Source organism: Callionymus lyra, chromosome 2, assembly GCF_982586985.1.
Source record: "Callionymus lyra chromosome 2, fCalLyr1.hap1.1, whole genome shotgun sequence".
Lineage (NCBI taxonomy): Eukaryota > Metazoa > Chordata > Actinopteri > Syngnathiformes > Callionymidae > Callionymus > Callionymus lyra.
This window is the reverse complement of record NC_141819.1, coordinates 40,039,789-40,314,502: the sequence shown is the minus strand read 5'-3', so window position 1 is coordinate 40,314,502 and position 274,714 is coordinate 40,039,789. Positions and strand designations below refer to the sequence as shown.

At 38.4% G+C, this 274,714-nt stretch overlaps 5 protein-coding genes across 11 annotated transcripts; 2 read left to right on the top strand and 3 right to left on the bottom strand.

The window, feature by feature from the left end:
• Positions 1–532: 532 nt before the first annotated feature.
• On the top strand, positions 533–3,515 carry bloc1s2 (biogenesis of lysosomal organelles complex 1 subunit 2). Its single transcript, XM_087783075.1, has 5 exons — positions 533–699; positions 1,576–1,692; positions 2,235–2,354; positions 2,428–2,532; positions 2,830–3,515. The coding sequence occupies exons 1-5, from the start codon at positions 552–554 to the stop codon at positions 2,859–2,861; spliced, it is 522 nt and encodes a 173-aa protein (XP_087639201.1). The 5' UTR covers positions 533–551; the 3' UTR covers positions 2,862–3,515.
• Positions 3,516–85,235: 81,720 nt separating this feature from the next.
• plpp3 (phospholipid phosphatase 3) lies at positions 85,236–109,909 on the bottom strand. Of its 2 annotated transcripts, XM_087785194.1 has the most exons (8): positions 109,877–109,909; positions 108,561–108,827; positions 95,938–96,095; positions 94,313–94,405; positions 94,051–94,241; positions 93,917–93,974; positions 90,153–90,329; positions 85,236–85,703 (listed from the first exon to the last, which is right to left on the bottom strand). In XM_087785194.1, the coding sequence occupies exons 2-8, from the start codon at positions 108,700–108,702 to the stop codon at positions 85,578–85,580; spliced, it is 945 nt and encodes a 314-aa protein (XP_087641320.1). In that variant the 5' UTR covers positions 108,703–108,827; positions 109,877–109,909; the 3' UTR covers positions 85,236–85,577. The 2 variants fall into 2 exon arrangements, with proteins under 2 accessions (XP_087641320.1, XP_087641321.1); XM_087785195.1 differs by lacking the exons at positions 95,938–96,095; positions 109,877–109,909 and adding an exon at positions 96,314–96,468 and having other exon boundaries at positions 108,561–109,057.
• A 1,171-nt stretch (positions 109,910–111,080) lies between these two features.
• prkaa2 (protein kinase, AMP-activated, alpha 2 catalytic subunit) lies at positions 111,081–124,914 on the top strand. Its single transcript, XM_087785193.1, has 10 exons — positions 111,081–111,292; positions 113,622–113,763; positions 115,958–116,051; positions 117,083–117,227; positions 117,626–117,713; positions 118,416–118,640; positions 118,726–118,888; positions 119,698–120,036; positions 120,683–120,809; positions 121,611–124,914. Exons 1-10 carry the CDS (start codon positions 111,193–111,195, stop codon positions 121,862–121,864), a joined length of 1,677 nt encoding a protein of 558 aa, XP_087641319.1. The 5' UTR covers positions 111,081–111,192; the 3' UTR covers positions 121,865–124,914.
• Positions 124,915–125,016: 102 nt separating this feature from the next.
• On the bottom strand, positions 125,017–138,357 carry LOC148086997 (uncharacterized). Its single transcript, XM_087785191.1, has 19 exons — positions 138,170–138,357; positions 136,854–137,854; positions 136,621–136,787; positions 135,423–135,599; positions 135,084–135,357; positions 134,896–135,017; positions 133,940–133,965; positions 133,825–133,859; positions 133,547–133,715; positions 132,037–132,196; positions 131,843–131,972; positions 131,030–131,064; positions 130,888–130,972; positions 129,782–129,816; positions 128,912–128,981; positions 127,865–127,936; positions 127,774–127,793; positions 127,675–127,708; positions 125,017–126,599 (listed from the first exon to the last, which is right to left on the bottom strand). Exons 1-19 carry the CDS (start codon positions 138,176–138,178, stop codon positions 126,509–126,511), a joined length of 2,712 nt encoding a protein of 903 aa, XP_087641317.1. The 5' UTR covers positions 138,179–138,357; the 3' UTR covers positions 125,017–126,508.
• A 5,454-nt stretch (positions 138,358–143,811) lies between these two features.
• On the bottom strand, positions 143,812–237,005 carry dab1a (DAB adaptor protein 1a). 6 transcript variants are annotated; one of them, XM_087785185.1, is made up of 16 exons: positions 236,608–237,004; positions 204,312–204,576; positions 184,451–184,590; positions 180,406–180,504; positions 174,035–174,166; positions 167,422–167,541; positions 166,941–166,979; positions 166,657–166,719; positions 164,014–164,067; positions 155,471–155,533; positions 155,314–155,410; positions 153,586–153,971; positions 152,123–152,318; positions 151,906–152,054; positions 149,152–149,248; positions 143,812–144,622 (listed from the first exon to the last, which is right to left on the bottom strand). In XM_087785185.1, exons 2-15 carry the CDS (start codon positions 204,379–204,381, stop codon positions 149,168–149,170), a joined length of 1,689 nt encoding a protein of 562 aa, XP_087641311.1. In that variant the 5' UTR covers positions 204,382–204,576; positions 236,608–237,004; the 3' UTR covers positions 143,812–144,622; positions 149,152–149,167. The 6 variants fall into 6 exon arrangements, with proteins under 6 accessions (XP_087641311.1, XP_087641314.1, XP_087641312.1 ...); XM_087785188.1 differs by lacking the exon at positions 164,014–164,067; XM_087785186.1 differs by lacking the exon at positions 149,152–149,248 and having other exon boundaries at positions 236,608–237,003.
• Positions 237,006–274,714: the final 37,709 nt, after the last annotated feature.

Genomic DNA, 274,714 nt, shown 5'->3' with positions numbered 1-274,714 from the left:
GCTGGTCTAAATCCAAATCCAATTTTTCAAATAATAATTATACATCATACATAAAATGAGATTTGTTTTGAAATAATTTTCATGTGATGTTACCATGCACAGCAAAAGCATTTGTTATCGGAATTTATAAATTAATTGAATAGAAAATAGAAAAAAAAAAAGTTCTTCAATACTGTGCGTTTATTATTAAAAAAGTAGAAGCCACACACAAAACTAATAAAAACAAAAAAAAACAAGTTTTCTTTCTTTTTAAGTAACTCTCTCTCGTTATTATTTTTTTCATTTTTTTTTTAATATAACGTTTTCTTACAATTATATGGCTATGCAGATAGTTTTGTGTTGTGTATATGTTATGTATTGATATAGTGACTAGTGACTACTTTTCTGTTTTTGTTTATGTCCAGTGATGCCCGGTCCAGGGTGTCACGTCCCTCGCGCTCTGGGTTGACTCGCGTCTATAAGGGCGTGGTGAAGCGCGCGGACGCTTTTGTGCGCGTCACGTGAAGCCTCTTCAAGTCATGTGATCGAGGCTAACGTCAAACCGAAACAAAATGGCTGCTACCGGGGACGACGCTGCTGCAATGGACAGCATCTCCAGGTCCCCTGCAGCGTACTTCGTGGCTGTGGACGCCGCTGGAAGCCAAGGCGACTCCGCCGAGGATGCAGCCGAGAGCCTGACGTCTGCCCCCAAAAAGCCAGGTAGGAATCGGCGCGTGGATCGGTGCGAGTCTTCAGTTGATAGCTAATGCTAATAGCATGAACAATAACAGTACTGTGTATATAATGTTTGGAAATATACAGTTATTATGATTTTATTACACCAACAGGATATACATATGATTTACCAGTATATTAAGTCGCCACTCAAAATGTATTATTGTTAATTACACTGTTGTATATCAACATACAGTTTAATTGTACTATTATTTTGATAAATTTTTCTAATAATCATGTTATCCTGCTGTCACCGCCTTATCTAAGATACGCCTTTTCTGTCTCTGTGTATAGGAGTATATAATTGCCATCAGAACATTGAATTATTGAATTTAATTTCAAATGTTTAAACTTTGTTCAAGCATTGCCCCATTTGTATTAATTCAGTTTAATAATGTGTTTATTGAAATGTTGCAATTCATGTAATTATTAAACTAAACCTATTGTTTTGAATTTATTGGAATTACAATATCAAACTGTGTAAAAAAAAAAAAAAAGGAATTTAAAAATTCTTGTATTCAATTATTAAACAAAACTATTCAACCGTTCAATATGGAATTATTGTATTATATTATTATTATGTAAAAACAGATTGAACCTTTCAATATTCAATATAGAAACTATTGAATTCAATTATGAAGAAATTAAAAGCAATGAAAAAAAAAACTGCCAAATAAAAAAAGTAAAGTTTTACCATTGAATTTAACCATTCCCTTTTCTTATTGGACTGATAAACCTCCATATTGTTGGAATGACAAAAACATCTTTGATGCCTGATAATTGTATACAATTATATGTTTTGTTTTTGATCTTAGAAGCAATTAAATTGTGATGCGTCATAAACTATGTTTTTGTTTGTAGGTGATGGTGGTGTCGAAACAGCGGAGGAGGCAACAGAACCAGCAGAGCCTGACATCAATGAGCTTTGCACCGATATGTTTGAAAAGATGGGGATTTTCCTTCAAGGAGAATTAACAGGTATTATTATTTTTCTCAAACTATTTCAGTATATCTGTATATAGTATATGTATTACTGATGTTAAAAAAAGATTTCCTATACACTTATTAGCCAGATATGATCAGGTCCTGTTGTGTCCCTGACCAAGATACTTAACTCTGATTGCTCCTTATCACTGCGTCGCAACCTACTCCCGTCACTTGTGATTGTGTGTGAATGTTTTAGGCCAGACCAGTTTTGCCCTTTGACTGTATTCATCTGTTTCTCATGAGGTCAATGATCATACAAACTAAGTATTTTATTCATTATTTTGTGTTCATTTATTTTCTTTATGGCTAGACTCTAGATATGACTGTTTTTTATGACTTCTGTCATTTTTTTTGTATTTATTGTACCTTAATAAGATTGAGCTTTTTTAGAAAATAATAAATAATGTTATGCCTTTGTCTCCTTATTTTTGCTTGATGGCCCCTGTTTAAAATGTGGCCCCTGAGGAAATCTAATATCCCACCACTGTTTTCGATTGATGCTCCATGTTAAATCTAATTTCTTTATATTACAGCGACTTGTGAAGATTATCGACTGTTGGAAAACATGAACAAGCTCACAAGCCTGAAATACATGGAAATGAAAGACATCAGCATCAACATCAGCAGGAACCTGCAAGATCTTAACAATAAATGTGAGTCACTTTCTTTTTCTGGATACATGAGCTCATGTACCATTAACCGTCATCATGTTTATGCTTCAATCAGATGCCAGCCTTCAACCGTATTTGGACCAAATAAATCAAATTGAAGAACAAGTTTCTTCACTTGAACAAGCAGCTTACAAACTGGACGCATACTCAAAAAAGCTGGGTAAGGATTGTGAATTTTGTTTTTTGGATCTTACGATCTTCTTTTGATGAATGTTAATGATATCTTTAAAATGATTGTTCTTTTAAAAATGTATTTTCCTTCCAATACCTTCCCCATAATCGTTATTTCCTTTTACTGCTCCCCAGTTAAAGCAGTAATTGTACTTCAGCTCTAGGCTTGTTGATAATTATAAACTGTAGCAGCATTCACAAAAGACTACATTATGGCTTGTAAACATTTTGAATTGCCTTGAATTAAAAGCGCTCTTAATGACTTGCATTTGTTTTGTTTTTACAGAAGCGAGATTTAAAAAACTGGAGAAGCGATGATGACGCCATCTCATTTCCTGATTGCAGCTTTGCCTTCTTTTTCTTCTTGCTTGAGGACACTAACTAAAGAGACTGAAATAATGAACAGCAAAAGTGCATTGTGGGAGTAAAACGGTACATGAGGGGTCACTTGAATTACTACAGCAGCTGTGTCTTATCCATATTGCCCCTGATCTTACTGATAATCATGTGGTCAAGTAGCATCAAAGTGGTGTGTGTGTGCTGTAGCTAGCGAAGGTCAGAGAGTTGATGTTCCTAATGGCTACTATGGTCTCAGTGAAGTCAACTACTTTTGCTAGAGAATGATGTGTTACTGTCTTTTATTAAATTGATTTAATAAATAAACATTATATATTGATAATATACAGCGCATGTTGAAATGTGTTTTTAACCCTTTTTCGTAAAAAGAAAGTGTCAACCTCATGCATATCTTTCTTTAATGGATTATTTTGTTTACTTTTATTACTTTATTATTAAGTACTTGGTAAAAGCCAACAGACTGCACATTTAAGACAAAGGACATTTTCAAGAATCAGGAAAGTTGACCACATTTGTTTGGATTTTAAAGATTGTAAAATAAAGTTTTATTCACTGGATTGATGTCATTTTGTTGATTTCACAGTAAATGAGTAAATAAAGAAATGTTTGAACGTATTCAACCCAACTTGAATCTGATTTTTACTATAATGTTATCAGGAAAGATAGAGAACATATTGTCACAATGACTATATACTATATAAGCATATAAGTCTTTGACAAACCTTTATTTAACTACTTTAACGCATTTGATGGAAGAGTCTGACTGGGGAAAAAAGGCGTCAAAGGGTAAAACTTAGTACACATTGGTGCTTATTTGCACTATGGATATCTTCTTAATCAAACTTTTTGTATGTATTTCTCAATGAATATTGTTTTGTGTTCAAGCGCCCTGTGACCCTGGTTTGTGAAAGGCGCTTTACAAATAAAACTCATTTAGATTTTCAGTATCAAGTGTGTATCCCGCTTGTTGTTGTAATGCGCTAACTTAACTGCAGGGGGCGCACGTGTATCAAGTTTGAGCTAAAGTCGCGTTTGTAAAAACGTACAGTAATATTCATACCCTGCATTCCCTTTGCTTATTTAAAACTTAAACCCGGATACATTCAAAATGCAGTTATATCCCATTTTTCCCTGATAATACTGAAAATATAAAATTCACTTCAATTATATTGTTGAAAATGTTTAGATACATGTTCATTTCTTAAAGCATGACTTTTCTATTTTCATGTATGGATCTTGATAATATCCAGTGCAGCAGATGCATCATCATAACATCGGTGCGTGCATGTGTTTGAGTTAGTCGCTCTAATCTAAACCAGGTCTCTGTCATTAGTCCAGCTGAGGCCCAGTCACAGAGGGAGCTCATTATTCAGACTGTAACATTATTTACTGTTGCACTCTGATCCTTACTTCTCGCTCTCAGTCCCTGGCTTCTTTCTCCCAAACCCCCCGGGCGTTGACTCCATTCTGTACTCTCAATTTATTAATAATTTTTGGCTCTTTGCTGAGGCCACGATACAGTATGAAGCCAGGAAGCAGGCAAGAAAGTGCAGCGTTCTAATTGTAGGTAAACATTTCTTATATTATGGCGTGTCTAAGGAGACGGTCAAACACGTATACAGAAATATTATGAGCTAATTTGCTTAAGCGTATGGAAAGTACTGACATGAAGTTGGCACGCTCGATGATTTATAGTCATGCCTGACATGAGTCCTTAGCGTAAATCATGCGAAGGTAGAAATTTGGGAACTTCAGATGAATAATTGCTTCTTTCTTGGCATTTCTTGAAATAGTGCATTTATTTAATACTTTTTAAAATGTGTTTTCCACTTTACATAAAAGGAATTGTGACAAACGACATAGAACACTAGTATATGACATTTTAAATTTCCACAAGCACTCAGCAAAGACTCAAGCTTCTTTCTGTTAGCAGCAACTATTATGTGATCGTGCTGCAAAATACATACAAATGTAGAATAAGTCATGAGAAGTTGGACATTAGCAGTAAGAACAAGGAAGCTAACTGGCAGGCAAAGATAGTAGCTTAGTGACCGTTTATGAAGGATGACTAACTAATAATTACCTCCGCCAAGGAGGTTATGTTCTTGTCTTCATTTGGCTAAAACATCTTGGTATCATCTAGATCAAGAACGGGCAATGAAATGAATCAAAGCAAAACTTCTAAACCTTTTTAAAAAAAAAAAAATTAAAGCTTAATATTAACATTTACATATTTACAAAAAGGACAAAGAAAATATCTGTGGAAATACTTTTATTTAGAGTTAATACAATAATAAATAAATAAATAAATACAATTGTTTGGTATTAAAAAATATTTTTGACATTCTACGCACAAATACAGTCAAAGGGCCGCACTTGGCACATATCCAATGTTGTTTCATTGTTTTTTTGATTTAGCATCCCTGGATGATCTTCAGTGGTGGTTGGATCTAAAAACTAATGGCAGCCCACCTACATAACCATTCATACTAGGGGTGACTAGGTACTAGGGATTTATTTGATGGTTTATATTTCAATAATGAGTATGTAAAGGAAAATATTAAAAACTTTGAATCACAATTAACATGCAAACATTTACAACAAAATGAATTTAAACTTTTAAAGCGGACGTCCTGGAACAATACTACAAATATATCCTTGTTCCTATTGTATTGCAATGTATCATATAGTTCCCCCTGTATCATGATACGTATTGTATCATGTGATTCTCGCTAATATACACCCCCCATTCATACATACATTCAGCAAAAGTCTTGTTCAACTTACAATGAACCGTTAACTCGGTCAAGTGTGGAGACATGTGATCTCCCAAAGTGCTTTTGTCTTCTTTTCAATACTTTTCCTCTTGTCTACTGCTGTTGAAAGACAAAAAAAAACCTACAATGATCCTGCTGAATGTATGCCCTAAATATGATCTTGGAAGCCGCAGCGTTGACAGAGGAGGGAACAATGATTCAGACTTGTCACATGCAGCACAATAAATATCACTTGCATAGAAATGACACACACAGAAGAATCGACCTAAACATGCGATCAACTTACTCCCATTGTGGGAATTATTGTTGGAATCTTGCATCTTCACTGTTTGGATGTGGAAGCACTAAGTAATGGAGATGAGTAAGTCTCATACTTTTAGCCATCATCGACTACAGCGAAGGATTCCTCTGCCAAAAGCCCGGAGTGGAGCCAGGGCCGGTTAACAATAACAGGGCGGGATGCCACACCGCAGTGTTGTGTAACTGACAGGCCAGCATGAAGTTTGGGGAATTTCGCTGGTGTTCATGAATGAGACTCAAAGTCCACTTTAACGACCGCATTTGTTCTGTTCTGTGGTCTCATTCAGAGCGAAGTGAAACATCAACAACCGCTTGAGTATTGTGAAACTCCTTCGATTCACCAAAACACACAAACAATTGAAGCAAACGGGGCGACACAAACACATTCCCGTCGTCAAGAAGTGCTTTGAGAAAAAAAAAAAATCGACGGCCGTATTTACTTCTTTTAAAAGCAGCCCATTGATCTGGGAGGCTTTTGGGTGCAAATGTGAGCCACATGTGAGTTCTGAGAGTCTCCGTCAAACTTCAAATACGACAGCGGCATGAAAAGCCACACGAGGTCAAAGCCGGGCTCGACAATCACTCAGCAGCTCCACTGCCGATCACACCTTCATCATATACTGTGCACATATGTGAGGATGCAAAACCTGCACCTCACTTTTGACCCCTTTGAAACTAAACGCCGGCGTTAATCAAGTTCTCCGCCTCACTGACCGAAATAATGCCATCTGTTGGACAATTTCTCATACAGTTCGTTATAAGAACTTTGGAACAAGAGCAGATGGAAACAAAGTGTCAAAAATTTACTAAGGGCCAGTTGTTCAAGGGTTAGCCCATCAGATTTGAGTTATCAGTTTGGATCAAATGCTGAAGAGAAGGATTCAGGAAATGGGATTGGATCATGTGATCCAATCCTAGTTTAAATCTTAGTCAAATCTTCAGTTTGTGTTTTTCAAAACCTTTCTGTATATCTGATCTGGATAACTTCAACAACTTTAACTTTTACATTTCAACTGTTACATTGATCAAGCCTTTCACTAAGAAAAAGGAAAACGAAAATAAAGTGATATTTTTGAACCGTCAAAAATGGTGTATTTAATATTTCTGTCTTTTGTCAGTGAATATTAATTAGGGGTGTTAGTGTTTTGGCTTGCAAATAATATTTTATGTGTTACCAAAGTTCTTTTCTGTTCTGGTTTATAGTTCAATAATGTTTGTGTGAAATAAAATAATAAAAAAATTAATTATTTATTTGCAACAAGTATACAAATATTCACTGGTGTTTATTTTTAGGTTGCCATTAAACTAACAGTCCTTATGCTCTCCTCAACTGAATGAACATTGAAATCTCGAGACCCTAGCGATGACTGAGGACGAGATGATACAGTCGACTCCAGCAGCCATCAAGGCTGATGTTTTGGCAGACTGACTTACTCACCTGTTTCAAATGTTGAAGTCTTCCTCTCCGAGATGCAGTAAGTCCCTCATCATGATGATGTTTTGAAGTTATTACTTTATATTTCTCCCCCGTCTGAAATCTCGGCGGACGAGAGGTTACAAGAGTGGAGTCCATTGTGACATAAATAATAAATAAATAAATATCTTCACTCCTCTAGCCAGCTGTAATCATGCTCGCTTTGTTTATACAACGATTCCCTTGGAGATGGAGATTTTCAGGATTGATGACACATGGTGACAAACCTTAATGCCTGAACAATCACAGCAGAGTGAGCGTAGTTGGTGTAGTTTAACCTCCAGAAAAAAAAAAGAATTGTCAGTGGGCGGGGTTTAAGCAGATTTTCTAATGTAAATATTTCAATGAAAAGAGAATTCTGTACAAACAGACACATACTGATGATACAATAATGGTCCAAGATCTCATTAAGACACACTTAAATCAACACATTATTTGCCCTTTAATTGACGATTTCAGTGAGGACTAAATAAAAGGAGAAAAACGAAAGGTGGCATTTTCAAGATCATTGTTCATGAACTCATGATAATCTTTATTTTATTGTTTTTAATCTAATTTTAACAGCAACTTGTGATGTTATCACTAGGCGATCACCCGGACACATTTCCTACACTGGCAGCCAAACAACCAAAACCAGATGACGAGTGTCCTGTAAGATCTATGAGATATCAGCCTAGTCCTCAGGAGACCTTTTCTTTTAAAGGCGACACTCAGGAGGAGCTGTGCTTTCATGTGTCCGGACTGTCCAGCCAGACACAGCATTTTTTAGACACCTGATAGAAGAGCTCTCAGACTTTTAGGCACCAGAAGCATCTGTAAGAGATGACCAAGTATGTATCTGGAGTGTTCCCATCTTGATCTACGACTTTAAACAACCACACAGACTTATGGTAAACTAACAATTCTGTGGCCTCTCATGACAACGTTAAGTTATTATACTCTCCTACTCATCCCTATGGTGCTGGCTGCAACAACATCCCTCCACTGCTGTCCGTATTTGGCCATCTTCTCAATGGTTCCCAGCTCTGGTGGTGTAGTTACACTGTAGTTCCTTCTCTATAGTCCTTCCTTGTCATTTTTGAGTTTTCACCTAGTGATTATGTTCTGCATGTTGTCTTGTTATCCAATGTGTATTGTTTGAGATGGTTTTGGGACAGAATATATGCAGGATTTTGCACAGGCATGATGTGTGGAAAAATGTCTTCCAATTTTCTGCTCCATACAGTAGTGTCGTCGAGGTTTGTTTTTGTATTGTATTGGCTTTATTTATAGATTTGCTTTAGTTTTATGAGAGCTGTACGTGCTGTGTTTATCTGGTTTTAACTTCCAGGGTCAGTGATTTGTATTTTCCACCTGTTTCTACATGTGTGGATGTATTAGTGTTGGTAGCCATGATTTTAGTTGTTATTGCTGTTTTTAACTAGCTATTTGACTCACGACAGGTGTCTCTGACTTTTGTAGAGAACCTGAACGCACAATCTTTATCATCGCAAAGCTAAATAACTTTCAAAAATGTAATACTTATTATTACAAATACCTAACTAACTGAAATACAGTCATGAGGAAGTTAAGGAGCTCTGGATTATACCCGATTTATCAGATCATTTCAGAATCCTTCTGCTTTTTCTATGATGACATATCCATCTTGAAATCAAAATATTGAATTTCACAACTTTTACTTTTGAGGAACATAAACAAAAAAGAAAAACATAATGATGAAAATAAATATGTCTGTTTAGCTTATTTTCATTACCAGAGAATTTTGGAACTAACAATCAAATAACAGATCAAGAGTGTTGATTGCTTTTGGCTTTGATATGTGGCAGCTGCTTCGTGTCCAGGGCAGAACGGTATGATGATTTATTCAAACATTCTTATCTCTTATCATGTGTCCATAAATAAGCTTTTACTTTTGATTGCTCAATAGCTCACGTCATGTAATATATCTGTCAGAAGGACGCAGCTGACCCGTTTAACCGGACCCATGCCGTCCAAGAATCACACGGCCGTGCAGTTTTCATGAGCAAAATAAAATGTGACGTGATATAAAAACTTGACTCCAGCAAAACTCGTATGCTTCTCATAACTTCACCAAGTGTTTCATATATAGGATAGATAAGTTGTGTATAACTTTATTCGCGAACAATAACTATTGTCAGAAATCACTGAAGAGTGTTTCTAAATCTCTGTCTTGTTCTTGAGATGTGAGCCAAAGGACAAGCTGTTCAAACAAACATCAGAAGGAACGTATGCTCCCACATGCCGGCACGCAGACCCTAATTAAATCAATTGAGCAGGTTTTTTCAGGGAATATTTCTTTTTGTTCTCGTACAGTAATAATTTAATAAGGTGCATTTATAAAATGTGGAGTTCAAGGCTGCACGTTAAAACAATATTCGACATAATGACAAATCATTTTAAGTGGTTTCAGATTAGAAACATGGACATGGATTTTGTTTGTCCTCACTGACCCTCAGGTATGATATCAGTCAAATGGATTCCTTCAGGAAAATATATTCTGGGTCATTTTTAGGCGGCCTCTGCGAACAGATTGGTAAAGGAGAAGAAATGGATCGCTAGATGGATGCATGGTAAAATGTATAAAAGTTACTTAAACCTCGCTGATGTAATCACCTTCTCTAAGTAACACATCTCTGAGTCCAAACTGTCAATATCAAATATCATCTACTGTTACAGGAAAATAGCTGTTAGCAGATTTGGTTAGCATTGATACAGGATACAATTCAGTATGTCTTAGTGTATTTTTTATTTATGTAAGGTTGACATTTTTCAGGTAAGTGCATCTCACAATTACCAAATTAACAACTACTTAAACCAATGTACAAACAAAGAAATTAAAACATTTTGACATTTACCAACTCTTGAGAAAACAAACACATTTATAAACATTGTAAAATAAAAATGTAAAAAATGTAACAAATAAAGAAAAAAATGTTTCAATTGTGGAACACATTTGAAAATTCTTAAGAGACAACTACAAACTTAAACAAATGAACAAACAGGAAAACAAATCTTCAAATTTTGGAACAAATTATTGAAACAAGTTCTCTAAATCTTGAATTTATTTTTACTTTCTTTTTAAACTTTGTTTATTTGTTATAGAGTCAGAAAAAGAGAAACATTTGTTGCCAGTGTTGTAAACACAACACAGGTATTTTTGAAATAGAGTTTGATTATTAGCTTTGTAAATCTTTAAAATAGTTTTGCACTTCAAAGGCAGCTTACAATAATACATTAATGCCTTGCCGTTTTACGCCTCAGGAGAATCTGCCGACCTCCTCTACCTGCACTGCTGCACAGCCTGCATCCCCTGAACCTCACCAGCATTAAGCAACACGAGCACTTAAACACTTTTATAGTTCATTGAAGCCTGGTCTGCAACTGAGTCCTCTGTCTCGCTATCATCACAAAACTAGTTAAAGTTAGCCTTTTTTTCTCCACTGTTTTTTATTTTATTTGGTTGCAGCTGAATTATCTGCCATCACTCAGTCACAGTAGTATTTTATTTTATTCTAATTTGTTACAAGACAATAGTTTGACATGATTTTTGTAAGTAATGGAAATCCTGGTTGGAGCTCAGCAGACGTCTGAGCCTCAGGTAACATGCTTGCAAGATGGAAGGTAAAATGAATAACGGTCCCTGATCTCTCGCTGATATAATCCACTTCTGTACATTACAAGTGTCAGAGTTAGTTTAAGTCTTTAAAATACATAATTCTGGTCACTATGTCCGTTTGAATGTATTTTCACCCTTTCTAGGTCCAAACTGTCATGATCCAATATCATGTACTGTTGCATGAAAAGTTTTCATATTGAGTTAGCATTAGTACAGGATAACATCGGAGATAAGTCTCTCTGAGTGTATTTGTGAGCTCCAGGTTGAAATGCCCTTTGGAAGTAAATCGTAACTTGATCTCTTGGTGCGAAGCATTTGACTTATTCCAGGTTTTTGTGTCATCTGAGACAAACGCTGATTATAACTCAGATCAGCGTGTACAACAACCCAGCGTGTGCATCCTCGCGCTCCTTTCAAAGTGCAAACATGAAACCCCTGCTTCACCCCTGGTGTCAAAGAAAGCGAAAACATGGATAATTGTATTTCATCCATACGTTCCCGGCGTGTTGCCTGAGGCAGGAGAGGGAGAAAGAAGGGGATCTTGATTGATGGTGTACCCCCCTCTGCTCGTCGGATTCATGCGATCCAAAACAGATGTGTGAGGTCACCCTGTGTGTGTGTGTGTGTGTGTGTAGATGTGCACATGACAGAGTTTTCATAAAGTGTGTAGAGTTTTATCGCTGGTGTACAGGTGGACCCAGGGAGTCTCTTCAGGACCCTGGAGGAAAAACATCCTTGAAATTCTAATATCAGCAAATAATCAGAGACACGAAGAGGAAGCAAGTTATTTTCGCTGTGGTCAACAAACCTGTCTATAAAGATTGTTCCATAGGTGTGTCCACGTTGCCACGAGTGACCCTCTGAATCCCTCCAGTGCAACGTCATCTCACTTCCCCCCTTTGTTTCCACTTTTCTAAAAATGTCTTTTTGTTTTAAGCCTCTCAACGGCTCTCCTTCCTCCTGTGTCTGCGTGCCCGTACATTAGCAATATCCCATACAGTCGCTCCTGAAAACAGGAACTTGGGAGATGCTGAAGGGTGTGTATTTCCCTCTGCTGGGTGCACTTATATATACAGTCCAGGATCCTGTTTCAGGCCTGGATGTGGCAACCCACGATGGGAACCTGCATGTCGCCAAACATTGTATTTGGACTTAATGCTCTGGGACACGATCTGGATCTCTGTGATCCTCCCACACTGTAGCATTGACCTCTGTACACAGTTACTCTCACCTCCCTCGAAACAAAGTTTCAGATTTTCCTTAATTTGCTTTTTTCAATTTAATTTAATTCTTTGGGTGACAGTGTCACAGATTCTGACTTTCTTTGAGAGCCTGTCTCTCTGTATGTCGTACAACCTTAGTTGGCCAAGTCAAAACTTCCAAAAAACCACTGAGCCTGATCAATTTTTAGCCTCATTTTAAAAACTTTTGAGACCAATTGACAAACTCTGTAAACTGCCGAATAAATCCTTAAAAAATCTTGAAATGAATGTACGAATACTTTCTTACTTCTTAGCCAAAGTACACTCATAAGCTCTGTAGCATTATTCAATAATAACAAATGATCCAAAGTTAACCCTTTCTTTGGCTGAATCTGAAATATCCATCTTCACTCTCCCACGTTCTTCATCCTTGTTCTTCCACTGATGTTGTATCAAGAATTTGGTTTTATAATTTTCTGACAAATGTAGACTATGTTTGTTGTGTAAGAAACCAGTGTGAGAGCTTTCAGCCACTTGACATTCATTCTACAGATGTGTCAGACAAACTGAAAGAGAATGAAAAGTGTAAATAACTATTTTAAAATAAAAACTTTGTACAGAAAATTGTGCTGCATTTGTAAAGTATAAACTGTTCTGTTTTTAACCCTCTGATCGTTTCCCCTTTAACAATGTACTTGCTAAATCTTCTCGTTACGTTGCTTAATGAGGTGCTATTACATTTGGAAACATTCCCAATACTCAGTAGAGCTTCTTGCCATCTTCAAGTTATTCTATCTGCACTGAGACACTTCCAAGCCTTCATCTTAAAGGGCATCACATCCCTGGTCTATTTACAGAGCCGCATGTGTGTCGTCCGTGCTCTGGGCTCTGAAATAGCCTTGTCAAAAAGAGCAGCAGGGGTCAGAGAGGCACCAGACTGAACTCTCCTGCGGATGTCCGCCTCAACACGGTGCAATTGCACAACAAACGGCTGCTCAACGGGATCCCAGAATGAGATCAGTAGATGACCCAGGAGATGAGAGGAAGAAGGCGGGATACTGGGGTAGAAGGAGAGGAAAAAGAGAGTGAAAGGAAGTAAAAGAGAGATTAATTTGCTGTGTGCTGCCTTTGTGCCGGTCTTCGTGGGTCTCCTTTGAAGGGCTCTTTGAGGTTTCAAGTCAGGATCAAGGGAAGTTGATATATTTGGAATGTATGTTTAATGTTGAAATATCTGTTTTGAAAGGCAACAGTACCTTCTGAGAGGGTTTACATTTACATTGAATTACAAGTTGAGTAGACGTTGGCCTGCGAAGACCTGGGCAAAGTTTAGCCCGGGGGCCACACAAGGCCTTCTGACTCCATCAATGCAACTTGCATGAGATCAAAGTGATATTATAAAACTGACCAGTTAAGTTTCCGATATTGCTATTCTAGTTCAGCTCTATATATAACTAAGATCTCAAGATCTTTGTTTGAAGACAAAATAAATATATATATAATGAAATATTAAATTGATTATAATATTGATTTCATGGCAAAATAACACTTTTCTTGAATTGTATTTTATACTGTAAAATTTAAATTATTATGAATACGCATTTATTTCTTCTTTAAAATCTTTTAATACAATTAATTTAAAAACTGAAATGATCAAATCAAGACTTAAGCTTATTTTAGAATTTCCTTTTTATTATTAAAAAAAAAACTGTTCTTATCATATTATATTTTTAAGTTTTCCCTTCCTTCATTTGGCTTTCACTTCTTACTCTGAAACAGAGTTCCTTGGAGAGTTTAGACCTACTGTCTTAAATAGTGATATCATGGTATGAGGTATCATGATACAGTGTCTTCATTTTGAAAGACCACTAGATGTCACTCTCTGTTTGAAAATTACGCCATTTTTCATTGAATAAGTAGATCAGAGTCAAATAGTATGAAACAGACAGTGACATCTAGTGGTCTTTCTAAATGAAGACACTGTATCATGATACCTCATCAACTGTTTCATGAAGCCCCGTCAACACATGAAAAGCTTGTATAAGATCAGACTTACTTCCACACACAAACACTGGCATGATTGTGTGTCTGGCTATGGATCAAAGGACATTTAAAAAAAGAAAAAACATCCTGTGGGTGCTTGAGTCTCATCCATCCTTCTGTGAAACCGAACTCGAACACACTTGTATGTGACGACTGGCTGCCACGCTCTCCACCTCTCGTAAATATGCCGGGCCTCTGGGCTTTGATAGTTCTTGGCCAAGAAAACAGTGACTAATGACTTAACAACACAAACATGCGTTAACAGGCTTTTCTCACTCTTTTATAACATTTGCCAGGTCCTGCTTTTCGTTTTCTATTTAACGGGGGAAAACAGAACAGCCAGTTTTGTTAAGCAAGAAACTCTCTTGCGAAATGTTTCAACTGCGTCCAGATCGAGAGAAAAAATAAAGACGGCAATAATCCCATTGTGTTTATGTTACAGCAGTTCTGTTCCTAATAAATGTACAGTCTTGTGAAAAATAACGAGTTTAAATTGTGTATTAAACTGTGTTACTGCTGGCACTCTCTGCTTTATAATCTCTGGTTCTGATCTACTAATTCATTGAAACCTGGCATCATTTTCAAACAGAGAGTAACATCTAGATGTCTTTCAAAAATGAAGTTACGGTATCATGATACCTCATCAACTGTTGTATCAATACATCACTAGTCAAAACTATTGTGTTACACAACATGAGAGCCAGTATTGTAAGTAATAAACCTGGATTCATCAACATCAGATTGATGCGTTCAAGTGATATATTCCATCGATATTGTCTAAGATTCTTAGTCACCTATAACACTCAATGTTGTACTGTATGAGTGTACTATACTCAATCACACATTCCAGTTGTCAGTGATTCTGTGGTCGGGGTGGACGTTACTGACAGAGTCGGGGTCGTGACGTCATTGTCTCGCTGATGTTTGACTTTCAGGATTTCCTGTCAGCAGGTTGTCGGCCTTCTGGCCTGTTTGATGCTGGTGATGGGCCGGTGTTTATAAGTGCCTAAGCCACGAGAGATGTCGGTGTAACTGCTTGGATCATAGGAACTCAGAAAATGTGGACTTCATTGTTGCCACATATACATTAACTGCTGAGGACTGAACCAGGTGAACCAGACACCTTCAAACTACCTTCACGACTTCCTCCGGGATGTGTTGCTGTCATTTCCAGACCTCGGAAACTAATGTCACTCATTCATATGGAATCGAATAACAAAAAAACAACCTTGAATCCTTGAAACAGACCAATAGTTGGCTCCACTGAGTGAGGCCCCAGTAGGGAAGTGAACCCAGTTAAGCCATTAATGTGACATCCATGAATAGTCGGTTGACCACAACATTATCACAAATATGCCAAGCCTCTGAAACCGACACAGATTTTCCTCAAAACAATTAGGAAAACCCCTGGACCAGATAGTTCCAATACAGAAGGAAACCATCAGATGCAGAAACTCTAAGGACACGAAGATCACTTTAGAACACGAGAGTCGACAGGAGGAGGAGACATGATTATGTTGAAATAAGTGAAGGGTTTCTGTTTGTCATGATCAATACCGTAGTAATACATGTTTATATATATATCTTTTAATGATACCCGTGCTGATAATTTTATGTCAATGTGCAGGAAGAATGTAGGTTTAGGATGAAAGTTTATTTAATTATTTGAGGAAGATGGTTAAAACATTCCGTGTTTTTGATTTGACACATTTTCACTTGTTTTACTTGTCAAAATATTGCTTTTTATAATGTGTTTGTTTAATCAAACTCTCGAAAGGAATTAACCTAAATTAACTCTGAATGAAAATCATGAACTAATTTACAATTTTTAAACAAATTAAAAAAATTATGAAATCCATATACAAACTCTTTAAACAAATGTGAATTCGAAAAAGAAAAATGTACAAACTTTTTATATAAATGTACAAAAAAACCCCAAATGGAATAAAACGTGAAACAAATTAAGAAAATTTGAAACAAATTAACAAAATCTAAAACAAATAGTACGAAATGCATTTGTGAAACAAATATACAATTTATTGACTTTATATGTGAGTTTTTTTTAAATTGTTTTGCAATATCCTGCCAGCGGGAATGTTGGAAATACGAAATTTTTAACACAAGGTGCATCTTAACCTCTTTGAACCCCCTGAAGAACGATCAGCTCTTCTCGGCGTCTCCACTGGATCACCTGACACGCTGAAATAATAAGGTCTGCTTACTTTTGGGAATGACAGTGTGCGAAGTTGGCATATAAATCAAATAAATTGAAATCCAATACAAGTGAAGAGCACTAAACCAAACAGAAGACTCTCCTCTCCTCTGCATGGTCAGACCCCACCGCCAGTCCACTTGAACCAGGATCAGTTCGTGGCCATCACTCAGCATCAGCAGGGGGTCCTTCATGCACACAAACACAATCAGGCCTCCCTGCCACGAGCGCACAGCACACACACCTGTTTCAGTTTTGTGGAGTCAGAGGTGAGTCATGGATGGATTATTATCTCAGGTCATGTATGAGGCAGCACAGAGAGACCGTCTCTAATAGCAAAACAAACATGGACAACATGTCAGGTCACACCGCTCGCTTGATTGACAGGTTCTTTTAGGAGTACAGTTATCACTCCAGGGCTCTTATCAGCAACTGATAACAGAACTCCCAGAGCAAGAGTGAGACCAGGTTGATGGAAATATTACAGCATGTTGTTGAGCAGCCTCCCTGTTCACTCACTGATGTCATAGTGTTCATGAGCCAGGCAGTGTTTCCTTTGCTGTAAACTCACATTTCATCTCAGCGGGGTTTCATCAAGTGTCTTAATTTCCTTTTCCTGCTTTCAACCGCTTGTTTGGAATTGGGTCGTGGGGGAAGCATCTTCGGCAAGGAGGCCGAAACTCTCCCCTTCACAGATACTTAGTCAAGCTCTTCTCTAGTGAACCAGAGGGGTTTCCAATGCTGGTCGTTGTAGTGTGTCCTGGGCCTCCTTTTTTTTATCGTGTTAGGCATCATCTACTCAGCATCTCTAGCCCAAGCCTCGCCCGGATGACCGTTCTTCTCCCACAATCTACAACAAAACTAGAAGACCCCCTCTGGGTAAAACTAATTTTTACCTGAGATAATGTTCTTTTTGTAACTAGTACTGATGAGGCTTCATGAAACAGCTGATGTGGTATCATGATACAGTGTCTTCATTTTGAAAGACCATCAGATCATCAATCTATCACTTGTCTTTACCAACCTTTCGTGACCACAGGTGAGGTAAGAGACGTAGATTAACCGATACACAGAGAGCTTTTCCCTTGTGTGTGTCTTTTTTCATTAATTATTTTATTTTATAAGTTTTTTTAGCCGCTTATTCCCTTTTGTGGGTCACAGGAGCCTATCACAGTTTCAGAAGGGGACACCCTCAACCGGATGCCAGTCTATTGCAATTTTTAACAAAATTACATTTTCAATTTATTAATTAAATAATCTGAACCTTGAAACTTGAACCATATAAGCTTTCATGTTTCGTGTAAGTAAGTAAGTTAGTACTGTTTTTTTCTACAGCGCCTTTTTGGTTTGATTGTTTGCTCCTTGGTGAAGATGTGCAATATGTCAACATCCATCCATCCATCCATCCATCCATCCATCCATCCATCCATCCATCCATCCATCCATCCATCCATCCATCCATCCATCCATCCATCCATCCATCCATCCATCCATCCATCCGTCTGTCTATCTATCCATCTATCTTTGTTTACAAACTGAATAAACTCATTTAACACATCTACAAAGTTTTTTCAGTTTATATTTTTGGTGTTTGTCGAGTCTACTTCTGTTACAACTTGAAAACACAAAAATATGTGTTAATAGGGTACGTTCGATTCATCCATCAACTGGTTGATCTAAAACTCACTTAAAAGCAAAACATGTTATTAGGAAAAAAGTTTAAAAAAATTGACTTTTTTTGTCTAAAGTCGATCTCCAGCTGTGAGACACTCAAAGAACAGCTTCCACTTCTCTTATCTTAAGTCTTGTTTTTCCTCTAGTTAAGCAGCTCAAGGTGTGTTTGTCTTCCCCAGCACAACCATAATGAAACGCTGGATGACGTCCTCGGACTTTCTTGGAATGGTGCAGCTGCACTTTTTCAACATCTCCATTGTAGATGTTTCATGTTACAGACATCAGGCTGAAGAGATTGATTCTTGTCAGCGTGACCTCATAAAGAAAGCAAAATTTCTCATTATGTAACCACTATTGTTTTTCACCACTTTGGACACAGATGGAAGCACTTCTTTCAGAGTTAAAGCATTTGGAATCAAAGTCTCTGGAGGAGTGTTGAACACACTTGATGCAATCGCTTATTTTTTTACGTGATGTTGAGCCTATTCTCAGGCTTGGACAGCATAATAAGAGCTAACTAAATCTATCAACCATGGATGTTCCAGTTACATTTTACACAACACTTTCTCGTAAAGAAATGCAATGTTTCGGTCCATTATGAGGTTTAATATGAGGTTGAAACCATGACGTCAAGCAGAACTTTGTTGGAAGGTGTTGGGATAGGAACCCCCTGAACATTTTTGATGTTGTAGCCAAGCATCGTTGACACCCAAACAAACAGCTTTGCTGCCCATAATAATCTCTCTGATCGGTGGTTAAGCTAGTACACAGATGCACGGTAAGACCATTGCGTGCGTAGAAGCTTCTGCTGAGATCTTAAATATTTTTATGGAGAGATTTTCAAGGCAGAAAGGGAGGAGATGGTTTTGGAATTTTCTTTTTTGGAACAACCAGGAGGAGGATGAAGGCTGAAATAAATAGAAGATGTAAATGCATGTGGGTCAAGGTAGTAGTTGAATAAAGTAACTAATCAACAATCAGTGTCATGTTTATTTATTTATTAAATTTTTAATTTTTCAATATTATTTCTTGGTAGTCTTTTGGTCTCCGCAGAGGTGATCTTGACAACAACAACACCATATAAAGACACACCCACAAACACCCACAGACACACTCCCATAAACACACACGCAAACATACACACAGCCACAAGCAAAGTCACACACAAACACACCCACAAACAAACATGAACATGCAAACACAAACGCACAACAAACACATACTCACACAGCCAGAATCACACACACAATCATACATAAACACACACAGCCACTAACACATTCATAAAAACACCAACATACATACACACAGCCACATAAAAAAGACACACACACAAACAAAGATAAAACCACCTATAGACATAAATACACCAACAAACATTTACACACACAAGCATGCACACACACAAACACACCGACAAACATAGATGCACACTCACACACAAACGTACACACAACCACATACAGATAAACACACACGTAAACACACCAACAAACATTTACACACACACATACAAACACCCATACCTTCAATAATTATTTTCTTTAACAAAACCCAGTTACAGTAATTATACTTTTAAAATTACTCTTGCAATTGAGTATTTCTGAAGAAAACTGTACGTATATTCCACACACTGACACACTGACCTAGTAACCTTTCACCTCCAGCTGGAGCCAATCTGCAGTGCAGATTAACTCGACCTCGCTCTGACCTCTTCTGAGGTCTTCCAAAAGTGTCCTGTAACGCCGTGTTTGTAAGTTTTCTTTATTACAAATTAATCTAATAACTCCAGGCATCATTACACGACTGGCTTATGTTACTGAGAACTCTGCGGAGGGAAAACAAACCAGCAACCTCACGAGGAGCGCTTGTGTGGAAGATGAGCACAAATGGATCGCAGATGGTTGCTTTCCATGACAGCAGGGGTTACACACACATAGAAACGTAGACACGCAATAATGCCCTCGACGACAGATGTGTCGCCCGCTCCGTCACCTCAGGTGTGTTTATGCTGTGAAGCTCTGGTTCATCGCCGTAAGCACACTCCGGCAAACCGTATCCTCAACAAGGACCTGCGGATCACTCACTGTAATACCCACGGTGACCTCCTTCTCCGCTGAGACCAAAAGTTGTTTGCTTACACAAGCTCCGTGTCTGCTAGAACCTGGGTTCCGTACGTAGGACGGACCCGGAGCAGAACAACAGATGACATCAACATGTTTAATCACCGTCAGCCCGCGGCAGCGACTCCACGCTTCGTCCAGCCGGGGATGATGGTAACAATTACAAGGAGTAACTATAGAACGTAATGATGTATTTGTGTGTAGAGTGTGTGGTTTCTCTACAGGTGTGATGTTAAATGAGCTGTCGGTCAGACATTTCTAGCATAAGAGCAACAAAAACAAACACGTTACAGACAAGCACGTTAAAGTAAAGCATTAGAAACACGTCATTTCACACATTAGCCTTTGAAGGCCATGCATTTTAATTTTTATTTATTATCGTCCGTGTAAAATGCTTGTAAGGACTCAAAAGGGTGCTAGTGTCATTTTTTCAATGCGAAAAGGAAGGCCAAAAATGTAGGATTTGAAACCTAGGCTATAACATGCGTAAAGGGTAACTAATGTTTTGAATTGAGTGGTTCTTACATTGATCTTGGATCAGTTGTGCAAAAACTCTCTTTTCATTGAAATATTTACATTTGAAAATGTTCTTAAGCCCCGCCCACTGAAAACACTGTATTTCTTGAGATTCAATCTTGTTTGAGCATCAGGGTTTGTCATCTCGAGTCATCAATCATGGAAGTCTCCACCTACAAGGGACTCTTTGTATAAACAAAGCAGGGCATGATTACAGCTGGCTGGAGGAGGAGTGAAGACCATTATTACGTCATTATGGACTCTGCTCTCGTAACCTGTCGTTCGCTGAGATTTCAGACAGGGGAGAACTTTATAAAGTAATTATTAGAAAACATCATCATGATGAGGGACTTACTTACATTCAAAACAAGTGAGTGAGTCAGGAGAGTTGGGTTTTCACATTAGTTTCCCTTTAATGATATGAGATTCAGAGATCTATTTTAGTTTTAAACCTTTTTGTGGAATGAGAGGAATAAAAATCCTATCTGCTATTGTACAAATAATAAGGGAGTATCTGCATTGCAGATGAAAAAGCCCAAATAAAATCTTCTTTTTTCTTCTAGTAAACAACAATTCAAAATAAAGTTAAGTGATTATTTGTTAACTTTTACAGGAAAATAATTAAAATTTGGAGCTCAAGAAACATAATATCACCTTTGGATGAAAAAATAATGAAAGCAGCTGCTCCAGATGCATATTTCATCCAAAATATCTTTCTGCCACAAGGCTACCTTGGACACACAATGATCAGTGGGAAGGTTTCAAAAGAAAGTCTCTAAGATCGTAAAAACAGAAATAGTTTAGGGACACAAAAGAACATCCAGTGATGTAAAAAAACATCTGCTACTGGGACCACCAGCACTACTGTTGAGCTCAGATTTAGTTATGATTCATTTATGAATCATTAAAATGCACTTTTGTTGTGAATTACAAAAGCTGTCTGAAACTCATCAGTACTTTAAGAGAAGATCAAACTATGAATCACACATATCTGGCAACATCTGACATATTAAAGAAAGAAATGTTTCCACGGGTGAGGTTCACAATGATTTTGTTTTACCCACAGGAAGTCAACTTTGGAGTGGGTTGCAGGAAGAACAAGGAAGGATTGTGTTAAAAGTCAATGTGAAGATTGTCTTCTCCCACTCACCACGCAGTAACACACCTTCCATTATGTCATACTTCACATCAAGAATACACATTTTATTATAGCTTATTGTTTCCTTGTATAAAGGTCAAAGACAATACACAGAAAAAACTGACCACAAACTGTGTAGATATACAGTATATAAATATAATGTACAGTATAATATGTATTATATATATGAAATCAACAGGGTACCGCAAGGGTAATTATTTGTTGTTTTATTAATAATTAGTTGATTGAACTTAATGAGTGCCAGAGACTCCAGAGGTAAAAGAAACATGATGTACATACAGTATGTATATATATAAATCATTGTACCATCGTTTAATTTATTTCTGGCAGTGCAAAGAAAAACAAAAGGGGTCTGGAATAGATCAGGCTATTGTAGCTGACGTGTCCTCAAACATCCTGGCCTTCATGTCCTTGTCCTTCTTCCAGTCTAAGTTCTTCCTGGTCTGACAAGTCATTGCTTGACAGTAGGAAACATATGGGCAGTAGGAAGTGTCATCGAGTCAAGATAAACACAAGATCCCTCTCTTGCCGTCGATAGGAAACCGGTCATCTCCTTCCTTGTTATGAATTTCCTCTTTTGTGTATTACTGTCTACAGTTATGTCACAGTCAGCCTCCTCACAAGTTTCTATTCTCGTCCTATCTCTTATCGTGCTGACAAGGTTGTTTGTCTGTTTAGAACATTGTTGTTCAATGAATTTCACATGTTTAAGTCGCGGAACCGTCACTGGAGTTATGTATGTTCGCTGTGACTTTCACCAGGTAGTGATGAGCGGTTTCATCAATAGTCTGCTCGTATCTTCTATGAGAGGTTCCTGAGCCAGAGTGAAGATTTGATTGCTCCTTTATCTGTCCAAGAAAATGTGGCTTGAAATGTTTTTAGAATCAGAAAAGGCTTTATTATTAAATATACATTGACAATATACACATTTGCACATTTTCATTTTTGTGAACACAGGATAGCTAGAATAGAAACAATAGACCAAAAAATGAATGAAATTTATAAATTTAATTTACTTGTATGCTGTGTTTTTTCTGTCTTGTCTTCTCTTGGCTTAAGTAGAACAAGTCGTACAAATGGAGGATCAAACCATCAAAACATTTCCGAATCAACAGATATGAAACACATGACAACCTTAAAACTCCATTTCCAAAAAATCCTGAGCAACATGATAGATCAATTGTCAAGATTTAGAGATCGTCTTGGCAGTTAAATTAAACTAATGCAACCAACTCATTTGTGAATATGGAGGGGTTGATGATGGACTGCATATTGGAGGAGGAAGAACGCAATACTTTCTGGCCATTATTCACCTGTATCACTCACTTCAGGTCAAGCTGAACTAACTGCACAATGTACCCCAAGGCAGTCAAATTCATAGGTTGTGATCTACCAATAAATTGCAAAGGTAGTGTGTAGACCACATTACATTAGAAAATGTAAGCACTATTATTGTCAGGCTCTGGTTTAACACAGGTAAGTAAAAGTCCCAATCAAACGTTGAAATGTCCCTCATCTCAGAAAAATAAAACAGAGGTTAAAAGACTTGCAAGAAAAACAAATTTAAACTTCAACAGAAAGGCAAAATTGAAGAGAAGGGAGAACAAGGGAAAAAGAAACCCAGGAAACGTTTTGGCCAAGCACACTGGTCTGAAGGCAGGTGGTAGAAATGGCGCAGGTGTTATTGTTGGATACGTTCTAGCAGTTCATCGAGCTCATGGGGGAGACAAAAGGGGAAACAGGTAATGATACACAAAAGTAAAAGATAAACAAAAAACGTAACAATTATTCTTATGTGAATCTTGCCAATTTGCTTCGAATTTTCAACTTTATTTTGTCGATATAAAAACATATACCACTTCATTGACTGACATTACCACTGAAGGTCCAGCCTGTTTAAGTACTGAACATTTTCATTTGATCCAATTAAATTAAAACAGCAGATTTTGGGTTTTGAAGATCAAAGGATTAAACTTACGAAATGTTGTGATTCAGCGACTCAAATGAGTGAAATGATGCATTCGGTGTGAGTCATGAGAGGAAAGTCAATGACAGGCAAAAATGAACAGGGTTTATTGAGTCCAGAATGATCTTCACAGAGGGTTAGGCATAACTAATATGGTGTCAATCCAAACCAAAGTGAACGCAGCTGTTGGTTTACAGAGAGAAGAACATGGAGAAAATATAACATCAGTTATAATTATATTGATCTCATATTCTATCGTCGTTGGGTGTCAACAAGTCGACTCTAATCTGTTTCCTCGCAAACATCAGAAGACCAAACGCGACCATCATTTACGAATCTCCGACTTGACTCGCAACAGGTTCAACACCAGATGGCATTAAAAGGAAAAAAGATTTACATGAATCCATATTCAGCGGTGGAGGGTCTTTGAAGCGCGGCTGAGGTTTACACGTCGATGAAAACTTTCAGCGAAGTCGGCAAAAAGCAAACAAACATGTGCTTCATCTTCAAACGACCTGGACTAATTGTTTCCCAATGTTTGGAGCCCGAGCCAGAGAGAGCAAAAGAGAGTCCATGAAGCAAACAAACAGTGTTTAGCTGGTTAGAGACATCATTCCTCCAGCATGACGAGTCACCTGATGGTCAGAGAGAACCTGGTGGACACGGGGAACATGAATCCAGTTTGATTTCAGTGAATGACGTGACAGCGCGAGTGTGAGGCTTCAGGGTTCGAAAAAAAAGAGCTTGTAATGACTTGCAGGCCGTTGTAGCTCGTGGCCATCGAGAAAATGTTTATTTTGATGGATCAGCCAAGAAGGAGCAGCTGTTTTGAGTTGGGAACAATACTGGAGATTCAGGCTGCATCTGGTTTGTATTACGCTCTCAACAGGCCTGCATCTTCATTTCCTGGCTATCCTGTGATCCTCCTGAATCATACGCACTTTCACTCCTTCATATTTCCCCATAGCTCTTCTCACTTCATCATTTCGGTTTTATGTGCTAACCTTGAATAACTGGATCTCGTAACTGTGCTTAGTCTCAAACGTTTTCAACTTTTTTTTCCTTCTTTTTTTGAAGTATGCTCTAGTGAGCAGATTGTGATTGTCTACATGTCAAGATAACACAGCAAAAATGTTGCATCAGCATTATTCTAAAAATAAGTGTTAGTTGTCTATTGCAGTCTTGTCAGGTGTACGATCAGGTGTACAATTTGATGTAAACGACATCAGTTACACATGTAGGATAATATTTCTCAAGTTAGGATACTTTTATGTAAAAATAAGGGTTCATTTTCTACCTGATAACAGAGGTCGTTGGCCACAATTGGTTCTTTAAACCACTTTAGTTCATCTATATTATGTCAGAGTGTAATTTGTTTTTTAGGCTGTCAGGTGTGCAACACTCTGAGCGACACTTTCGGGTCCAAAGTGTTCCGTTGTAAAAATGCATCAGTACAAAAATCCCCCCAGCTTTCTTCCATGTCTTATTCTTTTTGCTTGAAGAATCTACAAAACAAACATCATCTTTGTTTTATTTGCTTATGCAGAAACAAAACCATCCTTTTAGTTCAGTCACGGACCAGTTCTATCCTGAGTCTCTGAGAAATGTCTGAGCTTAGATTAATGCAAGTTTCTCAGTACCATAGCTCTGGTCACCTGATATTACTCCGACCCGTCGCTGTTGATTCAAAGGTATGTCGATCACACTCATGAGTGTGTGAGCGCTCAGTGACACACAACTGTGTCTCACTCATGATCCTTCTTCATCACCAGCACCGGTCCACTCTCTTGTTTCACCAGACCATGGTTGAGCTTCGCTCCCTCAGTGGTCTCTGTGGTCCGTGGCCTCACACTGGATCAAGTGGGCTCTCCCAGGCTTCACTTGCGCACACACACCATCCACACACACACACACACCGCACAAACATCTACATTCAAACCATGTGTGGACATCAGCAAGTGGTATGTGGAACGCGAGGATTTGTGAATCATGATCATGAAATGTCTTTTTGTGGTTACTCAGGATTGTTTAGCGTCGTCACAGTCTTGGTCACTACGTCTGTTTTTAATTATGTGTGGCGGACAAACAATTATTTAATCTCAATGCATGAAAAGTATACACAATTGTGGACTAGTTTGAAGCCACTTTTATAGTAATACGTGTCACAGAACATCATTAGCATTTCCCTATATTTTGTTATCCATTCTTGTTCAACTTTATTTTTTATTTTTTTATGGAAATGTTGATAATGGGACAAGGGATAAGTTGTTGGTAGGAACAATCTGTACCCTAAAATCGAATTAGTTCATCAATGATATTTGTAATGATTAAAAAGTAAAAATAAATATAAATAATTTCATGGAAATAATAATAATTTTGATGTGATTCACAAATTACCTTTTGTAGAATTATTATTAAAATGTACGACATTTCACTTTGTAATTCATTGTTAAAAGTCTTAGTGAGAATAAATTTGATTTAAAACATGCACACGTAGGCTGGACTCACACCATTGGACAATCATCATCAGCTTCAATGTTTGTTTAGGGCTGTTTCTCCACTATTGTGTTTGCCAACGCACCAAACTCTTACACAACCAGACATGTTTATAACTCGGGATGAAGCGTCGATTCCTTTTGAAATAAAGATGCTTTTAATTAAAAGCAGATGATTGGTCAATCTCAAGAGCTTCACACGCAAATCAGGAAGTAGAAACAGACATAGTAACTGCTAACATATGACACTCTAAACCATTCAAAAATGATCTTTTATTTTAGTTTCTTTAACTCTTATATTTACCAAATGTATCATCTTTTAGCCATTAAACTTTGCCGAGATAATAAAACAACCTCTGAAATAACTTCCCGAAAGAAGCTTCTCATAAAACAAGTGACACGCTCAGTCCTTTGGGAATAAAAAATAATAACACAAATCAAATTTTCTCAGCGGGCGAATAAGAAACCTAAGCCTGTGTTTAGATCCCTAATCTGTCGGTTTAGTGAGTGTTCAGGGTTAAATCAAATTGAGTCTCTTGCTGAGGTCTGGTCGCCGAGAGAATTTGAGCTGCATTGTGGGAAAGAAGTGTCTTTTCTCTGTGATATATAAAACGTAATCTTATCATATCCTTGTGGCTCACTGTGTGCTGGCAACAAAACTCTCATGGAAGACACACAACATTATAACACAAACATGTGTGTCGGATTGATGAAGAACACAATGTCCATTCAAACAGATGACGAGTAATTCACTTCAGGGGTCAATGATCGCATCAGCAGAACGACCAAGATGACAAAAAGGGTTTTATTTCTTCAATTTTCTCATATTGTTGTGAGAGGCCCTTTAAATGTTGACAGTGCAACCTTTTTAAAAAAAATCTCAGTAACAGATGTTGAGGATTACCATCTGGAACTAAAAATATTTTTAAGGATCCGTCATTCTTTGAAGGGAAAAAAGGAAATTTTCTTCTTCGTTTCTTCTGTTGTTCAGTCTCCAGCTTTTAAAATGAGATCATTTAAATTTGACAATGATTAATTAAAGATATTTGAAATGATAAAGATATATTATATTTAATATAACAGTGGCTACAAGTCACTTTCATTGCAAACTAATTCCTCTTTTTTCCTTACACTTTCTGTTTGTTGTTAGCAAATTCCGGAACATTAAATAAATGTAACATTGTATCAATGTATCATTCAATGAATTTGAAACAGTCAGTATTAAACTGTATACACAAAAATAAACATAACAGTGAGTGTATACATTTAATATCTATATAGTTATATATTTTTTATCCTATATACCTACATCCATATATATTTTAGTTGTTTGTTTTCTCTCATTAAATGTTCCCAATTATTATCATTATCTTCTTCAAATAAAGTCATGTTCATGTTTCCTTGTCATTTTAATTTCTCTTTTTTGTTGTATTTCTTCTTGGGCTGTTGATTGTTTTCTTCTGGCCGAGCGATGCCAACAGTTCTGACTGAACTCTGATCAAAGCCTCCAAGATCTGGACTCGCTCCTATTCTCAGTCTCCCATGATTCTCAAGAACCTACAGGGAATAATAATCTCCCTGGTGTGTAAATATTTGACAAATCTATTTAAAAGAAACGGCAGAAGGATCAAGTCTGATGGTTTCTGTAATTTGCCCGGCCCTCCCTGCACAATGAGCAGGACAGCTTGGTATGTAGTTCGATGCCCTGCAGCTCCACCATATTGGAGAAAAAATCAACGTAATCAAAGTCAGCGCCGCACTTCTGTCGCGTCTAATCAGAACAACTCTGCCTCCTGCAAATTTCCCCGGATGGTTCTGTGAACGTGCCAGCTCAGGCTGAGATCTATGAAGACAGGTACGCAAAGCCGTGACATGATGTTTTTCGGTGTTTTCCATGATCTTGAGATTCCTGGCTCGATGCCTGTGGTGTGATTCAACCATCTTTCCAACCCTCACCTTCTGCTGGAATCATCAAACTGCTGGAGGAAACTTCACAGTCCAGCAGACTTCTACTCACGTTTTTATATTTCCTCATCGACCACTTCACAACAAATCCAAGAAAAAATAAACTTAGCATCAAAAGCTCTCTTTTAAATAGTAAATTCTCGTAAAATGCCAGGAACTCAAATACATTTGTAAACCATATAAACCTAAATAGAATGGAAGGCTGGACAGAGAAACACAAAAAACTACAATAAAATTAGGAATTTACAGTTATTGTTTGAAATACAAATACAAATAAAGAAATATACTTTCTTATACCTATATTCAGATTATTGTTTTATTGATAAAGTAGAAGACTATTTTGAAATATAGGTAATTCTTTGGGGCTGTTGAGCATATTTTATTTGCAAAAACACCCTAAAAAAATTCAGAAATTGTACCTTTATTCGGTGGTCCATGGTTCCATAGAAACAAAATTCTTGTTTCTATTGTTTCGACTCTTTCTTTCTGAAAGGTGTTTTATTCTGAAAAATAGCAGATTTTCTCTGAAATAACATTAATCAGTGACTATTGACACCTCAAGATGCTTTGACAGTCACATTTCCTGAAAGATTAAATAACCTTTGAACTAGCGACAATGATTCAAAGTCTATACGTGAAGCTTTTTGTTGCAGAGGACCACCTGTCCTGCTGATTATGAAACAACTCGGGAACAGAAGTGGACTAAAATGTAGAAGAGGGAAAACATAAATGAGCAAAAGCTGATTATATTTCTTGCTGCTATTTACTCTTTAATTATCTCCTGGTGTTATTGGTTTTATTTGTCTTATTATATTTTATTACTGTTCATGTGTGGGTTTTTTTTCTTTAAAAGAACGTAAACAACAACAAATCTGGTGGAGTAACTCGAGGATAACTTCCTAAGAATGCAGTCGGAAACAGCAACACCTCATGCTCAATTCAACTGTTAAATCCCGGATTTGTGGCTGCTGCTGGTGTGGGAAAAGAGATGGTAGCTTTGATCCCTGGTGTGTGTATAACAAGTGTGTGTGTGCGTGTGTGTGTGTGCGACCGAGATGTGACTGAAGTGGGTGACAAACACTCATTTTCCGCGCTGATAGCCAGAGCAGTGGGAACTTCCTGTGCGAGGCTCACTCACAAAGCATGGAAGCAGCGACCACACAAACCACTTGACTGCGGTGAAACAACACACAAGGATGTTTCCAATCAACTTTGTGTTTGCTAATACTTAATTCATGACTTACCGCTCGGTTAAAAGCTTCTGAGGAAAGTCGTACTAATGAGCTCCATAGTAGTCCGGGTCAATGAGAGGAACTTTAACACGTTAAAGTTTGTAGAAATTAAGCAATTAAGTGAGTAAGTAATGGTTATTTGTAAAGTGCCTTTCTAGACCAGGGTCACAAAGCGCTTTAATAATTAAAAACAATACACAGTTAAAATATATTCTTTAAAAGGCCAAGAAATATAAGACAAACACAGTAGTGCCAGAAAATCAGGGAAAAAGCCTGAACAAATAAAATGCTGTTTTTTGTAGTTCTGCCCATTTCACCTTAACATGGAATATTTTTGAAAAATGTAAAATAATTGAAACATCATTTTAAATCTCACCTCCACGAAGAATTAGAAACAAAAAGGCAACTTTCAGTTTTAAAAGGTATTGTGGAAGCACAAAAGCCGCAGTTCATTAAGTGTCCACTTGAGGCTGGCTGCAGAAAGGCCTCAACTCAGGTACACACCCAGCCAAAAAAACAGACTTTTACATGATTAAAAAAACGCATTGGTTAATAATACCTCTACGCACTAATTTCACAACGGACACTGTTCGGAGGGGGATTCATTCCTTAATCTTTCCTCTGGATTATTTTCCTGTTTATCATTATTCAATAGTACCATAATAAGGGGCGTGGTTGACCTGACTGAGAAGTATATATATAGACGCTTTCATCACCTAATTATACGCCCGAATCTGAACTCTATCTCTTGACCAGAGTCTGCCTAATCTGCATTTCCAAGATGGCGGCCGTGGTTCAGTAACAGTGGCTGAAATCACAGACACTATGTCCATATTTGAAACAGTCTATGCTTGAAAATGTTGGTGAGTTAACATAATACTGTGACGAAGTCATTTCAGTTTCAACTTCAAATGAAGTACCTTTGATTTAGAAACTATACTGACAAACATAATTCATTATTTTTTCATTTGTTAATCGTCCCTAGCAAATAATAAGTTTATTGTCATCCCAGTATAAGTGAATTAATTTGGGGGCTGGACCACAGATTGCTGGGGATTCACTAATATTATGCATGAAAAATTAAATTGAAAACATTCCCTTATAAGGTTTTGTAATATTCCTACTTTTTTCTCAGGGTTGTTGAGTCTCAGATACACAGCTTTGGAGGATCGAACGACACACTTTGTTGTGTGTTTCTGATGGTTTGTTCCACTGAGCTCATCCTCTCAGTGTCTCAGTGGAACCATTCGTACTCTACGACTGCACTGGGACTTCATTTCATTTCAAGAATCCTCTGAAATGTTGCCGTCACGTGTATGTACCATGACATGACCAAAGTTATTTTTCCATCACATGTGGAAACTACATTATCCTTCCTTGAATCACCGTCACGTCAACCCAAAACACAATAATCCAAGCCTTTGATGAATATTTAATTTAAAAGAATAAACATACACAAATGTATCTTTATCTTTCATAGTCCTCTCTCTTGAAATGAAACCACGATGACCCAGTTAGAAGTGACCCAGAGATAATCAATTCAATGACACAACGCTGGACACGAACCCGGTCTGTAAATTCTCTGCGTGCTCATCGTCTGCCAAATATTTGTGACTCATCTGGTCTGATCAGTCAGACGAGCATCGGGTGGAAACAGGAGATGCATCTGCTGCAGGTCAGACGCCAGAGAAATGTTCCGATTTCATCACCAGCACCACCGACCGAGCTGGTGCTTGGCTCGCTCGCACAGCGTAGCAGAGTGAAAATAAATCAGTGTCATTAAATCATTCAATACTCCACTTAGAAACCAAAATAAACGACTAATTATAGGAGACTCGGATGCGATTATCCTCAGTTGTACTGGCAACATTGGATCATTTCAGTTACTTTAATTCATGTTTCATTGTAAGCGGGTGCTTTTCTGCAAAATGACTTAGTGGCTCCTTATATGTGCACAGACTTTTCTTTATATACAAGTCATCATAATCTAATCAAGCTTTAAACACAACATCTGTGCCTGACCATTACATTTCAAACCATATCCATATATTATTTAGCTTATTTAAAAGCAGTATTTCCTTTACAGCTATATATACATCTATATTTTATATATATTTCAAACCAGTATATTTGGATTTAATTTATGTTTTTTATTTCTGACTTCTATTTTTATACCTCTATTTTGTATATTTGTATTTTAAAATCATTTTTTTACATCTATATTTATATATTTTATAATTTTAACAGTTCACACAAGTATTATTATATTATTATTATTATTATGTATATTTAGCTTTTTAAATATATTTCAAAACTGTAATTTAACATCTTTATTTAGTTTTTTCATTGTATTTCAAACCAGTATTTTCAAATCTATATTTTGTTTTTGTTTAAAAAAAAATAATATCTATTTATGTTTTTCTTTTTTTAGAACCAGAATTTTTTTTTAATCTCTGTATAGTTTTTTGTTTCAAACTAGTATTTATTTTTTTACACATATATGTTTTTTATATAAAAGGGGGGCTCCAAACCTTTAAAAAAAAAAAAGAAAAAAGAACAGAAGTCAAAATCATTTTCACAGCTGTCATATAATACAAATACAAATACAATTTTCATGGCCTTCAAAATACAGCCGGCAAAAAAAACAATCAGACAAAAACATAATCAACAAATCTCACAATAATGCTGAATCAGCAGGAGGCCTGGACTGACAAGATGTTTTTGTTTCGCTAGATTACTTTTTTCTTTAGTATACTTGACTGAAACAAGCATCTTGATGTGTCATGATTCCCAGACTCATCTTTCTTGGGAAATATTTTCTTTATTTCAAATAAAAAACTTCCAGACAGTAATAATCGATCATTATGTGTGCGGCCCAGTACTGTGCCCAAGCCGGGCGGTGGTGGACCACACTGGTAGAAGACAGACACCAACAATGATCTTAAGATCTTCTTTCCTGTAAAATAATGTGTATAGAGTTGGACTCTTGGTCTTACAAATACAATCAAAAAACTTGTTTCTAAAAAGTTTTTTTTTCCTAAATTAGAATCTTCATAACTTGGATCCTGAACCTCATTTAAATACGTCTCACTTTGGTTATTTGCTCTAAGCATATTTCCATATTCACGGCTCATTTCGCAGCATTTCTCACATAGTTTCTGAGTAAACACGACACTGTTCATTACTCTCACAAAATCTCCCTGCAATTTGTTTACAGCTCTTCCACCTTATTTTTAATTTAAAACCCTCAAATTGAATAAAATCTTGAAAACCGCTTAAACTGCCTCGACACATAAGTTGTTGGCGTGACGCTGCCTCTTACCGTAAATATAAACTGGACAAGAGGGACGGCTTTGTCCGCTTGTGAGTGAGTTAATGTGGAAGAATGCAAAATCATAACTCATGACCGTGTCGACCACAGAGAAGCGATTAGCATCTTCAGACATACCTGAGCAAATGTCATTTAAACGTATTGCTGTCATGGGACGTGTCGGAGTGAGTTCTGCTCGGACTCAAGCGTTAAACTTTAGCTAGTTCACCTCAGAGTATACAGGAGAGATATCTGACAGCTTATGCTTGAATAATTATCCATCTCTGCTGTCATTGTATCATTTTAATGCATACTTTTTAAACTCTACATTTGTTTAAATGATTTAGTTTTTTTTCTTTTGTACTCTTGTATGTTTGTCATACCCACAGCTATTTTAAATACTTATTTTATAATTAAATACATTATATCCTCATTATAATATTTTTTATAGATAGAGGATTAAAACATTTTTAATAACTTATTTGGTATAACTTCATTATCATATTCATTTTTCTATCAAATATTTAAAAAATAGTAGCAATGTGTTGATGAGGCTTCATGAAACAGTTGATGAGGTATCATGATACAGTGTCTTCATTTAGAAAGACCACTAGATGTCATTCTCAGTTTCAACAATTAATAAGCAAAGAGTTCCATCAAGTCGTCTTTCAGAATGAAGACATTGTATCATGATACCTCTTCGCTCACAAATATATATAAAGTTTCTTTCTTTGTTTTCCTATTAGGGTTCTATCTTTTTACCCAACTCCACACATCAGTTACAGAATAGAGTAGTGGATGATAAATGCAACCAATAATTAAAACAGAATAACGATAGAATACAAATAATATTCTTTTGAAAACATTAAATGAAGTAGCCCCGATTTTCCTCTCTTGCTCCTCTGGTGTTCGACCAAATTATTTACAGCACAGCCGGGAGAATCAGAATGTACCAAGGCTTCCTCCCAGTTGGACAGGACTTGAAAACCACCACAGTGTGGAGTCAAAGAGGAATTCCGACTGTATGATTGGCTCCAGTCAGATGATCGAATGTATCACCTCTAATGCCCCTGTTCCATCTGCTCATCATAGCCCTACTCAACTTGACTCCACTCTACCCTGTTGTTGTTGCGCTTCCACCAGCACGGCACCTCAAAACAGATACCTTTTTTAGAACCTGCTCTGCTGGGGTTACAAGCAAGACGATGATAATAAAAGGTAACGTAGAGAGTGACATCTTTAAAGAGTTATCTGCACAAGAAACAAACTCACCATTTAAAAGAACTAACAATGGGAGAAGGAATAACTAAAAGTATGTTGGTCTTAAAAAGTTGGTCCGTTGTCCAAGCACGAGGTTGACACCTCTTCTTTGTTCCTGCTAAATATATCATTGCTTCCAAGTTTTTCTGCGTTATTTTACGACAGCCATGCCCACAGCACGTAGGAAGCCGGGCCGTTGGAAACACAACTTTGTTGGCTCTTTATGGTCTCCAGTGGAACCTGGTCTGTGATGAGGCTCGGGGCTCATTCATGACCATGAGGCATATCAAGGACTGGTATTTGAGTCGTTGAGCTTGGCCTTTGGATGCGGGGTTAGAGAAGCTGTTGACAAGGACTTTATGCACAGAACCTTTTCAGAGAGTGACTTGGATCTTTCTCTTTTTGTGGACTTTTGTTGGTACCGGGGGACGCATAGGTGGGACCATCAGTCAAGCGGGCGGAGGCGTTGGCAGTCTTGTGTGTATGTAAGACAGAGGTGTTGATACTTCCTCTGAGAGTGTGACTTAATGTGGGACGCCGTTCTTCGGTGAAACTTGCTAACATCTTGGACAACACAGTGGTTCAAATTACATAGACTTTCATTGTTCAACAAAGTTTTAAGGATTGTCATGACGACATCAGAACTTTCTGATCTTCTGACCTTTGCCGTCTTCTTTGGCCGGTCAGCAGTGTGAATGTGTGCTTAAGGAAAAAGGAAAGTCTCAGGACAGCGAGGGCAGGATCCAGCCTCCAGGTGTGGAAGGAAGAAGTGCGAGGCCAAAGTCCACTGTCATTGTGGACTCTAAAAACACCAAAGTACTCACAGAGGAACACGGATTTACAGTTCTGGCTGGCGGGAAACGATAACAACTCGGCTCCAGATGATTTTAGATTTTGGCTCAAAAATGTGCAATAACACATAATAAACCAAAATATAACCTCACTCAGAGTGACGAAACATATTTTCTCCTGAATATGATATTCGTCAGCTCTGGCTCGGACCCCGTGTTCCCCCCTTTCCCCATGCCAATCACATTATTGAGCCTTTAGACGGCGACCTCTGGCGCTCCGGTAAGCCACGGCCTCTCATTGGCTCACAGGACGGGAGTGTGGAACCATCACAGAGAGAGCTTTGTGGGATGAAACAAAAGCGATGTTCTATTAAAACTCCGCAGAGAGTCTTGTGTTGGCGGCGCTCCCTCTGGAAGAGTCCCGTCCTGCGTGAAGAATGTGTCGACCCTCCCGAAACCTGACAAATGTTTACGTCGTTTATAAATATTTCTAGCAAATTAGAAAGTCAACAAGGTGACGCGAGAGAAGGTGTCCAAGAAAACTCATTCTTAAACAGATGATTGTTTTTGTCTGCCGGGTCCATCCCTGAGGACGCGTTCATCATCGGTTCGTAAATAAGACGCAGCATTGGTTTATAGCTTAGGAGTTCATCTCGGAGTAAACTGAATCCAACAGGGTGAAAGATCAACCAGGTCAGAGGTCAAAGGTGAACTCCTGTTCGCTTACAAATCCAGATAAGAAAACAGTCACTCCAGCAAGAGTTTATGACAGAAAAACCCTAAGGCAGTTCACACCTTCATGTCTTTTTATTTTTCGTCTTTTCCCGCCCTGTGACCAATCCCGGTCTTATATTCAAGCTTTGATACTCCAATTGGTTTCTTTGGGTGAAGAGTTGCAAGAAATGGCCTGGGTCAGGTTGACCCTGCATGTCGGATTTATTGTTTTATGGTATGATTCATTACCTCATCAGTATCATCCTTCATTCATCAATGGAAGTCTTGAAACAGAAAATTTGTCCAACTGCTGCAAACAGGGACATGGCAATTTTTGCCACGTTTGAAAAAAGAGTCATTTAATGTGTCGCTCAACGCGTCCTCAACCGTGTTTGCACACTCTCACTTCTCCACTACACTTTTTCTTAGAATCAAACTCAATAGATATTTTACAATTGTGAAAATACCTTAAGAACCTGTTGGAATGTTGGTACTGTAGAAAGCAAGTTTTACCTTCTGTCTCAGCTCTTTTTTAAGGAGAAAGTAACTCTTGTGTGACACACTCTTAAACAGTTTTTAAGTTGCTTGTGTGTTTAAACACTTGGACTCACAGGGCCACTATTTACTCTCTGCTTTCACTCACTTTTTTCACAAACAACAGAAGTAGATTGAAACATTCCAGATCAGAAAGAACATCGGACCACATTCCTGCATGATTATATCCAGACGGTTGGTTTGACTATGACTAACTCTGAATACAAAATATTGCGAAAGTTCTAAAAAAATCAATTATTTATCAGAATTTACAGATGGAGAGAATAAAGTTGTGTTTCCTAATAGTGTTAGAAGGTCCCAGGCTTGAATAAAGCCGGGTTTAGGTTGAGTTTAGAATGAGCCTTGATTCCGTGTTTCCTACCAACACATGTAGATGTCAATTGCTGTCTCTAGTTCACATGTGTAAAGTTTAATTCTGGCCTGACAAGCTATTTTATGTAGCCCTCTTAATAACAATTATACAAAGACTTGTATGAACTTGTAAACATTAAATCTGAGGTTGAAGGAAAGGTATTTGATGGAAATAACCCAGACTGAAGTAGCACCTTAAATATTTACCCAAGAATCTTGTTAATTTACCAACTTTCCATTGCTTTCATTATTAATGGCCATTCCCTTGATCCTATCCTATACTATATGCATTTTTAGATAAAGTGACAATCTCTTAGATTAAAATCCCAATTTAACTACCACCACGTAACAATGTTTTGTTATTATAAAGGCAGTATCAGTGCCTTTAGAATGTTAAATAATTTGAATATACAATTTATAATGAAGGTCCCTTTAAGTAAAATGTTGTTTTTTCAAAGCCTGGAATTATAAACCACCAGTTAATCCTGGGTTTTGTCACTTCTTGGTATGATTTGCAGAATGTACAATCAAGTAGCTCGGTTTTCTTTTGGTATTGTCTGATAGACTTATTGTCCAAAAGGTTTGATGAAAAATTGTAAGGATTAAAAAATATTTAATTTGGGAATTTTTTTTTGAATTATAGAAATATAATATCAAACTCTATGTGTAAAATAAAGATTAATATTAATTAATTGTATTCATATTGATATTATAAAAACATTAAAAATAATTATACACCGATGATGGCAACACACAAACCCTTGCAGGAGCTAAGGTCTTGAGCAGGCAACTTGGCAGAAAATGTATGATTTCGATGGACATGTGACTTTTTAAAACTTCCTATATATGTTCAATATGTTCTAATGTGGCACATGTGGTGTACATTAATATGATAAACAAAATATAAATTGAATTGACCAATATCTGATGATGTGATAGGAAGTGTTCCTCATGTCTTGGTGCTGGAACACTGAAGGAACCTGTTTGTTTTCACTGAGTGACTCACAGGGAAAACAAGAGAAACCAAATACAAGTCAAAATGAGACATTCCAGCGTAGGTTGTTTAATTGCACATTCTTATTTCACTAGGCTGCCGCTGCCAAACGTCGAGATGTTTGGAGACAACCATGATGGATTTCCCCACCAATGGGTGGTGGTTCAAAAACTTCTCTGGACAAGCGGTCGGGAGTTCTCACATCTTTAGAGCGACCAATGAGCAAGTTGTTGACCTAAATCCTACGGAAAATACATGATAATCAAACTTAAATTCTCTAGAAAGCCTTATAGTGTCTTCAGGCATCTCCTGTAAAAGTGTGCAACACACTGACTGACCTTAGAAATATTCACGTTACCTCTGATGTGGCTCTAAATGTGTAATTGAAAGCACAACTGGGAGCATCACTGCGAGGCTCATACAACGAAACAGTCTTAATGCCTCTGCCAGGATGTGCTTAATGGACTGAGTCAGTGTTCAAAGGCCGACGACGGTACGTTTATGGGTCTTAAATGAGGAAGTACAGCGAACTGCTCCCTGCATTTATTTCCAGCAGACGCCACTCTGACTCACACGCTTCTGCTTATTGACAGGTGCTTGCACCCACAACCTCGAGCACACGCAGTCCCTCACACAGCGGGTCTGATCCAGCAGGCTCAGCTGTCGCAGAAGGATCTGAATGCAAGACATGCCAGCAGGCCGGCCAGCAGAATCAGGAAGGCATTCCAGTCCTCCGAGTCACCCCGGGCCTGCCGCTCTCTCTGGATGCTGGTCGGCCCACCAAGCCCACTTGGGTGGAAGCGGGTCATTAATAAGCACATTGGCCTTGTCACCAGCGGGGATTCCTGCTCCCATGAATGCATCACGAAGCCAGACACACCCACTCGCCTCATCTGCTGAGTGTAATGGCAACAATGTGGGGCTGAATGGGAGGCGGAGTGCCGGACCTGTGGTTTGGCACTCGGGGGACACAAGACTTTGAACTTCTGCGTGAGTCACCCCTTAAAACAATCTTATAATAAAATAACAGGTCGAAAAAAAGGCAGATCCTTGTCCTTCGCCAGTCCAACGTGGCAGGCTCGGGGGCCAAAACTAGCCCGCCAAGTCATTTTATTTGGCCCCACGGAGGCTCAAAAGTCCGTAGTAGATTAATGTCTATGTTCAAAGATAATTAAGATACAGTTGTTGGTAGGTTTGATAATAAAAATACATTATCTCAGTCAGACTTCCTGTTAAATATGTGTTTAGCTTGGCCCGAGACCTTCACTTCTAAAATGTTTTGCTCCTTGTGTGATTGAGTTTGATGACCCTGGTCTATAGGTAAAAAAAACAATTCACAGTATGGAAAATATGTATTCTTGAACACAATTCTTGAAGTGAATGTTGATTAATTGCATGCTGTGTCATGTAAAACTAGCTTCCTCAATAATTTTCAAGTTAAAAAATATGTAAAAATATTTTCCTTATTTACACATTTATTGTATTTGTCCCATTTGAACATAAAAGTTGGCTGTTGTTGTGAGTTTGGCATAAATGGTAAGACATTGGAGACAAAAAAACAACAAATGCTTCCAATAAATACAGATGGCCCCAATAAACATTCTGGAACGATAGTTGTTATTTTATCAAGCCATTTTACTGCCACGTTAGAGGCGCTGGTTCTGGAAAAAATAATAACAATTGAAATATATTTCTCTTACCATGTTTCCTGTGTTCATATCTCATGCTTTGTACACATTTTAGTTTATTTAGTTGCAACGTAAATGAAGGTGCTCTTTGTAGTCTGAAAAATGATAGTACTGCTTTGCCTATATAAACATTTGTTTATATATTATATACATATATATAGGTTGTGTTTCTTCTTGAGTTTCTCTGGACTCAACTGTGCACTGGGGGATAGTGTACCAAGTTGGATGGACAACAGAGATGGTCCAGGTCCAAAACTGCCCCGGCATAGTGTGTCCAGTATGTTCGGCTTCTCTTCTGGGTTCAGGTTCACTGACGCAGGCGCTGCTTTGATGCTAAATCTAGTTGGCTATAACTGATAGTGTCAACGATTTCCTCAGCGGCTCTGCCAGGTACGAGTGGCGACACATCAACGAATCAGTGGGCACCTGTCACGACCTGTTTCACTCTGGGAAGTGACAGAGATACACGTCAAAAGCTTCATCTCGACACCTTAGCACCTTAAAGCTGGCTGAACTTTATCTTCTGTTTCCAGCTCATGAGGCTGGCTGCCATCCACGGCTATTAGCGTGTTGGCAGAGGTTGTTTTCCTCATTAGAGGAAGAAGAAGATCAAATAAACAAATTTGTGTTTGAAATTTAAAAAAAAGGCCAATTCCCTTCTCAATCTCTCAGGCTAGTTTTAATTCCCCAAAAATAGAAATATATTATATATAATATATGTTTACCAATCATGTTCAAAAATGGATAATTTATCTTTATGCTTAAAATTCAATGTAAGTTTTATTTTCTTATTATTTCTTCAAGTCGTTAAAATTAAAGAGTCAACCAAATACAAAAACAAAACTCAGTTTTAGTAGTTCCTCAATCTCACAGTAGGGGCAGGAAATTATTCAACAGATTTGTTTTTTTTGGCATGACTGCAGAGAACCTGGAGACATTTTCATGATGAATACGGTTGTTTACTCGACAGCACCGTTGGAATGGAAGCACATGTACCCAGAAACAACCCCTGCTGGGTCTCTTTGAGCAACCATGTTTCCCCCGGGTGCTCTTATTTCCTCTAATGTGCAGCTGTAGTCACCTGGAGACTCTCAACTTGACTGAAGAGGGAAAAAGAGTCCGTGACACGACCTCCTCTGAAAGGTGAGCTCAGACTGTGACGTTCCTGATGAATTTGCAGCATGAATGACTTTTTACCGGAGTTGTGTTGTTCTTCTGTGACTGTGATTCCAGTAAGTGTTTTGAAACCTCCCACTGCCTCTCGAGGCAGCTGCGAAAAAAGAGCGTTTTGGCCTAAAATCCCTCATACATTTGCATGTTTGTAATTCGGTGTGTCAGAGCTCAGGCATTCCTCCTGCATGGCGGAGAGGAGAGAGTCGCAACCGAGAGGAAAACACGTCCGAGGAGGTAGATTTGAAGTAAAACAATATTATGCCACACACATGACCAACTCACCCGGGTGTCTTTGATGGATCCCAGAGGCAGAAAATCGCTTTGTCACACAGGGATTGCAGATGTTTTTTAATTACTCAAGTGCAGGTGTGTTACCCCACCATGGACCCCCAGCAGCCGTCCTCCAGGACTGATCTTGGAAGCTTCCTTCTGACTCCAGGAAAGTCCCAGTGTGAGGCCAGATTCGTCAGTCGTTGAGTATTGAGCCAAAACTTCATTCTTAACTTACCCACCTCGCTGATGCAGATGGGTTGTACTTATATTACCTCACAGATGATGTAAAGACAGTCAGTTTTTCAATGTCTTGAGGATTTTAATCAAACTTTTTTTGCACAAATACAGTTAAATGATAAGAATGACAAAGTTCTTAATTTCAGGGCTGATATCTCAACATTTTCCTTAGTTTTCTTGAAAATGACCAAACTCACTTAAAGTGAAAGTTTCCTTCATGTTAACGAGGGTTAGTATTATTTGGATTAATCATGTTCCTTTTTGGGGTTATAGGCAGTATCACAATATTTTCTAGTCTACACTAGGAGCTCCCCCCTGGTCTGGAAAAGCGCTATATAAATACAAATTACTTACTTACTTACTTACTATATTTCCTGTCTGTGTAGCATGTTAGCCTTTTAGCTTCTGCTACAAACAAGCTTAAAATATAGACTTGTTTAGGCTTTTCTTGATAAATTCCTCTTGTCGAGGTGTTACAAGAAGAGGAACATTACAGACGAGCAGCATGGACGTATTTGGATGTTTTTAAGTGTGTCTTTTATGAGGAAGAAAATGGAGCCCCCATTCGCGACTCTCAAATGGACTTGCCTATAACTCTAACTCTTTTTGCCTGGTATTTTCTGTAAATGTTACAGGAAATTAATTAACATTGTAGCTATGACATTGAATTATCAAAAACAAATCTAAATCACAGCACTGACTTGTTTGAACACTGACCAAACTATCTTACTCTGGCCATGGACAGTGAACATAATGTTGAAAACTGTCACGTTACTATTCTAAAAGACTTGTATTCTGGTCACGTTTCCCCTCACAGGAACAATTTAGCCCTTTGGTGAGCTTTGCATCATGATGTTGGACACTTTCAGCACATTTGTAAAGTCAACATTGAAAATGAAACAAGTGACCCGGTGACCTCATGTCGTCTTAAGTTTGTCCTGCCATTATTTCCCCTCTCACTGGACACAGCTCTGTGGTCCAAGAAGTCACAGTGACCATGACGTTCTCTCTTCTCACCAACCGCACCCTTAAGATTGCCTTAAACAAAGTCTTCCATCTTTTGACTGACATAAAAAACTGTCCGATTAAAATGTAAATGTGCTAAAAATGGCTCACAAAGCTGCCAGGCTGCAGCCTCCCCATAGTGCGACACAGAGCCAAACCGCAGAGTTGCAGTCCCAGGAGTGTTTGGACTTTGATGTCCGTGTTGTTGTAACTCTCGGAACAGAACACAGACACACAGAACCAGATTCTGCTCCATGTTTTTGCAACCTGGGGAGAGTGACGGCCCTCTTGCGACACAGCCCTGCAGCTTTGCACAATTCTGGACCAAATTACACATGAGGAAAAAAAAAAAAGTACACGATTGAAGCTTCACTATTCCCTCCAGAATGGAAGGAATGTTCCAATCATGAACATTCAAACAATCTTTGGAGTGTTATGAACGGCCTACGAGTCGCCCTACTTCCACACGTGTATGTAAGGAAATAGCTTTTTTACTGCCGGAATATTTGTTTTGAGTCATAATATCACGACTGAAGGCTCTATGCGAACTTGTCTGATACCTTCCTCAGCCAGAGTGTTGAGTAAGAGCTTTCTCTGAAACCAGCATAAGACACCCATCAGCGTCCACCATGTCATTCTGAGTCTCTCAAACCAGGGTGTCAAACTCAATCTCACACACGGCCGAATTATTTTAGCCCTCTTGGTCAGAGGCCGAACAATTTTACTTTTACCAAACTTCTCCAGCTGGGAGTATCACATTTCCATCAAATTCCTTTCCTTCAACCTCACTGTTAGTCCCTGTAAAACTGTAAACATAAATCATCTCTTTTCCTTATCTTATCTTACTGGCCTCTTTACAGGTCACAATATCTTAATGAAGATCTATCTTCCATCTGTCGGACCACATCAAATTATTTGACACATGTATAGTTCTCCGCTGTGTGCCCGGGCCTTTAGCTCGCCCCTTATTCTGAACGAATAGTTCCAGTCAAACACACTTTGAACGCAACTATATAATGATAAACTTCATTTAGTTTGAATTATTAGGTTTGAATCAATTCTATCTTGCTAGTGAATGTGTCCTTTATTATGTGAGGTTCCTCTGGGAACCCCAGATTACTTCGGGGTTGATTGGTTCATTTATAATTAAAACCGTTGGAATGCAATGATAGCAATGTTCCTGTAATTTCATTAGAAAAGCACAGACAGTTCATACATCTGCAAAACAGCTGATTTCCTATGACTTGACTCGGAAAAAAAACCCATCATCCAATGAAATCAATAAAACTATTTCCAGGAATAAATAATTGTGTTTAACTTTAGAATTGAGTTACCGATGCTCAAAAGCAAACTGGGGACCAAATCTTTTATGTACCCAGCTAGATGTTTGGCTCATAATCAAAGTCGACTAATGTTCATGTTGATAGCTTGACCATCTAAGATACCAGGGATTCAGATAAAATAAGGATATAATATAAAAAATATGTATAGATACTTCCTATCACAGTATGTACAAATGTATGTCAAGCCAAGATTGTATCGATAAACTCCAAAATGTTGTTAAATGACAAATACAGTAGCATGAGGGTTGATGTATTTTAGTGTAAGGTGTTTAATAAATGTGTTTATGTTCTTGATAGATCTGAACGGAGTCGCGCACGTAAGCAACAGCATAGAGAAGCCATCCAAATGAATGTTGTTACCTCAAACAGCTTTGTTTATCCTGATGGAACGACAGCACAGCACCAACATGAGAGCGTATTCCTAAACAATCTCAATATATTGTTTTAGTTATGCTGCTACTCTTTACCTTGGTAGAAAAAAAATGTGATGTGTTGATGAGGCTTCATGAAACAGCTGATGAGGTATCATGATACAGTGTCTTTATTTGAAAGACCACTAGATGTCACTCTCAGTTTGAAAATGATGTCTTTATAATGATGAATTTTATTGAATTACTAGATCAGAGCCAGAGATTATAAAACAGAGAGTAACATCTAGTGTCTTTCAAACTGACGACACTGTATCATGATACCTCATCAGCTGTATAACTCAGAGTCTCCCGAGCAATAACTCGGACGTCGAAACTCATCCACAATACAAAGATATGTGTAATTCATCAACATAATAAGAGTGTGGTGATAGTTTGATGGTCTCTGGATGTAAAGCTGTGACCTCTGACCAAACATGTCTGGAGGACGAATATCTTCAGATGACGGAGTGTGAACACTGTAAGTGGAGGACTAACGGCTCCAGCCATGAGCTTCTCACACATGACATCAGCAAATGGATGCAAGCTGGATGTGCTGCGCTCACTAATGCGACGTCCTGACTGGTTTTCATGTGTGAGAGCCAAACAGCGCCGGGCGTGTCTGCGTTCGAGGCTCCAGCGGAATCCATGTCCAACATCATAAAACTCACATAACATGGACTTCATCTTGGTTCTCCTACAGAACAATAGTTGTGAAAACCACGACGCTGCTGATGTTGCCATTCATGTCGAGAGTTTTGAATTGTAAATCTAATTGTTTTAAGCCGACATAGAAGCTGTGACTGTCACATTCCTTCGGATCATTTTCGCCGCAACTGTGTTTTATAGAGATCTTCTTAAGTCCCAAACATTCTACATTTGGATGGAAAACAGACCCCTTCCATAAAGTGAGTTATACCCAATATTGAGACCCCCTTCCTCGGCTTCATTCTGTAAAGATTGCCACCATATGTTCCCAGAAGGATCTGACTACACCGCCTCTGGCTCAGATACTCGTGGGCCTCTCCGGGGTTTAGTAACTCTGGAACTTTCACTGTACTTTACACTAATGCGGCTACAAACCGAGGTCCCTGTTTTCTTTCCAACTCATCCCTCCGTTCACTTGCTTCCTCCAAGCCTCCATCTCTGCCTCCTGCACCAAGAAGCCAAGCTTTTAAATGACATCAAGCTAATGTGCTAGCAGTGAGGGGAAGGAAAGCAGTCCAGGCACGTGGCCAGCTAGAGTTACACTCTTTCCGCCTCTGCCTGCGCTGGACATCTGAGCTGTTTTGGAAAAGAAAAGGAGGACGGTGGAGGAATTACGATGCACTGATAAATGTTTTTGTGAAGAGAGAGTTATGTTGTCTTAACAAGAACGGAAACTAAATGTGTAATATTTTATCTTATCGCCGCATTACTGGGATGTCGAGTTGATTTTTCTGTCCTAAAGCACGCCATGAGTCAGAAGATCTAGAGGGCTGACTCATAAGGAGTCAAAGCGTCCATCATCTTTAGCTTATCTGGCAACACAAACCAAAAGGCATCCCAGTCTGCTGACGTCTTCTAATGACAAGGATTCGTAATAGAAGCATTTCCAGCTCAACCAAAGACATCATCCTTACAGTGAGTTTTTTTTTAAGCAATGAGCATCTTAAGAGATTCCTGCGAGTCTGATGGAACTTTAGAAAAGCTGACTATAAGGTGTTTGATCTTGCTCATGAGCATCTGTGAGCGTAGAACCATTGACTCTGAGGTCATCCAGGAGCTTACACATGTGATGACACACTTGGTATTATTAAATCTCTGACCTATAATCGTTGACTCTGATCTACTAATTCAATGAAACCTGGCACCATTTTTAAACTGAGAGTGACATCTAGTGGTCTTTCAAAATGAAGACACTGTATCATGATACCTCATCAACTGTTTCATGAAACCTCTATAACACATCACTAGCCGGACAATCAGAACCTGCTGGTGACATGTTTTTTTTTATTGAATCTCATCAGATACTAAAACTGTAAAGGTCAGGTGTAATGTTGTTAATAACATATCTCTATTTATTGACGTTTTTCAAAGGTGTTTCCATTCAATATTGTTATGGGCAGGAACCTCGTAACGCTGTAAGAAAAGTCATGGCTTTTGTAAACATGTATTTGGAAATGTAGTTTTTTCCAATGACATGTTTTTATTTTGTTGTTTAGATTAAAAATAGATAAAGATAAAACCTAACAGCATTAACATAACTGTAAATACTTTCTTTAATTCTAAATAATTCTAAATAATAACTTAATATTTCTTTAATTAATTAATTGATAATTATAATAACATTTTGTATTTAAAACAATTGTATTTTCCTTTTTATGATTTGAGAAGAAGATTGAACTACTTCCTTAGTGTCATCAAAAATGAGTTTCCCATTTTAACAGAACCTCCTGTTTATTGGTTTTATCTTAAAAAAAAAAATTGGTCACAGCAAATAACATCATGATTATTGTTTTTCTGTTGCTGTATTGCTGAATTCACAAGGACTCGAAAATTGCATGACACTAAGAAAAAATGTTTGACCATTGAAATGGCTGATTGTGAATCTTCACTTCCAGTATGTCTCTGTGGCTGCTCTCTTTCTTAAGCAACTAAATTGTTTTTTAGTGTTCGTTCCTGGATTTAATTAAATACTTTAAGCCACAACAATAAATGGCCCCGAGCTGAAAGTCTGCTGCTTATTCCGTTAGAAGTTTCAGAAATACACAGACCTCGACGACCATAGAGATAATTGTCTTTTCTGCTTCTTGTTAACATTTGATTTGGCTCGTGAGCACAAAGTCAGGACATGCAAAGTCAAACAAGTGAGCAACTATAATGTTGTTTGGTGACTTTGCAAAGAGGAAATTGAATCATCACAAAAACAGACATCAGCTGAGAGACTGTTAATCGTCAATTGTCCAAAGATTCTCTCTGAATGTCCTCAAACTGGTCCATGATGATGCAGAAAATGCAGAGTCACTAAAGATAATGCTGAGCTCATTCATTTGTGCAAGAAAGTTAACATTAAGTGTTTAAAAGCATATATTTTTATACTTCTCAAGTTCCTTGGTTAAGTTTTGGTTTAATTTTTCTCAACTTTTGTCTATAACTTTGTTCTTGTTTCATCTAAAGTAGTTTCACATTCTTTTGTACGATTATTTCTTCATCTTTAAAGGGAAACTAATGTGAAAACCCATGTAATCACTCTCCGGTTTGTTTATACAACGAGTCCCTTGGTGGTTGAGACTTCCTAGATTAATGACTTGCGGTGATCACCATTTTATGAAGCAGTGGGCGGGGCTTAAGCACATTTTCACAGATACGTATTGATGAACACAATTGGAGGTCAAAGATCAATTTAAGACACACTTAAATCAACACACTAAGAATTTTGTGAATATATTTTAATAGTGACTACGTTTCTTTCATAGTTTGTTAATTAGTTTTAACATTACGTAAAATTCTTAGTTTTCAAATTTGTTTCACAGTCAAACGTTTGTGTCAGAAATTATACATTTCTACCCTAAGCCTTTGGTTTCCTACTTCTTACGTTTGTTGGTTAAGTTCTGATTTAATTTTTCCTTCTTAACTTTTTTCCATTATCTTTTTTCTTGTTTGATAAAAAGTACTTTCAAATTTGTCCGTAAATTAATTTCTTCATCTTTAAAACAATTTTAACAAAACAAAGTTTCAGTTTCAGTGTACATTTCTTTTCACTCGATTGTAAATGTAAGAAGGTAGGTAAGTAATTATTATTTATAAAACTTTAAAAGGTCAAGACAACACAGTGACAAACACAGCAGCCCCAGGAAAATTAAGAAAAAGCCTGCAGAAATAAAGTTTGTTGTTTTGTTCTAGGACTGTTGATGTATTTTGTTACATTCTTTTTTCATTTTATACAATAGTAATTTTGTGTAAATGTTCTCATGAATGGAAGTCTGAAGTGTAAAAACAAGGATCCAGAGTTGTGAAACAACCATGTTGGTGATGTTGTTCATCACCATGACTGAGAAATACGACGTGTCAGTAGATCCAGGTCGACCAATCCATCGTCCAGGAGAAGATTAAGATGACAGGCAGCAGTTTTGAATGGAGATTCTGCTCGAGTGCAACAGATGAATCTAACGCTCCGACACTGTGAATAATCTCGTCAAGATGTTTGTCGACGAGCTTCTTGTCAGACCTTTTGTCAAACTGCACATCTCTGTGCGTCATTATCTCAAATCGTCCATTTACACGCTGAGGACACTTGACGAACTCTCCAGTAACACTCCCCACTATCACCAGGAGGTCTCGGGGTCGACCGCAGCCTTGCTCCATTACCCTCCCGGGGATAGAACCAGCAGTTATGACAACCTGTCAGCATCACCTCTATTTGTTTTCTCAGCGTCCTCTCGGCTCAAGCGCCGCCGTCCCTCCTTCAGCTCGCCTCTGGTCTCGCTGGACGCGATCTTTGACTCCCGCTTTCTGAGAAGGTCCCACTGGAGACGCCACGAAAACAGAATGGCTGAGACGTGCACGCGTGCACGAGCGTGAGCACGTACATCGACTGTGGTAAAGGCAGCTCTCTCAGAGGATTCAGGATGTTTTGACTGAACTAACACAAGTTTGTTTTTCCTCAGAAGTGGTGGTCGACACAAGTTTCACACAGACGCCGAAAAGCGAAAGATCTGTGAGAAACTTCTGTAAAACTAGTGAGACACACTCGTAACATTTTCACATTTACAAGGTTTGTTGCTTATAAAGATGTTAACATGTCATTCCAAACACTTTTGTAAACACACTGTTAGTAAAACATATATATCTTTAAATATATTATCTAAAAATCATAATAAAAAATCCAGCCCATGACTTTTCTTACTACAAAAAAGCTTTCTTTCACAGCATGTGACAAATCTCAAACTCTTACAGGAGCCAAAGTTTCAAGCAGGGAAATTTGTCTACAAGTTTAAATGATTATTTTACCTTTTAAGCAGGAAGATAAGAGTTGAAATGCTTTACTTCGCCAACAAATGACACATAATGGACGTAATTGTAAAGTAAAGGAAATGATTAAGACATGAACTCTCATTACATAAGTACATGAAGAATAAAAGTGAAGAGAAGGACATTTGAAACTGAATTTTATCCTTGCTAGCTTAGCAAGTAGCATTTGTTTTGACGTGAAATTGAGCTGGAACACTTTCAAACTTTGTATATTTTGTATGAGGAGTCCACTAAATTAAATATCTTAAATCAGAATTGACCCTGATGACATTAACAAGTGTTAATGTTTGAGGTAGGATAATAAATGAAAATATATGTATAGTTTTAATTCTAATGACTTCGTATATCACCCTATTTAACCTACAACAATATAATAAAGGCCCAGGGGCCACAAGTGGCTCTCTGACTGTACTGATGTGACCGTCATGAGGCCACAGATAATGTAGAAATGTGTCTTTTTATTTTTGATCGAATAAATGTTTATTTTTATTATACATTAAATATCTATATTTTATTTTATTTTTTTCTTCTTCTGTTTAGAGGGAATATTTCATAATGCTAAATGCAATGTGTTTCAAATGAAATTTTGCACAATAAAAAAAAACCTTTATCCTATTTAGTCTAGTTACCAAATGTCATGGCATAAGTACACTTGTTAAATTTTCTGTGGTAAACATTAGATATATATTTTTTTTTTTTTCTCAAGCATCTTTAAATAAAATCGATTAAATCAAATGCCAATAATAAATGACATTAAAATGTTATTTTCTTATTCTTATTTATTTTCTTGTCATTTTCTTTCTTCTTTTAAAAGTATTTGAAGTTCTCCTCTCATCATTTTATTAGTCCCTTCTTTTGGCTTGATGGCCCCTCACAAAAGTCGCAGTTGTGGCCCCTGAGGAAATCTTCCGCCCACCCCTGCTCTTAATAAGGGATATTGTTTAACAAGATTTTGCAGATTTATGTAACTTGTTTCGTGGCCTCGGTCAGGTGCTTTCCACATGTATCTAAACAGTTCCAGGCGAAACAATAACAATCAGCGTCCGAGGCTTCAGACACAAACTAATGAGAGAAGGATGTCTGTTGTGTAAAGAACATTCTGCAGATGACAAATAAATAACCGAAAGACTCTCTCCAGCTGGGGATCTTGATGTACAAGATGTCGTCACTACGGTCGGGACGAGCAGACGTAGGTGACGGAGTTTATGAACTGATGGAAAGCGTGGACGTGGTTAGAGACGTGAGTCACAGAGAGGCAGTCAGAGCGACACCGTGGTTTATGCTGCAGGAGTTCTGTTGCTGCTGGTAAACAGAGAGGACAGCCACACACCTCCTCACTGACCACCCACATGTCAGGGAACTCAACATGTAGACATGAAGTCAGCCTTTTCTGCTTTGAACTTTTGATTTATAGTCTATCACTGCAGTCCATGCCGAGGCCCTCAGATGTGCATGTTCTGCTACTGTATACTGTATACTGAAGCGCTGAGAGAAATATGACGCTCAGACAGAAATCATAAAAGTGCCTCTCGCTCTCTTTCTCTGTCCATCACAGTAATGCACAGTAATGAGATGTTTTAAATGACGTTGTATTGTATTTTATTATATATAATATAGCATATTTTAGACATTCAGAGTCACAAGGTAGTGTAAATAAAAAACAAAAGTGTTCATTAAAAAGAAGAGCAGTACATGTATAACATCGAAATAGTTATTACAACATATTCAGGAAAAGATTAACTTTGTTTTAGTTTTTAAAAAATAGCATTTTAGAGTCAAACCAAGTAAAAAGATAAAAAAAGTAAACACACATTTATGAATGCAAGTAATTTAAAATCCTCACATAAAAGCCAATCTGTAAAAGTTAAAAAATCTCCTAACAATTGTCTCGCAGACATGTACGGTACGCAAGCATATGAAGGGGACACAAACAGTGGCAGTAATTTAAAATGGGTCAAATTTCACAAAAAATATGTATACCAAATTGATTATTAATATTATTATAATATAATATTAATAATATATATTATATACAGTATATTAAATAAGATTGATATACATAGCTTCAGCTCATTTGTAGGCCCCAAATCTGCTTTTGATCTTACACTTACACTTTATTTTAACTTATTTTGCAATTACACACCACCAATACTATGATCATAATGGACATTCTTCACTGTGATCACCCATTTATATGGCACCAGAGGCCCCTAATTCACCTACATGTTACATTAGTTTGTGGTTCGCGGCACTCCCCGCCCTACTAACATCATGTGACCATGACAATGTTTCTGCTAAATTGACAGGAAATAAAGGAGCTGAGTTTTAGATGACTAAATATTTAGATGCTTGATCTATACAGGATGAAGATGGAAACCTAAAAGAGATGAAGATTATCGGACATGAAGGAACAAAGTGTTTGCATTGACTGAAAGTAGTTTACCATAAAAAAGGGTGATCTCAGAGGGGTCGTACTGGCCCTTATGAATGGTTGATATGTATGGCAGAAGAGTTGCTTTGTCAAGTATTTCCCCAAATTACCCTTTTATAAAGATATTTGATGATTAAAAAAATGAAATGGAAAAACCCTCTTTAGCTTTCATTTAAAATGTTCCTGGTCTTGTTCGGTGAGAAAACAAACGGAATCTATTCCGCACATTCACGAATGTCCTTCGTGTGGAGAGAAAAGCTTCGCTAGACAACAAATATGATTTATGTGGCAGCAACAGATGTGGCCAAACCACACACCAGAAGGACCCACAAAACTCTTTGACAGGACACAACTTGAGGAGACATGAAAAAGGAAACGGTGGGTTATTCTGAGTGCGCGAGGAGGAAGAGGATGCAGCCAGTCACCTGGCGGAGCCATCAGCCTTCCTCCCTCTGCCAGGAACTCTGCCGAGCAGCTACTGGACATCACTGACCTTCTACTATAAATAACCACCTGTATGAGTGTATTGTTCCTGGAGAAGTCTTCCCATAACCCCTCCTAAAAACCTTCACATCTTAGTTTGTGTGTCAATGTGTTCGCCCTCTCGGTGGGAGTGAGTTTGAAGCCCTCAGTCAAGTGGACGATGTTTCAGCTCAGAGCAGACGTGAAAGCCTCTAAGAGGCATATTTGTTCTCCACTCAACAACTCAATAGTTCTCAATGATCGTCCAGTAAACCGGAGGAACTTTCCCTGCTGAGTCAGCGGTCTTAAACATCGTGTTAATGGTCTCAGAAAACAACTGTGACCATTAAGACCAAGGACTTGAAAGAAAGTCTTTTAGTGTGGCGCCGACTTCAGTATGCAATTAATGTGTTATTATTGTTCTCCTAGGAGAGACTTTGTTGGATGTTAAATATCATGAAAACAAACACATGTTTGGATTAACAAACTTCAAGAGTTTTTTTTTTACTTAAATTGCACAAAAGAAACTCAGGTCCAACAGTTTGCAATTGAATTTGTCGAAAGTCAATATACAGTATGTCTGGCTTTTAGGCTTGTGGTGAAAGTGTGCATTTTTTCTGTTTGAGTCGATTCAATATGATTTAAAAATGTCTCTTATTCTAAATCATGCTTAGCTTAACTTTTTTAAACTTTGGCCCATTGCTTATTCCTTGTTGTTTGACACCCCTGACTTAAAGGTTTGGTACATTCTTCAATATAAAAAAAAAATCCGTACATCATTGATCGCAATAAAGGATGGTAATTTTTATTTCATGTTACATATCAATTTCACCCATAAATAGTATTAAATTAGCAAATAAGCCTAGTGTAGACCAGAATAAAAAGGATGAAATAAGATGATAGAACGTCTACTTAAGTATGACTTACATATGAGAGATGCTGCTCATCACTGTACACATTAACTTTGACCATGAGCCTACACAGTTCTTCAATCCAAACATTTTGTTCAGTTAACTGGTAATGCTAAATAGTTTATTTGGCAAAGGCATGTTTAGCTTCTGTGCTTTTTTTGCTTTGATTGATTTTGATATTGATAAAAATTACAGCAGACGATAGTTTCATAAAAACAAGAACAAAGGTCAAATACAAATAGCAAAGTGCAAGGAATGACAAAGTGCAACTCTAAAGAACATCTAAAGAAATCTAAGGAAACAACGCAAAGTAAAGGATGCAAAGATTAACATAGAATTTCATAATCCTTTCACTTCGCTCCTGCGCCCATATTCAGAATGATACAATCTTCTAGCACGCGGAATGAATGAGTTCCTGAAATAGAGGATCTTTGCAGATCATTCTTGTACTTTGGGATTTGGGCTCATTACCATCATCCCTTTTCAATGATCCTCCTCTTTCCGTGAACCCACAGTGTTGCTCAGTCCACACGGGAAGATGTTTGTTATGAAAAAGGGTGATTAAAAAGTCAATATTTTAGCTTCATGCTCTATTGTCATCACAATTGAACAAGATGGGACTTTTGTAAACACATTTGAGATTCTGCCTACAGAAGGAAATAGGTCTGCGGTCGCCAACATGATGAGGAGTCAAAATTATTGCCACGTTTATTATAATATCATGGGAACCCCCTCTTTTTGAGAGGCCGTTTAAGGGGACCCCGGTCTCACAAGCAAGCAGTGATTTGTTAACATTTGGTTAATATGTGATGATCCCTCTCCAGAGAGGAGCCAAGAAGTCTTCAGGCCGTCTGACTCCCAGCAGTGTGTGTGTGTGTGTGTGTGGAACCCGAGGAGCGACATGTTTGTGGGAACCGGGATGGGGCCAATAACCTCAGAACGTTTAACTGCGGAGGCATCCTTGTGTTGTTGCTGGTGTGCATCTGTGTGTGTGATGCCTATATAAGGCGTGTTCATGGAAGTCAGCATGTGATAACAAGCTCTTTGACTTATAGTCCGCTTTGTTTACGCACAAACTGATCCACTTGTACGACTCCGCAGCTTCGATTGTTTCCTTCAAAGCACACGTCGTTAGAAGCAGGAATTGAACCAGAAGAGTCTGAAGTCTCAGTCTGGTGATAATTATCTGTCACTGTGGAGAATCGCACACATCATCTGTTTGTGCCGTTTGAACGAGAAACACTAAAACTGTTTGAACTAGCATCTGTCTGGCGACATGCACTCTTTGTTTTCTGCTTTGTTGAAACCTGAGGATGAGAAGAGAGAACGACTAGTAAACAAGACAACATGGTGACACAGTTCTGGGCAGCGTACAGTGGACTAAATGGTTCAGAGCTTTCATCCTATTTATCACATTAAATTGCAAATTACAACCATTTCTGTTCTTCAAAGACATGACACATCAGCAAATGTTTTATTAATCAAACAATAAAAGTTTACTTAAAGGTTACAAATATGGCCGCCATGCTTAGAAGTGCATGTGTTGTTATGTTCCACTTTTATTTTGGTTTTATTTTGACGTTTCATATCCTGTTTTGATGACCTGGACCTCATCTACAATCATGACCTGGCAACCTACTACAACTACCTTAGTCCAGACCCGTGTGACAGATAAAAGGATTTTCTTCGTCGTATTGTTGTTGCTTCAATTCTTGTCTCTCTGTCCCAGTTTGGACCTTCTTTTTTTTTCTTTTTTTTTTAATCAATCTGTGTATTGTAGTATTGTTATTTGCAAGTGTTTGAACTCTGCGTTTTTTCTGCGTTCTGTTTCAAGGTGACTCAGTTGGGTTAGTTTTTGCACTTTTACTATTGGAGATATTAGACTGTGGTTATTGTAAATTTGGACTCCTGCTGTTTATATTAAATTGACTACTTTTTTGTTTATCTTCATGTTGGTCAAGGTCATTTTGTCGTTTCCTGGTTACTCATCTGAACTTGGGTTCCGCCTCATACAGACTGGTTACAAATATGGCTGGTTTTCGAAAAAAAAGACAGGCTGAAGGACATGGACTACAATGTTGGTTGGTGTTGTGGGTCCCTATAGTCTGGTATTTACACTTCCTCCCTGTGTAGATATATTTTTGACAAGTTCAAAATCAAAAACTTTGCTGCTAAAATATTAGCCACATGCTAATGTGGTTACGCTTATGTGCAATGTTATGTGAATAAAAACAGCAATATAACAAATGAATATTTCTGATCAAATCTGCGATGACCTAAAAATGAACTGCAAATCTTTTATACTCTGGCAACACGTAAGGAACTCCCACCTGAAGATTCTGAAAAGGATTAAAATGTACAAATCGAATAAAAATCTTTGGAAAAAACGCTTGATTGACCACTAAAATAAGTGGTCATGACCATGAAACTGTGAAAGACCTTTGATAAACAATGATGTTCCTTGTGAAATCTGGACCCTAATGATCAAAGGCCATCTATGAGAACAACCACTAACAAAAAGGAACATCTACCAAAGATTTCCACCTGGTTTAACATATAAAACTTTTTCTTTTTCTGCCCTACAGTATGTTCTTGCTTTGATCTCTTGCCTGTCTTAACAAAGTGCAGTCGTCACCTGGGACATCTCAATCGAGACAGAAACGTTTCTCATTAGTAGATTCCTGCAATCGCTAAATACCCCCACCAACAAAAAAAACACAAATAAAAGCAGAGAGTCTTCGCAGCAGGCCGCCGCGACTCACTGATGAGTGAAGACTTGCTTCATTGTTCGGGTGAAGGATCTGTAAAGTTCCTCTTGCCTCTGAGGTTTTTGCGGGAGGCTGAGTAATGGGATTCTTCAGTAATTGGCAGCACTGTTCCCAACTCCCCTGCGCCGCTGAAGAGAAGTGTCCATCACAATACAGACTTCAGCATTTTGTGCTCAACCCAAGTGTGCTCCGAGTTTCTCACCAGCATTTGTGCTCCATTCTAAACAGCTTTTTTATTCGCTTCTGAAGCAACAAAGATTCCTGACAAGCCTGGAATTCAAGTGGTTTTTGTATTTTAACGGCAGAAAAAAGTTTTTTGTTCGTATTTGTATTTTCCTACTGGTATTGAAAGCATTGAATCAGTGGAAGGAATCACCAAGAACCAGCTGTTGAAGCCTAATAACATCAAATGTTTAGTTATCAGATTGGATTAAACCTTGAACATGTCAAAAGGGAAAGCAGGATTCTTGAATCAAATTTGTGGAATCATGTGATCTAATACTCACCCTAATCTTGATCTGCATTAAACCTTTAGTTAGTGTTGTTTTTTGTTTTTTTTTACTTTTCATCAGGATTATATAATTAGAATAGAATAGAAAAAGCTTTATTCATCCCCAGAGGGGAAACACACTAATTAACACTAATTAACTTAATTTTGCACTTCAGGGATGAAGTACATAAACAATTAAAATACAAATGAAAGAAATCGCTAGGGTTTAATAACAAAACTAAAATAAATATAATAAATTAAATACTTCCCTCCATTGGGTATAAATTAAAAGAGATAAACCAAAAATAATTTCCAACCTTGAACCTTCTTTATTTTGTTAACTATTGGACATTTAGCCTCTTTTATTCAAATTTTAAGATGCAATAAATATGCACAATGTATTTGTTTATGTATTTTTGTTTATATGTTGTGGATCAGATGAGAGAAATCATGAATAGAAAGGAATGTTTAGGTTAATTTGTGGTTTTGTCTTAACTCTAAGTGACCCTCTACCAGTAGTTCTTAATGTTGCTAGTAGCCCACATTGTGATATGTTCTTTCAATAAGAGCTCTGGTAATCCGGGTTTTGTCGTCCAAACAGCGTATCCACATCATAGTGATACAATCCAATGTTGGTTTGGAAAAGCACATTATAGAATAAAATGGGAAATCCAATTCTGGATCATTTTGAATGAGATTACAAACTGCTCCCGAAGGCTATTCCAGATGTGGAGCGTTGCCCGAGGATGATTTCAATCTCATGAATCAGGACAAGCTTATCTTTTGATTCTAACCTTCCACCGACACACAGCCTTCATCCGTAATCCACCTGTGAGTCTCAGCTAAATTGGAAAACTCTCCTCTTTTGTAAGCGTGTTTTTCTCTCACCGTCAGTAACTGAATGAGTCAAGAACTGATTGTACTGATGCGAAGGGTTTTGTTTTTTCAGGACGCTCCCTCCACCCGGCTCTCGCGTCATCGGCGGCCCGCTCTTCCTGTTGAAATGGAATGATTTAGTAAGAGGAGTGAATGTTTTCAGTGGATGTAAAAAGGGAGTCACAGGTCAGTTGGAGCCTCTCTTTTGATTTGCCCTCTCGTCTGGTGCCGACTCTGCTTCTTATCAATCCACACCTCCAGCATCTCCTGCCGGTGATGTCACCTTCAATGATGGTCGGCAACAGTCACTTTCACTCCCTCTGATGACCTCTCCGGCTCTGATGGACACTGGGTTCAGAGAGGAGGGTTTAATCTCCACACTTTGGTCTGCTACTTTTCACTGTCCAAACTTATCTTCACCTCTTTTCCATCAGCCGTTCATCACTCATACATATCTGTGAACCACTGACCCGTCATCACTCAATTGCCTCACTCGTCTCTACAACCAAAATATTTCACAACTACAAAAATCACATCTTTAGTGATCTTTATATATGTAAAAAATAAAAACATTTAGACTAAATACCCAAAAAAAACTGCAAAGAGAGAGTTCAGCTGGATTATGGGTCTTACAATTGTTGAATGGAGCTAAAATTGTACTTAGAATTTTCATAAATATGGTTTAAATTTCATCTCAATTGGACATTGAATTATCATGGTGGTCTCTCCCTCTTGTGCGCCCTTTTACTTGACATGAGAGATTAAGTAAATCAATAATTCAACATAATAATTAGTGTGTGCTATTAAAATGTATAATTCTGAGTTTGGAAGCAGGAGCGGAGTGAAATAATGATGTATTCTATTCTATGTTAATCTTTGTATCCTTTCTTTGTGTTATTTCCTTGAATCTAAGTTCTTTATATTTGCACTTTGTCATCCCATACTTTGTTCTTTTGTTTGCGCGTTGTTCTTTTATTGTTTTTTTTTTTTGTTTTTTTATGCCCCGTGTACTGGAAAACCAATTTTCCAACCAAAAGGAGATCTCTAGAGGTTATCCAAGGGCTATTCTGGGTACTTCTGTTAGTTATTTTACATATACAGATTGTTCCTTTAATAATAAAATAAAATAAAATAAAATAAAATAAAATAAAATAAAATAAAATGAAATAAAATAAATAAAATAAATAAAATAAAATAAAATAAAATAAAATAAAATAAAATAAAATAAAATAAAATAAAATAAAATAAAATAAAATTATATATAATATATTATAATAATTTATAATAATTTTCTCAATTGATAAAAAGAAAAAACAAATATAGAAATATGAAAGTTACAAGGTCATTTTCATAGTTGTAACTGAATTGTTTTACTCTACTTTATACAGTAAATAAAATATACAAATATACATATACTACATTTTACTTCACATATCCACACATAATGTGGTTTTTCTGCAATTATTTTGCAACATTTTATTTTATCCACAAAAGGTTTTTGAAAACCTTTTTGTGAATGAACTTCTTCTTCTTTCATCTTTACCCATTAAAAAAAATCACCACTTTTTGGCTTTTAATGGCATTTAATGGCAGTTAAACCTGCTCAAATGTCCAGTTATGATGTTGAGCGAAATATGAGATTGTAAAATCACTTTCCATTGATTTTTTTCTGTGCCTTACTTGGGAGAAGAGAGAATATAAAACTTTAAAATCCAAAATAAAAATATAAATCAGGCTTTTTACTGATAATAACTAAGAGCTTCAATAGTTGCTGTGCATTTTGACAATTTTGCAACTGAATGTCAAGTTTGCACTCTTTCTCCTTTTGAAACCTCAACCATAGCATCAAAAGTAGTTTCATCATCACATCTACCACCATCGTGACCTCCTTTTCTTCTTCCATCACAAACCTTCTCTCATTCACCATCAACTTCTCCTCCTGGTTGTCTGGCATCAAACGTGAAACTGGATCTTGGTTCAAATCCTCACCAGGCTCCAGGAACGCCAGAGAGACTGCAGGCAAGTCATCTTTTCTTCGCTCAATTTAAGATTGAAAAACGGCGTGTTGTTGATTCAAGGGCAGATAACTGCAGTCAGGGATGAGGAGGGACACTCAAGGATACTTTATATTGGGTCTGGATGATGGTACGCGCCCAAGAGAAACAAGACTGTAGATCCATTTAGGAACCGACTCACGATGAGAGGTCCAGATAGAGAAGGTAGATTTGTATCAGGCCTGCCGACAAATTATTCACAAGTTTCAGGAAATCTCCTCATTTGACTTTGAACTTTGTCCACGTTACTTGCTATTTTCATTATAATCACTATTTAAACATGGCATATAAATAATTAGGTAGATAATATCTGTGTTTTAATTTTTAGCATAGCTTAAAATGCTAACTGCTTTATTGAAGCGAACAGGAAAAAGGTTTTGGAGCTTACGTGTTAATAATAAAAACGATAAAGTTAAATGAACCAAAGAAAAAAGAGGAATTATTCATCAGTAATCTTCTTACAACTTTGGTATAAGTGTCGGATCGGTATTTATTAGAGACTGATCATCGACAGGGGAAATTTAACTTTTCATATTGTGCAGTAACTGACGTCCCAGACTTGACCTCGAGAGGAGACAAAAATGAAGATGAATAATTTTCTGGAAAAGGGAGCGAATGAGTGCAAAGCCATAAATTTGACTACAACCTTAAGCGGAATGTTTGGTGGAGCAGCAAAACATGTGTTTTTAACAAACCATTGCTCACGACAGAAACAACTCACACATTTCCCCCTTACATGGACATATCAGTGAGACGTGTGTGTGAAGATTTATCGCTCATGATAGATTTTTTAATACTTTTTTATGAGTGGGCTTTTTTCACCAGTGAAAATGCAACTCCTGCTGGACCACCATGTGTAGATGATGCTGGGGATCAGGTGCTCCGGGGTCTTCCATTGTTAAAGTGAACTACTGACTGTCCATGGTTAACTAGCACCTTCGCTTTAATTGAAGCTTCACTCTTTACAGAGGGTTTTAACAACAACACAGACAAATCATGTGGTAACACTGTATGGAAGTAAGTCAGTGTCATCAGAATATAAATGGTCGAATTTACTATTTGTCATTTTGAAACTTTTAAATGTTTTGTTGTTTATTTTAAATATTTTAATTCAATAATTTGTATAATAAAGGAAATATACAAATGATATAAATATGTATTAAAGATTTTTTAAAGATTTATATGTTTACAAATGGAACTTTTTTATGCTTAGAGTTTCATATTCTGATTCCAATAATAATAATAATAAAAAATCCAAATAAAATTCACTGTAAAATTCATTATAAAAATGATCTGCTCATCGCATGACTGGCTGATAGTTCCATCAAGAAGCTCAGTACTCCTTTGTTATTGTCTGGTTAATATTTTTTCAATTATTGGAATCATCCACTATTATCAATCTGTATGTGTAAAAATGAATTTGTTCTCTATGAAAATATTCCCATATTTAAATTATATATATAAAATGTAATTATTAAAGAAAAAGCCTTTTAAAAACCCTTCGATATACAAATTATTAAATTATTTTATATTATTATAATTATTATTATTCAAAATGCTTGGAAAAAAAATTCAATTGTTTTAAAAAGTCAACATTTTAAATGTTAAAGTCATTAAATATTATGCTGTCACTGATTTACTTTCATAGATTGCTTCATTCCTCATCAAGAGTTTTCAACAAAGACAAATGAAACAACGTTGTAAAGAAATTTAAAAAAGAAAATTGACTTCCTTCTGCTGTCTCACACCGGTTGACAGATTCAACTCTGTCGGATGACAGACCAAGTTGACCTTTAACCCTTAATAGCGGTGACCTCTCTACTGGGTGAGGTCAAGGGTCGGCATGATAAGGACGCCAAACGGAAAACAGGAACCAAAACCGTCCGTGAAGAATGATCCGACAGACTAAACAAACAACCACAAGTCATCCCAGACAGCCGAGTTATCTGTGATCTACGTCTTATCTCCGAGTGTGGACCACATCACTTATCACACACGATAGCAAGCGCACATGAATCATGGATTTATCCTCCGCAGAGTGAGACTCAAACTCATATTCCAGCGTGAAGCAGCCTTGAAGGAGGAAGCCGAGCTGCAGGTGGAGCAGAGCGACTCACTCCAGCAGATGTCTTTTAGAGTCTGCAATAAAACGATACTTCGCCGTGTCTTCAATCATCTCTGACTGCGGATCCTAGCAGTTACCCAACGTGAGTGATTCAGCAGAGGTCTTCGGTTGAAACCCGGGGCAGAGAGGTCCCGCCACAAAACTTCACACATGAACTTCACAGTCGCTTTAGAAGATTGTGCGGTTGTGTTACAATAAAGCTTAATACGAGCCAGGAAATTATCTATTTTAAAGTGTAAAAACCTGAAATTGTAAAGACAGGTTTGCAAAATTCAAATCAATCTCACTTCAGTCACGTACTTCTGTGAATCAACCGTTATATTACCATGTTTCCTGTAATGGAACAGGAAGTGAGCGTGTGGGTAGTTCGGTGGTCACAGGAATTCATGAGAATCTTATTTGTAAAAACTCCAGTGTCGTGCTTTATTTCTGTGAGACAATAGGAAATGTTATGAATGTTTTAAACTTAAACGAAAGAACAATACTTCAAACCACCATTTATGGTTTCTGTTGCGCGTATTATTGTTTTTATTATTTGTATGTTTGTTTGAACGTCAAAGTACAAGTGTTTGCTTGGATGAGAGAATATAAAGAAATAAAGGAAAGGAGTGTGGTGGGCGTGTGTGGATGTCCTGAAATGTAAGGTAAGCATGTGATCTTAGGCTTCAAACAGAAGTTAAAACTTAAAAACAATCCGGTATAAATGGTTGATAAGTACTTACATAACACCTGTCAAGTATAAAAGCTGGTCGCCTAACATTCCAGACAGCAATGTTGAATGTGTAGAAATACAAGACACTTTATTTTATTGGTTTTTGGAAATGAAAGGAATTTTTGGACTAAATGTACCTCATCATGAAAACTGATTCCTTCTAAGGATCATGCCAAAACAAAAAAGAGTCCTTGAGTTATTTCTTGTTTTTATTTGTTTAATAAACATGTGTAAAAACCAATATAATAGTTAAAAAATAAAAATAGCAACCGAAACAATAAAGAAATACGAACAAATCAGTATCCAATACAGTGTCCAATAAATATATAACTATATAAGTCCCCAAGATTTCTATCTTGAATGGTTTCATTAATTAATTTACAATAGTGATTTAATGTAAAGGTTTGGCAGTTCAAGTCAACTAAATGTATATTTACCAGGAGGAAGATTTTTTTTTTTTTTATAAACTCAATTTATATCACAAATATCTTTCCTTTATTATCATTTTAAATTATGGGGATGAAGTCTATTATCTATGTTCCTTGTCGTAAACATCTAAAACACTCGCATTTTTATAGATCACCATATTAACATTCATTTCATTTAATTTTGCACCACCATTCAGTCAGTCTGGCTTCAAACCGTTGAGAAACACAACTCTACTCCTGCTCTCTTGCCTGGTCTTCATTAGGACGTCCAGATATTACGTGTCATTTGGTCGCGACCCTTTGTTGAGAGTTCGTCAGGATTAGCTGTCACTCCTAGGTCTGTGTGTTTTGGGTCTTCACCAGGACCCCGTCTCTCCTCCCGACCTCCGCCTGATCCAGAGGGACCCGTCTTCTCCTCATCATTAATAAAACCGGACACTTCTGAGGAGCGGGAGAACCACCAACTGGGCTCGTACCCCCCTGCGCCTCACTCCGATGGCGCCTGAGAAGCACTTCCACTTGAGGAGCGCTTGTCTCGCGCCAACTCTGGGTTGTTTTCGATTGAGTGAGACGAGGCCCTCGTAGGGATCAGCAGATCGAGGGAAAATTACAGTCAAATCTATGCATAATGCAGAAGGACACGTCTGGAAGTGACGCCAGGGAAAGTTGGAGGGTTAAACACAAACATGATTTCTCAGGGAATCAATCCCAGGCCAAAACGTTCTCGTCTCTGGTTCCATGATCTAGAGTCTGAGGCGGACAGACAGACACAGTGATCAGTTATCTGCCGCATATCAAAAATGTACTTCGACGTGTAAACATTTCAAGTCTCTCAAGTGAGGAACTCAAGAACATGGCGCACTAAAAACAAGTTAGAATTTAATTTCTTCAGGCACGTTAGACAAACATGGACCTCAGTTTTTAATGCGGAATGTGGATGAAAATAGGCTCGGATTTTATGTTTACTTTGTTCCTTTACTGTCAAAGTTAAATAGCGGAATAACTGGAGAGGTTCCTATATAAATATTAATAATGTTGGGTATAAAAGAGCTGAGCCAAAAGGGCAGATTTCTAGTTATCAGATATCTATAAAGGTCACTTGAGTCAGCTTGGTTACTCTCACAGGTGCTACAGAGTTCTTCTTGGGCTCAAAATGACTGCCATGAACTGATCTGGGTCTGGACTTAGCCTCAATTTTCCTTTTTGGGCTTATTCGTCCACAAGGGCCAAAAACCAAGAAAAGTTTCAACTAAAGCTGTAGCTCAAATATTAAGCAAGTTGCAGCCTTTACAGCAATTTATTCTTTTATCTTTTAGCAGATTTAGCGTAATTTTTCGGAATCTGTCGTGATTGATCAAAAATTATGCTTTTATCCTTTTACGTGGGCAAGCATGTTAGAGGGACTTGGTTCATCTTTTTGTAGATTCCTGTTTGTTTGTTTTTTCATAAATGGACTCTAGGGGGCGGAGTCTATCCCCGATATCTCGTGCGAGAAGCAGGGACACCCTGGACAGGAGGGCCAGTCCATCATGTAGACAACCATTCGCTCACACTCACCACTATGGTATTAGTCTTTGGGGAGATGAAAGTAACTGAGTGTGAAACACCATTAAATGATCCTGATATGCACCAAAGTCAGAGTTTCCTACAGCTGGAATCAAACCCGGAACCTTCTTACTGTGAGGCTTTAACTATTCTTTTAAATGTACCAGGATGTCTTTGCACTGGGAAAAGTCTGGACACCCCATATGGGAATTCTCAAGCTTGAGCGACAGATTTTGGGGGAACGAGCCGCGACTCTTCTTTCCACACAAGCAGGCAATAAACCGAAGAATTAAGAGACACAATTAAGCGTAAATCGAGGGCCGTGCATTCTCCAGCTGCTTGGTGGCGACAGGAAGCACTTAGTGTACGAATACTTAAGAGTCGAGTGGTTTCATATGTCCGTCACCCACCAGCGCACCATCGCGGGATTGACTTTCAAAACATTGTCCATTCTTGGAAAACATGTGGAATTACAGTGAGAACTAAACAATGAGGTCAGAGTGGACACGAACATTGATGTAATTTCGGTTGAAAGAAGTCATTACACTGTTGCTAAGGACGTGCAAAGGGGAAGTTTCGTTCGCTGGAATTATCACGCAGATTAGTCTGACTGCATAAAAAACACTTTAGATTAATTGAGTTTTATGGCAACGCAATCATGTTTCTATTTGTATAACCAACAAAGGGAAGTCGTTTTTTAAACATTCAGGACTCTGAGAACTGCTGAGATAAGCAAAAAACACAACTGTCTCCTAAAATTCTGTGAACTGTATAACATCATAACATGACTAACAGTTAAAAAAACAATGATAGACACTGCTTGAAAAATAGAAAAAATAAATACTTCTATATCTATTGAAAGAAGATGAGTTTACTCTTTTGTTCGCTTAAACTACTGAAGACTAAAACACAAGGTGTGTAAAATGTGTGTTTTTTGTTTAATGTTTAATGTTTAAAAAATAAGTTGTCATGATCAAAAAAGATGAATCCCAAAAAAGTTACTATTAGTTATTTTTGCTGTCCTTTTAAAATTATTATTGATAAAAAGAAAGTTGTTTTCCTCAGTAAAGCAACTTTTTAAATGAATGGTAAAGAAACCAAATTTACTTCATGGAGTGTAAAGGATGTATAAATACATAATAATAATGAATGCTGTGAAAATCCAAGACAATAAGAACCATAAATACTTTGATATACAGGTTAATGGCAGTGGTCCAGATGGGGGCCCTGGACCGCGCTTTGCTTTGTTGCTTGAGCGCCACCTGGGTTTGTGATTTAATGACAGGTACTGTCTCTCATATAAACAGCAGATTAGATTCATTTTCGGCTTCTGAACGCAGCATGAAAGATTCCTCTGTGGAAGACATCGACACTCGCTCTCTGTGGACGGAGCTGGGTTACATTTACCTGCGCTGGAGTCGGCGGTCCACGTCCATATTGAAGGCCCGTCTGTCTCCCACCTGTCTCCCTCCTCTGCTGGGGACACACACCAGCTCCGACTGTCTTCTCTACATAGAACCAGTGTGTCTGTGCGTGAAAGAAGGATTGTGGATCTGCGAGAGCCAGGCCGGTACCCAGCTGGACCGGAGCCCTAACCTGGGCACACACTCCCCCGGCTCCACTGGCTGAAACCCCAAGAACGCGGCGAACACACACCTCCTGAATAGCTTCAGTGTTGACGTCCGAAGCATTATGACCACATTTAATGTGATTTAAAGAAATGGCTCGCCCCGCGATGCACCTGTCAGGTTCTGGATGTGATGCATTCACGGACCACGTTCCCATGGCTGCATTAACGGAGCGAGTGTGTGTTCATTTGAGCGGCCGCATTCTTGTGTGTAGTTATGTGGTCGGAGACAATTTTCACCTCCATCTGCTGCGGTAAGAAGGTCCATCGCAGGTCATTCCGGGTCCTTCTGTTGGAGCCGCCGCAGAATTCATTTAAACTCTGGATGTCTAAAACTCGTATGTATTTCAAGTTCATGAGGAAGTGTTTTGAACATAAAACACAATTAATGGCCACAAACACAAACATATGTTGATGTTATTTGTGTCTCATTATTGTTAGGAGGATACTGAAGAATAGGGAACAGCTTTCTTGTGAACAAATACTAATTTTACTTCACATTATTTTGAGGATTTAATGCAGTTCCTGGGACTTCTACATTTTGAGCTTTTTTTTAGCAGAAGTTCAGAGGTCATCATTGTCAATCTTGTAATGTGTTTAAATGCTGGCATTTGTACTTCCCCTAGAAACAAACTTAAACTATACAGAATTTTAAAAGATTTTTGGGAACAATTTCCAATGTCAAGGCTTCAATACAAGATGGACAGAGGAACAGTACGCAGGTATTTGGATGTTTTTATTTGTGTCTTTTTGGACGAAGATGAAGACAACTGATATTCAGCCTCTACTTTAAAATGGACATACATTTTTGCATTTATCTCTAAAAATAACAGATTACTCTGAAAATAATCCAACCCTTTGCCGACATGAGGGTGAGTAATAAATGAGTGAGGTTTGAATTTTGGCTGAACTACTACTTTAAGGAGGAATGAAAGAAATAAAGAAAAGTTAGTTAAGGCTGAAATAGAAACGTGTCTGTAGAAAGAATCTAAAACTGTTTTTTTAAGTGTTCTTTTCTCACACATAAGGAGATATCTGCCTGTGAAAGCTCTACGCCCAATGACAGATAAAGAGACAGAAGACACGAGACAGCAGAGACGAGAAGGTCACACCAGGAAGCCGAGTCAGACAGACCTCGGCCAGACGGGGAGTTCGCCCTCTCTCTGTCCTCCTTGACCGGCGACCATAAACATCTCTATACCTTTCATCCCCGCACTCTGAGCTACCTGTTCACCTCTGACCCCTCTCACATGACCTGAACCCTGACCTTTGAGGGTCATGGTCACTGCGGTTTATCAGTGAGATTCTCCACGCTGTGGCCCTTTAACTCTTCCCTGGTGAGTATTTGTGTTGTTAGTCAAACAAAATCCTTCAGTTCCCCCCGTGTTGCTCAACAGACTGTCAGTCAGGGACGCCTGGAAATGAGCAACATAACGCAAGAAGAGTGAGGCTGTAGCGAGGGGGGGGGGTTGTTGATGCTAGGCTTGTGAGTGTAATCTTGGCGGGGATTGAAAACAGATGTTCAGATGATGAGAGGAGGAGGTAAAGCAGCGGGGGTTGAAGGTAGAGCGAGGGAACGTAACCTCAGATCGCACCGTTTTTAAAGAAGAGGCATCACAATCCACCATTTAAAAAAAATATTATACAGACTTTTTCTTATCTTCATTTTTTTTATTCCTTAATATACTTCCGCCATAGACCAGTGGTCCCCAACCGTCGGACCGACATTTGATAGCACAGAAAGAGATAATAAATGATTTAATTTCCACACAAGATGAATTGATTGTTTCTGTCTGAAAGGTTTTTTCTTACAGGTTGTGACTTCTATTTTTTTTTTTTTTTTTTTTTTTTTAAGAATCCCTTATTAGTCCCGCAAGGGGAAATTCAACCATTCACACATGCTGATGGGAGTAGGCTGCACACTTGTTATGGTTAAAATAGTATTTGTAAGCATTCTGCAGGTTGTGTCATTATATTTTTCCTGTTTTTCTTGTGTAAGGTATGTGAAAATAATTGCAACATTAACCAAGTCCGTGGTGCAACAAAGGTTGAGGACCTCTGCACTAGACTATTTACTTTATGGTTAGCATCTGGAACATGCATGTCCAAAAGCTGTTTCAAGGGCCTTTTTGTGGCCCTTGATCAGATTTCAAGTGGTCAACAGCCCAAGTCGTAAAATGTATTATTTGTGGCCCTCCCAGCAGTGACACTCAGAGAATGTGAGTGAAATAGTGAAAACTGCAAATAAATGACTTAAACGTTGCTTTTGGTTGAAAAGGTCTAATAAAACAAATCAAAACAAATGTAGCTACTTTATGTTTTTAAACTTCTAATTGAGATAATAATGCTCAATTGTTTTGAAAGTGTTGCATTTGTTACCTAATACATATCATGTGTAAAATGATGTTCGGTTAATTTAAGCTCTAGTTATACATGGACTAGCACTCACACTCAAACTCTTCACTGGCTGCCAGTTTCTTTCAGGATCAACTTTAATATTCTGGTTCTTATTTTCAGAACTATTCATGGTCAGACTCCTCCTTACGTCAGTGATCTGATCCAGCCTTACATCCCAGCTCGGCTTCTTAACTCCTTCAAGAAACATCTTAAGACATTCTTATTTGTGCAGACTTTTCCCTGATTTGGGCTGATGTGTTTGTCTAATGTGTTTTGATCTTTTAATGTATATATTTTAACTGTGTATTGTTTTGTTGTTTAAGCGCTTTGTGACCCTGGTCTAGAAAGGCGCTTTACAAAAAGATGTTCTTACTTACTTACTCATATTGGAGATGTCAAACTCAATACAAGGGAGACAGAATGTTGATAACTGGAAGTAGGATCGCAATATTTTCTTTCATCTTATTAAAAGTATCTGCATAATAGTTGGCATGCTAGCTTATCTTAAACACTCGCAAATATGTAGGTCACAATATCATCTATCTGGCGGAGTTTTAAACATATGTACTACTGTAGCTAATTCAATAGGATATTTTTTAGCAGTACAGAAATCTGGTACTTTTTAAAATACTTTGTCCTGAAGTTGGACTATACAGGATCTACACAGTATTCGTAGTACAAACGATTTTAACAGTACTAATACATATAACAAGTCAAGTGTCTGTATGAGTTTAGTAAAAAACATTGAAGGTCCTACTAATATCACACATGAAATATTTTTGTAAAACCTCACACACATGCTTGCATCTCAAGAGTTAAAAGCCATCACCTTGAAAAAAAAACCTTCATTCTTTTTCTTTTTCCTGGCCTGTGTTCATGCTATTACCGTCACAATATGAAAATATGCAGCAACAGTGCATTGCATCCAACAGCTCAGATGATCTAGATTCTAGATCATAATCACACGTAGAAATGTGTTCAAGTTTAATAGATGATGATAAATACATTTGTCAAGACTCACACATTGTCGAGTCCAAGGTCCATTAGCCGCAGCTGAGGCGTACGGTTTTCGAAAGTGTCAACTTGGCAGGAGCTCGCCTCATCTGTCAACACCTGAGCAGATCTAGCGCCTGAAAGACTGGGTTGAGCAATTTGTCAGGAAAATTTGCAATAAAATAGTTGAATAGTGAGTTATATTTCTTACTATAAAACAGTTAAAGATGGAATTCAGTAGATCAGGGACATAAAACTCAGTCACACAATCCTTTAGCCGTCTGAATTGTCGTCCAAACAAAATGTATATTTCTCAAACTGTCCGTAACAGGAGGTACAAATGTGATTGCAATATTATTTTTTTTATTTTTGGAGGTAAGTTAGTAAGTAATGGTTAAATGGTTATTTATAAAGCGCCTTTTGCAGACCAGCCTCACAAAGTGCTTAATCAACAAAACAATAATATGTAAAATATACATAATACATAAAATATCTAAAAACTTGAAAAGTTCAAGACGACATAGTTACAAACATAGCAGTCCCAAGAAGGTTAAGAAAAGGACCATGAATAGATCTGAAATGAAGAAACAGTATTTTAAAGTTGATCCTGAAGGAAACTGGCAGCCAGTGAGGGGTTTTAAGGTTCGGTGAAATGTGAGTTCTTCTACTAGAGTGGGTCAGAATTCTCACTGAAGAGTTCTGTATAAACTGCAGATGAAACATCTCCTTCTTGTTTAGACACAAAAATAAACTATTACAATATTCTAAACCAGAAGACACAAACACATGGATTATAAGTTCTAGACAGTGTTGTGACACCATTTTCTGGAGGCTCAATATATCTGAATGAACTCTGTGTTTGTCTAACTCTATCAAAAAAAATCTCACCGAGCAAATTCCTTTACTTCAACATCATCTTTTGGAAGACTCTGTATAAATGTTTTACATCCACAAAATATTATTCTTATCTTTTCTTTAACTAACAATAATCTACTTTGATTTAAATCATCTGCCAAATAAAATGTAATTTAACTTGGTGTTCAAATCTGGACCCCAGAAATTAAAAAAGTTTAACATCTTCAACCATTTGAAGTTCATGAACCAGAAATAGAACAAGAGGCGAACACTCTCAGATGAAGATTGTCTTCCAGTAATCAACTACATCCTGTTTGTGACAAGCGGCCAGAAACTAATTTGAAGAATATTTGGCTGTAAAACATGAAAGGATGCCGCTCACCAAATAGCATAATTGTTTTTCCTGAATTGTCAAACCGTGACAGAGTCAGAGCAACAAACTTCTCACTGGTCAAAGAATGGGCCTTGTAAACATCAGAAGGCAATAAAGGCATCAGTGGCATTGTTTCGTCGAGGAGTCATAAATCCTTGCCGACAGATATTGTTTGGGAACTCAAAGGGGGACATTATCTTGCGACTCTCCAGGCCCCCCCAAAAGTCAATGGACTAGACCGTTTTTTAAGTGCTTCTCATCTTATGGGACGAAATGATTTTTGATTGTTTGACTCTGGGTGACGTTTCAAGTTACAGATGATTCCGTTTTTGAATCCAATTTTAATATCTGGCTTGTGTTTTCTGTCCTTTTAATGAGGTCAACTTTGAGGATCAAAACCTGGTGTGTAAATATATCAGCAGCATGAGAATGTCCAGGACTTTCACTTGGAACCGTTGGGCAAGGGGTTAACTGTCGGCCATGCAGAACCAAGTGTGAAATCCACCATTAAAGCCTTTTACTCGCTCTTTGTCCCGTCTGGAGCCCACATCTGTTTCTGTCCTCAATTCCACACGCATAGATATTCGAGTGTCCTTTCATTTTCCATGCATCTGTCGGGTTATCTCGGGGTCCACTCGCTTCAGAATCTCAGTGTTCGCCCCAAACGTTTGAGGTGTATTTTTGCACCAGAGAACGGTGTTAGCTTCAAAGCTTCTCACGGTGCTGTTTTATCTGCTCGTAACTGTGACTGCCCCGATGTCCGGCTCTGTGTAAGGTCAGACGCTGTAAAAGTTGAGTTACCAGAGCTTGACCAACAAGTGACATTTTTCAGACTCACACACACAGTTTTTTATCACCGAGATGACTTTTTAACACCCGCTCAAAATGTAACCTGTGATGACTATAATAAGCTCACATCTGTGGGTCAACTTGTTACGTTACGTTATCGATGGATTGTCAAAGCGTGTTACTTTCTAGAACCCCCTGAAAAGAGGAAACCAAGAAGTGAAAAAACTCTCCCTACTTTAACATGTTGACAATTTCACCTTGTCTATGATAGTATATATAATATAGGGCAGATTTTTTATTCTATTCTATTTAGATCTTTCTTTTCATTTTATTATTCTATTTCTGGGTGTTTTTTAATTTTTTATTTGAGGTATTGCGCTTGCTGTTGTTTAAACTGAATTTCCCCTCGCGGAACAAATAAAGGATTTCTGATTCTGATTCTGATAGTGCAGGCCGGTACGTCAGGCATTTAAAAATGAAACACTGAAGGAGAACTATTTTTTTTAATCATCTTATATGATAATTACTGTCTGAAATCTGTTTTCATAGGAAGAAAGAGCACATTTCCTCCAAAATAACATTATCATGTGAGTTTTAGTTTAGTTTGAGTCTAATTCGTTCATGTTTATTAAAGAATAAACCTGTAAAGTGAGGACAATGAGTAAAAAAAAAAAAGCCTCTAATATTTGTTTTTTTCAAGATTGGGGCATTTTATTTTTGCAGTTTTTATCTGAAAGTCGGTCCGTTAAAATAATGTTGACACTGAACCAGTCGGCAGTGCGAAAAAGGTTGAGGTTAGCCAGCCACTTGTACCAACAATACACGGATTAAAGTAAAGATAAACTGTTTAAAGAGACATTAACGACACAAACTATTTATGCAATGACTTTCGTTTGTCTTCAATAAGATAAATATGCTCGTATTACGCAGGGATCGTGTAGCAGCTTTCTGTGGCGATCTCTCCATACCAGACTACTAGGGTCCATCTTGTTTTAGCCTCACCTTGTAGTGGTCAGCTCTTAATGTTAGCATCAATGCTAACGTTGTGCTGACACTATACAATAAGCTTAAGCTGTTATTTTATCGTATTCTGTATAATTTGTAATGTTTTATTTATTATATCTCCTTAAGAAAAAATATTTAAAAAATCACCTATTTTGTAACAAGATGAAATGTATTTATTGCAAAAGAAATAAGTTTATCCTATTTCATCAATTGTGTCATCATTCATTTTGAAATATGATAGGAAAAAAAACTATTTTCCAAAAAATATTCCCCTAAAAAAGTTCAAAGAAAAGAGGGGGGAAAGTAATCAAGCAAAGATCTTCAATCTCTTCCATATTTACCTATTAAAATAGTGAAACATCAGGAAATAAAATAAATAAAGTCAGTGGGCTGCATGTGCCCCCCCGGGCTGTACTGCAAGTCTTTTCAACATTCAATATTGAATAAAGACTTACTGAAAAGTTGTAGAGATATTTGTCAGCAAATGTTTTCCATTCCTGTCCCCGGCCAGATCTTCTCACTCCAAGTGAAACACCCCGATGTCTTAAAACTGAAGAAACCTAAGGACTAATGAATAAACTTTTGTACGGATGTTGAAGGGCTCAATAAGCAACGTGTTAAATGAACAAAGCATGTCTGGACATTTACGAAAGATCGCAATGATCTTGGAAAACACATGATAGATTTAATTTTCTCTGAAGGACAGATTTATGTCTTCAACTTAGTCTTGCAGAGAGATTTGTGGAGGGCTGCTCTGTTGCGTTAGGAAAGAGCAACAAAAATATGGAGAACTACCAAGTACATGCACACAAACTGGAGCCAGCTTTTCTGAAAACAACAGCTCTGGGAATATTGCAACAGCATCTTTCCTGACTGATGTCTCACACAAATCTGAGCGCCTCAACTAATGAAACCTTCATGGGCAGCACTTTATCTCCGCACGTCCCCCACGGAGAAAGAATAAACTGATCCCAGGGCAAAATCAAGAACGTCACAATCGATAAATCCTGCCGAGGCGTGTGTGGCGTTTGAATTCCTTTAGGTGGAAGATGTGAGTCTAGAGTCCAATGAAGCAGGCCCATTTGACATTCCAGCATGAAAAATGATGCATCACATCAGAGTGGAACGTCCAGAGGAATCTCCCTGAAGGACACGAATGAATCATGGATGTCTATAAAACCTGGCAGCACTTCTGGACTCTGCCCAAAAAACTCTATATGTTAAAGTATTTATTAGCAGGTTTACACACATATACCAGACATAAGGTGCCTTTACAACTTTAAAACAAACCCTGTATGAGGCTCACAAAGAATTTAATAAAAAACAATAAAAATGTAGGATAATTGATGCTTTAGGAATGCACAAGTTATTTAAGGCACCCACAACAACAACAATAATAATAATAATAACAAGTCATAGTCAATATCATCATTTATGTAGATCCTTTCAGACTTACAGGAGTGAACACATGCTTTACATAAGAATTAAAAAACAAATGATTCTGTTTAACATTTCATATTACAGTTGAAACAAAACAATACATTATAACACATTATGAGCAAATATTTATAATACATCGCATTGCATTTATGAGGCTTTAAATGAGAAGTCTTGATGGTTCATAACCATTCATGTCAACTTATAATACCATTTCAAAAGTCTTGGTGCTTTATATTAGCTTCAAGTAAGTGGAAATATTTTCTTGTCATTACAATGTAATTACAAATAACATAGTATAACATTATCTATTATTAAAGGTGTTCAAATAAACCAAATGCAATTTTATTTGTAACTACAGTGTAATTACGAGACATTGTTCCCACTTTATTAATATAATGTGTATATTTGTTTAGTCTTTCTTGTGAACTGCTGGGATAACTTTAATTTACCCAATGTAGGATGAATTAAACTTTATAAATCAATCAATAATAAGTTGACAGATATAATAGTGACCACTCTAAAATAGTGACATTTTCTCTTATTCTGCGTCTTTTTGTCCAAATAATTGACAGTTTACCAAGTTGAGCGGCCGTCTCAGACCGTCCGCACTAGTTCCCTGTTAGAATGCTAAAGCAACTGGACGTACTAAAATGCATCATTATACGATAAACTGATCTAGATATGGCTTTATTCTGGCTGGTCTGTGCATGTAAAGGAGGTAAAATAAAAAAACAAAAAAGTTTTAATCCCTAAATACTGAAAATATTCTTTCCGTCCCTAAAGAAGTTCTCACACATTTTAACCAACAATTATTTAATCTCTCTTTATTTCTCAATTAAACAAAAAATAGTTTTATATTTTTGCAGTTTGATGACATGGCGGGTTTACAGGGGATTTCACTGTTCACATTTAACCGCTCCTCGATTATTTTTTTTTCCATATATGTGAATATTGCTCCATATTGAATAACATAAATGGCTCCTAGAGGTCAACCAGTATCTCGGGAGTAGCATAGCAAGAATAAAAACAACACATCATGGGTTTTAGATCAATGAGTTGTTGCCTAAAGACTAAATAATCAGACAAAGTAATTCTAAAGGATTAGAGGGTTCTGTGTCTCAGTACTTGGACCACTTTCATCCTTTAAGACCTGCTGCTCAACCTCCATCCTCCGCTCGCTCTTTCATCTGCTCTGAAGAAACCGGACAGCAGAAAACCTAAACCTCCAACCTCTGCGTTCACTTAAACTGTCAGGTTTCATCAAGGGGTTCAAAGTCTGTTAGACTCCATACCAGCCTGAGGTCAAGAGGTCAACACCGTCTCCTGCCCACCTTTTTTTTTTTATGTCTAATCACTTCTTAGGTGGAGGAAAATTGAAGATTCCGACTGTAAAAGTGGACTAGAGTTGTCGACACTGATCTTTATAAGCGGAAAGGGGGCAGTGGAAGTTGGTGATGTCTTTCCCATTCAGGGAAACAACGGAGAAGGAAAAGGAGATTCTAGGATGAAGCTGAATAAACACAAACCTACACTACCTGTAGGTGGAGAGTATCGGATTGTGTTGGTCTTAGAGCTTTAAAGCTGCTCTAACATGACTGCGAAGAAGAAAAAAGGAAAAGAAAAGTCGACTGTTTTTATCATTTTGAGTGTGTATATCAGAGGATTTTATTACCTGTCCAACCTCCATTCACTCGCACAATATTTCCATTTCAATTCCTCCGAGGACATCTAGATGTTTTAGAGTAAATTCAATATTTATAGCTGTTCCTGCTGAATCAGAAACATGTTGAAATATGTTAGGATCAGCTTTTTAATAATCTAAATAAAAGTGAAAATAAATGAATGTTTTCCAAAAACTCATCTTCTGGAAAAAGGTTACTTTCCACTTGTAACTTTATCTTAAAACACTACCAAAACACCCATTAAATATGTGTATTTACATGTTCAATCATTGATAAGCAGAAACTTGCGGAAAATAACCTCAAAAACCTGCAGTTTGCTATTATCTCTGGGTCAAGTTGACCCGAAGGCCCGAAAACAAACGTGTTTGTGGTATCACTTGTGAGATAAGTCAAGGATTAATATGAGGTTATTTTTGTGTATGGCTGAAACATGCTACTATTGTATTTTACCATCATTTGTTTTTTTCACTTTAATGAGGTTCATACTTCATAAATAAATAAATACAAACAATTCCTTTGCTCATTCCTGTATTGGAAGCCGTGGTTAACATAAACAGAGAACCTAGGGTGAGAGGCGAGGGTCATCCAAGTTAACACTGGCTATTTAAAGTCATCAACTCGTTTTTGAACTGTGGGAAGAGAACATACATACTCGCAAAAACTCCAAACCAAGAACTACCTCAAGCGGGATTCAAACCAGCGACTCTCTTTTTGGTCATTGATATTTAATTTTTCTGTATTTAATAGCAAACTATAATTGTTGTTACTAGAGAGTTGTAACATGAAAGTTTGTTTAATCTTTATTAACCATGATGCTATGCTATTGTATCGGTCTAATAACTTAACATCTACTTCACACAGATATTTAATTTGTCTAATTTAATGTTTGTCTTTAGCAAATACTGTTTTTGATAGTTGTTTCTGGAGGGCACTAGCATGAATCTTTGTTAAATCTTTATTATTTGCTAATGTCCGTTAGAATGCTGTGTGTGGTGATCTTAAGAAATTCTTTCAAATAAAATTGATGGTTTTATCTCGTTTTGAAAGTTAGTTAAATGTTAGCAAAGATGGCAGTTTAGTGTGACCACAGGCATCCTCTTTGACCTTCATCCATGGAAGAAATAAAGGATTAATTCATAATAAATGTAGGATGTATGTCTGAAACCAGTTCATGTCTGCTGGTCTACAAGTGTAATCGCAGAAGTATTACTTGTGGTCTGACAAAGAGATATTGTTCACATGTGAGATCATCTGCATAAAACATTAATCCTCGATATTAATCCTCGAGCGCCTGCTCAAGTGCTTATTGACTGAATGGGTTTGTTGGCAGCGAAACATTTCACCGTGTTTGTTTTAACCACAGATACTCGCTCTAAGTAGATTTGCCAGAAAACTGGGTTAATGCGCGGCAAAACCTGTATTTACAATCGCTGCTTTAAAGCGTCTCATCGTTTCAGTGCTTGTTTTACGAGGTTTTTTGCCCACATTCAAATCAAGCTTTATTAGTACCTCCGCTCTGACAAGAATATTGATTAGTAAGGATTTTTAATAGTATGTTGCAGAGATGTTTTACAATCATGTTTGGATGAGACATAGTTTATCTCAGTATTGAGTCACCAACTATCTATGTGGAAGTTTCACTTTTATTCATCCGTTTATAGCTGAACCGAATGACTCCTCTGTGCCAAAGTCAACGACACACCCAGAAAGTATAAGTTTTTATTATGTCATTTTATTCATAACAGATTTTTGGCAGAATCGCAACCTTGTACAACAACGCTGCTTCAAGAATGTTTGCGGTTGCATTTAATGTTTGGGTGTAAATCTACCTGTCAATCTGCCTCATGCTTGTCTAGGTTTCCTCTGGATACCTTAAGCATATTGTCATTATCATTGTTTTCTCACATTTACTGTAATGATTGCTTTTATATTGTGATGTAGAACCCTCTTACCAATATTTGAACGATGCTCTTCACTAGGTAACTATGATTGGACGACCCGCTGCGAGAGTCTGTGAGTGTCATGTGACCACAATATACCAAGAGAAGTTTCCATATTGTATTGAGAGACCTTTTGTTACCAGAAAGCTACATTTTTAAACTTACCCAACAAGAATTGTACATGCCGTATTTCTCAATGGCGCATCAGAGGGTTTTAATGTAATTGCAGTTTCACTTTTCGGACAGCAGGGTCGCCAGAAACAGCATTTGAAATCTTGGGTATTTAAGTTTCCTCCCACAGTTAAAAAAAAATAATTCAGAATTAAAAAGAAAATCAAAGACACAGCACACAAACCTTCCTTAAACAACCAAACATGCAACACTACACTACGCAAAATGTTATCCCGTTTTTCCTTTAAACATTATAATCATTTCCTAAAAATGTCTTTAAAATACATTATCATCCATTTTTGAGTTATTTTGCTAACAGATAGTTAGATCACATTCCCTCCTTGGCAGAGGTAAATCATTTCTGCATTGTTTGTGGAGTGGTTTTAAGACAACTTAACGAAATATGAGAAATAAATGTGAATTAATAGCAACTAACTACCAATACTTGTTATGTTTATCATGAAAAAAAACCCCATTTTATAATAAACAAAACAACTAACAGCTATAAATAATATAATTTCTAGAATGTATTAAAGATAGATGATAGCATAAAAAGGTGTTTATTTTAAAACAGTAAAGCTATTAAAAAAAATCATAATCATAAACTACGAAAGGTCTTAGAGGTGAACAGGCAGCAGGGACTAATGTTACATTAGAAGTATCAAAGTATATCAATAATTGTCGGAGCCAGGCTGGTCATTTCATTTTATAATTTTTTTCCTATTTGAGTCGACGCGTGGGTGTATTATGTCTACACACCTCAAGTGTGCAGAGAATGTGTAAAACAGACACTGACGTTCCATAAACACTTCTCTGCTGTTTCTAGCTCGTCCACAATGAAGGATTCTCTCTCCACGCCGCAGAGAAAAAACCTTCAGAGCTCAGGAAGCCTCGGCACGACGGCCGGAGGTGCCACATTTGCCACAGCGCGCCTCGCTCGCACATCACATGTACACAAGCGCTGGAGCCAAACCAGAGGCCCTTACAGTAGCACTCTTGTTATGATGTGTTGCTTTTTATATCATGTGTGCCAGTGGGCCATTTAAGTCGGAGGTTTTACGTGGCGACTGTATTGCTGTGAGAGACGGCTGGTGTTTTTGGTCGCTGGCCAAGAGCCACCACAACCTTGTTTGACACATGCCAAGCTATTGTGTGGAGTTAAATATAAGAAATGTCATTTCTACTGTCCAGCACACCAAAAATAGGTCATGGACACATTCTGAAATGGAACATACCTCGAGTGTTTTTAACTCCAGTTTGTTTATAGCGAGTGAATGCTGCATGTGTTATCAATCTTTGCTGCGCTACGTTCAGAAAGTGAAAGGTTTTTTCCACAGTAATTACACAGGAATCCAGCTATTGTCCAGCCCTGCTGCAAACCTACAGTATATATACATTCTTCACTCATTCATTTATGGTGTTTACATCCACCCTACTGTTTTGGAGTGTCATTTCAAACACTCGCTGCTAAGTCTATCTTTCTGTGAGTAAAGAACACATCGGTCCGTGTCTTGTTTACCTGGCCAGAGAAAGAATAAACATGTAAGCAGGAAATTGTTGGAACAGAGGCTCGGGCAGGACCTAATTCGTGGACATGAAATACTAATTCGTAGGTGGAGTGACCAAATGTCGGCTCTAGCCCAAATATATGTCCACTTTTTGGGGGCTGTCCAGCCATCAGACGTTTGGGTCTTGATTTTGTGCAGCGTTTAGTTTATCTTGTATTTATTTATTTCATCACTAGCCAGGAAAGCTCAAATGGTAGACTAAACCGCTCTGGATCTTGAGGAAGCAGGTTCGACTCTGCACTCGGCATTTTATGTGGTTTTTATGTGGAGACCTTATTGTGTTGTGGCTGAAGTAGCAGACTAGACAAGCCACTCTACCGTCAGACCAACCCTTCATACATGAGAAGTATCTGAAAGCTTTAAACACGCTGCTGCTCAGTCTACAGAGATCTTGTCCAGGTACCTTTTGTGGTGCTTTGGGGTTGTTGGTGGGAGTCCCATGGGCAGACCTGGTACATTTTGTATACATTTCTCACAGCTGGCATGAAAATGAGCAGCAGTCTCCCAGCAGAGCAAGGACTTCAAGGAGGGGGGCATCTGGACCTTTTTGCTGATCCTGTGACCGAACATTTGACGAGTCAAGGACAACTAATTTAAATTCAATTCAATTTATTTAATGTTTCAAAAGGTCAAAAGGTGGATGTTGTCTGAAGACACTGTACAGTTTAATAGACCTTCTGTAAGAGGAAAAAATATGTTCCAGTGAATCACATTAAGCAACAGTGGTGAGGAAAAACTTCTTAACAGGCAGAAGCCTCAAGCAGAACCAGACTCATCATCTGTAATTCATATCAATCTCAGAGGAGCACATGCTCTTACTTTCCCATCTCATCTGAAACACTGACATCTTTAGAGGTCACCAGAGCTACATGAACATATGTTGAATTTGAGGCCACCAGTCGCCAAACCACATACGATGTGTAAACGATAAACCGACACATCTGTCCTGTCCTTGGATTAACTCACTTTAGTAAAATCTTGTGTATATTCCTTGGGCATACAGGTATCGCCAACTCTGGAGAGCATTCCATTGTGCGTTCATCATCAGATGACAACACACACTTTCAAATCAAATCGTTCATCCTCCCTTTGATATTGTGTATTCTTTTCTATTTGATTTTATGTTATGTTTAGGTTTTATGAATTTGTGTTACCGTTTGTATTCCTGATATTAAATATTTTTATTTCGGTGATGGTTGGTTCCCAACTCTTTACTTGGTCACACAGAAATAAATGATAATTTAAAAGATTTCTGATATATTGATTGATTCTGTCTACAAGATGTTTTGTATTTTAAAAATTTTTTTTTAAATGGTACATTTCTCTCAAGTAACATATGATCTGACTGTTAACACGCAAGGACGTTAAGTCTCAGTAAAAAACAAACCCCAAAAAACTATAGAAAAGGAGGAAAAAAAAATGTAAATGATTTTTTTTTCTCTTTATATCTGAAGGTCGGTCTGTGAAAAATAATGCAGACGATAAACAATCAAAAAAGGTTTGGGACTCCTGTCCTTGAGCTCAAAATCGTTAGTTTTAAGTTTGTTTTCAGTACTGCTAGGCAACAAAAGTGAAACGGTGGACGATGCGCTTGTATTTTGGTAATTTGGTGTCATGCCTAAGCTGTGAACAAAAGTTACATAACGCATATGAAACCTTTCTAAAAGCCAAACTTAATTTGGAAACGTACATTAGACGCAGAGTTCCTGATTGTATCTGTCATGAGCTAACAAGGGAGGATTTCCTTGGCCCGCTAAGGTGGAGGCGATCCATTAAAATGAAGTTACAAACGTCACTGCCGCTTAAACTCTTTCCTCTGTCATCATTACAGGTTAGAACCGTGTAAGAGGGAGGGTAGACCCCGCTGACAGGTGCAATATGGGTAATAAATGAGAGGAAGCAGAGCTGGTAGATGTGGGATGATGATAAAGACCCGGTCCACAGAGAGAGGTACAGTTGAGTGAACAGCTCGGCCCCCTCGGTGCCAGTGGAACCGCTCTGCTGCCAAACTAAACCACAGAACCGGGCCTCTTCTCTTACACCCATGCTTGGCTGACCCCAGGACCAGCAGCTGCTCCGAGTGGCCGTAAATCTCAGCTCTGGTGAGCTTTCTTTAAAACTAACTCTGGACCAGCTGCACTGTCATGATCAATAAAACACTCAGCTTCGTAGGACACCGAGGGGGAAACCTGCGTGACACCGTAATTACAATATTAGTCCTGCGATTACTTTCAGCGACTCACTAAATTTCACTTGCAAGTCACCTTCAACTTTTCTGTGGTCCATGAGGGTCATGACAGACAAACAGTTGCGCTGGTTTGGTTTGGCACCTTTAGAGGCTGAAGAGTTCATTGAAATCGCTTTTAAGAAAACTTACAAAAAACGTTTTTCCTGCAGCAGATTATCTATGGACAAGAAGAGACTGCAGCGGATTAATCGTCCTAATGAGAAGGTGATTGGCTGACATCTTCCATCTCTGCAAAGTTCAAGAACTCTTTTTACCAATCAGCTGTTCGGATCATGAATATTATTTAATTAAATGTAATTTATTTTATTTGTCTTAATTATTTATTATTGACATGCCAGTATAATGAAATGTCTCTTATTTTATTTTAATTTATCAGATTTTATTAATCTACTTTTATTTAATTCATTTAATTTCATTATTTTATTCTTTTACAGCCACCACACTAATTCCTGTGTTGTGTTCAGCAATACAAGTTTCTGATTAACACAAAGATCTCACATTCTTTCTATAGCGTGGGTTTCAAACTCAATCTCACAAGAGGCCAAAATCTATAAGCGGTTAAGGTGGAGGGCGGAACAAAATATATAATAAACATAAACAATCCCATGAAATACATTTTCTTAACCCTTGTGTTGTCTCTGGGTCCTTCCTGGCTTCCATAAATACATATGCAGTGGTGGAGGTTGTTCACCTTAACTTAGCGATAACACAATGGATACCACAAACACATTTGTTTTCAGGCCTTCATGTCACCTTGACCCTGAGACAACACAAGGGTTAAATATCGGTCTCATGATCGTAAGTCTCTATCATTTTTAACATCAATAATATATGTTACTTTTCTCATTTAATCTTATACGTTACCACTGAATAAAGATCGTTAGCACTATTGTTAGCAACTGGCTTAGCTAATATTACTATAAATTAAGTTCTCTGGGAAGTTAACTGCTTTAGACTTTGGCCCCTGCAAGGTTTTGCATGAGTCATCTCTTGTGTGTGATGTCCTTTAAAGAAGTTGTTATAGCCAGAACATGTACAGTAAGTGAAACTTCCCTACACAATTATACAAAAAAGAAACGTTAGATTTGACTTATTTTATAATTACACAAGGGGCCCCAGTTGCGGACCAAAAAAATGGTTTATTCACCAAACTGTCTTTGACAGGAAGTGTGAATCTTATTGCAATATTGTCACTCTGTTCAGGATTAATCTATTTTAATTACTGATTCAAATTTGCATGTTATTAGCTGGTGAGCTAAACAGATCCTATCTAACCAAATGGTGAATATCAAGATTTCTAGAAACTGCTTTTGTCTACTTGAAACCTGTGTTTTCCTTTCCTTTGACGGCAGTTTTTTCTAATCAGAAGTGCTGATGTAACATTACTTATCTTATCTTAAACAGAGGCATTCTAAGATATTAAGAGGATCATTTAATCTACTTTGATTAGAGCCAACCATCCAGCGGGTTTGAAACATGTGGTTTAAACCATTATGGACACAGATCATTGAATACTTTTCAAACACTGTTCCTCACTGAGTCCACTAGTGTCTGCCGGGCCAACCAGCAGTTGTCCTGTCGTGCGCTTTGTTCACAAGTGAACAATAACACCACAAAGATCAGCGATCACACTACCACAAATGGAGGAAGACTTAATGGGATCATTGAGCGGATCACTTAAATCCTCTACTCACATCCTGGTCCAGGAATGTAACAACTCCAACGGACAGATTGGAACCTTCACCAAACATATTGAGAAGTGATTTGTGGATCTAATGTATATTAATCACATTTATCTGGTGGAATTAAAGAAATTAGCCAATCAGTAGGTCCCCTATAGGATGGAGTGCAACCTCCTTATTTTGGCAGCAAATATCTATTAGAAGTCTCTGCTCAGTAGTTTGACTGGAATGTAACTGAAAATAATCAGGAATGTAGAGTTTAGAAGAACGCACAAGGTCATGAAGTAGTTTGTGCAAGTATCTAACAAGCAGCTGTGGAAAAAAAGACTTTCTCTGTGGTGCAAAAAAACGAAACTGCTTCTGTAAGTAACGTTTCCAAAAAGCATGATGATGGTGGTTCAGGTCTCACCTCTTTTATCTCCACACGACGACGCCAGCTCCTCCGGTCTGACGTCTGCAGGAGTGTAAAATCACACACACTTCCAGAGCAGCCCTCTTAAGTGTGTGTCATTAAACATGTCATGTGGTGGTTTAAGGCCGGGTCGGTTAAAAAGGATGCAGAGTAAAGTGTCGCCTGGACGACTAAAGCGTGGCCTTTAATGCTTCATTTGGACCTACAAACTCAACATAATGAGACGTGTTCTCGTGAGTGTTTGTTATAAAAGCATATCTTTCTGGCCTGGGGGAGATTTTTAGTCACAACAGACAAGGATCTCTCAATTTAACCATGCTAATAATAATAATTCTGCATCAAAATGTGGAAATTATAGTTTATTTGTACTAATTATACCTACAGAATTCATACAGGGCCAGTTTATTCTGTGGTGAAAGGGGCTATATAGCCAAAGAAAAAGGATCAACGGCATACAATATTTTTTTGCTTTCATTTTATTCTAGGGAAAATATTTTATAATTCATATAGCTAAGTGTAATTCACATAAAATGAGTGTATTTTGCAATATTTCTTCTTAAACACATTTAGTTTACAAATAAGATATAACACAGATTACCCCAAAAGAACAAAAACAAGTGGGAGAAAAAACAAGTCTTTAATGACTTAAGTGTTAAATAGTAAAATTGTTAGCCCTCAGACACAATGATAACATTATTTTTGTTACTGTGACCTTATGAGGGCAGTAAAAAACGTGGCCCCCAGGCCGTACTTTGCCCATGTCTGGTCCGCATGTTTACTCTGAACGAATATAATTAGCTTGTTACATGAATTTAAAAAACCCAAAACAACAATTATCCTACCATTTAATGATTTGAAAATAAATGTTGCAGATGTTTTTCTTAAATTTTTTTGAATTAATTGAGGTCTGTTTTTTAGATCTCCAACATGTTCTTCACATGTTCACAATAATCTCAATGAGAAAATAACGTAACATTGTTTCTTTTCAAGTCCAAAACATTAGACATCGATCCGATCTTCCCTTTTAGCTCCGACTCGACCTCACACACGCAGACACCTGTTGTTGCGTTGATGTTGCGGCCCTAAATAAATCAGTCACTTCGACATGTAGGTTGACCTCCGACCCCGCTCGCACCTTCCCCGGATGCCTTCTCACAATCACTGTGTTTTCCACCTGCCGCCGCTTTTTTGTTGGTGCGAGTTGGTGGTCTGAGCACAAGTGCACCAACTAAACACATGATCCAAAACAACAACAACAAATGTCTTTATAACGGGCTTTTTATTCAAAAGCACATGAATTAGAGTACATTAAGCAGTAAAACAGCATCACTACTATCTTCTTTTGTACAAAAAGAAACAAGACAATACAAAAATACTATAATGACTTTCAATACAATTGTGGGTGTAACTTCGTGAATGGCACCGACGTACGATCTACGATAGTTTGTGTTACGAGATACAAAACTCTTGACTGATGCTTTTTAAGCAGCACTTTGTAAAGAACACAGGTCTGAAATCATAGTGGATATATATACATGTTAACAACATCTTAATGACCTATATGTTGTGTTTATATATTCGTAAAAGAGTGAAAAACCGCTCTGGGAAAATGATGGGACGGACTCTACGCTGATGATGAGATGTGCAACATGGCGGTCAGTTGTCGTCTGAGTTGGCGTGTTGTGTGTACGTGGTATTGTACAACTGTTAGAGGTTACATTTAGACTATAATCATACATGGTTAAAGATGCGTCTTCACACGAAAATAAAATATTAGATCCACAGTTTTTTTTATAAACTTCAAAATGACACAGTGGCCTGGACACACACACACACACTCACATACAGGGTGGGTTTCACATGTTATAAAGGGGTCGTTGTACAAAGTGCAGTACTTTGCATACTCACACACACACACATAGACAACACACACACACAGACAAACATAGCCAATGAGTGATTGGATGGGCGAGAGCCAATCCCTGCCAGCAGGAAAGACTCGGATCATCCCACAAACGATGTGCCAGCTTAGCTGTAAAACTCCCCCCCCCCATAAAGACAAGTACACCCCCCTTTCTTGTGGTCACCAGCATGGCACCGCCACACCTTCTACACCATTTCCAGGGCTAGACCTGCCTTCTCCAGAAACCCCCCCCTCCCATCCCTAACCCCTCTCTACTACATCTAAGATGAATGCAACATCCCGAGTTAGGCCACACTGAGTGTCCACTTTGGAAAAGGTGGTGCTAACCTGGACGTCTGGAGCTGACGTCCTCAAGGCCAAATCTTCCTGCGGTTGGACACATCAGGCGGCAAGTGGTGATCGTGGACAAATGTTTTTTTTTTTACAAACAGTGCTTATCGTTCTACTCTAGTTCTACTCCTGCTAGGTATCGCAGAGATCTTCCTCCTGTAGCTGAGGAAGTTGTTGTCCGACAGTGTAAGAAGGCCACGGAGAGTTTAGAGGAAGTCTTCTTCCAAAAAGTAGGGGCCTTGATGTATTACTTTTTCTTTTTTTTTTAACTTCATAATCATTTTCACTTCATCAAACCTCCTTCGGCTTGTGTCAATTCAACCTTCAAATTATTTGTGCTCGTAAAGCAACAGGCTCGTGTGGTAGCTAACAGTAAGTCATGAGTGTGGATGGTTGGCTGTGCAAGTCTCAAATCTGACACCCTTGTTGTCTACAAAGTGGCAAAACAAGAGGACGCCATCATGAGGAGCAGCTAACAGTCTCTCTTCGCTACATTCTACTGTCCGATGGGATGAGTCACAGGAAGAGTGGAGGTTTTTTCTTCTCCCCCGTCTCACACCATGTTGTGGCGGTTGTTGCGATCGATGAGGTCTGCTGAGGTGTTCTCCTTCTTGATCGGCGAGGGGGGGAGGGGAGTCGGCTTCCCTCTGGACTTGAAAAGGTCGGACACGTAAAACACCTGACAGGAGAAAGAGAACAATATTGAGTCACACTGAAGATAAATCTTTAGGTTTCCATGTCAATGTGTTCATCAGTGGTGTCTATTGGCATCTGTCAATACGTATCACAATACAGGGGCATTGATAAGAAATATAGCAATATACTGTGATACTGTAGTAGCATCAATATATGAGTAGTATTGTCGAGTACTTGACTCTAGTGTTTCAGAATTTACAGACCACATGACAAAGTCGTAACTGCTTCAAAGTTTAAAAAAACTAAATATGTCCAAACATCAGCATTAAGGGCTGCCAATCGACTGTATCCTCTCATCCTCAGTTTTCTCGCAGTACTTAATTATTTCTTTAGCTGGACATGAGGAAAGGACTGCTGTTGATTGCCAATTGCCAGTTCAAAATAATTATTGTTTTATTTTTCTTATTTATTTTCAACACTTTATTTAAAAAATAAATAAATAATTTAGAAAAAAATCTATATAATGTTGATGAAAATCGATACAGTACTGTGAAAAAACCCCAGAGACATTAAGTGGATCACTTTGAGCCCAACACCATGTGTAAAAACAACACAAGTTTATATTTGAAATATTAAATGTATTGTATCATATGTGTTCTAGCCATATTTTAATTTTCTTCAATTTGCTGATTCAAAGGTTGTGATAAAAAGGTTAAATATTTCTGTCCTCCAAGCATTTTGTTCAGTCAGAGGATATAATCTGGGGATTTCTTATCTGGTGTTAAGGCAAATTAAAAGAGTGTCTGAGTCAGACTGACTTTAGAAATCGAGTCTAGATAAATACACGTCATTATTTTCCATCCTAATCTGCGGCATGTTTGAACGAGCTATCAGGACGCTTCGCCCAAATAATATCACGTCTACGGAGGAGCCTCGTCTGAAGTGAAGCTTACATCATCTGCTCTCCCTCCCTCTTTATCGCTTCCTTTCGTCTAGTAGGAAGTGACTACAGTGCAGCTCATCTACTCTTCAGTAACGTGTCATCTCACCGAAGTGAGCTACGGAGAAAGGCGGAAAAATTAGGGTTTCCCAAATCCGGTTGACATCATAGGTCGAACAGGAAAACCAGCCAAAGGGTTGACAGGAAGCGAAGCTGCTCACTCTTACACTTTATAGTCATTAACAAGTTGCCTCAGCTGCAGACAAGCTAATGTACTATTCCAGGAACTGACAGTGAGGAGTATGTTCTCATACAGGAAGCAGAGTGACTCCAAACATTGTCCCGCTTTTATATATGTATCACAAAGAGCCTGTGTTGAGTCATGGTCGTCCAACTTGACATTTTGTAAAACAGTCTTTGACCTTTGAGGGGCCGATGGCATCATGCAGATAACACCGCTCACATGATGTTATTCAAACAGCATCCTTGTGCAGACAAGTAATGGTTCTGAAGATTACCAAAGTCTCATTTTTAATGGTTGTTATGACTGACAGGAGGGAGTCACCGACAGGAAGTGTGTTTGTATGAGTCGAGGGAAATTGTGGTTCTTCAATTCTTGTTCCTTCATGTCTAAAAATTATTACAAGTTAACCACTCTTTCTACAGAATTTGTTGTGGTATCAAGCATGTTAAATAAAGTGTTCGTACGTTTCACTTCCATGTTGACCCTACTGTGACAATCAACCCTAAAAAACAAACCAACAGTGTCTCAGCGTTCAACCGTGGCAGCTGTTTCCTGTTGAATCTGAACCTCTTTTCGTGACACGATCTGAAAAAAGTAGGTCAATCGTCTGATGTGAAGTGTCAGGTCGGTCAGACAGAAACTTCCTGTCATAGTTCGTTACCCGAGGAATTGTTGTTTTATGTTGACATATAAATATGTCCACACTTGCCCAAGTATAGTAAAAAAAAAAAACTGAATAAGATTGTTAAACTCAAGTTTAATCTGAAAAGGAAGTCGCTGTTTTACAAGGTCATGGAACTCTTGAACAACTTCAGAGAACAAACATTGTCCAAAATTAGACGATGAGTCAAAATGTTACGACTGACACTGAACTACTTTGAGTTTGTAAAACTTTGAAACGTACAATACAATTGAAATTATAACTTGACCTTTGTCAAGTGATGATGTCAAATGAAACAGCTAGCACAACAGCAAGCACATATTAAAATAAAAAAAAAAAAATTCAACAATATATATTTTTTTCATTAGTGTAGACAAAAGCGAAAGCTGCTTGGCTAATATTTGCTAATATCAGCATTTATTTGTTATATATAACTATTTTTAGGTCTACAACTACTTTAAAACAATGTCACCAAAAGTAATTATAATGACATAAATTTAGTTATGTTAGAGAGAATACATTAAAACTTTATGTAATAAAGTTTGAAATGTGGAAACAGCTACTGCATCAACTAGCAAGACTGCTAGCGCAACAACTGCTTGGCTTATACCGGCATTTATTTTATTTTTTGTTTGTCTGTAAAATAATTAGTATTAAGTAAGTTTAATTAGTAGTTTAATAAGTAATTAAAATGACAAACATGTAGTTATTTCCAAGGTAAAGTACTTTGAAACTTAAGATTCATCAAATGAGAACTAACTTCAATGTGAGGATGTAGAATCCAACAACAGCTAGCACATCTGCCATTTTATTTTGGTTTACAAATGGTTTTAAACAGTGTCAACAAAAGTAATTATAATGACAAACGACAAGTGAAAATACAGTATGATTTAAACCATAATTTAGGGAGGAATAAAAAGAAAACTTGGCGTCCCCTCACAAAGTTACCGTACGTCGTAATGTCGTGTATACAGGAAAAATAAACCCCTATAATGTTCTCTAATAGTGTCCCTGACATGGCTTCAGATGATGAGCTCATGTTTTCAGGCTCCAATTTCAAATCCATTGCCAAAAACTAATGGCTAAACCTGTGCACGTTGGATTTGAAAGAGTTGTAGCTGTGAGATTTAAAAAGCTTTTTTTTTCCTGTGTGGGTTTATTCCTCTCTGTTCTGCCTCCACTCATCTCCTGTCAGGTCCTGTCGGCCGAGGAGGCGAGCGTAAGTGTTCGCAGATGTCTCTCTCCAAAAACTTGGCGAATCAGGAGGGGGGGGGGTGTCAAGGATTGTAAAACTAACCTCATCGCCTTGATCAGCGGGGGTTTGCTTAAGAGTGTGTGTATGTGTCAGCACGTCCACACGTGTGTGTGGATGTAAACTCTCGGGCTGCATGAGGGAATGTTTTGGGAGCGCTGAATGAAAACGAGGCTGAAATGATCTGGAGACAGAAGCTTCACTCAACCTTGATTCCAGTCCAGGTTATGAGCTGAACGTAAACGTGAAGTTGTCCAGCAGCTCCGTCCAGCTGGACCAGAAACCGTGACGAGGTATTAAATTCTATTGTAACACTGTGCTCTTCTTGTGATCCCAGTGTGTGTGTGTGTGTGTGTGTGTGCGTGTTTAGCTGTGCCAAAGTCTGCTACGGCGCCACTGCTCGCGTCTTGCTTCGTTTTATGAACCTTAATCCTCTCCATGTTAATAATTTGGAGTGTGTGGGGAGGTGAGGTCCTCCTGCTGCGCTCACGGAACAAGAACAGCTCGAGAAAAACCCAAATAAGTACCAGCTTCAGTCCGGTTCAACGGATTATCCGCTCTTTTACTTCAATCTCGTCCAATTTTGGACTCCAGAACCCGCCTTTTCGCGGCACCACGGGGCTCATGATGGGACTATGAAAATGATCTGGCGACTGATGTTCTGATGTTTCACTGAAGTAATAGAGACAGACGAGCGCTGGCTCCACGAAATGTGTTAGTTATTAGAATCAGATCCTGCAGGGCTGCTTCTGCCAGCAGCTTTTCTCTCCCAGTCGAAGTGGAGCAAAGGTGAACGACAAGAGCGACACAAACACAACTTTATCTATGGTCACAGTGACCTCAGGATACATTACTCTTCCTGGTACAAATTGATCGAATAAGGAAGGGAAGTCAAACTCAATCACACAAGGGGACAAAATATCTTAACAATAAAAGTCGCTGGATGTATATTTAAACTTTCTGTAACAGGAAGAGTGACTCTCATGAGGTCTTTTGTTTTTGTTCGCTTTTCAATGTATCTTACATATCTTCGTGTTTGCTACCCTTTCTTAAACACATTTCTTTTACTGTTATTGGAAGTATCTGTATAATTGTTACACAATAATATACATTTACACTCTATAATAGTTATTATAGAATAGTTAATACATCATTCATGATTTTCATACATTTTCCAGTAAAAAATAAAAACTATTTATACACAACAAACTAAATGAATAGCAATTTTCCAATCTGAATTAATTAACTATATATTTTATACTTGCAAAAAATGATGATTCATATTTACATGACATATGTAAATAAGGTTGTCAACCGTTAATAAGTGGAGACAGTCTGGTAAACACGCAGCAAAAACCTCCTGCCTGTTGATATTTATCATCATTAGTTACTCACAATGAAGTAGGCCACCACAGCTCCCTGCACGAATCCTGCCAGCACGTCAGTGGGATGGTGCTTGTGGTCAGAGATGCGGGACAGTCCAGTGTAGAAGGCCAGCATCAACAGGGTGAACTGCAGCAGTGGACGCAGGAGACGAGCGCCGCGCCAGGTGAACCTGGACTGCAGGTAGAACTGTAACCAAAAAAAAAAAGAATAAGAAATAAATAAACAATATTCTGAAGAATTTTGACAAAAATATACAATGGAAAGTTTGTTTCATAGAGAAAACATTGTCAGTAGATATAACCTACAGTGGATTTCACCACATTTATTGTATTTTAGAGAAAAAAACAACTTCCCAAATTATTTAAAAGTATACATATATTTTAGGATAATAAACCAGGGGTTTTCCCTGGCAATAATCTGTCAAATTGTTACGTATCACAATACAGGGGCAATAAAACTATATATTGGGATATATTGTGATACTGTAGTAGCAAGGATATATTAGTAGTATTACCGAGTACTTGACTCTGGTTTTGCAGAATTTACAGACTACATGACTCTTAATGAAGTCGTAACTACTTTCATTTTTTTTATTTGAAACCAAAATGTGTCTACACATCAACTTTAAAAGCTGTTGGAGTTGACCGTATCCTCTCGTCCTCAGTCATCGCCAGGATATCTTGCAGGATTTTATTGTTGCTTTAGCTGAGAAGGACGTAATAACTAGTATAATTATAACACAATAATTTACAAATGCTGTGAATATTTGCATGTTAATTAATTAAAAATAAATTTTATTGAAATATAAACCAAAAAAACTATGATAAAATTAAATATGATTTGATATAAAAACAATTGCAATATTTTATCTTATAATAAAATGTAATGGCGTCATAAAGTACCAAAGATAATAAAAATTATAATATTTTAATAATATTTTTTATATAATATATTTTGCTGACCACATTATCTTTACATAAACCATTCAACTCCAACATCTGCTCGCCAGTCGTGCCTCCGACCGATGCGGCGTAAACCGAGCCGGCAGCGTAATGACGGGGCACGAATATTTGTGTGAGAGCTTCAACGCTCGGTCCAAGTGGTTGGCTGACCGAAGCTGCGGAGCAAAACCGTCAACACTCGTCTGGCTGTGACTTGAACATGACTGGTTCATGCTTTTACATCACAGCTGTGAAAACACGACGACCACGAAAACACCACGGTAACACACAAACAGGTTGGAGTCGCTCGGAGACAAACGGATGCTCACGGGTTTTACCATCATGTACCCTGAACGACACATAATGTGGAAGTCAGCCCGAGACATCCTGTGTTTCCGCAGCACTCTCAACCCTTCACTTCCTGTCTCTCACACCAGCTCGTCTGGCCTCAGTCAAGGCTAACGTCTGTCTTGTAATCACCGAGGCCAACAATACCCACACAAGCCTTTGACGGCTGCAGCTCCTGACGCTCAGTCGGCTTCCTCTCTGACAGCATCATGTTTACCAGAGGAAGTCATACCTCCATCCTATTCAACAACTCCTCTCCTCCTACCTCAACAAAAACCTTCAACCCTTACGCCAAATGATTTTCAGTGATAATGAGCCAAAAAAAGATTTGAACTTAAGAATGCTTTGTTTGGCTTCTATGCACTGCTGCTAGTAAGAACTACGGCAACTCGGCCAAAAAAAAGTACATACAACTTTCTTGTCACTATGGTGATATGTGTGTGGGCACCACATTTTCAACAGTGATATTTCAAACCTGTTTTATTGATTAGATTTTAGGCTGTGAAATGAAGCCCTTGGCAGAGGCATGTCCCTCATTAGTTCTTGTCATAAATTAAATTTAGTGCAGAAATGTGTTCGTTCAAAAATGTTTTCTAGGAATTTTGCTGAGCCAACATCACTTTTAAATAAATCAGCCTTGATGTGACTTTAGCAAAGAAAAGTTTAGCGTGTTTATTTTCCAATAGTCTCAGCACAATAGTCAGATTTGTCATGATTAAGAAGAAATGAAAACAACTTTAATGTCACATAAGTGACTAAATATGATTATTCAACTGTGTTTTATAAGACTGTTTGTTGTTTTAACAACTCAGGAATGTTGCTAAGCAAAAGTTTTTTTAAAGACACGAGTAATGATGCCCTTGGTCTTGTTCTTGTCTGTCATGATTTTTAAGGAATAAACACAACACAACTCAACAATTCAACAATTGACAACTGGTACTGGAACGTGCTAAGCTCAACATCAATATGTTTATATAAAGCCATCGAAATAAGGCCCTTGGCAGAGGCATGCACTAATTAGTGCATGAAGGAAACGATTTACTCTCATAAGCGCCCAAGTTTGTTGAGCATTTTAATTTACCTGAATCTAGAAAAAAAATGTTGGCTCAAAATTTGAGACACAAACATTGAATCAAACTGGTGCAAACATTCCCTTCTAAATGAATTGATTCTGTGACAGTCGTGGTCACACATACAACAACAAACAAACGCTAATAGTTTACATTTAAAAGTATCGCTTAAACAACAATAACACTTTTTCTGGTTTAATAACGTGTAGTCTGTACACGTGCTAGTGTTCGACAACTTACTTGTTGTCTTGGCACTTCACCGTAGCTTGTAGTATGAAGCGTGCCAGCTACCCTTGCTAACCACACAAGTCAAGGCAGCAGATCGCAGACGCCTTCATCACTAACCACAACAGTGAGCAGATAACACCGAGGTGACAGCCACTGATGGGAAGTCACACTCTGGTGAGAACTTCCGTCGCCACATACAATTAACACCTTTTCCACCCCACTGTAAGTAAAACAGATTTTTATTAAGTTTTACTTTCACATGATAATGTGTGAAATAAGTGACATTAGCTTTTGACAGCAATGATGCAAACGATGGTTAGCTTACATTTTTTTTGCAGCATATAAGAGAAAGTGATAAAAACATGCGTCTATCCTTCTGTCTACTCTAGTCAAACATGTATGGCACATTTGTGGCTAAGAGTAGTACAATTTGAATACATACAGAATAATGTTTATGTTGATATAATGACCTATGAAGATGCCAGGGTTTAAGATTAGATAAGGCAAAGTGTTGATGTCGTAAAGTATGGTTTGGTTTGTTGTTTGTTTTGTTAGTATCTATAGTTTATTATTTCTAAATATTATTTATATTTTATATAATGTGATTTGTTGACCTATTTAAGCTCTTACATTTTAGTTATTTCCACGGCTGCTACTTTAACATATGCTTTTGGAAATATTTTCTCAGCAGGTCTTTTCATGTAAACATATAATCTTTTTATTATTATTATTATTCTCCCCTTTTCTCTATTTAGGTAGTAAGTAAGTAAGTAATTGCATTAAAGAAGTAAAACGACAAAGAAATTAGATCATGTAATGCTGTTTATTGCTATTGATTAGGTATAATGTTTGATTAATTATTATGTTAACATTTTTTATTATTTTGATTTACTATTATCATTATATTATTGTTTCTTTATAATTGTATGTAAGTAAGTAAGTAAGTAATTTGTATTTACTGCTAAAATTTCCCCAACGTGGGAAGATTAAAAATCAATCAATCAATCGATGCTCATTTTAAGCGATGATTGATGATCAATGACCTGAGAAAAACTTTCAAAACACTTCTAGATTGCTAGTAAATCTGGTGTCATGTAGCCATTTGTATGTGTCCTAAGAAGAACACACCTTTGTATTATACAACACACTCGGCTGAAAGCTTTTGTGCTGAGTTAGAGTTACTTACAGCCAGGTAGAGCATTGTAAACATTGAAAACGAGGCATGTCCCGAGAAGAAGGATTTCCTGCAGAGAGAAGAATAACAGTCAGCGTTTCAAGCTCTTTGATTTCTATCCAAGCGTAAATGTATATGACACACACCTGGCCTCTATTACTTCGCTGTCTTTGCCCCTGCAGGTGTAGTCGGTGATGTACTGCTGGGAGCTGCAGTTGATGAGGGAAAAATCCGGGTTGCAAACATCTAAGAAGTGTGGCCTCATCCGGCCCACTGACACCTTGGCGATGTCGGTGAAGGACTGACTTATGGTGCAGCCGAATATGAAAACACCGAGCTGTAACACGTGAAGGGCAGGTCGTAAGGGTCCGTGTTTTTTTTTTGAATGAATAAAGTTGAATTGCTGACCTGCTTGTAGAGGGCTGCCACGTAGGGATTTCCTACGAAGGAGTTGGTTCCTTCATTGAGTTGATGAATCCTGTAGCACTCTCCAATCACAATCTGAAGTCAAACACACATCTCTGAGTTCGACGTAGTGAGAAAGTGCATTGGAAAGATAGTGAATCATGCAGGGCTTCATGCTTCAAACCAAAGAGGGAGAGAAGTGAGTGGAAAGAAAAGAGATGGAGAAAAAAGAATGAGCATGGCCTGCCTTTCCCTCAGGCAGTTTTAGATGGGAGGGGAGAAGAATATTGATAAATGGTGGGGATGAGACTACTAGGAAATACTAAGAAAAGTATGAGTATTGTATAAAGGGTCTCTCTACAGAAATAGATCAAATGACATTTCCGGCAAGTGGTTTAAGTAGAACCGGGCCTTTTAAGACGTAAGCCTTGACCAGCCTCCGGGGCAGAGACCTGTCAATCAAATCTATTCCACACGGGTTGTCTCATTGACAGACCGACGGCCCTCCACTGCTAACCACATTTCCCTTTCCTTCCTTTTTTCCACACAGGGCCTCAGTTCTCAGCCTCCCGCCTCAGGACAATATTTACCTGCCCATACGAGAGCCAGGGCAGTGAATGTGAGTGACTTTATGGCTGTAAATCCTCTGCAATATACAAACTTGGTGATTCCCAGACATATCTGATTCAAGCTATTTGTATATGCACATGATCATTGTTGGACTCGGTAAACAAACTCTCCGACGTGTTGGGTGGTCAGGGGGGCTGGTGTTGAGTCTTCGCAAATAAACATGGCGGCGAATCGGTGTGAATGTGTTATTGTTGATGAAATCTTGAGAACCACAGGCAGCCAATGCAGGCCAGAAGAGCTGGACTTCTATTTTCTTAAAAGTGTTTAAGTGGTGATGAGCAAAGTCTAGAACTCGTGCCTTAGAAGCGTTCGAGGGCTGTATATATGCGGGTATGCACTGCACGTGTGTTTTAAAGGCACGGTGTCGGCATGGCACTAGACGCCACTAATGGGGCACAGATGTGCAAGACACGCCAGCTCTGCCCACACAGGAACATGTAAGGGGACTGAGTATCATGCAGGCTCCTGCTTCTAATAAGCAGAAGAGCTGAGCTAGTACCGTGTAAATGAATGTAAGGGGCTGTTCGGAGGCGTCTGTACCACAGAGATTTAAGTGGATACCGTCTGTTCTGACCACGTGGCACAAATTGACACCTCATTATCATATTTCAAGGCACCCAAACTCTAAATCTGTTTAGCTGACATTTGAATTAAGGTCACTCTAATTTTGAAAGAAGCTTGGGAAAGTCACTGACCACTTCACCCCGTGCTGCTCAAGTCAGGGTGCAAGTGTCATGTGAATGACCTGGGATTTAAAAATGTGTCAGACGGGAAGGCATGTGTGGGAGATGGATTTACTCGAGCTCCCGAGTTCAGAAAGAAATCAAAGAGTTGGAAGCGTTGTGGACTAGAGTGCAGAACTTGGATGGAAGTGCGGTAAAAGAAAATGGGAGAGAATCTCAACTTGGAAAGTTTAGAAAGACTTGACTGAAGTATGAAGAAGGGAAAAATGTCAAAGAAAAGAGAAGAGCTAAGGGGACGTGCAGAGTTCCACTTACGCAGATAATGGCAATAAGAATGCCGACACCACATAGCATTGCGTCGCTAACGGTCTCTCCAACTTTTTGGGGGTAGCGGATGGATTCGTCCGAACAGTAAAACCCGCGTCGGTATGGCTTTATGGTGCTAGTTTCAATGATCAGGAAAGGCAGGCTAGCTAGAAAAGATAGAGTGATAGAGAGATAAAGAGAGAAAAGGAGAAAGCACCAGGTCAGTAACACAAATACACACAAGAAAACCACAAAGAGTCAACTCTGATATGGGGATAACAGGATACGGCAGAAATGGTTAATTCTCAAGTTCATCTCCAGTCTGATTTACGACCCTTCCTGCCATACCCAAGTGCAGAGGTCTCATTGTGGTTGGCAGACTTACGAAGACCAGGGGAAGGATCAACCCAACAGAGGTGAGCACTGCGTTGGAGATGGTGCTTTTCTTGAAGGGATATTTCAGGCTCGTGTCGCTGCAGTAAAAACCTCTCTTGTACGGAGGAATATAGCTGAAGTGCAGGATCATTGTGGGCAGCATCGCTACACACAAAAATGAATGAATGTAATAACCCTTTTCCACAAGACAGTTCCTAAAAGTGATTGATTGGATGTTGGACATGTTCCTGGTAGCTGAAATTAAAGACATTCCAATAAACAAAGAGACAAAAGGCTCGTGCTAATGTGTCGTTTACCCTGCAAACCTCCTCAATGCCGTTTAGTTGACATTATGGAGGGCTCAGGATTATCCCTTAGTGTCAGGAGAAACCCCCTCAGCAGAGCAAATACACTGACAATCAGAGGGGTAGAGGTCAGATTTTTTAGACAAAAGACTGTGTCTCTCTTTAGTGCGAGGGATGATGGAATACTCTAGATTTACTCCGTTTCCTTTTCTCACTCATTAATATCTACAAATCAAAGCTACATAAACAATGGTGCCAGCTTTGCTAGCGAGGTTTTTTCCATAAAGGATTTGAAAATGTGTGAATACTTAGGAAATCAAGCCCACCCAACTCTGGAACATTAATTTTTCCTGGGAATGTGTTTGGCATGTGTATGTATTCCCATGGCAGCTCATAAATAGACAAGGCTCAAGACATGTAGGCGTCACCATATATGCACACAAAGACACACCAATATATACATTCGACAAGACACTGCAAGGAAAATATTCCTAAATTCTGTTTCTGTGGTGAGCTGACATCAGAGGGGTATTTGACATTTGAAGTCGGGCATCTACTTATGAGCATTCCCAATGAAGCCGGGGAACCACAGCCGTCATCACACCCATGATGGGTGAAGGAGATTGTGTTACCGGTGGAGTATCCAAAACACCCGCATGAACTTGTAAACCACAGAGCACTTTGGTGATTCAAAGGCCTAAAATATTAACTGCCACTTGGGTGATCTCATCCAGAGGAGGTGTTTTCCTACTCTCTAGACCTCCAGCTCCGCAACATCTTTATTTACTATTGAACATGTTAAGCCTTTGTTAAGTGTACACCTTCAAACTTGGCTACTACTTATTGATGCTTGCAATTTAAAAAACTCCCATGGTAATTCCTTTTTTTTATTTTGATAAAAAACCTTTCCAAAGCATTTCCTAACGTATAAAAGAAGCACAGTATATGGACATTTGCCTAGTACCTTTCATTGTCAGATAACAAGGAGATGTTAACATTAGAATTAAGTCATTTACATCCTTGTACAACGTTTAATACAGACACCTTTGCACATTTGGCCCCCTTAATCTATATATGGTTTAAAGAAAGTGGAACTCACTTATTATGCTACTCTGTGTTTAGGAGTTATATAAATTGTTAGCAAGATGACAACTATTTTTTATTTTTTTATTTGTTCAGGCTTTACTTGATTTTCTGGAACTCCTGTGTTGTTCTCAGTATTATCTTGACCTTTAAAGTATATATTTTATTGAGTATTGTTTTTATTGTTTAAGCGCTTTGTGACCCTGGTCTGGAAAAGCGCTATATAAATACAAATGACTTTCTTACAACGCAAGTCACTTTGTTCAGTTGGAACAGGAACCTTTATCTGGGAGATATTGCAGTCCTTGACACCGATTTCATGTTATCAATTCCTTTAAGCAAGGCTACCATATTTCTATAACTTGACAAATGCAAAAGCCAAAGCTACTCTCTAGGCTTGATATTAAGAGTATATTCATCTGAGGGCAAGATATATATTGTTTTGACCCAAATGAGCCGACAGTCCATGTCTTCTTCTCCTCCATAAGACATAAGGTGGTGGTGGGTGGGTTGGTCACAAATGCCGACACCTGCGCAAACACGGAGTTGTGCCAGGGCCCACACAGCACTAGGCCAGGCTTTGGCGGTGTCTAAGAACAACATGGTCGACTGAGCAGACAGGGTTAGATTTAGGTGAACCTTTTCACACAGTATTACAGGGCAAGTAAGGGCCAGACAGGGTAAAGGAAGGCTGCTTTCTGGTCTAGATAATATACGAGTACATCTGAACATGATCCCCATGTGAACTTGGAACGTCCAGTACAGAGGGAGGGAAACACCAACAGCCTCGCTCCTCTCTTGGCCAACTTGTATTTGATGGTTTATTGTGAACGAAATAAGTGATTCTTTCCCATTTCTCTCTTGCACTCTCGGTCTACTTTAGTCGGGATTCACATGCAAATGAGGGAGAGTGAAAGGAGGTCATAGGCTTAACAGACATGGGAAACACAAACATGGTGGTGCGTCGCGGCAAACTGCCCCAAAATGCCACCAGAATCTCAGTTGACTGGGCCAATTAAAAAACAGCAGAAGTGATTAAGCACCGCCCTTTGATGAGTTGGTGAAAGCCTCACTGTTTCAATGTTGCCATGCCCTTCTGAGATGCCCAGCCCTGAGCCCTGCCAAACCATTTTGCACCCTCTGAAAGGAGCCCGGTATAAGGGAGTTCGCCTCAGAACTTGCATCTCATCAGCACTGAAGCTCATAGCTCCTCTATTTGGGGCAGTAAATGAGTGACCCTAGGAGAATAGAAGGCGGTCGCAAGGGGAAAAAAAAAGTTGAGTGTGAACAAATTTGTTGTTGAAAAAAACAAAAACAATTGTTTTATCGTGACGTTGGTTTCTTTTCATTAACAATCACCACTTCCTCAACTCAAAAACTAGTTTGAAAAGGAAAGGAGCTGAAAAGAAGGAAAATAGTAGCTTGGCGTGTTTAGGAACACTTTAATTTGTCTTATCAGATCCTGTCAGTCATTTCTTTACGTCGGCCATTTGGGGGGGGACCACATTAAAGCAGCTAAAATTCCGGGAGGCAGGTCACTGAGAGAGGTATTTCTCTGGATGGTTGAAGAAGTGTTTATGTGACGGGGTCACGGCTGGGGCTGTGAGACTGTTTGGGTTCCGAGTGAGTGAAATCCACTTCTAGCTACAAACAACTGTGTGTATCAGCTGACGTAGGATGTCCCCACAGCAGTGGGGTCTCGCTCTATCAAGCAGGGGGGCCTACATCTGTTGCCAAAAATATTGTATATTTACCAGAATCTCTGTGTTCCTGATACGAGTATTACTCTTCATAGTCCCTGCATAATTGTTGACATAATATCCTTTCTTGACTCAAATCAAGATTTGTGTTTGACACCCTATAGTGTGTGAGGGAGATGATCTTGGCGGCATCTCTTTGATTGGCTTTGAGGTTATATTTGGAAAAGTGACTAAGACGCCAGATTAGAAGACCCAACAAAGTCTGATTTTCTTGACATACATTCAACAGTATAACCTTGAATTATCTGAAATTCCTTTTAACTGCACTTCTTCTAAACCATGTAAGGCTGGGTCGGAAACTTTTTTCACCTTTTCTTCGTAAGCACCGACTGTACCTGCCTGACAAGGACACGATCGCTATTCTCATTGCAGCTAATTCTCTAAGTCGCTCAAAAGGTTAATTCAATTGACATGGCTCTTATTTTCCCAGTGGACAAACACCTGCATGTCCACGGACTTGTCCAGAGTTTCCCCGCTCACGGTGCTTTCAAGATTGTTTTCCGTTCTATTCACATTGTAATCGGCTTTCATGTCTCCCAGAAGCTGAAATGGAAAGATATCCCCATAATGGCGAGCGAGCTGGCGTGTCAGCCGCCAGTGTGAGAGGTGAATGGGAGGCGGGTGAGGCCAAGGAAGAAGCATTGTGGTGCGTTCTAATAGAGGATTTCCTCCTCCTGCCTCTCAAAGACAACATGTGACCCGCTAAAGAAAGAAGGCGAGCTGTTAAATGATGCTGTTTTAAATTTGTCAACTTGTTTTTCAAGTCATCATAATAGCTGTTTTATTTAGATGGATCTATTTATTGAACTCTTTTGGATGAAAAAATGAAAAGCAGGTGGCGCTCTCTTCCAGAAAGATGTAGTGAGTTTGGTTTTATAATTATATTTATGCTTTTTAATTATAAAGCATGAATGTTCACTAGAGATCTGTGTGGATTTAGTGAAAACAGAACGTCAACAAAAAAGTAATCTCCATGAAACACTATTGAATTAACTTGTGTCTTCATCTCGAGGCGTCTGAGCTGAGGCAGTAATCTTGTGTGTGTGTGTGTGTGTGTGTGTGTGTACGTGTCAGCAGGTTTCTTTGGATCACACAACATCCAGGATCATATCATATAATGACAGTGAAGTAGAATCTGATCTACAAGCATAGAACCAAATAATACCACCATGTTTGTCAAAATACTTGAATTTTAAAGTCGTGAATATTTCAAGGATTGGTTCAAAACTTAACTCTACATTTAAACGTTTTTTCAAAGCACTTTTTTAAATAATTGAATTTTTTGAATTAGGAAATCCTATTTTTCAATAATTAGAATTATAACATAAAACTATATGTGTTAAAAAAAAAAGTAGTAGTTCTTCTATTGACATGGCTTAAGAATGCTGCTGATCACACCATTTGAGTCCCTTGGCAGATGTATGCGCCATCTCAGTGCCTTTCTAAATCTCACTACATCATGCAGTCAACTCATGAGAAAAGAGGGCACACTACTGGGGGGCCACACTCTACTGCATCTTTAGATCACTGTAGTTTGTGAGTGTGTGTGGCCAGTTAGTAACAGAGGTGAGGTCTCTGGAAGAAGCTCCAGGGCCAAAGGTCAAAGGTGAGGGATGCCATATCTCTATACTTTTTTACATTCCAGAGAAGTGTGTAAATGACATTCCCCTGCTGTATCTCCGTGTGTGTTTATTGTGTTATCAAACATTTGTGTCAACTGGATAGTATGTTGTCTATGAGTTGAAGATGTGTGCAACCGATGTTCAAAGTTTACAATCCACACACAAACACACACTGATACACACACACACAAGTGGCTGATGTCAGCAGAGCAGCACAGAGAGAATCCCTGTCCTTTCCCCCCACTGTGTGTGTGTGTGTGTGTGTGTGTGTGTGTGTGTGTGTGTGTGTGTGTGTGTGTGTGTGTGTGTGTGTGTGTGTGTGCGCCACAGCGACCAGGGGGCCACTGGCTGAAGCATGTGCTTACTCAGAGATATTTTATGCACAGGAATAAATGGCTTTTTTTTTTTACATCAGTGGAGCACTTTAACCGTCAGGCACCTGTGAGGGAACCCTCTGAATCACCCCCCCTTCCCTGTTAAGTTATCATGAACAGGACATTCAAGACTGTTTTGTCGGAAATCAACTTTGGTCTATATTAGGCAGCAGATGGTGGAAGGGGATATTTATAATGTGTTTAAAAAGATCAGTTACAACTCATGAAGGTATTCCCAACGTAATAGGAGGACGAGTGCTCAGCTGTTCCAAATGAAGGGAAATTTGAGCATACCCAGGGGCCACAGCAGAATACTTGACTGGATGGCGGGGCCAGTGGGGCGTTCCCTTCTTTTTGTGCCATAAGGGCATTATTATTTCTCCCCCGACAAAGAGAGGAGTCGTCCCACTCTTTGAAACGGGACACCTCTGTATGGATAATGCTTCCTAACATCCTTCACGGCATTCCCTGTTTTCTTCCTCTCACATCCGGGGCTCGCCTCTTCTGGGGCTCGGGTTGCAGACAATAGGTGTTAAACTGGAACACAAGTGCTAAAACCTCTGCGCAGCGTTTAGCTTAATGTAGCGGGAGAGCCTAAGTTGGCCCCGCCTCCTCTCTGTGTGTAAACAGGACCGATCTCAATGGCCTGAGCTCTGATAAGACTCCATAAAGAGCTGATTAGAGAGCAGCACTGACCGCAGCTCATCTGATAAGCAGCCATCGAGGCAGCTCAACAAAATAGTAAAGGCAGTCATAAAGCTCTGACAGATAATAACCCAGTCAGAGGAGGCCCCTCATTCACTTTCAACCCCTCCCACCATTTCATCCTCCTTCTGTCAGACACAAGCCTATCGCTCCTCATTAGCGACACAAAGATGCATCAAAAGAGCTATTGTTCTTGGCAAAACAGTGAAAACTCACTGACTCCCCCACCCCCCCATATGTCTGAATGCACACAGCATGTTGTGCACACATGCAAACAGAGGATAGTGCTGGCTAATGTAGTGAGAGTGACAGACAGAGGGGCCAGTGTAGCAGCAGGGAAGAGGCCCCGCGTGGACAGTGAGAGATGAGCTCTGGTGATGAGGTGCTGCTGTATATGATCTTCAACATTTGACGTGCAGACAGAACTGTTAATGCTTGTATCGCCATTTAAAAATTGGTGGCTTTTTTCTATCTTTGATTCTCCTGTGCGTCAAAATATAAGTAAAAAAACAGTTGGAAAGAATAAAATAAATAATTTAATTTCTGTTATGTTGATTATTTCTGTCCGAAAAGGTTTAATTATTATGTTTTTGCGGATTTGGAAGTTACTTCGCTTTTAAATGACCTAATCCTGGCTTGACGAAAACATTAATGAAGGATTCATGGGACATTTTCAGTCAGAATTATTCTTAACATGATTTCATTATTGTGCATGTTTAAATGCTATAAGGATAAGAAAGACCTTAATGTTGAAACTTAACACACCAAAAACCAATGTCTGAACACTGAAGCTAAAACATTAGATTATTTCTTATTTTAAGAATTCACATTTTTAAGATTAAAGATGTGTATAATCGTTTTTTTCCACCAGGGGAAAGTTTAATGTCGGTATTATATTCACAAGCCAACCTTCAGCTAAAAATAAATCATATATAGTTTGTGTTTCACTCACTTTCAGGTACATTATTTGAGTAAACTTAAATGAAAAAAAGTATTGAAGTGTCAGAACTTCAGGGAAAATAGCATCCTTTTAAAAAACAAAGTTAAAAAAGACAGTTAAAAATCCATAGAAAAGAAAATTCCAAGTTACTAATCCTTCAGGGGCCAGTAACAGTTCGAGGGGGTTGGGTACCACTGCATTTAAAAGTTTAGTGGCGTCATGGGACTCGTACCTTAGGTTTAGGGTGAGACTGTGACCACACACAATTTAGAAAAATCTTTGTTTATATCACACAGAGACACGTCAGAATCGAGGCATACAAAGGTTTACAGTGGGCTCTTGCTGATTATCTAAATGAGCAGTTGGAGGTGTTTACCTGTGGAGGCTATAATCAGGGACGACAGACAGTCAAGACTTTAATAAGCTATTGTGAGACAGTTGCCTCACTGTCAGCTTTCTTTCACTTCCAGATAAAAAGTTGCTAAGAGGCAAACAGAGACGCATGGTGTCACAGAAGATAACGTGGCAACAGAGACACATGGGAGTCCCACAGTCAGGGACTCGGGCCACATATGTTGTCCACATGTGACCCGGTGTAGACTGTCTCCGCACTCCAAAACCGTAGATCCTTCTAATGATAGCTCTGGGCTCTCGGGCCCTCGATGGAGGACGCACGCGTCCACCCACACAACTCTAATGGCAGCTTTTCAACAGACGCAAAAACTCAGAGGTTTGTCGCTGCAGCAGTTGAGGGTGAGCCACAAAGTGTCACAATGAGCATGTTTACAATGCATTTGAGAAAACCCTGGGCAGAGTGCGGCCCCCAATGTGGCCCAGTGACTGTGTTTATGTGGCTTCCATTAAGACATCTAGACCTTTTTTTGGCAGCCACATAACAATTTTATTACAAATTCAATTATGAATGACTTTATATAGTCCAGTTATTTCCCTGGTTGTCAGTTGTGTTATGTTTTTAAGTTTCCCAATAATAATTAAGTTTTGTTTTAAAACATTTTTTAAATTATAGAAGATACATTTAAATAACTCATATTTGATCTGAGCTACTAAGAAAATTAAGCTGCTTTGGTATCGCTAGCGTACGGCTAGCTTAGCACAATTCATAACAGCCTGGGGGCATTATTGCATGCGTCATTGGCGCTAGTTAGCAACACAGCTAAGCAAAGGTACTTTGATGTTTAACTATCTTAAAACGTTTAATCACTCTGTAATCTTTCTCATTTGGACAAAACATGCACATCTGCAAAGATAGTCAAAAAAATCAGTTTTAGGTTGAACTAGCACATGTATAATAGCCCAATACTGATGCTATCGTGACACAGATATTCAATGTGCTGCTGCTCCCACACGAAACATCTACTGATCTTTATGGAGAGCATCCTTTCCCACACACTACTTTGACAGAGGATGCCTCTTGGCCTCTCCATCCTTGCCAAACCAGAACACAAACACACACCACAACACACCACAGGCTGCTCTGCCTTTGGCCCCAGATAACACAAATCCCTGCACTGCGATCATAAATACCAACACATGCCACAGGTTGAGATACTTCACTCGTATCAGGAGTAAACATGGAGCTCTAAAAACCTAGACAATAAATGGAGGGGCCGCAGAAACATCATGTCACGGGCTGTATATGGCCCGCAAGTTTGAGGCCCCTAATCCAAACATCCACTGACCACACTGCGTCACTCTTTCCAAAGAATCCACGACTTTAAATGAAAACTTTAAGAGTTGTGGTTCTGTGAAATTAAACCTTATAGCTATACAGACGCCACATGTGTGGACTACTTAAGGTTCACCTGGATGTGGATCAAGTGCGAGCAGTGAGAGGGGGACTGGGTGGGGGGGCTGGAAAAGGGATGTGAGGACAGGATTTCATTTCTGGACCACACCCACCCGACCGACACTACCTTTCCGTTTCCCACCCTTTCCTGGGCTACACTATACACACATCAATAACATGCCCCCTGGTTCACTCACTCCCAAAATTACACCAGATGTCAAATCAAGAGTAGCGCCCGCCGCCACAGATGAAGAATTTGAGAAATTCCGTCAAACATTTGCAAAGCTCCTGAAGGATTGATGTGGCCGGTAGACTGGAGAGGTGGAGGTTAGACCTTTAATGAGGGGCCCTGTGACGGACGGATAGCGCTTCTGGGTCGCTTATGATTGGAGTTTTCTGAATATACACACATGTTGATACGACCAGGATCTCGAAAAACCTGACCTGACTCGACTCCTGTCTTGTTTACGTCCCTTGATTCTTAATCTCATTAAAACGTCACACACAGCAGCAGGCTGGTTGACATGTGATTTCACCACAAAACTTCACTGTTTTTATGACTATAAAAGCAACTATGTAACTATGTTCTTAATCTTTATCTTTAGACTTAGATTGTATCATCTTGTTCTTTCTCTTTATTTCTCTTTTTTCTTATTTTATTTTGATTATTTTTTAGGAAAAATTGCTGTATTTGCTGTTGATAATTTGGAAAAAAAACAATTTCCCGAAGGAGAACTCCTGAGGGATCAATAAAGTTCTTCCTAACCTAACCTTCTACCTAACTTATATACATATTAGAGGGCAAGAAGAAGGAATCTCCAAATATTTATAAACCATATATGATAGAGAGAGGTGAATACACAAGTGGAAGACAAGCAACTACTTCAAATTGTATTGTTTTGTGGGTTTATACGTCTATAACATAATAACATACAGTAACATGCAGTATATTTGTATTCAAACATAGCTAATCCAGGGACTATAACATTTCATAACCGAGGTTATCTACAGTAACCTGACCTCGCTGTGGCCTGGTACGCTCAATGTATGCAGTCCAGCGAAAGGACAAGGCATAATCTCCATCCTATTGTTGCAGCATTAGCCGAGCTTTAAGTGTAGCTACTTTTAGATGTATACTTTCTTTCAAGCTCTTGTGCTTCTCTGAGCAAAGGCTCCTCACAATAAACATGATGTAGAACATCTGAATGAACAAAAGTAGCACGCTTAACCGTTAGATCAGGACATTTCTCTGACGATACCCAGAGTTGTGTGAGGATTTTGTGTTTCTATTACCATATTTGTACACCCATGCGACCATATGTGTGATGATTAGCGCCCTCAGATGTTTACGAGCGTCGCCCCGGGGTGGCGTCTGTCCTGGCGATTCATTGTGTGTGAATACATGACACCAGCTGGCAGATGCAAATCCCAAATGATGGTCAACATATCTAGGCTATATCAGGTTGTATTGGTTGGCTTGCCTCTTGCCATACACACACAGTGAACAAAGGCCATTCAAGATCAGTCATCTACACACCCGCATTCCTCGTTCAGAACCCCTGATAACACCCCCCCTTCGCTCGCTCTCTATCCCCTCTTTTAACCCCCTCTGTTCTCTTCCCCTCTTGTGCGACGCCCCAAACCACTAAAGTGGGGCATCCAATCATCACAGAGAGGCCAGATTGTGTTTACCATGACAAAAGAGGGGTGTGGGGGGGACCACTTGTGCGTTTGCATGCTTATGTGCTTGTACTTTTAACACATCCAACTGTCTCCAACCATGTGAAGTCAGGGAGCAGGAAATTCACTCCACATGGATTCAAAGTGCATCTACATTTACAAGTCGAGATGAAAGAGTCGGGGGGTTACTTAAATGGAAAGCCATACATCCTCGGCCTCTTTTGAAAGGTGGGGTTTAATCCGCACTATTTGTAAGGATGAATTCTGCTTCTGTGTGGTGAGGTTGGATACTTTACGACTACTATTGATGCTTCAGTTTTTCCAAAAAGAACTGATGTCACTCCCACCTGCTCCGCTAATGCCCGGCTGACCACTGATGGATTCCCGTGCTACAACACATGCTTAAGCAATTACTCCACGCATTCCCTCGGACAGAGACGGAGAATAGAGAAAGCTTTAGACATCCAGCGAGATTTGAAGTGGAGTGATCTGAGGCAGCTGGCCAGGGATTTGCTGCAGGAGAGGGTGTAGAAGCTAAACTCCCACAGCCCTCTTTTTCTCCTCTACAGAGTGAAGGGTGAGTGAAAAGCTATAGTCACACAGCCAACAATAAAGCAGCTGACCAATCCAAAGAAATTCAGAAGGAGCGTCACCTGAATACCAAGTCAGGACTAAACAGAATCCCAGGTTAGGATAACAGTACACAGTACTTCAATTATATTCAAATTGAAGTAGTATACTTGAGGTTTACTTTTGACATTCCTTAACAAAACAAGTATATTCAACTGTACTATGAGTATACTTGTTTTATACTAAGATTAAAATAGTATACTTAAAGTTTACTTTTGATATCCCTTAGCAAAATAAGTATATCCAAGTGTACAATGAGTATTCTTGTTTTATACTAAAAATCGAAGCAGCACACTTCTGACGTACTATACCTGGAAATAATACACTTTACTTATGTAAACTCATACTAGGTTCAAGTAAACTTCAAGATAGGTAAGTACAGTATGATACTTTTTTATTTGGACAACTCTATCATTTTGGTGGTCAAAAGTTAACCGTGTGGTGGCTGAAAAAGTACTTTTGGTGTTATTGTGTGTCTGGATGCATCTATAGTGATGAAAAATATCTATGTGACATATGTTGGTATACCCAGGAAACTTAACTTAAAACTTCAGATTACCGTTCCATGTGAGTCTAATTATTGGAGGATTGGGAAGTATACTTCAATAAACCATACTCGAGGTATATGCCTTAAATTACAAGTATAGAGAATAATGAAGTTTAAGTATACTTTTATAAACTAAATATAGACTCGGAGTGTAGTACACTGAAACTATGCTGATGAGTGTACTTGAAATTATACTTCTGTAAACTTAAAACATCTTTAGTCTTTAGTCCAAAGACATATCAAATGAGAAAATATTAAGTACAGTCCAAGTGCATTTACCCTATTAAACTTAGTATAATTACACTTCAGTCTAAAATATACTACTTTTTGCAAAGGATGGACTGACATCTCTGGAGTTTTAGGGTCACATGAGCGAAGTTGTGAGGTAACTATTTATAAAGGCCAGTTTAAAGGGCAGGTCACAACACTTGAAAACATTTATGCCCCCCAGGAATGTTGTCAGGAGGGCATCGGCTCTGCTGAACCGCTTGGAATGATCAATACTGGGATCACAGCTTTCCAATCGGGATGCGACACGAATGGATAAAAGAGGTGCTGCTGTCTATGGTTGACCTTTGATAGGTTCCTGTCAATCTACCATCACTAGATGGATCTCAGCAGTGTTTGGCTTCCAGCCTCGGGTGGTGTGTTCAGACTGAACGATAAGAGGATGTTGGAGATTCAGTTGCCTTGTCGCTGCAGATAACACACTTCAAAAACGATAAGCGTTTCCATTGCCTACCATTAAGCTGTAATGTCAATAAACAGTTTCAGTTGTCATAAAAAAAAGTTGTATAAACTTACCGAGCAGAAGACAGAAGATGTCAAGCACAATGAGCAGCTTCTTCCTTCCACTTCCACCGACATTCTTGTTGTTATTTAACGAAGACGTTCCCCCGTTTCTTGTCTCTTGAGCCATCGCTTTCTCATACATGTACTTTTGCATCGAAGAATGCAGTCCCTGGTCCAAATCCCGCACCGCTCGGCTGCCCACAAGAGTCTCGTGGAAACCAACTTCCTCCAAAAAAGAGTTGAAAAGTTTCAAAAAAACGTCTGTCGTCTCGTCTCGAACTGTAAAAAAGATATAAAATGAGGTTTACTTTAGGGGTGAGCTGCACAGGGGAGCTGCGCGCGCAGAGAATGAATGGAAAGCCTGCTCTCCTGATCGATCTCTAACCCTCGGTGTGAGCGCGCATCCACAGCAGCTCTCGTTTTATCAATCCGCCTCCCCCTGCTCTCTTCAAGTCACCCCTGCGAGACTCAAGGCTCAGCCCCTCTTTCCCCCGCTAGCGGTGGGTGATCTGCTCCATCCCCGCGTGGAAAACTTTCTCACAGGCTCAACACAAGCGTGACTTGTGAAAGAGCCCGTGCTGCCCCCCTTCGGTGACCCTCAATATTGCAGGCGCCCCGGAGCTGGATTTACTGCCAGCTCAACGTTAGACTTGTACGATTACAAATAAAAATATTTATATAGAATAGTATTTAAATGAGTACGTTCCCCAAAATGATTCCATCGTTCCATCCAGATGATCATTAAACAAAAGTAAAAAAAAGATAGGGAAATAATTCTCTCTACTAAATATAATTTCTTTAAATTCGTTTATGGTTTGACAGTCTTCTAGAAGATCACCGGGAGTATTATTTAATTGCATTTATATTATTTTATTTTAATCAATTATATGCCACTTTGATGTAACGTCTCTAGTTTTGTTTTTGTACTTATCTCATTCTATTTCATTTATAATGTTATTCTGAAAATGTCACAACAAAACAATCTGTGTTGTGTTTACAACACCGACAATAAATTGTTATTTCATTATAATTATCATTGTATTGATTTAATTCTCCTTCCCAGAGACTGTGAGGGTCAACAAGCTCTTAAAAAACAGTCAAAATGATTTCAAAATGATCAAATAAACTGTTCATCTCAGCCACTGGATTACTAAATGAATATTTCAAATTAAATGTCTATGTCTAAGTCTTAAATGTTCTACTTTTTTTTTGTCATTTTTACCAAGAACAGTCATTATTTAGACATCAACACTGATAAATGAACAACTTGTAAAAAAAAGCTGACAGAGACACTGGATGCTTAAAAGGAAAAAATGGCTTTCACTTACACTCTTGTTGATGCTGTGGTTCCCACAAACGTCGATCTCAATCACTCAAAAGGCTATTGAGACGCTGCCCCAGTGAGGACCTATATAACTTCAAGATTAAAGACGTAAAGACCACACGTGACAACAAAGACTCAAGGGACTATATGTTTTTTGTAATACCCCAAAACTAACAAAAACAATTTGGTATGTATATATAAAAAATAACATGGTATGGTTAATTTTCCAATAAAAAAACGCATTCCCTCACTTGTGGTACAAAGTTTGCTCTGCGTCAGGCCGTTAGTGAAGTTGAAACTTTTCCAATCGGAGCATTTCGAAACGATACTCTGCTGCCATCTTCCGGTCAATATCTACAATACATGCTTAAACAAAAGCGTACTTTTTGCGTGATAACAGTTTTTTATAAAAACCTGCTGCATTCATAAAATGTAATCCTCCAAGTTTAAAGTCGACTCAAACCCATAAATATATGAATGGATTGATTACTTGAAGGATGGATGGAATTATACACTTTTATTTTACCACATTGGAGAATGGATCAGCTCACAAAAAATATTAAAATACATAAACAATAAATTAGGACATACAGTAAACATAAAAAAAAACCTTGAAACAAAACAAATTCAATTGTTATAAAAAAAAGTGATAAAAACGTAATAAATAATAATAAAAAAACAAACAATACTATGAATAAATTAATTAACATTCATGATTAATGATAATACATGATAATACAATAAAATGTTCAATTTTTCAAAATAAGCACATGAATAAATATAATAATGATGAATATATCAAGAACTGAACAAATAAACGGGACAAGTGCATATACTAAAAAAGAACACAATTGACGTGTATGCAGTTTTTTTTAATAAAATTTATTCAACTCAATATGTTAGAAACATCATCATGTTATGGTTCAAATTATTATAACTAAAAACTATTGAAACGTTCTTGTGATAAAATAATGCACGTGTTGCGCTTTATGACGTTGCTGTCAGATAGCAAAACAGAACTTTCTACAACCATATATGGTCATTGGGGGGCGGGGTTAACGTTGTTGTTGCAATTGTACAGAAATGGAGGTGAGTGGGAATCAAGTATGTTTTTCGATCGAGTTTTACGAAGGGAAATGAACTTTTTAACGCTTCCAACTCATCATCATCCCTCATGATCAGGTCCTCCAGGTAAAAAAATCCCCAAACCCCGACTTTTAAGGACCTCCCGTGCGACACATCGCTCCTCCTGACAGGAGCGCCCCGCCCCTCCGCGCTCTCCAAAAGCACGCAGGCAGCGCACCCATCAGGAGTGAGAAGATGGCAGAGCGGCAGCAGCAGAAGCACGAAGGCCGGGTGAAGATCGGACACTACATCCTGGGAGACACGCTGGGAGTGGGAACCTTCGGCAAAGTGAAGAGTTAAGTCATGTTGTGTGTGTCGCGTCACGGCTGTGAGTGTCGTAGCAGTTGCCCCTTCACAAGGTAGCGCGGAAGAAGTCACCGCAGGATTCTAGCGTAGGTGTGCGTGGATACGGTGCGCGCGGGGGACACACTTGACGTAAACGTGTTCGTGAATCGCAGCGCTTGAAAGTCAAATTCTTCCACGGAGCCCCCCCAATAAACGACGACGACAGGTGCGACCACCTGAGCGACAGCGACCCTCACTTGACACGCTTTTGTCAGACTCACTACTTCTCTTAAAGAGTAAATATTCCGGTGTTTATTGCGCGTCCATCTCTTTACGACACTGAGTGTGTGTCACTCATCTTCAAGATCCTCTCCAGGAAACGCCGCCTATGTGGTGTTCGCTCGAGCTGGCGAGCTTTCCAGCAGCTCCTAATGTTGATCTGGTCCAGTGTGAGGACAGACACGGGAGAGTGAGGGAGGGTCGTGTTGCTGTTTTCTTAGCTAGTTTTCCACTGTCCGGATGACCTTGTGAGCTTCAGCCTGAGGGTCAATATCACACCAGTGCTGGAGGATGAAGTGTGTCAGTGAACTATTCTCTCTCACTGCTGCAACACATACAACCTATATCAACTAGTATTATAGTAATCTTAAATACTGACTAGTTCTTCATCTTTTTTTGTTTATTTGTTGTGCTTTATCGCTTCGATGATGCGTAATGCAAAAGTAAGTGTATTAACGTGTAACGTCCGAGTAGTAGTATACATAAATCTACTTTTGAAATCCCTTAGCAAAATAATAATATTAAAGTGTAAAAAGTGAGTATATTTATTTATCTAGTTCACTTGGAAGTTTACTCTTTACATCACTTAAGTAAGTAAAGTAAGTACTTAAGTAAGTAAGTAAGTAATTAGTATTTATATAGCGCTTTTCCAGACCAGGGTCACAAAGCGCTTAAACAATCAAAACAATACTCAATAAAGTATATACTTTAAAGGTCAAGATAAAACTGAGAACAACACAGGAGTTCCAGAAAATCAAGGAAAAGCCTGAACAAATAAAAATGTTTTAAGATGTTTCTTAAAGGAGTCAGTAGATCCATCAAACACACAAAGAGGAAGGTCTTTCCAAAGCTTTGCAAAAATAAGTATATTCAAAAGTACTATAAGTATACTTATTCTATACCAAAATTAAAGTAATTTACTTGAATGTTTAATTTTGACACCCCTTAGCAAAGAGAAGTATATTTAAATGTACTATGAGTTTATTATTTGACATACTTTAAGTATACTTTATGAAATGTACTTCAATTACATCAAAATATTATTTTCTTCTGTATAGTCATGCAGCGCTGGAGTTCAGGTTTATTTGCATTACCTTTATGTAACTAAAAGACATACACACGAAAAAAAAAAACTTTGAACTTGCCTTTTTTATTGTTCAAACTTGAATCCCTTTCAAAAAGGATGGGGATTTTTATACATTAAACTATATACTGCGTTATATTGTGTAATGTAGATAATACGAGACAATATATATATTTATTTTTTTCTGTTATGAGTGCTTGTATATTATTTATATGGATACATGTATAGAAATGTGTGGCAATTTGCTACATGACGACAAATTAATCATATTTAATGGCTAAGAAATGGAAAAAAATTATTCACATTTGTATTTCTTTCTTTAGTGTGTAAAAATAATTACTTATTTCATACACGTTTGAAAATAAAATAAATTAATGTAATTAAATCTAGCATCTTAAATCACATAAATTATAGTTTTAGTTTTCAAATTGAATGCCATATAGTTTGGTAAAGGGGATGGGTTGCTAATTTATTAGTGTTTGAATTATCTTAGGCTTGCATTGTGTCATCAAGTTGTTGTTTGAAAATGTAAAACAACTCCAGTCTCATGCAGAAACTGGAATACAAGCCCTGAGCCATACACTTAAACTTAAGTCACACACACTACAGTATAAACTATACGCAACAGTAACAGTCCAGGACATTCTTTAATCTTTATTTCTTATTAAAGATATTTAAATTGGATTGGGAACGGCTTGGATGATTTTCATGCTTGTGATAACTGTATCTAAATCAATATCCTTGCTTGTTGTAGTTTTTATTTTTTCCGATGTATATCTATAGATTCTTAAGTTTGAGAACATCCTGGACATGCTTCTTAAGTGTTATTTGGCCTCTGTTATGGAAACAAGTCGCTATAGTGGCGGCGCTCGGAGTTGTTTAAACGATAACAAAGTAAATCTCATGTTTCTTTACCTTCCCTGGTGCATCCGATGTGTCAATGTGTTTGCTGTAACTCTCCTGCTCACTCCCACAGTCGGCGAACATCAGCTGACGGGCCATAAAGTCGCCGTGAAGATCCTGAACAGACAGAGGATCCGCAGTCTGGATGTGGTGGGCAAAATCAAACGGGAGATCCAGAATCTCAAACTGTTCAGACACCCGCACATCATCAAGCTGTAAGTGTTTTTTTTAAATCAGTCGAATGTACTGAGTGCTCATTGTTTTGACTGCCTCTTTGCTGGCCTCATTGTTGATGTTGACAGCAGCTGCGTTGTACTGAGCGTGCCCATGAGCTTCCCAGGTGGCTTAAAAAAAAATCCTAATTTTAGTGATGTTGTTGCACAACTGAATGTCCTCAGTTTGTCGTCTATGTATAGTGGATGGCGAGACTAGTTTGTGCAGCTCACAAGCTTTTTTTTCATGACTTGTTCCAACCATTGGGACTAAAAGAAGGACTAGAAGGCAAACCAGTAACAATTAATTTTCTAGCCCTGCCTAGGGGTGTGTATTGGCAAGTATCTGTCCATACAGGGGCTATGACGCAATTGTATTACGATATTGTAGATACAATATATTAGGTTTCTTTTAAAGAATTAAATTGCTTTTGATAAAGGAAAACTATCATAGCATAGTTTATAAACAATGCTTAACGTTCCAATACAGACAATACAAAAAACAATACTGTGCTGTTTTATATCGATATACTATGAGAACAAAAATTTAAATATTTACGTGTATAGTTGTTTTAGAATTCCAAAGGTAGGATTATTGGTGTAAAAGAAAAAAAACAAGTGTCAGTCTTGGCAGGGTTTCTCCATCTGCTTCTTATAGTGATAGTTTACTGAAAAAGGTAAACTTAACTCCTTTTCTACTCGCCCTCATGTCTTCTAAGGGTTGGTATTATTTTGAGTCTCCTTTAAGAGCTATAGGCAAAAATGTGAGTTTATTAAAACAAAGCAACTGGAGTTCAGTGGATGAATCTAAAAATTAAAAAAAATAAACAAGTCCATATTTTACACTTGTTTGTGGCAGACTTGTTTAATTTTTTCCACAACAATTCTTCTCGCTGAGGCTTCAATACAAGATGGACATTATAGACGTGCACAAACGGTATCCTTCTAAAACAATTTAATGCCTCTTTAGCCTAAATGCCATTTAATAGTTTTAAATAAGTTCAAGGCCAAGATCAAACCACTCTGTACTGCTGTACATTCAAACCTTTGCAGGAGCCAAGCAGTCAAGTTCCAACACAATTTGTTATGATATATTTTCTTTTTTTAAACTATATTGTTACTTCAGTTTTAAACTAAATTGTACTTTTGAAGACTTACTGAGAAGGATTTTTGCACCTTGTACAACTTTAAATCTAAATTTAGCAATTTTCCCATGAACTTACAAACCTGTTATTTAATTTAATTTTTCATTGAAATGTACTGGATATAATGTTTTGAAATAAATTCATGTGTCTTTTCTTGAGTGCCTTTTACAGGGTGGCAAAGATGAATTCATCTGCTCCATGAAAATGGATATTAATAGGCATGTCTGAGAAAATAATTTCATGTCAAATATGTCTTGCATAATGGCAGTAGTTACTTGAGTAAATGCCAACGGTGTCTTTCTAAACCATGTAAGGCCTCTTGTGGCTGTTTGGCATTGAATTGTTTCAAATAACCTTTGAGTCAAGACCACGTATGTTCGAAGAATAGTGTGTCTGGAAAAAATAATTCTGCCGTCAAGACCGTTATGGATGTACAAAACTTCTCTGAATGAGCTGCTCTGTGAGTGAAGGCACCAGTCGTACGATTTTTAATGTTGCTTTACTGCAGAAAGCCAAAGGTACATTTTTTTAATGACCTATTCTACAATAAGCCTAGTTTGAGTTTGAATAATACTGTTTTTTAAACCAAACAAACATGCAAGAGCTCTTCCTGCATTTCCTACTGGCCTCTCTCTCTCTCCTTATCTCGACCCTGTGTGCCTCTGTGTTATTTTTAAGTCAGGGTCAGGGTAAGACCACCATCACACTCCGAGTTATGTCACATATGTGCGTTCTCTGGTCGTGAGCTCGCTGTAACTGGAGCACTTACAGTCGTGCCTATTTATTTACATGTGTCTATTTGTTTATGAGTTGACAATAGTCTGCAGGCAACCATGAGACCGAGCTTGTGTTGCTGAAGCAGCTGACCTTTTATAAACCTAACACTCAGCACTCGACGCTTCATTCCTCTCACTAATGATGTTTTATGCTGCATATGAGTTTTATGTTGCAGGACACACTGGATCAAATCGAACTAAACGTCTTTATTTGTGTTTCTCCACTTGTTTTCTCTGTTATTACTATAAACACTTGTGTCATTTTTGTTGTTTTAGGTACCAGGTGATCAGCACTCCGACAGATTTCTTCATGGTGATGGAGTATGTGTCGGGAGGAGAGCTGTTTGACTACATCTGCAAAAACGGACGGGTACCATGTTATATTTTACTTCAACACACTTACTCTCATTGGAAGTTTTTTGGAAATAGTTGACAACCGTAAACTCACTTCCCTATTTTATCTTGTATAAACACTGACATGTTTATATGTCACCATATGAACATTAATCTACGTTGATTTTTACAATAATTGTGAACAATATTTGGCCTCAGGTCCTTGATTTTATGTGGTCATTTTTTAAAATATCAGAATGTATTTAAAATGATCAAGTGTTGATTCAGTGAATGATATGTTACTGGTTCAATGCACCTATTCAATAATTATTTTTTTTAAAAACTTTTATCCCTTTACCATAGTGGATCTGGAGTCATTTTCTAGCTCCTTAGGGCGAGAGGCAGGGGACACCCTGGACAGGAATATATTATCCCAATTCACTTGTGTATTATTTCTGATCCGAGGAGGATTGCCCAGAGTAAAGCAGTTCTAACTCCACATACTGTAGAAGGACTCTACAGTATGTGGTACCTGTTTTAATTTATAACCAAATCTCCAATAATCTCATTGATGAATATGGGCCGTTTACTATGTTTAATTTTTTTTTTTTTAATAAAATAATTCATGCCATCCTGCATTTTAACATTCTACTCTGTAATGCTCTCTAATAGACTCAAACCTTTGTAGAAGCCAAGTTCTCAAGCAAGCGGGTTCTCACACATTTAAATAATTTAATTTGCACATTATTTTAACTGTTGTTCTGAACTGAAATTCAACACCCTCTAACACTTTGTATTTCAGTAAGTTCAGTAATTGATCAACTCACTCCCAAGTCTATGATTTCTAATGTAAAATTGAGGACGGTTTTACATCAGACAGTGTTTTAAAATTAATTCATGTATTATGTCTCAAATGGAATGTTTTGTCTGTTATGGGGGTTGTTAAAATAAATGAATCTGCTTTTCGAAATGGATAATAAAACATGATTGTAATAATAGGCATTTATGCTCGAGTTTAGGAAATATTTTCTTTAAAAAAATGTTTATCTTGTTATTTTCATCTTTTAGGTGGAGGATTCTGAAGCTCGGCGGCTTTTCCAGCAGATAATCTCTGCCGTGGACTACTGCCACAGACACATGGTGGTCCACAGAGATCTGAAGCCTGAAAATGTCCTGCTGGACTCTAGCAAAAATGCCAAAATTGCAGACTTTGGTAAGAATTGACGAAAAAGATTCTTTAATAAAGAGCTGTTTCTCCATCATCCATATGCTATTAATTGCCTGAAGCAAGACGTTCAATCTTTAAAAACATCTCTAAAGACTGCTGGGGTCTGAGGCAGGAAGACGTCCTCAAGCAACAGACAAGTCTCATGTAAGCCCTGGTGTGAATCCTTGAGGCCCGCTGTCACCTGATATTAGAGGGAGATGCACTGTGTTTTGGCTGAAGCCCTGTTAGGAGATTTAAAGGAACAGCGCTGGAAGATTTAAGGAACGTTGTGAAGGCGATCAAACCGAATCTTCTGTAATGGAATGAGCCTCATACTTCCTACGAGCAATTAAACTGAGTTGAACGTCTCCGTTAAAGTGTTTAAAAGTGTCTCTGTCCACCAGGTTTGTCCAACATGATGTCAGACGGAGAGTTCCTGAGGACCAGCTGTGGGTCGCCCAACTATGCAGCTCCGGAAGTCATCTCAGGAAGGTGTGTGTGGCTCTGTTACTGTCTTGATACCAGGGGGTTAGGAAATCCATACACTTAACCTGAACACAAATGTGTTTGAGGTATCCTTTGTGTTGTCTCTGGGTCACCTTTAACCTGAGACAACACAATGGTTAAATATCGCAATATTTTATTTCAGAATACCATATCGAAATTCAACAGAACTGTATAGATTAAAAAGAAATGTAAACATATATTGTATCATTTTCGGATTTTAAATTATGTTTTATTTTTTATCTTTCAATAAAATACAATTTTCTTTTATCAATTTTCCTATAACGTAAAAATTCACTTTATGACATTTGTTCATTTGCTTGTGGTGCAATTCAACTTCCGGCCATTAGATGGCAGCAGACACTATATCCTCCACAGCTAAAGGAACAATGAAATCCTGGTTATGACTGAGGACAAGAGGATACAGTGGACTCCAGCGTCTTGTAAAGCTGATGTTTGATCATAATTTGGTTTAAAAACGAATGAAATCAGTTATGACTTCATCAAGAGGCACATGGACTATACATTCTTCCTCACCAGAGTCGGGTACTAGACCATACGACAAATATATATTTACAGTATCACAATATATTGTATCGTACAGCCAGATACTTTTCAATAAACCCCCCTACTTATTACGGACCCCCTAAAGTCTGTCTGTCTAGAACCAACGTTGTCTTGGTCCTTCAGGTTGTACGCCGGTCCAGAAGTGGACATCTGGAGCAGCGGGGTGATCCTGTACGCCCTGTTGTGCGGCACACTACCTTTTGACGACGACCACGTGCCCACTCTCTTCAAGAAGATCAGAGGAGGAGTCTTCTATATCCCCGAGTACCTCAACCGCTCCGTGGCCTCACTGCTGATGCTCATGCTGCAAGTGGACCCTCTGAAGAGGGCCACCATCAAGGACATCAGGTAGTCCCCCAGAGTTAATGATGGAGGCCAGGTTACACTTGTTTATGGTCATCTTAAGTGACTTCCTTCTGCTCCCGTGTGTCAGAGAACATGAGTGGTTCAAGGAGGACCTGCCTGGATATCTGTTCCCCGAGGACCCTTCGTACGATGCTACAGTCCTGGACGAAGAGGCTGTTAAAGAAGTGTGTGAGAAGTTTGAATGTACAGAGCCAGAGGTCATGACAAGCCTCTACAGTGGAGATCCTCAGGTGAATATTTGTCTTTATTTTGAAAGAACACTAGATGGCACTCTTGGAAAATGAGGCCAGGTTTCATTGAATTTGTACTTCAAGTAGAAAGATAATAAAAGCAGAGAGTGATTTGTCTTAAAGTACAGGTAAAGATTCACTCTTGGTCTCTCTTATGAGAAACATAAAACATAAATTGACAACATAAGCTAGTTAAAATACCATTATGTTTTTTGTTTTTTTTTCCTAATCTTACAGTCGAAAAATAAATTAAAAACATCTTATAAGCATTTAAATTCTCTTAGAAAAAAGTCTTAGAACTTGAGATGTAAATGAAGTAGATGGTAAAGTGCTTTTGCTGCTTGTTCAGCACTTTACATTAATTGATCCATTTCCACTCACACGCTGATGGGAGTAGGCCGCGTCGCAGGAATCTTAAAACCTGTCTTCAAAGGGCCGGGGTGGTGCAGGTTTTTGTTTCAACCAATCTAGAGGACACTCTTTGTCCCTATCAATTTGAACATTCTAATCCGTTGATTGTCAGTCTGGAGTGGTTCCAGCTGAAACTTCATTGGTTGAACCATACAAGCTTGAACAGCACCTGCACCTGGAGCTAGCTACTGTTATTGACTAGCTTAGCTAGCAAGTATACCTTCCAGAATTACAATTTCATTTACATTACTGTATAGTGGAAAGAAATGGGCAAATCAATCGTGTAGAATTGTGTCGCTTGCTTGAGATCTTGGCTCCCAAAAAGTTTGAGTGCACTTTGTAATATCCTTACATTGACTCTTTTGTTGCTGTAATGGTGATGTTCTCTGTACGTCCAGGATCAGCTGGCAGTAGCTTATCACCTCATCATAGACAACCGGCGCATCATGACTCAGGCCAGCGAGTTCTACTTGGCCTCCAGTCCTCCTCAAGGATCCTTCATGGAGGACGGCATGCCGCTCCCACCGGGGGTCAAACCCCACCCGGAGAGGATGCCGCCCCTCCTGGCCGACAGTCCCAAGTCTCGTTGTCCCCTGGACGCCCTGAACACCACCAAACCCAAGCCTCTCACCGTGAAGAAAGCCAAGTGGCACCTCGGGATCCGGAGTCAGAGTCGACCTTATGACATCATGGCTGAAGTGTACAGAGCCATGAAGCAGCTGGACTTTGACTGGAAGGTAAAATGGATATTATTAGCATGTGTTTGCATGACATTTGGCAGAATAGCTCTGCTAGATCTGAATGTTTCATTAATCATTTTCTTAATGGTGTCATAATCATGTTTCACTTGTATGGTATCTCTTTGCTGCTCTGTTTAGAACCAGCAAAAACAAATTGAACTTATATTTAACTGATATACATCATCTTCCACGTGACTATAGTACCAAATGTGTGTTTAGAGTTCATTCAACATTGTTTTAGGGTTGCTAGATGAAAACCCTATATAGTGGTTCCTCGTTTATAGCGAAGGTTACGTTCTAAAAACAGCTCTTTTTAAACAAATTATTTTTTACGCTTGTTTAAATCAACCACCTTTATTGCACTTGCAAATTCAAACTCATTGCACATGAGGTGCCCCCTCAACAACCCTCTCAGTATCGGTGACCTGAACAACTCCTATTCTGCTTTGCCGCCCAGTCAACCAATCACAGCTGTCGATTACTTTTACCGTTGCAACATAGACATTTAATTTGAATACAGTATCGAGCGACCAATCGGCTGCCACAAAATGGAGCATTATCATGGGAGTTCACTGTTTTGTTGGCACCTTAAGTAAGGTGTGGTAGTTGATCCCTCACATTAAGTTCTTTTGTCTCGTCTTAGGTGGTGAACCCATATCATCTGCGTGTGCGGAGGAAGAACCCAGTAACGGGGAACTTGGTGAAAATGAGCCTGCAGCTGTACCAGGTGGACAACAGGTCGTACCTGCTGGACTTCAAGAGCATCGATGGTTCGTGACACAAAGTGATCCTTATTCTGACAGACTGGATTAAGTACTTTTAATCCCATCAGGTGGCATGAAAACTCTTCACTTGTCCTTTTTTCGTTTCACATATTTTATTGAGCACATCAAACGACTTAATGAGAAGAAGAATGTATATGTTTACACAGACAAAACAATCAAACAATAAATGATAACTTTTGTCAATTTTTAAATTGAGGTGCTGTTGGTTTGCTCTCCAGAATTTACTGGATTGAAGACACTTTAAGTTAATTTTGAACCTTCTCAATAGTTGCCGACAGCATCACCAGAGTGAGGAAAACGACTTAGTTCTTGGATTATTCATTGAAGATCAGCTGGGATTTGCTGGAAGTAACTTGACTGAGTTTTATCAGGTTTAAAACCTCATCAATTGAAAAAAAAACTTTTTTTTTCTCTTAAACTGCATAGAGATGGCATTGAGGCCAATAGTGATCAGTTGAATACAGTCTGTATGTGTAAAAAAGAAAATATATTAAGGTCTTAAAATCAATTATTTAAAAGAACAACAACTTTAAAAATAGAAATTATTTAATTAAATTACTTTTTTTGTTTTTTTAAACCTAAGTTTCAACGTTTGAAATGTTAACTTTCAGGCACTTATGTACTTTGATACCCATCAAACATAAGATTGTAGCTTTAATGGGGAAAACAAAAAACGTTATAAAGTTATAATGAAGAGTTTCCTCCGTCCAGTTGAGTTAGAGAACAAGATCATGTCACATATCAAGCACCATCATAGTTGGTAATAAATATTTGTTCTCCCTGCAGACGAAATCATGGAAGCTGTGGGGTTCAAGTCCGGTTCATCCACCCCTCAGAGGTCCGGCTCCACGGCCGGCCTCCACAGACCCAGGCTCAGCATCGACTCGGTCGGCCCGGCGCTGGTGGATCTGCCTCAGCTCAGCTCCTCCCTGCCCGGGTCTCTGTCCGGCAGCTCAGCCCAGCTCTCGCCGCGACAGGGGTCTCACACCATGGACTTCTTTGAAATGTGTGCCAGTCTCATCACCACCCTGGCCCGCTGAGGCGTCTCGGACCATCAGAGCCGTTCCTGCTGTGCCTGGCTGTCGGGGCGGAGGAGGGAGAGGTGAGGTTCCTCGTGCAGCCGACGTTCATCTCCAAATACCAAAGCCGATCAAGAGACTGAGATCAAGGATTAAGCATCTGAGGGACTTGAACCCGTGAACTTTTGAAAGCTGACGAGGTGAGAAAAGTTCACTCCTACAATCACCCGCCATGACCTGCTGGTGGAGCTGCTGAGTCGCACTGACATCTTTACAAGAATTGCTTTTCATTTAAAGAGGCTGTAGAATGTCTTTATGGTGCGGAGAATCTTTCTGAAGAATTATAAAGTCAAAGATGCAAGAAGAGGCGATTATAACCTTCCTTTAAAACACGATAACTGATCAACTTATTGATGATGACGATGTTCTCGTCGGATTTCATTGGGTCAGAGCTTAACAACAAGAAGTCAATCATCCATTCGACCCTAATTAAATTAAATTTACGTTTAGTTTTGTCCGTCAGAAAAAATGGTAATAAAGGACAAGGCCAGGAATCCGGATGAACGTTCACAAAAATGTTGGTTTAAAAAAATAAAAAAAAATCCCATACAGTGCTAATTATTGCTTTTAACAATAACCAAAAAGATGTTAACATTACAAAACGTGTGCACAGATGTGGTTCTACGGCCTCTTTAAACTGATCACGATGGATTTGATCTCAACTACATATGTATAAGAAACCACTTGTGTTGTGTTGTGCATTTTATATTTTTATTCCATATCATAGAAGCTATATTAAGAGTTTATACATCATAGATTATTATTTATTTTCTGCAGCCATGTTGTTTAGCCACTTTGATCTCGCAGATTCAAACCGTCTCACATGGATTTAAGAATCTCTTTGCACTAAAGCTTTTCTATCTAGAGCTCCTCTTGCGTCTTCTGCGTCTTGACTTGACGGAGGAGCAGCACTTAAGGTGCTTCTCGAGTTCCTCCGGAGTCCAATCTGTCCACATCTGTTACTACAAAAGGTCAACTGGGGCCAAAGACATCAGACTTGAGTAGATGCTAAGCTCTCTCTGCTAACAAGATTAGTACAAATCTACAACAGAACCTGCTCCGGTGGAGTCGGGCCTCGACAAGAGCTTGATTTGGTCACTCCAGATATTGAATAATAAATGAATTTAACATTTGAAATTTTGGATTTTTTTTTTTTGTACAAATATTATCCTTTTAAGCATTGAATCATAATAATTGGATCATTTCTATATTGAAAGGTTGGCTTTGTTTTTGGAACTATTCCATTAAAATGTGATTAGTATACATAGTTTAATAAATGTTCTAAATTAAATCTTTCTTTAATTTGTTCCCTTTTAAATTAATTATTTAAAAAAACGGACAATAGTGCACACAATTCTATACTGAATTTAAAAGGCTTGGAATTAAAAATAATAAAGTTTGCTGTATTAATTCCAATAATTAAAGAAATATGTTTTCTATGTGTTAGGATAATACAAAAAACTCCAAGTCACCAATTCAACCTTTTAAAATAGAAATGATTGAACTCATTTGAATTTATTCAAAAATGTCTCAACATTTTAAATGTTAAGTTCAATATCCTGGTGTCACAGATATACCTCCATATAGCAGTTTGACCTGTTTTAAGGGACGTTTTCAGATTGTATCAAAAGTAGCACTTTTATTAGTTTCTGTAGTCTTGTAAATATTTAGTTTCTTCCACATAATTCATGTGAGATGGTTCTGAATATCTGCTGCAGTCGTGGGGAATTAAAACCACTGAAACTTTCTCCAGTTGCCTTGAATAAGCAACATGATGTGTGTCTTTTTTGAATAGTACACATTTAACTTTGAACCCTTCACACACACTCACTTCAGTGAGGACCTTTGTCAGAAGAGAGGGAGGATGTTGAGATGTTCAAGTGGAGAAAAATGGTTGAAAGTACTTTTTTATTTTATTTTAATTCATTGTGTGAAGGGCTCTGAAAGCTGTGTGTCACTGCACCTCAGTTTGCATCACTGAAACACACCACTCTAGTCTCTACACACACACGTCTCGCACATTATTTTCCTGCTGGATTGTTAAAGGGAGTGTGTGTGGTGCTGCTGTGATGAACCTCCACCTGTTGCCTTTCAACAAATATGTTTTCTCTGATCCCGGTTTTTATTCTCGTTTTAATGACAAATGTGACGATTACTGTGTGCTGTTGTTATGCTGGAGACGAGGAACGTAACTTTAATGTCCAACCAAAGTTTAAAGGAAAGTTTTTACACATTTAAGTGTGACGGACACACACGTTGAACACTGACTATAAATCTATGCAAATATTTTGTGTTATGAAATATGTCATGAGAAGATTTTCAGTTGGAAGAGTCAGAGTTTACACCCAATCAGAAATTCTCTTAGAATCTTTTCCAAATTATTGAAGTACAAAGACAAATATTATATAAAACTATTTTCATTCAGAGAAACGGAATAAAAAGATAATTTAGGATGTTACAATATCAACATGAATATTAATATACTTTGATCTTGAGATCAGTTAGGGAACAAATAATTACAGTTTATTATTTTACTTCATTAACTGCAGATAACGAGACAAATCTTCAATCGTATAAATGAAATTAACTGTGAAGATCACAGGGCAAAAATGCTCCAGTATATTGTAATTATAAATGAGGAACTTTAGGAACTAGTTGGTACAACAAAACCTAAATATATCAGATGATAAAAACACACTCTAAAAATCAAATCTGAAGCAAACATTTTCTCATAGAAGAAATGGAAGGGACGACTTAAGCGGGGAATTTTCATCTGTCAATGTGAATTAATTTCAGTATAAAAAGTCGTTGAGGTTCCCTGCACGAATCCCTGCTTCCATGAAAACATGTTCACTGATGATGATGATCCTCTATCCTGATGTCCATGTTGGCTCCGAACTGTTCAATAATCACTCCAGATGTGGCTGAACAGAGCAGAGGCGGATTAAACATGCACCTGGAATATAATCTGTCAGGTGTCGTCATGTAACCTGTGAGTCGTTTAATCTGGAGCCGTCGAATTTTACCTGTCGTACCAAAGTGTTTTCACTGCAGCTGTTGTTGCCTTCGTTGTTACCTTAAAACACTGAGTGTGTGTGTGTGACACCAAGGTCTGGATTGCTGCATGTTTTTATTTGCACTTTGATGAATATTTATTGAAAAACAATAAACAAATGTGGAATATACACAAAGGGTCTGAGTCATAAATACACACCCGTCTCTCGAGTTTTTTTTTTGTGTGTTTTTCCTTTTCCATGGAATTCCATGTCATGATCTCAGGAGGTCCGACACCCCTGCTTCAACCTTATTTCACCGTTTTATAAATCAGATTTTGAATGGTTAATTACCGGTTAATGTCTCTTAGGAAGTAAACAGAACTCTCCAGACCATTTGTCATAGTACAGTAAAAAAACAAAAACATTTGCAGTGAGATTAAAATACTTTAAAACACAATTTAATGCTGCACTGATGCCAAGAATCGTGTGAAAGTACTTTTCATCAAATAAAATAAAAGATGCATTAACTACCCCGTACCACTCCTATCATCTGAACTCCTGTAGCGTTTACATCAGCATTCTCATTTAGAATTCTCAAACATTTCACTCATTTCGTTTACATTAGATGGAGTTTCATTATAAAATGAACAAACAAAAAGGTTACATTTACAAGCCGTACGTTAGGGGGAGCTAGAGAGTCATACTTGGGAAGTTTCTGAAGATATAACCGTATGGAAATACATTTGTTTCAATAAAAATAACTAGTTAAAATAAAATAAAAATGCTCAATAAAAAAGGTGCTTCAATCAAAATTAATATTTTCCACATATTTTCTTTGAAGTAAACCTTCTGGGATTTGGACCATATTATCAATAATTGAATAAATCCAAAAAAGTTGCTAAGTCAGAAATTGTTTTCAACAAAATGAAGTCCTTTTTTGATTATTGATGTCTTTAGTATTCAATTAAAACTTTTTTTTACTTCGATAAAAATTAAGAAACAAATCTACCTCCATACAACTGCCGATCGATTGGAGCCGTTTATGTTGAGCTTCTTAAAATGAAAAAAAATCAGTTTGATTTCAGCAAAATATATATTTTAGGATCCATGTTGTTCAGTAGAACAAGACATCTATCTGCTCGTGATGCCTTCATGAACCCCTAAGAAGCCAGGAAAGAGGCTTCCACGGCAGCTAGTTAGTAGCAGGTTGTTGTTGTAGCAGCAGGTTTTAATCGAAAATATAAAAATTTAATTAAAAATAAAAATGTCTTCATCTTTGAATCAACATTAGTCTTGGTGGAATCTGTTTTGGTGATCTCTATTGACTTACAAACTACTTCAAAGAAGTCTTTGAGGAACATAACCACGGTTCTAGACGTTTGCTCAATAACCCAGAAGTACTGAAAGTCCATGATCGAGTCCCGCCGTCCGTCAGTCCAAACGTCTCTTTCTTCAGGTGCAAATATTTCCTCGCTCCGCACAGAAGGTGATGAAAAGTCACAGTGAAGACAAAGTTGTCACAGTATTTCGGGGAGAACATCCCGGCAGTGGAACGTTCGCCTGGAAGCCCCTCAAAAAAAAGTCTGGAGGCTTCTACACCGGGCTGGGATCACTGGGCGGGAAAGTCTGCGTAGAGGTCAGGAGGCGGTAAGATCAGCAGGTTCTCCATGTCCACGTCCTGTGAGGAGCTCACGGCAGGCCTGTGGAGATAAACGTGGGTTTAGGAGTGTCACCGCTAATGTAGCCGAGGAGTCGATGATCGTATTCATGGACTGCTATGTAAGAAATAGGCTTCCATACAACTTTGAATTTCTGGACCACTGGGCTGATGACCTCGCCCTGAAAATGTTGGGAGACCTCCCTGATTCCACCTATGAGCCTTTTGAGGAGGACGCAGGGTCGGAGGACTGTGAGGTGGGCTCCTCTATCTCTGGGCCTAAGGTTGCCGCGGTGACAAGGCCCCAGGGGTGGATGAGATCCGCCCAGAGCTTCTCAAGGGCTTAGATGTTGCAGGGCTGTCGTGGCTGGAACGCCTCTGCAACATCGGGGGCAGTACCTTTGGATTGGCGAACTGGGGTGATGATTCCCCTTTTTAAGAAGGGGGATGTGTTCCAACTATAGGGGGGTCACACTCCTCAGCCTCCCTAGCAAGGTATTTTCAGGGGTCAGGGTGTATTGGGTATCAGATTCCCTGACTTGGTCTTGTTGGCCTCATCATACTAAGACCATCAGCTATCGTTGGTAAAGTTTGCGGGCTGTGTGAGGCTGCAGGGACGAGAATCAGCACCTCTGAATCCGAGTCCATGGTTCTCCATCAGAATAAGGTTGGAGATGAGATCCACTCGGATTCGTAATCTTTGATCTACTTTTTCAATGGCATCATTTTCAAACAGAGAGTGACATCTAGTGGTCTTTTAAAATGAAGACACTGTATCATGATACCTCATCAACTGTTTCATGAAGCCTCATCAACACATCACTAGTAAAAGAGAGGTTCTACCCTCGAACAGTAAATATTCCCTCTAAACAACAATTCATCAGAATAAGAATCTGTGAAGTGCCGCTCCTCTCCACCCTGAAACTCCTCTACGAGCCTGGACTCGTCTCCTGCCGTGACCTCACGCAGACAACTGAGAGAAATTATGAAATGTGTTCACTTCCTCTGACATGAGCGAGATCGTTTCATTCCTCTGGTTGGAGCGCTGACGCGAGGACGTGTTTGTCTACAGGTTGGACGGCATGTTTGTCATAGTTGTGCGAGTGTGTTCCACTTACGCCGGAGCAGCTGCTTCCGTCACCAGTGCAGCACCTGAGGAGAGTAAACAACATGATGGTTTGTTTGGAAACACACACCAGACCCTCCCACTCACTCACCTCTCATCCCTTCAGCCGGACTGTGGAGCAGACAGAGAGGATACGTGTGAATTCAAGGGTTTCTCAGGTGATCTGAAGCTGAAGCTTGTACCTGACAGTGGTGGACGCAGGTTTGGGTGCGTGGAAGAACGTGGCCAACTTCTGCAGAGCCTCATGTCGAGCTCTGGGAATACATCCATCGCAGTTAGAATCTAGGATCTGCTTTGTTTGGGTGTGTTCATGTGTGTGTTTGTGTGTTCACAGGTGTGTGTTTGTTTATTTGTTTGTGAATATGTGTGGGTTTGTGTGTGTTGGTAAATCTGCTTGTATGTGTGTGTTGATTGTTTTTCCTGTGTGTTTTGTGTGTATATGTGTGTTTGTAAATTGGTTGGTTTGTGTGTGTTTGTGTAAGTATGTGCGTTTTATTGTGTGTGTGTATGCGAATACGTTGGTGTGACTGTGTATATTAGTCAGTTTGTGTGTGTGTCAGAGTGGTAGTTAGTTCATTAGTTAGTGCCTGTTAGATATTGTTTGTCTTTTTGTGTGTTAGTTAATTAGTTTGTAGGTGTGTGTGTTAGCTAGTTAGTTTGTGTTTGTGTAAGTTTGTTACTTTGTGTGTGTGTAAGCTAGTTTGTTTGTTTGTTTGTAAGTTAGTTAGTGTGTGTATGTGTGTGTTAGCTAGTTAGTTAGTTTGCAAATGTGTCCAAGCTAGTTTCTGTGTTTGTTCGTTAGTTAGTGTGTGAGTTAGTTTGCGTATGTGTGTGTGTAAGCTAGTTAGTTAGTTTGTGTATGTGTGTGTGTAAGCTAGTTAGTTAGTTTGCGTTTGTGTGTGTGTAAGCTAGTTAGTTAGTTTGTGTATGTGTCCAAGCTAGTCAGTGTGTTTGTTCGTTAGTTAGTGTGTAAGTCAGTTAGTTTGTGTATGTGTGTGTAAGCTAGTTAGTTAGTTACGCATGTGTCCTAGCTAGTTAGTGTGTTTGTTCTTTGGTTAGTGTGTAAGTTAGTTAGTTTGTGTATGTGTCCATGCTAGTTCGTATGTTTGTTCGTTAGTTTGTGTGTAAGTAAGTCTGTGTGTGTGTGTGGTGTGAGTTGTGTAGGTTTTTAAACAGAAAGCTGATGGTTATGATGGGCCTGGTGTGTGTGACGCAGCAGAACTACTCACTTGACGAGTGATCCGTCTGCACTGATGTCACTCTGACTGTGCTGGTGGATCACGCTCAGCTCTTTGTTGCCTGTGAACACATTAATGAGCAGTAAATAAAAGAAGAATATTAACGTGTATTACTGCTCTATTAATGCACAATTGACCTGTTGTCGCTTCAACGTCCTGTTTACACAGCCGTCACAGGTGAGTCACATGATTGAAATGCAGTCAAAGAAAGTGAGTCCAGGAAGTGTTTTGAGAAGAATCTCCAGGTTTGTGAAGATTTGAAGAATTTGGGGGTTAAAGTGTTTCATGTGTAGATGTTCAAGGTTACAAGCATGAGCTCAAATCTATGTGTGTGTGTTATTGTGTGTATTTTTGTTTGTGTGTGTGTAATCTGATTGTAAATGCTACTGTATTTATGTTTAATATTTTATTCCTATTACTGTTTGTGTGTTCGTGTGAGTGTCTGTTCTTGCCTGTGTATGTTTGTGTGGGCATGTGTCTACACATGTGTGTGTGTGTTTGTGTCTGTCTTCATTGTGTGAATATGTGACTGTGTGGGTGTACATGTGTGGACATGTTTGTGTGAGCATGTGTGCTTGTGTGTTCTTTGTGTGTTTGTGTGTGTAGAATTGCGCTTGTGTGTTCATTGTGTGTCATTGTGTGTGTTTATGTTTGCACATGTGTGTTCAAAAGTGTCTGTGCATTGGACTGTGTGTGTGTGTTTATTTGTGACAATGTTTATGTCTTTTGTGTTCATGTGTGTGCAAATATGTGTGTGTAATTGTGTCGATATGGTCCAGATCCATCTGTGTGTTGAGTGTTTTGAGGATCCTAATCGTGATCATCAGTCGACATCTTTATCTTACAACAACAGTTTCTTACCCATGTCTGGCATGGAGAGAGTCCTCGTGTGACCCCTGCAGGAGACGACAAGACAGTCAGAGGTTTATACTTTTTTTCACACAGCGCTGATGTCGTCGCTCACGTTTGCTATGTTGAGCAGGAACTCAAAACAAACACATCTTTCTACTCAAGAACTTCAGCTGTTGACACAAATCCTCTTCTTTAAATCCAAGACATTTCATATCCGCTTCATAAAAGTATAATTTAGTTTTATTTTCACACCCAAATGACTTTATAAAGAAGATTAAAATTATTATTTAAAATAAACCTGTAATATTTTTACTTATTTATTTTGACTAAACAGTTAGCTTCGGCTAATGTAGTTAGCTTTGGCTAAATGCTATCTTTGGCTAATGGCTAGCTTGCTTTTAATCTTGCTACATGTCAACATTACTAAAGAGACCATTCATAGTTGAATTTACTGTTGCTTTCTTTTAAAGCTAAATAAACCACAAAAACTGTTGGAAGAATTACTTGTTTTTGGATCTGAAAATTAAATAATTACAGCTATTTACTAATTTAAAATAAATGTATTAACTAGCTGGTACACTTGCAGTACTGTAAACTTTCTTCCTCAATTCAAAACTTTATTGGCAACTTTGAAAGTAAAATGTAACGAATAAGATCAACGACTGGTTCTTCTTGTTCTGATTTGTACGAAGCCTAATGTTTATGAATATTAATTCTCCACAATGGTTTTTACTATAATTTTAGATGAATTAATGTCAACTTGATCCGCTCTGACCCGTTTTTATCTTCTCTTATACAATATGGTGGTGGAAAGGGAGGGACAAACTAAAAATACTAAATTACATAATTAAATCATAAAATTGTTAAATAAATGTCATTGTAATTAAAAAATAAATATATATACAAAATAAATTATGAAAAAAAATATAATCATGTCATGGTCCCAGAAACTAAAGTGAAACATTAAAGTGATTGAATAATGACAGTTTAATTTAAAGTAAATGCAGTGTAAAATGCAAATCCATTGGATTTAAATACAAGCGAGAGTGATTTGAGTTCTTGGACCAGTGACTGACGCTTGACTGACATGAGGAGAGAGGAAGTGAGAAACTCACGCGAGACTCAGAGGGTCTTCAGGCTCAGCAGCAGGAGAAGCAGGTTCATCGTCGTCGCAGGCCCACTCCTCACTGTCGTCAGAGACTAACACATGCAACAGTCACACTACAGTCCAGACCCCCGCGACCTCTTCATACTCACAGCTCTCTGTGGACAGAGGGTAGTGGTTCGAATCCCTGAGGAGGAGACAAGCAGTTAGAATCTGTGTTGACACCTGTGTGTGTGCTTGTTTATTTACGTGTGTTCGCTTATAAGTGTGGTTTTGTTCGTTTTTGTCTGCACGTGTATTATTGGTGCTGTTTGTTTGTGTTTACATGTAATGCGCGAGTGTTTTTAATTGATTTGTTTGTCTGTGTGCGTGTACTTTGTTTGTGTGTTTGTGGTGTATGTTTGTTAGGTTTTTTTTGTGTTTCTTTGTTTGTGGTGTGTACATGTGTGTTCATTTTTTTTGTGTGCTATTATGTGTGCGTGTTTGTGTGTGTATATTTTCTAGTTTATATCTGTGTTTAAGTTTGTGTTTTTGTTTCTGTTTTGTGTGTGTGCATGCGTGCAGTAGTTAGTAAGTTTGTCTGTGTGTGTTTGGTGTGTGTACATGTGTGTGTGTTAGTTGGTATTTTTGTGTGTATTTTTGGTGTGAAAGTGAGTAAGTTAGTTTTTTCTTGTGTGTTGGTTTGTTTTTGTGTTATTAAATTGTTTTGGTTGTGGTGTTTGTATGTGAGGGAGTGAGTGTTAGTTTGTTTGTGTAAGTTAGTTAGTTAGTGTACGTGTGTGTGTGTTTGTTGGTATTTTTGTGTGTATTTTTGGTGTGAAAGTGAGTAAGTTAGTTTTTTCTTGTGTGTTGGTTTGTTTTTGTGTTATTAAATTGTTTTGTTTGTGGTGTGTGTATGTAAGGGATTAGGTGTTAGTTAGTTAGTGTACATGTATGTGTGTGTACACGTGTGTGCTCTCTTGTACCTGCTTCCCACACTGGCCGTCTCTCCGTCAACAATGTTGTTGCTGCTGATCTTCCGACCGGCAGCTTTCTTGCCAAACTCCAGCATCTCCTTGATGTCCAGCTCCACATGGTCCACGGCGATGTATCCATCTGGAGGACGCCACAGTCACATGAGCTCCAGGTCTACCTGCCATCGTCAGCTTCTCTCACTCACAGTTGTTGCTCTCGTCTCTGGCCAGCCACTTCCCTTTGGGACAATTGGTTGTTCGGATGATGCTAACAACATCGCCGTTGTTGACGGGCAGGTCCGTCTTTCGGCCTTTCGTTGTCACGGTTACGGTAGCCTTGTAGATCGCATCCTCTTGTCCAGTGATCTGAAGAAAAACACACATATTCACTCCTGCTCTTGAACATGGACCAGTTTTCTACCAAACAGATCTTTAGTTATTCAAAATTTCAGTGATAGAATTAAGATTGGATTTCATTAAATGAGATCTATCGTGTTTATATGTGATTACAAAAGAAATTATAGCCTACTTTCTCGTCTGTTCGTTAGCCACTACTGTATTCAGTTAATGCTAATGTTAGCCTTTATTATATTTGGTTCATGCTAACATTTGTTTGCATTGTATTCTGTTGATGCGAACATTTGCTTGTATTGTATTCTCTTCATGCTAACATTAGCTTGTACTGTATTCGGTTGACGCTAACATTTACTTGTATTGTATTCTGTTCATGCTAACATAAGCTTGTATTGTATTCTGTTCATGCTAACATTTGCTTGTATTGTATTCTGTTTATGCTAACATGAGCTTGATTGTATTCTGTTCTTGCAAATATAGGCTTGGATTGTATAATGTTAATGCTAACATAAGCTTGAATTGTATCCTGTTCATGCTTACATTTGCTTGTATTGTATTCTCCTCATGCTAACATTTGCTTGTATTGTTTTCTGTTCTTGCTAACATAAGATTGTATTGTATTGTTTGTGCTAACTTTAGCTTGTATTGTATTCTGTTCATGCTAATATTAGCTTGAATTGTATTGTTGTTCTAACATTAGTTTGAATTGTATTTTGTTAATGCTAACATTAGCTTCTACTGTAGTCAGTTAATGCTAACATTAGCTTCTATTGTATTCTGTTGATTGCACCATTCACTTGTATTATATTCTGTTAAGAAGGTACAGAATTTATCTCCCATTATATAGATAATTCTGGGTCTTTAAGGAAACCAACCTTTCTCAACAATAACCCACTGTGTCATTCAAGATACCCATTTTCAAAACCAGAATTCTAATTTTATTATGTTTTTCTTTTTTGAAGTAGTAGAAGTAATGAGCAGCAAGTAATGAGGCAGATGGTCATAAAGTTTGGGCTCAATTTATCGTGAAAAATATACTTTTTCATCTGATAACATAAGAAAATCAAACATTGAAGGCTAAAGCATACTAGCTGATATTAGCTAGTCGATAACGTTAGCTTATGCCCGTGTTAAAGAAGATTTCACAACGATAGATCAAATATCCTGCGAAGAAACAAGAGTGCCCAGATCATCCGTCAGAAATATCAGCAACAAAGAAGACATGTTTACACAGATTCCTGCACACGCCACTCGCTCGTGGGAGGAATGAATCCGGACTGGTTTGTATGCCAGGATGCAGACCCCGCCCTCCCCCGCCTCACCTGCGCTCCCTCCCTTGTATCGATCAGAACAATCACTTACATTGAACTTCTTCTTCATCTCATTCTCCCTCTTCTCCCTCTCCTTCTGCTCCTTCTTCTCCCGCTCTTGTCGTTCCTTCTGCTCCTTCTTCTCTTTTTCCAGACGCTGTTTCTCTTTCTTCTTCAGCTCTTTCTCGTCGGGCCCCTCGGCCGCCGCTTTCTTGTCGTTTCTGGTGAGACAAGAGTGATGTTGTGTTCTACACTTCCCCCTCGCAGCATGGTTTTATAGCAGAACTCGCAAGTTAAGGAAACAGCGAGGATGAGAGCAGATTTACTTACTTGCCAAACCTGCCGGACTTGCTTTTCTCTTCATTCTATAAACAAAGACGCACAGATAAGCTCCATTAATGTGCCTTAAAATTGGGTGAAGAATAAAAGTATATGTTGAACTCACCGCTTCCTGGGCCTCTCCATACGGATCTGCACAAACACCACAAAACAACTTTAGCTTACTGCGATAATAAGGTAGACATATAACATAAGTATATCCTTATAAACATATTTTGATGATCCCTGACAGCAAACATTTTTTGGATATTTGTGTTTAAAAAAAAAGGAAAATGTTTCTCATTATTATTAGATAATAAAATCTGACAATTTCAAGCACTTTTTTATTTCTTGAACTGAGTTTTATTTTTCTGATCAGGGGTGTAAATCTCAAATAAACATGGGGCCAAAAAACGTTTAAAAGGACAGTTTGTGGGGCCAGTAATATGTATATTTAATTAACTCTAACAGGAAGTATGATCTCCAAATTTCTTTCTTTCAAAATTAATTATCTTGTCCCATATATTTGAACTGGCACCTTTGTAGGTCACAAAAAAGAGACATCTACTTTGAACCGTTCTTCTCCTGGGCCTTGCATTTATTTGTTATTATAAATTCATTTTGATTGATATATCATTTAGATCTTGTCGTTGATGCATTTCTTGTAAAATGTAAGTATCATTTCTTATGTTCAAATCATCATTCATGCCCATGGTGCAGTTTTGCTCAGATTTGCTACATTCGCTACTGAAATTTAAAGTGAAAAAACAACCAAACAAACTAAATAATTAAGTAAGCTAAGATAGTTGATAACTGCTAGTGCTAGTGTCAGTCATAAGTTTTATGATATTAAAACGTAAAATGTTTGATGTAAATTGTAATCATAGTGCTCCAATTAATGTCTTTTTTCCGGGGGTGGAAAAGACGAAACTATCTGCTAGGAAGAAAACACCAACGATCTTAAGACAAGTTGATATATCTTGGATATGAAACATTTGTCCAGGGGCCTCAAATGACCCTTGAACAGATGAAACCCCTCTGTAAGAAAAACAAAATGATAATATCTTTCTTTATATTTCTTACTCTTGGGCGGTCCTTTACGCTTCTTTCCAGCATCCGCCTTCCCTTTCTTTTTATTGGACATTGTGTTGACGTCTTCATATGCATTATCTGTAGCATTGTAGATTCCGTTGTCGGTTTGAAGCCTGTATGGAGAAAAACATTCATGAACCTAGCAATATGGATGATTGAAGCATATTTGGGGTTCTTACTCTGCGACTGCATTATGGTCTGGCGACTCTGATAAGATCCCTGGGAGGTTTATTTGGGTGGTATCTTGGTAACCATCCTCCACACCAGCAGCATAGTCAGCGACTCCATTGGTGTAATAGTCCGCGCCATTCTGACCGTCTACTGGTCCAGTGGATCTCCTACGATCCCAATCCGACTCCAGAAGCTCTGGAGAATGAGCGCCGGAGGCTACGCGGTCAAACTCTGGGATGTCTGTGGTGCCGGAGAGCTCTCCAGGAACATGGACCCCTTTATCTGTAGAGCAACATGAACGTTAAAAAGCTGCTTGTACTCAACTGGGCATGATGTGGTGGACGCACCGCTGTTCAACAGAGGAGAGGCAAAGTTGAACAGGCCAGATGAAGGTGGCCTCATGGGCTTTTCACCAACTGGACCCAGAGACTCCTCAGCTGAAAGAACCTTCGGTGGTGGAGATGGTGGAACCTCAAGCGGCATGGGCGGAATTCCAGACCCCTTGTCATAGACGCCTCCTGACACTGGAGACACATTTAAGATCACTTCAGCAACCGGTCATATCTGGAGCAACGTTTTCAGTCAACACTTAAAAGACAGCAAAACAAGCCCGGCAGACAGTGAAAGTTGACATTCTGTTCAGATCTGCGGAGCAATTTTGACGTTCAAGGACAGGAAACAAGAATGTAAATTACAGCGCAAGATAGCAACTGCAATCACAAGATACACGACCAAGGTAGTGACTTCCGTGTTAAACATTCCTGATATATAGATGACGTCGACTATAAACTGTAAGATATATAGAATGAGTAAGACTCTACAGATTGTAGGAGACATTCCCCTCTGAATTTTCCTATATATTTAACCAAGTTCTTAAAAGAGATGTACCAAGAAGTCTCCTAATTTGACTAAATTAGAACCAAACATTTACTGATATTCTATATCTTAACACCTAATTAATATTCTAGAACAAATGTCATAGGAGTGTCCCAATTCACCCACGCTGGGTGTGGCCTTCAAAGTGATAAAGGGACAAAGTGTCACTAAGACCCCTCCCCAACCTGGGCGGCAGTTTCACCTCGCCTCTGGTGAACCTAAGGGAAAGTATTTTTTACTTTCAGATAAGAAACAGACAACAGGAAAGTTTGCTGTTGTGTCAACAATTTTGTGGAGTAAACTTGCTCACGTATTTGAAAAGATCCACATTTGGATATTTCTAACTGCCTATTCTGTGGGGCTGGTTGTTTTTATTTGGATACGTTTAGTAACTGAATTGATTCCTCAACATTTTGCCCTCAGCGATTGTCAAAGCGTGATGTATACTGTGATTGTAAGCAGAATAAGCAAATAGGATCATAAAAGTGTCCAACAGCTTATCATTGCTCACATTCCTGTAGCTGTGCTCTCATCGGTTGTTTCTGGCAGGAACCTCCACCCGAGGCTCACTGCGCCCAACACACCCGGATTTCACTGCGCAGCCCGTTCCAAAATGTCCTCATAGCTGCGACATTAAGATTCAAGCACGGAGAGAGCTCATAAACTTACGGTGGTCCAGGCCGTTAACCTGTCCTGGTTTCGGTGAAAGGCCGAAGCGGTCCTCGTAGTCGATGGGTGGAAGTGATAGGGCGGCATCCGTGGGACTCGCTGGATCCGAAGAGATCTCTTCAGGAAGTGGTGTGACGGTGCTGGAGCTGGTGGGGGTTGTCCGGGCGCTATCAGTGAAGCAGATTTATCAGTGAACTCAAATCAAAGCGGTGTTTGATTCTCCAAAAGCTCACCTGTTGTTGATCTTCTTGCGAGCCTTCTCCAAGGCGTTGAGGATCCTCTGGTCCGCAGGAGAAACCTTCTTCACCGGGGTCATGTCCTCTGCCCTCTCCAAGGCGGAGAGTGCTGAGATTGGTCTTTCAGGATTGGGCGATGATGGCACCGATAAAGGGTCTGTGAGGGAAGGAGGTTTCAACTCCGCAACCAAAGCAGCAGTGTCAGTCAAAGTTGAAGGTGGGGTGACAGCGGGGATGCCTTCATCCTGTCTGTAAACTGGCATGACCGGAGGGGGGCTTCCCCTTTCTAGGGTCTGGATTCTGGGAGTTGGAATATCTGGAATGAAGGCAGGCGGAGGCAGGAAGTCCGGACGAGCGGGGATGTCGAAGTGTGGTGATGTGTCGATGGCAGCATCAGAATAGGGTGAGGTGGGACTGTTTGGTGAGAGCTCTGGCTCTGAGTCACCAAAGTCTGAGGGAACGGGAATAAGTGGAATTACTCCTTCCATCTCGGCGCTGGGTGTGTCCAGGATTGGATTGGATATAACATTTACTGACGGATTCTTTTTTAAAGACTTGCCAAAACTCATAAAGACTTTCTTCTTCTGAGATTGTACCTTGGGAGGAGGCGTTGCGGCCACCAACTCTCCAGAAGGTTCCTTTGAAGAGCCGAGAGTCAAGAGCTTCCGCTCTTTGCTGCTCTTCTGCTTCCCCTCACTCTTCTCTTTACTCTTGGAGCTGGTGTTGAAGAGAGGCTTCTTGGTTTCCTTCTTGTCTTTGAAGATCACTCGTGGGCCGTAGGTGCTGTTCCCTTCTAGGGTCTGGCTGATAGAGGTAAGAAGGGAGGGTCTTGCCCCTGCAGGGAGGTGGTGTGTGGGGCTTGTGGGGCTTGTGGGGCTTGTGGGAGGGGGGGCTGCTTTGGGTCTCTCTGGGAGAGCAGGTTTCATCTTGGGTTGCTTTCGAAGGAGTTCCTCATCCTGGAACATGGCCCGTAGGGCTCCAAAGTCCATGGTGTCCTCCTGTTGCAAGAAACCAAATCTGTGTTTCAGACTGAACATTTCAATGACATTTAAAGATTAAAATCGTATAAAATTTGAACTTTTTTAAACGTAAATACGATTAATAGATAGAAAGTAAGCAAATCTTTGAGCCTATAAAGTCATTTCAAGTAAGAGATTGCATAAAGTCAGGATGGAAATGTAATTAAAATAAGTGTTAAGTAGTTCTGAGCATCTCAAAAACAGAATTCCAAGACAAGTGGTTCACTGATTAAATCTAAGGCGTCCGAACCAAGACAAGAAAACACACCTGGAGTCAGAGAAAATGTTACATACCTGGTCCATGTTGTTGTTAAGTCTACCGACAGAGAGCAGAAAAAACTGATCTAATATATCCCAAGTGTGTGTGTGTGTTCTTCAGCCTCTCATGGTGTGTGTGATCAAGCACACGGGCAACGAAATCCAAAATAATAAATCAAATCAAAATCTTGTCATCCAGCGAGTTCTCCATGTGTCTCGGTGGAGGTTTCAGTGGAGGAATGAGACTCGACAGTGACACTCAGTCTTGTCAAACGAGTCTGACCCACACACATACACACACAAACACACACATGCATTTTTTTGATAGAGTAGGAATGCCGTTTGTCTGGAGCTGCGTTAAACTGAGTCACAGTCACGAAACCTGGCCACTGCGTGGAGTTCTTCTCTGTCTGTTGACATTATTATATAAAAATGCATCTTTACAATTGGTTCACACAAACAGGAAGTGCCATTGATCAGCAACGGTATCAGATTAGGGTGTGTGTGGAACAGATTATTGATTTATCTGTGAGGAAACCATAAGAAGTCAGTTTACATTCCAGGGTTATTACGAAGAATACAAAGCATCTTAAGAAACATTCAAACTATGAAACACATACAAGTCACATATGACTCAAAGTCAATCTTGTTTATTCAAGTTACCATCGTTCTCCTGCCCCATTATGCACAGAAACACTTCCAGAAACTCAATTAAATGTATCAAATGTGTGTCTGTTGGCAAGAAACCTAAAAAACGCAAGAACTGATTTCAAGGACATTTTCAGGATTTGTAAAAATAATTGTGTTGGTGTTTTTTAAACCATCTAGATCCATAAATCTCTTGAAGTTTTGTCACTATAGTGAAGGATCTAGAGCACAAGGGCCGTTTTTTACTTACTAGAGCGTTACTGCCACCTGCTGATTCACTGCCATAAACGACATTTCAAATGCCATGAAAAGGTATTGAATTAGACTCAGAAACAGATTTATTCGACAAGTATCTATTGTCAATATACACAGAAGTTTTCTCTGACTGTAGTGATTCCTTATGAAATGTGTATTATATTTACAGAGAATATAGAAAATGATTAAAATTAAAAATAGAAATAAAATAAAGATATTATTATCATTATTTATTTATTCTGCACATCTTTCATCCAAATTTGATTTATATTTTGCTGTTTTGTGGAATCTCCCTTAAATTGGCTTTTTTTTGTTTGTTTCGCCTTAACTATATAGTCAGAGCTATTCAAATGGAAAATATTGGCCAAAAATTTAAATCAAGATAACTTTTCATGCAGATTTTTTGCACCATTTCATTTTTGCTATTACTTTGTACTTATACCTCACTTAAATGAATGTATCGCAAATGCTTCACAGAATAGTTTGAACACAAAATAATAAAAATATGTAATTGGCTATGATATTTCAACACCACAAACTCCAAGAAAAGTTGCATGAGAGTTGCCATCCCTCCCAGTAACAGTGACCTGAAATTATCCTTGTTTATAAACACTTCTCCAAGAGGCTTTATTAAGTAATTCAAGTATTTTGTGGAATCAAACTATGTGTTAAACTAAAAGTTTAAATCAGAGGTGAAGGGGAAGGTATTGTTTTGATGGAGCTGTCAGAGCTTGATTCCCTAATTTTTTCTTTTAATTCAATTGATAATTTGATGAAGCAAGTAAGGTAATTGTGAAGCAGTTTTCAATAATTCACAACAATTAATACATTTAAGCTAACAAAAAAGTTTACACAAAATGAATCAGAGCAAGTTGAGTTAAAGAGAAAATGTAGAAATAAGTAAACATGTTTTACTGTGTGATATTAGTGACCAAAAACGAGCTGGATTTATTACAATTTTTAGCGGGCATCTTCCTATGTTTCCCATGTTATTGTTTTATTTTGTTTTTACGTTTCCGTTTTTCTGTTGCGTTAATCCCTTGACATCAGCCAGAGTTTTGTATCAAGGTTTGGCTTCAACTCGTTCTTTCCCATGTTCTCCAGTTGTGCCCCTGCCTCCTGTGTGAGTACTTTTTATTCTTGCCTGTTCTGATTATTTTTTGGATTAATTTACTGGATAGGTTTTGGATTCAATACTGGGTATGTTGGATTCAATACTGGGTATGTTGGATTCAATACTGGGTATGTTGGATTCAATACTGGGTATGTTGGATTCAATACTGGGTGTGTTGGATTCAATACTGGGTATGTTGGATTCAATACTGGATATGTTTTGTATTTACTTACTGGATTAGTTTTGGATTTAATACTGGATACGTTTTGGATTTACTTACTCAATACTTTTTGGATTTAATACTAGTTATGTTTTGGATTCAATGCTGGATATGTTTTGTATTTACATATTGGATTTGATTTGGATTCAATACTGGGTACGCTTAAGATGTAATACTCATCATGTTTTGGATTCAATACTGGATACGCTTAAGATGTAATACTCAACATGTTTTGGATTTATTTATCCGATTGTGATTCAAGACTGTTAGACTTTCCCTCGGACTGCTGTGACTGGAAATATTTCTAATGTTATGTTACAGTACGTTTTAAATATGATTAAGATGTTTTTGCCCTCTTTGACTTCAGTTTCAGTTGCCTCTCCCTAAAACCTCCACTAAGAGATCAGTAGTTTACAAGATCACTCTCAAAAATTTAGTTTAATAGTAATAGAGTCTATAAAACATTAAGATCATGCGCCCACACACAAACAGAATGTGGCGTCCCCCCTTTTCAAGATCCCAATAGCTGCGTTCAGGAACAGGAGCCATTAAGTTTGACGGGTTAGTAAAGTACAGTGTTTCCGAAGCGTCCCGTTGCGGGCGCTGATGAGACGGGAACAAATGGAGAGAAGGGGTGTTGGTTTTGTAGTCGCTAATAAAGCTCATGACAGCTCAAATTAGAGTCTGCCAGTGCAGCGCAATTTGACAGGCCATTAAAAGTGTGTTAAATTACAACACAACGCCGTGGCACTCTCTGGTACCCATTAACTCCAGACACGACCGGGGGTCACCTCCGCCCGGCACACACCATTACGCTCCCGACGCATAAACACACACAGACGCCGACATATTAGTCATTTGGGATGTGTTTATTTGTAACAGTAATACATGGTGGAATCGACAGAAGAAAAGAAACGCTCTAAAAACTCACTGTAGATTTGGAAGATAAAAATAAGGTGTCAATCTTACATTAAGAAACGTCTTAGCTGAGGTAAAGTTAAAATAGAAATGTTTTAAGAGTTTCCCTTGATAAAAAAAAAAAAAAAAATAATAAAACTTCCTCTAAGTGTCTCGTCTCACGGTTAATGTTCATCCTACACGGTGAGTTCAGGGACTCTGGCCATAAAATAGGGATTCACTGGGGTCACGGTTGATGAAGGTTGATTGATGGCTGACGAGATCTGCTGATGCAGTTGAACTCTGACATGTTTCAGCAGTTTTCCATGACACACAAAGGGAATCTGAAGGTCGACATGTCGTTTATTGATTCACAACCATTTGGTTTTCAAACCAGCATCAAAGAATGCGGCACATTTGAACAAGGTTTTTCTTCTCGCGAGCGGAAAGATTAATAAACAACCGCAGAATGTTGACCGTCACACTCGGATAGTTTTAATAATCAGATGGAATGTTTCAGCTCGTCGTGGAAACATGAATCCTGCTTGATTTGACGTAGAAAATTAGGTTTTTTAATGTATGTAACGACAACAAGGTTCTGGAGGACATAAAATGTGACCATATCCACTCATTCAACCAGCAATAAGAGGGTCCTGGACTTGGGTTTAAAGGTCATGAGAGGTCACTGCTTCTCCACATAAAGAGGACGCCTGACCATCTGGATCCAAAGAATAACGTGTAGTATTTATCACTCTCTGTGGAGACAGCAGCAGCGTAAGCTCCACCATTCTTTAGTGAGCGTGTAGTCCAGTTAAGCTCGTCACCGTGAATGAGCTGCTTGGTGGGGGTCTGCACTCTCTGAGTGCTTCTCCAGTTCAGCAGTTTGGCAGGAATCAGCTGAACTGCCTTTGTTTTTGTGGTGAAATGACGGTTGAATTCTCGACCAAAAGAACAAATAAAAACTGCTAGTCTAGTATTTTTCAGACTATAAGGAGAAATTAGCGTGATATGGCTTTGAGGCATTACTCTGCAAAGCCACTGTCTACGGAGCCTCGCAGAGTAATACCATGAAGCATCGCAGACTAATATCACGAATCATCGTGAAGTAATACCGGGGTATACTACAAAGCATTGTGGAGTAATACCACATAGACTTGCGGAGTAATACCACTTAGCCTCGTGGAGTAAAACCATGTAGCCTCGCAGAGTAATACCACATAGCCTCGCGGAGTAATACCACGTAGCCTCGCGGAGTAATACCACGTAGCCTCGCGGAGTAATACCACATAGCCTCGCGGAGTAATACCACGTAGCCTCGCGGAGTAATACCACGTAGCCTCGCGGAGTAATACCACGTAGCCTCGCGGAGTAATACCATTAAGCCTCACGGAGTAATACTATATAGCCTCACAGAGTAATACAATGTAGCCTCACAGAGTAATACCACGTAGCCTCAGGGAGTAATACCACGTGGCCTCACGGAGTAATACCACATAGCCTCACTGCGTAATACCACGTGGCCTCACGGAGTAATACCACGTAGCCTCCTGGAATAATACCACTTAGCCATGGAGAGTAATTTTAGGGCGATTTTAATTCACAACCATTTGGTTTTCAAACCAGCATCAAAGAATGCGGCACATTTGAACAAGGTTATTCTTCTCACGAGCGGAAAGACTAATAAACAAACGGAGAATGTTGACCGTCACACTCGGATAGTTTTTATAATCAGATGGAGTTTCAGCTCCTCACGGAAACATGAATCCTGATTGATATGACTTAGAAAATTAGGTTTTTAAATGTAATACCATGTACCTCACGGAGTAATATCACCTAGCCTCACGGAGTACGTGTATCACATAAAAAAGGTTCTAGTTCAGTAAATAGAATGAACACATAATTAGCACCAGATCCATTTTTCAGTAAATTAAATTATTTTAGGTGCCGAACTTTTCACTATAACTGAATATTTTGATGGGTGGTGCTGTGGAGTAAAATGAAGTCAAGGATGTCTAAACATGAAACTGGAGGAATACCAAGGCATTCCCAGATCATCTGTGTGACATAATCTCTTCTACATGTCATGGGTCTGTCCCGGGACCTCTCCCCAGTTACCCCTCACAAAGACGTCTCTTGATGTGAAGGAGCAGTGATTTGACTCCGAGGCCCTTCTGAATGAACAAACTTGACCAGACTTGGTGGGTTTTCAGAGCCAACTTTTACATTTCCACTCAGAACTGTTTTCCCCTTAGACCTCCCCTCAACCTCCCCTCACTTGAGAACAAGATACCACCACAAGAGACACCTAGAGGTCAATAGATTCATGAAGGTGACCCTCAGACAAACGGGTTCTGTTGTAAACAGAAGCGTCCTTGACTGTGGGATTAGAAACGAGGACAGCAGACGACAAACATTCATGCACGAGGAGGAACAGAAGAGAACGCAGGAGGAGACGCAGATGTGGCTATTGCTTGGGTTCGTGTGGAGAGTTTGCATAACTGAAGCAAAGTTCCTATTTCATGGCACAGAGGTCCAGTGGACAAACTAGTAGTTATCTTTATTTACAAAATGATTGGCAAACCATCGACCAGATGCCATCGACGGCTGGACGACTCCAGAGAGCTTGATTGAGTTAGAAAATAAAAATTACATTGTTTTTTTTTTTTCTTTTTTTAAAAGTTTTTTTTTTCTCTCTCTCTTAATTTGTTCTTGTCGAAATCAGTATTGTACAAAAGCTGAGAATGAAGAGTTCAATCGCTGAATCCTGCTCAGGGTCTTCGGTTTTGTCCGGTCCTCATAAGTCTGTCTTCAGGGAGAGACTTTTGGCAACTCACTGTGTGTGTGTGTGTGTGTGTTGTAAGGATGTGTGTGTGTGTGTGTGAGTAGCTCCAACAGAGTCTGATTCTGCATAGTAATCCAGCAGACACTCACGAGCATGAACAGATCAAGAGATTCCAGCAGAGCCTGATACAAGTCTGGCTCCAGGTGTTTGGATCCCGGCGTGGATGAGGGAGTGTGTGTCAGAGAGGAGGAGGCACTGCTTGATTCAGTCCCTGCTCGGCAGCACAGTCTTTGGCCGGACTCACCAGGCAGAGAAGCAGAGAGAAGGAGGGAGGTAGTGGGAGACGGGAGGAGGTGGAGAAGCAGCTCTATAAGGCTGGAAGAGAGGACGATGGGGGGTTGGATCCTGACCGAAGAGATCCTCTCAGGAGGGTTGGGCACATACAGACACACACAGGTGGAGAGGGTCAGGGGGGTCAGGGGGGTCAGGGGTTCTCCTCCGGGTCTCTCAGTGCTGGTCGGATCTCTATTTCTTCCCTTTGTTGATCTTGGCGTACAGTGGGTCCTTCTCCTTCTGCAAACAAAACAACCGGGTTAGTTTCACCTCAGCAACGTGGCTATAGGAGGGCCCCGCTGAGCACCAGAGGAGGCATCACGCGGACCAGCTTCACCATCAGTTACGACACCTGGACATGTGAGAGGAGTGATACACTCAATGACAGGTTGAGGTGAAAAGAAAAACAAATTAAGTAAAAAGCTGAAGTTGGTGAAGTTGCAACACATTGCAGGCAGTTACGTCTCGCTGTGACCAGCAGGTGGCAGTAGCGAACTGTCACACATGAGCACCACAAGCCTTGTTGGAATCATGATGTTTAGTAAATTATATCAACAGATGACAAACGTGAATAAACTATTTCGGATTTTTACTTTACAATCGACGCTAAATAATCATCAACATTACAGTAGTTTGAACAGATTTAATTAAACTTTATAAGGAAGCATCGAGACGCTATAAAAGCAGTAAGCAGTACTGTTTAAAACTAGTAACTAAGAATAAGAATCTGATAAAGATCTGCTAAAACTTTAATGTGCCTCCTTTTTAAAAACATACTTTTCCAGAGTGGCTTTCATGTAAAGTCGCCTTCTACTTCTCAACTGAATTCATCAACGTTTTTTTTATGTCAAATTTATTTTAATCATGTAGTTTTGATTTAACAGTTTACTTAAATAAATGTTCTTGATATTTTTTGTGTTGTTTTATTATTGGGCTGTTTTTAATGTATTGTCCTATTTATAAATGAATGATTTTTGTTTTTATGTAAGTGAAACTGAAGTCTGACATTATTATTATATGCATTAAAATGTACACTAAATTAAAATCATCTCAATATGTCAGTATATTTATTTATAGAAACAGTAGAGTGCTGCGTTCAAATACACCTTGTAAAAAAGGTTCATCATGCTTCATGTCTATGTATACAAACACTTTGTGTTTTCTGTTTTCTTTTCTTTAAAATGTTCTCCTTCATATTGGTGGTATCGTCTCAAGCGGTCGTGCTTTGTCAATCGTTTGCATTATTGTCAGTTATTAAAATTGTGAAATAGATTCGATCTAAAAATTATTTTAACAATTATAATAATAAGTTTATTTTTGTAAATGCTCTGGATTTTATTAGGTATGAATTTACTACATTTACCTGCAGAGCTAAAATAAAACATGTACATCAATCATGACAGTTTGACCTCTGACAATACTATAACTTGAGATATATTTCTACTGGCATGTATCTGCAGCTGGTTCAGCCAAATATTCATGAGGACTTTTTCCAGAGCAGTGATTGAAGGTCCGACTGAGAGCCGGCACAGAGCACAGAGCAGCTGCCGGTCTTGACCGAGGCGACAGAGACTGGCGGCGACAGCAAACACACACTGTGACTCGCCATCCGTGGGGCGGCAACATCTGACCACCGCTGCTCCATGAAACCTGACGTAGACTCATGGAGCAGGAGTGATGGTTCGACGCCAGCCAGTGTGTGTGAGCCGAGCATATGTCTGTGTGTGTGTGGTTGGTCTCAAGCTAGTCCTACTGAAGGTGTTGGTCGCTGAGCAGTATCCAGGGTACACACATGACGCTTTGTTATTATTGTTATTGTTGTTATAGAAATATGAAATGCAATTTTGTGTTGCAATTATACCTCTAACCGCAGTAATTGGCAGTAATGACATCCTCTGCTAGAGTAACAATGAAATCCCGCGAGATCCTGGCGATGACTGAGGACGAGAGGATACAGTCGACTCCAGCAGCTTTTAAAGCTGATGTTTGGACATATTTAGGTTTCAAAACAAATGAAAGCAGTTACAACGTGATCAAGAGTCATGTGGTCTGTAAATTCTGCAACACCAGAATCAAGTCCTCGATAATACTACAAATATATCCTTGTTACTACAGTATCAAAACATAGTGAATCAATGTACCAGGCTTCAGCTGTGTTCAGAACTGGACACTCGATTCTACCACAGTAAGTTGAAACAAGACAGTAAAAGGACCGTGAACATATTTCTGGCTCAGTAAGACCCCAGGTGGTCCGAGAGACGATCACAGGTACGTCCGTCTGGGGACTGAATGGTCCACGCTGTGCGCTGTGATTGAGCGAGTAAGCACCATATGGGTGCGACTAGCAATGGACCACAACCAAAGCAGTCCGGCGACGATTGAAAGGCCTTCGGCCAAAAAACAGTCTCCAATCTACAGCCAGACCCCCGACCCCCCCTCACACTAGCTTCCACCTGCTGCCCTGCAGCTTCACACTCCTGCAGCTAACGTGGGGGCACTGCTGCCCCTCTTCCCCTCCCGGAGTGAGGGAGGACTGAAGGCTCCTTGGGTTTTAATTACTGCCAATTATGTCGGGGTAGTCATTAATCTTGGCACCCCGGTATTAGCTGATGAAAACAAACCCACCGCTGCGAGTGCCAGCAGCAATCAAGAAGAGGCCGCGGCGGGGGATTATGTGGGTGAGGACACCGGGGCCGGGAGGCCAGGACAGAATTGGCTCTGTTGCTTTAGTGGGCTTACGTGACGCTGTGTCGCCCCGGAAACTTGAAATGACAACTCTTTCTAAAGATTCTCTGAGCGGTGGTTTTGATCTCACATGCTGGGCTAAATGTCATGTGTGTGATGAATGACCAGCAGTGTGATGGAGTCGTCTCTAGAGTCTTTTCCAATACATTTAGATTATGACTCTACCAGTGACTTGATCCCTGCATCCAGCATTGTAACATAGTTATTTTAAAGATCTTTTTGTGTTCTTCACGCTCGATTCTTTACTCAGTAAAGGCAATTATTTTTGGTTACATGACTTATGTGCCTACGATGTAATGGCTTTTTATACCACAAATTAGTACTTTGTGGCCATGAGCATATTTTCTTTAACCATGTCATGTGGCAAAAGTCGGGCTGGGAATCACGATCTTATAATATCATGATACTGTGATTGTGCGATCATAGATATATTGCAAGAAATCCAATCCACACTACATCATTTATAAATGTTCATGGGCATTTGAATGTCCCACCATTTTAGGAGTCGCTGCTAGATATGAATTTATGTTTGGCGTCATCATGTGGAGCATTGAAGTCGTGACTCTTTTCAAAAATATTTTTATGACAGCGTTTGTTTTGTTATTAAAATAAAGATACTCAGCGCCAGTGAAGAGATAATGTACGGCAGGACCAACTATTGCTTTAATATAATGTGACAAATAAAATATAACCCCTATAACCTTCAAAAGGTCTGTGGGAAACTTTTTATTGATGCAATGTATCCTCACTAGAATCACTGCAGCATGTGTGCACGATTACACATGCACACTGTTAAAACATTTACCCCTGAAACATAATTGCTCTTCCTTGAGAACAGTTTCCTCACAGCAAACACTAACCTGTAAGTGTGAACTTCTCCAGTTTTCATTTTAATTTGGGTAAATATGCAAACAGACTTTTAAGATGCTTTTATACATTTAACTACACATTGGCATTTTGTATGTTTGTCAACGTATTCAATTTAAAGTACAAAAAGAATCTTTACAGTTTAGACAATGCTTTAAAAGCAATGAAACTTAATCATTCAAGGGGCCAAAACCTTTAAACACTTTGCATTTCAGGACTAACAAAGTATATTTCACAAAACCTCTGTGACAGGAAGTATGAGCCTGATTGTACTCTAAATCTAGTAGGATTTAATCTAAATTACCTTGTTTAATTTCCCTCAGTGCCAGTTTTACTCTGTAAGTCTACTCTGTAAGACTTATTTTCTTAGTCACTGTTATCCTAAAAGTTCACAATATCAGCATGAAAGTGAATCTATATTTGCCCCCCCGGGCCTTGGGTTGGGAACACGTGCTCTTTACACTCTACGTGTGTCTGTGACTCAAAAATCGATTTCAGGGAATGTTGATATAGTTCAATAAACAAATAAAAAAAAGTCCCAAAAAACATTAACTTGTATGGTTTCTAACTGTTGCTGCTCTACTAGCAAATCAAAAGGGAAAAAAACAAAATATACTGTTTCTATAAAGTCGTGTGAAATGAGCTCCTTGACGGAGGTATGTGCTGCCTCAGTGCCCTTCTATATTTTTAAAGAGACAACTCTTGAAGCGAGTGTGGAAAGAGTGAGGTTGAATTGAAAATAATGTGTCCAGTCAAGCGTGGATTTCGTCACTATAAGTTAAATCTTCTTCTGACCGAGTCAAACATTCATAATGCTGCGAATGACAGCGGCCATCATGTTTATATTAAACTAAACATCCCGGATCAGCATATTGCCGACCTCGGCAGAATCCCACGAGACGTTGTGTTCACTGAGGCGAACCCGTTCTGATTGGCTGTCGCACACTATCGGCACTCACACGTGTGACATGAGGCGAAGGCAGGACGTCACAGGTGGTGGGAGGGGGGTCATGCATGAAAACTTTATAGATTTGAGGAGAAAAAATAACAACCATAGAAGCAACAGATGTGCAGGTGGAACAAGACTCCACAGGAAGGGAACAGAAGTAGTCACCCACAGGGTGAGGGAAGAGAGGAGAGGGGGAGCAGATACCTACCCTGCCCTGCTGCATTCTAGCTCCCAGCCTCGGGACTGGCCTGGTCTGCGCTGGGCTCAGCGGCTTCACTGGGGCAGGGAGAACCAGACACACACGCCTGGAGACCAAGAGGAAGAGGAGGAGGAAGATACAGGTCAAGAAAAGAAAAGAGAAGAGAGAGAAGAAGAAGAAGAAGGAAGAAGTAATACATCAGAAAAAGTTCATGTTCAGCATTAGAAGAGCTGCTTCTTTATTATCTTCATCAAAATACCTGGATGGAAGAAGATCTTTACTCATATGAGGGATCTCACTATAATATTTTAAACTTGAATTTTGTATTGAAATATTGTTTGTTATTTTAAGCATTGACTCGTTTCTAATAATTCAATCGATAATTCAATTTTTTGGAATTCAAGGTTGAGTTTGTTTTTATTGAATAATTGAATTCAAGAATTTGTAATCTGAAAGGTTGACATTTTTATAAATCATTTAATTAAAACAATTTGAATATTTTCAAAATACATATTATATTTTAGAATTTATTTACACATTTGGTTTGATATTTTAATTCAATAATAGTATTTACAACACAAAAATAATGTTAGTACTTTTAATAATTGCACTGCAAGGTATTACATTTTTATATTGAATTTAAATGGCCATAAAAAAAATACATCTTAAACATAGAAAATGTATGTTTTAATTATTGGAATTGTATAAAAATAATTGTTCATAATGAAACTATTATACTAACATCAAGGACGTGCAGTCAGGGGAGGCAGGTGAGGAAGTGCCTCTTAATGCGCAAACCATCACAAACTGCGTTGATACATGCAATTGATGTCTATCTCTGAATGTCGCCAAAATAATGCTCACAGATACGTTTAGTTGCCTTGGTTGAGATATGACATAACCAGTAGCCAATTGAATAAGCTTTCCTTTTGGGTTTATTTACTTATAAATCTGACACTCAAGGAGTCAGTGCCTCACCAACCATGAACCGCACGTCACTGACTTACATTTTATTGAATTAAAATGGTTCTGCATTTAAAAAAAGTATAGAATTTTCAGAAATTCAAGATTAAAAATTCAGCTATGATACAGTTTTTTTATTATTGTAATTAAAATATCAAACTGTAGAAAAAACAACATTTTGAAAACATACATATTTTAAATTAAATTATATCAAAAAATATCATAACACTTTATTACAGAAACCAAATAATTAAATTATTTAAAAACGGAAGGAAATAAATTAAATGTTTTTAAATCTATTCAATATTCTGACAAAATACTTCTATATTATACACAATTACAAGAACACGTAGGACTAGCTCAGAACTCTCTGTGGCGCTTCCATCGATCGCTTGTTTTTTCTTCTCCTCTCGCAATCTTGCTTTTCACACCTCAGAGAACTTGTGAGGCGTTATTTCCATCTTTCCTGTCGTAACCTTTTCACCGCTCGCTGCCGTCACAGAAGCACACTTGGACAAGTTGTGCGAAGCTTATGTGTTTTTTAAGCCCGGTGACATTTTCAGCAAAGTCCTTTTTGCACATAAATATGTTTTTTTTCTGCTCAATAATAGCACAGCTGCAGGCATAAAAACCCCCTTTCACGCCCGGACAGGAGTGCGAGAGAGAAGCAAGTTTGAGGTTTACAGAGAGAAAGAGACGGAGGGAAAGGGCAGTGGGGGGGTTTGTTTTTTTCCTTCTTCTCTGAAGGTCACTGAAGGGACTTTGGTCAGCACGGTTTTTAATGTAGCTTTAATAGAGTTTCAATTAATGTATTGATGATCTTATCCAGCTCTACGTCTTTAAGTGAAGTCCAAAGTTTAGGATTTTTTATATTGTCATTACATTTAGAAGATTGAACTATAGATTTCTGCTTTTTTGGGTAACAATTTTGTCTATTACTGTCTCAAACTCACCTGATATGAAACATCCCATAACAGATAATATAGTCTCCATTTAGAATTCAGATTCAAATATTAAAAAAAAGTGGATAAATATTTTGTATTAAATCTATGTACGACTTTAAAAGTCGTCCGTGTTCTTGGTAAAAACTACAAAAAGAAGTGTAGATTTATAGTTACAATGATATGGAAACATACAAACATTACAAACCTCTCTGCGCACAGTTTTTATTAATTAAAAATATTTTTACATTTTCGAGAGTTATTGAATCATCTTTTTACGATCTTTTTTTTCCCATACAAAACATAATATTATACCTATTATTATAAACATAATATTATGCCGAGTTTTTACAAGTAGAGTTGTAACCTTTCCACTGTTTAATCATCTTTATATTATATAATTGAAGTAATAAAGGAATAAAATAACGATATTTCTTGCACAAGAATGTCACACAGGGCGTCAACATCCTCAAAACTATTTGGTCTAATTAAAATGTATATGGATTTTGCAAGTATTATATAAAAATGGCATTTTTCATGCCCCTAAAATGTATTACTGTATCAATAATAAACATAAGCGTAATAATGCTTTTCTTTAAGAAGCGTCTTTTAAAACGCTGTTAAAGGTAAATGGTTTCTTTGTTATATATTGTTATATAATATCTTCATTAATATCATTCTGAACTCAAAATGATATCTCTAACATTTAATTTTAATTTTAAAGAGCTTTAGTCACTTTTGCACTTTCTCTATTATTACCTTTCATGCTCGTCCTGAATAGACATTTATTTCCACAGCAGAGAAGAGGCGACTCATCTTCATCTGGCCAATATTGACCAACACTTTTCTAAAAACTTACAGCGTCTTCCTCTCCGCTGCGACTCGGGCTGCCCTCGGCCTCGCCGAACGAGTCGTCTGTCGGGGGGTCTGTGGCGTCGGTGGGCGGGTCGCTGACGTGGGAGGCCGAGGACTTGGAGGGCGAGCTCTGTCGAGGGGCCGGGGTGGGCGCTGAGGAGAGAGGAGGATTCAGAAAGAAGGATGGAGCTGAAGGAGCCTCGGAAGCGACGGACACTCACGGGAGTTGGTGGACGGCGTCGTGGACGTGACGGGAGTCAGGTTCATCTGGGAGATGTCGAAATCGTCGCAGTCGTCCGTGTCCTGGGCCGTGCCCACGCGGCTGAAGTACGAGCTGAACGCGTCCGATGTGCTCGATAGACTCGGCTGCTCGTACTTCTTCGTCGGCATCGCCGGAGGCTTCGCTAGCTGAAAGTCCTGAGGGTAGAACAGACACACACCTGCTGTAAATCTTCTAATCCGGACTCAAAGCATTGTTTCATCATTCTTAACAGAAACGTCTGATGAATAGGTCAAGCTATCTTTTAACACAATTGATCACACTTGGAAAGTGTCTGGGAAGATCTGGCACACTGCTCTACTGGCTCAGGTCTGGTTTTTTAGGCTGTAAGGCACGTAAATTACAATCATTTTCTCAAAAATAAATCATTATAATCGGGTGCATCTTATGTATTACTTCTGCTTGGACTTACACCCAGAGGGTTCGTAGTAGTACTGCGCAAGACTACGTAGTATTACTTTGGGAGGCTCCGCAGTATTAATCCGCGAGACTACGAGGTATAACTAATTTTACTCCTCAAGGCTGTGCAGTATTACTGTGAGACACTACGTAGTATACTTGCCCGATGCTAAGTAGAATTTCTCCACCAGGCTACGTAGCATTTAGCCCTGAGGCTCCATAGTATTACTAGCATAGACTAAGTAGTATTAGTGCGTGAGGCTATGTCGGATTACTCTGCGTGGCCCTCTAGTATAACTCTGCAAGTCTCTGTAGTATTTATCTTTGAGGCTACATAGTATTACTGGACACAGCTACAAATTATTACTGAGCAAGGCTCTGTATTATTACTGCACGGGGATTTGTAGCATTACTCCGCAAGGCTCCATAGTATTATTTATTGAGGGTCAAGAGTATTACTTGGCAAGGCAACAAAGTATTACCAAGCAAGGTGTCCTGGTATTACTGCGTGGGTCTCCTTAGTATTAATCTTTCAGGCACTGAAGTATTACTAGGTAAGGCTATGTAGTATTACTGCATGAGGTCATGTGGTGTTACTCCACAAGGCTCCGTAGTATTACTTTGTAGAGGTAATACTATGGAGAGTATTTCACTGACATCCAAAAATAGATGTCTAAAAGTCAACTTTATTCACGGTACCTCATCGATTATTCTACAGCACTGTACCGATTTAACAAAAAAATAATTGTAAATGTTTTAGTTTTTTTTACAGTCAAATCATATTTAATTTTTCATTTATGGTTTATAATTCAATGTTAAACAAAACATTATATTTTAAATACATTTTTTACATCCTCTGCAGCTAAAATAATATTTCAATCCTGTATGATCATGGCTATCACTGAGGACGAGAGGATACAGTCAACTCCATTAGCTTTTAAAGCTGATGTTTGGACATATTTCAGTTTCTTCATGTGTGTCAAGTACTGGACAATACTACGATACCTTAAACATCTCCTTGCCGAGCTGCTTGGCACGCTCGCTGTGCTGCGGACTCGACGCCGCCGAAGGAGAGGGACCTGCAGCACCTGAGTGCGTCTCGCCCGCCGGCGTCACCGTGGCGACGGTGGTGAGGGTCTGGAACATCGGCAGACCGCCCAAGGGCTGGGCAGGGAGGTAGGCTGTCGGGGAGAAGGCTCCGGCTGCCATGGCGGCCCACTGCTGCTGCGTCGCCGGGAAAAGGTTGGCCTGACCCCAGATCAGAGGTTGACCGCCAGGCAGAACTTGAGCCACCGGACCCAGAGGGGACTGGACCCCGAAGGCCAGAGGGGTTTGAGCAGCGAACTGCTGGGACCAGTGTCCGGGCGGCACGGCTCCCATGGTCACATAACCTGGTAAGCGAGAGCAGATGGACGGTGAGAGAGAACTGAAGCTAATGTGTTCTCTGCTAATGGTGCGGCTGGAACTCATAATTAGCCGGAGGACGGTCATTAGCAGGAAGGTAGAGACGAGCACTCATTAAAACGACTCATCAACAGGAGCTCTTCTCAAACTCTTTTTTTTGAAGATATTCCACCTCATCTGCTTCCAGTGAACTCACCTTTTTTCCATCAACACAAGAGCGTGACTTTAAGATACGACTTTAATCAGCAACAAAGTCTCTGCAGGTCAAGTATGGAAGTTTATCAGTGCCATCACTTGAACGGTTGAATTTTGCAAAGCTTTTTAATTAAATGTGAACTTGTGCTTTTTTTTAAAGCTTATATATAATGTATACACATGTATTTAATTAAAATATTTATTTATTTAAATGTTTCATTACTTTTAATTGAATAAACAAATTAAATTATTTGTATTTTAAAAGCTTAAAGTCGTTTTTTTTCAATAATTGAACAATTATTTTCGAATGATAACTTTACAATACAATATTTCAAAAATGCATTTCATTTTTTATAATGCGTAGCCTTTTAAATTCGACATACATGTCTGTATTATAGCGCCACCAGAAAAAAAACGACTTGATCGATAAGTCATGTGATCATCTGTGCATCCCGTGATTGGCAGAGAGTTCAATGAAGTCAACACCAACATTTTATATTGAATTAAAAAGGCAAATATTAAAAATATTCAGTCTAGACAATTTTTTTTTTTAATCATTCAAAAAAAATGTATCAAATTCAATTATTAATAAAAATGCAATCTTTTAATATAGTAAATATTGAATGCAAGTATTCAAAAATAAGAATGTTATAGTAACAGTAAACAACAATTCAATTAAAAACGTTTGAAATGCTGAATTACATCAGCATCAGAGCATTTAATCATAAACCATTCATATTAAGATATCGCTTTAATAATCAATTTTCATTTTTTTCAGGTACATTAAGAAACTTTGTAGGAGCCAGCATTTAAAAAAAAATAAAGTTCATCATATTTAAAGCTTCGGGTTGCTCTGGTGTTAGCTGGAGGTTAGTAGGAGGAGCTTCTCTGAGGATCCAGACACTCTGATCGTCTGGACACGTTTTATTACTTTTCCTCTGAGCATGGAGTGAATCAGCAACATCCTGGCAGCAGCTTTAATGACGCTTTTCATATTCGACGCACATCCGACGACACCTTTCCTCTCCTTTGTTAACATCTTTATTCCTTCTATTCATTACGACTCTCTCTCTCTTCCCACTGAATCCCTGTTTGATTCTCTATCTCCCTCATGGAGCCGAACGAAGGTCCTACCTGAGGGCACAGACGCCGGGTTGAAGGGAGCGAACAGCTCAGTGGGCGGCTGCAGACCCAGCGAGGGGTCAAGGGTGTTTGCAGGAGAGGCCGGGGTCTGATCAGGTTGAGATGGATTAGAAAAAGAAGCATCGTCACAAATGCGTGGGATACTCACCGACGGCGAGGTGATGTCAGGAGGCGTGGACATGTCTCCGAAAATCTCTAACTGGTTTAAATTCTGAGGGAGAAACAGATGGTCAGCGACAACGCAGGAGGTCCCCGGGGTCAAACGGAGGCGTTTCACAGCAGCATGCACCTCACATGCAGCATCACTTCCTGTGTGTCCTACCTGAGCGCTGAGCAGCATCATAGACGTGGAGGCGGGAGGTGGAGACATGAATAATGACATGAGATGAGCATGAATCAAGGAGTTTGGAAAATGTATACCTGCTCAGAGTGTGGCCCTTAGACTGGATTGATGTCAAGATCATGAAGAAACTAAGAATTTGATATTCATTACTAGCTAAACTCTAAATATGACGACACCGTTTTTTTGTGAGACTTTTTGTGAGTTTTTATTACCCCTCAGACAGATTTAAGTAAATATTTAGAAAAGGATTTCAGAGAAAAAGCTTTTATTTCAGATTTAAAGTTTGCATATTTAACTTGGTTTTATTAGATTTCTTTTTTTCGTCGCAGTAACATTATATTTTCACTTTTTGCTCCTTTATTTTTGCTTGACGGCCCCTAACAACAGTCACAGTATTAAATGTGGCCCCTAAAGTAAATGCGATTGGCCTCGACCATTTATCTACCAAAATGTCTGTTACAGGAAGTGTGGAAAAGGGCAATATTGTCAATTTTGGTGCCTTTAATCTATCGTAACGCCAGTTTTACTCTCATTGAAAGTCTCTGTGTAACTCCTGATATAATATCCTTATCTTATCTTATCTGAAACACATCCTAAAAGGTCATAATATCAACACGAACATGAATCTACTTTGATTTATGCTAAACATCAAGCAGGTTATTTGGCCCCCGGGCCCAATTTGACCCGTGTTATTTAGATTTAAACTGAGATTTTAATATTTATTATTCTTTTTCAATTAAGATTATTACAGATTATAATGAATACCTGAAACATTAACCTCCCTAGACAATTGCTCACCTGCTCAGAGGAAGCCGCCCCTTCTCTAAACCCCCTTCATCGCCCTTCCAGGCGTCTACAACTCATTTGTGCTCCGGCGTCTGCCTCGCAGGGACCAGCTATCAAAGACACTTGATCTGAATTTGTTCTGTTTCATAGTTTCCTACGACATTATCTCCCGCTTTTTTTTGTGCACATTAATAATATCTTCAGGCCAGAGCCGAGCGACGGAGACTATTTTTAGCGGCTTAAAGAACGTAAGCCCTGAATACATGGTCAGAGATTTACATAAATCATGGATGCAGATAATTTCTGCAGAGATAATGAATGTTCAAGGAACATCTTCGCTCTCTCACGCACTCACACTTGATCTTACTTCTCTGCTCTTTCATGTGCCATCTGGGTTCGAGACGGTAAAAGTCACTTTAATGAACCACTGAAGTTTCAAACAATGTAATTGTGAAATATCGTGATATTAACTTGTGATAAAACATAAAAATAAACGAGAAATACTTAAACCAAATGAAAATCTAGTTGTTACACAATTTTTAGTGGCTTGTAAACCAAAGAAAAATGCAGTCTGTGGGCCAGATGTGGCCCTTTGATCGTGTTCATGTGGCCCTCATGAGGTCAGAATACAACTACAGCTCCTACTTAAAATGTTTATGTTTTTAATTGTTATTCATAACTTAACTCTAAATAGTAACAACAAAGGTTCTTTGTTTCCGCTTGTATTTTTTTTGTTTTATTTGTTTATTGTATGGCAAAATACATTAAAATAAATAATATTAATAATGTAATAATATAGTGTCTATAATACGTTTTAATTTCATGATTTATACGTAGTATGTTTCAATGAATTGAATGCAAATTAAAACACGGAAAAATATAACGTAAAAATAAAACATTAAGTAATAATAATAATAAAAAAGATGATCTAACATAATTGGATGTTTTACCATCAAAATACTCACATCAGTACGGATTTATTGTCACTTCTTTATAATTTATTCTCTCTTATAAACATAATACAAAAAGTTATTTATTATTTCGATTACAAAAAAACGTACATATTTTTTTAAACATCCAATTACTATTATAATTGTGTGTGTGTAATATTTATGTACTAGTGTACAAAGTCGTTTGTGACACATGGTTCCAATAACACATTGATTCAACACTTAACATTGAGGCTAAATACCTAGAGAAACGTTCTGGAGTCTGAGCCGTAGTTAATGTTCCTCCAACAGTAGAAATCGCTGCTGGAGAAAGTCGTATGTTTAGAGACATTCTGTCCAAAAATGGTTCGGTGTTTGGACTTGATATTCCTAACGTGTGCGGTGGGATTAAGTTAGTAACGCGATGTTATGAAAGCTTTAATAATGTGCTGGTGAGAGGCTTGTCATCGAGCCCAGCCCTCACTGGACCTCCGACCCGAGCTGCTGGAGTGTGGAATAAACCGAGACGTTCGAATGCCAAACTAAATCCATCTCTGAGCGCTAACTCTCTGGAGTTACCATGGCAACACCTGCATCTTACAGTATTGATAAAACATGTGGAGAAGACGAAGGGTCACGCGAGGACACTGATGACCGTGCGGTGCAAAGGTCAAGCCTCGATGAATCAGAATAACAGCTTACCTGCGGTATAACCTCTAAGTCCATGAGGTTCACTGCAGCGTTTTCTTGAGGTTGATGAAGATGAGGATGATGATGGTCGTGAGGGGAAGGATGGTGAAGATGAGGGGTGGTTTTATGAACATGCTGGAAGAGTTAGATGACAGTGAATGTCTCTCACACACATGGTTAGAAGACTTGGATACACAAGTAGAGGCAAAGAAAAGGAAACATAGTAAAATAATAGTGTAAGAATTGTTTATAGACTTTCCTAGACATTCCTAAAATTGACAATGGGTTTGTAGTTGTTTGTGTGATAGTTCCATTTGAGATATACTTTCCCCAAGTCAATTTGTATTCATTTACCATAATATTTCACACAATTAAGGGAAAAAAATCTGTCATTCATGTATTAGCTTCCAGCTACACTAGTTCTGTAGATTATCTCTGTCTTTTGTTTTGAAAAAATATTGTATTATTATCAAGTAACCTCTGTATGTTCTTGGATCCAAATCATTTAATACAAATAATGCCTATATTGAAAAGTTGATTTTAATTCCTATAAAAAAACAAAAAAAACCTCTTAATTTTTAAAATTAAGATTTGAGGTGCCAGTTCACCTACGTCGTCACATGATCGCCTGCGCGTCGCATGATTGGCTGAAAGTTCATTCAAGTAGCTCGGTACTCTTTGAGTATTGTCTGTTGTACCAACATTTTAATATTGATTTAAAAGACAAATGGAAAACATCTATATATTTTTTTAAATTATTGAAATAAGAATATATACATGCATTTTGAAAATATTTTTTATTTTAATAGAACTACTAAAGAAAAACAAATTCAACCAAATTCAACCAAATTCAACCACATTCAACCAAATGAAATCATTTTAATTTACAAAAACAAAATAAATAATTAAAATTATAAGCAAGAAACACTTAGCTTAAAAAATAAAATGAAGATTTTAAAATAAATTGTAAAACTCAACCTTTCAATATTCCAATGGTACTGATATACTTCCATAACCGTTGCCTTCATGCGGAGAACATAACAACTGGACACAGTACTCAGGGAAACTCAATCTATCCAAGAGTTTTAGAAAGCGAGGAGTTATAAGTGAGAATTAAATGATCCAGTCCGGCTGCTTCAGTTGCAGGATCCTAAGGAGCCAAGTGGATGTCACCAGGACTATCCGTTGATGAGCAGATTGGTCCGGCAGGGCACAAACACTGGAGAGAGGCTAAGTGGTTTGTTTTTCATCAGGATTAAAGTATGAAGTATGGCCGTCATTAGCACATAATGAAGAACAATAACAGCACGGCCAATACTAATCAGCTGCTGAAGTACTCGCCATTTTTCTCCTGCAGTTATACAAACAAAACTCTTTGTTACCCGTATTTCAGTCAACCCCGACAACTAGACCTGGTTATCAAATAACCAGGTAGGGTCACGTCCTGCAGCTCATTTCCAAGTTGATTCCTTCTTCTCTTGTCATGCCAATTAGCCATCAATGGCCACTCTTGCTCTTATCGGATCTCTGCCCGGCTCTTTATCTCCATCATTACAGCCAGCACCTATCAATTAGCCGTCCCCGGGGACACACTCATTACCTGCGCACATGTGTTCGGCACACAATCCACGCAGTCGTTTAATTAATGCCACCTCCATGACGGATCACCCCGGTACACATGGACGGACACGCACGTGCCAACACAACGACCGTGTCGCTCGCACACTCGCCGTTAAGATTACGTTTTTACTTCATCTAGACGTGCTTTGAGTCCTGGACTTCAGCAGTTTAGGTGATTGAACTAATACATTGAAGATGCATTTTCAGATGGACATTATGTTCTAGTCTTCGCTGTCTGCTGTCTTATTTAACGGTACAAACCCAAGTGTTACTTAGAACATCTTTGGGCAGCTTCGACACAAACATAAGTACACATGGAAAAATAAAATAGGCTGCTTTGTTCCAATAGAAAACCATCCATCTGCTGGTCCAACGATCGACACCACCATTATTAAATGTTAACTCTTTATAAAAAACATGTTTTTAGAAATATTTTTAATAGTAAAATAGTCTTTATACAGATTATATTGTTTCAAATGAATTCATTTGATCTATGATATACTAGGTCTGGTCTGATGAAGCTTCATGAAGCCGTGTCGTTGTTTTCAGAGTCCACTAGATGGTGGTCCCTGCACTATTTTCCTTTGTTTTGAACAACTGTTCTAATGAAACATCACATCATTTTAAACTGATGGTGCCACCTACTGACCTCTAAACAATATGACACTGCTTCATGAAGCTTCATCACCATCACTATGATATACCATCCTTGTCTACCATTAGTTTATTTCTAGTTTTTGATAAAAGTTACAACTATAAATGTTATCAAAAATATCACAATTCATTGGCTGTACTTCTATTAATAACCTTTTGCATGTTCAGATATTTGTGATACACACACAGTTGTAGTATCCAAGCTACCAAACAGCTAATGATGTATCATGACTCTTTATTTTAAAAGACCACTAGATGGCACTATATAGATATTAAGATAATGTATTGGTTTTACTTTTTATTTTTTTTGTTTAAGTCATACTTTTTTCATAGTAATTATATGTTTTTTTTAAATAAATAAAATAGAATGTAAAATGTAAAATAGAGATAACAGAGTGTAAAATAGAATAATTCGAACAAAAAAATATCAGGAGTTTGTTCATTTACGTGTAGCAATTTAACTTCTGTCATTACGTCCTCCGCAGCTTAAGGAACAATGAAATCCAGTGAGATCGTGGTGATGACTGAGGACAAGAGGATACAATAGTCCAGCAGCTTTTAAAGCGGATGTTTTTCATATTTCGGTTTCACAACAAATTAAAACAGAGTCAAGTACTCGAGCAACATGATAAACATAACCTTGTTCCTACAGTATCACAATATACACTGTATTGTTGCTTCTGTATCATGATACATAATTGTTTCCAATATATACTTTTTAACTGAATTTTTTTTTTACACACATAAAAAGGTCATAAAGAATCATTGTGTCTCCATGAGTTGGCTGGAGCTGGATTCAAACCCAGGACCTTCTTGGCAGTGGATCCGTGTAATCCTCAGTCAGGCACTTCCCGACCCTTGGATCCGGGGGACCCCCAAAGTAGTGAGTATGTGTTGATTCAACGCTCTGGAGTCCCACAGGAGCTTCTAGTCGTTTGAAGCCGCTTGGTGTGTCTGTGCGCAGGTCTGTGTGTGTTTTATTGATCCGTCATCATTTAAGAAGGTGACAGAGTAAATAACAGGAGAGATTGCTTTAGGCAGGAGGTGGCGTTTTCTGTCCGCGTTATCATTTCATCCAATATGCGGAGCTGTGTGTCGCACATTTACTCTCACGGCATCTCATTTAAACAACGCGCCCCGCTATCAATCGTGCCTCGCCCAAGAAAAAGAACAGTAAAAGCTCTCGGATTGATGAATGTTACCAAGTGATAGATGTGTGTGATGAGTTTAAATATAAAGGAACAGTAACATACATTGTTATACAAATAATTTAATGTTTTTTAAAATCATCATTTAAATCATGTTAATAACTTGAGGTGCACAAAAGTACTTGACATATTTAAATGTATAACCTAGTTGTGATTTTAGCAAGAAATAAACAATATTTATCTCAAACTATTCTACTTTAAAACATTAGAATGCAAATTTGAAGCTAATGTTGCTACGGGCTTATAAATCATAACTCTTATAGTGGCAAATAACAAAAGAAGGATAGGTTTAATTTATGACTTCATAATGTTGACACAAATTGTATAGTTATTTTTCATTTTTCACTTTAATCACTTAATTAACTTTAATATACTTGTTAACTTTTGTGAGTGTAAAATTTGCTGAAAAGATTCACAAGATGCTCATAATGTTGGTGTTGAATACACAACAATACACCTTTGAAATGTAGGGTGACATTAATAATAAGAAAAATAATAATTCGAGATATGAATGGGATACATTCATTTTAAATTGCATTCCTAATTTTTATTGGACTTGTAATAAAAATAATCGTTGTTTTTTAACGTCAGTGGTTGCTCCAGCCCATAGAGGGCAGCATAGCAGCACTTTTCAACCACCAGAGCGTCTGACTTCATCTTGAAATTAAGTCGAATTATCCTCAAATTACAATCCAAGCCCCTCTGTCAGAAGATAATGTCTAGAATGTCTGTGATCCTTTTTATTCAGGCTTATGATGCTCGGTTATAAATACACATTGTGCCTGACTGGGAGAAGAAAGAAGACGCTTGAAATGCCAAAAACCCCAGAATGAAGGACCGGTCCAATTGGTTGAACAACAAGAGCGAAATATTGGATTTGCTCTCATTCAAGCACCTGCCAACACGAAGACAAAACCAAAAACAGCATGTGGTGGAGGGCGGCCGAGAGCAGACAGAGTGTGGCGACTGCGAGCGTCTCAACTAAGCATATGGGATAATAAGTAGAGAGGAAATCCCAGTTAACTCGTGTGGAGCTCTGCCAGAAGTGTTGTGCCGCTGAAGGGGAGTTAAAAAATGAGGGACTGCCAGAGCAAATAATGGATACACGCAATATTGGCGGCGGCGACTCTAGCAAGATCGTATCGGGCAGCATGTTTACGGACAGATAGAGAGCGGCAGAGTTATGGCCGTCACCGGCCCGACAGTGGTCAAGGGCATCTTTTATTATAACCGCTGATAGAGGCAGCCAATAACTGGATCTTATAGATAAGACACACACGCTGTATGTACACACAGTGTGCGGTAGATTCACAATTCAGCTGATGCATAAACAAGTTGGAGACTTCATGAAGTCATTCAAAATCAGACATTCACTGGATGGAGGAGATGGTGGACACGAAATGTAAAATTCCCAGCGATCAGGAAAAAGGTCATGCATGAACATATGTTTGTGTGTTTTTGTGTGTGTATACAGGGTGGTCCAAATATCATTTCACAGGCTAATCATTTTGGCAATTTGTGTCAAATTTAAACAGAATTTATAGAAACATTTTTAATGATTTTTGTCGTTCACTCTCAAAGTTAAGACATTTTGCATCTTGGAAGATGAATAATGAAACATCTATGAATAACTTTAGCATTTTATTGAACTCGTCTTCCTTAGGTTTGTGTAGCATGTCAACACAGAACTCTTGACGCTTTCGCTTTTAAAGCCTGAAAGTTTTGAGATGTTTAATTTCCATTAGTTGGCTCATAAGCCAAACCCTCATTCAGGGGATTGGGAATTTCAAACTTTTAAATCACAGAAGTTCTTCAAGAACTTTATTCTTTACATTATGTTGATGATGACATATCACAGGGTTCCTAAACCCTACGTCCGGAGACCCACTGCTGTCAGCAATTTGGCAATCTTCATGGCGCTATTTAAACACTGGACTTTCTGCAGACCAATGTCAGCTTGTTACTTAGTTTTAGTTTCTCTGCTTGCTGAAAAATGAAAGAAAATGGATAATTAAATATAAAATCTTGAACTATTTCTACACATGCTGTCAAAATAGGAGGTTATTACAACAACAATCGCCCAAATTATTGGCCTACAGAATGATGTCATTTTTTGGGGGGACACCCTGTTTGTGTTATGTGTGTTTGTACTGAATAAATATACAAATATATATAAGGCCATGCTTTCATGCTCAACTGTCATTGACACATTGACAAAAAGTTTTTCGGAGCCTGGTCAGGCATCCAGAGCGCGAGAACTTTCCACAACAGCACAAGTGCAGGAGCAGCACAGCACAATGCACAGTCACAGCACCGGGTCCCAGCAAACCTCTCAGTCAAAGAGACACGCCGGGTCAAAGCGAGACTTTCCTCAAGGACTCGACACAAGTACAACTGAGAGGTTTGGCTGAGCAGGGGAGGCAGGCGACTGGGACACAGCGAACACACAATGTCGACTCACTGGGTGGCGCTTTGGAACATCATACACCCCTTCCTTCTGTTGACTGGTGGGAACCTACACCAAGAAATCCTGTTACTTCTGCGTCAATCAAACATTAGCCCCAGACTCTGGAAACCCGTCGCCAGACTCAAATCAATCACCAGCCTCTTGGTGTGTGCGTGAGCGGTGATAATCAGAATTAAAATCTGTGGAGTGAGAACTCATCTACTTGGCTAATCAAAAGTCTATCAGCCTCAGGGTGATGGTCTCGCTTTCTCTCTAATAAAGGATGGATAAGGCTTCTTATCTGAGCCGCAGATGTGTAATAACTCACACATGGAGACATGTAATATCTCCGTGTCACACGCAGGAATGTCATCCTCTGCGAGAAGTGAGTCTGTTCTGCCTTTCTTAAAATATTGTCTTCATCTGTGTCATAATGAGGTCGTAATTAAGAGGTAAACTGCCTAAAAAAGGGACATATCTTGCCTATTATCCGTATCTGTTTGTCCCAAATAGAAGTGCCTGTAGTTAGATTTCTCTCCATCAATTAAACTGTTATCTTTCGTCATTTGATTTGATATTTCTTCACTGATATTAGCTCATTTCTTCCTTTAAGCACTTATCTTTTATCTAAATAGACATTTTCACCAGGGTAGTTTGACCCACTTTAATTGCTTAACAAAAAAAGACATGTCCCAATCTCAAGCGAAGACTCGGAAGTTCAATTTATATTCAGTAAACTTGTGGAAGAACAGGTTGAGAAAAGAAGAGTTTGACTGTCCTCTTTACTCCACGAGGCATGAATCAAGTGGAAGTAGATTTTTTCTTGCATAGGACAGATCATTCTTCATTACAACACGTTTGACCTGACACTCTAGAGAAAGTGTTACGCTCTAGTTTATTTATTTTTTTATTTTTCTTCACTTCCGGTCTATTCCCTTCAGCTTGACTAATGGCACACAGCGGGAATTCATCTGCATCAAGACCACCAACTTTAATCACCTGAGTCCTTTGTCATAGCTTCTTTTTCTTTCTTTGAGTTTTTTATGTGTTTTTTTGTTTTGTTTACAGTATACCTTTTGAACTACTGCATATACTAGACTTGTACTATTGTGGATATTGGACTTATACTATTGGAGTTATTGGTCTTGTTCTATTGTATATATTGAATGTGAACTATTATAGATATTGGACTCATACTATTGTAGATATAGGACTGATACTATTAGAGATATTGGATTCATACTATTGGAGATATTGGAATCATATTATTGGAGATATTGGTCTCATACTATTGGAGATATTGGAATCATACTATTGGAGATATTGGACTCATACTATTGGAGATATTGGTCTTGTTCTATTGTATATATTGGACGTGAACTATTTTAGATATTAATCTCATACTATTGTAGATATAGGACTGATACTATTAGAGATATTGGATTCATACTATTGGAGATATTGGAATCATATTATTGGAAATATTGGACTCATACTATTGGAGATATTGGACTCATACTATTGGAGATATTGGTCTTGTTCTATTGTATGTATTGGACTAACTATTTTAAATATTAATCTCATACTATTGTAGATATTGGACTCATACTATTGGAGATATTGGGCTTGTACAATTGTAGATAATGGGCTAGTACCATTAAATATACTGACTCTTACTATTGTAGGTATAACACTTGCACTATTGTAGATCTTGGACCAATTTTATTGTAGATATTGAACCCGTACTATTTTTGATATTGGATATGTACTATTGTAGATGTTGGATTCGAACTATTGTTGATATTGGATCAATACTATTGTAGATATTCGAGTCGTACTATTGATCATTTTAAACTTTACTTACATACTATTGAAGATCTTTGACTTTTTCTTTTGTTGATATTGAAGTCATATTATTTAAGACATTACACTCGTTCTATTGGAGGTATAGGACTTACGTTGTTGTATTTATTGGATATTGAATTGTGTACAATTGCTGCTCACTTTGTCGTCTTCTGGTTTATCGCACCTGCACTTGGGTTCTGCCTAATCCAGAGCGCGACAAAAGGCTACTTTCTTTACCTCACAAGTCTTCAAAAGATGTCAAAACTCTATTTTTCCTCCTCGTCTCATTGCCTTGTTTATTTTTCCTCATACTGTCATCTTTATTCATACATTAGCTCCTCTGTGGCTAGAGGCTGGCGGAGGCTCGCGTGTCTTATGGATGGTGTGTGTTGGGAAGAGGGGGTGCTCCTGGCTGCGATGCGTGTTATTTTGTTGTGTGTGTGTGTGTGCACTGGCATGCTCTATTTTCAATCCATTTTATTTAAAGATCAAACGAGAGGCTGGTGATTAATCTTTCCTTCCCTCGCTTTCTTTCATCTCCTTGGGAAAAGAGGGGAATGGGAGGAGAGAAGAGGAGGAGGAGGGTCCGCCTTCCACACGGGACAGGAATAACCCTCGCCATCCCTTCCACACAAACCACAACCTCCCCCCCTCTAGAACCCTCGGAGGTCTCTCGGGTGATCACCCAGGGATGGCTAGCTCTCTGACTGAACCTCTTCTCCTGGCCGCGACGAACCCCTTCATTTCATGGTCAGCAAACACAAACACACAACTATAGGAAGATAAACACAAGCAAGTGGCGCTCGTGTGTACCTGATATATGCTCTCTTCTGATTGGTCACGTATCGGCTCATGTCCCGCCTCAAACACAATGTACTACAACATCAGCAGCACGGGAAGACAGGAGGAGAAAATAGCAAGATAAAGAGGTGAAATCTCAGGGTCACATCACCGAGAAAAGAAAGTGTTAGATTCATTCATGCAGACAGACACATAAGTTGATGACTCGGGGTTATTCGGGTGTCTCCCCCACAGTGCACACACAAGAGAGGAGCAAGCTGGAGTGCAGCTGGCGGAGCCAGCGCTGAGGAAGTTACCTGATAGACGGGGTCCTCCAAGTCCTCCTCCAGTATTGTCTGCAGGGTGAGCGGCGGGAAAGAAAGAAAAAGAAGAGGGGGCGAGGAAGACAGGAGTTAGTCAAGAGAGTGGGCGAGTAGCAAAGCCGCTTCCAAAGCTTTCAGATCATCATCAGAGGGAGACGGAGAGAGAGGAATTAAATAGATGAGATGGAGAGAGATGGTGCCACTGAAGGAACCTGATGGATCGTCTGAGGCTTGATGACCGTTCTCTGACATCAGAAGTCATTCAATAGCTACCTTCATAGTTTAATTTTTAAATATCCTTTCTGATCCAAAAACTGATCAAACTGTTCTTTTTCCTCTTCAAAATGTCTTGAATCTCCAGAGATGACTAAGTGGTTTTCAAAGTGGAGCTCAAGTTTGTCATTGATAAGGTCTAGCGTTGGCAGGAAAGACGAGCCCGTGGGACCCGAAGGTAAACCGTCGTGGATGGTCTTACCTGGTAGACCGCCTGCTCACACTGCTTGTCCTTCTGGGCCTTCTTCTCCATTTCCTCCTTCTGCTTGATCTCATAAATGAGCTGGAACAAGTCCCGCAGATCCAGGATCACCGGCTCCGCCTAGAAGTGAAAACAGTCGTACATCATCTCAGAAAAGAATCAGCCAAATCTCAAAAATTGTTACTTTAGAATCTAAATATCTGAGTTAAGTATCTGAGATTATTCTTGTTACCCAGTTTTAAAAACTGATTATTTTGCGAATTTAGGAATACTGAGTCTGGTTATGATCAAGGTTTCTTCCTGTTCAAAAGAAGCAATTCCTTTACCACTGTTACTGATTGTGATTTTCTGGGACCTGTTTTTCTTTTCCTCTTATAAAGTGTTATTTAGAGATGTGTTGATGAAGCTTCATGTAACAGCTGATGAGGTATCTTTTTCATTTTAAAATACCACTAGATGTCACTCTCTGCTTTATAATCTTTGGCTTTGATCTATTCATTCAATGAAACCCCTCGAACTGAGAGTCACATCTATCGTTTCATCAACCAATTTCTAGTGTTATTTAAACAGTCAACTGTTAAAAACAAAATTGAATTGTAATGACATATTTTAAAAATGAAAAAATTTGTAGAGAAATTAAATGATGTATTTCTTTTGGGACACACTCACCCAGATTATATTTATTAAACTGGAAATAAATGTTGACTTTTCAGCATCCTGGCAGGGGATCAGAGCGGAAACACAAAATGTTCTTTTACATTTTAATGAGACTGCATTGGACTGAATGAAGCGGAACTTGCTATAATGACCAAACTGTCCCGACTGGCCTGCTGGATGTGCAGCAGAAATTGCAATTTTTAATAAAGAGCTCAACGGAAACACCTAGGAAAACTGGTTTGGAGCAAAGTGATGTGTTTTAAATATCTGATAAGGATGGATAATCTCAATTGTTATAATCTAAATATATCAGTTAAAAACTGTGCGTTTAACAAGCTGGCCAGAATGAAGTGATAAGTAAGTAAGTAAGTAATATTTATTTATATAGCGCTTTTCCAGACCAGGGTCACAAAGCGCTTTAACAATCAAAACAATACTCAAAAAAGTATATACTTTAAAGATCAAGATAATACTGAGAACAACACATGAGTTCCAGAAAATCAAGGAAAAGCCTGAACAAATAGAACTGCTTAAGATGTTTCTTAAAGGAGTCAGTAGACTCCATCAAGCGCAAAGAGAGAGGAAGATCGTTCCAAAGCTTAGGAGCAACAGCCTGAAAAGATTTCTCTCCTCTGGTCCTGAACCGTGTGCGTGGAACCATAAGTAGATTCTGATCCACAGACCTCAGAGCCCGAGCTGGGGTGTAAGGCTGGATCAGATCAGTGATGTAAGGAGGAGCCTGACCATGAATAGCTCTGAAAGTAAGAACCAGAATTTTAAAGTTGATCCTGAAAGAAACTGGCAGCCAGTGAAGAGTTTTAAGGATCGGAGAAATGTGAGTTCTTCTACTTGAGCGGGTCAGAATTATCACTGCAGAGTTCTGAATCAACTGCAGACGAGACAGATTCTTCTTGTTAAGACATGAAAACAAACTGTTACAATAGTCCAGACGAGAAGAAACAAACGCATGGATTACAAGATCCAGATCATGTTCTGACAACATTTTCCTAAATTTAGAGATTATTCTCAGTTGAAGGAAACAGTTTCTGGTCAGTTTTCTGCAGTGTCGAACAAGAGACATGTCTTTATCAAATACAACACCCAGGTTTCTCAGGCTCAGTTTGACAGACTGACCTAAGTCACCCAAGTACTGACTCAACCCTGGAATCTTATCATCAGGAGCAATCACCAGTGTTTCAGTTTTGTAAGTCAGTTGACGTGGACAAGAAAAGATCCCAAAGTGACACTGTGCAACTGGAAACACGAGCGAGACAGTATTTCAGACATCATCTATTATTGACCGGATCAGCTGGAGTTCACAGACCCATCGCTGTCTTGCATAAAGATCTGCGTTTAAAGTGTTGTCTTCCCGCTAGATGTTCTCGTCGGAATATTGTTGCTGACAGACACTGTGGGACAAACTGTTACTCCCGCTGAGCCGAGAAGTAGAACTGCTGTTGCTCTGCTAGATTCATGTCACCTCAGCTTTGACACTAGATATTACCATTTTTTTTCCTGACATCGCCTTCACTGCAGGCTCCAGCTATGTTGCCTTATGAAAACACCAATACATTTGTTTAGTGACAGACTCGGGCTTTTAATGACACAACCAAGAGTATTTAGAGTTCAGTCGGATTTGAGCTGCAGGTTTAAAAGTAGAAATAAACTTGTTCTCTACTTCAGTAACGAATATTTTTGAGACAATTCACACGTTTAAAGTAGTAAAAACAGATTAAGATATAGAGAGATTTATATTTGGTGGAAATGTAAACGACAAAAGCACTTAAATCAGTATTGCTGCCTTATAATCTTTGATTATGATCGACTAATTCATATGAATGAATGAAACCTGGCATCATTTTCAAACTGAGAGTGACATCAATGGTCAAAATAAAGACACTGTATCATGATACATCATCAACTGTTTCATGAAGCCTCATCAACACATCAGTAACTGTTAGTATGATGTCACGGTTCATATTTGGCTTATATTAACTTGATCAAATGGGGCAACTTCAGAAATGTCAATGTCATTGATTGTAAAGGTTTTAACACTTTGAAACAACAACAAAAAATGGACATTTGTAAACTAAAGACTAGATGAGTAAGAAAAATGGATCCAAAATATGATTTGTAAAATCAAAATATGAATGAAAATATCAATACAGTATGTATTGTTATTTCAAGGGTATTTCAAAGGTAAAAAAAAGGAGTTTTGCCAACAGACATCATCTAGTTTTAACTTCTCTTATACAGTCGGTCAGCCGCAACAGGCTCGTGAACAAAAGGCCACTTCTTTAAAATTAGATCTGAAGTATTATGAGTAATAACCCATTTTCATCCCTTACTTCTCAGAGACACCCAAACAACTGATACAGACAAACTGTAAAAAGTGAACAAGCTGGAGCTTCGAGCATGAGCGGGCAGCTTATAAGGCCACAGATACAAGTTCACCTCGGCTCAGCACAGATGACTAATTCATGGCCACTGGCAGGTATGACAAATGACGCCCACAAAACCTTCCTATAAAGGTCTGACACAACCATATACAACCTGCAAGGACAGATTTGGTTTTCAGAACATTTCTCTCAAATCCTATACTATACGCTGTAAAAGAAAAGAATCTGTAGTATAGATTAAATTCAATGTTGCTGATGTTCACGCTACATTCAAGTTCATTTTTTAAACTGGAAATGATCTGGAAAGAAGTCACCATGACACAAAAAAATGTCTTCTTTAAAACCTAAAAGCTGAGATATTTGTATGTAATGTACATCAGCAACTGTCCTCTGAACCCCCATTTCTATTTCTCCTGTGTTTCTATGAAAAATTGCTATAATTATTAAATATCATATAATACTTTGTTATTCAAATTATATAATTACACAATTAAATTAGCAATATTACTATTTATTGTCATGTTTATGTTTAATCTAATATATTGTATGTCTCTGTTTAATCTTTTTTTTTTGTTATATCAAAGGATGTTGCTTTAGTCTTTATAAAGTAGCAAAAGTGACTGAAAGCTAACAGCTAACAAAACCAGCAACACTGGAAGGTCCTTATGGAAGTAGATCATTGCCATCATAATATTAAAGAGTTTAATATAACTTTTCATATTTTTGAAATAAATGTTAAACTAGCTTGTTACTCTTTTGGTATTGTCTTGTGGCACTATTATACCAACATTTGATATTGAATTTAAAGGACTTTACAATTTTTAGATATTGAATTGAAAGCAGTTATGAATAAAGATATATTAATATATGAATTTAGAAGATGTATTTTTTGAAGTGGAATATGACAATTAAAAAAAAATCACTTTGAAAACATTTTATTTTATCAAGGAAATTATTTTATTAATTATTCTCTAAAATAATTTAAATTATCCATTTGAAATACGTTTAAATAAAAGCCTATTTTGGCTTAAATCTTTCGCTACATTTGCCCTCCCAATATAATTGTGTGATCTGCATGAAGCAGAGAGTGACATCTAGTGGTCTTTCAAAACACTGTATCATGATACCTCGTCAACTGTTTCATGAAGCCTCATCAACACATCACTACTTACTTCTACCATGTGTATGAAAAATCCTCTAGTCATTAAAGAATTTTCAATAAATCTGTAGTTATTTGAACACCACTTTAGTAAAAGCCTTTGCCGCCTCTGATAGAACATTGAGTTGACTTCTAAATTGGCGAGTTGAAAAACAGCCAAAGTCGTCCAGATGATGACAGAGTCGCTGGTTTAATTGACATCAGAGTGGTTTGGTTCCAATTAAAGTCTCCGCCAGTTCCCTCTCCCCTGATTGTCCTCTCCAAAACTAATGGTCTGAAAATAGAAGTGCAATTTAATTGTGGGCTTTTCCCCGAACCCCCGTAAACAGACGAGAAGAGTGTGCTTCGAAAACTTCCAAGGTTTCTCTGAACGAAGCCGAGCTGGAAGAAAACACTTTTAATAGTGAATAATTACAATATGATGTTAGATTCTATTAATACATTTCGCTCATATGCTGAGCTCCAGTACTTTTAAGATTTAAATCCCTAGACTCAGCAAAAAACTTACTGTTCATCACCTCTTCAAAGTGCTCTATAGATATCTCCTCAGTCCTTATTCATCTTAACTGGTGTGCCTGATGATCAAAACAGATCCACGAAAAGAAAATGCATGGCCATAGAAAGCCTGTGTTACGGTCTAATGAACAAGCCTCTGTAGCGCAACAATACGCCGCGTTCCTCCAGGCAAGACTCACTCAAGACCGATGTGCTTCATCCGATCAGCACTTTACCATTTCATAATGTTGTTCATGGGCAGTCATATGGATCAGAATGTGTGGACGAGCGCTGGTTGTAGTCGATCTGAACTGAGAAGATTTTCTTTCTGTCGTTAAATCCTCTCCTTTATGGAACAATAAACAATAGGAAACTACAGCCTTGAGTGACCTGGGATGAGTCACAAGGACTTTTTATTCAATTTTCCTATCAAGGTTAACATACCAAGAATAATATACAGATGGCAAACTTTCTGTTTCTTTGACATGATTTAAGATAACACCTGGTTTCCAGTAATACGTATCATTTCTTGTAGTACATCGTCTAAACCTGTGTATAACTGAAGTACTGAACTATTGTTGCTTCGATAATGGTTGGATGGTGTTTGTTAAATGTTGTCCTTGTGAGATCGAGAACCTCTTTAACACGCTCCTAAACAATTTGACCATCTATCACTCCTATAGCTTTTTAACAAAGTGTTAAAGAGACAAAGGTATTTTTCTATAAAAACAACATTTATCTTTCAGCACAAAGAAGTAGCAAATCTCCCTGTAGGGAGAGTCAACTGTTAGCTTAAATATCAGAGCTACCATCGCACTTTTCAAGCAGCAACGTGAGGATCTGACTGAGGTCTAAGTTTGACCAAGTCCAGGCACTAGTATATGAATAGTTTATTTTATACCTTAAAATAAGACCGGTGAATGTTGCTTATCATCTACTTGAAATATGACATAAACACTTTATAACAAGGTTTCTAATAATGAACTCTATGACTTCAACTAGAGAATGTAAAATACATACATTTGTAATTTGTAAAGTGGAATGTTTTAAAGGTTTTTATGACCACTTAGTGAAGCTGCTACGTGTCAATTCTAATTCCTAAAATTCTAACAATGTTTTTCCAATTAAAGATATAGTCGCTTTTATTTTGAAGTTCTGATTGAGGTAATTCTGTGTTAAATCTCTTTTGGTGACTTAACCTTAGTTATAGAAAAAAAGAGTCCAATAACCAATGCAAGTCCCATAATTACATGCAGAGGACACAATAACTAGTGTTTATATTTAGATTAGATAGACATTATTTATTCAAAATAATAATAATAATCGATAGTAAAATCCAATTATATTATAGCACACTAACTTAATTGAAATAGAAACCATGACTTAACTATGGTAGCATGAAAATTAATGAATACGTTCCAATGGTGTCGCATTATTGTGAATAAGAAGAACACTGCAGTTTTACCTTACCTTACCTTATATCGACATAATGATATTTTCTAACACCCCTAGTCCTGACAGCTGTCCATCAGGACCAGGGTTAACAGTTTTGCAGGGCAGGTATCACATGGTTGTCACACCTGCAGGCACACTATCACATGTGGTGTGCGGGTGTGTGTAATTGACAGTGTGTAGTCCTGCATGTCAGCAGGGCACAGCTTGTGGCACGTTGAAGATGGATCTGCCATTAGATCCGGTGACACACACTCAAACCTTTATTGACTCACTATAGGAAATCAATATGTCTACAAAGACAGCCTTGCTGGATCCAGACTCCACAACAAAACAGTCGCCGCTGCTCCGACAGAACCGGGCCAGAGCTTACCACACCATTGATTCAGAAAAAACATGAATTTTTTTTCTTTGGTTATTATGTAAAGCAAAGTCATGGAGAGGCACTGACCGACTGAGCCGTCTTGATCGCCACAAAGCGATGGTTCCCTTCCTTCCCGCAGACGTAACCGAAGGCTCGATGGTCCGTGATGTCCTTGGCGATATAAGAAATCTCGTGGACCGCATGGTGATGTTGAAGAACCTGAATAAGGAGAAACAAAAGGGTCATTTAATGATTGAGTGTCGATCCTGTTAAACCAGGGTTTTCAGAAGAATGGTGTGAAAACAAGCGAGGGCCATAAAGCGTACAGTGACACAAGCAGCTTCATCATCAACCAAATCAACGTCTTTTTCACAGACAGACAGGAAAAATATTTTCAGTCATTAGGAATTATTTGCGATTTATTTGAATTACTTTTTTTTTTACAATCAAATATATCCAGTTTGAATAATACCATAGAGGCTAAAGCCCACAGAATATCTACTCAAGGCCAAGAACAACAAGTACATCTATTAACCAGTCCATGTAAGTCTCCGTTGCCATCACACTGTATTTGACGTTTCTAAATAACAAAAATCACCCTTAACTCACTTCCTTATATTTCAGAGTTTCTTTCCACTTGGAACATTTTAAGGCATTTCCAGCTTTTCGTTAAATTTCAGTTGAAAATGTATTAATCTGCTCTATTTTCTCTGAGGTTGAAACATACTTCAGCTTCTTCATTTCTGACTCTCGTTCCTGCATGGCAGCTTTACCGCCGCGACAACTTTTGCGTAGAGATGTGAGGTTGTTGAAGATCTTTTTGGTCTTTTTCTCTTTCTCCATTTCCATAACTGGCTCTAGATTCACCCTTTTCCTCCTGGTGTGTTGCTACTCTTGAGTGTGGCTCTTCCTTTCTTCTTTTAGCACATGCTTCTCTAATATTTAAACAAGTTGAACAATTGGTAAAAGTTTGAAATTCTGTTGTTAACGCATGATTTATGATAAAATCAGAATCAAAAAAACATTTATTGACAATTGCAATGTAAAAACAAAACTAGACTTTTTGTTGTTGTGTGAAAATACACTTTAAAATAAATGTATAAAATACAATAAAACTATTAAGATGAATAAAACACTATAGAATTACATTAGATTGATTAAAAAAAACAATACAAAAAAGTAATTAAAATACAATAAAATTATATGAGATGAATAAAACACATCAATAAAATACAATTAAATGAAATAAGATTAATACAATTAAATATAATATTATAATTATAATAAAACAAAATAAAATGAGATTGATGAAATAAATAAAATAAAATTGGATTTATGAAATACAATTAAGTAAAATGAGGTTTATAAAATACAATATAATTAAATCAGATTAATAAAGTACAATAAAATAAAATATTATGAATACAATTCAACAAAATAAAATGAGTTTTATAAAATACAATACAATTAATCAGATTAATAAAGTACAATAAAATAAAATATTATGAATATAATTCAACAAAATAAAATGAGATTAACAAAATAAAACAAAAATAAAATGAGATTAATGAAAACCAATTCAGTAAAATGAGATTAATAAAATAAAATGCAAATAAATCAAATTGATAAGATACAATAAAATGAAATGAAATAACTATATTTAAAAATATATATATTGAGTTTCATCAAATTAAGAAAACAGATTAAGTAAATGCAATAGAAGAAATTGAGGCATGATTAACAAATATTTAACAAAAACTTCAGTAAGCTAAATAAATCATAAAGGGGGCGGGGATGTTTTTGTTCCCTGCATCAGCTCTGCTGTTCCACTGCCCTCTCCAGTTTAGCCCGGGCGGGAAGTGCCTCGCTGGCGTCGCCCGTGGCAGATGGCAATGTTTGTCCTGAGGACAGACGGGAGGAGTGGAGGGGGATCAGTGACAATCACGGCTCAACAAGCTGTCGACTTGATCACTTCATCTGTGCCCTCGTTCACAACGCTCACGGTTCACCAAGTACCAGGCGACTGTCCTTGGTCAAGTCCTACTAAATGTGGGCTTTGTCTTCACGACGGGTGCCAGACGCTCGCCGGGAGAGAAGATGCACTCGGTAATGAGCCACTTGTTCTGGAGTGAGGGCGAGGTCTGTGACCTCTATACATCACAGGACAAATAGTGCAAGAACTGACATCTAAACACATATTTATGTCTGGTTTCGAGTAATAATCTTCTGATTAGATACGATTCATTTCTATTTGAGTCACATTCATCTGGAATTCAATCACTTTTTTTTTTATATATTTAAAGAGAAACTGCCAAAATGACGAGAAAACCATATATAATTAGTTTGTTGTATTGAAACAAGTGATTATTTCTAACTTTTTTCTTATTTTTAATTCTTAATTTTTGTCAAGAGTTTGGTTTCCATACAGGGGTGCCCAATTTTTTTTCGATGAATATCTTTTTTTCTGAACTTGACAGTTGAATCTAGCACAATATTAACATTTTAAGTTAAAAAAAACAACTATAAAGACTTTGTTGTACTTCAGTATATCCAGTGAAAAATGCACCACACTAAAAATAAATATATGAATCAACGGAAAATGTATCTGAATCTCTCTGAGTCATTAATATGTTCTCCCTGCTGTCAATCATTCTAAATGAACGTGAAAACATTTCAGGCGGAAAGTAAAAAGTTCCTCAATCATGGGAAACTGGAATATAAAGTTGAATATCTCCTCTTACTAAAATAAATCGTTACACTTTTAATAACTTTACATAAATCTTTCAAGGGTTTCTGCTCCGTGATGAATAGTTTTTATATTTCACGCATAAATTCTAAAATATTATTATCCAAAGGGGGCAAATTAGAGGCAGAGCTTGATATGATATCGGTTTCATCGTGATGTGGAGTTAAATCAATTCTTATATTTGTGATCTTTTGCAGAAAAATCTGTGCCACTAAAAGTAAGGTGGATGTGTTTGACACAGATCTGCATTAGAGAAAGAAGAAACTGCCTCTCTCCTCCACAAGATGACAATCATCTGTTTGTTATACAGTTATTACACATCAACAAAGAGTTACCACCGAGTTTCCCACTGGAATTCATGGCCTGGACCTTCACTATTGCAGTGCATCATGGGAAGCGATGTGGGATGGAGGATAAACGTTACAGTGTCTTCATTTTGAAAATGCATTTCTCCTTGATCTTGAGGACGGTGGAAATTAAATCAAAAATAGAATTAATAATAATAATTAAGATGTTTCATCTGAACAGAACTATTGATGTATTGTTTGAGAATATAAACTGTTGCAATGTGACTTTGTAAGTCCGGGCTGTAAAAAAGGTTGTGACTCCTGAACTGAAGGGAGTAGGAGTGAGAAAAAGAGAAAGCTTGGTTGGAAAATCATCAAGGATATAGACCCTTTTAAACTTAAACTGATACTTCTGAATAAATACAAGTTATATTACCTGGTTGTTTGTAGGAGTAAATCAGTGCCATGTGAGTATTGAATGGTTGAATTTAACATTTCTAATGGAGGGACCTTGTGACCTTACTGTGTGAAATGTGTACGTTCTCTCCGTGTTGCGTGGGTTTACTCTGGTTTACTCCCACATTTCAAAAACATACAGAGTTTGATTGGGAACTTGGGAAAATTTTTCTGCAGATATGTGTATGAATGTTTGTTTGTCTTTGTGTTCTCTGCGACAGACTGGCATTCTGTCCAGGGTTTCTCCTGCCTCTCCCCCCAAGAAACTGAGATCAGCTCCAGCCCCCCCTGTTGACCGATATTCCCACTTTTCTTTTTGTTTTTAGGCATCTAATTGTTTTGACAATTAAATCAAATAGGATGGATCAAACATTTTGACTGAACAGTATCATTATAATTGTTATTGAGACCCATAAATAAAAATAAAACGCATGTTAAATCCCATCTATCGTTGACTCTTCCACTGTCATCTTCCTTCTGCTCTTTGACCTCTCTGCCTTTCTTCTTCCTCCCGGCTTTGACCAGTTCTTGACCCGACGTTGAGGATCAGCCGAGACCTCGGAATCAGGTATTCATGCGTCTACACGAGGACCCCCGACGGCGAGCAGACGTGCTGACCTGTCCTCTCCGAGATGAATGCCTCCCCTCTTCCTCTCCTCCACCTCAAGCACCCATCTCCCTCCATACCGCTCGACCTTCCCTCCTCCAGGAGAGCGAGGCCATCCATCCATCCGCCCATCTGGCTGACTGATGCCCGGGCTGGGAATGAGACTGTCAAGATCCCTGAACCTCAGCAGAGTCATTCCCTCTTTCCTCTCAGACCCCATCCCTTGCTTTTCCCCCTGTCCATTAGGAGCGACTGATAGTGAGGACAGTGCATCTCTATAGTTAATATTAATGTGCAGAGACGGAGGACAAGGTCTCCCCGTAGAGAGCTTTACGTTGACATATGCTCACTGATACCCCACCTATCCCTCCGACTCTCTTAAAGTCTGACCATGTTCTTCCAAAAATCCTCCATCCGTCTGTTCCCTCGCTTCCTTCCCTTTAAGACTGTCTCTGTCTCTGGCAGAGGGAATTTAGCTCAGCTCAAAGAGCAGAATAACAGCTTCCATTTAGGAGGTAGTTGCGATGTGGGAGGACACTTGTCTTCCGGCTTCGACACTTTTGATCTGCTGCCGGACATAAACACAGCCAGTCAGCAACAAACATGTCCTGTAGAGGCGTAACTCTCAGGATTACCGACTCAGACGCGTAAGCCCACTTCGTATTCACCAGAGGAAGGAGAGAAGATCCCGACAATAGTTGGGAAAAACAACGCTTTCGTTCTTTAGAATCGTGGCCGTCTAGATCAGGCGGATGATAAAAATGGATTGCTCTCTTGCTTTGTGTTCGGCTGGCCTCACAAACGCTCCATTATTGACACCTATGGAGGGAGAAAGCTGCCCCTGAAGACTTCCATCTAGCCTTGGCAATGGCGGCATTATATCTCCGGCTCAAGGATAGCACGACACTTTATTAGGGCCTGTTGGGGGATCCTTCCGAGACAATACCTGTCAGAGGACCCTCGGGCAGGAAATTTGGAAAGAAATGTTTACGCTGCATTGGCTGCTGTCGATTCAACTCTCTTGCCTCAGAAAAGTGTTTCTCCACACAGAAAATATAAACAGTCAACAACTCTGTTGGTGTCAAAAAAATACTATTTTTTTGCTTTAAATGTATTTCTTCTTTCCCTGTCTCCCCTACGACCCTCTCTTCTCTCTCCCCGCTGCTCACAGCAGAAAATTGTTTACACTGAGTCTGGTTCTGCTCAAACTTTCTGCCTGTTAAAAGGAAGTTATATAAATATAAACAAAAACATTTTTAAATTACTTTTCTTCTGATTTGTTTTAAAGCGAAGTGTTCACAGAGAGCAGTGGCAGTAGATATACTTTCATTTATTAGTTTTTCTTTGAAAATTAATAAAAAAAACCCACATCTGCCACAATGTCACCAATAACCAATATACACAATATTAACATTTCTGCTTTTTTCAAGTCATTCGTTTACATTTGTTTAATGGATGTTTTATTATTTTAGTTATTTAATGTTACTATTTTACTCCTTTTTTATAATTTTTTTTTTATCTAAAGCACTTTGTGACTCCTGTGAATCGGAAAGGTTATATATTTTTAAGTGTATATTTTATACATTATTATTTTACCACCTTTTTATCTTGACTGACAAACACAATGATGAACCACAATTGTGTGATCATGTTTTTCACCTGAAAGAAATCAAAGGTTGTGGAACTTTCTTCTTGAATAGGGCCTGCTCGAAAGAAGAAGATGTAATATAAAATTTTGACTTCAATATAAATATAAATATAAAGTAAAGGTTCTTTTCAGTCAAATATTAAAGTTTTAAAAGGTGGCTGAACTTTAAAGTTCTGTTCTTCTCTCTGCTTCTTTTCAATCTCTTAAACATGTTGTTCAATGACCTGAAAATTGGACGATAACAGTTTAAAATTGTATGAATAAAGTGCAAAATTGTTCAAATACATTTAAGCATTTTACGGATAATTTTGTATTATATTCAGTGTACATTTGTATGACAATCACATATATACTGTAAATTGATGTAGAAGAACAAAATAAGATAGAAATAAACAATGAACAATAACAACTATTATTTTCATTGTAGGCAATGGAGGCTAAAGACATGTGTTTAGTGTGTAAACTTTAGGAAAGAACAGTTGTGATGGGATGGACAGAAAAGGTTTTTCATCTTGGAGAATAAGACGAATAAGACGTTGGTTCTTCCGTCTATTTAGAGTCTGATCTCCAGGTTTCAATTAGGAGCTTGTGATTCCCTCGAGGATCCTACTTGATATGGAGATGACTCATTAGCAGAGAAAAGGCACAACATTCAGGGCCTTACATAAGCACAAACACACTGAACACACAGGAGCAGGTTTGAAGTGAGCTTACCCCCGTCTTCTCGTCAAAGATCTTGATCCCTCCGAAAGAAACTGTGAGAAACACCTTCTGCTTGTGGTCGCCTTTCGAGCGCGCCGCCGCAGCAAAGCCCTGCAGATCGGAGGAGACACGTTCATACACTGGATAATCCCGGCGTGCAGCTTCTCATACACGTCATTATGTGAGGAGGGTTTGATTTGAGGACTTTTCTTTTGGAAAATGGTTCACTTTTATTCAAGCAGGCGACTTAGTTCTCACCCACTGTACTCTAAAGCACTTCTAGTGATATTTTTATGTTCTTGAACAGCACTTTGAATCAACTGCTGTTATTTTAAAGTGCTCTATATATAAAGCTCAGTTGAGTTTACTAATGTACTTTGCGAGATAAAAAAAAACATCATACTGTTTACTGTCCACAAGAATGGTCTTCCTTACTATGGTTTAAAGGACAGACCAATAGAAAAGGTATCTATGATGTTTCTGTTTGCTGACGATATAGTGATTTATAGGGAGGGTACTGCATAGGTTTATTTTCCGACACCAATACCAAACTGGTTCATTGGAAGAAAAAAAATGAAACACTGTTAAAACACTGAGCTTGAACCAAGTATTTAAAAAAAATGTTGGCCTTAATTGAGTATACCAGAGATAGAGTTCCAGTGAAGTTGAGGAAATCACCGACATGAATATATTTAATAAAAAAAACCTGTTGAATGTTCCTATTTTAGACAAAAGTTGTATCAGGGAAAACTACACATGTTGCTTTTCTGTCAACCATTCATGTCAGATCCGTAACCATCATCCTACAAAAAAATCAGTAACTATTCCTAGTCATTTGTAACGAGATGAAAGAGAAGAAGAGAGTGAGGTTAAGGGTTGAGCTCGGGAGAAGGGGGATAAAGATGAGTAGAAGAACTCTTTATTTAACTCAGAATTAGGCATGAAAACAGAATGTTTGGGCGTTGAGATAGTGAGGGTCGAAACTCGACATCATTTTATAACAGAGAGTGACATCTAGTGGTCTTTCTAAATGAAGACACTGTATCATGATACCTCATCAACTGTTTCATGAAGCCTCATCAACACATCACTAGAAAATGGTGTCCTGAAGAGGGTAGGCATGAAAATAAAGGATTAGCAAGATGACTTGAGGCGCTACAAAAGGAACTAGCAAAGAAGAAGACGTTGACTAAGATTGGAAATGCATCGGTCCAATGATCACACACTCAACAGCACAACTGTGCAAACCAGTTTGGAACAGTGATGTTTATGGACAGTGTTTGGCCTCAACATAGATTTTGGTGTGTCTAAAGTCACGCATGCAAATACATTAGTCTCCATTTGAACAAACAGCCATGGTCACATTAGTGATAATGAGAACCATTTACACCTATTCTCTGGCGTGAATACAAAATGATGTTTGACCTACTTCACCCCTGCCACGCAATTTCCAGGTATGAATGCACTTAAAAGCATCACTGACACCACACATGGGAATTTCACCGTGAAATCACTACACATAGTTAAAGAAAAACATTAATACAGTCACCTTTTTTTATTTATTTGCATGTGGTACTGCATATTTAAATATATTGTTACAAGCTGCAGTAATAGTCATTGTCACACTCTTACACACAGGCTATAATACTGTATTTAAATCCCACATCTATGTTGCTATGCCAAAAGTGATTGACAGCTGTGATGAGTGGACTGGGCGGCAAAGCATTAAGTGGAGCTTTACAGGTCTTGTTTGTGAGAAGGTTGTTTAGAGGAATGACACCTCATATGCAATGTTCTAAGTATAAATATATGTTGTTAATTTGTTGCAACAAGAAAATAATTATTTGGGTTAAATGATTCTTGAATACAATGATTCATAAATATATGTTGTAAATGTTCACCTTAACTGTCATTAGTAAGAAAGAGGGGGGGGGAGGAAGCGGTGAGTGAGGTAGAGGAGGGTGGAGCGAGGGAAGAGGTGGAGAGATCAGAGAAAAGCGGTTGATGGATTTCCTGTCTGAATAAATGAGGAGGTGGGAAGCTGTTTGATCAATGAGCTGTCCGTCCGCTCACCCCTCCACCCCTCGGCTGGATCCACTTCCCTCCACATATAGACAAAAGGAAAATGTATTTTCTATCAATGTAAATTTAGTCAGAGGAGTTTATTTGGTTGAAGGACGATTAATAATAAATAAGTCTTTGCAACACTGGCTTCGGATCACATGACGGGTTTGTTTCAAGAGGTTTTTTCCTGTTAGATACAACTAAATTCAAGCTGGATATACTTTTCCTTCATTCTTTTCATGTCTGTGAACAGACGCATCTGTCTCCTACTATTTGCTTCTGTGTCTTAGATAATATATTCACCCTGATTCTCCTCTTATCCATATGACAAAATCCTCTTGTTTATTTGCTGGTGATCGTTGACGTCAAACACATAGTTCCTCCCTACTGTACTTGAGGTTAAACTCTATCTTGCAAGTTTTTTCATTTGTTTCTGGACTTTAAAAAAAAAAAAAGGTTTTATTTGTTTCAGAGTTTGTAGATCGGTTTCCAAGTTTTTATATTTGTTTCTATACTTTTGACTCTTTTATTCAAAAGTATTAACTTTTTTCAGAGTTTGTGGATTGGTTTCCAAATCTTTAATTTTGTATCTAGACTTTGTACCTTTTATTTTTTCGAGTTCGTACGAGAATTTGAACTTTTCTTTGGAATAAAAAGAAAAGGTTTTAACTTTGTTTTCAGACTTGAAAAAAAAGTAAATGATTCAATTCAAGCCAGTACATTTTTTTTTTATAGATTTTGTTTAGCTTTTCAAGAATTGGAAAATTATTTTAGAATTTGTTTCAACATTTTGCCATTTTTCTTAGATGTTTAACATTTATTCCAGAGTTTCGGAGATTTTAGAATTTCCTGTAATTTGTTGCAGGACGTTACAAATGAGTTTTGCACTTCCCGTCTACTTATGAACTGGGACTGGCCCCCGGCCCTGTGGTTGGCGGCCCTCAGCTGACATAATCATCAATTCCTGAAAACTATGTAAAATGCCAACGATTAAAACATTGCCACAATACATTTGCTTGAAGAATAAATGCAAAATGTCGAAAAACATTTTGAAGAAAAGTAAAACATTATACAATACCTTTCAATGTGTTTTACCAGTAATAGACTTTGTCTGAGTTAAGTTCTGTCAGTATTGATTTGAAGCTTATCTTTGCAAATGTTTAAACACTCTTCTGTCAGAATAATTTTGTGTCTAAATTCTGTGCAGCTCTTGAGGAATATCTCCTTCAAGACTGTATTAATAAAAACATGTTTAACACCATATAGGTGAAGAGCGCAGATGCCAGAAACGTTATTAAAATATGTATACAAATATATATATTTTTAAATTAATCAAGTTATAGACAAGAATTGCGAATCTTACATAAATCCATTTTTATCTCTACTCCTAGTGATGGTTTAAAAGTATATTTTAGAGAGTATTTGAAGATCCATCACGATATCCTCATGTCACATTTTTATCTGGCATTTGTCACATTTCTTTGGAGCTTATTGTTTTGAGTTTGTTTTTTTATCTGCTGTTTGAGGGAAAACAACATCCTAGGGTTCTCAGTAGTCTTGGCAAAACAACAATTTAAATGTATCTTTTATATCCATGACACAGAGTTTCTGAAGATATGAGCATTAGATTCAACATAAATAAGCAATTTCTTTGTCAGTGTCAACAATAATAAACAGTGATTACAGTGCATCACCTCCCGTGAGTTACGCCCACCACTGAGGGATGATTTTTAAAAGAAGAAGAGGATATCTTCGCCCACACTTCTCACTCTGTCAAAACAACAGAGACGCATGAAGGACAAACAAAAGACTTGTTGTTTGTGATTTCTTTGACACAAAAAGATCAAAATATTGTGAAACTGATGCCACTTGTTCGTGCTGGAATCCAGCTGTAGTACACGAGTCATTATCACATCATCTGATCACACTTCTGAGCGTCTCATCAGCATGAGAGAGCCCAGTTTATGTTTCTTTCTTCAGGACATCATCGTACCTTGAGCTTCATCATGGAGTCCTGGCAGAGTCTATCTCCTCGCGCTGCCGTGACCTCGTCCAGGCCGATGAGCTTGGCCTTGTACCGGACGCCATCCCCCCGAAAACGTCTGATGAGAGTGGCCTCGCTGCGATCCTGCCCTGCAGACACACACATGTACATCAGTCAAGGAGCCTCCGAGAGCTTCTATACCTGGGCCTCATCAATCATTGTGATCGGGTTGGAAGCTACATAGCCACACCTCGTGTTGCTGCTCATATGAACCAGTGCTCAGAGACAGGAATTACATTTTTTTTGAGGAATAATAGCATGACATTTTTCTTTCATCTGGCCTCTCACTCGTGGACACTTGTCTGGTGTATTGACCTTGCTCTCAACCATAAACGTTTCCATGTAATGTGAGGAAACCGTCGCCCTACTCATCCAACACCGTTCAGAGAACAGACCCTGGACCAGCACAGACCGGGAACATCACGCTGAAGAGTGTGTTTGTGTGAGTGAGACGCTGCAGGGGAGCAGTAATGACAATGCAGCACACGCAGGTAATGTATGGAGGCATTAGTTCTCTGCAGCTGCATGGATGAGGAAGGTCAGAGGAGGAGTGATGGAGAGCTCACACTCCTCCTCTGCTGGTATTTACACACAATGGCTGAACACATAAACAAGAGTTTTCACAATAACAGCATGAAAACATTCTTATAACGCAGCTTGATCGAAGACACGTCATTTCAAGAATGATTTAGTACAATTATTATCATTATTTATGTTTTTATTACCTATATAGTAAGTTATAAGGTATATGCAGACATAATACAAGTTTCAACAATATATAGCAGATGTTGTATGTTCTTAAATGTATTTAAAAGTATCAAATGTAACATTTACATGCCATGTTCATGTTTAAAAACTAATATAAACACCATTTATGTTTGAAAACATTTCTATTCTAACACTTTTGTGAGTTTATAAGACATATTTAAAGATACATTTAACGTCTGTGTTCTTAACACTTTTAAACATATATTTTAACATCAGATTATCTTTTTAATTTTAATTTTTTTTAAACATAAATTAACATCTTTGTATGTGTTTAACATAATTCTTTTTCAAACATGTATTAAAATATTTCGAATGAACACATGTTTTAACATATTTTGAAAACCATTTAACATCTGTGTATACTTAATAATATTTTTGAATATTTATATATATATATATATATATATATATATATATATGTTTTCAACATTTAATGAAATAAAACTTACACATAAAATGTACATTTTTAAAGATACATTCTAACACCTTTTCACATTAATTTACATTTGACATTCAATTCCTCAAATTTGAAATAATGATTAATAATGAACAGACACTTTTATCACCACTGTGCACCATTAGAAATGCTACTTTTCATATCACTGTCTCAACATCGCGCATAAATCCTATTTATGACGGCAATAAAATCGATATGTTGCCACATTATTTCCTCCACTTTAGTGGGCACGATATGTCCTTCTTTAACTAGGGCTGCTACTCAGGACCATTTCAGTACACGATTAGTCACTATTAAAGTGATCAGTCGACTGATCGGATATAAATATATAGATATAACCTGTGAATTTGAGGTATAAGTTAACAAGAAAAATGAGTCAGATTGCAAAATAGTCTTTTCATCCTCCAATGAAATTCCTTTCTTTCAACTTCATTTGAACAGTTTAATCATTGACATCCATAATCTTTGTTCCTCACCTTATCTTGAACACTGGCATCTCATATTAACACGTCACCATGTTAACACGCACATTAATCTAGTGAGAGGACCTTTCGTCAGGCCACATTAAATGACTCCCCAACCATTTCTTGTACTGGATTAATGTCGCCATTATATTCACGGACCGACCTTCAGATAAAAAGAATATTAGAAATAAAATAGCTTGATCGGGAAATACAAAAATTAAGTGCATGGAGCAGTTACAACAAGATTGTTCGTGCTTTTACATTCATGTATGTTTGATTGTATGCTGATGATGGTGTTCTGTATGTGTGTGTCCTACCTTTTAGACACTTTCTTTCTATGTGTGAGCTTTTGTTTTAGTAATATTATTATGAAAAGTGGACTGAAGTTAATTTTGTTTCTCAACAGGTTTATTTGACAAAAACGTGTGTCTTGAAGTGTTAAGAGTCAGAGTCTAAGGTTACAAAATTGTGTCCTCTTTTCAAAATAAACATTAATCATCAGTAGATCAGAAATCCATGATATTGTTCTTTCTATACCCCTAGACCAGGGGTTAGGAAGTCTGAAGAAAGATACATTTAACTGCTTGATAAAGCTTTGATTCTGGCTCAGCTCTATGTTCAGATCGACAGTTGCCGTGTGAAGTGACATCATCACACGTGTAGCTCGTAGCTGATGAATCAACGAGACCTTCGTTTTTCTTAAACGCTCGACTTACAGATGAAAGCATCTTGTCAGGTGAGCCACCTGGCACGGCGGCGGCTGCTGGCACGAACACAAACATGTTCAAAGACTTCATTTGCATCACCTGAACGTTCTAACTCTGACAGAGAGTTGGAGGTGAGACAGTATTTAAGGACTGTTTAGCCTCATTAAGGGAGAATAAGCCGGATTCCCGCGGTGACGATGCAGTAATGGCTCTGCTCTACAAAGCTTAATAAACACTGCCAAAACATTAAACTCATTTTTTTGTCTTCATGACAAATTCAAATTAAATTAAATCTTAATAAGGAGCAAATGACCACAAACTGCCATCAGTGCCAGTAATTTTAATCAGAAGTTATTTATATTCCACATTTAAATTCTCACTTAAACACCATTCCTCAGATGTATAGACCATCATGAACCAAATCCTGGCTGAATATCTTTTCATAAACAATCAATTGGCTGTATTGATCGTTCCAGTGTGTGCTTGTTTCGTGTGTATGTGTGTGTGTGTGTGTGAATATTAAACAACACCGACTCCAGTCGCTCTTGTCATGCTGCCACAGCACTTTTCATTTATGCCTGACATTTAAAAGCTGCACTCCACATCTGCATCAATCAACATTAGAGTAACTACACTTATTAAGCACACCGAGGAGGGACAGTGTGAGACACACGCACACACAGACACACACACACACACTTACACACACACACATAGGGAGAGAAATAAAAGAGAAAGTTGACTGTGACCCAGGTTATCACTCCTGCTGAGAGCTCTATATTATTGCTTTTTGCTTGTTCAATTAAAGGCTTCTCTCTCTTGTGTGTTGCTCTGAATGTCTGTGTGCGTCCGTTTGTTCTTCTGTGTGTGTGTGTGTGTATGTGTGTGTTGGCTGTAATTAAATGTCTATAATAGCAGTGACACCGCTGAGCTTTGAACACTAATAATGAAAGAATCTTCATCTGTCGTGGATTTGCTACAATCAACACATACAATAACACACACACACAAAGACATGCACACACACACACACACAACAACATGCAAAAACATAGTGACCACATTGGCCACACAGGCACACACACAACCAAAGGCACACACAGCCATACAAACAGGCACACAGAAACAGGTGCACACACATAGGTACACACTCTGACACACACTGGACTGACATATATACACAGGTACATACACACCTGTACGCAGACAAACACATGCACACATATAAACACACACTGGACACACACACGCACAGCCACACACACACAGCACAAGCAGACGTGTGTATCGTGTGTAAAATTCCAAACCATACTTGAGACTGTGTGACTGTTATAGTGTGTGTCAGTTGTGAGATGCAGGGTTAGGGGTGGGGGGGGGCATCAAGGATGGAGAGGAGGAATTGAACATGATGGATGGATGAATGAGCAGGTCCTCGATTGGATGAATGTCACTCAGGATTAGAGTGTTATGACAGACGGAATCCTACTGAGTCTCCCACACACACACACACACACACACACACACACACACACACACACACACACACACACACACACACACACACACACACACACACACACACACACACACACACACACACACACACACACACACACACACACACACACACACACACACACACACACACACACACACACACAGGTGATAGATGACAGGTACAGTACGACGAGGCCTTCAGGGAAGCCCTCAGCATCGCCGCCGGCAACTGTAACCTTCTGGCTTCAGGAGTTTCAATCTCAAACTAGTTCAGTTTCTCTCTCCGTGGCCTCTCCATGGACGTCCAGACGCTCATCGCATACTGTATTTTCCGCCCTATAAGGCGCACTTAAAAGCCTTTTATTTTCTCATAGAACATCAGTGCGCCTTATAATCCGGAGCGCCTTATTAAGGACGCACGTCACATCATGGCGGACGGCTGTGGAGTGATATTAATGCCACCGGTTTGAGCGAGTATGTCTTGGTTATTCAAGATCACTCTGCTGCGCTCAACCAGTCATACACACGTGTTTAACATGTCATACACTCGCGCTCTAGCTGTCATACACGCGCTCAACTTCACTGCTGCTCACAACACCAGTCTCATGCGCTGCTGCTTGAAGCCTTTTAAACATCATTTGAACATCGTTACCATGGGAGTTAAGGGAGTTGTCAGACCGCTTAATAAAGTTTGACTTTATCTGACTGTTTTGTTGACATTCCCTTTAGCACAGCTTTATCTAGTGGATGCATAATGTAACCCCAGTCAAACGTTTGACTGTATCTTTTATTCTATGCGCCTTATAATCCAGTGCGCCCTATTTATAAAAACAGTTCTAAAATAGGCCATTCATTGAAGGTGCACCTTATAATCCGGTGCCTCTAATAGTGCAGAAAATTTATTTACACTGCTAATAACATATCATTCACTTATTCATTGAGTAGTTAAAACAGCGTTTGGAATAAAAAAAAAAAGATCCTCAGCTAATGTCAAATAATAATCACGTTTAAAGGTTGTATTAGTCAAAGAGCCTGAGCTGGACCATTAAGACAGTCCCCACCGAAATGAAATAATACAAGTGTAAGAAGCTCCAAGATGGAGTTTAAGTGTAAATACTGACACGCACACACCTGAAAATACTATGTTGCACTCCTTCATTGTGTCACTGTGCTCCAGATGAAGACGCATCCAGAGGCTCTTAAACTGTTTCTGGGCTGCAGTCCAACCACTGAACAGCACATGTGGGACCCAGACATTTACTCCCTAATTAATCCTGCTTCTAAATCCAGCAGAATTAGCGCCGTCTCAATCCGTGAGCGAGATACAGAGTCCAGATCCGTCGCTCAGATGGACAACAACAACTGTCACCGCGTTAGTGTCATGTTTAATTCTAGCACACTGACGTTGAGGCTGGATCCACAGTGTGATATCATTGTCAGTGAGCACATGAACAAAAGTTATTTAGGGTTTTCATGCGAGCCGATACTTCAGTACGAGTTCAGTTCCAGCACGCAAGAAATACAGGTTGTATTTGTACCGTAAGTACCGAATACACAAGTTCTTAGTGGAACCAACGGGGGCCCTGAAGATTAACCTCTTCAAAACAAAGGCTTCTGCAATTTCCATTTAAAACAAGACAGCTCTTGTTATTGATAAACCTGTCAGTCGGAGTGACATTTGTTACTACTTTTAGGCAGAAGAATTTTGAAACGTTTATATATATATAAGTTTGTAAACTGAAGAAGGCAAAACGTCAAGGTGAGTTTAAAGTAAGTGAATTTAATTTCGCTATAACTTAAGTTGCTTTAAAAATATTTGAGGGACAAAAACACTACAACTACACTCACTTTTCTAATACTCACCAATACGTTAGAGCAATGTGACAATACCTTGTAATGTAATATTATGAGATTTCCTCTGAGGGTTGCTGAGCTTATGATGTTTGAAATAAAACTTTTTTTTTTTTCTTTACAGTATCATTCGGATGACGCTGACCGGGTTGTGAAGTTGATCTTGTCTGTCAGATAATCTATAACTCGATGGAGTATAAAGATGCAACTAAAACAGTTGAATGTAATCGGATATTCTATGAGAAGGTTCTATATTTGATCTCTTCTTGTACAAGTTAAATTGCAGTGACTTTTAACTCATTTTGATATATGTTCTTTGAGTTTCAACTCTAAGTCAGTTTCATAACCTGAGAATAAGACAAATGTTTCTATTGTTATTGTACTTAAAGGATTCTCACCGGTACTGTTTGAATGTGGTTTTGTTTATTGGCAGTTCTATGATAAAAGAAAAACAAAATTTACCTTAAAAATACAGTCTTTTTGTCTTTTTAACTAACGGTATCGGAAGGTATTGAAGTATTGAAAACATTTACTGGTATTAGAATCGACTACTGACATTCAGTTATGGACAACCCTAGTTACAAGGTGCTTTTGTCGGATTTGTTTCCGGATAAAATGTCCGTAAAGCTCAGCAAAGGTAGAGAGTGAGCCTCGGATAAATCATCTTACAGGCTGATTTTAAAACCACTTGAAGATGAAGCACACTAAATGATGCATCACCTTGACAAAAAAGACTCTCCATGCAGAGCCAGATCACTACTTCGTCGGATCCAATTTCACTGACATTTGAAACTATTTTCAAACTCTACAATGAGAAAAACTTTTTGGAAATAAGTGAGGATAATTGAAAAGCTAAAGTCAGCTCTATCCATTTTCTTTTATTATTTACTTATTTTTTCCCCTTCTAAAGTATTTTGTGCGTTTCGCTGACACCTTAGTGCAACCATGATTTATGTTCTCATGTGTTTGTGTAGGTTTACTTCCAGTCACAAAAACAAACAGGTTAATTGAATAATTTAAAGAAACTGGAGAAAATGAATGGAATAAACCATGAATATCTGACTCAAATAAAGAATATGAGTTTGTCGCTTTAAAATCAGCATCTAATATTGAATAGTTGGGGTTTTATTTTAATTTCCTTTACAATGGTTTGCATTTTTTCCGTCATTAATTCATAATCATGCTCTCCCAACCATAAACATTTTATTGCATAAACCTAGTATATTAAATCGTATATATTTCGTCCACACAATGCATGAAAACAATCCTCAAATTAATATTTAATTGGAGAATTTTGATGGAACATTAAGTGTTTTGAGGCCCGTACATGGGTATTAATAGCTTGGTATAGATGGAAATAATGATATCATATAAGATTAGAAAACAAAGAAACAAAGATCAGGTACACACTCACATCATTTATTCTCCACTTTCATATGATTCTTTCTTTTTTTTTAATTCACTTAATAAAAGCCCAACAACAGCTCTGCCTTAGATACAAAACACACTCACTTCTGTGTTCGTCTTTCACGCCCAACATCCCCGTCTAACTAGGACACTTGTTGCTCAAGCTTGTTCTGGCCCTGATTTTAATTACAAGGTAATTGATCCCACTAATGAAGCAAAGAGAGAGCCTCATGTATGAGTGTGTGCGCACACGGCAGGTTTTTTTTCTTTTTTGTTATTTGTGCGACACAAACCGCACCAGGCATGCTAAACAAGCTGCTAGATTTGAACATGCAGCGCTGGAACACTCTCCCCTGTGGGCTACACTGGAGCTCAGTCGCTTACTCACTTCCTGTGCCGCATAAATTCGTTTTCTCACTTCTTTACCTCCATTAAACAGTCGTGCTACTAAGTAGGCACCGGAAAATCATGCATCTAAATGAGCATGTTTCTGGGCACACGAAGGTGTGAGCGACTTCATCCGACTCTTCAGAAGTGTTAGGAAACACAGGTAGTTCCTCAACAACACGCAGCGTGAGTCCTTTAATGCCAGGCCAATGTTTCACAACAAAGCTCTCCCTGCTGTCTGTCATCTCTGCCAAAATATGGAACCACTTGAAGTTGTTGTCCTTCCCCTTCTCTATCTGCCTCTGCCTCATCTGGCTTAATGAACCCCGAGTCTACGCTCACTCAGCCGGGGTCCAGGAAGAGAGCGGGCGGAGCGCCGAAGGATTGACGAGCTTCGTACGGGATGAGAAGAAGAAAAAATATCTCCCGTTCCATCTGCTGCCAGCCCTGCTCTAGTCTTCCAGTCAAATTAAAAAGCAATCCATGCGAATGTTTTCTTGAACACTTATCTAATCAAAACACATTCTGTCCATGTAACATCCAGATTCCAGCGCCATTCCTTGATTTGAATCAAGAAAGAGGATTTGTGAGTGAAATACAAATGGAAAATTTGCTTCAATCAGTTCAAATCCTTATCTCTACGACGTGTTTCATCCGTAGCTTGGAAGTTTGTCTTCCTCTTGTCAGATCTGGCTGAGGTATTCCAAGACCTTTCCAGAACGTATCGTCACTCTTTGGTTATGGTTCTGTTAGACCTCTTTATCACCTACAATAATCCGTCCATCCCGCCATCCTTCCATCCGTCTGTCAACTACTCTTCTTATTTTTGTGTCGGAACAACTGTGTCTCAACAATACAAGGTCGAACTACTGTCCTATAAAGCTTCCCTATTCTTCTATTCATCACAGATCAAACTCGCAAGATATCTCCTCCATTTCCATGCTGTCTGCACTCTCCTCTTTGCCTCTCTCTACGTCTGTCCTTTACTCCGTATGACTGATCTGAATTTCTTGATATTTTTTACTTTGGTTCCGAACCAGAAACAGGAAAACCATTTTCTGCACAGTTGCTTCTTGCAAAAAATGTTATTATTAAACTTAAAAAGGGACAATTTCACTTTGAATATGTTCCCTATGTACTGTAATGACATCTATATTATGCTCTGCCAGTGTAATTTGGCCTGCGAGAGACAGCGTGAATGATGGGCAGAGTAGATGCTCTAAATTGTTGAAAATACTATTGATTAAGAATTGCATTAAGCAACAAGTTTGCACTATAAATGATTTCAGTCTGATAACTAATATTTACCTTAGAACTTGTGCTATCATGGTTCAGAGTAGCGGTTGCTTCTCCTCCAAATTGTATTTACAAATTCACTGTATCTTTAAAAAATGGTCTTTGACTCCACTTTAACAGTATCTGTCCATAACTGTTGTGAAAAGAACTGATCACTGATGTGATCTTCCTATCACCTTAAAGTTGGACAAAAGATGACATGGAGTTTATCCACGATACTATAGATCTTACATTTTTGTTTGCAGGATTAAACAATAATTTCAACTAATGGATGGTTAATTACATGTTTTGAAGGAGCACAAACAGCCTCTTGTTGTTCAGTCCTCCGTCAAAGACTGGCCTCTATTAGAGTCAGTGTGTGACATTGGGACTTTTTTTTTCTTCTCCTTTTGTGCAAATTATGAGCATGGAACAAACTGTTGCTATGGAGACAGTGGTTAGAGATGCAGTGGTGAAGCCGTACCAAGTCACACGGCAGAAGAGGCCTGAGCTGAACATACTGAGGGGATCATAGGGAACACAAACTCCCACAGCCACTCGCACACACCACGTCCAAGACTCAGGAAGGCAAATAAAAGGCTTTCGCTGATATATATTTGGCTCCTTGAGTCGGGCGTTTAGAATGCTAATTCACTGAGGCCACATCTTAAAGCCGGGATGAAGCTTCCTGAACCCCAGGGAGTCGAGGCAGGAGAATGTGTCGTTCTAGCTGCTACACAGTGAAGAAGGAGATTTGCAGAGTGGAAAAAGATGCCCGCTGGGATCGCCACTGATCAGGTCCCAACAACTACTATAGAGTGTGGGGGGGATGACAAGAGGAGGGATCAGGGTTGAGTTAGATGTGAGCCGTTTGGTTGATCTAGAAATGTCATTAAAGAATTATCTTTGGTCACGATTTAAAGGGAAACTAATTTGTTGACCTCAGTGTCTCTTGAATAGATCCTGGACCTCTATTGTACTCATCAGTAGGTAAGTAAGTAACTAAGTAATATTTATTTATATAGCGCTTTTCGAGACCAGGGTCACAAAGCACTTAAACAATCAAAACAATACTCAAAAAAGTACATACTTTAAAGATCAAGATAATACTGAGAACAACACAGGAGTTCCAGAAAATCAAGGAAAAGCCTGAACAAATACAAACGTCTTAAGATTCTTGTTTCTTAAAGGAGTCAGTAGATACATCAAGCGCAAAGAGAGAGGAAGATCGTTCCAAAGCTTTGGAGCAACAGCCTGAAAAGATTTCTCTCCTCTGGTCCTGAACCGTGTGCGAGGAATCATAAGTAGATTCTGATCCACAGACCTCAGAGCCCGAGCTGGGGTGTAAGGCTGGATCAGATCAGTGATGTAAGGAAGAGCCTGACCATGAATAGCTCTGAAAGTAAGAACCAGAATTTTAAAGTTGACCCTGAAAGAAACTGGCAGCCAGTGAAGAGTTTTAAGGATCGGAGAAATGTGAGTTCTTCTACTTGAGCGGGTCAGAATTCTCGCTGCAGAGTTCTGTATCAACTGCAGGCAAGACAGCTCCTTCTTGTTAAGACATGAAAACAAACTGTTACAATAGTCCAGACGAGAAGAAACAAACGCATGGATCACAAGCTCCAGATCATGTTCCGACAACATTTTCCTAAGTTTAGAGATTTTTCCACAAAACAATCCTTTCATTGAAATCATTACATAAAAAAATGTGCTTAAGCCCCGCCCACTGAAAACGTAGGAGTCCCTGTGTACCAGAATCTTAAGGTTACAAGGAAAGACAAATATAAACCACTCACTTCTTTTAACCTTGACAATCCAGGGAAACCTTTGAAGGGTAAACCCAGGTGGAAACCCTCGGAACTATCTCAGCAGGTACTCTACATCTACTGAAGTGATGATAAATGAATCAGTGAATTAGTGTTAGATCCACAGTGGCTTAAGATGCTTCATGTTTGCTCTTACCTTCTCACATTTTTTAAAAAAGGAAAAGTTTTTGGAAAAAAGAAGGAGACTACGTCCATGTCTTGTCTGGTCCTAACAATTTTTGATGTAACTCCAGGAACATCAAGCAATGACAGATGTCCTGGCTCTGGATGAAAATGCCAAGAACGCCCTTCTAGAGAATAGAATCCTAGACAGATGCCAGCGCTACCACTGGTCACCCTGTATATTCAGGTGCAAATGTGAGACCCCACTTGTGAGGAACCATCTCTTTTTCTGAGACGGTTCCTTGCTAGTTTGTTGACGGTACCTTAAGTAAGTCTTCGCCAAAAACTGTACAATACATTTCAAAAATAATCTAAACTCGGTAAAGAATCATCTTTCATGTGTTGTTATGGTTCACTTAACATTGTTTTATGGGTTTTAAGGTTTAAGACCTCCTGGAAAGCAGCAGAGCTAACATCACTGGTGGCACAGTGGTTAAAACTTGAATAAAGGAATCTATTTTATAAATTCTGGTTCATGCTGTGTATGTTTGTCACATGACAAAGTGCTCTGTAACTGTTTTAGCTACGGATATACTTAACCCTAAAGACTCGTGAGTGTACATCTTAAGTAAGAGAACTCCAGGGAACAACACATTAATGAAATCCACATGAATGCAGAAATAGAGTCAACCACAGTTTGGACATGGATTTTCAGTAATTGGTCGTAAAGATGGGCTCAGCATGTAGTGACACACACACACACATATTTAAAACGCCATTGTCTGTGCTCTTTATCCCGCAGGGAGATATATCGCAGTAAACGCTCGCAGTGATTGCACCAGATAGACTGAATGTGTGCAGAACATCCACACCAAGACGATAATGTGTTTGCTAATCACGCACCAGAGACAAACACACACACACACACACACGGATACATGCACACACAAACACATCCCTCAGCTGCACAACTTTCAGCCACTCTTTTCATCGCGCTGGCTTGAAGCCCCGACGTAGAAAACACCCACCCACTCATCCTCAGCCGAATCCCATTGTGAGTGAGTCGTGATTCTTGGAGCCTCGATGGCTGATGACTGCAAGTGTTGACAGCAGTGGAGGTTATTAGAATTTGTAATTATATTTGGTGTCACTTCATGAAAGACACACAGGGCTGTCGATGTCTAATTGAAATAATTGATGTTTTGAAAAACAGAAAAAGTGCAAACGTGAAGAAAAACACTGTCAACAGTTGGTCGACGAGGAGAAAAGCCTAATGACAGAACATGTTGCTGTGTGTGCTTGTTAAACAGTAAACAGTGTCTTATCTCTTTAAATTATTCTCCACGTCGAGGCACCATCAAATATGTAATATCGGGGAAATAAACCGACATAGCTCAAGGAAAGCTTGTGTGTTTGTCAAAAATGCTGAACTGGAATTTGTAAATAAAAAATGCACAGCACTTGTTTCTCTTTTTAACTTTAATCTTTTAAGCTTGTTAACAAAAATGTGCAAACTGTGCAGACATGATTTCTTGTATCCACCCGAAAATGCCCGAATTATCTGTTGAAATGGCTCCGTTTGTGGAACCCTTGAATTCAAGATACTCACACTGCTTTCGTTTGTCTTTTTCATTGCTTTATTTATCGATTTAAATTCACCACCTCATGGATTTTACCTAACATTTACCGATCATTTTTAAAAAATTGTTAATGTATTTAAGATTGTATTTGTAATTTCTAATTAATTTAGTTAATTTTTCGTTTTTTTTCCCCTTTTAATATATTTGCACGCTAACAGCATTTGTAATTTTGTTTAATTGTTTCGTATAATCTTTTTCGCCTTTTTATTTAGAATTTAGTTTCAAGTGAAGCATGATGTTTATTCTTTGGTTTTTGATTCTCTGAAAATGTTATCATTTTATTTAATTGATGATTTAAATGTGGTTATTCATGTTGATAAAAAAAAACTTTTTTTTTCCTTTTTAATATTGTATCAAATATAAAATGTAAAAAAGTTTTTAATTTATTATTAAAATTGTAAAAAAAAAATGTATTAATTGTCAAATATATCAAATATTGAAAAAATTCCAGATTTTCCATATTTTTCTTGGAGTTTTATTATTTAGACCCCCTAGTGAAAAACAATTTTGGTTTTAAAAGGACATGATAAAGTTGAAAAAATTAAATAAATTCAAAATGTATCGAAAGAGAATAACACTCTGCAACAAAGTCAAAACAAGACTACCATTCTCTGAAGACAAGCGTGTTTAATCGGGAATACAATTTTCTCTCTATTGAGAGATACAACTGCTGCAGTGCACTTCAGAACTTGATGTTGATGGTGTATATAGTTTAGATGTCATGAGATTGACACAAAAGTCTGTTTAAATTGATGCGATAAAAAGATGAAAGCCATCAAGCAATAGAAGCAATTGATTAATGTGTCAGTTTGAGTCTCACATCGGTGTCGAACATCTAGTCTCGCGCTCAAATGCGGTGTCAAAGGTGGGACAGATACTGTTAAGTCAACAGAGAACATAGCGTTTTTCTCCGTCATGAAAGCCCCACAGGACTCATTAATGAAATCAAAAAAAGCTCAAAACCCTCCCGGCATTAAACATGATCAGAGCCCTGGTGCCAGAATAAAGAGTTGCGAGATGAAGAAGACGTAAACCCAAGCTGAAAGGGTTTTTGCAAAGTGCTCTTGAGCGAGCGCCGCAGTTTATCGTGCTTGATTAGGACGGACAAGTTTGAGGTGTCAACTTTAGCATCAAGTCCAAAAAGGGTGTCAGCTGAAAGAGTGGTCCAGAACACAAGTGTCACTCCTTAATTCATGTTGAAAAGTGTTCGCTCTGGCGTCCTTTCATCTGTCATGTTGAGTAGAAAATCAAGACTATGAAGCAATTTATCTTTTTTAATGAGTGTTCTTAATCCTTAAACATAACAATTAAGGTTTATTTCTACACTTTTATCATTCAGTCTGACTACTTTTAGCCCAACTGTAAGTACAAATATTAGGAATATTAGGAAAAATGAAGATTTTAATTGCTAAATTGTAATATATTAACCAGAATATTATCCAGAGGAATGTTTGTAGGACTTGTACATTTTTGTGGATTTCTTTGTTTAACAATTAAAATAAGATAATTGAAAATAAGTTGATTTGGGTTTTTCATAACATAAGTGTTGATTCTTGTTTTACATGATCTTCTTCCTGTTTCCAAAATAAAAGTGATACAGATATACAAGGTTGTGTTACAAAGAAAGTGCAACACATTTTTCTCTAAATGTCTTTCTAGCAAAAGAAAGTGGACATTAATTGGAACTAGGAGTGTCAACATCTACACATGTGAACAATTACATGGATATCAAGTCATAAACGTTAAATAATTAAATTAATAATCGTTCACACGTCATTTTCTTTTCTCTTCTGCGTTAATTTCTCACCATGTGACACATGCTGCTGTTAACCAATGAGTCTGATTAGACTATGGTTTCTATAAAGTTTTGAGACTTTTACAGCGATGACTCTTGAGCTTTTATAAATAGTTAGGAAATGACAATTACAACAATTTGATCCATACATACGTGTTTGTTGTACTTATTCAGGGTATAAAACGGTCATAGTGGTGCAGCCTACTCCCATCAGTATGTGTGAATGGCTGTCAAAGCGCTTTGTGACCCTGGTCTAGAAAGGCGCTATATAAATAGAGATTATTATTATTATTATTATAAAAAAACACAGGTGACACATGGTGCGACTACGTAGTTCACCAAAATTTGTATACATTTTTTAGTGACGTGTACAACATAAAATGGGTTCACGGTCAGAAAGTAAATCTAGAAATTATAAATAAGGCACACTGCCAATTTATAATATCTGTGTCTGATAACTACTAGTAGGGCTTTGCTTTAATGGGATTAGGAGGTGTTTGAATGAAGAGAGAACCTTTTAGAGGCTTGAGAGCGCAACTGCATGTAACCAGTTACACAACAGTTGCAGGCCTTGTCTAAATTTGTGGAAAAAAATTGTAATTGTTGACACCCCATCACCATTTGTAAGCACACAGTGTTACGAAGAGCCCGTCTGTGTCTTACTCCCACATCTCCGGTGCCCTCACAACAAGTTTGTGAACGCCAGCATGTCGCTCTGTATCTGCTTGATCTAATGTGACAGTGAACTGATGACGCTCACTGTAATGACTCGCCCACATCTTCCCGCTCTGATCTAAACACTTTGAACAACATTCGTTTAGCCCGACAGATGTCACAATACAGAAGCCACACTTTTCGACACTTCCACTCGAGCTTGACTGGAAACATCCACATGAGGAATGCTACTATCCCGCTCAATTAAAAAGCATCTGTTTCAAGTGTCGCTGAAGCATGAAGGGGAGCGAGGGAAGAAGAAGGACATGAGCTCCGAAAGATGAACAAAGACCACAATCAAGCGATATGACTAGCTCGCTGACGTTGGAAGCCGCTCATGTAAATGCCAAAAGGTCAAAGGTGATCTTCACCATGTCATTGTGATTCAAAAAAAGACCTTGCAAGGAGACAAAAGGAGCTTTCGGAAGAATGAATTCAAAGACCAAACACACATAAGAAACACTCTGACGCAGAGACGCAGGCACGTCTGTGATTAATGTGTGACACGCAGTCGTCCCGTCGTCGCTTTCATTACATTCTTCTTCACAGAGGAGTGAAACAAAGGGCTGCGATTAAACATCTCTCCTTCACACCGACTCATTAGTCTCTTCCTTTTCACCGCGAGTCTCTCCTCTGTGTTTTACTCTTGTCGGCGCGAGGTCACCCAGGAGTCAGCGGGCGAAGGAGGAGGAAGGACGGGCGGGACATTAACAGTGAGGGACGATCCTACAGGGGATTCTCATAACCCTCAGAAAATGGTGATCAGATATTCAAGCTATTCATTTTCATTCAGACGCAGATGATCAAAGGAGACCAGGGAGGAACACACACACACACACACACACACACACACACACACACACACACACACACACACACACACACACACACACACACACACACACACACACACACACACACACACACACACACACACACACACACACACACACACAGCAGAGTTTCATCCAATAGAAAGAACCTTTACATGATCTTAGACGACGTTGTCGTGACTCTCTTGACTGTCTCCTTATGTTTACTTGGATTTAAAGCAGTGAGGAACTCTGAAGGTCTTCTTCACCTTCAGTGAAGGCCCTCAAATAGCTTGTCTACACCTTTAGGAAATGCAAAATGTAACAAAAAAAACGTAAATTCATGGTTCTTAAATAAATTCATCAATGCTTTTTTAAAAAAATATGAATTCCACTTTTAATTTAGCCAAATTATTAAATTAGGTTTACTAAGGGCATCATAGCTCATACGGTACAGTGGTTGCATTGTTGCCTGAGAAGTTTCCGGTTCAATCCCAGGTCCGGATGAGATTGTGTCCCTGAGCAAGACACTTTACCCTGATTGCTCCCGATGGTTGAGCTAGTTCGCTGCGTCACAGCCTACTCCCATCAGTGTGTGATTGTGTGTTTGAATGGGTAAATGTGTGACTTTGTTTAAAACTCTTTGGGTGCTGAATAAGCATAGAAAAGTGTTATATAAGTAAGTAAGAGCCATTTATCATTTTCCATTTATTGTAAGGTTTGCCACGGAAATAAAGAGGTTACTGTTGTTAATAATGTCCTTGCTTTTAGGGTACCAGGAATCCCTAAAAGTTTGGGCTGTTTTTGATTGACCATTTACGTTCCCATTACAGTACGCTCATATTAGCTGAACATAAAAAAATGAACTCCTGATGTTGAAAATGCTGTCTTCCCAGGAGAAAGAGGATAGTTGGGCTGGATACTAATCTCACGATACAATTGATACAAGATATTTCGATACACTTTACTAGAGATTTTTGGGGACACTTATTTTTTTTGAAATCTTGTGATTGTTCCACTCTCTTTTGAGTTGATTTAATAAACTTAAAGCCAAAATATGTCCTTAAATCAGCTTGCAAAGCTGCTTGAGTCAGCAGTATCCTCTCGTCCTCAGTCACAGCCACCATTCAATGAAGAAACCGCAAAAATTCTGGAATTTTCTCGCAATTATTAAGCAATACATGTGGTTCAAATTTAATTTAATTTAATTTTAATCTCCATGAGGTTCTAACTTATACTGAATACAGATGCTAAACCCCCCAACAAATCAACACATGTCTTTGAGGAGGAAAGCAGGACATGGGAACAGGATATTACGAATGTGTTTTTTCAGGCTCGAAGGAAGGAGCTTTGTCTCCCAGTTCAACCACAACAAACTGATAAGTTGGTCTCACAACTGCTAACACGGCACATTTCTGCCCGAGTCCATCAGCCGCCAACCCCTCCCTGTCTCAAACAAGAGCTGATCATTTCGAACCATTTTCCATCTGTCACTGTAAAGATATATATTTTGTGACCCAGTTAAAACATCAGATGCAGGGGTGTGTGTTTAGAGAAAGGTGTGTCAGACATAAAGAGAGTTTAAAAAAACCAACAAAAAAAACATGTCTTTATGCTGACGGAAAACCATTCATCTTTTCTCTAGTATGTGTATCTGGGCCGCGATCCCAGACTGTATGCATTCATCTCCGTTAGTACAGAGGGACGTCGCAATGATGAGCATGTTCTCCATTGCAGCAGAACAATACTCCGCCTAAGTAGGACATTGGAGTCATTCAGGCTTCGCTCGCCCGCCGAGGGAGCCGCCTCTTGTTTGCCGGCGCTGAGCAATGAGGCGTCTGCCACAGGTGAACGTGTCCGACGGTGTCCGACGTTTATGCTACATCCATCTGACGCTCATTCCGGAGACTGCCAGGCGTCGCTCCAGCGGAGGGGCAGGTGGCGCCGAACAGCTGGGCGATGGCTGCGAGCCGGGGGCCCCTGGCACCGGCTCAACACCACGGCCCGCTCCCTACACCTGCTAGCTACCTGCCACGGGAGCTTTTCCTCGCACCTGGATCGGCGGCGCTCCTCCACGGCGTCTCTCGACGCACCTGTTTGGTGCGAAAAGCTGCTGTCCTGAGATAACCCCGGCACCTGTTAATTAGCTGTGAACAACATCAACCCCTCATCCCGCCGTCCCACACAGATCCATCACGAACAAACAATCAAGGACGGATTAATACGCAGGAGGAACAGCTGACAGGTGGCTCTGGCCGGCATCACGAGGCAGGAGTTCATTTCTACTTCCTCTTCACAAACCTTTTACTTATTCAGTGTGGACCTGGACACAGTCTAAACCTGGGGCCACACAGGGCCCTTTGATTTAGTTACAATTCCATATATGCTTATTATATACATTTATTGTTCATACTTATTTTATGACATCTTTCATTTTATTGCAATTGTATTTTTTTAGGTGTAAAAATGATATTTTATTCATAGTTCTTTTGTAGTAGATATTTCAATAAAGTGTGTGTTGAATTAAATAATACATTATATAAAACATATTAAAGGCGTTTGTTCACTCAAATTGAAATAAACTTCCTTCATTACGTCCTCCGCAGTTAAAGGTCCTGCATGACCGAGGACGAGAGGATACAGTAGACGCCATCTGAAACTCATGTTTGGAAATATTATGCTTTGAAAACAAATGAAAGCAGTTACACCTGACGGTGAATTCCAGAGTCAAGTACTCTGACAATACTATAAATATATGTTTGTTGATACAGTATGACAGTATAGTGCTCCTGTATCGTGATACGCATCTTATCACCACTTGACAATACACACCCTATAAATACTTTTTGCGAAAGAATGTGATGTGTCCTCTTTAAGGAATTTAGTTGCCATTTGTCACTTGTTTTTGAAACCTTGTCTTGACAACTTTATTTGCGAAGCAGAACAGTCTGTGAAACTTCTTCTAGGCCAACAGCTGTGAGAAAGATGGGTACCATGTCGAGTCATTTTCCCAAATGTATTTTTTGTCGACACTACAAACATTCAACGTGTATTTAAAACTATAGTCATGACGGCGATTTGCAGAACTATCACTTACACCCGAACTTGACAAAATGTTAAGACAAAATACTGATAGAGAACATTTTATTAAAACTTACTTTCTTCACATTTAAGTGATTGAACGCATTTTTGCATTAATTATTTAGATACTATTTCAAGCACAGTTTCAAAGTTATAAGTATGGTCTGACCGTATCAAAAAGTACATACCAAAAACGTTGACATTAAACATGAAATAAAGATTGTTATTAGAGAAACGAGGATCCTTCTTGAAAAGTCTCATGTAGGTTTGCATCACACATGATCTACTTGAGGTACAGTAACTTGATAAACTATTGTATAAAATAAATGTGATCTATGAATTCAAGTCCTGCATACCAAGAGGCAACAGCAGAAACAACGGAGGAGATATTTACCTTGTAGGAAGTTGAGAATATCCTTCTATTACTCATCTGTGATAGCAACTAGGGTTGTCACGATACTAACATTGTCTACTCAATAACGATACTTCGAAAAATATTCAATGCTCGGTACTATTTCAATACCACAAGGATAAAACGCCAAAGTTAAAAGAAAAATTTGTAATACAATAAAAAAACATTATCACTTAATTAAATATTTAAATATTTATAATAAAAAAAGGAAGTGCAAATAGAAAGTACAACTATGATATGTTTCAGGTCTGAGGAAGTGGCATCGAAACTTTTCCAATTGAAAAATGTATCTGGATTAAACATTTTGGTAAAGATACTTGTTTGAATTTTGATACTTTTGAAAACCCTACTAGCAACAGAGCTTCCACTTTAGAAACGCATCATTAGCATCAACTTATTGCATCACTGTTAGCAACACATTATTGGTCATTTTTAAGTCATCCCTCTTGTCTGCTCAGAGGACATTCCGATGGAGTTGACCAACGGCAAACACTGCCAAGGACAAATTGAATGTGTTTTATGTTCACAGAGAAAAGGGGACATGAATGTTTTTAAGTATCGAGGGGGTCCTCGTGTTTTGGAGGGACCCCGGGATCTGTGTAACTGGTCACCTACCTTTTCTCCTGGAGTCCCGTCTGACACTGCTGGGCCTGACCGCTGGCTGCAACTCTGTCTCTGTTGACATCCTCAGGCTCCAACTGGGCTAGGCTCCACTCGGCTTGGCTCCGTTGGGATTCGCAGCCTCAGTGCCGACGGTGAGTGTGTGGGCGCCGGGTGTGTGCGTGTTGGCGCCAGGTGTGTGTGTGTGCCGGCGCACAGGCTCATGGGAGAGGGACGGGCTCTAGCCCTGACTCGACATCCCACGCACGCCCACGGAGAGCTGCAGGGCAGAAAAGAAGGGAAGACGTTAGCTTGGAGTGTTCTGAAGTTCAGGTATGATCGGAGCAGGACCTTGAGTAGACGTTGCCCTTGGTAACGGTCGGCATTGTCACTGTTGCAGAGACTCGCACGTTCATTGAATCACAACTTAAAGCTTCACCATCACAAATGTGAAAAAGATTTAAACAGTCACTCAATATCTTGAGTTTGTCTGAGCAATAATTCTACATTTATCAAGGTAACCTGAGTGTGTGTGGTCTAAAATGACGGTTCATTTTTTACCTTTATTCGTCCTTAAAGGCCAAAAAGGTTAAAAACAGTTGGGCTACTTCCTGGCTTATTCCAGGCTTATTTCCTCATCTCATTCTACAGTAGTTACTTAATTAACTTAGCTTAACAATGAACAAAGTTACAGCCTTTTAAATGTCTGTTTTATTAGTTTTAGTCTGCAGAATTTTTCGGAATCTGTCGAGATCGGCTGCTAGCACAAGGGATATCAAACACATTTTTTTGGGGGGCCTTCGGGTCACCTTTACCCTAAGATAACACAAGGATCTATCCAAGCGAAGTGAGCTAAATTACATTTTCTTTGCATTATTCACAGTTGTGTATCATGGAAAGTCCCGAGGCAAGTTAGTTCTCTCATATAATTGTTAGCATTCCAATTTTTATAATTTGGGAACAATGGCCTCGAACTAAGAGGTGCCAGAACAGCAGTTGACACACAGAATCATATTCAAATAGTAGTTTTTCTGGAGCAAACAAACAGTTCCAAGAAATTCTTAAATGATGTGTACTGGTATGATGTTCAGCTGAGACTTATTTTACAAGTCAGTGCAGTAGCCAAGGATCTTCTATAGTCAGGGCATGACGGTAAAGTAGGTAAAATCAGTATAAAAAAAAAAGTTTATTTTGGTGAAAAGCTGATCAACTTTTCTGACTCTGGACTCATGTCACCAGCTGTTATTGTAACAAACTTGGACAAAGTGATGGACAAATTAATAGTAAGGTGATATTTAATTCTATAAAACTTAATTAATCCCTTGGGAAAATGTATTTGGGAAAATGTATTTGGGAAATAAGAGTTCCAGTCACGTCACAGAAGAAAAAAGTGCAAAAAAGTAAAAAATAATGTGCAAAGAACAAGAACAAAGTGCACATCAATAAGGATACATTGTATTTGTCCCTTTCTTGAGGTATTTCTTGTATCTAAAATGCCTTAGTCGGTTTGAATCTTTTCAAAATATCTTTTATGTGTTGTTTACAAAACTTTTTAAAATTTTTTTTTTTTTAACGTGCGAGAAATCACCATTTACAAGTTTAAAAACATTTATTTTGTCATTAGTTTGAGGTAAAAAAAAACGAGTTGGACTCGGACTTGAAATCCCCTTGAAAATAACTATTCTCTGCCATCTGTGGCTCCCAGTGTTCTGCGAGGCTGTGACAAGTTAAACTGGCCAACTAACCTTGAAGAGAAGACACATTTACATGCGCACACAAATGCAGACAAGCGATTTCCAAACACAAAACCTGGAGTGGACAGCTGCGCGTTGACGTGCCGCATAATGAACATGAGCGCCTGGTGAGTCGCTCTTAACCTCTCCCTCCACTCTCCTTCACCCCTCGTCCTCCCATCATCTTCTTCTAAGAGTGCGGACTTGAACAAACCAGAATAAAAAAAAAAAAAAGAAAAAACCCCACAGCTGCTTCTTGTGGAAGAAAGGGGAAATCTCTCACCCCGCCACTGTGTTTGAGCGTGAATAGGAGGCCCCTGTAAGCCGTGGGCAAGAACAGATGAATTGAGAGGCTTTTAATTTGCAGCAGACAGAAGAGAGCAGAGTCCATTTAATTCTGCCAGCAGAGGCCATGTCGGCAAAACGCTGACAATATTCTTTATCTGGTCCAAACACACTGTAAAAGTGTGAGTCACTCCAATTACAGGCATTATCAGCTGCACTGTTCCACCAAATGGATGATGAGAGAGTGTGAAGGGAGAGAGAGGGTTTAGAAAAGAGTGCAGAGAGAGTGGAGGGTGAACAGAGCGGGTGAGGGTGACAATAGGAGGGGAGAAAAAATACATCAGAGGGAAGTTTTCGGCTTTTAATGTGATCGCGGCTCTTGCCCTCGCTGACTTGTTTCTCTTATAGTGCCTTCAAAGATGGTTCAAGAAGATGTTATATCAGACACAATATGGAAGATGAGTAGGGGGGTGAGAAAAATAATGAAGTGTTATTCAACAGCACTGTATCTTTTTTTTTTAATATACATATTTTGGCTTTAAAATCATTTTTCATCATATTTTATTATGGTTTATATTTCAATTAAGTGGGTATAAAATGAAAATAACTGTTTTACAATTAACATACTAACCTTCACAGTGTTTGTTCAATTAAGTGGTGCAGTTCCACTTTCGGCAGCTAGGTGGCAGTAGCCATTACGCCCTCTGTAGCCAAATGAACAATAAAAACCTACCAGATTCTGGTGATGACTGTGGTCGAGAGGATACAGTAAACTCCAGCAGTCACAAGGTGTCACTAAGATTCAGTATCTCCATTAATTGTTTTTTTTTGTCTGTGTTTATATGTTTGTTAGACAAATGAATTAAAAAATATACAAACTTGACAAGTACGTCAATGACAATGTCAAGGTGTGGGTTTTTTCTTTCGTGATTTCTTCAGACACTACGTACAGTTGGTTAGTGTTAGTTTGTACTCAATTATGATTATGCAATGAAGCAGCGTCCACTATCAGTCGAGTCAACCACACGCCTTACAATACAGATTGAGGAAAACTGATGAATATAATCAAAAGGGAAAGGTTAAAAACTTTTTTTAAGAGTTGAAACTAAATATGAACTGCTTATTTATGTTAATCAAACCTCTTTGTTACTATTTATTTTTCTTTAAGTGTAAAACTTTTTGGTGTACTGGAATAATTAGCATATACGTTTCTCAGATGTTCTATAAATACAGCTTCATGTGACAGTAGTACCCGAAAAACTTCTCATACAACCTTTGGTTGAGTCATTTAGGTAATTAATATAACGAATGATATTGATGTAATAAAGTTGGTTTGAATTGTACTATCTTGACCTTTGGTACTATAAGACTGAACGGTTAATGATATATTATATCTATTTATATTACATTGTTACATAAAACTCACTTTTATGACAGACTTTGGATGTATTACCTCATTGTTCAAGTTATTTATTTATTTATTTGCACCATTTTAACATGTTAATAATAATAACAACAATAATAATTAAACCTTTAAACTGTTTGTTTCTGTTCGTTTTTGTAATGAAATAAATATCTAATTATTAGCAGCCCAACTGATTTATTGGTTTTCACAATATTTTCTGTGCCTGAGTGTGGGTGTGTGTGTCCTCTGTTGTGAAGTTTATTTTAATGAGTTGCTTTTGTTTTGTGTCGGTAATACAGTCTATTGTTACAATCAACACTGTCAATTATTGAATCATTCCAGCTCTAACTTCCAAGATAAAGAAAAAGGAATCTCCCATGTTTTGTCAGATTAGTGAATCCAGTGGATAGTAAAATGCATCTTAGCTTCAGTTACACAATCCAGAAAGTCTCCAAGGCACCATATGCTTATTTCTCTAGAGATCCGGGGAAGAGTACTCCATGGCTACACCAGTCCCAGTTGGCGGACACAATATAATTTTTCCTCAAAAGAGCAGCAGAAAGCCTCAGCCACACACATCTCCACACACTCACGGGGAAGAAAGAGTTGTTGAGGAGCCAGTGGTGTGGCAGTTTGACCCGATATCTGCCTGTGAGCTAGAAGCTGCAGCAGGAATGTGAAATCGGGAGGATGGCTCCGAGTGTCTGGATTTAGACAGAAATCTGGACCAGGACCAGAGGAGACACAGACTGCCGGAAAGCAGGAGAGCCAATGAGCAAGTAAATTGGACGTCTGTGTTCGGGGCGCTGCCAACAGACGCCAGTGATGTTTGTGTGCGTGAGACAAGATAAACAGGAAGCTGCCAACGGAGGATTAATGCCCAGAAATCATCTGCTCATAGTAAAGAAAGTAAAGTCTGGCAGAGAAACACCAAAGACGGAGGAGAGGTGTGTGTGTGTGTGTCCACTCTCTCAGGGTAATTGTTTGCTGTCCATCAGGCTCAGAAGTAGATTAGCGGCTCCTGTTTTACCGCCATATGAATAATGACTAATCAAAAAGAAACCCCGCCTCAGCTAATTTTCTAGCTTCTGTCCATCTTCGGTCCCTGTTTTTTTCCACCTTTACTGCTGATGAACCCATTAAACTTTGCCTGAGACACATGTTCCGCCTTTTATCAGTGACACATGAGCCACACCTGTTGATAAATAACCGGCCCTTGTCTAAAGGTCGTCCTTTATTACGTCCTGTCACAGATTACTGGTCAAACTCTTTCCTCATATATTTACTGCTGACCGTATGTGACAAGACTTCAGCGTATATATATATATTAATGTATTTATATATATATATATATATATGGTTATGGATATAGTTATATGGATATGGATATGGATATGGATATGGATATGGAAATTGAAAGTTATAGATATAGATAAAGTTATATAGATATATATATAGATATAGATAGAGATATAAAGTTATTCCACATTCATTCATTCATTGTTATTTTATCATTTAGTCATGTTACAAAAGCGCCATAACATACATGGAACCCACTGAGTTACTAGATAACTATGAACATCCTAAGTAACACATACTTTATCACCATGTCTAAATATGAAAGAAATTAATGTTGCTTTCTCAAACACCAAGCTAGCAGAGAAAAAATATTTTAAATTCTAGCATTTAAAAGAGCATAAGGGCTGAATCTGACTTGTGCGAAATGTTGATGTGTCAGAAATATTAAATATTAAATAATAAATGAGATGTGAAACGTTCTACTTTGTGAAACCTTTGTCTTGGTGCACACAACATACTTTCACATCCCCCTTGAAGGTCTACATATGATGTGAAAGTTTTCTCAGACTTTAAAGTCGCGCTAGAGGACAAACAGAAACATCTGAACCTAATATTAATGTTTAACTTTTAGTACAAATGCTAACAATGACAAACATTCTGAAAACAAATCATACCAGTTAATTCAGTGCTGCAGGTCTGATGCACATGGGAGCTGAGGTATTCCGAAAGGATGAAGTAATACAGGAAGCTGGTGGGGAAGGATGTGCGATTATATGAGGTCGACTCACTTATGAGTAAACACCAGCGTCAAAGTTCACCATCGTAATGAGATAACTGGCTTGTAGGAAATGTGTAACAAAACCTAAGCAAGGAGATACATAACTGTTGTCTTGATCTTTGAAGTATGTACTGTTTTGAGTATTGTTTTGATTGTTAAAGCGCTTTGTGACCCTGGTCTCGAAAAGCGCTATATAAATAAATATTACTTACTTACTTACTTACTTACATGTCATAAAAATAACTTTTTTCTTTGACAACTTCTGTTGCTGCAATGTTTACAACAATTGAACTTCTTAAATGTTAGTAACACAAAGAAAAAATAAAATTGGATTGAAAGACAGGTCAAATGATCAGATGATAAAGTCGAGACACATTATGGAAACATTAATAAATAAATACAATTGATCAATATTGAAATTAATGTGAAGAGTTAAGAAAATCTAAAAGACAAAACTGAAAATATATCCGAGCCATTTAAAAAGCATGATCTTGTGTATAAACAGTGTGTATTTGAGAATTATCTCTCATTTTGACATCTAATTGGTACTTCAAGTATACTTTTGAATAACGAAGATTAGATTCATGAAGTAAAAATTACTTTTTATTTCACACTTGTTGCAGTATATGTGTATAATTTATGTATTGATTTCAATATACTCCTTTAAATTTAGTTTTCATGTTTCCATTCTATAAATAGTTAAAATTGAACTTCTACCAATAATAATTAAGAATAAAACAATGAAACGTTTCAAAAGCCATTTCCCGTCAGTAATTAAACATGAAAAAAAAAACATGTTTAGAACTCTTACAATACTGGGATTGTATTGTGAGGTTGACAAAAGCCAGCATGACCCAGCATTGAATGAACTTGCGTATCTCTTGCCACCATGTGTTTCAGATTTCTGTTAGGTATTGCACATTCTGCTCATTACAATGCGCGGAACGGTGTCGTTTGATGATTTAAATGAAACGCTCGCCAATAATTCCTGCTGGGTTTAATTAAAAACGTTCTCATCAAAACTGTGGAGGTCACACGGAGGCAGTATAATAATGGTATTTTCCCCAAAATCCTGAGCCAGAACCAATTTCAATCTCACACTCTCAGAAAGAATATTGGTTGGAGGGCACGGGTGGCGACCATAATGGAGCCAAACCTCCGCTCCTTCAATGTCAGCGAGAATGTGTGCAGTCTGCTGAAGGCGGCGACGAAAAGCTGTCCAAGATTTGTGGTACAAAGTGAAAATGTTCGACTCATCTCTGAAGAGCTGAAACAATTTGTGCAAATACAAAATGAATCCAAACGGGGTTCCTTCCTGGTTTTGTCTGACCTTCTAATGCATTCTTATTTCGCTTCTCGTGACCATGGTCATCCCTGAGAGCCTGGATATCCAGGACTTTTGCTAGAAAGGTGAGATTTGTCAATTTCACTACCTCTCAGTGAACTCATCCCTAAATCTTATTTTTAACATCATCTTGCGCGTCAGACTTTCTTTAATAGTGCTGTAAAGTTTCTAGGTCGGGATGAAGCTACTAGGATGTGCATTTGTCCAATATCTACTTTAGGATTATCAATAAAGTTATTTTTAATCAAGATAAGTTTGACAACTGTTTCAAAGTAGTACGGTAGTTAAGAAAACATAGGTGACACAACATCCACTAAGCTTGAAACATAAGCTTGACGAGACAGGACGAGGACTTTACAGAACAACATGATTTCTGGGGCGGTTTAATGCTTTCCCAAAATCACGTTACATTTCTTTTGACTCCAAAACCATTTTTGTTCGTATTGTAAACAACATGAAATTAAAATTTTAACTAAACAATGTATGAACCAGGGGATATATTGAGGTATTACTTTTCTTAAATGACCACATGATGAACTCACTTTTTAAGGGGCTGTCAAGCAACTAAAGAAACTAGTAAAATGGCCCATTAGATGATTGGGGAAACTTAAACAAATCGATATATTTCAGTGTATATTAAATATAAATTTATACTATAATTAAAAGTTACAAGTAGGGATGCTATTAAGCGTTTTTATGCCATGAGATTAAGGAAATAAGATGTTAACACTGGAAAAATGTATATAAAGGAGCTTTATTTAAATGTTGGTCTTTACTGTTTATTTTTAGGGACACGGTCTACACATAAAAAGTACAATGAAACGAAGGGAAATTAGGTCCTTAAAAGGCAACAATTACAATAGAGTACTGTTTCGGTTAATAAAATTTTGATGACATCATAAAGAACAGATGTGGTCCCTGGGCCTTACTTACGGGTCTCTAGGTGGAATCCTAAACTTGAGCATTTCTAAAAAGCAGCTATTTATATATTCTATTTTTTTCTTGGACACTTAAAAGTGTATTCCTTTTTATAGCAAACTTTATGCAGCAGTTGGTGGAACAATATTCGCCACTGACTTCAGAGAATTCCTACTTATTAGCTACAATAGTTGGGTATTTTCATGAATAAAAAAGGGTTCATATTTGCTTTAAATGTAAATTTCTTGAAACAAAAAGTGTCCATTCAAAAACAGTGGATTAAACATAAAAAGTAGTGTTGAGTTGTTGAAACTAGCACAGCAGGTCTTCAGTTGGGAGAGAGAACTTTGCAAGAAACAGGAAATCCTCAGGTGCTCCTCATACTCCACATGACTTCCACTTGCATGAATGACAGAAGCTTCCATCAGCTCAGGCCTAATCAGAGGGAAGGTAAACATTGACGCACACATTTCTACCACCCACAAGCTCCTGCCAGAAATACCCAAGGATGATGCCTGATGCAAACGCACATCAAAACTACACACACACACAGACACACACACACACACACACACACACACACACACACACACTGCTCAAATCTTCTAACCTAACCTATTTACAGAAACATGGCGCGGGAAATCAAAGCGCCTTGTTCTCGTTTGGGAATTCTTCCTTTCTTGTTCTTTTTTTTTAAGGGGAAATAGATGAAAATTAATTAATTCACTGCATATTCCCTTGAGTGTGTGTTCATGTGTGTGTTCAAGGTCTTGCTAATGTGCTAATGTATATCAAGTTTTGCTTCTCATTAACAGGCATCAGGCTTTAAAAAAACCATTAGAAAGTAGATTTGCTGACACACACTAATATATCCCCTGTTTACACAACCACACTTTGATACTCTGACTTCACTATCAGAAAGGGTTGGAGGAAAAATTGAGACACCAAAGAAATACTATATAAACGGTATTTTTTTTATACCGTGTATTGAAATACATTGTTTCAAATCGTATCTTCAGATAATTGTATCGCTGCAGATGCATGTATCATGAAGCTAAAGGGATGAAAATCACTCCCATATCAGAGTCCATGGTTCTCAGTCGTAATTAGTTTGGTTGGGACCCTTCACTAGTTTGGGTCAAGATCCTGTTACAGTGTGTCAGGGTCTTGTTTACGGGTGAGTGAAGCGTGAAGCTTAAGATCAATAGCCAAAATGTAGCTGCATCAACTGTTATGCAGACGATGCACCGTTCTGTGGTGGTGAAAAGAGAGTTAGGCCAAAAGGCAAATTTCTCTGTACAAAGTACTACATCTCTACCCTCAACTATGGTCATCAGAGGGCAATTACGTTTCCTCATATGAGGGATACACTTAAAATGATTTTGTTAAACTCAGCTAACGTGGTCATTTAAATGTATATAATTCCATTTTTGTATTACTTTGATTTGAATACCCTCTAATATAATAGAATATATACAAAAAAATTACAGTATTATAAGCTTTTAGAAAACATGAGAGGCAAAAGAGAATAAAGTAACTCTATATTTACAGTTATTGTAAAGTTATAATTAATAATGGTAAGAAATAATTGTCAGCTATCAGAAACTATTCCACGTCAAGTTTAGATTTTATATTATGAAATCCTGAGGGCAACAAGAATGCTGTCCCATGTGGCCCCCAGATCCCAGGTTGAACAAAAGGTAGTGAGTGACCGGACGAACAAGATCGCCAAAGTTAGTTTTCTTCATATTTTCTTATACTATTGGTATTTAAAGTATCGTTCAGGTACAGGAATCAAATGTTTTAGATTGATACCAGCCCTGTGTAGCCCAAACATCAGAGAAAAGATTGATACGAACTAAAAACTCAAAGAAAGTCCCACAATAATGACGCTGTCAGACGAGTGACCTCACTTCCTGGTTCATTAGTCTAAAGCGGTGAACTCTGGACGGGAGTGACGACCAGTTACGGGGACGTTTCCCTGCAGCACCGAAGCAGGTGGCTGTTCGCCCTTTGAAGCCGTCGCCGACTTCCTGCGGTTCACTGTGCTGATTCGACTGTTAAAAATGTCCACTCAACATGATTTAGATCCCCCGCAGCCCATCCGGACCCCCATCAGCCCCATGAGTGATGGATTCACTACATCTGTGGAGTGGAGGAGAAGAGAGGAGCGTTCTGCTGCATAAAAATAGAGCCGGAGTCTGCCCGAGCAGAAGACTGAGACTTAATGAGGGATGCAATCATCAATTATTCAAAACACTTAATCATGGTGTCGCACGGTGCTGTTGCACAAACAAACACGCAGGAACAGACGCACACTTACGCTAAGCTTCTTAAACACTATCTACAGAAATAAAAGAGTGTCGTGCTCCTGTTGCTTCCATGATCGGACGAGCAAAATCAAGAAAAATCTGATTAAAAAAAAAACAAAGTCAATGTGAGATCTCCAGATGTTCCTCTCATGATGTTGCTCATCTGTGGTCACTACTGTTGATAACTGTTGGAACGATCAAAGATCACTAATATCACAGACATTTAAATGTAAAGACTGATGACTTTTTGGTTTTCTTAGGAGAGAAAGTTTCTTAAAAATACTTATAACATCTCAACTTTTTGTGTGAAATCCATAGTTGCGTGACCAGTCGTTTCCACATTTGTTCATTTATTTGAAGACAATTACTAAATTGATCTTTACCATCCTGTTACAGACAAGATTTAATACATATTATTATTATTATTATTATTATTATTATTATTATATTATAAGTATAGTTTTTCTGTCGTTAAATGGCCATAATTTGATTATAAGTTTAAGAATTTTTATTCTCATCCTTGAAATATATGCAGTGTTATAGGGTGGTTGATTTTATCCTAGAATGTTCACAACAAGGATGTTAAAGTCCATCACACAAGGCGCCAAAATCTTTTAGCAGTCAGAAGTCACTAGCTAAACATATTTTATATTTACCAAACTTTCTATAACAGGGATTAGATTCATTAAAATCCTTAGAAGTATCTGTATAATAGTTGAAATCCATAATCTTTGGTCCTTTTTTAATTTAAATAATAGCATCTTTAAAGGAAAAAACATCTTACGGGCTATATAAAATATACATATTAGTGGACCCTATGTCAACACCTAAATGAGAAAAAAAACAGATTGTGCTAACATGGCCGTGTGATATCTTGGCTCTCGCAAACGTTCCTTGGATATTTCTGCCATCGTGTTGTCACTTTAAGAAACAGTGTCTTTGTAGTAGCCAGAACATATTTCTAGGCTCATCGCCGGTGCCTGAAAGAACGAGGCAAATGCATTTGCAGTGGTTTCAAAAGCATCTACAGAGAATTCCACAGATGTGAAACTACCTTTGACACTATCTAAAAATGTTTTTAAAATTCTAAACAAATCTGAAATTACATGTCGTCATTGATACGCTAGAATTAGATCCAACTAGATGATGGACTGGAACCTATGGAAGGACCATGTCATAACCATTAGAATAATCTTTTAATATAAGATCCTGAACCTCAGCAACAATCAAAAAGGTGTGATTTAAAGTGTTGTGAGGACATTGCAGGATCAATGTTTTCCTGGATGACCTAAATCACACATTACAAACACTTACACACACAGTCATCTATCTGCCAGGACTTGTTGCATCTCAGACACCTCAGCTCTGACAGAGGAGCTTGTGAACATTAGAGCTCAATGCAGCTTTGAATTGAATGGATGCTGAGGATCACATGTTTTATTTGAGGTGATAAAAAACAACTACTATTCAGGAGATATGTGATCCATTGTGAAATGAATGGAGATATACACAGATTAATTTATAAATGTAGCATGAGATCCATTTCCATTTTTTTTTTCATTTGCAGTGCCACTATTTCTTAACTATTAACAATTCTATTGAATTGTTTAGTTAAAATATGTCATTTTAAAAAGTATTACCTTTTAACCTTTTGTTTACGTTCCTGTCCCTCAAAAAATCATAGTCAAGTTTTTCTTTTTTAAGATCTTAACATTTACTCTACAAATTCACTCAAATTTGATTTCAAATTAACTTATATTTAGTATTTCCATCTTATATTTCAAACGTTATGGCATCATTTTACTTGTTAACAGCGCTTAAAATACCATTTTTCTTGAAGGCCCCTGACAATATGAGTTTTGCCTACTGGTACTAAGTAAAAGAGTAACTAAATAAAGGAATTATTGCACAGGTGGTTTTGTGTGAGTTTATTGTGTCATGTTGCATAATGTTTTCCTGTGTTGATGCAGCACTAGCTAGCAAGAGAGAAAACTCATGAACTACATATACAACTGGGCAAATATATTTTTGTAACTGATTTAAAACGACGCCATGTCTTTGGTGTGCCTTGCTCATAAGCTCTACCCTCCATAACCTTAAATCCCCTACAAACGTTAAATAATGAATATCACTGAATCAACTAACAGATTGATCAAGAGCTCTTGAGTTTACGCACTCTTTCCCCAGACATTAATAATTGATAGGAATGTTTAGCTCAGCCTGGATCGTATTTAACCCTGAAGATTAAAAAGGGACAAAAAATAGAGGTGAAGAGAACATTAACGTTAGGAGGACTACATTTTGTTAAATTCAGAAAAGTTCTTCACCTGTTGCATCATGGTCGGCCTCCACTGTAAATCCCATTTTTATCTTGATCACGATTTATGTTTTCTTTCAGTAAACAACTTTGATCGTCTGTGATTGTTTCCTTTAAAATGCTGGTTCGCTGCAATCTGAACAAGCACTGGTTAAAACTGCCTCAGGTAACCACAAGGGGGCGAACACACAAAGTAAGTAAACAGAGATGCAAGTTGACTTTTTAATTATACTTTTTGATGTCATTTTTATTCTTATGGTTGATATATTTTTATATATTCATAATGTTATTTTTAAAGTTCACAGATGAAAATCAAAATGCTTCATCATGTAGAATTGTGATTAATAATCCGGATTTCTAAATTAATCTATATGGCCAAATTAGGCCCGCTAAGTAATTTATTGTGGCCCGCTTGACAGTTGGCTCAAAAATCAACATAGATCAACTATTATAGTTGGTATGAAGATACCAGTGATTAGAATAAGATAAATAAAGATCACCAATGTCAAGAATTATACAGTGACTTCCAATAACGGAGACATTTATGGTACTTCCTTTAATAGTTTGGTAAAAGTTTTCTGTACATGTTTCAAATGTTGAAGTCTTTCTCACCATGATTATGTTTTGAAGTTATTACTTTATAAAGTTCTGCTTTGTTTATACAATGAGTCCCTTAATGGAGGAGGCTTCCAAGATTGAGGACACACGGTGACAAACCTCAATGCTTGGCCAGTCACAGCAGAGTTGGTGTTGTTATGGTAAACAAGATTTAATCTCCAGAAAAACAAAGAGTTTACAGTGGGTGGGGCTTTTTTTGTACAAACAGACACATACTGATGAGTTCAATAGAGGTTCAAGATCAGTTTAAGACACACTCAAATCAACACACTTGTTGCCTTTTAAAGAAGAGAAAACAGATTGAACGACCGAAGAAGAAGCTGTCAAACAGATGTGAGCATAACCTCCACGAACTTCTTCAAACAGACCCTTAACTGCAGCTTCCACAAAGCCTGCGTCTCCCTCTCCAACCACTTGCCTCTACTTAGCCCGGTGAACCCTGGGGAGGAATCCCCCAAAGAGGGGAGCAGGTACATCTCTCCTCCCGCCATCCCAGCGCAACCTCCTGCCACTTCTGGTCATCAGTCAGTCACAGTTCCTGCCTCCTGCCCTCACACTCCCGAGTGCAATCGCCCACACACACACACACACACACACACACACACACACACACACACACACACACACACACACACACACACACACACACACACACACACACACACACACACACACACACACACACACACACACACACACACACACACACACACACAGTCACACTCCTCTGCCCTTCCAGTTAAAATACAGACAGCCAAGCAAAATCAATCTTCACTGAGTGCCCCGGTTTAATAAGACCCTGTTGTTCCTTATGGAGTCTGACAACATGATCACAGGAACACACCGGGCAGGAACACACAGTCTTTAACAAACTCCCTGTAGTTAAGGCCATAGTGAAACAGATCTATTTGCTCATCACTATCACCTTTATTAAGGTGTAATAACTACAACAATCATCTTCAAAGTCTTATGAAATACCAGCTTATGTTGTTACACAACCGTAACTAATTCTGAGGAACCACTAGGTTAGCTCTCACGCTACCAACAAGCTCAAAACCAAACCAAGATTTGCATAATTCCCATTTATTAAACTCTTTGAACTTTCACACACACACACACATCTGAGGTAGACTCTGCAGATACTACCCAGAGGTAAAAACTTTCTGCCGGAGCTAGAAATAGACCCTTTTAGCACCCGGTCGTCTATCAGGGTCTATTGGCATTTACACCCATGTGGTTCTCCCTTGTCGATACCGACCTCTTAGAAGTCTGCTCAGGCTCAGAGTTTTCCCAGTGACTGTGTGCGCTAAAATGAGAAGGTGGTTCCGAAAATAGAGTCTATGGACTTAAAGGGATATTGATCAATCAAATTGATAGCAATGAACAACAAGCACATTTTTGGACAAAGTAATTAGAGAAAAAAAAAGAAATAATAATAAGAAAAGGATATTCATTTAAATCAGAATAGAATAAATGAAACCCAGAATTCAAAAACATCAAGGCCCCATGTATATGATGTAAAATGGACCATATTTCTACACCTAAGAAGAGAAAACAAATCATGTCATGTTGTGTGCTAACATTTCTGCATGAGATCTTGGCTCCGTGTATCGTTTGCAGGATGTTTCTGCTGTCATGTAGTCACTTTTAGAAAAAGTGTTTTTGTAATAGCCAGAACAGACGCGAACCAGCAACCCTTTTCTATGCCACAATTCTGAAATGTTTCTTATATTGTTTTCTTTTTGTTGTTTTTTAAGGTTTTATGTTTTAACTTTTTTTTTTCCGGCTGTTTTATTTCTAATTTATGATGCCTGTTTTTTTTATTAAATATTAACATAAATTAGTCAACACATGTAAATTTGTATCCTTTTCTTTGTGATTTTTTTTCGTTTGTCCCTCGAAATAAAAATTAATGTCATATTCACATTTCATATTGAGATCTATGAATAGACTTTATTACAAATAAACTTATAATTATAAGAAGAAAAATACATTAAAACAAGAAATAATAATAATAAGAAAAATAAGTACTGTAAAGAAAATTAATTTAAACCATAATAGATTCAATAAGAACATTAAAGCCCTAACGTATAAGATGTAAAATCGTGTTTCTGGCTCCTCCAGTGTTAGGAAAGTGTAACTGCATCATTATGAAAACTTGCTTTTACAGAACTCTTGTTGTGTTAGTTTCTTCATCTTCCTGGTAACTTCAAAAAGTCTCTGACCAACTGCTGTATAGCAGTTTGTGGGTCGTGTGACACTCAGTTTTCAAGCGGTTCAAAAAACGTACGTAAGTAAGTATTAAAAAGGAAAAATAAAATCCCACAAGATCCAGGCCATGAATAAGAACTATAGGATACAACCGACTCCAGCAGCTTTGAAAGCTGATATTTAAACGTATGAAATCAGTTTTGACTTTGTCAAGAGTCATGTTGTCTGTAAACACCAGAGTCAAGTACTCATCAACTACTAATATATCCTTGTTTCTACAATATCACAATATATTGTATCGTGATACATATCTTATTGCTAAATTCTTGCTAATACACACACTTAATAAATACACAGTGCTATCATGCAACTAGCAGTATTTTGCATTTTTTCTGTATATACCAACTTTTACTATGCTCTAGTAGAAGAACTCACATTTCTCCGATCCTTAAAACTCTTTATAGGCTGCCAGTTTCTTTCAGGATCAACTTTAAAATTCTGGTTCTTACTTTCAGATCTATTCATGGTCAGGCTCCTCCTTACATCACTGATCTGATCCAGCCTAATACTCCAGCTCTGACTCTGAGGTCTGTGGATCAGAATCTACTGATGGTTCCTCACACACGGTTCAGGACCAGAGGAGAGAAATCCTTCCAGACTGTTTCTCCTAAGCTTTGGAATGATCTTCACCTCCCTTCTGTGTTTGATGGATCTACTGACTCATTCAAGAAACATCTTAAGACATTTTTATTCGTGCAGGCTTTTCCTTGATTTTCTGAGACTCCTGTGTTTGGCTTATGTGTCTTGATCTTTTAAGTATATATTTTATTGAGTTTTGTTTTGATTGTTTAAGCGCTTTGAAACCCTGGTCTAGAAAAGAGCTCTATAAATGTAATTTACTTACTTACTTACTAGTGATGTTCTGATGAAGCTTCATGAGTGTCACATTGTTTAGAGGTCAGTAGGTGGCGCCTTCAGCTTAAAAATGATGTTTCATTAGAACAATTGTTCAATACAAAGGAAAACAGTGCAGCGACCGCCATCTAGTGGACTCGTTTTTCCATCTACTGGAAATAATGACACTGCTTCATGAAGCTTCATCAGACCATCACCACTAATTACAGTAGAATTTAATATTCTAGGGTAACTTTAGATACAGTTAAATGTATTTCAATTAACCAACATTATCCTTATACTAATAATATCTGCTTAACTTAAAGCCAAGGTCAGAGGGCTGCAAAAAACCCCCCCAGCAATATCAATCGTGTACGTTGTATAAGAATATGATTAAGATATATAGAGATGACCTACAGTGTGAGTGTGTGAGCCGACGAGGTGCAGGTAATGATGGTGTGCTAAAGCTGAGTCTCACCCCTGGTAAGCAAGCAGCCTACAGTGCCATCAATCACGAGGAAGGTACTAATGATAGCAATACACACCAGCAGCCAGGGGTCGCGCAGAGAGACAAAAACATGGCTGAAAGAAAAAATACAGGAAGCCATTGAAAGAGAAGGAGCAGAAAAGAGGGGCCTTTTAAGATTACAAAAGGAGAATTTTGCTGCTAAACAAGAAGCTGGATAAATTCCTTCACATGCCGGTGGAGCTCATTTAAATTTGGGAAAGAGAAGGAAGGAGGAGGGGGAGGCGGAGGGAACGAGAGAAAGAACTGGTTTATGGGAGGCAACCAGCATGAAGAGTGGAGGAAATGTGCTGTCACAGACTGAGGAGTGAAACGTGTGACTGGAATAAGGAATCCGAATCTTCCCGCATCAGACATGCACGTAAACACACACAAGGCACACACAACAGCTTCCAGCCACAGGGGTGTGTGTGTGTGTGTGGCCGTTTTCCAAGTGTTCTGTATTCTTTCCAACCCTCTTAACTTTTAGGAAAAAAAGACAAGATGTCTGGTCAAATCAATGAACCGTAGATCAGAAGGAAAAACTTTAACATAGAGATGTTAGGTGATTGACCTGTATTAGATATAAAATAAGAAAGTGTTAAACTGTGTTAGAACACGATCATCTCCCACAGGGTGGTCTGGTGGACTTGTACTGAGAACAGGGAGACTCTGAATACTGACCACACAAAAGACACGACCGACTCTCCAAGTATTTTCTTTTTTGATGAAATAGTTGGGGTTTTTACCTTACATTGACCGAGGTCTTACCACTAGGGGTGTGATACGACACAGGGGCAACGTTAGCATATATTTTAATACTGTAAAACAAAGATATATTTGTAGTATTGCCCAAGTACTCGACACGCGTGTTGCAGAATTTACAGACCACATGTCTCTTGATGAAGTTGTAACTGCTTTCATTTGTTTTGAAACCAAAATATGTCCAAACATCAGCTTTAAAAGCTGCTAGAGTCGCGATTGTATCCTCTCGTCCTCAGTCACGGCTGAAATCTTGCTCCTCTAGCTGTGGAGGACAAAATAACATGCCATAACAGGAGATAAAATGCAACACAACCTTTTTAATTGTATATCCGGACCGGTTTAATGTTTTAGATTCCGCGTTTCAACAACTTACCAAAAATCTGAATTATCTTATCGTTACCTAAAGTAAAACACAAATGTTGTTTGTTTATTCTAAGTGACACAAACCAACACAATTTGACACAGTCTTCACAGCACATGTGTCAATCGCAGATTCCTGGGACCAAAGTGATGTGTTGTGCGATGAAAATGCAGGTCAATAATTAGCTAACATAGGACAAACATGGATCGTAATGCTAGATAGTCTATCTACTTCATAGAGTGATAGTCTAAAAAAAAACAATCCTTTACTTGGGTTTTCTATAGGTACGAATGTTTCACCTTATATGTTTCCTGCAGCGACACAAAGGTTTGAGATGAACCTGTCAAACGCCTTGTATATGCTGATGGATGGAAGAAATAAGACACGTGAACTCTTAGACGCACATGTGTCAAAATACACATGTTTAGCTAAAATACAGGTTTTTCAAATCACCTGAACACAATAATGAATCACAATGTGAATATTTGCAGGTTAATTGTAAATAGAATTTAAATAAAATCAATTTTGTTTTAAACACAATTGCAAGACAAATATGAACAATATATATTATTTTATTTTACAAACAGTTCATTGATAAAAAAAAACACCATCTATGATTATACAAAAAATAATAAAATGATTTTACTAAATAAAGTAAACCAATATTGCGATATTTAAGTGTATCAATATTTATTCACACTGCTACACCACATTTCTTGAATGTATGGTGAAATTGTTTAATTTTAGACAAAAAAATGTAAATTATAAACTATAACAGAATTAAGTTTATGAATTATGCAAGGCAAAAAAATAAATGTATTTAGAAAAATTGGTCCATTGCTGTTCAATACAGTAACACGATATTCAATTTCCTCAAACCCCTAATGTCTCGTGGCCCTCTGACCCGACAACACAGACTCCCCCGGCGGGCCCTTCCTCAACCTCCTCTAACAGCCTCACCATAAAAAAAAAAAAAACACAATTTCCCCCTCTTTCTCCCCTCCTTTTCTACCTGAGAGCTCATCCTTCTTCATCGCCCGGGCTCCTGGCTCTCTATGGGTTTACCATCTGTACTGTAACAGGTGCGTGGAGCGGCTGACTGATGTGTTTGTTACCTGTAGCGGCGCCGGAAGCCACGAGCTTCACCGAGACTAGAGCCTTCCCCCCTTCTAGCTCCTGACCTCGCAGCCACCACGCCTCCCTCCGTCCTCCTCCTGCAGATGGCGACAGGACGAGGAGGCGACGGGGGGAAGAGCGGTGTAATGAGTTGGCGAGGGAGCAGCCGGCTGTATTTGTATGTGTTTGAATGAGCTTTTGCCAGGCGTGCCGCGCTGGTGTGATCACCGTGGTGGAATTCTGGGTAATTAGTCCCGCCAGTCTGAGCGAGCAAGTATGAGCGCGAAGCATCTGTGTGCGCTGCTATCTCCACCCTCAGAGGGGAATCATTAAATGCACGGGAACACCTGGAAGTATTTGTCGCTTAAAACCTTTCGCATCTTAGTTTCAAAGTTCTGAGTTGATCTTTGTTCCTTCGCTTTCAGCCTCTTCGTTCACCATCAGGGCACTCTTGAGGAGCAAGTGTCAAACCAAAGAGGATTAAGATATTTTATATATTGATATATTAAGATATAAGAGATTTTTCACGTCTATAATTAGAAAGAGACTTCCAATAACTGTAATAGATTAGTTGAGGGAAGGAAATATTAATTTATAATAAACCACAAGATAATTATTATCCAAGTCTTAATTCCTGTTTCAGAACGTTTAGTAAGACACGTTGTGGCCCCTTGTCTGACTGACTTTAATGCTTATGTCTAAAGGGGTCATCTTATATACTGTAAGATAAGTTAAGATTCTACAAAAAAAGCAAATGTAGACAAAAAATATAAAATGAAAGGGAAAATAGGGCTGTACCAGTGTAATTATCCAAACATATTATAAATATAAGCAGAATTAAGTATATATAAAGGGAATTTATATACATTTTTTTAATTGAAAGTTGATGAGAAACACCTTTTCTTCAATTGAAAGAGTGACATAAAGGAGTAAGAGCACCCAGTAATCAAAATGTTAGTGTTTATAGTAAAAGAAAATTCAGGCGAAAAACAATTGTAAGACAGAACTTCATTTATTCATTGTGAATGGTGAGGATAAAATGGACATTATAAATGGCAGGGCTAAAAAAATAAAGGAGGGACGTATTACAACAGGCAAAGGTCTATATGAGGCCCCAAGAAAGTTAAGAAAAAGCACAAATAAAAAGGTCTTAAGATGCTTCTTGAAGGAGAACCGTGGATGACCAGGGAATTTTGATCAGAAGGGAGAAACTACGAGCTTCAATCCGACCTACAACTGTGAGGCACGTACCACCACGTTCATGAGCTCCAGATCCACGTCAAACACAGTCACAGAGCTTCAAGGAAAAAGGGAAGGCAGCAAGTGGACAGGAGGACGGCCCGAGCTGGTATTATTAGAGCGTCCCTGAGGGATAGATTGGATGGATGTCTGCTGAGAAGGTAATAAATTGCCGAGGTCAATTCACTCTGGTGAAGAGGTCCAGTCGTGGGGAAGGTCACTCGACAGACAAACTGGCTTCACATCTCCACCACGCAATCTCGTCCTGGGTGTGTGTTTATCGCGGTGGGGATCATAAAAGTTGTGGGGATCTCTGGTCCGAGGCAGATTGGGAGGACACGAGAGAAGGACTAGTTCTGGGCACGATTTACAGCCGAGGCTCTCTGACGATAAACGTCCACTGTGGACTCATCGTCTGCTGACAAAACTGTTCTACACAAACACAACGACACCCACGAGGTGACCGTAAAAGGCCGGACGAAGATCGCAGTAAAAGCTGTGTATCTATTACATAACACAACTGGAGTAAACAACAGGTTTTTTCTACTACACCTCAAGAGCAACTATGATTAAATAAATGACCTTAAAGTGCGTTACAGATTAATAACCTGTCATTTAAAAAACTATCTTGACCCATATTGATTTTATAAACTGAATTTTCTACCCAAAACATCTTTCTTTATTGTTTAATGGCCGTTGTTATATAAATATATAAGTTCATAGATCAAATTACACTACAATTGCCGTCAATGAGATACTATGCATTTGCTGCTTACATTTATTTAAAAAAAATTGTTCCAGTCCAACCTAATTTAGATAAAGGAAACCAATGGTTAGTTATTCATTTTGTTATTTGGATTGGCCTCAGCACTAAAATGGATTAATGCACTTGCCACCCAGTGTATATAAAATGTGTAATAACACGTGTAGTAACAACAATAGTAACCTTGTGTTTCTACTTCATCCATATAAAATGCTCTTTATATTTGAACTTTAACTCTTTGCACGTTGTTCCTTTTTATTTGCACTTTGTTCTTAATTTGCGTTTAAAAGACTCGCTGTATCTCCTACTTGCTATGTACTCTAATCTAATTTCCCAAACGAGATCTCCAAAGGGAATAAAAAAGTCAATCTAATCTAATCTAATCATCCGTGCACTGTCCTCTATTGGTTAAATCATGCAAATGCAGTAGGATGAATGTAAGACCAGAAGGATTTTGCAGTGCAAATGCAACCTTTTGTCAACAATGAAATAGTAAGATTTGTAGTAGAGGGCCCATACTTCCTGCTGGGTAGCGAGTGCATAATCCTTCTCAGCAACAAGGCTAAACCTCGGGGTTGTAACCCATAGCAATAGCTGGTAGAGGGGACAGCATGCATGAGGTATAATCAGGATTTTTACAAGATGTGAATTATATATCGAATATAAGAAGATCTTTTTTTAACAACAATAATGAAAATGAAAATTGTGCTTAAACATTAATACATAATTGACAAGTTATAAAGAAAAATAATAACAGGGATCAATAACTTACTTAATAGTATTTGAAAGTAGATTAGTATTTTATGACCAAAAAATGTTTTTGTATTAACCCTTGTGTTATCTCAGAGTCAAGGGTTAAACTCAGCATGTGTCCGTGGAAACGTCAGCTTTTCATTAGGTTTCAAAGCTGCTGCCTCACAAGTGACTAAGTTTTATTAACCATTTCTGTGAAACCAATCATTGAATCGTCAGCGATCTTCAAACTACCAGCTGAGAGTTTTGTGATAAGAGGTGATGATATCACGCTGGGTCCATCAGTGGATCACTGGCTATGGATTAATGGTCTTATCTTTGTGTGACACGCAATCCATGTATCTGTGTTCCATCTGTCTGCAGCATATAATCCATTTGTGGTGTAAGTGGGCGGAAAACGGAAAGCTTGGATTACAACAATACATGTTGTATCATCGGTGTTGTCACTGGAGTGAGAGAACTAAAAAAAAGTTTGTGGACAGAAAAAAGCCGTTTTTGTCTGGAAGGGTGGTGGATTAATTAGAGTAAAAACAAAAAAACGACAATGTTGCACTTCTCAACCGATTCATTCAAATCAAGCAGCCATTTATTACCGTTACCGTCTGTTAGCCACCTCAGTTTTTGTGCCTCGCGACATTTTCCTACTCATACATAAACATCGCTCCCTCAGGTACAAAGAAATGGCATCCTTCTAATCTGTTTTATTTTGGATAACCTCCTCTAAAAAAAGATCAGTCTCGAGACAGCAGAGTAAGCAAAAACCTCCAAATCACTTAAAGCAAGCCTGGAAGGATTTTCATTTCTTCTTTTAATGCTGCGTGGAAAAAGAAAATAGGCGAACATTTTGATCGTTATGTTTCTTTCTTAATTGAAACCTAACTTGGTTTATGGGATGGAGAGATTTCATGATCCGTGAAACACCATAAAACCTCCGTTGTGTGATCACAAACGTGCTTTTGTGTGACTCTGGAGTGCTCTGACTCATAAGTTTGTGAATGAGTAAACGCATGCCGAGGTGTATGTCATGGTTGAGCGTTCTCATGAGAGTCACTGTCACACTTTGTGTTCCCTGAATGAAGCATCTGGCTCCTTAATGCACCTTGAACTGGAGAGAGCGGCTCTCATCTGAAACGCACTGAAGAACGCGTACAAAAAATAGTAAAAGGTAGAAGCAAAAAGTACATTGAAAAATATTGTGGATTTGAAAACCTGCAGCTGTTGATCTTGTTTGAGGCCGATGGGGAAACAATAAAATACTACTCAAGAGAGCGCCGAAACCTGCCATGCTGCTCATTAAAACACGGATTTCAATATTATTTGTTCAACATCAGCCCCAGTAGGACATTTTAAACCCAAAGAAAAGTCTATTAGACATGTTTTTTGCATTAAAAAACTGTAACACAGCAGTAAAACGGCTAGATAAAAAAAGAAACCAGAACGTTTTCATCTTTAACTGACAGATCGATCGTCTTTAACTTAAAAGCCTGCCTTTCTCTGTGCATAACCTCTTCTGTCCAGCTCTTGCGCATCCTTCTAGAGCGCCCCCCTGAGGCCGTAAACCCATAGCAAAATTAAGATTAGTCGCATTGTTTTATAAGAACGAGATTTCAAGGGTGATCGTTTAAAAGGTGGCGGTGTATAGTACAGAAGATAGTCATTTTTTAATTCATGCCGATTGGACAGCAGGTGGCAGTAGCATTCTCGAACTTGCTCTCTTTTTAGAGGCAACTTGACTGAGATGTGACATTCAACTGTGGTTTTAAAATGTGCTTTGAGTCAAACTTCTTTACTTGAAATAAGAATTATTTTCGCCTGGAGAGTCTCTGAATTGTCTCTTCACTCAGTCAGCCATATTATTCATGCTGAATATCAGTCACAGTTTTATTGAAAAGTACAACAATATACACAGAAAACTGTCTCCTTTTCAAATTGTCTACAAGATGTTTTAGGTGTTATACTCACTGATGAAATATAGATACATGTGGATCATTTCATTGGTATTCAACTGTAACCAGCACAACAACAGTGACGTGCAATGGCACCACAAGTCACTACCTTGAGAGAGAAAGAAAGAAAAAAGAACAGAGAGGAATATAAAGTGACGATCCTCTGAGGAGAACCTCTTTTTCATTCTCGTCTTGATCTATTTGCCTTGCATCCTGGTGCTCACTACCGGGGTGGAAGTCAGCGGGGCAGCTCTTTCGGGAAACAAGTGAACAAGTTCACTCGTGTTGGCCCCTCGCTACGATACATGTTTTCATTTGCCAGGATGACAAAAGAATGAGTTGTTGTCCATCAGCGTGCATTTAGAGAGGAGTAGAAGAAATTAAAATGTGTCACCCTCTCAGTGGAGCTGAAAATGTCCGGAGGTGGATGTAATTCAACCGAGGCGCCGATGTGTCCTGTGAGGTTTTGGGGATGGGGGTCAGTGATCCTGACTCCTGGGGGGGTTGAGGTTGAACGATGGTGAATTAATTGCTGTGTTAATGTACTGGCACTACTGGTAAATAACTGGTGTATTATTGTGTCCGTGTGTGTTGACGTGTGTGCATGTGTGAGTCGTTTCCTCTGCAAATTCACGCTCTGAGCACTTTTGTTTTCAGTCAAAAACCCATTAACAGCGCGAACACCCCGGTGGTTTCACCTGCAAGTGTTGCTCATCGGACAGACTTGAGTGCAAATCCAGGCAAAAATGGACAAAAGGAGATAATGTTGATTTGAAACACTAATGGGTCGGTGGAGAAAATCCCTCTTGCTCTAATGGCAAAGTTTTAGAAGGAGGACTTTAATGTTTTAATAATACCATATATCAGACCTGGGCAAAGTGCGGCCCGGGGGCCACATGCGGCCCTTTGACTGTATTTATGCGGCCCTTGTAATGTCAAAGTATCATCATGTATAAATGGTTCTAATGCATTTAAAAGTGTATTTTGTATTTATTATTAATTTACAACACTTATTTACCTTTTCCCTCCTTTTTGTGTATACTTTTTTGAGTATATATTTATATAGTTAGTCAAAATATTTAAAGTTAGTGGAAGAAATGTTTTGAAAAAAACTCATACAAGCATAAAATTGCAGCTTATTTAGCTTAATATATGTCACGGCCTAATGACGCTTGTCCTTTTTTTAGGGATTTTCTCGTCTTTCTTTTTCTAAACGGCCCCTTACAACATTCACAGAATTTAATGTGGCCCTTGAAGAAATTAATTTGCCCACCCCTGCCATATATTGTATCATATCTCTGGCTAATAAACTAAATAACTAAATAATGTTTATTTTCCAGACATATCCTGGCAAAGGTAAATTATTGGACAAAAACATCTAAATGTAAATTCATAATGACGTGACCAGTTTCTAGGTCATCCCTACTCAAAAGGAGTATTACAAAGTTCTAAATTGTATCTATTAAAATACATCTTTGATTGGTCGGGGTGTGTATTGGCTATATTGCTAACTAGCTTCAACTCACGCTGAACTTTCATTCATTTGAGCACCGGAAAGGATGTTGAAAACTTCCCTGATTTCTTTATTCTGAAAAAACTAATTTCAGAATGCATCATCAAAACATGAGTATATGTATACATACACCTGTCACTTCATCTACATTAGCTGCCCACTTCTTGGTTTCTTGTTTCCTCAACCATGAACAACATGTCTACATAAAAAATACAACCACTTTCCACCTTCAGTTATCGATAGATGATGAATTAAACTTCAAGTTACACTGAAGTTACAGGCGATCTGTAATGTTACCACTCTACAAATATGATAATTACTTACAATACAATCCTGTGATGTTAGTACAACATTTGCACTACACGTTTCTGATCAAAGTTTCTTGAATATAAAATATTTCTCTGTAACAGTAAGGTTTTTTTCCCAGGAATGTTTGATACGTGGATCCTGAACTACTCACTGTTGTGCTCATAAAATTAGCATTAGCTCCAAATGTCAAATTGAACATGTGAGGACAAAGAGTGTGTGTCAGTGTGTTGTCTACAGATGCTGGTCCCGCTGTGGAGACAGATTGGGAGCATTTTACCAGATTACAGATTACAGACCAGCGCAGTCAGATTAGCTGGCAGTTTGATCTTCACCTCTGGGCGGACCGGCCGGCTCACTGACAGCCGCTCTGAGCGCAGTTATGTGTTTGAGATAGCAAGTGTAGCATGTGTGCGTGTGCGTGTGTGTGTGTGTGTGTTGCGCCAGCAAATATTGATTGCAAACAGGTTTTCTATCTCCCCATGAGTGAATAAAGGCAGAGGAATAGAACATTGACATACATGCAAGCTCCCTGCAAAACTGCTGAGGTAGACTTGAGGTCAATTATTTACGGATCTCTTACACACAAAGGCACCTCAGGCCACTAACACATCCTTTGTATTCAACAGAAAGTGAGCAACGTCAGGAGTAAACTAGCAGTTACGTTTTCAGAGCCAGGCATTACACATCGATCATGAGCTGTCACTCCAACTTGAATCAGAAGACTCATGACACGTGTTTTATTTAATGGTTAAACCATAATTGTTATATCAAAGGAACAATGAATATACAAATCTAAGATTCCGAAATTTAAAGTAGAACCGTTTTTAACGTACAAAAGCTGTCGATTGATTATTCAAGAGAGGATTATTGATCTCCTCAGGGGCCACATTATAAACTATGATTGCTGTGAGGGGCCACCAAGCAGGAAGAAAGAAGGATTGAGGAGCCTAAATAAGACAGATAGATTTCACAAGAAAGTTTAAAAAAAAAGACTATAGGGGCCTCAGAAAATGTTTAGGAACGGGAAAAATGAAATATAATAATGGTATATAAAAATATGGCATCCAGTACTGGAAACACACCATTAAATAATTCCCTATGCTTAACAAATAGTACATGTTAAAAACTGTAATAAAGGAAATAAACTTTAAAAGTTGATGTTTCTTTATATATTTTGATGATTCTGTGTTTTGTAATAGTGGATCCCCGGCCATAGGCTAATGGTGATTAAGGGACTATGGTATGGGAAAGTTTAGGAACCCCTGCGTGGCCACTACTGTTCCACGGGCACTTTATTTCTGTTCTAAAAGTGTTAAATCTTGACGCTGCTAAATTTACTGGAAAAATCAAGAATACTCTACTGTATATGGGACCATCTTGTTGCACAGAAACCAGCTGCAGGCCCCTGATAACTCTTTTGTCAAGCTAAAGACTAAATAGAACAAAAAAAAGTTTACCTTCAAGAGGAATACGATTAGTCTAGTCTTCTTGTTTTACTGTAAGACCTTAAAGAACGTGACAGCAAAACTCTGTCACTTCCAAAAGTACAAAAACATGTTGACTCACTATGCAGGAGCAGACATAAAATACCGAGTGTGTAACGCTGTCGTGACACACCACTATGTGGGTCTGAACTATGCTGACTCATCGTCGTTGGCAAGTTATCCAGATATTGACTGAGTTCGGATGATTCATCCAGTTCTAATATAGCCATAAATATGAGACAGCGATGTGTACAAGTCACTTTACGATCATTGTAATTGAACTCAACATTAGGTTGGTTTAGAACAAACCAAACCCCCTTTCCTCAGACTCTCCCCACAAGCTGCACAGAGAGACATCACAAACTCGTCCAAACAACCTGAAACTGTCTCTGAAGTGAGAAAATTCCTCATTAAAGCAGCAACATTGAGATAAAAAGCAACTAAAATGACTTGTTGAATAAACATTATTTGTGTTTCCCTGACAGGAGCAAGTAGCTCCCACAGCTCAAGTACAGACAGAAAAATGGAGTCACTGTTTATCCAGGAGAACGTTATCATCTATTGATCTATCTACTCTCGATTAACCAGGGCGGTGGGGGAAGCAGCCAAAGGACAAACAAGCAGGGGTTGCTCTCCTGTCCGAGACACTCTTCTTATATAGACCTTCTTATCCAGGATGTAAGATTAATAACACTTGCAATGATGTGGCGATTTACATAAATCCTTTGACACAATTGTTGATTAGAAAAGCATCAAAAAACCTAATATTAACACCCATATTGTGTGCAAATATATTTTGTATACAATCATATTTTCCTCCATCTATTGATCTTTTTTAGCATTTGAAATAGTATTTATGTGATAAAACATTGCAATGAGGTCAACGAAACAGCCAGAAGGAGAATCATTCCAGAACTCACTTGCTTACTTGTTTTCCCTTGTTTTAATTGGTATTATCTTAGGGTTTTTTAACTGTTCTTATTTTAATAATATTTTCATTTTCGTGAACAGCAACTGCTGTTGTTGAGAAAGGACAAAATGCTTTTCACTGATACTCTTTTATTTAATCCCACAGTGGGAAAGTTTAAGTTGTGAAAGCATTAAAAAATAACATTTTGTTTGAAAACATATACATATTAGATTAAACATACAGTGTGCTTACAAAAAAATAACAAGGCAAAAATGTATAACATGGAGTAAATAATAAATGTAACAATAATGGTAATGGACAAATAAGCAGAAGAAAAGACTGGATTTCCACTGAAATATAATCAACTTTTTCCCTTTCAAGAATTCATCAATTCATTCAGTTTTGAGCTATTTTGCTCGCAGATCAACACATAACCTCCTTGGCAGAGGTAATGAATGAGTGCAGTCGTCAAAGGAAAAATAGTAGAAGGTGTCAACAGTAGGTGATGTGACTTTTAATGTCAACTCTCATGAATTGTATAGTGGATTAAATGTCGAATATGTGTATATACTATGTTTCAACTATGTCTTCTTTAGCAGGAGGGATGTCCAAATGGCCTTTTCCAATATTCACGTCTCCAAACGAGCTGCAGAAATAACAACATGCAGATTATGTGAAGAGGTAACAGCTCAACAGGCGGCAAATCCCCAAACTCTGAAAAAGGAAGATCCCTCTTCACCTCCACTGGGAAAATGATGGGTTGTGCTTGTTAAATTGGGCGTCTGCAGCCTGCTGGTTGTTTTCCTGCGCAGCTAATTTAAAGAAATGTCACAGAGAGCACACCATAAGTGAGCAGGTAGCTTAAATAAGGTATCAATATTTTCTCTTGTCAACCTGTAGCCATAGCAACGATCGTCGGCGCAGCAAAGTGGGCCACTTTGGGAACGACAAGATTATAGTAAATACGATGTTGAAGTCGCTATTTTAGAGTCAATGACGAGTTTACAAAAGTCGTTCACTTGTTTACTGCTGGAGTGGTGCTCATACTGACTCTACATTTCTTCTAATCTTTGGCAACTTTTGGCAACTTTTTCTCCTCTAGCTGTTCCCGAATGAGGAGTCACCTTAATATATTGAGGAAATTGAGGAAAGTGTAATTAAGTAATGATATCATCAAATTAACCCTAAATATGCTATAAACAGTTTAATTCATACTTTATTTATTCGTCTAATCTGATGTTAAATCATATTTTTTGCAAATATATTTCAATAATCACTTGTTTTATTTTAGTAATAATAACCCGCTGGTCATAATTGTTCTGGCCACGTCTCAATGAATGAAATATATAAATGCATTGTTTTAGTAACCTGTCAGAAACGTTTCTATATAATTGTCTGTCTGTATGAAAACTACTTAATTCAATAAGATTTGTGATTTCCTGAAGTTCCATTAGGATTGGATTAGATTTGACCTCATAAAAACACAAATGAATCTTTGAAATAAATCAACTTTCATTCGACTGAAGAAGCAGAAAAAGCAGTGTACTGTACGTCACAGGACACAATTCCCGAATCATGAAAGTGGTTTAATTTAAACAACCTTGTCCTTTCTGAGTGAAGTTTGTGCATTTTTCCCTTCATTGTGTAGGTTTACACTGGGAACTATGGTTTCTTCCCACGGTCCAAAACCTGGAGAGGTTGATTGAGTATTCTTAGAGTGAATGATTATGAATGCCTGGCTCTGTGCAACTTGGTGACTCTTCAGGGTGTCCCATGTGTTTCGCCCTTGGCAGCTGGGATTGGCTTCCACCCTCCCTCGCCCGCAATCCCGAAAAAAAGAATAGTCAGTATAGAATAATAACTTTAGTTTCATGGAAAGAGATAAATAATGTTTTGTGTTCAACATTATCTAAACATTATGACCCCTAGTTAAAAAAAAACTAGTCTAAAAAGTAAGATTATTACTAGTGATGTGTTGATGAAGCTTCATGAAACAGTTGATGAGGTATCATGATACAGTGTCTTCATTTTGAAAGACCACTAGATGTCACTCTCTGTTTGAAAATAATGCCAGGTTTCATTGAATTAGTAGATTAGAGTCAAAAAATATAAAGCATAGAGCGCCATCTAGTGGTCTTTCAAAATGAAGACACTGTATCATGATACCTCATCAACTGTTTCATGAAGCCCCATAGACCCATTAATTTTGCAAAACTTCCGAACAGATCTATGATAGCAGGAGCCGCTTCTTTTCAGACGTTTTAAAAAGTGGACAAAAGACCAGAACCAACTGAAGAGTTGAGAAGTTTGTATCCACCCTCACAACATCAAAAAGATATTTCTGTGTAACATCTAGGGTTCCATGTCTTCAAAAATAAAACTTTCAGCGTGTACTTCAGTGTAGTGCAGAAGAACACGGTTTACAAAGTGAGCTTGATTCAGCAACAGAGCAGGAAGGAGCATGGAGAAGCAAAAGGGAGGTGAATGAAACACAAGAGAGACCCCGCCACACGGTTCTCCCTTCTGAAGTTCCTCACAATACTTGGTAGGTTACTATGACGACCACGAGTTGCCTGCTGGGCCCATACAGGCAGAAGTAAAAGGGCCAGCTGGCTGCTGTTGGAAAAGAGTATTCAAGTCATTAAAAAGGTGGATGTTGAGTAATTACTTAGGTGGGAAAGAAATATTTGTAGATTCTGGGATAAATTAAGATTTTGTTTCTTGTTTAATATATATGGTATTTATAATAAGAATACTAAATAAATGAATTCACTAAACATAAGGTATATTTAAAATTGAGGTTTTACAGTAGATTAAAAAATAGAATTTTAATTTAACGGTTTAATTATGTCACAGCTGGCTGGCAATGATAGCAAAAATAAATCATATTTTAACAACTGATTCTGTTTTATTAACAAAAAGAAATTAAGTAATTAAGTTACTTAAGTAAGTAAGTTTTCAGAAAAAAATGTTATTAATGAAAACTCTACTCTTAAAATTCCTCAACCATCCATTAGAAAAACTCTATTTTTAAGTAGAAAAGGTTTCAAAAAAATGTTTGTGACTATTCCATGTACTGTAGCTAAAATCCTTGGGTTCATTTAAAGAGGCACTAATCTTGTACCCCTTCATTTGTGTCGAATTAATTCACATGTCAAACTGGTGACCCGAGGCCACATCGCACCCGTTAAGTCATTTTATTTGGCCCATCGCATAAATTAAAATATATTCCTATTTATATGATGACCTATAGAGATGCCATTGATGAAGATACAGGGAACAGAGATTATTGATTTCAACAATTAGACAGATCTGAAATCTGATTTGGAAGTAAAGGATTTGATGCTCTATGTTTAAAAAAAAAAGTTTGGTAATCATATGTATAAAAAGTTTTGTCCAATTGTGCGATTGAGTTTGTCACCCTTGTTGTAGACAACCTTCAAACCACCCCAAATATTTCTAAGATGGGAATTAAAATTCTGCCAGCCTAAAATTCTGATCTCAATTCAAGGACAATTTACAAAAAAAATGCCATTTTTTCTTTTTTTAAAGGTCTTGTCTTAAATGTTCTTGACACAGAGTTGAATGATGTCATTTGATTGGGATTCTCTTCCCCAGATTAGAGACAGTTTGGTAAATTTAAAATGCAAAATATAAAAGCAGCTAGTAAATGCAGAAGTGTGATGGACGTATGTCCCGCCCATGCCCCCCACAAATGTTGGCACGGCCCTGTCCAAAATCCACTTCAGATGAAGTAAGATGATGAATGGACGTGGGTACAGGAGATATATGGCAGGGACATGTATCTTGCAGACGCTGACTCGCTGATAGAGAACCCCCCAGATATGTAGAGATGTATGCAGAATGAATGATGGGTACATCTATGACAAATACACGGGGGAGAGCAGATTGACCCATTGAAGCGGCTCCAGCGTCCACGGTGTCTCACATGAAGACTCTGGACCAGCATGTCCACACCCTTGACGGACCCGGTCTCTGGCTGAGATCTGGAGCTGGATACTGAGCCAGAGCCAACCAGATTAACACGCAGACATTGATGGATGACTGCTGGATGTATTGAAATTGTGACACTTCACTGATCAGGTTTTTTTTTTTTTACTTGTGTATTGGGGGGTGGGAGGGTTACCCGTTTTTAACTGCACCCGTGTTTAGTTCACAGGGAGAGAAAACAACTTGTCAGTGTGTTTTAAAATACTTCAAATGGTTACAGATCGTGTACTATTGGATGATTGAAGACGGAGAGGGAGACAGATGCCAAAACGCAGCAGCAGCGTCTTTCCTCCCGCCTTACGCACACACACACACACTCACACACACACAGTGCGGGGGTCACTCCCCCCACATACACACATGCGTGCGGACCCACATCCCGATGCACCAGCAGCAGGAGTGGATAGATAATTCATTGCAGTGGTCGCAACAGCACACACACACTCAGAGACGCAGTAGAAGTCACACACACACACTTTGCGCATCACTTCAAGTGCAGCTTGTTGCGTGGACGGACTTACCTTCAGACTACAGCGACAATCTTCACAGTTATTTCCCATTTTGCGGCGGAATAAAAAGCCTTTAGACTCCAGTGGTTCCCGTGTATCTCCTCTCGACTTATTCTCACATCCGCGGAGTGTTGAGCGCGTAATCCACTCTTCCATGCCGGGCGCAGCAACTCACACCCGTTCACATCGTTCCCCACAAAACTATGTCAGGCTTCTTTTCAGCGCGTTTTTTCTCTCTCCTCCTCCTCTGCCCCCTCTTCTTCCTCTCCTTCTTGACTCTCTCTCTCCCTCTCTGAGGTTGCCTGGTTACCTCTTTCTGTAGGCTGGTTCACAGCGCCGGTCGGCAGCCAATCACAGGCCCCGGATCCCCTTAACCCCTCCGTTGCTGCACTGTCCTATTTCCAGCTTTCAAGGAGTAGAGGGGGGGAGGACGAGGAGGTTGGGGAGGATAGTTAAGCATTTCTTAAATATGAAGCAGCTTAAGTAAAGAGTGAGGAAGAGAAGGGGGGACCACTTTCCTCCCACTTTCCTCCCCTCTCTATACTAAAGATTGTCTCACATTGTGAACTACACAGAATAAAGTTATTTCTTACTTTTTTTGAATGTATTTATTCAGGTCAATCACTGACTTTCTAAGTGTAAATTAAAGATCAACTTCGAGCTCTCAAACCTGTTGACATAATAAAATAATATTATTTACAATATGAACTTTCCCCGGATGAAGCTCCATGAAGCAGTGTGATGTTGTTTAGAGTTCAGTAGGTGGCGCTCTCAGCCTTAAAATGATGTGATGTTTTATTAGAACAGTTGTTCAAAACAATGGAAGACGGTAAAGAGACTGCCATCTACTGGACTCTGAAAATAATGACACTGCTACATGAAGCTTCATCACTAGATATCAGTTCACATTATTATTGCAAATGTTGTCAAAACATGATCTGGAGCTTATAATCCATGCGTTTTTGTCTTCTCGTTTAGACTATTTTAACAGTTTATTTTCAGTTCATACAAAACTCTGCAGCAATAATTCTGACCTGCTCTAGTAGAAGAACTCACATTTCTCCGATCCTTAAAACTCTTCACTGGCTTCCAGTTTCTTTCAGGATCAACTTTAAAATTCTGGTTCTTACTTTCAGATCTATTCATGGTCAGACTCCTCCTTACATCAGTGATCTGATCCAGCCTTACACCCCAGCTCGGGCTCTGAGGTCTGTGGATCAGAATCTACTGATGGTTCCACGCACAAGGTTCAGGAGCAGAGGAGAGAAATCCTTCCAGACTGTTGCTCCTAAGCTTTGGAATGACCTTCCTTTTCCTCTGCTCTTGATGGAGTCTACTGACTTTGTTGACACATTATTTTAGCAGTATATTGTCTTTGTTTGTTAAAGTGCTTGGTGACCCTGGTCTAGAAAGGTGCTTTACAAATAACGTTTCACTTACTTACTTCCTTAAGCCTCGGTCACAACCAACCGTGCAAGTTTTTAGTTCGTACGTGTTTTGGGAATGCCACGGCCGCCAGGTTTTTCTGAAAACTAGTGAGGGAGTGGTAAGAGCAGGGAGGGAGCATGTCACTCGCACAGTTGAACAAGGTGAAAGTACTCGGCCTGCACGTCATGCCTGGCCTTGAGTGGTTGCGTGCATCGTCCGTCGCGCACCTGTTGAGAGAGTTGTACGATGCTGATCTCTGTGCGATTGCGAGGAGACCGTACTTACACATGCTGCTCACGTACGGTGCCCTCACTCTCTCGCATGTTGTAAGTACACGCATATGCGATGAATGTGAGTTTATCCTGCCCCCTCAAACTTACATGTAAGTAAGTAAGTAACAGCACAATGCCCCCTCATGATTTGTGGCTGCCCCCTCATACATGCCTGTCTAGACCCGGCCCTGGCCGGAACAACCTTCTGAAGTTCTACAGAAGTCACAGAAGTCACAGTGGCTGCTGCTTCAAGATGCTGCCAACACGGTATTACTTGCGTTGATACGGGAGAGGGAGTGTCAACAGATGAAACGTTGAAAGCGCGGAGAAGCGACCACTCAGAACGGTCCATGTGAGTTCTGCATGCTCATTGGACAGCAGAACTGTCCTGGGACACGCTGAGTAAGCGGTCTACGCACGGACTAAGCACCCACCACTCACTCAACTGACCGTGGGAACATTTTTAAAGACTTAAAGACATCGCATTGTGGGCACAATAGGTGTAGAGGGCACACGGGTCACCGTTGTCGTAGGGTGAATCCGTAGCCCGACCGAAGTCAGAACCCAGCCAAAAGTTCCTCATGCACTCAAAGTGCTACGGCGTGTCGGCGTGCTCAAGAATCCGCACTGAGGCGGTACTCACCACATACGGAATACCCACATTTTACCAACTTTTTTGCAAGTAGACAGCACGCAAGTGCAAGTACGGCGGGTTAGGACAGGGCTTTAGTCATAAGGTCCCGCGCTAAAAGCTGTCTATAAAAACAGCTTATTTGTTGTTTTTTAAGATCTATTAAAAAATGAATTAAATTTATGAATTAAAATGTAATCGTCTGTTTTATTTCTTAAATTCACTGAACATCTTTACCTTCATCATTCATTTCCTGCCTGAGCGATCCTTTCAACATGGGCACTGCGACGTGATGCGGATGAAAAAGAAACCAATCCTATTTTAGCGGCGTGAAAAACGGCCCCTCTTCGTGGGAGACGTTTGACGGATTTGCATAAATTCTATTTTCCTACTGGCAAAAATAGGGTTACTCAACCCATACTCATAAACACTTAGGGCCGCAGGATATCATCTCATGGGTCGCAAATAGCCCCCAGGGCACACGTTTTAGGCGACCAAGAGTAAAAATATTGCTTTCTCACAATATTATTTCTTTTTTTTTATTAACAGCAGAGTCAAGGGATCAAACTGAGACAATAATACAAATGTATACTTGTTACTAGTATCACAATATATCGCAATACATTGTTTTATTCATCCTGTATTGTGATACGTATCGTATCGTCAGTTTCTTGCAATACACACCCCTACTCTTCCCAATGTGAAGCCACTGCAACAATTTCTCTCAATACTGGAATATAATTGTTTTAAATGAGGAAATGAGTACATTCAGCAAGAATTAACTGCCTGATGTAGTTAAGAAATAATTCATGAGGACTCTCGTTTGTTCATAAATGAATATTCTAGTGAGTGTGTGCAGTAGCAGAATAGTTAAGGGTGGGGCTTTTTTAAAACAATATTTCTATCATCATTACGATCAATTAAAAAACAGGGAAAACTACAGCTAATAACATAACATTAATAACGACTCATAGCTTGTGAAGTCATCTTTGTTTGTTCAAACTCAACTCAAGAATACAGACTTCTGACGCAACAAAGTTAACGAAACTGCAACCTGACTTTTCCATCAGTTCTCCATCGAACCGTCACCTTTGGACTTCCTTCCACCTGCCCCCCCCAGAACCCCTCTGCCGCTCTCCTCTTAACTTAGATCATCCTGCTCAACAGAGGTGAAGAGCTTGAGCCGGGGTTTAGCCGACTTAGCGTAGACGTTATTACTCTGATCGCAGCGAAGGCTTGAAAACACTCACCTGGACCTGTTTTCCACATATGTTTGTCTAACACGGTGGCTGAGGCTTAAGGAGGAAGCCTCAAGGAGGAAGTCTTACTCGTGGCGAACGTCTTTTAGAGGGTTACACTAGATGTACTGGAACTCCAGCAAGTTGATCCAGACCAGGTGGAGTTTCTACAGAACTGAACTTTTTTCATAAAAAACTGCAGTCATGTTGGGACCTCTTTACTAAGTTAATGTTCCAACCAGGTGACCAGATTTCATGATGCCCTCTTCTGTTGTAAACTAGAGGTCTGACAACAAAAATGAGTCAAATACACAAAAAAGCGATGCTGCTAAGTGTTAATGCTAATGCAAAAATTATCAAAACATTTTTCCTGTCTGTCTTTCACTTAATCAAATGTGAAAAAAACTAATTTTTACGACCCTGGCCTGCAGCCCTTTGGTAAAAGTAAAGATCAAATCTAGTTTTAAAATGTAACTATGAAAATAAATATTGTGTTCTTTTAAACCATGACCAAATAGTTTCTCACACTACTGTTGTTTTTTTCAATGATAAATGATCAGAAGAGGAAGAAAGTCTATAAAATGTTACTTGAGTAGAAGCAAAAGGCTGTTGACCTTTCCACGTGATTAAATGTTCAAGGTACAAAATCTACAAAACTACAATGGTTTTGTCTACATTTTGCCGTATCGCAGCTTCATTGTGATGCTATTTCTGCATACAATCATTCTTAATTTCAAGAAATCCTAACAGTTATAAACTTAATGAACAACGTTTACAATCATGTTGAGTGTTAGACTCCAGATAGTTTCTTTCCTACCAAGAACAACTCTTCATACTTTTATTCATTCTTTTTCAGTTTTTCAGTGAAAAACTCTTTAAATTTCTGTTTGTTTGCAGAGCTCATCAATGTTTCAAGTTTCTGTAAATCAACCAGTCGTGCACAGTTCAAATGTAACCAAGAACATATCTGCACCAGTGTCTTTTTACATGGCCTGCTAGATGCTTTTAAAGTAGATGATTTTTTTATGTTGATATAGTGACCTGTAAAGATGTAAGTATTTAAGGATAATGAACATAGCTTCATAATGTCAACAATTAAACAGGGACTTCAAATGACAGCCAAAGTGAGGTTGAAATAAAGGAATTAAATGGGTATTTTATATTCCCTGTTTAAGAAAGTTTGGTAAATATTTAAAGAATTGCAGCCACGACCTTAGTGATTTTGGCGTCTTGTGAGTTAGACAAACCTGCGTGATCACTACATAACATTTGGCCCGCCTTGAAAAACGTTTGGCCTCCCCGGGACTAGAGGCCCTTAAGCTTTCTTGAAACCAAGTTTGTATTATCCAACAACACAACTCAAACACACATTGCAGAAATGTGTTTTTAAATGACTACCTTTGACATAAAGCTCTTACTCTACGAGGTTAGTGTGGAAATCCATTTTGATATTCTGCCCCAATTTTAGAATAATTCCTGATCTACTGCAATGAAAATATACAGATAATTAATTTCATATAGTAACTCTGTATTCCTAGCAGAGTGTACATGTGGTTTTGCACTGCACTCTCTCCTTCACACACCAAAGCCTGCCTGGCCTTTCTACTGACGGAGCCTCCTTCGCTCACTTCCCATCCGCTGGCCAAGATCCACTCTCATCATCTGTCCATCTGTCCACCTCGCTGAGCAGATAACCCCTGGACGTGGGTAAGCGAGCAGCATGCGCCTTCGTCTTACGTTACATTTGAGTCACACACACACTCGAACACAATCTCATTTTCGGCTAATCCTTGGGAATGACCAGATGGATCTGAGTGAGAACTTGGTCGGTCACAGACCTTTTTTTTTTCTTCTCCCCGCGCTGAAGAATAAGGCTTCCCTCTCAACTGCAGAGCGAGAGTTAAAGGAAAGATAAATGTGAATCAATGGAACGAGGATAAAAAGTTTGAAGAAAGGGAAACGCCTCTGTAGTACCAACAAAATGGGTCAAAGTCGTCACACACAACAAAGGATTTCTGAGCCGCCTGGCTCAGTACAGTACCGACACGAGCGCCTCCCTGGATGTATATTTAGTTTGCTTGAAAGCTTTGAATCCTTTTTCATGTAACACGTAGATGTGTGCCTGTATCCTCTAATCGACACACACTTGGAAAGTGTTAAAACAGGCTGAAATATGGATGATGGAAGTTTAAAAGCATGTGTGATCTTATTTCAGTGCTGCAGTGTAGTGAAGGTACAAGGGCTGTAGTCCCCGACCACAGCTATATTCCGTGAGGCATATATTAATGTATTTCATTTCTCTCTTACTGATTATTACTGTCTGAAAAGACAGACCATATTGTTGTAGAGAAACCAGCCCCAAACTCCTGCTGACCAGCTTTATGTTGAGATGTATCATAAAAAAGTTGGTACTTCATTTTTGCTGTTTATATCTGTAGGTCAGGCTGTTTAAACATTAAACATTAAACTGGTTATGGTGCACGGGGATTTGGGTTTGGGGAAACCCCCTACAGTAGAAAACAGATTTGTGTGTAGTATTTTCATACATACCATACAAAACAGGATAATCTAACCTACATGAATACCCACAATAATCTGAAGGGTAAAATACACAAACAGAAATATATTGATGTGTTGACGAGGCTTCATGAAACAGTTGATGAGGTATCATGATACAGTGTCTTCATTTTGAAAGACCACTAGATGTCACTCTCAGTTTGAAAATGATGCCACGTTTCATTGAATTAGTAGATCAGAGCCATAGATTATTAGCAGAGAGTGACATAAAAAGGAACTAGAAGAAAATAATGAATCAAAATGGAGACTAAAATGGATCTTGGTGATCATTGCTTCTTCATTATTAGTCTTGTTTACACGTGAGGGCAAGGATGATTTAAGAGATTAAAAAATGCTTGTTTTTTTTGGAGAATAAGCATCAAGAGAGAGAAGGTCCAGATGACCAGCCTCACTTCTGGTCAAAGGCTTTAAGCAGGACTGGACTGGAAGCAAAGGTTTCCTTCCTCAGCTGCTGATCAAAGTAAATGAAGGATGAGGGTTTAGGTGGTCATAATAAAGTTTAATTAGGAGAAAATATGCCAATTATTATCATTATTATTATTATTACACACTGCAAATAAAAAAACTCTGGCCAGGAATCTAAAAATGGTTTCAGCGTCTCAGCTTTCTTATTTGAGCTTTGTTGTCCTGATAAGCACTTCACTACCACTGCGAATGTGCCAAAGGAACAGCTGGGAATTGGTGGGGAAAATCTTAGCTAATTCCGTGGCTCCGTCCATATTGCACTGGATTATATTCAAATCCAGGATAAGGAAGGGACTTTTAAGGATAATCCATCTCTGGGTTTAATTGTTTTCTTGTCCCCAATGTCAATTTATCTTAAGAGAGTTATTTTGTGTGCTCAGACATTTGGATGTAAAATATCTGTCAACGTTTTCCATGATGTTTTTTTTTTTTAAATATATTTCATTATATGTATTATATATAACACATTCATAAGAAATTACAATGCAATCTTGAGGTTTTATAGAAGTTATGATGGTTTATAAAGGTCAATTTATTATCCTTTTTTTTTGCAGTTACAGTGTAATTCCGAGACATCTGTCCCACGTTACTTAAAATTCCTAACATCTACCACATTTAATACTTTATAGAGCTTGTAATAAGTTGACAAACGTAATTATAAATGGTCATTACATCTTCTAAAAAAGTCTTTTAAATGCATTATATCTCATGAGATAGTGTGTTTGTGATGCATTATAAACAACACTTTTATATAAAGTCTAACCAAATATCTCTCTTGAACAATACAGAATAGAACTTCCAATGAGAAAGCTACATGTCGTGCCTTTATCAATCTGGTTCCCTTCAGATGACGTCCCTGCCAACCCTTGATGATCTCCATGAAACGAAAAAAAAAGCCAAGCCAGTTGGTTCACTCAGACTAACTATATTGATTTATTAATGACATTTCCACAGCTTTACTCTGTAGAAGATAAAGGCGGGACACATCTTAGGAAGGTCATCTCAGGTCACATATTGACAATTCAGAATGAATAACTCGCATGTACAAATTAAATCAGCTTCAGCACAGAAACCTTGATACAACAAGACTCAACGAGACTTAAACAGTGACGTTAAAATATATAATTTCTGACGTATTTACATTTTTTGTGGCGAAATGAACATGCAAAATAAATCAACAGCAAGTACTGAAACAACTGAGACGAAGTGTTTAAAATAAAAGACATTTCAGCATCACTGTAATGAAAACTTGTATTGTGAAAGGCATAGAACTAGAAAATATGTTTTTTAATATCCTTAAAGTGCAAACATCCATCCACAATAAGCAAATTCTCTTCATGACCTGTATCACCCTAAAGAAAATCAGTCTCTTGACTGGATATTATCACGAGTAAAAATTTGTGATAATATATTGTTAAACTAGTACTGAATAGATCTAAAAAAAAACGAATGTGTACCACATAAAGAATATCTTGACAGTCCAGTTTTAGCCCGCGAGCCTGCATTTGACAGTTGTGAGCCACTGTCTTCAATGTCGCGTGACATTGGTGTCGGAAAAAAGAAAGACAAATGTAAACGCCGATGTCCTTAGAAGCAGCCGTCGATACGTCTGGAGGTGAATTTGGGAGACAGAAATGAGATCAGCGTTACTTAAGTGCACCGCGACCCGCTCGGTTTAGCATCTCCGCGCCAGAGATATGTTGGATGTGAGCAGCGGGAGGTCGAGTGTGTGCTTGAATATGAGAGTCTGTGAACAAGAGCAGGTGGGGGAGGGTCGGGCGGGGGGGACATCAGACATCCCAGCATGGAGATGTCAACATTGTTACTGTGTCAGAATCATCAGGACGTCAATTCATAACGAGGACGGCATCAACAGGAAACATAAAGATTTATTTTAGATAAACTCTGGTTGACGTTGAAGAGTGTTACGAGCTGCTCAGAGAACCCAGAGGTAAATAAGTAAAGCAGGCTTTGATGAGGAACACGGCAGAAGGGGATCGTAACCTAAATCTGCAAGACTAAGCTACAGCCAGGAAGGGGAAGGAAGCTGGCGGTGTTTGACTTCATATGTTTGCACATATCAAACATATGAACAAGCGTTTGCACGCAGCAGGTAGCCGAGGAAAGTGATCTAATCCTCAGTGTTGCCGCCAGTCTTATCATGCAATATCAGCTCTGACATCCCAGATTCCTCTCGGGATTAAAAACTGCTACCTTGTTGGAGGATCTGAGACTTTCCAAGGTATTTAAAAGTCGAATTCCACTGAACGCAGAGGCCTTGTTGTGTTTGATTAGACGTGTTAGTCTTAGTAAAGGGATGTCTAATAAGTGATGTTTGATTGTGATGATGAATTAAAGCACAGAGACGGTGCATACCTCTGCCAAGTTTCAAACTTATTTTACTTTGTTAGAAAAAAATGCAGCAAATGATTTAACCAACTTCTGTGAAATATGTTGACACAGATAATTATCCCTTGTGTTATCTCAGGGTCAAGGCGACCCGGAGGCCTGAAAACAAATGTGTTTGCGGTATCCTTTGGATTTTCTCTGCATCAAGGTGAACAACCTCCACCACTGCATATGTATTGATGGAAGCCAGAAATGCATCTTGGAGCCATCTTGGGAATCCAAGGGTCCTGGTTCAACAAGATTCCGGTCAAGAAAGAAAGATAAAAACAACATCCCAGGACAGTGAAGTTAGGGTTAAAGACTGCAACTGTTTTTAACCAGGTTGCAAATATTTAAAAGTGTAAAATTCTGGTATTTGTTTTGGCTCGGCATGTGGTTTATAGCTTTATTACCAATTAATTCGCTTTTTAGCCAGTTTGCTGCATAATTTGTCTAAATGTATTTTCTTTATCAGATCACATCTTTCAAACTCAAGGATGTGTAATGATAGGGAGACTTGGAGGAAAAAAAAAAAAGAAAAGATAAATTGAGCCTCAGAAATGGATCAGAGTCATACTTCCTGTTTAGCATATACACATTTGGTTTGGCCCACGACTTTGCCTGCTAAAAATGTTGTGAAATGAGGTTTGAAATCCCTATTGTAGATGATTAAAAAGCACAAATATGTTATTTTATCTCATTTACTTTAATAAAAAAACTACCTATGGAAGTTCGTCCTGTTCAGTGTGAAGCAAACTCATGGTGAGATAAAAACCGCCGAGCGTTCATGAGCAGCACTATTGTTTTAGACCCAGCATCACTGACATCTTTCCTGAATAAAAGTGCATAATCCAAAGTGCTAAACCGTCTCACAAGAGCTAAATCACCATGATTATCATGGAGCGCCAATTTAAAGGCACTCAGATGGTTATTCCGACCAATTTCCTTCAACATCCACCTCCTAACAAAGCACCTGTCCAAAGTGACACTCACCATGTAGCAGCAGAAAAAAAAATCAGCGTCAGTAGAAATTGTATGAAGAGCAAAAACTAAAAAGGATAAATTGGAGTGAGTGAAAGAGATGATACGAGTATCTGTTTGACACCAGATCCTCTCCAGCGCCACTGGAGTGGAGAGTGATGAAACTGACCCGGCTTGACCCCGGGGTAAAATCTGTATCGCTCCACCAGAGGTTTGTGAGTGTAGAGAGGCGAGGTGGTGCGTGAGGAGGAGAGGAAAAAAGAGGGGAAGAAGGAGGTGAAACAAGTCGTGATGACATACTTTTCCTGAATAATAGAGGAGTTGTCTTCATCCATTCTTTAAATGCCGGGTAACAAAGCAGGGATTAGTCTGGTAGTGTGTCACGGCCGGGATGACTGCATGTGTTGAGGTGAACACCGAGTGTGTCACAGGTACAGGAGAGGTGGAGTCGTGCTACAGACCTCTGACAGCTTCATCAGGGAGCTGCAGGGAGGCTGAAGACTCTATTTAAGAAAGACATTCACCGACTATGATTCAGCGCCGGGACCATGAGTCATGAGTCAGAGGAGGAAGTCGGACAGACGCTTTCTCTTTAGATCGTCTTATGTGTCCAGATTGATGGTCGGCCCAAAATCAGAGTAGATTAATTTGACCCATAAAGATGTCAGTGTTTAAGATAAGATAAGAAACATAGATTATAGATGTCAACCTGAAGTTGAGGGAAGGAATTTGATGTGTCTATCCATCTTTCTCTTTCTTTCTAACTTTCTTTATGTCTTTCCTTCTCTGTTTCTGTCTTTATTTTTCTCTCTCTGTCTTCCTTTCTTTCTTCATGTCTTTCTTTGTTCCTCAACCCCTCTGAATGATTTAATAGGTGCTACTTTCTATAATTTATTTTATAAATTCCTTCCTTCCTTCCTTCCTTCCTTCCTTCCTTCCTTCCTTCCTTCCTTCCTTCCTTCCTTCCTTCCTTCCTTCCTTCCTTCCTTCCTTCCTTCCTTCCTTTCTTCCTTCCTTCCTTCCTTCTCAAAGATATTGCAAATTCATGTTTTAAAGCAAAATACGGTACAATTATCACGTAAAAAAATATATATAATATATATTATTTATTTCTTTAAAGTCATTCTGTCTTTGTTATAAAATGTTCATGAAAATTGGAAATTAAAAATCGATACTTGGCTTTGAGGATTAAACAACTCAAATTATCTGTGATTATTACACTTATAATGTGGCTTTACTGCAACGAAATCGAGCAATGCCTCAACTAGTAGTAAGCCGACCACTAGGGGGCGACCACATGGTTCATACATCACAAAACTACCTACAGAGTAAAGTTGTAGCAGTAGCCTTAAGTCACTCAAATGTGAAAAGCAAACTGTAAAGTAATACCAAAAAGAGAATTTTAGAAGGTAGAATTGTTGTATTGTTGTGGTCAGGTTGATGAAACTGTCCTGGAATGGAATATCTGTCCTGATAGTCCACGTGAGCTTCAGTCTAATCCCATTCTTCAGGTCATGGTGCCCTCAGACCTCGTCTCACCGCCAGCCCAGATCTCCAAGTGTCGGGCAACAGAAGGAGCCGGTCGTGGGCCGAGGGCGGCGTCTCAGCAGGACCCCCGTCTCTCTGTGGTGACTCGGAGGCCAGACAATAAAGCTAACTGCATCACGCCGGTTCACACGGTCAGAGAGTCTTTTGATGAGACCGTCTAACCTCACACAACATGTGTGTGTTTGTGCCAGTGTGTGTTTCTGTCTGCGAGCCAGGGCTGCTCGGGGCTCATCGCTCATCTCAGCGGGTATAAATAGAAAAATTGAGAGCCCGGAATACAAGAGTGTGTTAGGTCGAGAGGCTCCTACAGCAGGACCAAACGAACACACATTGAAACCATATGATGCACTGAACGACACAATTATACACTTGTGTCGAGCACATGAAAGACTCACGGGTCAAATCATGATACAATAATATGTTACATTTTACTATTTTTTTCATAGTTGCTGTAAGGATCTCTTCTGTGAGAAGTGATCCGTGGATTTTTTTCCTCGTCCTTCGTCTGCTCTGATAAAAGACCTTGGATTTAAGTTGTTGGTTCATTATTTTTTCCTTCCTTCTCACACAGATTACAAATACATGTTTTAAAGCAACACTATGTTACATTTTATCTATTGAAAATCAAATCGGTTCCTTCTTTCTGTCTTTTCCTTCCTCTCTTCTTTCCTTCTCTTATCCCCGTCTTTTTCTCCCTTCAATTCTTCTTTCTTTTTTCTGTCTATTCTTTGGTCATTTCCTCTTTTTTTGCGCTTTCTGTTGTTTCTTATTTCTCCCTTCTTTTCTTCCTGTTCTTTTTTCCTTCACTTACCAATTATTCATTCCCTCCTTTTCCTTCCTTCCTTCCTTTCTTCCTTCCTTCGTTCCTTGATTATTTTCCTTCCTTTCTTCCCTTTTTCCTTTTCAAGCTCCCTCTTTCAGTTTTACTTTCTTTCTTTGAATTCCTTTCTTTAATTTCTCCTTTTTTCTTATGAGAAAGATTTACAAATCAAGTACGCAGAGTCAACACAGTAAAAGAACAATGGCGAAAATAAATCATCTAAATCATAAAGGTTACACTATTCCAACACTAAGGCAATTACGATGGATCTACTGACTCCTTCCATAAACATATCAAGACATTTTTATTTGTACAGGCTTTTCCCTCATTTTCTGAGACTCCTGTGTTATTCTCTGTGTTATCTTGATCTTTTCAGTATATATTTTATTGAGTATTATTTTGATTGTTTAAGCGCTTTGTTACCCTGGCCTGGAAAAGCGCTCTATAAATACAAATTACTTACTTACTTACTTTAAACGAATAGACCCGTCCTGAAGTTTAGGAGTAAAATAGAGAAAAACTAAACAAACTCTGCAGCTCGTGTCCTGACTAAGACTAAGAGGCACAGACATTTCCCCTGTGCTGTCCTCTCTACATTGGCTTCCAGTAGAATTAAGAATACAATTTAAAATCCTTCTCTTAACCTATAAAGCTTTACATGGCCTAGCACACAACATACACTGAAGATCTAATCCAAACTTATCAACCTTCTAGGACCTTACGATCCCTAAATTCGGATCTATTAGTTATACCACAAATCTCTTAATGTAGATTTGGAGCCAGGGCCTTCAGTTATCAAGCCCCTCTGCTGTGGAACCAACTACCGGCTTTAGTCTGGAGGGCAGACACCCTCTCTATATTTAAAAACAATCTTCAAACCTTACTTTTCGATCAAGTCTATAATTAGGACTGACTCGGGCTCTGCCTGAATCATTTCTTTTTGTTGCTTTAGGCTAAGATTTCTGGAGGAGTTTTAGACACCGAGCTCTGTATATCCTTCTTTTCTGCATTACATTTATCACTTGTGCAGTTTAAACCCAAACTTTTTATTTCTCTCCAGCACCTCCATGGACTCTCCCATACTCTCCTCTTTTCTCTCACTGTATCCTCCCTCACTCTTCTCTCCGTCCATCTAACTACCTTCCTCCCTGCTGGTTACAGCAGGAGGCCGTCAACAATGAGTCTGGTTCTGCTCAAGGTTCTTCTAAAAGGAAGGTTTTCCTCGCCAACACCACACTGTGTTTCATTATTGAGTTGCTGTATCTGTTTTTACTTTCTCTATTGTAGACGTACTTCAATTGTAAAGTGTCTTGAGATAACTTTGTTATGATAAGACACTTTAAATAAAATTTAATTCAACATTATAGCCATTTTTTCTCAAAAATAAGCAAGATTTTTGTTTCCATTGAAGGTTATATTGAGTATAATCCTTGTAACTGTTATGAATCTCAAATGATTTTTGCATCTTGCAAATGTGATTTTCTAAAGCACGATAAGAAAAATGTCATTTTCCTCTTCTTTCTTTACATATCTTGCCTCATTCTTGCAATAACTCTTAGGACTGAATCATCTTCAAAACCTTTTCATGAAAGCAGTGAAACTAAGTACGCGTCATAGTAACACTGACCTCATCCAACAGTTGCATTATTCCCAGTAACACATTCCTCACAGCGAAGGCTAAACGTCACAAAAATACCAGAGCAGTGACTGGGTTGGAAGTCTTACCTGGACACCACCACGACTGCTTTCCATATCACTGGTCCTCAAAGATGGAGAGTGCACCTGGGATGGATGGAGGGAGAAGATGGAGAGGGGGAATAAAGGTATAGCATTAAGAAAAAGCACTTGTCAGGTAGCCCATTAGAGAACCATTACAATACCAATCTCTGCCCACCATTTATCCTTCTCAGTGTGTGTGTGTGTGTGTGTGAGTGTGTGTGTGTGTGTGTGTGTGTGTGTGTGTGTGTGTGTGTGGGGGTGTGTGTGTGTGTGTGTGTGGGGGGGTGTGTGTGTGTGTGTGTGTGTGTGTGTGTGTGTGTGTGTGTGTGTGTGTGTGTGTGTGTGTGTGTGTGTGTGTGTGTGTGCGTCTAGTCACCACTGGAGAGATGAGATCATTATGTGTGACTGCGAGGCTAATGTCACACTCAGGCTAAAACACACACACACATGCGCACACATGCTGAATAAAGAGGCTGATGTGACCAGAGACGAAACCAGACCGACCACCGCGACTATTTCTTCTTCGATGGGATTCTTATTTTACCTGCTGAGAACATCAAGTGACAGGAGCAGAAGAGTCAAAGAACAGGTAGAACCGAGAGAGAAATGTTGTAGAAGCAAAAGCTTCTGCCAGGAACTGATGTAAAGAAGAGTGTTGATCATATTCTATACATGAAAAGCTTAAACAAAAACCTTTATCGAAGCTAAAAAGAGACAACTAACCCTCATTTGTATCTTTCTCTTCTTCCTTTCTTTCTCCTGAGACAGTGGTTTAAAGTACTGAGAGCCACCAGAAGATGCAACAAGGAACTGACATAACCAGAGCCTTTATCTTGGTTTGGAAACACAGAGTAAAAGGAAAACAACAAAACAAATAATATAACATTGATCTTACACTATCTCAACACTAGGGGTATCACTATTTTTTTTACAAATTACAAATAGACCCTTCCTGTAGTGTAGAAGAAAAATGCGTTTAAACTAAACTTTTAAACTAAACATTCCCAACATTATAGCTGAGTTTCTGTCATAGTTTCCACTCAATTTTTTTTTTCTCTAAATTCTACAGCAGAATCATTGTAACTATTTCGGTAATCTTGAAACCTTTTTTGTTACTTTTCAAATGTCATATGGCAGTTTTCTTCAGTAAAACAATCAAAATGTCAGCTTGTTCTTACCATGTAATATAAAAAATATATATTATAGAAGAGGACATTATTAATATTTCTATCAGCTTCTTATATGATTTTTAAGAAAAAGACAAATTTATACATTTATATTTAATGATTTTGTAATAATATAATAATAACAATATATTTTATTGTGTAATATTTCTTTTTTAACACATTTAATTAAGAAATCTGTAATTCAAAAGTATTCCCTCAAAAAAGACAAATAAAAGGAAAAAAGAGAAATTAAGTCCAAACAAAGATATTTAGTAAATTAAATAATACAATTATTTGCAACCAAAAACAATTATAGATTTATAGATGATAATTTTTCTACTTTTAATGCGACCTCACGAGGACCGCATAAATTCAGTCAGAGGGTGGAGAGACACGTTTGATTGTCAGTTTCAAATGTATCCATGTCCGGAGGTGATAAATGTTCTTGACTTAGATATTGAGAGACGACTTTGGATGTATGTTGAAGATAATGACTTTAAAGCCAACGTTTCAATTTCTTTTTGTAGCACGCCCAGCTGGTTGTCTCAAAATCAATGTATAATAACGTTAATATAGATATGGTGACGTATAAAGATGTGTTTAAGATAAGATAAGAGGGACAGAGATTCAATCATTATGAGTAAAACAAGCTTGAACGATCGCAATCCCACTTTCTATTAGTTAAAGAAACGTTTTGTTTGGTCCATGATTTAAAAAAGTAAAAGATTTTCACCCTTAAGTGTTTGAGGTTAACTCTCCTGTTTTACGAGAACCTTCCTGACGGTCACAAACGTATCTTATTCACAACCCGCTCATACTTGTGTGTCACCATCTTTCTGTTTGTCCAGTCAGTCCCGTGAGTGCGTCATACTCAGCAATCTCCTCCAGAAAGCTCACGATCGCTTCACACCATCATCCAACTGGCAGCGTTTCTCCAACACGTCCTCATACATAAGTTGGTTTCTCATGTATATTCCACCACGGCTTCATTTCACTCTTCATCCTTGTGCTTGCCACGAGTTGATTTTATACAGCGTCCTTGCTGCGTCGTTGGTCCACCTGATTTACGCACTCAAATAATCTCATGAAGAATAGATTATGAGGAAGAGAGCCCGCTAGCCTGCACGGAACCATTCATTCCAATCCAGCCAGTACAGAACACTTAAGGGAGGTTGTATAACAGCCGGCTTACACCAGGACCTCACAGAGGGCTAATTAAAGCGTCCAATTACAAACAATAAACACAGATTCTATTACCATGTGATTTGTGTTTCTTCTCCCCGTGTTTTGTTTTGTTCCACGCTCTGTTTCCAGAGGGGAGACTTTGGCGGACTGTAATTGTTATGTACACTGTGCAGTTAGTCGGTGTTGGACTTCGGGGCACAAGGCGAGAGGTGCTGTTATTGCTAAAGTCTGGCTGCTTACGAGAACAGAAACTGTCGGGGAACATTTAAACAGGGACCTCTCGCTGGAAGAAAGCCACCTCTCTCCCGCTTCCCTCCCTCGGCCATTTAAAGCATCTTTTTCCGTTTGATTTTGTTTTCAATTCCGAGTGTCATATTAGCGTGGCTGCTAAGGAGAGACGGTATAAACGATGTCATTTAGAAAATGTGTGATTTCACCCTCGCACGCTCTCACGCAGCATCTCTCTTTTCCCGTCACATCTACTACGCCTCTCTCATCGTCGTGTTGCAGTCGTGTAAGTGTGAGGATACAAATATTAACTCACATCGGTTCAAAGAAAGCAGGATAAGATCATTTCATCTTGTGTTTCCTCCTCGTTGAGTCGTACATTGACATTGAAATATTAAAACGTTGAGCTTTTTATTTTTCCGACAGACAGGTGTTGTTTTCCGAACTATTTTCCCCGACAGATATTCAGATAAATACAGCGAGAATATAATAGCAGAGACGAGAAGAAATAGGAAGGTTCGTGCCTCGCAAATACATGTGACAATGATGCGGAATCAGACGTGGGCTGGTTTCTCTGTAGCAAGATGGTCCCATTCAGCAGGGTTATTCAACTTCTGCCACTTCAAGCAATTTTTCTTTATAAGCCGATAAAACTTCTGTTTCGCAATCTGCGAAAGTCCAAATTTTGCAAAGGTCTGAGAAGCACCAGTTTAGAGAACACCACATGGACCGTGAATGGACTGAAAAATATTTACACAAAGCAAAATTCAAAGGTTTTTTTTGTGTCACGATGTCTGGAGTATACAAAGGAGCATAACGTGAGGAAACACCTGTTACTGTTTCAGTACAAAAGTGCTAAATGATTTATCATTTTATTGTGTCTATTTTTAATCCGTTGCCCTAATATTCAACAGGAAATAGAAATATCGAGGTTGTCCAACGGCTGAACATATTATTAAAGATCTGGTTTGTTTTTTCAAAAATGTTGATAGTTTAGAGGCATATTTTTTTTATTAAACTTGAGCTAAGCTCGCGTCTTGATGTTTAAACGGTGAAAGGCTAACTTTATCTCGGAGTCATTTTTCAAAATAAAACTTGTTTCAGACAGTAATTATTAACATAACTGTAGTTAACATAGTTACAGGCTGATGAAGCTTGGAGGAAACAAATGGCTCAGGGACCAGTACTGGCCCCCCACAGGTTTATCACGTTCATCATAATTTTGATTTAGCAAGACTCAATCACTGTCTTTTATCATTGACATCACATCATTTAAAAAAAAAAAAAAAAAGTTTCTTAATTGATCAAATATATTTTTTTTAATTTTCAGGGCAAAAAAAGTTATTTGCCAGGTAGAAGAAGATAAACGACGGGAAAGGCATCCAGGCCACCATCAGGATCTGAACTAGTTTGCTTTGAATTATTCTCTTTCAGCCATCATTCATCCTCTTCATCTTTCTCTGCCACTTCTATCTCTCACGCTTGATAGGCCCCCTGCATGCTCCTAATAACCCATGATGAGTCCTCCACACTTGAGCACCCTCCCATCAGACACCCACTGAGACACACACACACACACACACACACACACACACACACACACACACAAAGGCAAAAACGCACTTGCAGCAACCCACTACCCCTCGGTGTCACGTATAAGAGTGCGAGTGATGGGAACCAACAATTAAAGAGCTTTTCCTGTAGTCGCCGTCATGAGCAACAACAACTAACTGGAAGGATCAGATCCGAGAACAATCTTGAGAACTGAACTTGTTGACCTCATTACCTCTGCCAAGGAAGAGGTTTTTGTTGGCAGAACGACTCACTTTCTTTCTCCAAATAATAGATCACTTTCATGACATTGGAACTATTGAAATAGAATGATGTTCTTGAGGTTCATTCAAATTGATGAGTCATTTTAAATAGTTTCTGTTAAGAAAAATTAACCATAAAAAAGCATAAATATTGGATGGATGGATGGATGGATGGATGGATGGATGGATGGATGGATGGATGGATGGATGGATGGATGGATGGATGGATGGATGGATGGATGGATGGATGGATGGATGGATGGATGGATGGATGGATAGATGGATGGATGATTGGAGCGAGCTGTAATCATGCCCCACTTTGTTTATACAATGAGTCCCTTGAATATGGAGACTTCCGGGACTATTGACTATCGCGGTGACAAAACTTGACCAATCAGAGCAGAGTGGGTGTGGTTATGGTTAACAAGATTGAATCTCCAGAAAAACAAAAAATATTTTTTTAGTGGGTGGGGATTAAGCAAATTTTCTAATGTAAATACTTAAATTAAAAGAGGGTTTTGTACAAACAGACACATACTGAAGACTACAAAAGAGGTCCAAGATCTATTTGTGAGAAACTACCACCAAGGAGAGGGGGGATAAAATCAGAATCAGAAAAATAAAATAAAATAATATAAAATAAAAATACAGATTGCAGATTTCTCCAAAATTAATTGTCAAGTTATGGTGTCAAATGAAGAGAAATATGTCAATCAGCGTTTTGCTCAATGTTTTGTATTTCCCTTACAATGTTCACCCATTTCTTCTCCTTTGTACAGGTTTTTTTTTATCGCTCTTTTTGATGCAACCAACATTATTGTATCTGGATACACATCATTCAATTAATCACTTATATATTCCAGGGACATTGTTTAGAATGTGTTTGCTACTAATTTCAAATGGTTCAAAGCACAACTGAAGATGAAGTTTATGTTGAAACCTTTAAATAAATGTATTATTGTAAGATTCAATGAAAATAAGTGTCGTTGAGTATTGTGTGGTGAACATTGATATTAAAAACAGCGAGCACATTTGTACGTGGGAATGACAATGGATTCAATTGAAGTCGATGCTGTTAAAATATATGGAAGAACCGCGACGTACAGTGAGGGAAGTATGACAGAGAAGTGAGAGCATAAAGCCGAGTTGGACAGAGGAAGGAGGGAGCGGGGGGGTGGGAGTGCAGACACTGGACCATGCCAGCAGCATACTGATGCTGAGAGGCTCGCAGTCAGTTAAGCAACCAAGCATGTGCTGCAGAGGCCTCGGCTGTCCACTAAGAGAGCAGTTGCACAGATTTAAAAATCTACTTCATACATCTAGTGCTGCAGTGGGAGGTGGACTGTTCATTATGCTGCATATGTCTCCTGCAAAGCCTCTGTTATCACAACACAGAGCGCTGGCAGCTTCTGCACCAGCTTTGTTACCATGTGGAAGTCCCGGAGGAGCTTGTGTAGCTCATTCGTACCCTCAAGGATGCACGCCGGAGCTCAGAGCGGGAACGTGAAGCAGCTTTCCCGCTCATGAAGCCTTAAAGACATCAAGAAGACATTTTTGTAAATGGCTCTCCTGCCAGTGTTTAACTGACAAGAGGTTAAGTTGAGAAGATGTTTGATCTTCAGCACTCAGATGTTTCATTTCCCGCCGCTCCGAGAGTGTGTCTCGGCACCCCTGAAATCTAAGGTTGCGCGCGGGGAACCAAGCTCAAGTGAGAAACGAACACTTGCATCGAATAGAGAAGATCATGTTTTTTAGATTTGCCCAAAACCGTCTGTGAGATGGATTGAAATAAAAAAAGACTGTTCTCTGGGATTCGCACCACTAAAATGAAACAGATTCAGGAATCCAAGCTGTTCAATACCTACCTATGACCTTTCATATAAACCGTAGTTCTCTGACTAAAATTCTCAAATTTTCTCAAAAACAGAAGGAAAGCCTTAAAACCTCGTGAGCCTTCTGTGTGAAGTCTGGTTTTACTTACACGGCATCCAAAAATCTGTCAAAAATCTCCAAAATATTATTGTGGAAGGCATTGTAGTATTACACCATGAGCCGTTGTAGTCTTACTCCGTCACGCGTCGTAGTATTACTATGTGAGGCGCTTTAGTATTAACCCATGCTGCGTTTAATCCACTGGTGCAACCTATGAATGAAAATTAGACCTGTTAATTGATATTCCAACTTAGATCTGATGCACCTCATGTGCTTGTAGGCATTATTTATACACATGTATCTCTAATAATGGAGCAACCGGAGAAAAACACACCAAATATTTTATGATCAAAAGTCCACTATGAACTTCAGAGGTAACCAAGTCTAGCCAGCGGGCCTTTTTCTAATCATTGTTTTATTTAATTAACCCACTTTTAATATGTGATTTCATGTTGCCTTTCTGAGGAAATAATGAAGAACAATTGCAAATAACCAATTTATTAATTAGAACGAAAGGTGTATCGAACTTGTAGCAGCCCTTCACATCCGTCAGTGTCTTTTGTGTAGCTCATGGAATCAAATCAGTTGATGGAGTCTTAACTAATTCGTCACCAGAGTAGCTTGGATGTGTATTTTCATGAAAATACATAACCTAGGAACCCTAAAACAATGTGAAAAATAACAATTTTGACAGTCACATTCAGGTTGATCTATTTTTGTTTTCAATTATTTTGCTGATTCAAAAAGGGTTCACAAGCGGCAGCGGTTTAAAGCCATACAAGTGTAAAGAGGAAAAGTTAATAACCTTCTTATATCTCTGATATAGATTAAACCACAAAACAAATTGCAAAAATATTGTCCCAGATTGACATTTCCTTCAATGTTTCATTTGTTTGTCATTTTGCCAACAAAGAGACGGACGTTTACGACCGCCACATAACACCGTGGCTGAGCTAGTTGTGTAGAGCAGGAGGTTTGCAATACTGTCGGCTGATAGTGTACCGAGGGAGAAAATTGATGAAGGACGGAGGAGAAGTTATATTTCACACTCTTTAGGGAAGAAGAAAGAAGCCACAGTTAACTGGCTCTTGGCTCTTTGTCCTTGATGTACATCTTGGAAGATAGAAAACGTCTTTCATTTATGATCAAGCGGAGAGCACTTCACTGCTGTAAAGATGATGTAGGAAAGAAAACAGTGGAAGCGAGTGTGTCTGTCACAGAAGGAAAGCCTCTCGCAGCTCTGCAACAACCTGATTACTGCCTGATGATGATGGCGCTCTTTTCTGACAACTAATTGAACTAATTGTGTGTAATCAGTTTTAAAGACTGGCAGGAGATATGCCGGCGATGAGAAGTAGTTAAGGAAGGCAACGACATTTTAATTGAATCCCCTCCGATGCGTGAGATTCCATCAAACAAAGAAGCGCCAGCAGAGAGGAATAAAAGTTAGCATGGAATAGTTTAAGCTATTTAGCTCCAACACTTAGGACAAACTACTCTTGATAGATTAAAGATGCTGACTTGAGGAAGGAGAATGAAATGCAACATTCTTTGTTTTCATTCAGCTCAAAGTGGTATTAGTATTTTAGACCCACCGTCGAAATAGCAAATTATCACAACAGCTTTGGGCTAACAACTACATTATTATTAGTGCAATAGAGTGAATAGGATCATTTTCTTGTCTGTATCCAAGAGATAGGAACTTTTAAAAGTCCTCGGTCGCGATCAGCCGACAAATGACGATAGCACCCTTTCAAGTCAATTCAAATATGTTAAAGTGACAATAAATATTTGACTAAATGATACGGCCATTGATATTTTCATTGATATATTGTTAAGGGGTCCAAATTCAAGAGCCAAGTATGCCATGAAGATGCCAGTGATTAAGATAAGATGAAGGACATATTATAACTTTGTTTTCTAAAAGAGGATTAACACAGAGATATTTGAGATGAAGACGATATCAAGCTTCCTGTTAGGTAAATAAATATATTTTTTGTCTAACAAGTTTGGGTGCTATAAGACTTTTTTCGGTCTACGTTCACAAACTTTAAAGTGGAATAAAAAAGGACTTCATTATGTGAGTCATTCCCCGGAAACTGGCCCATTTGTCTGGTCCATTGTATGAGCTCTTAGACATGAAAATGTGTTGGTATCCATTATCATCCTTTTTTAAATCTCGTCCTAAAACACACTTTTATTCTCTGGCTTTTAACACAGCATGAGACTCGGAGCTGTTTCTATGTCACTGTATAGCACTTTATGATAACTGTTTTTAAAGTGCTTTATAAATAAAGTTGAGTTGAGTTGAGTTGAGAATATGTATTACAAAGTAAAAATGTAATAGATGTATTTTTGTTGTATTTATGTAGTTTGGTTGTATTTATATCTGTGTAAAATAATGAAAGACACCTGGGATACGGTATTTGTATTTATATTTAAGTACTTGAGAACTGTTTAACTGAGAAAAACAGTCACAACACGATCTGGAGTTTATAATCCATGCATTTGTGTCTTCTTGTCTTGAGTATTGTAAGAGTTTATTTTCATGTCTCAACAAGAAGGAGCTGTTTCGCCTGCAGTTCATACAAAACTCTGCAGGAAGAATTTTGACTTGCTCTAGTAGAAGAACTCACATTTCTCCAATCCTTAGAACTCTTCACTGGCTTCCAGTTTATTTCAGGATCAACTTTTGAAATTCTGTTTTTTACTTTCAGATCTATTCATGATCAGGCTCCTCCTTACATCACTGATCTGATCCAGCCTTACACCCCAGCTCGGACTCTGAGGTCTTTGGATCAGAATCTACTGATGGTTCCATGCACATGGTTCAGGACCAGAGGAGAGAAATCCTTCCAGACTGTTGCTCCTAAGCTTTGGAAAGATCTTCCCTTCTCTCTGTGTTTGATGGAGTCTACTGACTCCTTCAATAAACATCTTAAGACATTCTTATTTGTGCAGGGTTTTTCCTTATTTTCTGATACTCCTGTGTTTGTCTTACGTGTTTTAGCCTTTTGAAGTATATATTTTAACTGTATATTGTTTAGTTGAAGCGCTTTGTGACCCTGGTCTAATAAAGGCCCTTTAAAAATAACCTTTACTTACTTACATACAGTAAAAATTATGTGCGACACATAAACAGTAAAATACTGGTAGTACTTTTCGACAACTCAACCAATCAGACTCCAGCTTACTTGTCTCAACATCAAGTCAGTGAAGAATTACAGTTATAACAAGGTGGATGAACAAGATTATAATGTTAGAAACGTACAAATTCAGAATATCTGGTCAAAATATATGCAAAAGCAGCCCTAAATGCTCAGTCTGGGCCGAGGGAGCAGCACCACGGGGCCACTCTGAACCTCCATATAAGGGAATGAGAGCCTGGACCGGGGCGAGCCTGTCCGCAGCCATTTCCTGACTCTTTAATCTCAGCTGCTGACTGCAGAGAGCAGCGCTGCACATTCCATTAATGTAAAGTGGGACTTGAAGGCCTGTAATTTATTGGCTCTGCAGACTCGCCTCCCCTCATCTCACTCATAGTAGCTCTCAGCCACCAAATACTCCCCATGATACCTGCCAGCGTTCTGCACCCACTCTCCCCGCTTTATACTCTTTTCCTCCTCAATAGCAGCGCCGGCCTTGAAACCCTCTCAGCATTTACCTCTCCGTCCTCCTCCTTTTCTTCCCGGTTCCATATCACCCCTGCTGCTCCTAACACGCTGTCTCAATGCACCTTCTACCAGTCAGAACCTCATAACAGCCACCAATGCTGTTGAAAAAAGAGAGTGATTGTTTTCTCAAAATCACAAGCAACATCACAGACGACAGTAACACAACAAGTGTCAGCGAAGGGAGAACTCTTCCCTCTCTTCCGAGCCTGTGTCTGGATCTATTATTAGGATCTAGGCGAGAGTGGAGGATCCCCCTTCTGACCATTACGCTGCCAGATGATGCAGCTTGTTTCAAGACAGTTTGGAAGGAAAACAAACAAGTTGTGGGACTTCCAGGAGCGTCAATGAAATAGTAAAAACTAAAAATAAAGTGTTACTCCACCATTTTAAGGGAGAAGTGGCTTGAAGGAGGGAAGAAAAAGTGAAGTACTTTTAATTCTAAAAGTGCTCTGTTCAGCTGAAACTATTGTTTTTTTCCTTCTTCTGCCATTTATTTTTTTCAGCTTAGTGTGTGTGGCCTCTATTCTACTCAGTATAGTGTAATCAGTATGTGTGTGTTTGTAAAAAACTCTCTTTTCATTGAAATATTTGCAAAATGTACTTAAAATGTAGATGAAATCTTGTTTACCATAACCACATCCACTCTGCTTTGATTGCTCTAGCATCGAGGTTTGTCAACGTGCATCATCAATTCTTGAAGTCTCCGCCTCCAAGTTGCTCATTGTATGAACAAAGCGGGGCCTAATTACAGCTGGCAAAATTTGTCAAATTCAATCACTCAAAGGGCCAAACTATTGTAGCAGTCTAAGAAACTATACTTCTATTCACCAAACAGGAATTGTGATATGCCTTTTCTTTCTCTGAGGGTAAATTCATCTGAATTATTTCGGTGTTTTACCTTATTCACCAAACACTGCAATCAAATCTCTTCAGTTTGACTTACTTATTTACTTGAAAGTCTTTGTATAATTGTTGACATTCTTAATCGCTCATGGTCATGATCTATTATTCTCTAGGTATTGAAATGAAAAAAAAAACTCCAAAGAACCAAGAAACATTATTTATATTATAATGAGAGATTTGTAAATAAATAAATATATGAGGTGTTGAAACTCTAAAATCGAATATAATTATATATACACAGTATTTCCATTAAATATTCACAGTTACATATGTGAAGATATTTTATCTTGATGGTGATTATATTAGAAAATAACAAAGTGAATACATTTTAATACATTAATGGAAAATATCGTTAATGTTATTATCAAAACTAGCGTATATATCCGACCCTGCCCTTGTATATCAGGTTTGCTATAAAGGCGACTGAAAAAAGGAAAACAATAGAAATAAAAAAAAAAATGTTAACAACAAAGGATGATTTAAGAAATTAAGTGAGTTCTCATGGGGGTCTTTTGGTCACATTTCTGCCGCTTTATAATGAATAATATGAGCTGTAATTCTGATAAGTTTCTTACTCATACTTAGTATTAATAAATATAGTTAGAATTGAATACAAAATATAGATAATTGTCATTGTCCTCATGTTCCTTGACCTGATCCAGTTTTCCTCCCTAAATGGATAGCAAACTCAAATTGACAGTATTTTGATTATGTATAATGTTCACTAACAGTCTGTGTTGATATGAGCTGGTTTCTCCTGCAGCATCACATGGCGGTATACACAAAAGATTGTTGATGAAGTAGAGTTGGCTTAACTCTCATTGGATTGATCTATTTGTCTTTGATCAATTTGCCTTTTCAACGTTCAAAAAATCCTCTCTTTTAATTGCGCCATCCTTCTAACGCTGCCCTGGTGTTCCTTCATGGAAGCTTAGCTTCAAATGAACAAGTGCGGCTTTAATTAGATTTGTGTCGACTGTATTTTACCGCGTTCTGAGACGCCATCGGATCTTCAATTGAAATTTTCTCATGTAACAACGCGAGGAGCAAGTGAAGGGAAGAACAGGATTCTAAAGACCATTTCATTTCAAGTAAATTAGACAAAATAAAAGTGCAGTCTCCACTAATGCATGTGGATGAGTTTAGATTTGGCGCGGTGCAGAATTGAATTAGAACAAGGACAGAATCCAATGAGACAAGTTAAACTGAGGCTTATTCGATTTAGTGAGGGTTTCTTTTCAAACATCATACCTCGACAAGGCATAAGATCCTGAACCAGAAAAAATGAAAAAAGCGTCTAAAAGGTAATTGGAATGCTGCAACACGACTGGGAAAATGAAGATTATTTGGTGTGTAAATCCACCATTGTAGTGTTGTGAATAGATGTTTGTGTGCGAGGAATCAGTGTTACCTCATTATAATAATGACAATTAATCCTTTTATGTGTAAACATGAATATGAAGCTGGGTCACAGTAATCCCAGAATTATTGACAATTTAAGCTCTTTAAGAAAATGGCCATTTTAAGAATTTAAGTGTGTTTTCTAATCGGGATAAAGTTTAATCGACCCCTTTTCTTTGCTCAAATGATGCTGTTGTAGTTACGGGATATGTTGTTAGCAGCGTGTCCGAGCCGCAATATTCTGCTGACATCGTGAATTAGCTAATTGTTGCGCAGAAATACAAGAAAACAACCAAAAGATTTTCACTTTGGTTGCGAAAAGCGACGTCCACTATGGCCAAAAAAACTAAAGAAGTCAACACAGTCACAATATAGCAGATCCCTTGAAGTCAGGTACTAATCCAGAATGATAGCACACTAGAGAACAACATCTTATAATGATGCCAGTGTTTAAGATAAGATTAGAAACAGATATCGTAGATGTCAACCATTTTAGAGAGACTTCTAGTAAGTGCAGAATTGAGGTCAAAGGAATTTTCTGGGTGAGTTTTTAAGAAGTATGACCAACTCAGACATCATTAAGACATGTTGAGCCCCCTAGAATAAGAAATAATATCGCAACAATACTTCCTGTTAGGGATAGCTTGATAAATAAACATGTTGTTCTGACCGCGGCATTAAACAGTGAATGGATTGTGGCTGCTTGTGTGGTTGAGTTCGACACCCCTGATGTTTAAGAATAGCCTCTTAATATTATCCAACAACATCATTAAAATGAAAGTAACAAAAAAATCACTCGGTAAATCAGACATCCCACAAAAATGGGAGCAATCATCGAACAATTCGGACAAGAGGAAATTTAAGAAATAATTGCTGAAAAAACATACACAGGTCGGTGGTTACCTATTTCTCAAAGCGGCTAAATGTCTCTTTGTAAATTATTGAGATTTTATTTCATGTGTTTGGGGCTTTCAGTGAATGAATTATTAAGGTAATGAGTAGACGAGGGCTTCTCTTTAGGAGGGGTCATAGGTCATGATCTTGAATAACCTCATACTTATCTCATCAGGAATATCTAGTTACTAAATAGATCCTTTGGGAAACAAAAATTAGGAATATGGAGATAACCAGGTACCACTGAGCAGTAGCTGGAAACGAGGAAAATGAGTCGACCTTCATCAGTAGGTGGCTTCTTATCTGTACAGAAGGTGACTCGAAATTCACAAATCTTTCATTCCGAGTGTGTTGTCAGGTCCTGAGAGAGGTGGATGTCTATTTGATGGGTTAAAATGGAAACTGCCTATGCTAATCGCTATGCTAATTACGATTCTCAATGCATGTTAATACACTGCGAGCTATTTCACAGCCAACCGCCACGGCTTAAGACGTGAATAATAAGGACCACTTCTTGAGCTTCTGCTAGGAAATGTAAGCACGGGCCGCTGATAGACAGGGCTAGTGGGTGGTTCGAAGCGAGGGAGTGATAAGGAGGGAGGGTGGTGAAGGAAGGAGGATGGATGGATAGGGGGCATGACAGCTTTGCTCATAATTATTCTCATCTAGCTCACCCGCCGTCAATCTGGTAACAATATGCATTCACTAGGCGAGGTCTTGAAAAGAGTGAACGTCTGGTGAACGTCTACGGGAACTATCGTGATTTCACTCTGACAAGCCACGACTCCCTGATGTGCAACAAATGTGTGGACAAAAGGCTTTCTCAAGATCAAGAATCTGCCGGATATGTTTGACGATCTACAGCATGGTGTTCCACGAAGCTTGAGACAACCCTTGATATTCTAGTCAAAACATAAAAACACCAAGTTTATTCAAAGTGGTTGTCAACATAGTAATCTGAGTGACTGACAACCGACCAGTTTAGTTGCACATTTCTTCTTAGGTAGTCTTGCTAGCATGAGCTGCCTTCCTGCCGCTTGCATGTAGAGTGATGATTGGTATGTTGCTTCAAGAAAGTTAGTGTCATCGTAAATATGAACCTCTGGAGATGTGACCATAAGTTAATAAATAACGGTTTTCAACCACGTGTTGTTGTGTTCACACCATATGTAAAAAGGGTCTTTAACGGTGGACGAGTGTGCCAACCAGATTGTTTTCAGTATTATCTCCTGCCCAAGGTTCTTTGAATTTACTTTTTTATAACCAAAAATTGTTTCAGATATTAGATAAGAAGTATTAGATAAGAAGTAACAATGACTTTCAATGATGCCTGCTTTATGCTCTGTTTTTTGTCACATTTCAAGGGTGACAACTCGTCTTTTCTACACAGTGACAATGATAAGCAGGCCTTGCACTAGCTTCACTTTATATTTATCATCAAAAAGTACTTTCTTTTAATTGTAGTAAGAGCAAGGATAAACAGCCCAAAATGGCCAAATTAATTCCGATCTCTTAGATGGAGGGTTCAGTATAAAATGTACTTCGTCTTGTAGATGGATTTATAAAAAGGTAAAATCCCGACTCTCCCAAACATATGCAAACTCATGCATTGTCAGAAAATAAAAAGCTCAGAGGCAACACACATTCAAGACTTTCTACCACTGGGCCAGATAAACGCTGTGCAAGAACCTAACTGGAGTCGTCTAAATGTGCTGTGTAACCTGCAGACCAAAGGGACAATAAATAAACTAATGAAATCATTCCCAACGCGAGATTGAATATCAGGCTTTAATTAACTCTGATACAGGAGCTGTGCACTGATATTAAATCATACATAAATGAGATAAAGCGTGTGGGTGAGCGGCTCGTCTGGTGTGCGTTGGGGGAAGTGGTTTGTATACTGACTGAAGGATAATGAAGTGCGGAAACGAGAACCACCTTCAGTGCATCAGTAGATCAGGTGACCATGGATGCATTTTATTTGTTATGCGTTATTTTCACGACAAATGCAACATCATTGGTCGTTGACTCTAATAACCCAGCGTCTTGACACAATTCCATCTTTAATAAATCGTCATAAATTATATATAAATATATCTATAAAATAATAACTAGGTTTAGAATGTACCTTTAAATAAACAGGTACAATCATTCCCTGCATCTGGGGGAAAGCAATATTCCCAGATGTCCCAAGTGATATTTATGGCACTAAAGTGTTGCCTGAATGATAATACTGGAAGACAGTTTAACTGTCTTTAAATGTAAGGTTTGATCTGTGACTGTCTGATCTCATCACATGCTATATATGAAATCATATATTTTTTAAATTTCAGCTTCTTTTGCCAATTATAAGGGGGCGCAAAGGGAGACAGAAGACCTAAAGCAAACCAACATCCCTGTCTTATCGGAGCACCGTTGGGTATTTCAGCGAGTATTATTAAAACTGTTGAGACATACAGTGTCTTGTGTGTACAATAAAGCAGATTTCTCTTGGATTCATTTGAAGCAAAGGTGTTGATGACAACGGTCGACACCATTAACAGTTTCACTTGACTTGCGAACGTTAAGACAGTGTAAACATGATAATATAACTATAAACAAAAAAAAGGAGCAGGTCGACGCTGGCGTTTAGCCTTGTATTTAGCCTCAATACTGCTGAAGCGGCCGCTGTCAAGGGAATGCTAATAAAACCAAGGAAAACAAAGTCTGGCTAATGAGAGCTGTGAGATAAGAGAGCAGAGGGTCGGGTGAGCACACACACCAACACACACATGTAGGATATGCACACACTGCGACAGACTCTTCTTCTTGGACACTAATTAGACAGGATGGAGTATATGTGGAGGAAGAGCTAACTAACCATCCACATCAATACTGCATTGTGTGGGTCTGTCTCGACCGTCGGCCTCAAAGCATCCAGTGGAAGCAGAGGGGAAGAAGGAGAGACAAATTAGAGAGAGACCGTGACACGAGGCCAGGGAAACATGAACCAGCGGAAATACAGACGAGCTCAACACATCGCTTCGCTGAATGTGATCCGTATACGTGATGCATGCCAGAGAATATTCAGCTGGTACGTCTAGGAACATCGGTCATGAACTCTGTAGTTACTCACAGCAGCTGGACCGGCTTCATTTTAATATATTATCACTGTCTTGTCAAGTGTACATGCTGCACTTTATTATTAAAAAACAATGTAAATAACACTTGGAAACTGAAGGACAGGGGAAAATTGGTTTGTAAAAGTCTAGGCTTGTACACGTATATATAATTTCTGTTCTACTGATTATTACTGTCTGAATCGTGTTTTGTTTTGAAAAAGATTCAGGTCTAAAGTATGTAGCATGTGACTCTTGACACATCAAGAGGGTCGCTCAAGTCAAGTTTATTAAAAAATTATGTATCTCAGTGAAGTCCGTGAATTTATTGCCCACATGAAATGGGTTGGGAACCCCTGCGTGAGATAGTTATTAAACCAGTGGAACTTAATAATGAAAACATAAATTATTGATCACTTACAACTGAGAAGGTTGAGTAAAAGTTGATTGTTTTATCTTCAAGGTGAGTTTTTTTGTAATTAAATTAAAACATCAATGTAAAAATGATTTAAATAACTAAAAAAATATATAATAATGTATCACTACTTAAAATCATTTGTTGAAATAAATAATATGTCCTGATACATACAGAAGTCTTATTAAGATAGAACCTAGAACACCCAAAAAAACAGAAACTTATAGTTAAATAAATACAAATAAAAACATTCAAAAAGAACCGATGCAAGTCACTACAGTATGACATACGTTTTATCTTCTTACTAATAGAATTTGACTTCACATTGCTGTAGATATTAAACACTACTAATATTACTAGAATTATATTTTCAAAACGAGACTATATAATAAGAACATAACAGTTCAATTATGCATGAAACCTTGGTTTATACTACAGAAAGACTTTTTTTTTAAACACAAAGGTTTAAGGTTTTATTTGAGGCGTATATCTGCTAGAGGACTGCAATGTGACCCCAAGAGCAGATACAAAAAATGTTATATCGCTACTTCTGAGCCAGAAAAAAATGGATGCCTGAGAATTGATCAAGAACAACCCAAATATAAACCTGGTGGAACCATTAACATGATGATGAATGAAATCCAAGATGAGGAAAGTTATTACTTGAACTAATCATGTCTAGCTGGAAAGAATTTTGACAATAAAATATATTTAACAGACAAATAATATAACTTAAAGCAATACTATACCCAAAATTCAAACTTCACTCATTTTCACGTAGCTACGGGAGCTCAGTTGTTGTCGTCTTTATTTTGTGTCCAAAAAGACACACTTAAACACATCCAAATACCTCCAAACTGCTCATCTGTAATGTCCATCTTGCACTAAAGCCCTGGCATTAGAAATCATCCAAAAAAAATGACACAAGTCTGTATTTTAAGTTTGTTTTTAGCAGACCATCAGCATAAATCTTGGTCATGACACTTGCGATGTGGTTTTTAATGTGTCCATTAAATACATTTGTAGTATTTGGTTCACATTTGAAACATCTGAACAGCCCCCATGTGGCGAGACTCATTCTTTCATCTTCACTATGTCTCGCTGCCATGACACTTTGGGAATACTGAGCTCCTCTCCTCCACCAGGCTTGACCTGATATTGCCTGATATCGCCCGAGGCAAGAATGACTGAACGAGGATGGAAGGTAGAGAGGTTCAGCAATAGCCCACCTACGGTGAGGACACAAGTGTTTGGCGTGGAGAGTAACTCATCCGATTCACCATCCAACCATATCTGCTTTCCATTCTCCACCCTTTCCCAGATCCAATTGCTCAGCTCCTTTTGCAATCTGCTGCCCATTTTATCAGTCTTTTTCCTCTTTAGCACATTCTCTCCTTCTCACCCACTCTCTCAAGAACAATCAATCATTTGTGAATTACTCATTTAGCTGTCTCTCAGTCCTCTGTTAATATTCCTGCCTCTCCCTCCAGTCCTCTGCCTCATTGAATTAGATGCTATTTGTCTATTAAGGGGGTACAGCAGAATTGAATAAAGGGCCCGTATTAATGTTGCGGCCCTCCTGGATACCACCCGGGTGTGGAGATGATCGTGTCTGATGTGGTTCTTGATGAAAATTCGCCTGATGGTGAACGTCGTAGTTCATTTTCCATTTAGCCGGAGTCATGCTAACCGAGGCTAATTGATTAGGTGATCTCAAATAATTGCTATTAGGCCCGAGCAATGGATTCGTTTGTCTTTTATGAATACTAATTGACCCGAGATTGTCCCCATCACCCACTCCTCCCCCGTTCCATAGTCTCCGGGCTGCACCTCCGTGTTATCGCGCCGCTTCCCGGAGCCTCTTTATTCCCTGTGTTGCATCATTTTTCTTCTCGGCTGAAACCTCGGGGGATGAGAAAACAGTCTCGACGTCTGAAGTTGTATATCTGTTTATTCTTGTTCTTCAACCTGCTCTAATAGTGTGTTTGTGCAGACCAATCTGACACACAAACAACACATCTGGGATTAGATGTTTGTAAAATAGCTGCAAATGAGTTGAGGAATCTCCTTATTTATGATTTATGATATTAGGATTTCTTTATATTGATCAGCCCATAAAACACTGAAGAACTGCATTGAAACAATTATCATGAAATATGAGAACATTTGCAATAAATGTGCTAAACAATGAATCTCAAAGATTGGAGCAATGGCTGGATATAGTGGTAGACATTTTTCATATAGACAATTTCAACGTGGGGAAAAGTGGACTGGATATGTGTCATAATGAATATGTACAGGACAATAGTTAACATTGGCTTTTTCTTGTGTATTATTATTATTAATAATGTATGTATTTACATAGTTTGTTTGTATCTTATCCTGTGATCGTTCTGCATATCAAAATAAAACAATACGATTCTAACAAACTTGTTTATCATGAGGTATAGGATGTATTTTGAATACAATAAATCCAATTTTCAGATGATAATAAATAAAAGGTTAGAAGAAAAACTAAAGTACCATGAGTTGAGAATATAGGAAATGTACATGTTTCTTTCAGTGTTTTTCTTTCAAACTAAATCTATCTTGTAATCACATTTACAGGAGAAAAATGATGAAAGGACTATAATCAGACGAATAAAAAGTTGTATTTTCAAAAAAAAATTCTGCAGGTGTTGGAAAGAACTACGGTTTTTCTAAATGTCAAAAACAGGAAAGGTTAAAGCTGCGATTGCAAAATAGTTTGAACAGAATATCACAAGAAGGATATTGAAAGATGGATCTGAAGAAAAAGAACATTTTTACAATAAATTTGTTAAACAGAGAATCTGCAAGGTTTGAGCAATGTCTGGATATAGTTTAGACATATTTCATATAAACAATATCCACTGAGACAACGTAATACACTGTGATAATAAACACAAACAGTACAGTACAGTAACACCCCCATTTAAAAAAAATGTTGCTTTAGTCTTTTCTTATCATTATTATTAATTTGTTACTGTCTTGTGTTTGTTCACGCATCAAAATTAAAGGTTAAAACAAAAACCTCATTATCAAGAAGTACAAGATGTTTTATTATATTTTTAGATGAGGGGATGTAGAAAAGTGAAACCATGAATCTACTCGACATTTCAATGGTCAGGTGGGTTTCACAGACGAATCAGAATCGTAGATTTTAGATGAAGACTGGAAAAGGGTTAAGACTAGAGTTGGCTCAGAATATTGGAAGATACAAATATTCTTGATCATCCGTATCTCAAAAGATCATTTGAAATTGTAATGATATTTTCAAGAAGAATTTATAATAGGACTATGATCGGAAGGTTCTGGATTTTCATCTGGAGCAACACACTTTTGGAGATGTTTTTATTCACTTGTATGGCCTCTCTTCGCTGCTGCTGGATATAATTACAACATTCCCGAAGGGTCAAAATCGTTAAAGTTGGGAGGGCGAAATGGTTTGGCAACATCTTTATTTGACAGTTTTTTAATCGGCTGACGGTAACGGAATAAGACAAGAAAAATATACAATGGCTTTTTCATAGTTTTTGTGGACACTGTGTTGTTAAAGTGATGAAGCCATTTGACTCGGAATGGGTATCAAGTGTATCAAGTCAAAGTTTTCAAACAGTTCCCATAAAAATGCTTAAAAAAAACAAAAAAACGTACATGCACAAGAGCAGGTATTTTATTCTTTGTGTGATGTCATCAAGGTCAACACATAGAAGTCGCCAGTGAAAGTTGCTGCCCATACAAGCTCTAGTTCATAGAAAAACTCAAAATGTTCATTGTTTCTGTTAGGGACAAAACATATAAGAAAAAAAGGACACAAAACCAAAATGAGTGACTGAAATACGTTTTGTTTTTGCTCTCGTTACTACAATTAATGGCTGTGTTTCCCAGATTTGATCGTTCTAAAGGATGTAAGAAGGCTCTTAAGAAGGGTTATTCTAAGAAGGAGTGCTAAGATACGAGTGTTTCCCAGATGCCTTCTTTACAGCATCATAGTGTGTAAGAACCTCATAGCAGCCGTGGCAACGGAGTGAAAAACGATTAGCTTTCCTTGAACGCATCATTTGTGAAGGACCATCGGTGCAGCACAAGTTGAGGCGTCGTTCTGAGTGAGTTGAATGTAGGTTTATTAGACTTACAAAGATTATTCATGATTAACAGTTTATTCATAGTAGTGCAATAAACTTGTACATGCAAATGTATGTAGAAAACTTAAAGGTGTAATTAAAAAAAAAAAAAAGTCTTCATTAAGCATTGTTTTATTGAAAAGTAGAGGATATACATTTCCCTGATGTTGATCAGTAAAAAAAAGGTCACTAAGAAGGCCGTCAAGAGTGGCTCAAGTACATCTTACATTTCCCTCTTAGTGTAAGATCTTCCTAAGATAAGAGCGAGTGTGGGGATCACATCCTTCTTTTACAGCTTTCTTCAGACTACTTTTAACCAATCTTGGAAAAGAAGCAGTCAGAACCAGTGCCATTACGGTATCGTGACCTGCCCTCACATATCACTAGAAGTCTTTTTTTAAGTCAATTGATAATAAACACTTTCTGGAACTCAAGTTTCCTCCAACTGTCCTAAAAGACAAGAGAAATAAATTGTCTAATTAGATGAGAAAAGCTTCTTCCCATCTGACTCTGAAACACCAGAAACAAGCATTTAGCTTAAAGTCCACAGCTTTTCTACCAAGAGCAGTGTATACATTAAACACACACCTCCTGCTGTTGGATCTTTCTCAAAGCTAACGTCGTCATCGTCGGAATGTGTTATAAGTTGGTCGCAGACAAATATACTCTGACAATTCAGGGCAAACAGGAATTAGTTAATATGACAGTGGAAGCGACAGGATGGTTTTGATAATCGACAAACACACACCCAGACGTTTAATTAAAAATATGCTAATACACTTGCAGTCTAGAGGCGATCAAATTCAACTTAGCAGATGAAAACAAAACCTTTTCAGAATACAATTCAATTACTGTCTCTGTGCATCGAGTCAAACGGGGAGTTCTCCCTCTTGTCTGGAGCCCCTCGAAAGGTTCTCTTTTTACTCAGAGATAATTGATCCAGCTCCAGTAACACAGACCAAAGAAGAAAAATCTGCTAAATTAATTATTATTTCAGTGTTTCTGCTAATGGTGGTGAGAAATGAACGACCTTTTTTGAGACATAAAATGTACCATTGTTTATCCTTTCGAACAGATACTGTATATATATATATATGAGAGAAATGAATCTTGATCTATGTCAAATGCTGCATTGATGACACATAATACAGTAGATCTGAGGATGATTTATTCATTTTCAATGTAAACTATATGTTGGGATCGGCTGAGAAAGGCAGAAATGTTGGTGTCACAAATTCACCTGTGAGATCTGATCTTTTGGGAAAGAAAACAGTTTATACAATCACAGGAACAGTCGAAATACAACAAACTTTTTGCTAATATGAATTCTGATCTGCTTGTTTACTATTAAAATGGAAAAATACAATGTGTCATTAAAGCCTGTCCCAAGATATCAAAGAGGGAAAATTTAGCGTTTTCAAATATTTATCTTGTGGACAAAGATAAGAAAATTTCAATCCAAATATTGTATGTACATAGTTCAACCATTATTTCAGGAACCCTTTAACCCTTATCTCATGGTCAAGGTGACCCAAAGGAATGGAAACAAATGTGTTTGTGGTATCCCTTGCCTTGTTGTACTGCATATGTATTTATGGAAGCCAGGGAGGTGGTTCAGCTTAACCCAGAGACAACACAGGGTTCAAAACTACAAGAAGAAAAGCAGCAAACTGCTATGAAAATAGGTAAAGCAATAAATGCAGGACATTCCACATATTAGGACTACTGTTTCCTTCCCTATATCCTTATCTTCAGATGACTCGAACCTCTCTCACTTTCTCCCTGGTCTCCAGTGTCCAATTATTAAAGAGAAATACCTGGTCGAGACTTTGATAATCAATTAACAAACGTAACAAATTTGTAACTGTCAGGCCTCATGTATCATCCACCCAAACGTGAGACCTTGGTATTTCACCAAGTGACTTCAACATTTAGCCACTTCCCATGAAACATTCCTTTGTGTCATCATTTCTTCTCCACAGTTAAAGGTGAAGATCTATGCAAATGAAGTCATTTGGAACTGTTCTCCGTCTAAATCCCTCTGCATTACCTTAATTAATCATTCATGCTTCACATCTACATATTCTAACCACCCGAGCTCCAGCCAAAACAAGGTGGAGGATCAGAGCAAGAAGTTAGCGAAGAGAAAAAGTTAAAATATGAGTTATGTAATTTCCATGATGCTAGACTTGTTCCAGAGTCTCAAATCAAGCTGTAAGTGTAGGATTTTGGCCCTCAGCGCTTTGGTCTCCTGGTTTTACGGGAGAAGCTGCAGGCTGTCAAAATCCGCAGTACCAAAGTATTTATGGCCACAGCTGACAGATCCTACCTCTAGCCCATTAGTGAACATACTGGGAACCTCTGTGCCCCTCAGCTCGCTCCCTTTCTTCTGCCTGTGTGCTCCTCGCCAGAGAGCCTTGATTAGGGCTTCAGGGACAAAGAAGAGAGAGAGAGAAAGAGCGCCGTGACAGATAGAGGAAGGAAAAATAAATCAAGAAAAGAAGGGAAATATACTTGGAAAAACAAATCAGGGAATAGTTGAATTTCTTATAAAAGTAGTATCTGCTAAAAGCATAACGGTACCAAGGATACTATGTGTATAAAAAAGTGCCTATAGAAGGCAAAACTTGTAGGAGTGGAGCCTTTGGGTGATGACATGAACTGTCAGTCATGATCCATCTTCCATCCATGTCATAGCATTCAAAGTAACGAAACCAACATCTCCACTGTAGATAACCCTTTCCCAATAGGTCCTGCACTGAACCAGGAACTACGATGTCTTCCAAGAGAAATCTCATTTGGGTTACTTGGTCAAGATGTTTAAGGGAAAAGACACCCTCCAGAGGAAATATATATTCATCATTACATTGCTGACATTTTTTAAAGTTTAGTTCACCAGTTTTAAAAGGAGCTAGTTCTGTTTATAGTTCATATTATAAATGGTGAAAAGTTCACGACTCAAAGAACTAACTAGTTCATAGTCTTCATACTTTTTTCTATATTGCTACAAGCTCGCATTTTTCAAGTATTGCCAAAACTCCAATAATATATATAAAAATCATCGTCATTTTTTATATATTTACATTTTTTTTAATATGTTTTTCGCACATAGGGTCCATGTCCAATAAGAGATAATAGCACTAAAAAGAGAGTAATTTCATATATGGATTACTCCTGGGAAAAGAGACAGCTGTCCA

Bases quoted from the DNA above. Each gene is read 5' to 3' on its own strand.
- prkaa2 (XM_087785193.1), top strand. From the start codon at position 111,193: ATGGCAGAGCGGCAGCAGCAGAAGCACGAAGGCCGGGTGAAGATCGGA. The intron at 111,293-113,621 runs GTTAAGTCATGT...TCACTCCCACAG, and splicing joins AACCTTCGGCAAAGTGAAGA to TCGGCGAACATCAGCTGACG. The intron at 118,641-118,725 runs GTAGTCCCCCAG...CCCGTGTGTCAG, and splicing joins GCCACCATCAAGGACATCAG to AGAACATGAGTGGTTCAAGG.
- bloc1s2 (XM_087783075.1), top strand. From the start codon at position 552: ATGGCTGCTACCGGGGACGACGCTGCTGCAATGGACAGCATCTCCAGG. The intron at 700-1,575 runs GTAGGAATCGGC...TTTTGTTTGTAG, and splicing joins GTCTGCCCCCAAAAAGCCAG to GTGATGGTGGTGTCGAAACA. The intron at 1,693-2,234 runs GTATTATTATTT...TTTATATTACAG, and splicing joins CCTTCAAGGAGAATTAACAG to CGACTTGTGAAGATTATCGA.
- LOC148086997 (XM_087785191.1), bottom strand. The intron at 133,716-133,824 runs GTAAGTAAATCT...TTGTCTCACCAG, and splicing joins AAGTCCGGCAGGTTTGGCAA to AAACGACAAGAAAGCGGCGG. The intron at 129,817-130,887 runs GTGAGTTTCTCA...CGTCTCCTGCAG, and splicing joins GAAGACCCTCTGAGTCTCGC to GGGTCACACGAGGACTCTCT.
- dab1a (XM_087785185.1), bottom strand. From the start codon at position 204,381: ATGTCAACAGAGACAGAGTTGCAGCCAGCGGTCAGGCCCAGCAGTGTC. The intron at 166,980-167,421 runs GTAAGACCATCC...CTCACCCTGCAG, and splicing joins GTGAGCAGGCGGTCTACCAG to ACAATACTGGAGGAGGACTT. The intron at 153,972-155,313 runs GTAGGACCTTCG...CTCGCTTACCAG, and splicing joins CCCGGCGTCTGTGCCCTCAG to GTTATGTGACCATGGGAGCC.
- plpp3 (XM_087785194.1), bottom strand. From the start codon at position 108,702: ATGCAAAAGTACATGTATGAGAAAGCGATGGCTCAAGAGACAAGAAAC. The intron at 96,096-108,560 runs GTAAGTTTATAC...TATCTTTTCTAG, and splicing joins CATCTTCTGTCTTCTGCTCG to CTAGCCTGCCTTTCCTGATC. The intron at 90,330-93,916 runs GTAAGTAACTCT...TTTTGGTTACAG, and splicing joins TTACAATGCTCTACCTGGCT to TTCTACCTGCAGTCCAGGTT.